The 288,358-nt window shown below is 43.4% G+C and overlaps 1 protein-coding gene and 1 long non-coding RNA gene across 3 annotated transcripts; both read right to left on the bottom strand.

Annotated features, from left to right (window-relative positions):
* Positions 1–45,427: 45,427 nt before the first annotated feature.
* EBF2 (EBF transcription factor 2) lies at positions 45,428–259,039 on the bottom strand. 2 transcript variants are annotated; one of them, XM_006114184.4, is made up of 17 exons: positions 258,443–259,039; positions 255,977–256,133; positions 254,880–254,943; positions 254,487–254,542; positions 254,085–254,158; positions 246,430–246,498; positions 104,621–104,702; positions 90,796–90,913; positions 88,961–89,091; positions 87,822–87,948; positions 73,668–73,756; positions 72,337–72,402; positions 72,054–72,231; positions 69,919–70,104; positions 65,915–66,082; positions 60,418–60,537; positions 45,428–49,734 (listed from the first exon to the last, which is right to left on the bottom strand). In XM_006114184.4, exons 1-17 carry the CDS (start codon positions 258,571–258,573, stop codon positions 49,703–49,705), a joined length of 1,848 nt encoding a protein of 615 aa, XP_006114246.1. In that variant the 5' UTR covers positions 258,574–259,039; the 3' UTR covers positions 45,428–49,702. The 2 variants fall into 2 exon arrangements, with proteins under 2 accessions (XP_006114246.1, XP_014424547.1); XM_014569061.3 differs by lacking the exon at positions 60,418–60,537 and having other exon boundaries at positions 45,431–49,734.
* On the bottom strand, positions 239,141–246,423 carry LOC142820963 (uncharacterized). Its single transcript, XR_012898002.1, has 2 exons — positions 240,502–246,423; positions 239,141–240,116 (listed from the first exon to the last, which is right to left on the bottom strand). It is a non-coding gene; the product is annotated as an uncharacterized LOC142820963 (long non-coding RNA).
* Positions 259,040–288,358: the final 29,319 nt, after the last annotated feature.

The raw sequence follows: 288,358 nt of genomic DNA, 5'->3' as shown, positions 1-288,358 counted from the left end.
CTGGCAGTTCATCATGCTATATGAGCACTTTCTTTTTCCCTCAAGCATTACAGAGAGCGCCAGTGTTTCCTTATGAATGCTGGAGGAGAACGTCCAACCGGGCTAATTTTTTTTTTATACATACTGTATGAGCATTCAGCTGTCTGCTTTGCAAAAGGAAAAGACGTGTTATTACTTCTTAGAAGAAATGTTTTTAATTGCATGCTATTGATTCCTCCTATCGCCCCTTGCTGGATCACATGTTCTGTTATTGATGGATATAGTTAAACACGGGACTGGCGTATGTGTACAGACTGGCACTGAAATAACAAAATGGGTGAATTTGCTTATTTTGGTGCAAAATAGGTGTAGCTCAGCCCATGTGGAAACTAATTTTTTTTGCTGGATTTAGTGAAATACGCACAATTGATCATTTTTTTTATTCAGTAAACTTAGGCTGTGTGTGTTTATTTCAATTTCTTCCTGTCCTCTTTCAATGGATTCAATGAAATATACACAATGTACACAATTATCACACTCACACATGCACACGCTGTCTCTATTACTACATTAACACTAGTACCCAGGCTAGCACAAACATTAGTACCTATAAAATTACATCTGTATAATATTTACCTGTTAAATTCCCCCCTTCTCTTTCGATACTGGAACCGTTTTTAAAGCGATTTGGGAGGGATGAGTTCATAGTCACAAATATTTAACTCTGCTTCTGATGGCAAAATAAAACATGGTGTGGAGTCCTCTGCTCCTCCCGCCTCCACCCCCGCACGGCTTGGGGAAAGAGAGTAATTTTGTAAATGGTTGAGTATAAGGAGGTCAAGGCAGAACCGTAGAGTGCAACACTTCCTTTATCACGACTCTTACGTGTTATGATGATATGCCGTTCAGAGCCGATAAAAAACATATGCATGCACGTTGATACAGGGCTGGGGAGTTCTAAAATTGTTTTCACGTTTCTATGCGAAGCAATTACTGATTTTTCTCTGCCTCATAACTTGAGAAATGGAGCAGGCATACAGGAAGTCTTATTTTTTATTTCTCTCAAGTAGACTTGTAAAGCATGCAGCTCTGGTATACAGTGCAACAAGAGTCAAATGAAAACTGTTTTTTTTTTATTGCATTACTAGTAGTAACTCAGGCAAATACCTTCATAGAAGGGAAGGGGAAGAGGGAGGAGTGGTGACTGATAGAATAGCAGGTTTCAATAAACCTACGCTACATTCATTTGATACAAGTTTGCCTTCCTGGCACGCAACCGATTGTTCCAGTGTATGTTTGTTTCTCCATATGATCATTGTCCCATTCAGTCACGGTGAGAGCCGTGAGAAATGAAACCTGAAAATCAAATTTTCTGTTTTCAATTACCACTTGGGAAACCGTTTAATAAAATGAGACACACAGTGTGTGTGTGGGGAGGGGAGGTAATGTTATTGGATAAACTTCTGTTGGTGAGAGAGACAAGCTTTCAAGTGACAGTGCTCTTCCTCAAGTCTGCACTAAACACAAGCTTGAGCAGATAGTTTAGCACAAGGAATGTCACTAAGCAATTACAGAGAGAGTCTGCAGAACTGAAATTTATCTAGAGATTTGACGGAGTTGCCCTGGGCTTAAACACGGACATGAACTGGCTGGTGCATTACAAAGCCAATCTCTCCTGCCATTAACATCTGTATTTCCACATCGAAAGTTGTGTAGGGGACATATCCAGCCCACTTAATTAGCCTTATTAACACAGGGCCTACTATTGACAGGTACTTGTTCTGCTGATCTATATATCTCTTGGTTTCTGTTATTTCCACTGCAATTCATCTGAGGATGTAGGTTTTGCCCATGAAAGCTCATGATTCTATCTATTTTGGTTAGTCTCAGACCCTGGTCTACACTAGGACTTTATTTCAAAATAACCCCCCACCCTGCGCCAGTCGAATTTATAAGCAGAGCATCCACAATACCAAGCCTGTTGTTTCAAAATAATGGGCCACAGAATTCAAAATCTGTACTCCTGCTTTTCATCAGGAGTAACGCTAATTCCGAAATAGTGCGGATGTGCTGGTGCCGCTATTTCAAAATAACTACTCCCTGGAGTAATTCAAACTAATTGCTCTCCAATGCTTCCTGGGGCTCTCAATCCAAGGCAGTGTGTCCATGTTAACAGAGCCTGCCTTAGACTAATTTCGAGACTTCCCCATCATGTGGAGGCGCTAGTTCAATTTTGTTAAATCGAGATTTATTAAATCAAATTCGCTAATTTTGAAATAGTTTCTTAGTGTAGACATGGCTTAAGGTGCCGCAGGACCACTCGTTAGCATAAGTAGTTAGCACATATTCCACATGACCATTCAAGGCAAATTGATCCATTAACATTCCTAGGCTACGTCTACACCGGTAGCTTCTTGTGCAAGAACAGCTGTTCTTGTGCAAAAACTTGCCGGGTGTCTACGCTGCATGTGCATTCTTGCGCAAGTATATTTACAGTCTAGCGTCAGAAAAGAGGGCTTCTTCCGGAAGAGTTATTCCTCCCCTGACGAAGAATAAGCCCTCTTGCACAAGAGCTCTTGCACAAGAGGGCAGTGTAGAAAGGCAACATGAATTTCTTGTGCAAGAAACCCCTATGGCTAAAATGGCCATCAGAGCTTTCTTGTGCAAGAGAACATCCACACTACTATGGACGCTCTTGCACAAAGCACATCTCTTGCACAAAAGCACATGCCAGTGTAGACGCGCTCTTGTGGAAGACTTTTTGCACAAGAACTCTTCCTCAAAACAGTTCTTGCGCAAGAAGCTGCCAGTGTAGACGTAGCCCTGTAGTCATGGGACAAAAGAGTGGATTAGTATATTACAGGTGGTTGTCACCAGCCATAAATCCAGTGTCTTTATTAAAATTATCATTTTTTTGTGTCTAGCAAAGTTATGAATTTAAACTCCCAGTCTTGTCTTTTGCAGCATCAAATAAAACACTATTTTGAGCCCACTTTACTCTTTTATGGAATGTAACTAATTCAGTTTCGGTGGTTGCCTTTTGCTCAGTGCTGGCGCTAAGCCTTCCACTCAGGGTGGAATAGAATGAGATTTGTTCCTGCATCCTTCAAGTCAGAGTTGATTGACTCCACGTTCATTAAGGCAGGACAGACCGGTGATGGTGCAAGGAGGGGCTGGTCTTGGGCTTACTGCACTGCACTGGGAGATTCGTGTTCTGTTTCTGGCTCTGCCACCGATTGCTGGTGTGAGTTTGGGCGAGTCACTTAATCCCTCTGTGCCTCGGTTCCCCATCAGTAAAATATTACTTTCCTCTCAGCCTTTGTCTGGTGTGTTTACACAATGAGCTCTTGGAAGTCAGGACCATTTCTTGCCGTAGCATGTGCCTAGTACAGTAGGGTGCCAGTTTTAGGATCTGATTGCATAGTTGGATCCCTTCAGTGGAGTTTGACTCAGCCCCAGCTCTTACATGCTTCATTCTTGGCTTTGTGGCCTCTAAGGCAGGGGAGGGGCCCTTTCTATGCTGATAAAGTGTTGAGTCTTCCATGGTGCATTGGGTCAGCCTGGACAGTGCTCACTGCAAGTTCGGAGCTTTGCTTATCCCAGAAGCGAGATGCACTTTACCCCAAAGCAAAGGGTTTCAACCTTTCCAGTGTGCCCCATTCAGGAGTCTGCTTTGTCTTGTGGACCCCCAAGTTCCACCTCACTTAAAAATGGCTTGCTTACAAAATCAGACGTAAAACCACAAAAGCATCACAGCCCACACTAGGGGTATGTCTAAACGACATCCCTCTTTCGAAAGAAGGATGTAAATTAGACAGATCGAAATTGCAAATGAAACCAGGATTTGAATTTCCCAGGCTTCATTTGCATAATGGCAGCCAGGCGGTCTTTCGAAAAAGGGCTTTTCGAAAGCAAAACTGCTGTCTAGACACGGTTCTTTCGGAAACCCCCACCCTTTTCTCAAAAGATCCTGTGCTCCAAAAAATGAGGAGTACGGGATCTTTCAAAAGAGGTTTTTTTCCCTAAAGAGTCACGTCTAGACAACGGTTTTACTTTCAAAAAGCCCTTTTTCGAAGACCGTGCAGCTGCCATTATGCAAATGAAGCGCAGGAAATTCAAATCCCTGCTTCATTTGCAATTTCAATGTGTCTAATTTACATCCCTCTGTCGAAAGAGGGATGTAGTTTAAACATACCCTTTATTGCTTTTAGTTTGTACTGTCTTCACTAGGCTTTTGATGTAGCCTGTTAGAAAACCAGACAAATATCTAGATGAGTTGATGTTCCCTGGAAGACTTCCTGAGTACCCCCAGAGGTACACATGTGGTGTTCTGTCCCATCTAATGGCACTGAGACCAGTTACAGAGAGAATAATAGCCAGCTGGCTTGTAGCACATACCCCAAGCTTCATATATACCCTTGGTTGTGAACAACTACCCTAAAGCATTTCAATAAGTCCCTCTAGCCCTATAGAGTAAAGAGACATTAAAATACTATGGTGAGCAGTGTTCCCTGTATGCTGTGTGTTGTGTGGCGGCTCAGGAGAGATTCAGATGCTTCCCAGCTGATCAGCAGAGCACTCGCAGCTAGGTTTTTGCTTCTACTGGTGGTGCACATTCACACATGCCTTAGTGCACATACACAAATTTAGTCCACTTGTGGTTGGAAAAGATTAACGGGAACATTGATGGTGATGCAAATGTGTTGACAAACTACTATTTCATTTTTCTTGCCTTGTGTATGCCAGTAATACTGGCTTAATTTCCATATGTGTTTAGATATTATCTCTTGTGCATCATTCCATTACTACAAAAGAGCATAATGTAGGAGTGGGTTTTTTGGAGGGGAGGTGAATTAGCTGACATTAGGTTTCTTTGACATGGGGATATATTAGTTCCACACAGAGAGACTATGTTGGCAGGGAGAATTACAGCTGTTTGTAGCATTCCTACTGACCTAGCAATTATCTAGTGGTGGGCCCAAGCAACTGAAAAAGCCAAAGGCTGTAGAAACAAAAGAAGGAGGCGATTGTTGTTCCTAATAATTGATAGTGGAAAAATTATTTACACAGCAAAACAAATGTTACTTGCAAACATAAATAAGATGCATGCTTTCCCCTGGAGAGCTTGCAGTTAAATGAGGCTTAGTTTGTAGATAGCACTTTTCATCCACACATCTCAGAGCACTTCACAAAGAAAGGTACATAACATTATCCCCATTTTACAGACAAAAGGCTCAGAGAGATTAAGTCAATGGTCACTGGTAGAGCCGGAACCTAGATGTCATGACTCTCTCTAGTTGCCCTATGCTGTGGACAATGAAGTCTCTTTTTATTCAGAGGGAAGGCAAGATGGAGGGTGGCAGCTAAAGGGAGAAGGATAGAGAAGGAAGGGAAAAATCCTGAAAGAACTGGGTTTCAAGAAAGGGTTTTAGGGGAATTAAGGGGTGGAGAAAAGAGAGGTCTTTTTGGACTGGAAGAGGATGATGACTTCAAGTAGCAGGAGGACAATGAACTCTGGTCTACACTAGGACTTTATTTCAATATAACCCCCTTTAGGTCAAATTTATAAGTGGAGTGTCCACACTCCCAAGCCTGTTATTTTTGAAATAACGGGTCACTTAATTCAAAACCTGTACTCCTGCTTTAGTTCAGGAGTAACGCTAATTCCAAAATAGTTATTTTGCAATAGTGGTAGTGTAGCCCTTCCGGTATTGCTATTTCTAAATAACAACTCCCCGGAGTAATTCAAACTAATTACTCCCCAGTGCTTCCTGGGGTTCTAAGTCTGAGGTAGTTTGTCCACATTAACGGAGCCAGCCTCGGACTAATTTCGAAGCTCGCTCATAGTGAGGACACGCTATTTCGAATTTGTTAAATCGGGAGTTAAGTCGAATGTAGTAATTTCAAAAATGAGTTTCCTAGAGTAAACACGGCCCAATAAAGGGTGCAAAGCTAAGAATGGCAGGAGGAAGGGAAGAGGACTGGGAGGATTATTGGGCGTGAGTGTAGTTGTAGGAAGAAATGAAAATAGAGCTGTCGCTGAGGATGAGTTCATGCAGGGCCTTGGCTGAGACATTTCTGCGGTCTAATATGGTGGGAGCAAGGGAGGGACTTGGTTGAGTGGCAGGAGATGAAGATAATTTGTGCAGCTCCGCTTTGGCTAGAATGGAACCGTCTGCTTTCTAAAGGAGAGAAATGATTTTAAGGCCAGCTAATGAAAAGTGCTCAGCACCCATAAATAGGAGCCAGCTTTTCAGAAGCTCAGATCCCGGCAAAGACCCTAAAATGAACGTAATGAGTCAAAGGCTCTTTAATGGAAGCTGCTGGGGACCAAGCCCTTCGGGAAATATCAGCCATTCCATCTAAGTGCCTAACCGAGAGCTGGCCTTAAAATTCTACTCCGTTTTGCTCTCTTCGGGTTCTCGGACTAATCTATCACCATGGCATCTGAGCCTTTGGCCTGACCTCAGGCACCTCTCGTAGGAGATTTCCCATAGCTTTTAAACCATTCTTGTTGGCCCTAGACCCTTTGTTTTTGGTTTGCTTACAAGGAAAAGCCTTGTGAACTTGCGCTGGCAAAATATTGAGAGGCTGAGCTGAAGAACTGGAAACTACGCAGATAAGTATGCCAGAGCCCTGAATCTTCTGAGAACAGCTGTGAGTATTAAGTCTTCATTCATCCCTTTCAATCATCCCTAAAACTGTCTCCAAAGTGTAGGCCAGTGGTTAACCTAATATGCGCTTATTGGTATTTCCAGCCTCTCAATTCTGGGTAGAAAGTAGACGCGGCATCGTCCTTAGAAAGATGACATTCAATACACGCGATGGAGGAAAGGTTGATCAAGTTACCTTTGCACATTTTTAGTTGACATTTGTGTTGCGTTAGCCCCTAGGAGTCACATGACCACATTGAGCTAGGCGCTGTACAAACACAGAACAAAAAATGCTCCCTTTCCCCAAAGACTTACCATTTAAGTATAAGACAACAGCTACATCTAGACAGATGGGGAGTACAATTTTATCCAAATAGACAAGAAAGACACAGACTTGTGGAAGAGCTAAAACACAAGCAGAATGAACTATGTGATGGTGGCAAATGTCTAATGCCACGATTATTTTTTTAGTTAGGCTCCGAAGTTAGTTAGGGGCTTTGGAAAATGTTATCCTTTCATTTCTATGTTTGTAAATCACCTGACATGCCCCCATTACAACAAATAATGCTAATAATTCTGTCTCCGGGTATTTGTAGTATGCCCATCCAGATGACAACATGTCTTGATTTTCAAACTAATGTAGCTGAATAAAAATGTCACACTCCATCCAGGAGAATGTTTGATTTCATTCCAGGCAGAAAGTAACAAATTACCTTTATTGGCAGCGTCACCAGAAACAGGCCTCGGTCGCTTTTCCATGTCACTTTCAAGTGCCTTGTTGATATTTTTATGGATTTTTATTATATAGCTTGTTATGCAGCTTAGAGCAACCACGCCATGTTCTGGTGGAGCAGAAGGCAGGGGGGATGAGATATAATAAGAATTGTTACACTCGTGGTTTTAATATCTTTTACTTCAAAGCACGGAGTTGATTTGATCTTTCATCATCTCAGCTGTTGTTTACCAGCTTCCTACAGATGCTGTTTGAACTAACAAACCCCACATTTCCTGGTTTGAGTGAGTAATTCCCTGGGCGCTTGCAATCCACTCACTTGGAGGCTTAGTAGTCCTGATTGAATGATGCCACTAACAAGAAGGGGATAAACCATTTAAACGTGCAGTGTCACCTTTCAATCAAATAATAATGGGCTAAATTAGCTTGGCTTAGCTTCTCAGCCCTACTCTTTGTTTACTGCTCAGTGGGGAAGTCACCAACAAGAACAGGGGCTGGATTTTAGGTCAGTTTGATCCAAATCTCAGATGTGTTTTCAATATGAGGACTTTCGCTCTGGCGTAGATTTGTGGAGAGCATTTTGTTGACTAGCAGGGGCTTTTAAATTGGCTGAACTCTAAAAATCACAGAGGAGGAAAGAGCTCTTAAGTCACCAATATGGAATAGAACAGAACACGTTCTTTGGGGTACGTGGCTGTAGCGTGGACATGCTTTTTAGGTGAGGTTGCTAGCGTCAGTCACGTGGGGTTCGTTCTTTCTGCCTCTCTCCGGACTCCTAATTGAGGAGAAGATAGAATATGTATCCGTTTTCAAAAATACATTTTGCAATAGAACTGAAAGGCCCCCACAGGGATCTGGGTCTCGTTGCTGTAGGTGCTGGACAGGCACATAATGAGAAACAAACCCTGCCCCACGGAGATAACAGTGCAAATCGATAAAGGTGGAAAGGGGAAATAGAGGTGGAAAGTGAGGTAGGTCAGTGGTGGAGCTGGGAGAACAGAACTCACATCTCCATAATCAGGAAAGAGATCTTGGAGTCATCGTGGATAGTTCTCTGAAGACATCCACGCAGTGTGCAGTGGCAGTCAAAAAAGCAAACAGGATATTAGGCATCATTAAAAAAGGGATAGAAAATAAGACGGAGAATATCTTATTGCCCTTATATAAATCCATGGTACACCCACATCTTGACTACTGCGTGCAGATGTGGTCTCATCTCAAAAACGATATGCTGGCATTAGAAGGGGATCAGAGAAGGGCAACTAAAATGATTAGGGGTTTGGAACGGGTCCCATATGAGGAGAGATTAATGAGACTAGGACTTTCAGCTTGGAAAAGAGGATACTAAGGAGGGATATGATACAGGTCTATAACATCATGACTGGTGTGGAAAATGTGAATAAGGAAAAATTATTTACTTGTTCCCATAATAAGAACTAGGGGCCAGCAAATGAAATTAATGGACAGCAGGTTTAAAACAAATAAAAGGAAGTTATTCTTCACACAGCGCATAGTCAACCTGTGGAACTCCTTGCCTGAGGAGATTGTGAAGGCTAGGACTATAAGAGGGTTTAAAAGAGAACTAGATAAATTCATGAAGGTTAAGTCCATTAATGGTTATTAGCCAGGATGGGTAAGGAATGGTGTCTCTAGCCTTAGTTTGTCAGGTGGAGATGGATGGCAGGAGAGAGATCGCTTGATTATTACCTGTTCAGTTCACTCCCTCTGGGGCACCTGGCATTGGCCACTTTCAGCAGACAGGATACTGGGCTGGATGGACATTTGGTCTGACCCCCTATGGCCATTCTTATGTTCTTATGTTGTTATGTTCAAGGCCCCTTCCCTATTCAGTGAACCACATTGGCTCTTTTTTCTTTTCGTAAGCATGTGATTTTGGGGGGCTGTTTATTAGTAAAGGCAGTTTGAAGGAATGCACCTTGAACTTGGTCGGAAAAGCAGTGACGTGTGGGGTTGATCTTGCATCCTGCAGAAATGCAGCCTTGGACTGGGCCTCTGAAAAGCCAAGTCTTCTGCACAAACGCACTTTACCCTCCCGGCAGATAGTCCCACTGCACCAAAGGAGAATGCTGACCGGGGCTCTCATCTTTGAACACTTGGCAGTCATTTCGGTGTCCAGGTTCAGACCACGAAGTGCCTTGAAGATAAGGATCAAGAACTTGAATTTGATATGATCGTCTATGGGGAGGAGTCTGCCATAGTCCCCATTAATGGAAGAGTGGACAGAATATACCATTGGAATCTCAGTTGACAACCCCTTCCCCTCTCTCCCTTGACCATGTATGTGGGAAATTATAGACTCTGAAACCACTTACTCATGTCCAGATGGAGCAGCCCCTCCCCAGGTGCTAGGAGGTTGCAATCAATACCTCGTATGCTCAGATTCTTGTCTCCTCTGCGATTTCACTGAACAAAAGTTTAATTGACCTGAAAAAGAAACTTGCTAGGTTTCAAAGGTATCGGTGTTCCTAGTAAAAATAAACATTCTTTAGGGCGACTTCCATGTTATTTCTGTGCTAAGTTTCGGGTTTTTTTTTCTTCTTCTTCAGTCACTTCTTACAAGTGAAAGGCAAAGCCACCATTATGCAATCTACTAGGTACCCAATATTTTCTAATAAAACACTCTTTTTTAAAAAAAAGGCATTTTGGTAAGACGCATGTATGGGGGGAAATGATGGATGGTCTCGTTTCATAGAGGTCCAAGAATAATTTCTCCACAGTCCAGGATACTTGAGTATTTAGTCTACATCAGAGACATGTGACTTTATCAACGAGAGTCATTTTGTTACTGAGCAGAGCCTGTGAATCACACGGGGATGTAGAATTTGTAAAATAAGGACCTAATTCTCATTTACACTTAAGGCTCCTTTACGTAGCTAGTGGCATGAGGGTCTGAGACTTTATCAGATGTTTCCTGAACTCTACTCACCTGGAGTGCTTTATGGTTACATTAATTCAGTTAATGAGTTAAAGAACATCTGAGGGAGAAATGAAGAGGCACAGGCAAGCGGGGAAGAAAGCAGCTTCCAGCTGAATTTTGGAAAGCGAGGAAGAGAAGAGGCTAGAGGAGGGCACTCACATCTTTTGGCGGTCAGCTTGTATGAAGGGACGGCGAGGTGGTCCATGCTACAGAAGTGTCTAAGAGGTTTATAATAAATAGGAGAGAATGAACAAGTTTAAAATAAGCTACAGTCTGAGATAAAGTTTTTACTTACCTGAACGGATTATTGCAAAATACCTACAGATTGCGCATATCTCTGTCTTTTCTTCTTTTTCTGCTGATGCAGAAAAAAAAGATGGCCCCTGTCTTGATCTTAGAATAATAGAATACTAGAACTGGAAGGGGCCTCAAGAGATCATCAAGTCCAGCCCCATGCCCTCATGGCAGGACCAAGCACGGTCTTGATCATCCCTGATAGATGCCTATCTAACCTGATCTTGAATATCTCCAGTGATGGAGATTCCAGGATCCCACAGTGCTAAACCCAGATTGGCTTGTGGACAGGGACCACAAGGACAGGTTCCTACCACTTGAGATAAATTGTCTCCTTGGATGACACACATAGCACACCCTGCTGGGTCTGTGTACAGGGACTGGCACCAGTTTCTACCCCCTTTTCACATTCCTCTCATCTGTTAATGTTTTCCAGGGAGGCATGGACGGTCGCACCTTTTCCTGGGTCCTCGGGTGGTCTCTTCCTCTTTCTTCCGCCTCAGTCCACAGAAGGTCCTGACGCAGCTCTGCACCGCATCCAAGGCAGAAAGCCACAAGTCTAGGGGAACTGAGGATCTCCATTGCCACAGGATCTGAGAGCTTCACATCTGACTTAAGGGCTGCATCGGAACGAGAGAATCATGGATTTCAGAACCTAAATAATGCCAACACTGATCCAGGGTTTAGCAGGCTGATCTCTTGTCTTTTGACATTTGCTATTACTTGATACTATAGAGGCAATGAGAAACCCCATTTGTGCTGTAACCTGCCTGATGGAGAAGCTTGCTTCTTTCCCCCACAGAATATCCTCAAGAATGAGCTCAGTGGAGATTACCAAAGCATCTACATGCCTAATTCCCATGCAAGTAAATTGGACGTCAGTGCTTAACTTTATCTAAATGTCACCAGATGCCTCTGTGTGCTTTGGTGCCTAAATGCCTTGGTCAACCTTTTTATTTTCTCCTCAAACACTAGAACTAGGGGTCACCAAATGAGGTGCAGCAGGTTTAAAACCAACCAAAGGAAGCATTTTTTTCACACAGCGCACAGTCAACCTGCGGAACTCCTTGCCAGAAGGTCAAAACTAAACCGAGTTCAAAAAAGAAGTAGATAAATTCATGGAGGAAAGATCCATCAATGGTTGTTAGCCAGCATGGGTGTGTATGGAGGTGTCCCTAGTCTCAGTTTGGTAGAAGCTGGGTATAAGCAACGGGGGATGGATCACTCAATGATTAACTGTTCTGTTCATTCTGTCTGGGGCACCTGGCATTGGCCACTGTTGGCAGACAGGATACTGGGCTAGATGGACCTTTGGTCTGACCCACTATGGCCGTTCTTATGTTCTGAATCTGGCCTTCCCTAATAAATAATCATAGGGTAACATTTTTAAAACATTGAAGTGACTTAGGCTGCTAGGGAAATATAAGACCTCCATCACTACGGGATCTGAGCACTTTACAGCTGGCTGAAGTGCTGCATGAGAACTAGAAAGCCATGGACTCAGAACACAGAAAAGGCTCCTAAGTCACTTGAATGCACTGAAAATGTCACCCTTAATCTTTTACATTTCTTCTCCTAAGAGAAGTCTTTCTAAGCATGAAATAGCCTGGCCTTCTCCGTATCTTGACAAGAGAGACTATTTGAACAGATGTGGGCCATTCCTCCCCTGTTTTAATAGAAATATCTAAATTCATGCAAGGCAAGCCTTTATACAACGTGGCGGCCCCTAAAAAAAACATCACTAGATCATTTTTTAAACAGCCCACAGTTCCTAACATGCTTACACTGACAATGTTTCTTTCCACTTTAAGAAACCTTGGAGGCCCGCAAACAGGAGCTCTATGTTTAATAGTTTGGCTATGAACAGCCTTGATTAATTTCCCTGGATTTATATCCTTGCCCTATCATAGTGCAATGAGAGTGAAAGGAGGTGTCGTGGAAGCTTGGAGAATAGTAAATACAGCTCTGGCTTTGCTGGGCAGAACTTGTTCAGTTCTTTACAAGAAACCTGCAGGCAAACTCAATGGACAAAAGTTGGTTTAAAACAAAAAACAAAGTCCAAGTTTTCCAGTGAGGCTTAGTTAAGGCAATTAAATGTAAGCTGTCCTGGACATGCTTTTCACCGTGGTACCGTCAACTTGTGGATGATGTAAGAGGGAATTTGTCCTCACTTAATGTCCAGTCTGTGCACTGCTTTCTGTTAAGTTACTGGCAGCTTCTTAGATCTCAAGGCAGTGTGTCTTGATAGTGAAACACACAACTGGGAGGTGGATTGATCGTATCTGTGCTATACTGCATGGGGCTGGAAAATAGCTCCCTTCACTTGTGGGTGGGTTTGGTGTGAAGTCTGGGAAGGGCTCTCTTGGGGCACACTTTTGTTTGGTTGCTCCAATGTTCTAGTTAGGAGTCTGGATTTCCTGGATATGTGTTTCCCCAATTTGGTTTGAAAGGGGTTCTATAACATGTGTGTGTCTAGGAGTCAGTCCGGGTGGGTTTACTTGCAGGCCTCAAAGTTGGAAAATACATCTGTGCTAATGAGCTTGGTTTCTCTTCAGTCCATATTTGCTGGACTTGGATTTGGGGTTGTTGTGTTTGTGCCCATTTGCACAGGTTCATTCGCCAGGACTGTAACTGGGATTAGCCAGGGTGGGTAATAATTTCTGAAGGGGCCACTTCAGATAGTAATTTTATGTTCAGATAAAACATAAGGATGAAAGAAAGTTGGGAACCTGCAGCCCTGCATCTGAATTTTGAAAATGGGCCCTTTTTCTTCATCTAAACCCAATTCAGGATCCGAATATCCCTAGCCTCTAGGGCATCTGAAATCCAGATTGAATTTTTTTTCAGTAGGCGCACTGCTATTTCCGTGTCAGTGGTTCATAGAATCCTAACTGTCAGAGACCTCAGGAGGTCATCGAGTCCAACCACCTGCTAAAAGCAGGACCAACCTCAGCTAAACCCTCCCAGCCAGGGCTTTGTCAAGCCAGGACTTGAAAACCTCTAGGGATGGAGATTCCACCACCTCCGTAGGTAACCCATTCCAGTGCTTCCCCACCCTCCTAGGGAAACAGATTTTTCCTAATATCCAACCTAGACCTCCCCCACTGCAACTTGAGACCATTGCGCCTCATTCTGTCCTCATTTACATAATATTTAAAGGCAATTTAGGAAAACTATTCAATGTTGATGGCTAGGAGCTTTCTTGAATGTAATGGAACTCTCTCGAGCACTTCACTCGAACATTTTCATTCCTTGTTAAATAATAAATACTTGTGATTTCTTTTTTTAGGAGGAACACCTCACCCCAGTAGTTAAATCTTTGTGTGGGAGTAGTATGCCTTCCATCTGTCTGCATATATGCTTGGGAACCTGATTCACAAATTCCCACCAATGAGGGCCATATTGTAGATAAGATTCAGATTTTTTATCGCTCCATCAATTAAACTTGTCTTTCAATAGCTACTTGTTTTCCCCAGACCAAGATTATGTTGTGTTAGCCTTTGTCTACACTAGGGCTACGTCTGGACTGGCATGATTTTCCGCAAATGCTTTTAACGGAAAAGTTTTTCCGTTAAAAGCATTTGCAGAAAAGAGCATCTAAATTGGCATGGATGCTTTTGCGCAAAAGCACTTTTTGTGGAAAAGTGTCCGTGCCAATCTAGACGCGGTTTCACGCAAGAAAGCCCTAATAGCCATTTTCGCAATCGGGGCTTTTTTGCATAAAACAATGCCGCGTTGTCTACACTGGCCTTCTTGCGCAAAAGCATTTGTGCAAGAGGGCTTTTGCCCGAACGGGAGCAGCATAGCATTTCCGCAAGAACACTGACAATCTTACATGAGATCGTCAGTGTTCTTGCGGAAATTCAAGCGGCCAGTGTAGACAGCTGGCAAGTTTTTCCGCAAAAGCAGGTATTTTTGTGGAAAAACTTGCCAGTCTAGATGCAGCCTAGGTCTTTATTCCTAAATAATGTGCCCCCCCCCCAAGGTTGAATTTATAAGCGGAGCATCTATACTACCGAGCCCGTTATTTTAAAATAACGGGCCATGGAATTCAAAATCTATACTCCTGCTTTTCAATGCTAATTCCAAAATAAAAAAGTGAAAAAGAACTCTCTTGCTATTAATTGGGGAACCATCTTTATTACGTATGCATGTGGTGGTTGCATCTACATGCCCCCACCTTAGACCCCCTTGGGCTTGACAATGTACAAACATGGAACAAAGACCGTTCCTGCCCCAAAGTGCTGCCCATCTCCCTTTACTGGAGTGACTAAGAAATCCAGAATTGTTGATGGTGTTGGAGAGGTTTTTTTCCAAAGGCACATAGAATCAGTGGACTCTTAACTCTTATGGAAAGCCCGTAGGCGTGAGATGTCTTAATTCCCATTCATGCCTTTGAAAAATCTCTCTTCATGACTTGAGCTTACTGCCGCGACTCATAGCATTCTACTGCCACAAGAAGATCAAATGCCGTCAAAGGCAACAGAGGAAAGGGACTGCTTGTTGGGCACGTAGAGGAAGACCGTAATGGATGCCGATGAAATGGAGGAGGAAGTCAAAGAAGGAAAACTTGTTTATTGCCATCTCAGAGAGTCGATGACATGCTTATCATACAGCACAAAGCGCGGCTGTCCAGACAATCGTCTAATTGTCTTTGCTCGGTAAACAGCAGCCGCGGCAACATTCCAGACCTTGACCTCTGCCCTACCCAGCTCCAAAACAAGTGCCGTTAGGCATCACGTAACATTGTATATTAAAGATTGTTGAAGAAGGTCGTGGGGTCAAGCTACTACAGGAGCTCGAGCAAGACTTCTGAACACAGCACACACTCTTCTCTCTCTCTCTGACTTTGTGTCTTTGTAGGAGAGCAGTAGTACAGTCCGAGTCCTTCTAAGTCTGCATTGGTACCATCTGGGTGTGTGCTATGCAAAAGGTAAGGCTGCTTGGACATACCATGTTGAACTTTGTAAAAAGCAGCAATCCCCAAGTAGGTAAAGGACTATCAAAATAGGGAGATAACAATAAATTGGGTGACAAAGAGCTCTCTGGCTGAAGGCCTGGTGCTGGATTAATTTCCATTATCATAGCATCTACAAGCCCTCGTCATGGACCATTGTGCTGGGTACAAACCCAGAGCAAAAAGACAATCCCTGCTCCCAAAGAGCTTCCAATTGAAGTATAAGCCAAGAGCCATAATAATTTTCAATCCTCACTAACATTTTCCAAAGCTTACGAGCGGTACTGGAGTCTAAGGGCATGTCTACACTTTGAGCTGTGGGTGATTTTCAGCTAACAGAGACCTAATCCTTCGAGCACTAATTGAGCTAGCAAGAGAAAACCAGAATGTTGTCATGGTGGTGGAAGGGCTAGCTGCCCTGAATACATGCCTAGTGTCTTTGACAGCGGTGCACTAATGACAGCTAGTCCCCTCTCACCAACCTCCCGTGCCATCACGGCAATGCTCTTTTAAGCATTTAAACAGCATGAGCTCACAAGTCTGTCTCCTGCAGCTGGGAATCACACCTGCAGCTCAGCGTATGGAGTGTCGTGAGACACGAGAAGTCATTCTTCCGCTCTGCTCTGCACTGGTTAGGCCTTAACTGGAGTATTGTGTCCAATTCTTCAGGCCATGTTTCATTAAAGATGTGAAGAAATTGGCGAAGGTCCAGAGAAGAGCAGCAGAAATGATTAAAGGTCTAGAAAACATAAGGGAAGATTGAAAGAAATGAGTTTATTTAGTCTGGAAAAGGGAAGCTTGGCAGGAGACATAAAAGCTTTCAAGTGTGTAAAAGGTTGTAACAAGGAGGGAGAAAAAATATTCCCCTTAACTTCTGAGGATAGGACAAGAAGCAATGGGCTTAAATTGCAGCAAGGAGGTTTAGGTTGGACATTAGGAAAAAAACTTCCTACCTGTCAGGGTGGTTAAGTACAGGCTGAACCTCTCTACTCTGGCACTCTCCGGTCCGGCAATATCCATGGCCCGGAATGATATTAGTTAGCCGGATGTCCACTTGTCATGGGCATGGCCAAGTTTTCCTCAGTCCCATAAAGTTTGTTTACAGCCACCAGTCCTGGCTCTCAGTGTTCTGTGCTGTTATTTAGCTCTAATTTACCCCTAAATGTCTTCTAAGAACCCAGTGAACAGTGGAAGGGCGGGTAATGCTGCTAGACAATATTGACTTCCTGTGGTTCGGCAAATTCTCTGGTTCAGCACCAGTCCCAAGGGTGCCAGACTAAAGAGATTCAACATGTGCTGGAATAAATTGCCTAGAGAGATTGTTGAATCTTCATCACTGGAGATTAAGAGCAGGTTAGGCACAGAGTGGCCAGGGAGGGTCTAGATATTACTTAATCCTACCATGAATGCAAGGCACTGGACTAGATGACCTCTCAAGACCCCTTCCAGTTTCATGGTTCTATACCCTAAGGCCCAGCAGTCAGGCACTCTTGAAATTTTTCCGTATAGATAAGCAATCTGGTGACAAAAAGGGCAGGATAGAGTCTGTAAGGCTGTGTCTAAACTGGCAAGTTTTTCCGGAAAATCAGCCGCTTTTCTGGAAAAACTTGCCAGCTGTCTACACTGGCCGCTTGAATTTCCGGAAAAGCACTGACGATCTCATGTAAGATTGTCAGTGCTTTTCCGGAAATACTTTGCTGCTCCTGTTCGTGCAAAAGTCTTTTTCCGAAAGACTTTTGCACAAAAGGGCCAGTGTAGACAGCACAGTACTGTTTTCTGCAAAAAAAAGCCCTGATCGCGAAAATGGCGATCGGGCCTTTTTTGCGGAAAAACGTGTCTAGATTGGCCACGGACGCTTTTCCGCAAAAAGTGCTTTTGCGGAAAAGCATCCTGCCAATCTAGACACGCTTTTCCGAAAATGCTTTTTTCCGTTAAAAGCATTTTCGGAAAATCATGCCAGTGTAGACGTAGCCTAAATATAAAGTTAAGTTCTCTGCTGGAGTAAGCAGATATTCTTGTCCCTTCATTCGAATGGGCAGATGCAGTTTCTGTCTGAGTGGCAGGAGATCATCTTATCTCGAATCATCTCCCATTTGATTCATTTACCAAGGGCCTCATTTGTAGAGGTGTGGAGCACCCATCAGTGCTACATTCTTCAGGTTGCAGCTGGGATGCTCAGAACCTCTGAACGTACAAATTGAGCTCCCAGTTCAGGAAGGGATGTAAGCCCATTCCTGGGATTGAACTTTGGATCAGTCTCATTGACGTTTTGCTTGCATTTACTGAAGAGGGTAGTAGATGGACAACTGCCAGATTCTGGGCTAAATCCTCAGCTGGTGTGAACTGGCACATTAAAGCCAATTTATATCTGCTGAGGAGGTGACCCTCTTAGCATGTACGCGAAAGATATTTGCATGCACGTGACTATGGAAATTACTGTGTAAAGGTTTAGCGCTCCAAGGCCAGTCAAGTATCTGATCCTGAGAGGGTACATTCAAGGCTGTTAAAGGGAATAAAGGAGAGAAAATTGTGCAGTGTTAATTGATTTTTTTAAAAGAAGTTTTATAATGATGGGTCACATTCTAGAGGACTATAAAGTGGCAAATCTACCACCCATTATTCAAAAAGGGCGAAAGATACAGCAAGCAATTATAGTTTAACACCAGTTGTGGGAAACATATTAGAAATCATTTGATGGGATTTGGGGAGTGAACAGCTTGAAAAATGTAATTTGATTAGAGATGGCCATCTTGGGTTTTGGAGGGAAGTTTTAACTAACTTGGAGTTCTTCAAAGTATTGCTGCTATGGGAGGCAGTGCATCTGGCTCAGATAGCTTTGCACTCGGAGTAAACTTTCCAAGTGGTGATCTGGGAAGCAACCACAGAGCTCCTGTGAGTTTCATTGTGCTGTGCCACGGAGTCCATTTTAAATCTGGTTTTAGCGGAGGTGGAAAATGAGGCTTCTTGACCGCTTACGGGGGATGAAATGCGAACTTGGTCTGAAGGATGCAGCGGGATTGGCTGAATCTGACTTGTATGCCTTACGATGTGCATGCGCTGGTACTCGTGTGCGTGTGTTATTACAGGGAAAGGAAGAATGACAATCACAGTTCAAGTCACAGGACTGGGACTTGGTAGATCTGAGTTGGCTTCTGAGGACTGCCACAGACAACCCATGTGACCATGGAGAATTCACTTTGGGAGCTAGATCCAGCAAATGGGTCTGCCAGGGAGCACCATTTTATCTTCTTGCAGCTCAGTGGATTTCAGTGGGGATCTGCCCAGGTACCTAAAATCATCCACCTGCATGGATTAAATTGCAAAATCAAGCTCTTAATCTCTCTCGACCTTTGGGGGCATCTACTCGGTGATAAAAGTCCCACAGCTGGTCTGGGTCAGCTGAATCTGGCTCATGGGAAGGGAAATTGAGGTACAGAGAGGGTAGAGCCAAAGGACAAGCAGCAGGTCAGTGGCAGAGCTAATCCCACAGCAAAGGATGATCCCTGGGCTGAGGACTTTATTGTCTAAATTCACACGATAACGAGTGTTGGAGTTTTCTCCATTTTACAGATCTGGAACTAAGGGAATGCCTACACTGTAGGTTGTACAATTGTAGGGTAGATATTTAGAACTGGGCTGGAGCTAGGGCTATGAGACCCTATGCACAGCAGGGAGGAGGGATAGCTCAGTGGTTTGAGCATTGGCCTGCTAAACCCAGGCTTGTGAGTTTGATCCTTGTAGAGGCCATTTAGGGAGATGGGGCAAAAATTTGTCAGGGATGGTACATGGTCCCACTGTGAAGGCAGGGGATTGGACTCAATGACCTTTCAAGGTCCCTTCTGTTCCAGGAGATAGGCAATCTCCATTTATTTATTTATTAGATGTCTGCACTACAATTTTAAGGCCCCCAAACCAGCTACAGATCTTTTACTGCCATGTAGGCAGTTCCCTCTCTGTAAAATGGGGAAAATTCTGGCACCCTTTCGCTTAAAATATCTCAGGGTCTGTCTACACTACAAAGTTAATTTGAACTAACAGTCGTTAGTTCGAATTAACTTTAATAGCGGCTGTACATGCAAACCGCTATTTCGAATTTAATTTGAACTAGCGGAGCGCTTAATTCGAACTAGGTAAACCTCATTCGATGAGGACTAACGCCTAGTTCGAATTAAGTAGTTCGAAGTAAGGGCTGTGTAGCCACTTAATTGGAACTAGCTGGAGGCTAGCCCTTCCCAGGTTTCCCTGGTGGCCACTCTGGGCCAAACCAGGAAAACTCTTCTGCCCCCCTCCCGGCCCCAGATCCCTTAAAAGGGCATGGTCTGCCCACGGTGCCAGTTGCAAGCCTGCCAGCATCCAACCAGCAGACCCTGCACCTGGCACAGGATGAGCCAGGAACCCACTAACACCCAGCCCTCTGCCTCTTTCCAGGACCAGGCTGGCGGCTCCCAGGAGCCTGCCTGGGGCCGCAAGAGGCGGGTTCCCACCTGGTCTAGTGCGGAGATCGTGGACCTCGTCGAGGTTTGGGGGGAGGCCTCCAATGCCCACGATCTCCACACGAGGCACAGGAACGCGGCTGTCTACAGCCACATGGCTGCCAGCCTGGCCACCAGAGGCCACATGCACAGCCAGGAGCACCTGCGGCTACTGGAGCAGCAGCTCCGCACCCAGGAGCACTCGGTCCGGGAGGATCTGCGGCTGCGGCAGCGGAGCTTGCAGGTGCTGGAGGATCAGGGCCGTGCCCTCCGAGGTCACCTCAAGACCCTGGTGGACAGGTTCCTGCCTCCTCCTGCTCTAGCCCCTGCAGCCGCCCCTGCTCTCGCTCCTCCTTCCACCCCTGCTCCCCCTCCCGCTTCCTCCGCACCCCCATCCCTCCTGCCTCACCCTCCACAGCCACTCCCCCCGATGCCCCTGCAGATGAGCCAGCAGGACCCCGAACCCTGAGCTTTCCCTTCCCATCGTCCCCTTCCTCCCCCTTCCAGCTCCCTCCTCCCAGGTTTCCCCCTCCCCTCTCCCGCCTCCTTTGCCCTGTGTCCCCAGAGTTTCATTCCCTCTCCCCAGTTGTGTTAAATAAAGAGAGTTGTTATTTTTGAAAATATGTATCTTTTATTTGACATCAGGAAGGGGGGGCTAGGGAAGGGTAAGTGGAAGGACGAGAGGGAGGAATGGGGCACAAGCCCCCGGTGGGGCAGACTGGGGAGACTGTTAGCACTCCTCAGGGTGAAAGCTCTCCCGCAGGGCCTCCTGGATCCTGACATCCCCTCGATGGTCCTCCTGGATGGCAGCCTGCAGACAGTGCAGCCGGGCTGATGGCAACAATGGCACGACACGCACCAGCATGCCCAGGGACAGGTCTGGTTCCATGTTGCAGAGTGCTGTGGTGTCCCAAGTGAGGGCAAGCAGAACACTCCGAGACACGAATGCTTTGCTGTCCCTCACTGAGGTGGACCAGCAAGCAGAGAAACCTGAGAACTGTCTGTCCGAGATGGGGGGCTGAGTCCCTTTAAGCACAGCCCTCAGCTAGCCTGAGGCAGCAGCCCCACACACCCAGTCCAACCCTGATGCCCTGCTGGCACTGGTTCCGGCCAGCCTTACCTTCCATTCAGGATCCACTCAATGTGGACGTGCTATTTCAAATTAGCAAAACGCTAATTCGAATTAGTTTTTGGGTCTAGATGCGTTATTTTGAGTTAGCTTAGTTCGAATTAACTAATTCAAAATAAGTTAGTTCGAATTAGCACTGTAGTGTAGACATACCCTCAGGGGGGTAGCTGGGTTAGTCTGTAACTTTAAAAATAACAAGTAGTCCTGTGGCACTGTCAGGGCTGTTCCCCACTCTGGTACTCCGAGTGCAGAAGATGGGGGCTTGCAAAAGACCTTAAATACCTTGCCTGCATAGGCTCTACTTGCAACAATACTCCCCAGAGTCACAGATGCAAGATAGGCTGCCACCATCAAGTGATTTAAAAACACCCTGAAAACCAGGAAGAAACACTTGAATTTCTTCCCCGGTGCTACCCCAAGTTCTTTTGCCACAAGAGAACTTGAAAAAAGAAACAAACAAAAGAAAAAACCCACATAAAACAAACTGTGTCTCTGCTAGCTGACCTCTCAGGCTAGGCAGGCACACGTACAGACCTTCTGTTACCTTCCAGGAGACATGAATCAAATCATAGCCTGAAAAAGGGTGATTTTATTAACAAAACAAAAAAGTATACTTGATAAAGCATACCTGGCTGCTAGGTGTTACAGAGCAACTAAGAAAAGAGCTGATTAAAACAGAGAAAAAATATCTCTGGGCGCAGCTTAGGTATAGTAAATGGGGGGAGGGAAGCACGTGGATTTCACGCAGATAAGTTTTAGCAAGCAGCAAAATAAAAACAACCTGATCACAACTAAATATACATTTTCCCTCTACTCACAATCTATACTGATCCATACCTCAAGGCCGAGTTCAGTCCCATGCCAATATTTCTTGCTGATATGGTAATTCTGGTTGATTATTTCATTTTGTTCTCCAACTGCTAACTTAGAACTCCCACACAAAGAGAGCCGGCAAGGTATATATTTAGAATTTAAATTTCAGTGCTGTATCCCATTGGTTCTTCTGGCTTCCTGCCAACACTCTTAGCTACCTGAGTTGAATCCTTTAGTCACCGAGTGCTGGCCAGCACTCTCCCTATCCATCACAGGCACCTCGGAGACTAACCAAAATATATAGACTCTTGAGCTTTTCTGGGTGATGAAGTGGGTTTTACCCACGAAAGATCATGATTCTGTATATTTTGGTTAGTCTCTAAGGTGCCACAGGACTACCCTTTATCTTGTGAATGTAGACAGTTATCCTCTCAGCCCAGAGATTGTCCTTTGCTGTGGGATTAGCTCTGCCACTGACTTGCTTGTTGACCTTGGGCTCTACCTCTCTGTACCTCAGTTTCCCTCCCCTCCTTTTGTGTCTCTTGTCTAGTAAACAATTCGGGGGAGGCACAGGCTTTTACCAGGTGCCTATATGACGCCAAACACAATGGGCCTGAGCCAAGCAGAGGCCTTTTGAGGCTACTCAGGTGCCAACAATTAATGCTAATAAAGAAGAATGTTTCAATTTGGGGATGTGAAAGGTTAACCAGTAAGCATCACACTGTAAGGTTAACCAGTAAAGGATGGAGCGGGTCCCTGACTGCCACAGGCAAAGGGCTGCTCCAGCCCCACAGGGCCCACCATGGACAGGGGCTGCTCCAGCTGAGACATTAACTTTGTAGCCTCTCTTTAAACATCTGTCCTTGAAAATGGTGGCCTGACAGTGCACATTAAATGTTACAATCTGCAGTATGTGGATCTTACAAAAGTGGAAGGTGCAGTGGGTAAGGAGAAGGAAATGCCACCCCGTTTAGAAGGATTTTGCTCTCCTCGGGGTGCAGCAAATGGAAAATGTAGTGTTAATGCAGACAAATGGAAAATAATAAGTCTGCGGGCAATGCACCAAAACCGAGAGAACATGAGAAATGGGAGTGCCACAGAGCATACTGATCAGCAAAGGGATTTGGGGGTTATTGTAGAAAAATCCTCCAAGCCATCATCCCAGTGTGCCACTGCAATAGGAAAAAAAAATGCTAACCAGCTTAGTGCAATGCATTAATAGCAGGGCGCGAATACAAATCAGAGGAGCGATTTGATTGTTAAACTGCTTCCTCTAGACATCAAGAGCCCTGGTTGCCACTCACGGGGAGCAAAGCATTTGCTTTGTAGGAAGACTTGTATAGCCCTGGACCAAGGGCTTTTTCTGATTGTTTGTAATGGAGAGCGAGATGAGTCCCCTCAGGAAAGACGCCTTTGTGGTTGAAGGGAAGTATTCAAAATTGATTAAAGGGGCCGAAGGCGAGAACGGTAACAAGGTTCCAAAAAGAACTAGGAAAATTCACTAGAGGTGTCCCTGTTCAATCCATTCCCTCTGGGGCACCTGGCCTTGGCCACTGGCAGAAGACAGACCTTTGGTCTGACTCACTATGGCTGTTCTTTAGGCAGAATTGAGTGATTTAAGGTTAGATCCTCATCTGGGGTAAGATGGCATGGCTTTATTGAAGTCACTGAAGCTATGTCTAAACGACACAATTATTTTGGAATAAGCTATTCCGGAATAGTTATTCTGAAATAACTTATTTCAAAATAGCATGTCTACACTGCAGGGAAGCCTCAAAATGAGACTGAAATGGCTCCCCTAATGTAGATGTGCTATCTCGATTTAAAGCCCCAGGAGGAATAATTTAGAATGGCCCTGGTGGGGGTCTATTTCAAAATAGCAGAAGTGGAGCATCTACACACGCCTTATTTTGAAATAGCTACTTCAGAATAGGCGTTATTCTTCGTAGAATGAGGTTTAAAGAACTCGGAATAAGCCGTCCGTTATTTTGAAATTATTTAAAAATAATGGAATTGCTGTGTAGATGCTCGCGTAGTTATTTCAGAATAACGGCCATTATTCCGAAATAGCTTTGCTTTGTAGACCCATCTTGACAGAGCTGGGACTAGAATTCCTGCACCTGGAGAAGATTTCAGCCCTCCAAACCACAGCTGCATGTCTACAGTAGGAAATTATTTTGAAATAACAACATTCGAAATAACTCCTGAAATAACCAAATCGAAATAGAGTATCCCAATTATGAGGAAGCACTGGGGAGGAATTACTTTGAATGACTCTGGGGAGTAGTTAATCCGAAATAGCAACAGTGAAGCATCCACACTGCCGCTATTTTCAAAGAGCACTTTTGAAATAAGCATTATTCCCCAAGGAAAGCAGGAGTACAGTTTTTGAAATAACCAGCCTGTTTCAATATAATGGGCTTGGTAGTGTGGACACTCCGCTTATTATTTCGAAATAACTCCTTAGTGTAGACCAGGGCTCTGTGTATTAAAAGCTAGTTCTTCAACTGCCGTAAAAGAGAGTCGGGCTTAAAGGCATACTGCTTCTGAGTAACTACCAGCAATTATTTCATCTTCCATGTCCTTTAACATTCATCTGTTATTTCATATTTATTTCCCATTAAAATTAAACAAACACATTTTACACAACAACCCAAGATGTCTGATATATTTGCATGTAGCCAATATTCAGTATTTATTGTTAAACTGTAGGAAGGGGATGTCATCTGAGTGTAATTGCAACCTGTAGGATTTATTGGCGGCTAGTTAGGTTCTTCTAAGACCTGGGTCTTAATTTCAATTGATGGAAGGTGAATCCTAATTCTCATGGACACAAGAGCTAGCCTCAAATGGAGAAATATATTTCAAGACTACGATAGGTGGCAGGGAGCCAAGAGACCTGCTACTGATTCATGCAACGACCTTAGTCAAGTCAATTAGCCTCCTTTCCCTTATATTCCTATGCTTCTTCAAAGCATAAGAAGCAGCCACTTATTGTGGCTTATAAAATGTGTCAAGGTGACTAAGTGATAGATTAAGGGCAGAGCTATTAACAATGTTTGAAACCAATATGAAAACTGAATAAAGCCCAATTTTTGTGTTGATTTGCCTCCATCAAGCCTTTCAGCATGGTCATACTTTTTAAGAAGTTGAAATTTTTCCCTTCTTAAATTCTCCTAATTAAATGAGATTCATTTTTTTATTTTCAAGTGTCAAAATGTAGTATTTGCAATGTATTTATTAGTTTAAAAGGTGTTGCTCACTGAGATTTTCAATAGCGCCTAACAGCCTTGGTTCTTGGTTTAATTTGTTTTCCAGTAGCCCTATCATGATAGGCACTATACAAATGTGATAACAAATGTTCCCTTCTCCAGAGAGCTTACAGTCTAACTAAACAAGACAGACAGTCAAAGTGGAAAGGGAACCAACGACAGAGTAAGTGACTTGCTCTCCAAGTTCTACAGCAGTTCAGTAGCAGAGGCAGGTCTCTTGGCTACCATGGAGACCAAACAACTGTCAAAGACCTATTCTCAAGCAGATGAGGGGAGAGGGAATCCTATCTGAAAGGATGTTTAAAAAAAAAGAAGATAGTTATTACTTTGGAACTAAAATCCAGAGTCCAGAGGACTTTGGCAATTACTTAGAGCAAGGGGCAAAGGCTATTTGTACAGCACATAACACAAAGAGATCATGGACTGATGTTTCTTGGCGGTATGGCAATACAACTAATAAATAATAATAATTGCACTGAATTGCAGCAATCTGCAGGGAAACTGTATCTGAATAATACAAATGTTGGCTCGTTATAATAAAATAGGTTTGGATCATTGTGCTACTAACTGAAACAACATAAAAAGCCTGAAATCCAAAGTGTATAAAAACATAATTGGAGTCTATTTCTTTTTCCGTATGAAGAGGATTAGCGGCCTCTCCTCAGTAGGGAATTGCTGTATTTGGTGGCCCTTTTTTTTAGATGGTTTAAAGGATACATTGAAAGGGAGTTGTATCCACTCACTAATGAATTATTTTTGGAATAAGGAATTTCAGGTTTATGGAGAAGACTACCTCACAAAACTGGAGTTTGAGGACCTTAAAGGCTGACTTATCATAGCCCTGGACTACATTAGGGAGTTAATTCAAAATAACTCCCCTTACATTGAATTTATACCACACTACCAAGCCCAGTATTTCAAAATAACAGGCCGCTTATTTCGAAATTTGTACTTCTGCTTTTCTCGGGGAATAATGCTAATTTTGAAATAGTTATTTCGAAATAGCGGTAGCGTAGTTGCTCAGGTGCTGCTATTTCAAAATAACTACTCCCAAGAGTAATTTGAACTAATTACTCCCCAGTGTTTCCTGGGACTCTAAATTGAGGTAGCATGTCCACATTAATGGAGCCTGCCTTGGACGAACTTCGAAGATTCCCTGTGGCGAGGACACGCTATTTCAGTGCTGTTATTTTAGTTAAGTTAATGCCTATTACGCCTGCTGGCATGTAGGGCAGCAACGAAGGTTCTCCATTTTTATTTGTCTTTGGCCATTTTCTCCAGTGTGTCCCAGCTGTAGTTCATTCTCTTCATATCTGCCTCAACAGTATGCCGCCATGTTGTCTTGGGCCTCCCACGTTTCCGTCGTCCTTCAGGTGTCTAATGAAGTGCTATCTTTACAATGGCATCTGCCTCCCTTCTCATCATGTGCCCTATGCATCTCCATGACATAGTGGTCATGTCCCCCTGGTGGCATCACAGGAGCAGGTCATGATTGGAGATTGTTTTCGGCCAAAAGATGCAAAGTATCTTACAAAGGCTGGTGGTGTGGAAGGATGAGAGCTTGGCACAGTCGCACTCTGTCATCTGCCAGCACTCTGAGCCGTATAGTAGTGTTGATATGACACAGCTCTGGTACAGCTTATTTTGGGAGCTATTAAATCGATTTTAGTTATTTCAAAATAGTTTCCTAGTGTAGACATGCCCATATTGGCCTCTCTTTCTGACCCAGAGTGGGCCCTATAGGATGGTATGGCCCACCTTACGGAGACTTATTGCTAAGTCATAAATCCAGAGAGAGCGAGATGTGGGGCTAGTAAATGCTGAAGTATCAGCAAAAGCTCTTTAACTCAGGTTTCATAACTTGAGAAATATTTTATCACCCTGGTGAGTTGAACCTCTGAAAATCAATAGAGCTTGAGAGTTGCCTGTATTGATCTGAAAGCCTGACTTGTATTGAAATATTCATGGGAGTGTGTATGTGTGTAGTGGGGGATGAGGTGTACGTAGATTTGAGTGTAAGTCAGTCTCGTTTTTCATTTAAAATAGATTAAGACTATTAGGTAACCCACAAAGAATATGCTTAAAAGGGAGTTTGACTTACAAGCAGGCTTCTGACAGACACCAAGAAACGCCTTTGCCTGATTATTGTTTTTCTTAAATGGCAAACTGTTTGGAGGAAAAAGTCAAGGAGATCTGATAAAATTAGCACCACGTTCTCTTGGGGCTTTCTGGGGCTGCTTTGTTTGCAAAGCCAATTTGGACACTGCGTCTTTGATCTTCACTTTCTGTAGTTGAGCAGGCATGTTAGTATCACTCATTTCACATGAGATTTGGGATTCAAGTTTCTTCAGCAATTTAAAAAGCAGTACATTAGAAGGGGAATTGTCTGCCGGTCGTCTTAGAGTCTCAATACCCTTGATACTAATTTGATGTGATGCATTTCACCAGCTGTGTCTACCTGAACGATGTTCTATGCCCAGGAGATTTGTGCTACTGCTGTAGAGTATTAAACTTGGTTCTTTTTCCTCCCCCTTCCCTTTCATCCAGAAGCATCCATAATTTTGATCTGCATATAGATGCAACACATGTTGCAAATATTTGAAGGGGAGGGTGGAGACTCGTGAGGAAAACCATTGACAAATAGTGAACCAAAGCTAAAAATGTTGGTTACTTGTCAATGCCTCCTTACATACTAATGTGTTTAGATCAAAACTGCAAGACACACTTTTTCCCCCCTGAAGGCATTCTCTTAGAAATGGAATCTTATTGATTCCCTATCTGAGGACTTGAGGGACTTGTGTTCAAATTCCTACTCTGCCACATACTTCCTGTGTGACCTTGGGCAAGTGACTTAGTCCCTGTGTCTCAGTTCCCCACTTAGAAAATGGGTTGGTTGTGAGGATAAATGCATTAAAGACTGAGGTATTGTAATGGGGGGCATGTAAGTACCACAAATGGCTAATTATGGATGAGGGAGGAAGAGAGGAGTGGAGAAGAGAGAAAACAACAACAATTAAGAGCGGCAACATGGGCCAACGGATTACAGGAGACACTATTACTATTACATAATTAACAGATTACAGGAGAAAGGGATCTACGGGTCGTAATGGACCATAAGCTAAATATGAGTCAACAGTGTGACACTGTTTCAAAAAAAAAAGCAGACATGATTCTGGGAGGCATTAACAGAAATGCGGTGAGCAAGACACAGGAAGTCATTCTCTCACTTTACTCTGCACTGATTAGGCCTTAGTTGGAGTATTGTGTCCTGTTCTGGGCACCACATTTCAAGGAAGATGTGGAGAAATTGGAGAAGGTCCAGAGAAGAGCCAAAAGAATGATGAAAGGCCTAGAGAACATGAGCCATGAGGGAAGGCTGAAGGAATTGAGCTTGTTTAGTTTGGAAAAGAAAAGACTGAGAGGAAACGTGATAGCGGTTTTCAAGTACCTAAAAGGGTGTCACAAGGAGGAGGAGGGAAAATTGTTCTCCTTGGCCTCTGATGATAGGACAAGAAGGAATGGGCTTAAACTGCAGCAAGGGAGGTTTAGGTTGGACATTAGGAAGAAACTTCCTAACTATGAGGGTGGTTAAACACTGGAATAAATTGCCTAGGGAGGTTGTGGCATCTCCATTATTGGAGATATTTAAGAGCAGGTTAGACAGACACTGATCAGGATGATATAGATTGTGCTTGGTCCTGTCATGAGGGCAGGGGACTGGACTTGATGATCTCTTGCAGTCCCTTCCAGTTCTAGTGCTCTATGGTTCTATGATTCTATTGTGGCTACCATCAGTTCTGAATTTGGGGTTGACCAGGGGTATAGGCGCTTCAGAAATAACAAAGGTGAGGTCTGATTGTGTTACTTTTGGTGGGATCCAAGGCATATGGTTCATGTCTCCACTACCCGAACATGGGAGATGGACAGATTAGTTGACTAATTTCTTACCCCAGTCTCTAACCTGCATGGATTCACTTCTGGGAGATGTTGTCCCCAGCTATTGGAGAGTTGATTGCAGCTCAGAACCCAGGCTAACAAAGAGATCAGTGCAAACGCAGCACCGATGATTTGAGCATCATTCGGAGGTACCCAGAATTCCAGGTGGCCTTGCATGGACCATGCTGACAACTGCGTCTACCCTACCATTTTTAGCCATGTTAGCACCAATTGTAGTGTGTAAACACCCGTTGAAAGAAGATGAGTTGGTCAGAAAACAAAATTACTTCTGTTTGAACTGTTGTGGGGAAAAAGCCAGTTAGCTGTAGTGCCCAAATTACCTCTAACTACATGGAAGTTGAAACAAAAGACAGAACTATGTAGCACTTTAAAGACTAACAAGATGGTTTATTAGGTGATGAGCTTTCGTGGGCCAGACCCACTTCCTGGCCCACGAAAGCTCATCGCCTAATAAATCATCTTGTTAGTCTTTAAAGTGCTACATAGTCCTGTCTTTTGTTTCAGCTCGACCAGACTAACACAACTGCATCTCTATCACTATTCTACATGGAAGTTGGGCTTTCTATATTCAAGGTTTTCACCTTTCTCGGCTGAACAAACCCCATAGAAGTCAATGTGAGTTTCCCACATGCAACTGACAAGCTGAAAAACTCCTGGCTGTGTCTAGACTGGACACTTTTTCCGAAAAAGCAGCCGCTTTTCCGGAAAAACTTGCCAGCTGTCTACACTGTCCGCTTGAATTTCTGCAAAAGCACTGACGATCTCATGTAAGATTGTCGCTGCTTTTGCGGAAATACTATGCTGCTCCCGTTCGGACAAAAGTCTTTTTCCGAAAAACTTTTGCGCAAAAGGGCCAGTGTAGACAGCAGAGATTTATTTTCCACAGAAAAGACCTGATCGCGAAAATGGCTATCGGGGCTTTTTTGTGGAAAAGCGCGTCTAGATTGGCCACGGACGCTTTTCCGCAAAAAGTGCTTTTGCGGAAAAGCGTCCTGCCAATCTAGATGCGCTTTTCCGAAAATGCTTTTAACGGAAAACTTTTCCGTTAAAAGCATTTGCGGAATATCACGCCAGTCTAGCCAGAGCCCCTGGGTTTAGATTATAAGCTGTCTCCTTGGCAATTGCCTGCACTGCCATAAACCAGAGTAATCTCAGAAATGTGAATGTGCACACGCACAAAGAAATCTGAATTGCTCCGTTGAATATCTCAGCTGCATCCATTGCCAAGTTGGCATCAATCAAGCAGCTGGCATATGGTATAAACTGTACAGTGCCTTGTGCGTGCCTTGTACATAAGTAACTGCAGCTAACTAGCAAGCAGGCATGGCAGGATTTTACTCGTTTCTTTTTGATGGGCATCGTTGCATGGTGCGAGTGGGGACCCCATGGCTAGTGTACCGATGTTCTGCTGCTTTCTGGGATATGTAAATTAGAAAGGCAGAATCTTAACTCCTGAGGTTTTCATCTTCCCTTTCTAATTAAGTGCTACACAAAAGCATGAGCCTCGGGTCTCTTCAAAGCTGCACTGGAAAAGTCCACCATGGGAGAATATAGTCTTCTCCTTATCAGGGCTGCAGTAAGTGGTGGCTGAAGGCATAATGGCCGTGGAACCTGAGTGCAATGCACATTCTGTGAGCTGTCCCCCCGGCTTTTTGACAATGTTCGTTATGCACATTAGTTGCTCTCTGCCTCCTTCCTTCCCCGAGTTCCTTAGGTCAGACCTGCTGATCTAATGGCCTCGCCTGTCTTTAATCTGTAATCTCTTGAACATCCTCCAATTGCCGTGCTCTGAAGGGAGAATCTTGTCCTAATATGGATTACCTCAAGTACAAAAATCAATTTTTAACCCACTTATTCACCGATGGCCATTTTATTTGCCCGGTGCTTTGAAACGTCAGGCCAGCACGTTAGGTTAATCTCCGTTTTACCTGAGCACCCTTACGAATGAGCAATTCCTCGGTCTGTCCAAGAATATCTCAAAATGTGTGTTAATAAAAATACAGTTTTTAATAAAAAATAAATAAAGGGGGCTAGGGAATTTTTAATGACTTTTTGTCTCAGATTTTTGACCAGTTGGTTGAAATTTTACAAATGTTGATGTTTTGATATTTCCTTCCCTATTTCGTGTGTGTGTGTGTGTGTGTGTGTGTGTGTGTGTGTGTGTGTGTGTGAAGAAGAAGAATTCTGATAACCCCGAAGCCCACATTCCAGTGTTTGACCATCTTCTGTCTTCTTATTGTAAACCTTCTGCCAGATAGTGTCAGCCGCAGCTAGTGCTGGGTTCAATATCTAGGGGTTCCTCTCCATCCATCCAACACAGAACTGGCTTGAAACCCCATCCCGTAAGCTGGGAAATTCACACAACACCCCTGGGAGCTTCTGAGAGGTAATGCTCCCCCACTCACATGCACAGAGTCTGAGTGTAGAAAAGACACCTTTAATAAAAGGGGAGAGAAATAACATGGCATTGATTTGGGAAAACACCACAAACAGAATTCATAACCAACACCATGGGTAACAGTCCCACCACAAGTGCATTGGGCCATGTCTTTTTCCTCACAGGTTCTTTAGGCCAGCAATGTAAATGTCCCCTTCACATGCCCAGCCCTTCTGTACACCTCACCCACAGCTGCTGCCCTTGGTCAGGGCAGACCCACAGTTCAGAGGTGCATCTGCAGAATTCACCTCCCATCCTGCAGCAGGGGAGGAGGTAGGAGGCATTTTACTCCTCTAGTCACTCGCCATCTACCTGCTCGCTGCTCTCTGGTACCGCTTGCCCCTCTCCTGGCTGCTTATCACATCTTCCGCTGACTCTGGGCCAAACCCAGTGATTTCCGCTCTCAGGGATTTCAGCTCTTAGCACAGTCCAGCCACAAAAGATTCCAGCATCCACTGGAATATATTTAAATACTAAAAGAAGCTCCTTATGGAGCCGTTCTTTAGCTCTATTGTTGAACCAGTCCTACAGCTCACACCTGGGGTACATCTAAACTACATGCCTCCGTGAAACCAGGTTTACCTGTGCCGATCAAGAAAGGCTTCTTTGTCGACGTGGCGCGTCCAGACTGCCCTGATCTGCTGACAAACAGCTGATCGGCAGAGCGGGGCAGCCATTTAAATTTAAATGAAGCCGCGATTATTTTAATCGCGGCTTCATTTCCCTCTGCCGATCTGGCTAATCTACATGCCTCCGTCGACGGAGGCATGTAGTCTAGACACACCCCTGGTGCCCATGCAGCTCGCTGACTCAGAGTCCTCTCTCCCTAGCTCACTTCAGAGATCTTTGTCCATCCAAGGTTCTCTACACTGGCAGGCTACGTCTACACTGGCAGCTTCTTGTGCAAGAACTGTTTTGCACAAGAGTTCTTGTGCAAAAGGTCTTCCACAAGAGCGCATCCACACCGCCATGTGCTTTTGCTCAAGAGATGTGCTTTTGCGCAAGCGTGTCCATGGCAGTGTGGATGCTCTCTTGCACAAGAAAGCTCTGATGGCCATTTTAGCCATAGTGGTTTCTTGTGCAAGAAATTCATGTTGCCTGTCTATACTGCCTGCGGAAGAGCTCTTGCGCAAGAGGGCTTATTCCTCATGGGGAGAGGAATAACTCTTCCAGAAGAAGCCCTGTTTTCCAACGCTGTACTGTAAATTTACTTGCGCAAGAATGCGCGTGCAGTGTAGACAGATGGCAAGTTTTTGCACAAGAACAGCTGTTCTTGCACAAAAAGCCTGCAGTGTAGATGTAGCCACAGTGTCTCACCTTTTGAACTGAGTTCAACACCGCAAGCCTTGGTGATCCTCTTTCACAATTCCTGCATTTCGTGCTAGCACAATTTGTGACCACCACAACAGCCAAAATGGTTACAAGGATCAAAACACCATTGTAAGGCTACATTTACACGCTCCCAAAATAGCTACTCTGTATAAACAAAGCCGCCCGTTATTTTGAAATATTTTTCGAAATAACGGATGCATTATTTCACCATCCCAGTAAACCTTGTTGCACGAGGGAGAAGGGATGGCTTGAAATAGCATGTTATTTTGACATTTGGCGCTTTGTAGATGAGCCACATTTCAAAATAGATTCAAAATAAAAGACACAGTTTGCGTAAAGCAAATTTCGAGTTTAGGGTGCTGTGTAGATGCACCCTAACAGTTGTATATCTAGCAGGCCTAAGCAAATCAGGGGCAAACTGTATTTACATAAACATGCCCAGGATTTCTTTCCCATTCCAGCTGGCTGTAACGGAAGCATTGATTCAGATCAAGCTTGCATCATTGATGCCACAAATATTTTAAAACACCCCTTACAAACTTACCAAACCTTTGGAACAGAGGGAGGTATCTACATTTCCTGTCAAGTAAGCCGAGGAGAAGTTTAGCTGAAGCCCATTCAATTCTTGAAAGGATAATAAACATTTTTGGGTTTGGATCTACCTTAGAACCAAAATCCCACACAGCCAGATAAGCTCTGAGAATTCTCACTCCCCTGAATTTCAAGGGGCTTGGATTGTGGTCCCAGCTATGGCTTATCTCTGTTTAAAACCTCACGTTCAAAAACTTTTCTGTTAATAAACCAAAGGGAAAGATAAACACCAATCCTTTATTTATTTGCATTCCTCAATGGCACAGCAACTGAATGTTTAAATGACTGTCATCAAAGATCTGACGCTAAAGAGCCTATTAATCAAAATTTTAAAGTGTTCTTTAATTATCCTGTAATAAAATGACACCCACACGGGGCGGAGGAAAACTTGTGTACTTTTTGAGGGTTTTTTGTGTGTGTTTGTGTTTCAAATCTCGCCGGAAATCCTCTCCGATCCCCTGGCCTCTACTGTCTAATTCCACTCTCCCTCGGCTATCATTTAACGACATTACCCGTGTGTGATGTGCTTCTTCAAAGAAGTGTTTTGGGAGACTGGGCCAGCTCCGAAGCTGGTTTCTGGCAGGTTCAAACATGGTGGAAAGACTGCACAGCCAGTGCATTGGGAGTGTACAAAATGGCAATCTCGTGCATGGAGATTAAGACCTTGAATTCAGCAGGAGACTGGAGCATGTGCTTAAATTTAAGCCAGAGGGATGACGCTGGGCCTTTTAGGATCAGGGCCTTCATTACCCTTATTTGTTATGGAGGAGGTGGTCTCAAAGCTGTCACCAGAGGGCTCTGCATATATGTAAATAGACAGCTAACAGATTAAGATGCCAGTAGAGGGCAATCAAGAATACCTAGTAGGAGCAATAAAACAGCACTGTAACTTCCTCTGGCAGCCTGGAAGAGCCGCACTGAGGAGAGGAGATGAGAAGAAGCCATGTTTTGGAAACACTTTTACTGGTGGCGTGATGCTAGGGTTAGCAACAAGGGAGGAGCCAAGGTAGTTTTTTCGATTAAAGCCTCATTTAGAGAGTGGAAGTTGCGGAGGCAGGAGACAGAGAGCGACATTTTTAAAAGCAGCTGATTTTTTTATACTGATTTTAAGATAATTTTACTAGGGAGGTAGGTCAAGCTTTGGTTTACGGTGGGAGAGATGATATCGCTGGCCTGTAACTGGCCCTTCCTTTTGGTACTCAGTTACCTTTACTGTCCAAAGCCTTGAATAGACCTTCCCAATCAGTATGGCCATCTCTTGTACCGTTTTAGATTGTCTCGCAATTTTCAGTGTATTGTTTCAAGCCCCAACTCTTGGAATTGAGAACTTGCACGAGACCATTGCATGGTCCTGACCGGAGGGCAGGGGACTGGACTCGATGACCCCTCGAGGTCCCTTCCGGTTCTATATTCTATGACAACATGAGCATCCTTCTCATTTAAGTAAGTTTCTAGCCCGCAAGAGTCCCGGCGAAAAATGGGAAGCAAGTGGGCAGCCAAGTCTCATAAAGCAAAAGGCAAATGGAAAGAACCCAACATGTTTTTAGGCTTATGGTTTTTAAGCCAATTCCATCTTGGGGCCCGACGCATGATTTCTGAATGCTGGCAATTAGCAGGAGCGCCAGCTGTAAACTCCAGGATGCCAGCACAGGCGGCGGCAGAAAGAGAGGACTTGCAGGAGAGGTATGAACCAGTCCTGCGGCTTCCAGGCCATTCCAGACATCGCCAGGGTCAGTTCTCCCAATAAATCCGGGTGTGTCTTTGGTGGCAGGGTGCCTCAACTCTTCCTTGTGGTTGGGCCTCTTCCCCCCACTCCTGCAGTCAGAGCGAGGGTACTTTTCCTCTGAATTTGCTACTCTTACGGGGCAAAGGGACGGGGAGGGAAGAACTCAGCCGAGTTGGTAACGTCGTGGGCTGATCTGTTTTCAGATCCAGACAGTTGTTAATGAAACAGTTGCTGTTTTGTTGACAGAACATTAATTACTTGATCTTAGGACTTGGTAATTGCGTGGGCCCCCTCTGTATACATCACTAATTACATTAGCAATTATATGGCATTTTAAAGACAAAGAAATGACTGCAGCAATTGCAGTGTCATAGGGACCCTGCTGGTAAATTTCAATCAGTGCCTAATATTTCCATAAAGTGCTGAGACCAGATCCTCCTGCAGCTGGATCATACAGAACTGCTGGATTGTGATAGGTTGTCTGGCACTTAACCCCGCGTCGTCCCCCTTCCCTGGAATGCATTGAGAAATACGAGGTACATCTAGAACCTCTAATTAAAGTGAGTTGCATTCTCCCTTATTATCTTGGTGCAATCTTGGCAGAGTACTCACTTTTTGGAAATATTTCTTTACTAGCTGGAGTTACCCGGCATTGCTCAGGATAGTTGATATAACTGAGGTGAGGAGCCTGAGGAGAGGGAGGGGGAAGGGAGCCACGCGCTTGCCGCTGGCTCCCAAGCCCTCCCTCTGCTTCCTTGTCCCTCCGCTAGCCTTAGTGAGTGACTGTCCCCACCGCTTCCCCCGGGAAGGCGCTTCTCCCCGCACTGCCAACCTCCGTGCAGCCCCGGGGAGAGGCGTCCATCTCTCATCTTTTCCCTCCCACCGTCGCTTAAAACCTTCTCCTGGATGACAGGTTATCCCATGCGAAGTTTGGTTGCGCTAGCTCTTATAGGCTGTGTCTAGACTGGCCAGTTTTTCCGGAAAATCAGCCACTTTTCTGGAAAAACTTGCCAGCTGTCTACACTGGCCGCTTGAATTTCCAAAAGCACTGACTTCCTACTGTAAGAAATCAGTGCTTCTTGCGGAAATACTATGCTGCTCCCGTTCAGGCAAAAGTCCCTTTTGCGCAAAGCTTTTGCGCAAAAGGGCCAGTGTAGACAGCTCAGATTTGTTTTCCGCAAAAAAGCCCCGATCGCGAAAATGGCGATTGGGGCTTTTTTGCGGAAAAGCGCATCTAGATTGGCACCTACGCTTTTCCGCAAAAAGTGCTTTTGCGGAAAAGCGTCCATGCCAATCTAGATGCTCTGTTCCGCAAATACTTTTAACGGAAAACTTTTCCGTTAAAAGCATTTCTGGAAAATCATGCCAGTCTAGACGCAGCCATAGTGTCCAAGTTATTAGCGCACAAACATACAAACATTCTTCTTTATATCTTAGATTGTGTGGGCCTGACTGATTAAAAAAAAATTACGAGTGAATCCTCAGAAAATCATTAGATTAGTTTAAAACAGGCGTGGGCAAGAGGCTGCCAGTGGGCCGAATCTGGCCTGCCAAGCCACCAGATCCAACCCACGGCTGGCTTGCTGGAGCCCTTAGGCCAGGCATGTCCAAAGTCCAGCCCGCGGGCCAATTGCGGCCCGTGTTCCGGTTTAATACGGCCCCCCAGGTAATTTGGCAATATCTATCTTTTATGGCCCCCGACGAATCCATATGTATTGAGATGAATACATTGTAAAATCTCAGTTAAAGTCAGTTGGTCTAAATCAGTTAGAAATATATTTGGACACAACATGTATACTTGGTGTTATGTTCCTGTTCATATTTTTTGAACTTAAAAGTTGACAGACAGCCTTTATTACCAATAATATGTAATGTACTTTACAATGTTCCTAACATATATTTCAGCTTCCTGGATTTTTTTTTTCATCTGGCCTTCAGATATGAAAGGCAGAGTGATTTAACACCTGTTTAGATTTGTCATCCATGTGACGAAATGAAAAGTATGTCATTTGCAATAAACTTTGCATAAAATAGTTAATTTGCATTTAATTTTAATGGTTCAAAGAATGTCAGGCAAAATGGTCGGCCCTCACGCATGTTCACTTCATCAAATCTGGCCCTCTTTGAAAAAAGTTTGGACACCCCTGCCTTAGGCAGAGAACAGCTCACCCTTTAAAAAGCCAGCTGTTCTCCATTCTGGACCACTGGGGAGGGGAGAGGGAGACTTCTTATGCTGTTCCCGCCCCCCAGCAAAATCTCTTAGCTCCCATTGGCCAATCTCCCAGTTACCAGCCAATAGGAGCTGAGAATTTTTGCTGGGCTCAGGGGCAGGGTAGGAAGCCTTCTCCCTCCCTTCTCTTCCCCTCCTCCTATCTCTCATGCCTGGAGCGGAGCTGGTGGAGCAGCCTGCAGCAGACAGTCTGTCTCAGGTTTCTGCTGGTAAGCGCCTCCCAGGCAGACCGTGCCTCTGGCACCCCAGCCCCTCCCTTCCTCAACCCTCTGCCCCCCCCCCTCCACATACCTAAACACTCTGCCCCCTCCTGCACTCATACCCCCTCCCAGATCTGGCACTCCAATCTTCTGCCCTAGAGCACAATCCCCTCATATCCTAGGTCACATCCCAAACTCCTGCATCCCCGTCCCCTGCCCTAGGTCATATCTGCCTCCATCACCCAAACTCGCTCCTAGACCCCATACTCCCTCCTGCACCCCAATGCCTTACCTCAAGCTCCCTTCTGTACCCAACCTCCATCCCCGGCCCCGGAATTCCTCCATTAATATCATGGAAGAGTGCGGTCCTCAACCACATTCCAAAATCTGGAAGTAGCTCCCCCCCCATCCCCCATCAAAAATTATTGCCCACCCTGGTTTAAAATTCTGAAGATCTCTTAAGAAATGTGATCTGAGGAAGTGGGTCTGGCCCACGAAAGCTCATCACCTAATAAAACATCTTGTTAGTCTTTAAAGTGCTGCATAGTCCTGTCTTTTGTTTTTTAAGAAATGTATTTTCCTTCTGGGTTTTCGAACTTTAGAGTTCACTTGACTCATTTTTTCAAGCTTTTCTCTGCAGCCAAGTAAGGCAGAAAGCTAATTATGTGTGTAAATGAAAGCTGAGAATCACATGCCTCCAAGAACTGAGGATTTATACAACTTACAAGAACTTGCATTAGAACCATGGAGTTGGCAACGTTACAGGACCTACACAAAGGCCGACATTACTTTGCCCCAGACCATAAAAGGATGTTTCACCTGGCCAGAGTGGTGTAAAAGAGCCTTTGTTTAAACGAGAAACCGGGCTATTATAGTTATAACGTGTCTGCGTGAAAATATGCTTCTGTTATGTTTCGGAACGGCTTCTTGAGGCTGGTAGGCCCTGTTGCATTGTAGGTACTAACGCGAGTGATCTTTGTGCTCCTGGGCAATGCACTAGCTCGGTGTTTCTCAACCGGTGGTACGAGTACCCTTGGGGTACTCGAGAAAAGTCTGGGGGGTACGTCACCACAACTGAAATTTGGAAAAAAATTAATTTTTGTTTTAAGTTTTACAGCACTTTATTATTTTTGTACTTTTTACACTCAAAAATTTCATCACCCGCCCGGCTACAATTAAGTTGTTTAAACAAATGTGTTGCAATGGTAGAAAAAAAATTGTGTGTCTGAAAACTGTAGGTACTGGGGGGTACTTATAATTTTTTTGTTTTGAAAAAGGGTTACTTTATTAAAAAAAAATTGAGTAACCTTGCACTAGCTTGAGCAGGATCTGAAAGCAACAGCTAAAATAATCTCAAAAGTTCTCTGTTTTTTTTCTTGTGTTTTATAGCTGTGTGTTTCGCTTGCAAGCCAATGGGGAACGTAATTGTGTGGTTCACCCCTCAGCTGGTATAAATCAGTGTCGTTCTATTGCCTCAGATTGACACCTACCTAGGATGTGGCCTGTGTCTTTTAGAAGTTTCAGCTGGTAAGCAAAGACAGGGATAGTATTATTCACCAGAGGCAAAGTCTCTCGCACTTTTATTTACTCATCCCCTCACTCTTCCTTTCACTACCTCGGAAATAATGTGGGCAGAGATTTTAAGGTAGATAAAGATATGGTGTCAACGGTGTGCATACAGCTCCAAAGGCTGTCTGTGGGAGCAATACTAGAACCTTTTCCCCTGGAAAACCCAACCCCCTACCAGTTGAGTTAAAGAAAGTAGCACATCTTCAGATGAGAGAGACTCAAGGTCCCGTGTGTTACACGAGATCTAACCAGATTAATTTACAGTAGTCCTTTTTGGCCTTAAAACTTGAGGACGTAGCAGGCGCTGATGGTCACTAGAAAAGCACATGACTAGAGCTGAATAAAAAAAATGACGGTTTTCTATCGAAAAAAGGAATTTAATAGAAATAGACACTTTTCTTGGGAATGTGTTGATTCTGACAGGAAAATTTTTAAACAACTCCTCCATTTTGTTTGTAGAAAGGTTTTTTTTTTTAATTTATCATTTGGATTGATTTAATTTGGACTATATAAACACTATCTACATGTGGGGTGGGCAAATATTGGCCTGCCAGGGTTAGCCCCTGGTGGACTCCCACACCACCATATTTACCTGCACCTCCACAGGTCTGGTGACCATAGCTCCTATTGCCCGCAGATCTCTGTTCCCGTCCAATGGGAGCAGTAATTGCCCGTACCGGTGGAGCTGCAGGTAACAGCAGCCCTGGTGAACAATCACCATTTTATTGCCCACCCCAATCTATGTAAATGTAACATGAAAAGTCAAAATGGACAGAACTGAAATCATACAGCTGACCTGGAATGTATTACCATATCAAAATTACCCAGATCAACATTATCAACTCAAACAGGTGGCAAGAGTTCCAACCTGAGAATGTTTGGAAGTTTCATTTTAAAAGTCCAGCTTTGCATTCCGATTTGAATTAAGCTTTTTAAATGCTGGTCTTTCCAAGAGAACAGAAATTCTATTTCCCAGCTTTCCATGTGACTGCATGCACTAAGCTTTGATTGTGTATTCACTGATGTCAATAGCAAAGCTCCTATGGACTTTAATGTTACAGAACCAAGGCCAATGCCAGTGTATTTCAGATGCACACGTGTTAATTTCATTCGAACCTTCTGCCATTGTGTAGTCCAGTTATTAAGGGAAATAGTTTTTGCTTTTCAAGTTTGAACTTTGAGGACATTGGATGTTTGAGCCTCTCTTCAGCCTGTCATTGACTTCCAGCTCTTGTGGGTTTTGACTTTTGCCAGCAATCCAACTTTTGGAACTCTGCCTACGCTAGTGAACCTTGTTGCTCGACATTTTCTTCCTAGCCACATAATGTACATAGCTGCATGTTTCTGTCCCACAGCCGTGGATCATGCACAATTTACTGGTTAGGTTGGAACAGCATCCAAAAACAATCCAGCTGCTTGTGCCCGAGGGGGGTTGCATTGATCAGAGATAATATTCATAAACATAAGAGTGTGTGACAAATTCACCTACTAACTGTGCTATAAATTGTAACAGATTAGTAAGTACATTAAATAGAAATCAGAAATGAAGCAGCCCTGCCAACCTATATATTGACATCAGAAAAGGAACCAACAATGGATCATGATTGATACTGGGACCAAGGTTGGCTGTTTTTTGTGTTATGCAAGGGGCTGAGATTTATTATGAAGGATTGATTGTTTAGCAGAAACACAGAGCGAACCAAGAAACCTGATAAGACAGACACCATCCTTGGATTGCCTCTGTGGAACAGTATTTTGGTGCAGTCTGTTTCGGAGGAGGAAGTTTAGGATTACCCACTTCCCCTTGTCGATGTTGATGTTTGTTAGACATTGTCTCTGTTTCATGGCTGCTCTGTCTGCACCCTCTTGTATGGCCACCAGCTGTCTGGTTAATCCAGTCCCGCAAGCAGAGTTAATGAGACATTCCTACTTATGTAACCTGGTGTGATTAGAGCCTCAGATCTTGGCACCTCAGCAGCTGCGTGTTGTCATTGAGATAAATATTTTAACTGCTCCATCAATTCCCTAGTTGCCTGGCATAAGTGGCTGAAAGAGAAGCTACTGTTTCACTGTGTATTAAAGTGGAATTCAAGTTCCAACCAAACAAATGCCTAAACACAACCTGTAAGGAGGTGGGTCAGGGTTGGTCAGTGTTTGATAGAATTTAGTTTTCACTGGGCCTTTCTTGTGGGAAGTATTTCAGAGATGTACAAGGTAAAGAGACGGATCCTGGCTTTCCCCTCTTGGACCAAGTACCAGCCAACAGTTCTCAACAGTATCTCTTGCACAGCATAGAGCACTACAATTACAATCATCAGGGAAGTGTCAGTGTGCTTGGTGCTGTACAAAACACAAACATGATACTGATCTTGAGCCCAATTTTGAAATAGGAGCCCATCTTATTTTTCACAGAGAAAACTTCAGCCAGGCGGGAGAGCTGGCCAAGGTTCGGAGCAGAAGACTTTCAGTCAGGACTCCTGGTTGTCTTCCTGCCACTGTCCCTCTTAACCAATGTAGACAAGTCACTTAATCTCTGTGTAGGCCTCGTTTTTTCCTAGAGGTAACAGCAGAGGACAGGACCTTGCTGTGCTAGAAGCTGTACAGGTGCATATGGAGAGACAGACTATGCCCTGAAGTCTACACAGATAAGACAGACAAAGGGTGAAAGAGCAGAGAGAGGCCCAGAGGGAGTAAGTGACTTGCCTAAGGTCACACAGCAGGCCAGTAGCAGAGTGGGGTATAGAACTCAGGGGCTCTGGACTAGAATTTAGGAGGCCTGCCCATTAAATCGTGTTTCCTTGCTGTGTCCTCAGGGTTGATAAATGCATTTGTAAAATGCCGTGAGATCCCTTTAATGATGCAGAGAACCGCAGGGTAGTATATAATTTGGAAAAAGTGGTGAAAAGCCACTTTATGTTCACATTGTGGGGGAAGGCTAAGCTTTTCAAAATAGTCTCCTCAGTTATGTTAGGGGGAAGATTTCAGACATAGCACCCTATGCATGATGTTGCAGTCATATAAGAAACCCAGGCCCCCAGTGCAAACAGCTTACTATAAAACATAGATAGCGGATGCAGGGTTGCGCTGGGAAAGAAACACAACTGGCCAGTTCTTTATAGGCTGCCTGTGTGTTCCAAGACGTTGGTTTAACATTGAACGTGAGCTAAAGGTCAAGGGTTATGAGGCAAAGTGGGATCGAAGGGGGCTGGGTAAGGCTTGAACTTCCAAGAGGTTAAGGGAACGAGGCGTCTCGGTGTTGGACACCTGACTTCCTGAAGCACCTTTGAAAATCCCAGCAATAATGCATGATAGAGGAAATGCATTTAGGGGACATACCTGGACACCGTCGATCAAGGAACCATTTGCACGCCGAGGGAATCGCTGCTAAATATAGCAATGAGTCGAGTGGGAGGGGCATTGAAAGACCAAAGGACTCAGCACAACATAATTTTGACCATGGTGGGAAGGAGCCACATCCTTCCCACAGCCACAAAAGTGAGACAGAATCATTTGACTTGGTGCAACTCGTTGGGTCTGGTGCCCCTTGTGGTTGACTCCATCAGGGCACGTGCTGAGGGAAGATTGTGTTTGCTGCAGTGTGTTGAGTGTGTGGCAGGAAGAGGAATCTGCGTGAGCTGGTCCTGTTTTTGAAGGCAGTTTTGTCTTTTGCAGCCGGGGTCATGAAATGCTTGTCAGTCCTGCTTTTGAGATGAGGCACCTAACTGTGTGTTGTTCTGAACCCACTTAAGAAACGACAAAAGCCAAACCAAGATCAGTGGCAGATTATTTTCTAGGGTTGACTGAGCTTTACAAAACAGAGTGCGCGCTCACATATCCTCTTCTGCATGGCTAAATTCATATGTGTTTAACCAAACATAACATTTGTGTGTGTGTAACACTGAAGTCAAGAGTTGATCATTTTTCTAAAATTGACTAGCCGTAAGTTTTCTAAGCATTTCTCCCCTTGCCCCCAATGTTTTGTCTGGCATTTGCTCTGACTCAGATGAGGAGTTTCTAAGGGTCAGTCGGATAACATATCACAACCACACAGTGTGCTTGTATATTAAAAATTTCTCCAAAGAGGTTACAAATTGGTAGCACAGTGTAATGAATCTCAGCGCTTTTTGTACCATCACAATGAGCTCTTCTCCCTTTGCATATAAAAACGAGGTCACTGGTGTGGAATAGGATTCCCTTTCACACTAAGGGTGTGTCTACACTGCAGGGCCTAACTCGAAATAAGCTACACAAATTGAGCTATGTCAATTGTGTAGTTTATTTTGAAATAGGGAGCATCTAACACAGCACTTATTTAAAAACAGAGCACTCCTCCTCCGACTTTCCTTATTCCTCGTACAATGAGGGTTATAGGAGTCAGAGAAAGAAGTCCTCCATCTTGACAGTATTTTGACACTATTTCTAAATAACAGCTTGCTGTGTAGATGTGGACTAAGTTATTTTGGAATAGAGCTAGTTATTTCGAAATAGTGTTGTAGTGTAGACGTACCCTAAATGTGTAATTATATCTCTAGAAGTCTTTGCTTACTATCAAATCACAGCAGCCTATTAAAAAAAAGTGCCCAGCCTAATCTTAAATAATCTGGATCCAATCCTCAATTGGTGTAAACTGCGGTAGGTCGAATCAGGACAAGTTGATGGATTCTTCACTTTGACTGTTAGCGCTGTGTGGTTTGTTAACAAGGTTGCATGGCTATTCTTTCTGCTCCCTGAATGAATGACTGGAAGAGATGAAGATTGAAAAATGCGTTTTTCCGCTGTCAGTTTGTGGATGACACTTTGAGAGGTTGCAACACTTTCACTGAGATGTCTGAACACTCACTCAGTGCCAGATTCTGTCTTGAAGTGAAGCATTAGAGCTTGTCAACAAACTTGTGCCAAAAGTCTGTCTGGGGGAAATGGCTTTTTCTTCGCCTGCGTGAAAATGTTTGCAAAAGAATTCACTCAAACCAGTCTGAGTCTGGTTTGACAAAAACACTAAACAATGTTCAGTTTTTGCAAGCCTAATTTTTTTTCGAAAGTAAATGTTGTGCCATCCTCAGATTTTTTTTTTTTTTTGTGAGTTCGGAGAGGAGAGAGGACTTGGAACAAGTTTCAAAAGACCTTCCTCCCTTCAAATTTCCTTTTTCAAAATGTCTCACAAGAAACAACCAGCATTTTTTTTTCCAATTCTAGCTACCTATATGGGTTGGCTCCAGAAGCATAAAGGTAAGAAAGTGTCTGCTTACTCCCTCATAGGAGCAGGTGAATGGGAATATTTTGGGCCAAGGGTGTTCTTTGCTTCGACTCACTTGCTGGTCATTACAGCTGAGCTGGTACAGAGAGTCTGGTCATTTATTATTAATATAAGCCAGCAGCAAATTACTATGTGCATAATGAAGCAGGAGAGACTAGCGACTTAAAGTCTGAGTCACAATGCCTTCTGGACTATGGCTGTTGATGTTATAACTCTTGCTCAGATTTCTGTCTAGAGACAGTAGCTAGCCCACATGACTATGGGTCATGTAAAATAATATGACCCATAAGTTACATCAAACCGGACTCAACACTTATATTTTTAATGGAAAAACGTTCATATTTTTCCTTAGCTGATCAGCTGTAGTCTATGTCTTGCTGCTTGCCAGCTCAAAAAGACAAATAAAAACCCTGTATACCTCTAATTGAAATCTGTGCTTTAATAAATAATCATTAAAACACTATCTGGCTACCTGAAAATGAGTTTTCATTTGTAGAGTTCTAGGACTAGTCAAATATTTGAACATTTTGAAGTTTGACCCCCTTCCACCAATAAAATGAAATAAAACCTCCCTTTTTAAGACCATACCAATAAATGTGGAGGCTAGAAGTGGTCATTATTATCATGTATTGTGGTCTACCAAATATTACTGCATCTCTCCTAAAAACTTGAGGTTGAACCTTTCTGTAAGAAAAAACATCTAGTGTTGATCTAAAGATTTCATGTGGTGGCAAATTTCCCACAGTCATTGGTAACCTGATGTAACAGTCAATTGCACCTGCTGTTCAAAATAAGCCTCTTGCTGCCCTAAAGTACCTACCTAGATCCATCAAGAACAGAAGAAATACACAATAAAGCCTATTTCGAGCTTCAGAAATTTCAGGCCATTCTTTTTACAGTACAAAAATTTTATTTTTTTTGTTAGGATAATTTAAAGTTTAAAACTGAAGTAGACATATTCATTTTACAAACAAGATATTCTTCAATAAGTAGGACCATTAAAAACAGTAAACAAAAAAAGCTATCTTTACAAAAAGCTCTGTGCATAGCAACTTCATACCGTATATAATAACTGACAAAGCAAAAAAAAAAAAAAACCCAAAATAAATGAACTATACAATTGGGAGAAATTATTTTACAAAAGGGAGAGAACGGTCTTTAAAAACCATGCATATTGAAAATGTGCAAAGAAATAGGGAGAATAAAGATGCTATAACAAGATAAATAATGAAATAAAACATACTCTTTGAAAGTTATGATAAAATTTGTAACTACCTATCGCAACACATGTCTTTCTAGTGTCAAAAGAAAAGGAAACTTGATAGAGAATTCTTAAACAGCAATGACTAGAAAAAGGACTGATTAGTTTCCTTTTTTTAAAAAAAAATCCTTACACACAAATTTACACATTTTTTTTATTTTTGCCACTGCCAAAGTCCTTGTTTCGTGGTTGTTTTTTATTTACACGTTTTTCCACATGAAGCTACCAACAAGTTGAACAAGACACTTTCCATGCATGAGCAAAATTCATATTCTAAATCATTGTCATGTTAATTTCATTACTTTTAGACAGCTCAAATCAAGCTAAGATGTCCTTTTTGTTCACTTTGTGGGCAGCTACATTTATAGGTCTCTTTCTCAAGGTACTTGAGAGAGTCTTTCAGGGACGTTTTCCTTAGGTCTAAATTGGACACCTGACTTTCCAAGTAGAGAGAATGACTAGCAAATAGAGTTCATGAAAATAATGTCTTTAAATACCACATGAATTTTGAAAATTTCAGAAGCATTTGTTTTAAATGGTCTGATTTTCTTTTTCTCTGAACTTTCTGAGAATTTAATCTTTTTTTTCATTTTTAGAGGAGGCAGTATTTTTTTTCAATATGTCTAAGATGACTGATCAATAAAAGGACATTTTGAATAATTTGCAGGCTAGTATTTTCATGACTTGTTTCCAATGAAAATTTTTGAAAAATATAAACTTTTTAATACTTTTTTTAATTAAAAAATTTCAATAGCACCAACTAGCAAGCAGCTACTGCTCAGCATACTGTCTAGAAATCCATATCCAGGATTTTCATGGTGCACAGAAGTTTTAAGACTGCCACAGTCTCCTTTTGATAGCAGACAATTGGCAATATTTGAGGGTAACCAATGAGAATTATTGGAGAAGTGAAAACAGGGACATGCACATTTATGCACTTGATGGACTTCAGCATTTTTGGGAGAGGCCCTGAATGACGGATGGACAGTGAGGGGTGAAAAATACCCCGGGTGAGTTTCATCCGTCTTTTGGCAAGGCAGGGATTCATTGAAGTCAATAGGACTTTTGACTTCGGTCCTTATAGCCCTCAATGCATATTTTCGGTGTACACAAGGAAGCCTCAAACATCAATCTTCTAGTCTCATTGTGATATTGATATCTCTGAGTATACAATGATTAGATTGTTTGTGCTAGATAACAGTCACCAGGCTAGTCAGACTGAGGGTGAATGAGTGAATTTACGATAGTTCATGCTTTTCCTCCAGACTCCTTACCACATAAGGTCCTTTCACCTTCTGCAGATCATTCAGTTTCATGAAGAGTTCACTCCCAGATGGAGAGAGCGGCACACAAGGATCTGCAGAGGCATTCATCCTTACAATCACATAACTTTATTTTACCTTCTCTGGAATTCAGACACTGTATCTAGTCCAACTGCAAGACTTTGGTTAGCTCCATATTCCTGATGCTGCTCCTTAAACACCAAATAGGCCCGACCTATTCTCTCCTGGAGGGTGCATTTAATTGCCAGTTGTGCTGCTCTTTAAATGGGGGCATTGATTTTAAAAGAAAATAAAAAACCTTTTCAAGGTGGATTTCATGCCAGTGAAAAGGCACCTCACAAATCATCTATCAAACAGCCCCAGCATCTCCCTCTTCTGGTTCCGAGTTCTGTCCCACAGGGATCATTTGAGTTTACCTGGCCTCTCTGCCGAGCTGCGTGCTAAGTAAGAGCCAGATCCTGCAAACTCTTAGGCACGTTCAGTAAATTTTGTCATGCGCGCCTGATACTGCTCTACACTCTATAAGGATAGAACCGCCTGGTGGATCAGCCCTGGTGCAGTACAGTGCAGGATCGGGACATAACTAATCTATCCCATTGACTTCACTGGAATTATTTACATGAATAAAGTTGCCCTGGTGTCTGTTTTTTTAAGCATATGGTCCTACGATGACGGTTCAAGATTAAAACACCTGTCCACTAGAGACTAGACTAAGATCTATGAAGTCAGGACACACAGTAGCTTTCAGTTCCTAATAACCTGAGCTAGATTTGAGGCTTTATAGCCTATTTTTAATCCACTCCCCAAACAGAAATACACATTAGCTCAGCACAACCAAAGTGTCAAGAATGCCTACCACCCCAGCCCAATGTTGCTTTGCTCACCTGAAATGATCACAGAATAAACTAATGATGAGTCTCCTTGGTGAATGGGCAAATCAAATTTTGGCTGTCACGTTATCTTAAGGATGCATTTATAAATAGCAAAATAAATTAGTAATGTTACAGGAATGTCACAACCCTAAGCGGCGTGCATTAAGGATGCTTAGAGCTGCTTGAAACATTTTCTGTGAAAAGCAGCACTTCCACAAAATGGCCATTTTCATGACTGTTTTCATCAGGAAACCAACAAATGTTAACTTATGTGTGTTTCCCTTCCCCATGTGATTTGGAAACAGAACATGGAAAGTGAATCAAGTTGGTTTCTTCATTGAAATTCCAAAAAATTTGAACCAAACAAATTTGTGGTGTTCATTAAAAATGCTAAGGATTGTTTGATTAAAACTAGTTCTAGTTAAAAAAAGAAGGTCAGTGGATTCCACAACAATTGAATGGCCATTTACTCAAAGATCCTAATTAATGAACTACATTAAAGACTTTGAAGCATTTTCTGACTTACTGATGAAAAGTGCTGTATCACAGTTAGGGGGGATTATTAATTATTACTGTTACATACCCCTTTATGAATGCACCCTTAATATAAAATATAATCGTATTTTTGTACGTCTGCCATAGTATCATGGAAAACTATGAGAGAACCGTTTCGATCCCCCTCCTGTTCATAGGAGAATTTCAAAAAATAAACTCATTTTCACCTAAAAAATCTGATTTGTTCAAACACTTAGAAGCCATTCATTTGCCAATAGGGTCTTTGAAACTAGCCACCTTATACCAGTACCTTAAAATTTTAACTGAAGCAAAAGATGGAGAGGAAAAAGCTGCGGATAAAATTCTTACATTAACTACTGATTGATATATATATATATATATAGTAGTGTGTGTAAAAATTTGTGATGCGTTAATTGGAAAGAATCCTATACATCCTTGCACATGGTTCAATAGGGGGCTAAGGAGAGAAGTGAAGGCCTACGGCAGCAATAATCGTACGTCTCTTAAAGTTGTCACTACATTTTTGCATCATTTTTTCTTCATTGTACAACCGGAGGAAAAAGTCCAAAAATGGTCTTAATTGCTACCTCTACATACAATAAGTTACAAGTTTATTTAAATAATTGTAAAACATCTTACATTTTTAAAGAGGTTAAACTATAGATAAACACACACATACATCAAAGTTCCATCATTCATGTCAATTTGTCCTAGAAATTCTTCCATGCTGGTACCCTGTTTTGTTGTTTGTTTGTTTTTCTGCATAAACTAAATTGGTATTTGAAAGACTCCATAGAAAATAGAAACTTCAACTTTTTTTCCCCTACAAAGTAAAACAAATAGTATCCAAAATAGCGAGCTTGAATCATTTGCCAATTTTTTCTTTTTAATATTTTACAAACGTTAGGAAGGTTTCGTGTCCATCAAAAAAGACCTTGCGTTTCTGACCCCATCATGCCAACTGCTGTCCAGCCTGGCTTGGCTAACTCTTTGTTTGCAATGTTTTAGGAGTTGACATGGCTACATAAGAAACATGGAACAAGTAAAAGATCCAGACTCCTATCTTGTCCAATTTGTAACAATTGTTCCTTTTTTTTCTGGGTGTGGCTTTCCCCCAAAAAAGAGCTCGTAGTGCTTCTTTTTTTTTCTTTTTAGTGGTCCATCACAATAAGTAGTTTTGTGCTGTAAAAGAAAAATGAAAAACGAAACAAAAAGAGCAAAATATCCTCTTCTTTTACATCGGGGGAACGACAAGACCAGTCATGGCTGAAAATGAAGATTGACAAGGTTGAAACTTTGGCAGCTGTTTTATCAATGCAGAATTGTGAGCCACCCTTCAATAGAGACATAGACACGTGAGTCACTTCCTCTCCCACATGTGATCGAGTATCCTCATGGCAACTATCGGTGGAAAAGCACGACTAGGCAAGCTAGTCATCGTAGAGTTGAAGGCCAGAAGGGATGACCAGATCATCATGCCTGACCCTCCTGTGAATCACAGGCCATCAACACCCATACACTAAACCAGAGGAACTGAAAGTCTTGTTGTGCTCTTGGGCAATGGGGGAGAGGAGGGAGCAGGTCTGTGCTCCCAGAAGTGGCGGGACCAAGGGCAGCCAACCTTTAGCGCCCCCTGGGCTGCAGCACACCTCCCTCTCCCCCGTCTCCCTCAAAGCCACTCGGAGCACAGTATCTGGCGGTGATTTAAAGGGCCAGCGCTCCAGGCTCTTTTGAATCACTGAGCCCCAGGGCAATTGCTCCCTTTACTGCCCCTGTCAGCGGCCCTGCACTAAACCGAAGAACTGAAATTAGACCAAAGTATTACACCCCACGGGGGACTTGATTATTATGCGTCATAGGCAGAGACGAGGCGGGACTAAGGTGCACCTCCCCTCCAAAACTTTCTGCTTCTTTTAGTGCCAGTTAGCAGCTAGAAAAGAAGATCTAGCATCTGTTTTCCCGCTCAGCTTGCCAAAAGTGACGAATGAGCCACTCCTCTAGAATAAACGCCTCCCAGGGTTCTTCCCCACTTATGTTCTGTTGGCTGAATGAAGGGAGTTGGTGGCCTTCGTGAGATCCTTTCTCAGGGCCCAATTTTCATGGAGGGGGGTGCTCAGAATTCCCTGAAAATTGGCCCCCTTTAGGGTGTCTCAGGTTGGGCCGCCTACATGGTCGAAGCACAACTCAAAACGTAGGCTCTGATGTCAAAACAGACCACGGCCACCGGGTCCCAGGGTGAGCAGACATGGCAGAGTGGCCAGCCCTGCTTGGATCCCTTCCCAACGGGAATCAGACCTCCTAGCAGGCTCTGCTTTCACGTAAGTCCTAGTGAGGCCGACAGTGAATTCTCCAGCTTTGACCTTGTTAATGACTCATTTTGAATTAGTGCTGTGCACATGGTTTACTTTTTCAAAAAGAGCTCCTTTTAAGGGTGCCTAGTCAGATGATGAGGCTTATGCAAGCATATTGGCCAATGGAGTGGAAGGTCATCCATCTTTCTTTCCATGTTACACATATAGAAGTGATTTGGCTGTGACCAAGCAGCGGTAACATGGCAGCAAATGGGCGGTAGACCCTAAACACGTACAGGATCTGGGCCAATTCCCAATTCATCTGAGAGTGAGCAAGGGATTGTATTCACTTAGCTTCAGTAGAAGTCATACACCAGCCTTTCCTTTGTTCGGTTTACCCCCTTTGTTTCAATTGCTGTCGTTACCGGGCATGCTCCCAGAACACTGGACACATGTGAATTATTTACTAGTCACTCTCACCAGCTTTAATTGCAGCTGTATCTTTCCTAACGGACAACTGGAGCAGTTTAAGCTGCCAGGAATTGGTCCTGTTCCCAAAGGCATCACTGGGCAAGGTTTGTTTTGTTTATATATATTTAAAACAAAAGCCAATGGGTTGTATTTTCCAAGGGGCCTTCTTGCAGTGTAAAGCCTTAATCCCACAAAGATTTATGCCCACTGAAATCAGTGAGATTCTGCATGTACTTAAAGTCCCATCTTTCCAGAGCCTTACATTTCACCCTTATGTTTGTGTTAAAATAAACTGCAAACATCGGGGATAAGCCTCTGATTTTTGTGGAGCGATGTTGATTTTAAGCAGCTGGATCTAGGCCCACCATTAGGATCATTTAGCATGATGTGCAAATAAATGTTTTTTTGTATTCAGAAATGATGATGAGGAATAAATCTACCCTGCAATTTTAGGGCACGGAGCCAGAAAGAGAGAGTGAAACTGACCAGTCTAGATTAATTGTCCATGCTGAGTCTCTTTTAAAAAAAGGCCAAAGAATTCCTGATTTGTAGTGCTAATGTAGCCATCTTGGTCCCAGGATATTAGAAAGATTAGGTGGATGAGGTAATACAGGTTGAATCTCTCTAATCCAGCATTCTCTGGTCCAGCAACATCTGTGGTCCAGCATGATTTTAGTTTGCAGGATGTCCACTTACCATGGGTATGACCAAGTTTCCCATGGTCCTATAAAGTTGGTTTACAGCCACCAGTCCAACTCTCAGTATTCTGTCCTGTTATTTAGCTCTAATTGACTCCTAAATGTCTTCTAAGAGCCCAGGAAGCAGTGGCAGTGCTGGTAATGCTGCTAGACAGAACTGACCTCCTCTGGTTTGGCAAATTCTCTGGTTCGGCACGGGTCAGATCCTGAGAGTGCTGGACTAAAGAGGATGGTCCATGCCACAGCTTGAAACAGGCACCAGAAAACCCTGTGCATTAACAAGTCCCTTCTCCTTCCCCATGTAGAAAAGAAAACCAGAGCTGGGAGCGTGTCTGCACACACCAGAGGCACTGGTTAAATGAATGGAAGAATGGCTGTAGGCAAAGTGTCAGTGGTTGAATCTGTTTAACATTGGACCTTTAGTTAAACTGATGCAACTTTGGGTGTAGATCAGGCCCTGGATTCTTTTTAAGGCGGGAGAGCTGTCAGAACAGGGATTTTAACAAAATTCATTATTATTTTTATTTTAAAAATAAAAGTAGAAAAAGTGAATAAGTTATTTACTTATTCCCGCAATAAAAGAACCAGGGGTCACCGAATGAAATTAATATGCAGCAGGTTTAAAACAAACAAAAGGAAGTTTTTCTTCACTCAGCGCACAGTCAACCTGTGGAACTCCTTGCCAGAGGATGTCGTGAAAGTTAGAACTTGAACAGGTTTCAAAAAAGAGCTAGATAGATTCATGGAGGTTAGGTCCATCAATGGCTATTAGCCAGGATGGGTAGGAATGTATCCCTAGCCTCTGTTTCTCTGGAGGTGGGTGACAGGAAAGGGATCATGTGAGGATTATCTGTTCTGATCCCTCCCTCTGGAGCATCTGGGCCACTATTGTCAGACAGGATACTGAGCTAGATGGACCTTTTGTCTGACCCAGTATGGCTGTTCTTACGTTCTTATGTTCTAAAAAAGGCCGTATAATCCAGTGGATTGGGCTAATATTTTTACTGAGCCAAAGGGCAAGCATGCCAATTAAACCCTATTCTCCTAGTGGTGGGCCGAACTCTAATCACCCCTGACCTTTCATCTGAATCTTGCACCTCCAGCTGCCTTTGTGACAATGAGAAAGTAGATTTAAGAATATTTTCTAACTCCCCCCTTCTTTCCATAGCTCATGAAACAGCTTAGATCTGCTACTCACTCCTTTGCTCCACCCTCTTCCCCTCCCCCCACTTCCCTTTGGGGCTGTGCGCCAAAAGCCTATTTCCCAGCCTGTACCACTTTTTATTGAATGTTTGTGAGGTTTGGATTAAGGTCTTACACTGCTAGCAAAGCTGTAATTATTTTTGCCTGTATTACTATATATTGAATCGATGTAACTTTTCAATAAAGGTGGTTCAATGCAGGACACTCCCTGATGAGTTGGGAATATAGAAAGCACAGTCATTATCTCTGAGGGGCTTTTTTTTCTTGGAGGGAAATGGAAAAAGAATTAGAGATGAGCCTTATTGTATTAGCCTTGACAGCTTGCAATTATCAAGTGAAACACTTGATTAAAATTGTCGCGACGGAGAATTTTATATAGATCTATGAATCGAACACTGATCGCACCCAGATCCTATGGTGAGCGGCTCCTTCAGTGTGTGTAATTAATATCAGACACTACACAGCCGTGACCCCTTTAAATTTCTTCCTGCCTTGCAGGGAAAAGAACTCTGTGTTCCTCGTGGAATTCACCTCGCAGGCTAGGAAGGATTTTAAAGAGGCAGGAGGGTTTTATGAATGCACCCACCCGCACAAACCAGATTTTCAGAAACAGTTAGTGATTTTTAGGTGGTCAACTTGAGAGCCCTTTAAAGGGGTGGGCGCTCCGCCCTTTCTGAAAAACTGACCCCTGGTAAAGTATTTCAACTTAGGCACCCATGATTTCTGGCCATCTGAAAGTGTATGTAGAAACCCTTTTGTAAAGGCTTGCGATTTCAGAAGCAGTAAGCTCTTAGTTAATGAGAGTTATCTGTGAGAGTTATCAGTGAGAGTCAATGAGAGTTATCAGTGCTCATACCTATGAAAATCAGAGGCCAGGGAGATAAGAACTGGTACATGTGTGTGTGAGGCTGAGAAGGGGGTGTTTGATAGGTGTAGTGCTCTTCATAGACTCATAGACTTTAAGGTCAGAAGGGACCATTATGATCATGTAGTCTGACCCCCTGCACAGTGCAGGCCACAGAATCTCACCCACCCCCTCCTAGAATAATCCTCTCACCTATATCTCAGATATTGAAGCCTTTTGGTTGGGGCAGGAGGGTAGAGGCCAGAGAGAGGCTGGGGACATGAGCAGGTTGCCCAGGTGACTTTAATTCTGGCACTTCTGAATTGTTGGGTGCTTGATTTTGCAACTTTAACATTATTCCAACATAGTTTTTTGGATGCAATACATACATTTACTCTTATTTTAAATATAAAATGTTCCTTGTTGCACTGCTCACCCCAGCTTCTTTGCAGTTACCATGGTAGCTTTTTGACCACAGCCTAACCTAAGCAGTCCAAGGTCTAACAAGTTCTTAGGCCAGGATTACACTAGACCGGAAGCTCAGTTTAAGATATGTAACTCCAGCTACATAGAATACGTAGCTGAAGTCGACTTACCTTAAGCTGAGCTTGGTGGGGTCTCCACAGCGGCAGACCGACAAGAGCAAATGCTCCTGTCAGCTTTCCTAACTTCTTGCAAAAGCAGGACTACTGGCTGCCAGCAGGGGCCTCTCTGAGTTTGATTTAGTAAGTCTTAACTAGACTCGCTAAATCAAACTCCAGACGATCGATCATGGCAGTGTCAATCTGCCACAGAGTGAAGATGTGGCCTTAGATATTGCCCTTTACCACCACCACTTTAAAGTTTGTTTCCATCTAGCAAAGGCCTGGTCTTTGCTGGCAATTTAAACTTCAGGTTTGGGAATATTTTCTTTTGCCTCCTTGCTATGAGATGACAAATGCAGCAATTACATTATGATTAGGGTTGATATTTTTCAAAGACCTTTCTAATTAGGATTAAAGAAATGTGTTGATGGCATGATAGCCATTTTGGGATTCAAAAGTCAAACCTGTTAGTCAAATTAAAATGCATCCGCCTTAATCGCTGAAAGACAAACGGAACCGATTTTTCCAATTACGCTTGGATTCATCAGGAACAAGCAGCCATGTCTCATCAGTTGCCTTTTGTTTCATGGAGGCAAGAGGAAGATGACTTCCATTTCAACAGCAGATGGCTCTCATAGTAGCCAGCTCCAGCACTTCCTAGCCCAAGGAAGCCTGAGAAGTCAAGTAATTTGTTGGCTTACAGGATAATAAGAGGTTTAATTTGTGAGCAGACAACACTTCCAGCTGATGTCAATGAGAGCTGCAATATTTCTGAAAATCAAGCCCATTGGCTCTTAATAGACCTGGCCAAAATTTTTCATTCAACACTTTTTTTTCCCAAAGACAAAGAACTTTTTTAAGGCAACTCTCAGGGTTTTTGTATGTGTGTAAGATTTTCCAGTGCAAAATATGGCTCCGAAAATTGCCGTACCCATCAACTTAGAGTGTGTCTGTATGTATGTGGTGGAAATAACCTTTCTTTGTATATTGGCAGCGTCCGGTGTTGACTCTGCAGGGTCTCCATGGCTGACTGTAGCACAGAAAGCCTGCACTTGATCAGCTGTGGCCTTGCTAATGGGTTTCAGTATAAAAACAGAGAGCTTGCTATGGCTGCCAGGAATCCAGATGGGATGATGGATGGCAAATGCTAAGTTTAAGTCTCAGTGTTAAAACCATGAAGATGTTTGTATTAAACTGAAATGTGGGTTTATTTGTTTTTTGTTTTGTTTTAATTTCACAAAAACAATTGGGCCATTTAATTCCCTCCCTCCTCTAATTGCTGCAGGCTGACTTATGCACATAATCATGAGATAAGGACAGAAGAATGGGACCATGCTGCACATGTGTGAGTTACATCAGCTGCAGCTCTGTACTGGGCATTAGCATGAAGAGGTTAAGGTAGGAAAGCGTGGATTACAATGCACAGTCTCCCCACCATCTGAGCAATTGTAATCACCACCAGCTGGATTTGAACCTGGGACTTCTGAAGCAGAGTATAGGAGCCTTTACCCTCTGAGCTAAAAGCCAGTTAGCTCCAAGCCCATGCTGCAGAGGTCTCTTGGTCTTAACTGTTGCTGTGGTCTCGGTACCATTTGCATTGCTTCAGTAACCATACTAGGAGCGTGTCTAGACTACAGGGTTTTGTCAACAAAAGTATACCTGCGTCTACACTACCGCCGAGTTCTGTCGACAGTAAGTCGACAGAACCCGGCAGTTTTGTCGACGGCCATAAACCTCATTCTATGAGGAATAATGCCTTTTTTCGACAGAGTTATGTCGAAAAGCGCTATTGCATCCACACTGTGCTTTTTCGAAAGAAAGCGTCTAGACCCTCTTTTTTGACAGAGGCTTTGTCAACAGTATCTGTTGACAAAAGCCAGTAGTCTAGATGTACCCTAGGTGTGTGAGTTACATACTTCCCCTAGGTGAGAGAAGCACGTCCAGAGCTTCAGAGATCCAGTCGAGATCCTGGACGAGCCCCTCCTTGTAACTACCACTAGGCGGATTTGAACCTGGGACCTATGAAACAGAGTATAGAAGCCTTTACCCTCTGAGCTAAAAGTCAGCTGGCTCCCAGCCCATGCTGTAGAGATCTCTTGGCTGTAATTGTTGCTGTGGTCTAGGTACCACTTGAATTGCTCAGTAACCACACTAAGGCTATGTCTATACTCGTGGCTTCTTGCGCAAGTATGGCTGTTCTTGCACAAGAATCCGCAGGGCGTCCCCACTGCCCGTCCGCTCTTGTGCAAGGAAATTTATAGTACGGCGTGGTAAGAGAGGGCTTCTTGAGCAAGAGTTAAGCTCCTTTTTATCAGGTGTAAGCCCTCCTGCGCAGGTGCTCTTGCGCAAGAGGGCAGTGTGGACGCTCGGCAGGGATTTCTTGTGCAAGAAACCCCTATGGCTAAAATGGCCATCAGAGCTTTCTTGCACAAGAGTGTGTCCACACTGCCACGGGAGCTCTTGTGCAAAAGCACAGCGCACATACGGCAGTGTGGATGTTTTCTTGCACAAGAGTTCTTACACAAGAAACCGCTAGTGTAGACATAACCTAAATGTGTGGGTTACACAATGAGAGAGATGTGGTTCAGGTAGGGATTCTGGCCCATAGTGCCTCATGTCCCCTGTCTCAGCTGTGGAAAAATTATGTTTGGGGGTGTTGTTTGGGTATCAAGCTTGAGCTTAATTTCAGGTTTCTTTATCAATGGATCTTTCAGAGTTGGTGCCACAGAAACTACTGCAGGAGCTGGTTTTTGTGGTGGTTTCTGAGTCTTCTGAGCCATTCTCTTCATCTGCCTGGTACAGCGGGAACAATACCACACTTGGGGTGTGTCTAGACTACATGCCTCCGTCGACGGAGGCATGTAGATTAGACAGATCGGCAGAGGGAAATGAAGCCGCGATTAAAATAATCGCGGCTTCATTTAAATTTAAATGGCTGCCCCGCTCTGCCGATCAGCTGTTTGTCGGCAGATCGGGGCAGTCTGGACGTTCCCCTGTCAACAGAAAACCCTTTTGTCGACCGCCCCGGTAAACCTCATCCCACGAGGCATAACGGGGCGGTCGACAAAAGGGTTTTCTGTCGACAGGGGAACGTCCAGACTGCCCCGATCTGCCGACAAACAGCTGATCGGCAGAGCGGGGCAGCCATTTAAATTTAAATGAAGCCACGATTATTTTAATCGCGGCTTCATTTCCCTCTGCCGATCTGTCTAATCTACATGCCTCCGTCGATGGAGGCATGTAGTCTAGACACACCCCAAGGGAGGATCATTGACTTCTTTGTCTGTCACCTGAGGTTTATGACAATCCTGGTGGTTTGTCCTCTTGACACCCCACTAACAGATTTCCAAAGGTAACTGTCATTTGCCGGCAAGCAACACTGGCTAAGCCCATTTCCATGAAAAAATCATGATACGGGAAGAGCGAGTCTCTTACTTGGGGGTGTTTGATGGGTTTTTCGTGGGGTTTTTTCATAATTAAGGTGAAATTTTCCATGAGTGTAACTCTGATGGCTATTTGACCAGCTCTAAGTTAGGTGGACAGGGCCAACCCTGCAGACCTCACTGTGAGCAGCTAACACAGTTGTAATGTAAGCCCACAGTCGGGCTTAAACTGCAGCAAGGGAGGTTTAGGTTGGACATTAGGAAAAAGTTCCTAACTGTCAGGGTGGTCAAACACTGGAATAAATTGCCCAGGGAGGTTGTGGAATCTCCATCTCTGGAGATATTTAAGAGTAGATTAGATAAATGTCTATCAGGGATGGTCTAGACAGTATTTGGTCCTGCCATGAGGGCAGGGGACTGGACTCGATGACCTCTCGAGGTCCCTTCCAGTCCTAGTATTCTATGATTCTATGATAATGTAGTGTAGGCTTTGTCTTCACTAGCTGCTAGGTGTTGTTTTAAATTGCCCCACGTTTTCCCAGACTAAACAAGCCCCTGGAGTCCTAACGGAAGGAGAAATAAGCGCACGTGGCCAAGTCTACGTGGAGATCTGCACCAGATGAACAAACAAAAAAAAATCACACCTTTATTAAACTAGTGCAAAAGGCTAGAGGGAGGCTCTTATTTCAGTTGAAGAAAAGCTAAACTGCAAAAAGCCTAAAACACTTAGGAATGACTTTATACTAAACCAATCTAAACTGCTCTTACAAGCGTCCCCATCAGGATTCGCATCCATGTAACTAATCCGGTGCAAAGGGGTGTGTAGATTAGGCCTCTGTTCCCTATAAGGTTGGCAACAGTCTCGCCAGGCCCCTGGGCAAAATGTGGGGGGAAGTGGCTTTGGGGGCCCCCTGGAAGAGGCATGTTTGGCGGCTAGCCTTCCCCAAACTAGCTCTTTCCTGTGAGCCCCAATTAGCACTAGACTTGCCCCCATTCTTCCTGTAACATTTACCATCCAGCCCTGGGAAATGGACCGGCTTTGTAGGGTTACCCTGCATGGGGGAGGTGTGACTGCAGGACATCTGACCTTGCTTTGATAAACACAGCAGTGATGCCACAGCAGCAGGGTCTAGCCCCCTGGTATGTAGCTAGGATTCAGGTGGGTTTTGTGCTGCTGTCACTGTGGCTTCCTCGCTGGAATCACCCCTCCTGGTTGTTGTGTGGACATACCCTTGCAGAGAAGCAAGGAAAGCAAAAGCTGGACACTTCCTGCCATTCTCCTCTTTGTGGTGTGTGATGAACAGGGCCTGACAGATGTTTTCCAATTAAAAATAGATAAACCTGCTGGTCTTTCACATTAGAAAGGAAGGTCTTGTCTCTCCTGCATGATTGTAGAGCACCTGGAGAGCTAGTGAAACTGACATCTCTGAGAGGGAAATTAAGCAACAGTCAAGGGAGGAGGAATCCTTTTGTTATAACGGCTTAAAACTTTTAAGTTTTAGTTAATGCCTATTGAATTGCTTCAATGGCTCAAAAGCCTGGCAGAGGAAAGATCATTTTTTAAGATCCCCTGTGTTCTGACGTGTGAAGTTTACCAATGCTTCTCTCTACAGCCAATAGGCTAAAGAAAAATCCTTGCAGTCCCCTTGTATTTTGGGATGTGTCTACACAGCACCCCAAACTCGAAATAAGATAAGCAATTTGAGCTCTGCAAATTGTGTCTCTCAGCTCAAATCTATTTCGAAATAGCTTATTTTGAAATTTGGCACGCATACGCAACACCAAATATCAAAATAGCACGCTATTTTGAGCCATCTCTTATCCCTCGTGCAACGAGGTTTACCAGGATGGCGAAATAGAGTGCCCGTTATTTTGAAAAATATTTCAGAATAACAGGTGGCTTGTGTAGACACAGGGTAGCTATTTCAGGATACCAGAGGTACAGTGTAGATGTACCCTCGGATGTAAAGAACATGCAGAAAACCTGCATTTTGGACAAAATCTCTTCCCTCCTGATGTGTAGACAGCCCGAAATGAATATAACCCAATTTTTAAAAATTCCTTTGCGGGTAACCTGCCACATGCCGTAAGACATTCTTCTGTGCTCAGGAATAAATCAGCTGACGTGCATTATTGATGTCTAGAATGTGGCGGTGTCTAGAAGCCTTTGCCATGTTGCCCATTTATTAGATGCTGTGCAAACCAAGAGCTGTGTAGTTGCATCACGGAGGTGCCCCAGGCAAAGCCTTGAAAATGACAGGGCACTGGATTGGGAATCGGGGGATGGGGGTTTCCAGCTCTGCAACTGTGAATAAGTCACTTCATCTCAAAGCTGAGGTTAACCACCCCCTAAAGTCCTCCTGTGTCCTTAAGGGCTCACTGCAGCTATGCTGGTGCCTGAGTTGGGGACATTCCATAGCATGTCCAAGACTTGCATGCCCTTTGGATTGGGAGGGAGTCTGGGGGTTAACTGACCTTCTGAGGGTTGCCAGCCGTTCCTTGCATTTTTTCCTATTGAAATGTCCTGAACTGGCCAATAGTACGGTGGACAAGTCCATATTCCGGCAGCTTCCAATTTGCTTCCTTTCCGATCATCTGTGATGAGATGATCAGGCCTCAGGTACCCTTTCTGCCATTGTATGTCACATCACATTACGCCTCCCCTATGCCACTTTTAAACTGGCATGACATTGACGACATGAACTCAGCATGCAATTGTTCGGAGCGGGATGGCCTGCTATCAATTTGGCGTGTGTATAGACTTGGACGGTGTTCAGTATGGACTGCAGCTTATGTCCCCCCCCCCATCATGTTCGGCTATATCACGGGAATGTATAGCAGATGGAAAGAGGTAAGCAGGAACACATGGTGGGGTTATCTGAGGGTATCCACACAGGGCTTGGGTGTGTTGTACACCACGAAGCCCAGTGGCATGTGGGATTGCTGTCTAGCCTCACTCCAGAAGGTACAGCATGCTTTCGACATCGGCTTCCTAAAACAATGCAGCGTCCTTCCTCTAAGGATGACAAAAGCTTTATCCACTCAAGGGGGGGTTGGTAAGAGTTTCCCACCATTGCTAACACTGGTGTAAACTCCACCAGTGGCAGGAGTAAGGTCCTGAACCTGACAGGCAGGGCAGAACCACGCTAATGGGTGCATTGCAAGCACAGGCTTTGCCTACGTTGAGAAGTTAATTATGATGAGGGTTGGTGCAAGGAGTGTTGACAGCCTCCATTGACCCCTGGGCAAAGTGTGGGGAGGAGCGGGCGCCATGCTCCCAGAAGGGGTTGGGCCTCAGGTGGCAGGGGTGGACCAGGACAGTCGGCTTTCCATGCTGCATGGAGTGCGCCTCAACCCAAACCCTCAGAGTTGCCCAGAAGGGCAATTTAAAAGGGGGGGGGGGAGTCTATAGCTCAGGCTACAGTGGGCTGGGAGCTCCAAGCCCCTTTGAATTGCTGAACCCTGGAGCAACTGCCCCTTTTGCTCCTCCTCCCCCATGTTGGCAGGCCTGACTAGGTGTGAATTTAAAGCACAGCAGCTACTCCTGATGTGGACACACCAATTCTGGAATAAGAACATGCACTCAGGAACAGCTCCTGTGCAGACAAGCACTAAATTCATTCTTACAAAAACCTCGTCTTGGAGGGACAACCATGTTAAACCTTGTGAGAGGGCTACATATTATCCCCATTTTACAGATGAGGCCACTGAGATAGATTCTAATTTGCCCAAATCAGAAATGGGACTAGAACCTACATCTGACTCTTTGGCCTGTGCTTTCATCACTAGGCTATATATATCATTTCCCTGAACCTGATCCAAAATCAGCTGAAATTGCTCATGGAACGAATGTCCTTGATAACAAAAGATTGGATTGGATCAGGCTGTACTAAGTGCATTGCCTGGCTCCAATAATATGTGTATTTTTAGAACATGCTGGGTTCACATCCACTAGCTAACACATCTTAGAGTCCAACTTGCCCTGTGAGATTTTAGCTAATGTGGCTTGAAAAAAGATACCTTTATCCTCATCGAGGCCATCCCTAAAAATGTTGACAAAGGAGCCTGCCTCTGGGGAACTTTTGTTTTGGAAAGACTCCGGATATATGACCTAATTTCTAAATTAATATTCCCCCAGTGTCAACAGTCCCAAAAAGTCATCAGGAGCATTCCACAGAGGCTTCGTAACAGGATTTACTGTGTAGTAACAGCAGGGGATTTGAAATCTCCATTACAATACCCTGGCCTTGCGCAAGGTCCTTTGAGGGCTGGTCTATGCACAGTTTTTAGTACTACTTTCATTGTAGAGATTGAAACCAGTATAGTATAAATTTACATATACTGGTTATACAAGCTCCTTTAGAAAACTTGCTTCCATACTAAAAGCTATATCAGTTAGAACATAAGACTGGCCAGACTGGGTCAGACCAAAGGTCCATCTAGCCCAGTATCCTGTCTACCTACAGTGGCCAATGCTAGGTGCCTCAAGAGGGAATAAATAGAACAGACAATCGTCAAGTGATCCCTCTCCTGTTGCTTGAAACAAAGGCTAGGGACACCATTCCTACCTATCCTGGCTAATTGCCATTGGGGGGGGAGGGAGGGGCTAACCTCCATGAATTTATCTAGTTCTTTTTTGAACCCTGTTAAAGTCCTCGCCTTCACAACATCTTCCGGCAAGGAGTTCCACAGGTTGACTGTTCATTGTGTGAAGAAATACTTTCTTTTGTTTGTTTTAAACCTGCTACCTATTCATTTCATTTGGTGATCCCGCAGTTTTAAACAGGGATGTGATTTTTCTACTCTTTTCTGAAAATTAACATGCTTCTTGATGTTAGTATTTACAGTATTGCTGAGAGGGACGTATTGTACATCCATAGAGCGACGGCATGTCTAAATGTGAAAGATGTACTGCTTTAATTGTAGCAGTACCACTCCCATGGTATAGCTCCAGTTATATTGGTATGAAGATGCTTTTCCCCCTCAGAGTTATTACTGTGTGGAAAGGGAATAAACAAAATAAATAAATTTGGAAGTGCCTTTCATTGCTATAACTGCACCCTCACTACAACTTACATGAAAGTGCACGGAGACTACCTGTTAGAGAGAGAGAGAGAGAGAGAATTCCAACCCAAATTGTGTCTGGTCACATGTTCTAGTAAGGTTCCACTGAGAAAGGGCTAATAGACGGAATAAACATGTTGAATATTGAGCAACATGAGTTATGGAGGGAGATAAATCAATTGTTCATTTAACAGGTTGTTTCACTATTTTAAAATGGGACCTTAATATACAGTGTAGCCAGGCTTAGTGGATATGTCTAGATTAGGAAAAATGTGTGGTAAAAATTGAATTAGCTACTTTGAGGTAGCCTGAGGTCGACCCCTACTGGCTTAACACAGTTGTAATATGCCAGAACCTAATGTAGATTCAAAGCGGGGTTTCCACTTGAGGTTGGTTGAATTGTTTTACACACTTTTTTGTGTAGACAGAGCTACACAGGTTGAGTAGCACAATCACAGGTTTGAGTATGGTACAGCATGTTAGGAACTTCCTAAAATGAGACTTGTCTCTACACCAATTGGAGCAGTTTACTAAAGGGCTTGTGTTGTCCCCTTTCTAACAGGACTACATCAAAGTGAACTAGGTACCTTTTACTTCTACACGGAGTGGGTAAAGTGCAACTTGCTAGCACCATCTATAACTCACCCTCCTGCAGTCTGCACTGCACTAGGGTGTGGACAAACCCTAATACTTTTTAAAACAGATTTTGCTAACACTGGCGTGTTGTTTCAATTAAGCTCTTGTCTATTGGGAACTGGTTCAACATAAGAAAAAATTAAACTGTCTACACAGAGGATGTGTCTAGACTGGCAAGTTTTTCCGCAAAAGCAGCTGCTTTTGTGGAAAAACTTCCCAGCTGTCTACACTGGCCACTTGAATTTCCTCAAGAACACTGATGATCTCATGTAAGAAATCAGTGCTTCTTACGGAAATACTGTGCTGCTCCCATTCGGGCAAAAGTCCTTTTGCGCAAAAGGGCCAGTGTAGACAGCTCAGATTTGTTTTGTGCAAAAAAGCCCCCATCGCGAAAATGGCGATCGGTGCTTTTTTGCGCAAAAGCGCGTCTAGATTGGCACGGACACTTTTCCGCAAAAAGTGCTTTTGCGGAAAAGCATCCGTGCCAATCTAGACGCTCTGTTCTGAAAATGCTTTTAACGGAAAACTTTTCCGTTAAAAGCATTTGCGGAAAATCCTGCCAGTCTCGATGTAGCCAGGGGTTTTTTACCAACTTAACTAGATAGTTTAAATTCACATCCTAAATTAAGCCAGTGCCATTTTCTTGTGCAGAAAAGCCTTATATCTGTTTCAAAGCACATGTAGATATTGCTAAATTAATTTGAATGACTTAAAATTGATATGAGACAAACAGGTTTAAGCGCCTTCACACACTAATTTTAAATGGGTACAGCTTCTATGGAGACAAAGTAAATACTCACAGTTCAGGTAATTACTTGACATTTTTTCACTCCCTTTTAAACAGATTGGAAGAGAAGTACTTATATGTATTCTTTTCTCCCTCTTTGTGAACTGTGTTTATCTGAAGACAGACAACATTCTGGAAATCTCACTGAAACTAACTTGCTTCATCTGAACCTATGTTAAAGGCATGAAGTCTCTCAGGTGATTTTTAACAGCTATAGCACACTTTCTAAGTTAGCTTTTAAAAATATAATTATTTTTGTCTAACACACATATGGGATGTGATTATTTTATAAAATGGGGATTAATAATTCCTAGGTAGGGATTAATAATTCACCCCACAGATGTGTTTTGCATGGCTCGTTTTGGAATTACCACCATCTCTTGGTGTAGCTGAAGTCCCAGTTGTATAATCTAGAATATCGCTAATGAACCCTGAAGGAGCCAGGTCGCTTCACAGGACCTATAATTTTTTTTATGAAGAGCTGGAGTGCATTTGTGTGCCCCATGCATGTTGAATTTAGGACAGCTTTCCATTCTTATCTCAATGTTCACATTTGTTCTGCAGATCACCCTATTTAAAAAAGGCTGTAAATGCATTGTGAGACTCAATTCCCTCTCTGAGCCTAACTCCTGCAGCAAGTTTCATGAAACCGGCTGCTTCCTACAGTGGATTAGCTCAGTGGACAGATTTTCTTTTAAAAGTCCCCGGTGGCCAGGGACAAGCCCTTCTTTTCAAAACAGCTGGCATTTAAATACCATTCAGGGCATATCTATACTTACAATGCTGTACCGGCATGGCAGCAATGCATGTGGAAATGATGCTTGACATAGAGTTGTGCTCATAAGCACTTATACCAGCGTTAGTTACGGCGCTCAGGGAGCATGGAATATTCCCGCCCCGAATTACACAAGTTTTGCGGATAGATGTGCTAGTGTAGACGTTGCCTGAAAGAGCCAGATTCTCACCTGGTGTGAGTCAAACCTAGCTCCATGGAAATCAAGCTCACTTTCTTGAAGTTTCCAGTGCTGATTTATAGCAGCTGGGCATCTGGTCCAGTATTGGGAGCTATCTACACGTTCTGTTTAGAAAAATTGGTAAAAGGACTGGAGGTGTAGGGGGAGGGAGAGAAGAGAAATCCCTCCCGTCCCCCATAGGTGCTAGGTGGCTTTCATGTCATTTAAAAATACGTTCAAACTGCAGCAATTTAAGATGTATCGTGAGGTAATTCCCTTTCCCGCCCTGGTAGGGGGAAAACCCGTGAATTTCTCACCCCTTGGGGCCACATGCTGAATTTAGCTGCAGTGGTTTCATTGTAAGAGGTGCAGAATCTTTTTGTAGATAAACCCCACAAGTCAGATCCTGAGCTGATGTAAATCCACCTCGCTCTCTAGATCTTTGCAGCCTTGAGATTCTATTGCTACCCCTTCCTACAGGCCAGGGTCTGCTGCGTAAGGGCCGGCTGAAAATCAATCATAAATTTCTTACCTCTAAACCCATTTCCATTGCCACTAGAGCAGGCAGGGGAGGGAGACCCTTGGGGTCTGATGACAGGAGCAAAGGCACTCTTCTGTTTGACAGCAGGAAAGACGGAGGAGGAGAATGGAAGGATGGAAGAAGCGCTGGAAGAGCCAACGGTTGGACTTGAAGACATTACTGAAAAATTAAAAAAAAAAAAACCCTCTTCAGCAGTGGAATCAATAAGAAGCTAGGTAAAATTGCTTCAGCTGGTCATACATTGTTTTCCCACCTTGATTCAGTTACGCATGTGTAAAAAGACTATTAATAAACTGATCCTATACCCTCACCTGATAGAGACCTCTAAAACAGCTGCAATGTTATTTAATATGACTGCTTTCATGCAAATCCTATAAACACAGTTTAAACACAGTTTTTCTAAGATAAAATTAAATATAAGCTCGAGCAATACTGTTTTCAAGGGAGAGCTGAAAAATGGCAGAATAATATCCCAGAGCTGTTACTATAAAGAAGCTACGGAGAATAGTGATTTTTTACTCATGGGTTGTATGAAATGTACACGCCTATAGGAAACAACAAATGCTCTGCTGCTAAATAAGTTGATAGAGGGGATTTAATAATAACAACGCCCGCTTCCCAAAATGGAAAGTTTTAAATAAAAAGTGTAAAATCAAATGAAATGAAACCTATTTGGTTTTTAGTTTTCTCCACTGGAAGAGGAGGGCAAATCTAATAAACCATCTTGTTAGTCTTTAAAGTGCTACATAGTCCTGTATTTTGTTTCATACATAAATCTCAACATTTCTCATTTAAAAAAAAATTAATAGGACTAGAAACACCTCTCCCCTTTCAAAAAGCCCCGCAGCATTATGTTAACCCTGCAAATATGAAATGGCTTCATGGTTGCCATCCAGAAATAAACAATCTGCAAAATGAGGCTTTGTTACTTTGCTGAGATGTTAGTAGGTAACAAGGGGTAACAAATCTCTGTTTGAAGGAGCCCAAAGAATTCAGACTTAAACAAGGTACTCGTTTAAAATAACTGCAGCAAAATGGTGAGCGGCCCAATCCTGTTCCCACAGACGTCACTGGCAAAACTTCTCATTCACGAAACAGGGAATTGGCCCTGGATCCACCTGGAGGTGGTGTGTATCATTTTTAGACTCAGTGTCAGTGCTATTAGAGCCGTGATTTCTTTTCAAGCACCCAAAACTGGGATTGATTCAAAGATTTCACGGTCAGAATGCACCTTTATGATCATCTAGGCACAGGACACAGGACAAGGAGTGATATTCTAGATTATTCACAACTGCAGAAATGCTTTGCACAAGAAGAGCTACATTCAGCCACGACGTTTAAAATACCCCACAGGATTCTGCTCAGCCTCCCTCCATCAATGTGAGGGAAAGCAACTCTCTTTGTTTTTTACAGATGAGGAAATGGAAGCACAGAGATGGGAAGTGACAGGGAAAGTCAGCAGCAGAGCCAGAAGTGGGTTCTGACTTCCAGACCCCTCCTCTAACCCTTTGTCACTCATTCATAGTCAACATTAAAATGAAACTCGGCAGGAACGCTGTTTCCGTTACCGCTAATTCGATTCATGTATTGTTTTCATGGGGATTAAGTGACTTTAAATGTATCTTTTACAAGTAATTCAGCATGGATTATGTGATGATACTGGTGGAGCTGCAACTTGGCAGAGACCAAAATGAAGCAAATACCCTCTTGGCTTCACACACGGCCCTGCTCACAGATTCACAGCTGGAATTTACCCCACATCTATTTCTCTCGGAGACGAGAACATTTGCTTTAGTTAAGGGGTCTGTCAGCATTTCATTATAAACCCCTATTGTCAAGGGTTTATAATTCAGCCATAAAATTCTCTCTCTCCCTCTGCTCAAACTTGGCACGGAGAGCGCAGCCAGGGAAGTGAAGGCTGTATGTAAAAATCTGAAAAACATCTGTTTGGCCATTTTGGAATTCTACTGACACAAAAACAATGGAAGATGCAAGTTTTTTTTAATATGGATGAAGAAGGGGTTCACGTGTGTAATTCAAAAGGAGTTTAAATGAAACTGTGAACCTTTCTATTTGAAATAGAGCCTCATTCCATTTGAAATGGCAAAACAAATAGCAGTTGCAGACTCATGATCATTTTTTATACGGGGCTGTACTGTGTGCATGATGTATGTTAAGCATAATTTCATAGCACGTGTGTGTGTATTAGCACAGTCATTTATTAGTTCCCAGTTGTGCAGCCCTTTACACATAGGAACCCACAGAAATGGGATAAAGTCATAGCTAAGTGATGATTGTCTGGAATGATGCAGTTCTAGGCTCAGGCTGGAGCAATCCTGTGTAATTTGATTTTTTTTCCCCCAAAATTTAAATGTAGCACTGGCTTGACAGACCTGGAGACTTAAGTCTGCATTTTATAGTTGGGTGGCTTTAAACAAGCAGGTAGCATATGGCGATAGTAATATAAGCTTCCCCCACCACTATGCCCCGGTCCTGTTTGGACCAACGTTCCCTTTGATTTTTTCCATCTCTGTGCAGAATAAATTTTGTTATGGGAACCACCGATAGAAACACATGCAGCCGGCACACTGCCAATCAGCTGGGTGGCAATTTAATCGAAGTTGTGGGCATGGGCAGCTATCCAGTAGACAGGGAACACTGTTAGGGACAAGAAGAGTAAATTAGCATTCACTGCTCATTCAACTCTTAACAGGGATGGAGGGTTGGATTGCCAAAGGTGCTTCCAACAGAGTCAGGTGCTTAACTCCCATCTACTTTGCAGTATGTCTACACTGCGACTGCAAGGGGTGACTTTAGCTCAAGGAAACCTAGCCAAGCTCAGGTGGGTATTGGAGCAGTGAAGCTGCAGAATTGTGCACGTCAGGGCTATCCACGCCGACCTGGAATGCAGAATGTTCACTGCCTCAGCTTCACTGCCTAGGTACCCGAGCTTGGTGACAGCCCCATCTGCATCTGGGCCTGCATGCAGTGCCTCCACATGGTCGCCAAGCGGGGCCGTGCCCCCAGCTCTCCCGAGCTGGTAAGAGGGCAGCCGGGGCCTGCTCTGCAGGGAGCGGGGTAGGAGCCCAGCAGCTGGAGGGGTGGGGCCCAGGAGCTGAGGGGCAGAAGGTTAGAAGTGGGCTCTGTTGGGTGAGGGGGTAAGGGACACCGGCTCCATCCCTAATCTCTTGGCAGTTACAAGAAGAAGTGGGGTGCTGTCGGATGGAGTTGGGGACCATCAGGGGACTCAGTGAGGTGGAGGTGAGTGGAGGGCCGTGGCCCCTTCGTGGTTACAGGAGAAGGTGGGGCGCTGAGGGGCTGGAGAAGCAGAGGGAGTAGCGGGGGTTGTTGCCCTGGACACCAACTTCCAGAGGGCACCATACTGCCATGTTACTTGGCTTTGGTTTTTTTTACTCTGCTTTTCGGCTACCTGGTCTGATTCATTATTTTTTCTCAGTGGCTGGGGTTGGGGAGGACAGGCACCAAAAATGTTTTCTGTTCTGGATGGCCAAAGAACTAGCTTGATTCCTGTGAACGCTAGCTTGGATATGTCAACATGAACTGCAACCACACCCTGCTGTGAAAACGTACCCTGAATGTGACCGGGGTGAATAATTCCCTTGGGCTCCTTTCAAAGTCCCAGGAGGAACACCTAGAAGGTCTCATAGAAATGACTCCAAAAACCTAACCCACCTCCAAAAATTATAATGGACGTTTTACAGCCATCTTCTTACGGAGCAGGGATAAAAATCTGAATGTCTAGATGTGATTTTTTTCTATGGCATTATTTCGGACAAGAAAGTTTTTGGCCTCTGTTGAGATGACCAGGGGATGAGAAGGATATGGCAAATTATTAAGTCTTGACAGGTGCCTCACATGTAAAGTTAAAGGCTTTGAGATCCTCAGTTGATAGACACTGTAAGTGCAAAGTTTGATCCACAGGCGGCTTAAGCAAAAAACCCCAACTGTCAGTTACAAAAGAGGAGGACACTTACTTCCATAGGGAGATCCTGTTGGAGAGCCATTAATGAATCCGGGTGAGCTGGGAACTCCCAGGTTAGACATCGGGACGTTGCTGTAACCGTTCATGCTATTACTGGAAGCGCTATAATTAGACTGCTGAGGTGTTGAACTGGAAGAGTAACCTCGAGGGGAGATGCTGCTTGTATTACGAATGTAACCTAAAAAAAAATTAAGCATTTCACTGTGAGTCAGTGAATATAGCCTAAAACTTTCCTCTATTTTTCCTGCCTGAAAGAAATCCTTTGAAATTGCTCTTTTAGACCCAGATTCAACAAAACACTTCAACAAATTTCATTGATTTAATGGAGCTGTTTTTAAATGCTTTTCTGCTTTGCTGAAACAGAGCCTAAAACACTAACAGGAATTTGCATTTTTGAGGCTGTGGGTGTATTTTCCTAGTCAGATTTGATTGTTTAAAACATGAAATTGGAGTCTAAGATATGAAAAAAATGAGTGAGTTCATCTTTTAATGGTTTTGTAATTTATCTGGGTTTTGCTACTATATGTGGCTTGTGGTTTTACTTTCCAAATAATTACCAGTTAAAAATAAAGTACCAAAATGGATTAGTAATGGGAAACTACAAACATTTGTGCAGCCACTTATAGACTCAACCTTTAAATATACTCTTTGCTTCTTGCTTCACTTTGTGGGTGTGTCTAGACTACATGCCTCCGTCAACGGAGGCATGTAGTTTAGACGTACCCTGTGTGAGAAAAGATTGGTCATGTAAGTCAGAAAAAATTAGCCCAACTTGACCAGTAGGGACAATGGTTGGAAATACTTTAGGAGCAGGTTTTAGTCTTCCCACTCACCCCCCATCAAACACAATTTCAGTGTTCACAAATGACTGGAAAAAAGAGGAATGAAGTAAATTCAAAACCAGGTTTTTTAATTTTAATTTTAAACTCCAGGTTATTTTTCAGTAAAGAAACTTCATTAGAATTTCATTCAGCTCTAATTTAATGATAGTTTGTTACAATTTAGAAATCAGTGGATTTTACTAGGAGATTTAGTCCAGGTAAATTAATAAAGGAATCACAAATCAGTATGAACAATTATGGGTTTTTTGCATATTACATTATAGAGATTGTTAATGCTTCCGGATAGCCAGGTTAAATCAATGTTAAGACCTTACTGCCAATCTGTGTAAAATTACCTTTCTAATTACATTTGGCAGGATATACCTGGACATAAGTTCATATGACATGACTTTCACCTCCCAGGGGGACATTGTGTCCAACTAATTGTACATTCAAGCTACCCAGATTGTATATTACAGGAATCTGGTGTTAAACTGAGAAATCAAGCACTCCAGTCAGGATATTCCAAAAGTTTAAATTGCTCCCATGATGTTAGCTTTGCTGTGCTGCATGTATTTTATGGCATGCATTACCAACAATGGCACATTAAGGTTCATATTCAACAAGGAAAACAGCAATAGTAAATACATGCAATTTGGCAAAGTTGACATCGTAGAAGAAACAATTAACTTTTAAAAATACTCAGCCCCTTCCCTCAATGGTAGTAGATGTATTTACTGTCTTGATATTTTCTGAGGGCATGGATATGATTCAAAAATGTGGATTAGAATGGAAGTTGGAATTCTGCCTTACGTTTAACAAAAAAAAGACTGTGGATACAAATTGCAAATGCTCCTAAATTCTAATGACTTCAGTGAAAATTAGAAGCTGAAGTCTCATTTTCAAAAGTGACAAACTCTTGAATTTAACTCACTTAGGTCCTTTGAAAATGTTGCCCTATGTTAAAAATGTCTCCCTCTTCAAATCTGCTCCAAAATCCATTGACGTCAACAGACTTCAGATCAAGCATTTACGTATCAGATCTGCTCTTTGCACTTTTTCTGAGAACACTTATTTCAAAATCTGTACTCCTGATTTTCTCAAGGAATAATGCTAATTTCGAAACTCACCTGTCCAGTTTGCTAATGTGTTGCTGGGTGTTAAGAAGGCCATACATCTATTTTTAAGCTGAGCTGACGTTGAAGTTGAGAGACCAACATAGAAAGGGATACCCCCAACTCTATTTTTACAATCACATTTTAGGGTAGAGTTTTGCACTCTGTGCAAACATCACAATGTACATTACCTTGGTTGTTCCCCTGTGTTGACTCTGAGATGCTGACTCCTAACTGGCTCCCATAGGAGTTGATTCCCATCATGCTGCTATGAGCTGGAGAACTAGACAAAGCAGGGATCTGGCCGGGATTTCTTGGGACGCTGTACAGAGCTTCTGCTATGTCTGCAGCTCGCTTCAGAATAATATCCTACATGACAGCAGCAGCCTAAAGTCAATCTCACTTCAGGAAACTTTTACAAAACCTTGAAAAGTTTCCACCTACCCCCCAGACCCCAAAAGAAGTCACTCTAACCTGGTTATTATGTGGCGTTCCATACAGTGCTTCCACGAGGTCAGCTGCTCTTTTCAACAGCATCTCCTAGGAGAGGAAGAGATGGTATCATTCAGATCCCCCTAAAGAAGGATAATTTGCTGCCCTGATTTGTGGTTTGAAATAAAACCCAGGACCAATGTTTTCTAACCAGTCTTTTGGAAGGTCCAACTTAATACCCCTCGAAAGAGCCTTGTTTTCAAAAAGTGTTGACCACCCACCTATGGAAAAAAATCAGGCCCCCTTCAGGAAAAGTTTTAGCTACATGTAAAGGCATCAACCGATCCGTTTTATACATTAACTGATAAGTGCTTCATCCTTCTGTCTTGGAGCTCTCCATAGTCCTGAAATTGCTCTTCAGAACATTGATTATAATCAGATTTCAGGTGGGGTTTTCATAACCACCTAGTTGAAATACGAGCTTGGGTCCCATTGACTTTCTCCGGGACTTATGTTCCTTACTCAGGCACTTTTGAAACGTATCCTTTAAATAACACACATGCTTTTTTCCCTCAGTAATTGTAATAAACAATTAGGATTCCTCCAAGTCCTCTTACTGTGTTCCAGACAGCTGTGATTTATCAACTCTGATGATAATAGTAATTATTTAAAAAATGTCCTATCTTCTTTCATCAGGCAAATTATTCAAAATGCTGATTACTTTTAAATATAATCAGAAATTGGGTGTAGATTCTTCAATGGAAGGGTCATGCCTGGCTATTATTATTTTTTTTATTGGTATTGCCATAGTGCCTAAGTGCCCCAGTCATAGACCACAATCCCATTGTGCTAGGTGCTGTACAAACACATTATAAATGAATCTGGTTCCTCACAGTTTCAGAGCAAGCAACCTTAAACCTTTCCTGCTGTGATTCTGCTGACTGGCCCCCTGAAACTACAGGATCCCTGCATCTGCATAGCTTCTTTAAGAATTCAATGGGGTGCCACGTGAGCAAAAGGTCTTCTGGCATGGAAAAGGGCAGCAGACTATAGCTATGGTCTGGGAGGACGTCTGTAATGCTAGGTTCCCAGCTATGGAACTGATTCTCCTCCAGGCAATAAAAGAGATTCTGCATGCAAGACACGGGCTGTACTGGTTGGATCTTACTTACCACTCTGTGCTTTATTATATATCAGCAGCAAAAAGGAAAGTTGCAGCTTTTCAATGAGGGGTTCTGATTTGGACCCCAAATTAATTGGTACACAAGGGAGAATTATCATTAAGGGTAATGGTATTAATGGCTTTTACTTAATGTTTTAGAAATGAATGAAAACCATTTAAAAGCTTTCTGAAATGCCAGCAAATCTTTTACCTTGGCTAGTCTCTCGGGGTCACCAGGGTGCCTTGGGATGACCTTCTGCAGTCTCTGGAAACCATAATCTATAGTGGGTTCATTTAAAGCTGGAAAAGAAAAGTAACCAGACATGAATGTGAGTCTTCGACAACTGCTGCTTAAAAAAAACACACAATACAAAACACAAAGCCATGAGGTATATTCTGCAGGAGCATGATGCAAATCCCATTGATTGCAAAGGGGAAACTCTGATTAGAACAACCAAACCCCACAGTGTCCTTAACATAATAACAAATTGGCCATATTTAAGGTGTCATTGTGTCTTGGATTACGTGCCATACCGGACAAAACAAGGCCATTAGAGCACCTTACATGTAAGAATCTTTTTCAACCGTAATCCTCATTTTATAGCTGGGAAACCGAGGCATGGAGATGCAATTGATTTGGTCTCCTGCCTCCCAATCCTCCACTCTGTTCATTGAATCAAATAAATGGGGTGTGCCATTATTTGCATTGTAAACTACCTGGTGTTTATGAACAATCCTACAGTATCGCTTTAATCTGTTGCCTAAAAAAGCGTTATAATGATATCTTGCCGACCAAAACTTAGGGTACGTCTAGACTACCGCGTTTTGTCGACGGAAGTTTTGTCGACAGATACTGTCGACAAAACTTCCGTCGACAAAGAGCGTCCAGACACATTGAGTTCTGTCGACAAAGCAAGCTGCTTTGTCAACAGAACTCCGTAGTCTGGACGCAACGTTACAGGCAATAACACCTTCTGTCGACAGAGTTCTGTCGAAAGAAGGTGTTATGCCTCGTAAAATGAGGTATACCAGCATCGACAAAACTGCTGAGTTCTGTCGACGTTATGTCGACAGAACTCAGCGGTAGTGTAGACGCTGGTATAGTTTTGTCGACAAAAGTCCACTTTTGTCGACAAAACTAGGTAGTCTAGACACACCCTTAGTGCTGGGAGAACACAGCCCAAATGTATCATTCCAATATACACAAGAGAAGTGAAGTAACATACTCAAGCCTTTTTTGCATTCACTTCCTGAAAAATTTTCTAGCAAACACATTCAAGCCGGATGGTTGATGCAAACAGCAAGTTTTAAGTGGAAGTTGCACACTATTTGCAAAGTATCTAAGTGAGTGTTCACAACAGTAACATAACTGTGATCAATTAGGACTTGTACAATCAGTGAACAAAAAAATATGACTTGTGTGTTTAAAATTAGAGTTGTGTTAGAACCAATTTTCCCATATTCTGAGAATTTGAGATTTTTGAGGGATTTTCCTGTCCCGAAAATCAACATTTTTTTGAGAGCCAAAAAAATGTCAGTGAAGGTTAGTCTTTTTGATCATTGTCAAGTATTTCATTTGGATTTTAACCTTTTTTTTAAAAATTAACCTTTTTTACATAAATTAAATTTCAAAAAAGTCCTTTTTAAAAGTCAAAACAGGACCTTTTTTGACAATTTCAAAACTATTTTTTAAAAATCTGAAGCATAAAATTAGTCAAAACCGACCTTTTCAAGCAAACAGTTTCTATTCTAGTAAGTGGAGGGCACTTTCTAACAATAACAAAAAAACCCCACATGGCCAGAAAATTCAGAACAGCTCAACTTACAACCACCCCAGCCTCAAACACTGACTGATAAATCTGCTCATAAGAAAAGTATAGACCTGGAATTTGGTGACTAATTTTAAGCTGTAATAAAGGAGATCTGTTGAGAAACTCTTCACTAGGCTCTGAGTCATTAATCTGAGCAAAGATGATCACCATGCTGTTATAAAATGCAGAGCAAGATACATGGGAAAACAAACTATAAAATCAAACTAACAAGGATTCAGGTAACGGTCTTTACAGGTGACTACACTTTCACTGAGCAAAGAGTAGTCTAGGGCAATGTTCCCTCTAATTTTTTTCCATTCAATGTGTGGAATAAATTTTGTTATGTGCGCCAAGGCATGTGCAACTATGCACCACCAGTAGAAACACATGCTGCTGGCTTTGGCACTCTGTTAATCACCTGGGTGGCCTTGGACTCTCTCGTAGGTGGCCACCCAAGCACTCAGCTTACAGGGAGCACTGGTCAAGGATACACCACAAGCCTGGATGAACTGAATCTGCCTTGTACAGCTTAGGCAGAGGAGCTAAAAATAGCAGAGTGTATAGTTGGGCTTAGGTTGGAGCCTGGGCGCTGAAACCCCAGGCTCCAGCTCAAGTGTGAGCATCTATAAGGCTATTTGGAACCCCAAAATCTGAGCCCAATAACCATAGTCAATTGAACCAGGCTTTGAGACTTGGTGCTGTAGGTTTTTCTTTGCAGTGTAGACGTACCCGTGGAGGCATATCCTCAGCCAATGCAGATTGACAAAGCTCTGCTGAAATCAATTGACTTCTACTAATTTGCACCAGCCACAGATCTGGCCCTTTGATTCTACTCCGGTTTTGTCTGTGAGTGAAGTCGCTTTCTCTGACGTTCTGTTCCTGCCCACCTCTCAGGGTTTTTGTGAGTTTTTTTTGCCTATAGAATCCTCTAGTCAGCCTTGGAATTCAAGGTAGCTGAGCTCTTCGTTTCTCTTCTTCATTGTTACCTGCCACTTTTCGTCCTGTTCCCTCCCACGTGGTGAACGCAACACATCCCACCTCCCTAGGCCTCCTGTGGCTGCCAGAAGAGTTGTCCAACCCCACTGAAGCTACAGATTGAACCTGCGTGCAGTTTCACAGCTCCAGACTCTCTAGACCAGCAGTTCTCAAACTTTTTGGGCTCCGGAGCCCTTTACATGTGTAAAAATTTATGCGGAGCCCCAGCGATCCACTGATTGTATGTGTTGTACTTATGTGGAACCCCAGCGATCCACTGATTGTATGTGTTGTACCTATCGATGTTTCCAGTTTGTCATCCTCACAGAGCCCCAGGAGATGTCTTGCGGAGCTCTGGGGCTCGTCGGAGCACAGTTTGAGAAACACTGCTCTAGACACATAACCTTTGGCTAATATATTATTGCTGGCACCAAGTTCCAACTCGTTACTACTAGGAGGAGGAATGGGAGGAGGAAGGTGACAGAGGATATCTGGAAGAGAGGCAGGGCAATTTTAACATTCCTGATCTGGTTTCTCATTCCCCACTTCAACACCTTCCTATGTCTATCCTTCTGCACTAGTCAGTATCCTAACACTTGAGCCGATGCCCATTAAATGCTTTGTGGTTGTCAATTGAAAGACAAAGCATTGCAGCCCAAACTATCAAAAGCTAGAGGTGAGTTTGGATGCCAACTCTAAGGCCTCTACTGGGTGACTTTCAGAGAGTGGGTGCTAAGTATGTTCTGGAAAATCAACTCCTTTTAGGTGTCTCAAGTCAGGAATTCAAAAAAAATGCCCCACAAAATCATGAGCTACTTCTGAAAACTGAAGACTACAAAGTGGTAATTCTTGTTGAGACACTTTGGCTATGTCTACACTACAGGGTTTTGCCGGCAGAGAGTATGCTAATGAAACATTCATTAGCATACTCTCTGCCGGCAAACCCCTGTCGAGTAGACATAGCCTTTGTGTGGGGAAATAGGCCTCCTATGAAACCTTGTTTATCTAAATGCCAGCTGTCCCAACCTTGATGATCCAAAATTTAACACTGTTTCCCCACCTTCAAATTTGATATTAAGAACAATCACTGATCCCCCTAAATCTCTGAGGGTATGTCTAGATTGCATCGCTCTGTTGGCAGTGGGATGCAGATTAGGCAGGTCGACATGGCAAATGAGGCAGGAATTTAAATATCCCACATTTAATTTTCATAAATCTGGCCGCCGCGTTTTGCGGACTCAGCACTTTGTCGGCAAAAAGCAGCAGTCTAGAGGGGGATCTGTCGAGAAAGAAAGCCTTTTTCGACAGATCCTGTAAACCTCCTTGCAGGAGGCATAAGAGATCTGTTGAAAAAGGCTTTCTTTCTCGACAGATCCCCCTCTAGACTTCCACTTTTTGCAGATAAAGTGCTGAGTCGGCAAAACACGGTGGCCATTTTTATGCAAATTAGGCATGAGATATTTACATCCCTGACTCATTTGCAATGTCGACTTGCTTAATCTGCATCCCTCTGCTGACAGAGGGATGCTGTCTAGACATATCCTGAGAATCCAAAGTCTTTGGCTGTCTCGGAAACAGGGTTTGCTAATAAAATTAAGGATCTAGCTTTTGAAAGAAAAAACTACTTGAGGGTGGAGATGGGATTTAAATGAGAAACTTACTCAACCAAGGACTGAGAAGTTTGCTAAAAATGCCTTGTTCCGTTGAATGACCCACGAGATTAATGTGTCCTTAACTCATCTGGCAGATTCACCAACCAGTGGCAGCTGCTTCCACTCTCTTGTGCCACTTGTACCTGTGAAAATGGTGCTACCTGCACAGCGGAAATGGTTTAATACTATCCAGCACTGAATTCCTTTACCAACAGTACTTAGCACCTTTCTGAATCAGAGAGTCAGGCATTAGAACATAGGTTCCCAAATTCTGGGGGGGGGGGGGGCGCGAGGTAACCCAGTCTCCCCATCAAGTCTTGCTGCCCTGCTCAGTTCCTTTTTTTGGTGGGGAGTGTGAGGGTTTTTCAAAAATCAGAAAGGGGGGCATGATACTGAAAAGTTTGGGAACCACTGCATTAGAAGAATGAAACCATCAAAGTGACACAGAATATTACTTGGCTCCAGATTTTCCGCGTATCTGTGTCTGTCTTTGGTATAACACCATGAAGGTAAAAGGTCATATTCCCCACTGAGATACATTTTATATTTACTTTTTATTAAATAATTATGGCATGGCATGAAGTTTAAATATTACAGGAGCTAATCAAGAGGGAATTGAGTAGAGAAAACCCAGACCAGAGAATTTAGTCTTGTCTATACTTAGAATGTCTTTGCTCTCCACTGGGAACCATTCAGGTTTGCTTAAGGAGTTTAATAATACACATTTCAACTGCCACAGAATCTAAATCCCATTTGAGAAAAGGGGGATTTTTTTTTTTTGCCAATCTTGAGAATTTGTGACAATTCTCTGAAGGGCCTATACATCATTATGAGCCATCTCTCTTACTGCTTGAGAGTCTACTAGTTTGGGTTAGGAATGTTAAATATGAGTTAATTGAATAGTCGAGTAACCTCATGAATTCTTATCGGTAACTTGACTATTCTATAGTACCTGGGGGCAGCACTGGCAACCCGTGAGCTCAGCCCCACTCCCGAGGAGATCCTTGCCACTCTGCACTGCTGCCTCTATATCAGAGGCAGCAGCGTGGAGTGCCAGGTGGAAGCTGGTCCATGAGGGGAGCCAGTTTAAAAACCAGCTTCCCTCACGGACCGGCTGCTTCTTCTGATACAGAGGCAGCAGCGTGGGGTGGCAGCAGCTCCTGTCCAGGGAGGCCTGAGGTCCGAACGTGGCGTGAGCTGGAACAGAGTTGGGCTGCCTGCCTGCCCAGCTCTTATTACACTTTAAATGAAGAGCCACAGCGAAAGTAGGGCCTGGGCCTGACATGAGCCAGGACTGAGCTGCATTGCCTTCCCCCTCATCTCCTAATACACTTTTAATGTAGAGCCAGAGCAGGAGTAGATCCCAGACCTGGCACAAGCCGAGACTGAGCCGGGCTGCTGGCCAGCCTGCTAAAAAATTTACTGGCTGGAGGGGGTTGGGGGAAATGCATGTAGTCCAGGGGTGGCCAACCCGTTACAGATGAAGAGCCAAAATCGTGGTGGATACAGCACAAAGAGCCAAAGGAAAAAAGTTGTTGAGAAAAAAAAAAAGCCCTAGCTGCCAGCCTTTTAAGAGCAGAGCCGGTATAGCCCTTTTAAGGTAGCCATTTTGAAGGTGGCCATTTTGAAGTCTGCACAGGATGCCGCGACTCTGTCTGTCTCAGACAGAAACATGCTGCTCCTTTCAGAGCCATGAGCCGTGAGAGTAGGAACCGCAATTTTTTCTTTGAAGAGCCGCATGCAGCTTGTGAGCCACGGGTTGGCCACCCCGATGTAGTCTATAGCATTAACCGATAAACTTTTGCTCATCAGTTCATCGGTTAAATTGACTACACTATTATATCCCTAGTTTAGGTATATCTTGAACTAAGCTAAAGTGATGTGAAACACACAGGCTTTTAAAAAAATATATATGTATATTTAATGAGGAATAGCCAAATCTATTACTCAAGGAAAGGAACAGGCTACTACCCAAAATTATTGGTTTTCCATGGGATCTGTATTGTGTTCCTACACCAGGAATCCTCAGCTGCCACTGCACTGTGCCCTCCTGACAACAAAAATTACTTCGGGGGGGACGACCAAAGCGTGACCCTGCTTCAGCTCCTCTGCTCCAGGTGTGGGGAGCAAAGTCCGAGCCTCACTGCTCTGGGTGGGGAGGCCAAAGCTGAAGCTCAAAGCCTTCAACCCCAGGCCGCGGAGCCTAAACCTGACCCTTGCCATCCAAGGCTGAAGCCCTTTGGCTTTGACTTTTGCCCTTTACAGTGGGGTCTAGGCGTTAGGTCTAAGCTAGCCCTGGCGACCCCATTCAAAGGGGTCCCAACCCACAGTGTGAGAACCGCTGTCCCAGATCATATAAAACTGACATGAGAAGGATGCAGCCATTTTACACACATTATGTATGTCGTGTCTTCAATCACAAAGGCCATGCCCAAAACATCCAAGCTGCTTGCCCTAGTCGCCGATGAAATATCTGAGGGGAACACTTCCGGTAACACTTCCAAAAGAGGCTGCAGGGTGCATGGGCAGATTTTGGATCAATCTCCACACTAAAACACGACATCAAGACTGCCACCTCCACCCTTAAAAATGCCATGGGCTCTTCAGGGTACAGAAGATATTTACAAGTGCCCACTCCAAAGGATTATAGATCAAGATTTTGAAAAGCAACTGGGAGTGCACAGCTGAAGAAGCTTTCAGGGGTCTTGATTTTTGAAGGATCAGTGCTGAGCTCTTCAGGTGTCCCAAATTAGGTAGCTAAATATCATGCCATCCAGAGACTCATGAGTCACTTTTGAGCATTTTGCCTACAAGTCTTAGGAAATCTCCCTCTTTCAGATCACTGTGGTTGCGGTAAAACACTTTGGCAGGTCTCCCTAGCCAAGTCTCACACACTAAACATCTGCTGAATTTTCAAGGACAGAAAAAAATGGTGTATTGACATAAGGCAATGGGGTAAAAAGAGTTAAAAGCTAGTTAGCAAATCAAATTGGCACCTAATCTAGTCACATCACTCTGGTGTAACTGGTTTGATAACAGAACATTTACAGTCAATAATAGAACGAGGTCTAAATGCACAGAAGACTTCTGTAGTTGCTTTTGTGCAAGGGCATGATCTTCTGCTGGTATGTCATACCAGTACTTCTTTTATGCTGCCTCTTATTCTCCAGAATATACTTTCATTGAAAATAAAAGTAAGATCTTGTCTACACTTGGAAATTTATCAGACTTGCTATTCTGCAGTTGCCCAGTTTAGCTTAATCCTTTTTGGATGATTAATTCTGGATTAAGAATGTCCACAGTTGCAGATAACCAGGAAGAACTTTGTGTACAGTCAAGTCCTAAATCTGTAGCTGTACCATTATAAATAAAACATCTTCCACTTATGCAACGGGTGCCATCTGTCTGCATTTGCAGAATCTGAAACAATAGCTCTGCCCAACTCTTCTCAGGCCAGGATTATACCAAGGGAAAAAGTCAACCTAAGATACACAACTCCAGCTACATGAATAGCATAGCTGGTGTCGACATACCTTAGGTTGAATTTCCACTGCGGGAGGTCAATGGGAGAAACTCCTCCACCGATATCCCTTGCTCCTCGCAATCCGGTGAAGTATTGGAATTGATTGAGGTGGTCCTTATTAGACCCACTAAATAGAATCCTGGAAAATTGATCTCTGAAACGTCAATCTCCCAGTAATTGGAGACAAGGCCTCAGAAAAAGCAAACTCAAATACCCAATGGTATCCAAATGGTAGCAGCATTGTTACTTTGCGGCTCAATCAAATCATGTAGACAAGAGAGGGAGGGTGATATGCACAATCTACTGTGAGTGACAGCTCATTCTGACACCACCAGCAAATTGTCTTGGGAGATGCCACCTATTTTCCTTCCCTCCTGTCAAGAAGGGGGCAAATCCAAGGAATTTAGGAGTGCCTAGAAGGGTAGCTGATAAACTTCTGCAAAGAGAAACCAAGCTCATGAAGCCCTCTGGACCAGGTCTGACAAAAGGGAAATCAAGACTAAGGAGCTCAGCAGAGGCCATTGGTGTGTTGTGACCCCCCCAACAATAAAGCCAAGTGACTAGAGCCCATCAAGCATATATTGATCATCAGCATGATCTACCGTTAGATCATGTGGGTGGAGCGTATTTTGTGGTGGAGCTTGAAAGAGTACCACTACCTTTCTTTTTCTCCAATCTGATCCCTGTGTCCCCAACTCTTATATCACCCTTTAATTTATGACAACTCCCTAAGATCCTATTATTATTATTATTTATTAGTGCCCCTTTCTGGAATATGCCCCATAGGCTCATGAAGGACAGCAGCTGTCCCCATGCAAATCACATGCTCTTTCCATGTTTCGTTTCCAGCTCCATCCTGCTTCTCAGAGGAGGATAACGAGGCATTGTCAATTCCAATGGGCAAACCTTAAAAACCAGCACCTGTGTTTCTACAGTGTGCAGCTGGCATATATAACCCGACCCAAGTCCCTTGGGACTGCAGTATATCCCACAGATCAGTGAAATGCTGGGCTGGAAGACACCTCGACAAGTCATCAAAGTCCAGCCCCCTGTGCTGAGGCATGATCAAATAAACCTAGACTACCTCTGGCAGCTGTTTGTCCAGCCTATTCTTACACTGCATCGATCAGACTACATCACTGAGCATTTTTACAGATGAGGAAAAACTTTGCTTAAAATCTTTCTGTCACACTATTTTCTAGGTTAGTTTCCCTGCATCAAACTACATGCAGAGCTGGGGTGAAGTTAAAGATCCAAGAGGAGCCAGATCCTCACCTGACACAAATCAACACTGCTCCATTGAAGTCAAGAATTTGGGCTTACATCTCATTATAGGCACAATGGGAAGCAACGGCTCCATTTGCTGTGAAGAACAAATGGCTCCCTGTAACAAGAATAGCTAAGGAAAGGGTGATCGCTCAGAACTCACTATAGGGTTGATGTGGACGCATTGGAGAGGGTCCAGTGGAGGGCAACCAAAATTAGGAGGGGGCTGGAGCACATGACCGATGAGGAGAGGCTGAGGGATTTGGGTTTATTTAGTCTGCAGAAGAGAAGAGTGAGGGGGCGGGATTTGATAGCAGCCTTCAACTACCTAAAGGGAGGTTCCAAAGAACATGGAGAGAGGCTGTTCTCAGCGGTGATGGATGGCAGAACAAGGAGCAATCGTCTCAAGTTATAGTGTTGGAGGTCTAGGTTGGATATTAGGAAATTCTATTTCCCAAGGAGAGTGGTGAAGCACTGGGATGGGTTCCTTAGGAAGGTGGTGGAATCTCCATCCCTAGAGGTTTTTAAGTCCCGACTTGACAAAGCCCTGGCTGGGATGATTTAGTTCAGGTTGGTCCTGCTTTGGGTAGGGGATTGGATTTGATTACTCCTGAGGTCTCTTCCAGCCCTAGGAGTCTATGAACTCAGAACTGGGTGTGTAACCGTTATTCGCGACTTTCTCCTTTTTGTACTTCACGCTATTAAAGATCAATGGTTTGTCCTAGAGAATGACATTTTACATTGTCATTGATTAAAAGAAGAGACACGCTTTTTATCTCTCTCGCACTTTATCTATAACAGAAAACGTTCTGGAATCATATCCACAAGATCAAATTCAACAAGGCTGTTCAACAAACTCCAGAAAATAGCAATAGCCATTTCAGTAGCTTTGTCAAGACTTTTCCATAGAACTCTCAATCCCATTCAATTCGGTACGAAGTTTCCATAATGGAATCCGTATGGAAGAAACCACACACCAAATGTGGGTGATGAGAGGAATTTGATGGCTGAATTGCAGCCCCCTGAGTGATAGCACCAAAGAGTGGAAATGCTGACAGACCCTCAACTACAGACTTGCTCACATAGAGCACTCTCTTAGTAGCCTATTATGAACATACATTACAGGGAGCAGATGCACTACCGTAACGGCACCACAGTGGCATTGAGATTTACCCTTGAAATTTGTCTCTGATTCGTGTATATAACAGTTTATATCACTTTCTTCTTCAACTTGTCAGTGGGGCTATTTTATACAAAAACTAAAGCATCATCAGGTGGAACATGGCAGTACTGCTTGTATGTTAAATATCGAAAGCTTTACTCTAATCAGGAGGAATCGTGTATTTCAAAATCATTTCTTTTCTGTCTCCACCTTTTTATAATAGAGCTAGATGGTCTTGTGGTTAAAACGCTGGGCTGGGACTCACAACACCTGGGTTGAATTCCCCACTTTGCCACAGACTCTCTGTGTGACTCTGGGCAAATTACTTAATCTCTCTCTGTCTCAATTCCCCAGCTGTAAAATTGGAGTAATAACACTTCCTTTCATCTGTTTCAGGATCCAGCATGTCTACGCACAATGAATCCCTGTGGGTACGTCTATACTGCAACACTATTTCGAAATAACTAGCGCTAGTCCAAAATAACTTAGTCTGTGTCTACACAGCAGGCAGTTATTTCAAAATAGTATCAAAATACTGTCAAGCTGGAGGACTTCTTACTCCGACTCCTGTAACCCTGTAACCTCCAACTCCTGTAATTGTACGAGGAGTAAGGGACATTGGCAGAAGAGTGCTCTATTTCAAAATAAGCGCTGTGTTGATGCTCCCTATTTCAAAATAAATTATTTCAAAATAAGCTACGCAATTGACGTCACTCAATTTTCATAGCTTATTTCGAGTTAAGCCCTGCAGTGTAGACGCACCTTATGTTTAGTTGAGGTCTCTAGCTTTGTATGCAATATGAAAGTATAAATTATCTTTAACAAATGAGCAGTCCTGTGGCATCTTAAACAGATCTGTTTGGGCATAAGCGTTTGTGGGTCAAAACCACTTGGTCAGATGCATGGAGATGTAACAAATGGCAGCAAGCATCCACCTGCTACTCAGTGACTCTAAACAGATGTCTCCATGCCAATAACAAGTGGTTTGGACCCATGAAAGTTTATGCCCTAATAAATCTGCTAGTCTTTTTGGTGCCACAGAACTCCTCTCTGTTTTTGCAGATACAGACTAATGTGAGACATGTAAATGATCATCATTATAGAATCACAGGATTGGAAGGGACCTCGAGAAGTCATTTAGTTTGGTGCCCCAAACTAAGTTACAGTGGAGGAGGTCTAGGTTGGATATTAGGAAAAACTATTTCCCTGGGAAGGTGGGGAAGCACTGAAATTAGTTACCTAGGGAGGTGGTAGAAACTCCATCCCTAGAGGTGTTTAAGTCTCGGCTTGACAAAGCCCTGGCTGGGATGGTTTAGTTGGGTTGGTCCTGCTTTGGGCAGGGGGCTGGACTTGATGATCTCCTGAGGCCTCTTCCAGCCCTGGGATTCTATGATTCTAAGTATTATTTAATTATTATAATTACACTCATGATTTGTCTTTAGCCACCTATTCAGTGCTTCTAACTCTGCATGACACTTAGCACCTTTTACCTGAGGCTCTCACAGGTAAAAGCATTTAGACACCCTGTTCCTATTCAAATCAAGGGGGAGGATACTTACGTATCTTTAAAAAACTGGGCCAAAAGGCCTAGCACTTGGGATTCTGATTCTATGTGGGGCTTTTAAAATCTACCATAAAAATAATAATAAGAAGAGGCGATCTGCATCTTCCTCCCTCTTTAATCTTCTGGGGCTGGTGTTATGGCCTATGGGTTTGTTAGGAGAATTGCCTGATGGAAGATGAGCATAAAGAGTATTTGTTTCAGCTACACCAGACTAACACGGCTGCATCTCTATCACTCTTTACAGAAAGGGTTCTCCACTTCTTCACAGTGTGGACCACATTTTAATTGGTTGCCTCATGGACCAACCACCCATCTGCCTCCACAGAGACTACTTTCTCCAACACAAATTTGAGCGCCTACACAGAATGCTTATAACATCAAGGACATATTAAAGACATTTTTAGCTGTTTTACTTTCCACAAGAGAGGCTTTCCTGTGTTTGGCTATATTACCCTTCCCTCGCTATTATTGTATGTAACCGTCAGCCACCATCCTCCACCCAAGAAGTGGCTGCATTTTATTGGTGCAGTAGGTAACATCTGTAAAGCAGTATGAGCACAAAAAGAGCTATGGAAATTTTTTTTAAACCCTTTGCATTTCTTCAAAACAGACTCATGATATCACAGCCACAGAGAGAGAAAAATAAACATGTTATTTTCATAGCTCGGACGTTGTTTTTGCTGCTATTAGCAGCAGCAATGACCTGGGGGAATTGATTACACCAGGTGAATCTATCCTTAATGGCTGTGTTTATCATTTTGCCTAAGATGATGGGAGAACTACATGTCCTTGGATAGATAGATTGAAAAGTTGTCTAATTTTACACCAGCTTATGTACCTCTGCATCTTCTGCTAACGTGCTAGTGTGTAACATATGGTGGTAAGCACCCACTCGCTCCTCAGTGAATCCAAACAGATATCTCCATGCTGATAACAGGAGCAAAATAGGCAGATTATATTATCGTCTCTCTCTTCTGCTATTTGTCATGTACATCTTCATGTCCTCTTTGGTAAATACACTAATTAACATGTCAGAGAGCTGCATTATAGTTTGACTTCAACCCTCTATAGATGGCACAAATAAGCCCTGCTCATAAAATACAGACTTACAAAAAGGAGAATAATTTTCCCATAATAGACGTACATTGCTCTGTTTTATGCATTTCTCCATTGTCAAGGCCCTGATTCTGCAAACACACAAATGCATGAGCAGCCCAAATCCATTGGATTTTCCAGTATGCATGCATTCATATCTTTGCAGGAATGGGGCCTAAACAAGTAGGAACAGCCACAGAAGAACTTGAATTTTCAGGCTCCGACTCATGATATGCTCAAGAATTAACAGATTCTCCCCTTGTAAATTTTATATCAGACACAACCCTGGTCCTGCAACCCCTTGGCAAGTGAAATCCATGAGAAAGCTCATTTGCATAAGGGTTGCTAGGTCAGGGTCCCTTATGGATTTTTTCAATCTAGTCTCTGTACAATACAATTACATTTTCATGTAGATTGGAGATCTCAGTCACTTGTGGTCCATTTAGTTAGCTGCTAGTTAAAGAAGTTGTGCTCAACCTATTGAGGGCTCCGATTTATCCTTGCACAGAGCTAGGTAAATCAAAGCAGTCTTTTTGACAGGAATTTGCTTACTAAAAATTATGGCCGGAGTCTTATCTCACAAGCACTGGTATAAATCCACGGTTAGTGAGGTTATTCAGGGGCAAGATCAGAATTGGCCCTCTCTCTTTCTCATTAATTATCTAATTTATCTCCAATCTAAATAAATAAATACATTAATATATTCTAAAACAGGCTGCCGCTTGATTGGCATACTGATAACAAAAGAAGATTCTTTTCTTCTTTAGTTGTTTAGCTGCTTTGGTTTCTCTTTCTAAAGTTATAGAGAGAGAGAGAGAGTGTGTGTGTGTGTGTGTGTGTGTGTGTAAATGTTGGCCACAAAATAAACTGGCAATGTCCATTTAAAAATTAAAACCATCAAAATTCATTTTGCACTCAGCTCATTGGCTTCTTTAGACACAAGGCATTCTGCCTATCCTTAGGGGCCTTCCTGAAAACAAGAGGTTACCCCCACTGAGAGAGAAATGTAAAATAAATACCCATTATAAATAAAACATCTTCCAGGATGCAGAGCAATGATCTCAAGTTACTGTACACTGAATATATCTAGAGAGAGAGCCATACTGTATCAGCATGAGCTTTAAGCTGCAAAATATATTAACATGTGGAGTAACAGTCCCTTACAACCTCTACACAATGATGAAGCTCTCTCATTAAACTTCCAAATGCTGCAAATAGCAGAACAGTTTTCAAATGGCATGTGGCAAGTATTTAAAAAAGAGTGAGAGGAAGAGACACTCCTGTTCCAGCCCACCCCAGTAAATCACGTTCACCTACCAGTGTAAATAAACCTGCCCGGGGCTCCTTTGCAGAACTGTTTGGATTTATACGAGAGTGTGACTTCAACTACACCAGGAATGTGACGAGGGGGTGTCTGGACTCGAATGGCATGAGGTGTGATCAGCTGGGAAATAACAAGAGAGAAGCATGTCATACATGGGATGTCTGAGGTTTCCCCCATTGGCCCTTGGTTGTTTTTCATGCAGATACAACTGTTTATGACTTCCTAGGTATTGCCAGAGCTGCTCAGACCAGCGGTCTGTCTACTCCAGCACCTTGCATCCAATCACGTGAAGCGCCAGCTCTTCCGAAGCAAGTACAAGAAATCCTGCAGAAGGCCACTTACAGGATAAATTGATTCCAAGGGAAGTGTCTTCCCAGCCCCCGTTAATGAATTGTTGATTTATGCCCTGAAACATGAAGGTTTGTTTCCTTTCCCAAACTCCTGCATTTTCTTTTAGTCCTCCCTTTAATTCTGGATATTCTTCCACGTAAGCATCGAGACCTTTTTGGAATCTGACTAAAAGTGCATGTACATCATGAGATAACATGGCAAAGAGTTCCACAGGCTAGCCAAGTGTTGGGTGAAAAAGCCTTTCCTTTAATCAGTTTTAAAGTAACTGTCTTTCAATGCCATGGACTGTCCCCTAGTTCTTGTATTATTATGATAAGGGGTGCATAGTAGTTCCCAATTTACCTTCTCTATGCAGGTTGAACCCCTGTGGTCTGGGGCTCTGTGGTTCAGCAACATCTGGCTGCTTGCCATTCTGATGGACCAGGGATGTTGCCGGAACAGAGAATCCCTGGACCAGAGAGCCCCAGCCGGATGGGAGCGGGAGCCAGATGGGCATCCAGTGGCTGGGAACCTGGCAGCCAGGACTGTCAGTGGAGCCCAGCAGTCTGGGCCAGTGAGCACCAGGGCCTGGTGACCATGAAGGGAGGTTAGCTAAAAGGCTGGTGGCCCACCGTGAAGAGCCAAGATACCAGGAGTCGAAGGGCTGAAATTGACCTCCCCTGGTCCAGCAAACTCCCTCGTTCGGGACAGGTCAGGTCCCGAGGGTGCCAAAGCAGGGAGGTCCAACCAGTACCAGCAATATCTGTCTTTGGCTATGCAATAGTAAGTCATTTTTGCCTACCTCACTCCATACAAGCATGGTCCCAAATACAACTTGTAGCCCATCGAAGAAATTGTCTCCTATAATGATCACCATCGCTCCCCCTGTAGTCCAGCCTTCACTTGGGCTAATAGCTTTGATGCATGGTGTGGCTAAACAAGCAAGCAAACAAAAAGATAACAGGTTAGTTTTCTTACAATTGGTTTTGGAGCCTAGGTCAGGACTGGCGTGGATAGGCAACACTTGTTATTTGCCCAAAGAAACTGCACTGGTGCAAATTGTGTCTTATTGCAGCTTTGCCTGTCCAATTTACGGGGCTTGCATTGCTGCAGCTGGATTGCTGGCTTGTCTCACCAGTGTTGCCACAGCTAGGACACAACCCTCAATTCGTTCACCCATGCAGGCCCTTTGCCATTCCAAGGAACTCCGCATAAAATAAAATAATTTTGTTCTCGGCCTTGGTAGTGTTAATTGCTCCCCTGTTTATTGCACTTAACATTGTGTCATTAAAGCCTAATAGGCCAACTGTAGTGGGTGTAAAAGTGAAACACTTAAGTGATTGTGCAAAGGCTGTTTTAAAAACACTCATTAGCATATGATTACAGAAGAGTGAAAAAAGCAGGTTGTAGGTGGGATGTGTTACGATTTACTCTGTTTATCAATGGGATAAAGAGAGATGGAAATATCTTGCATTTCCTCCAGTTCCTATCAAGAGACAATATCTAATAATGTTGTGACTTTATGGAATAGATTTTTTTTCTGCTCTTTTCCATATGTTCAAGGCCTCTGGACTATACATCCCATCAGGAACCCAATATGGTTTCCAGGCCATAACCAAAGTCAATCCATCACTCCATTCCCAATGTTGACAGGGTCAGAGGTGGAGGGGAACTTTGGCAGGGCTCCAAAAACATGAGACTCCTTTGAACAGCCAGTCAATCACATCCAATCAGTCAAGGAAAAACTGGATGGCTTCCTAGGCTTGGAATCCTGGGATTTTCCTTCTACCATTTCACTGCCCGCTGGGGGGGAATTAACACCACTCTGAATTCTTTACTGATTCAATCATTTTCTTCCAGTTCATTAATTCTTCTTTAGGTTGATACAGGGCACATTTTAAAAGGGGGTAACAAAACAGTGTAATGAAATAATAGCCTTGCTTGTCTCTTCTACTAACATCACAACCTCTTCTCTCTTTCACAGGCTGCAGGGAGATTGGAGAAGCAGGGAGAGACAGAGATAGGATTTTAAAATTGTTTTAAGTGGTGCTTGTACTGCAGAAGTGCAGTTTGTGAAAGGGGCAGACGGAGAGCAAGGCGGGGTTTACCCACGTTGAAGCTTAACAGATACAGGTATTGGTAATTGCTTTAATATACCCCAAGAACCAGTCCATAGATGACGGCAGTTCCTGCTTAGCCAAACAAACTAAAATCAATTAGTGTCAGTTTCCTTCTGCGCGTTGTTATGCTTTGCACACAGTTTGTTTTAGGGAACCACTGACACTTTTTCATACACATCTTGCACTGCAATGTGTCTGTTTAAGTAAGATGTCATGTTGCTTAATTTGCCTGAAATCAAGTCTAGGCCAGCTGAGCAATAAGTCTGAAATTCTTGGCTAATTATGCAGCACTGTGAAGAGAAAAAACTCTGCAGAAGCGTTAACAAACTAACTGATCGTCTTGGAGAGTCAATCTCTTAGAGGTAGAAGGACCCTATTCTGCATTTTTATTTTTATTTTTTTGGTTCATCTTCCTTCTAAAAAGGCCCTGGGGTTCTCCACGCCCACCAAAAAATCCAAATGCAAAGTGTGGCTGTTTGTGTTCATTGTGTACCGTATTCTAGACAAAGTTCCAAACCTTCTGAGGGGTCAAGTCTCCTTGCTCTCCGTCCATGTTTAGAGTTGTTATGAACAAACATGTTGTCAGACACTGCCAAGACATGCCCATCAACATTCACTGTTGTTGATAACACAACCTAGGGAAAAAAGCAGGAAAGTTATTTGTTTCAGTATTCAGCTTTTTGATGTATTTATTATTATACTGCATGAAAATCCTTGTTCTAGTTTTAAAATATAATTGTTTATTTCCCACTGGGGCAGAGGAGTATTTTCCGCTTCTATCCTGTGCCTTCAGTCTGTTTAACATGGCATCCGAAGGGCCATATGCTATCCGCAATGTACATGACATAATGAACCAGTGATTAGAGACAATCTCAGGTTTCGTTTTCTGTCATGCATTGTAGCATAGAGGTCTGTAGGTACAGAGAATGAGGGCAGACTGCGGAGCATCCAAATAACATGCCCTCTGCTATGTACGTATAGAAGCACTGCCATCTGCTATACTGCACACACGTGCATCGTAGGAAATCAAACTTACAACCATCTGCTCCTAAAACATTGCTCTCTATCCTCTGAGCTAAGCAGAAACTTCCATTAGCAACCAGGGGTAGTAAGGCCTCATTTTCCGTAAGTGGACACTTTCAATACAAATCAGGCCCCTTTAAGGTGTCTCAGGTTGGGCATGCAAAAATCGTGGCTCTCAAAATCACAGATTTTGAAAATCTTGCCCTTTTGTGCCCAGTCTCGCTGGGTTCTAATAGGACACAAGTAAATTCCTAGAGGAAATAATTGTATTAGTTACTGAATCTCATGGAGATCTCTCTTTAAAACAAAATGTCCTCCGCTATAAATCTATTAAACGCAGAGATACTTGAGTCTTTAAACCACATTTATTGAAAAAAGAAACCCTTCATTTTAACAAGTCCGACGAACGTGCATCTCATTAGAACTTTGAAGTCCATAGCCTTAGCAGGACTACATTGGCTTCGACAGAGCTGCCCTCTTTCGCAGCTTGCTGTTAAGGAACTGACTCCTGAGCGTGTGTATGAATTTTCAAAGATGCAATTGTCATGCTTTAAGTAAGAGAATTTCAGGCTTTAATTGTTGATGAACTGTATTCAGCACACAGCAGGGAAACCTTGCCCCTCCTGCAGGATTTTGCTGGTTTAAAGAATGCTCTCGCTCTCTCTCACCCTCTCTCTCTCTTTTTTTTACGACAAGGTTAATTCATTCCAAAAGGCTCTTGTCATACTGTACATTAATACTTCTCATGCATTCCTGTCACAAAATGTGTTGCTTTGGTGTGTGCCAACTGATTTCATCATTGCACATTTGGGTGGAGTGAGACTCTGTTCCAAAGTGAACATTTCCCGCATGACATAGTTAAACCCCAGTCAGATGCACTTCATTATTTTCCATTAAACAATGGAAATAAATTTTAATCTTTCACTGGCCAGCACAGACCACACTAAGGCAACGGGGGAATAGACCTGAATCATTCCAGTGTCTGAAATATTTATGACAAGATTTTAAATTGTAACCAAATGTAAATCAAAAATATACCCCATATATACACATACATGTATATAGACATACACCCACCCACATATATATATATATATGTATGTATAAAATACACAAATACCCACACACAAAGACAATGTTATATATCCACACAGAATACACACACATTATATAGATTAATATACTAATACACACAAATTTTATCATACACATCACACGTGTGTGGCTAAGGAACTATACATAAAAAGAGAATATTCATGCTCTACATTACATTTATAATATTCTAGTGATGCCCTGAAACACAAGTGCTAACTTCCAGATAGAAATTGCAATCTTGCTAAGCCCCCTCCAATGTATAGGAATATTCCTGTCAGACCCCTCTCGTGTGTGGTTTTCTTTTATCACCTCTTGGGTTCACCACCAGAGGGCCAAGAGATTGCCACCTACAGCCGTGGTGTCCAACGTATGGCTGTGGTGTGGCTAGTTGGCTCATAAAACTATTTACATTTTCAGAACAGTGTGGATAGTTTGTTATCACTATAGTGGTTGGACCTACATGATGCAGCAGGTTGGATAGCATGGACCTACGGGATGGAGCCTGAGGTCTGGATCTGACCTCGCTCAGTGTTTTGGAGGCTTTGGGAGCTTGGTTCTGGTTTGGGCCCATCACTTGGCATTACTGCAATTCAGTAAAAGACAGCTTGTGTTTTCTGTGCTAGGGTTCTCCTGGTTCACTTTTTAATCTATAGTATAGAGTAAGAGTGTTTCAGATGATGGTAGTAAAGTTTACTAGAGCTCCAGATATAGCTTCACTCACCCCCCACCTTTGCCGAGTGAGGACAATCAAATTGTTTTATACAGAAGATTAAAATTCAATGTCTTAAGAATAAAAGGAAGCAGAACATGCATTCCACCATAGTCTCTAGCTCCCAGGCCCTCCCTTTTCACAAGCCAACAACTGCTTTCCCCCAGTGAGTATTTCCTGGGTCACGGAGGGTGACCCTTTCCATCTGGAATCAATCAGTCAACTCCTGACAACTTCCTGAAACACCTCACTCCATTTCCTGTTCTCTCCCCCTTCTCCCTTTCCCCCTGGTTTGCTTCACTCTTCAAACTACAGGCCACAGCAGCTTAATGTTAGAGGGTCAGACACAGTTAGACTCCAAAACACTACACAAGGACACCTTTGACCTTCAAAAATCTTTACATCTTAGCTAAACAAATCAAGGTCAACATTTCTTACCATTACCTTGTTAACCATTTATAGGCATTTTTGCCCGTGCCGCTCTCAATGCCTATCCATCAATACCACTTGTTCTCCCGAGATCGTAAAACATGGCAAGCTTTGTTTTCTTTATGTGCATTGAGTGCTGGTGAAAGGTGCCGGCCTGGCTTCCCTGGAGATTTAAGTTCTCAGATTTATCCACAGTACAGACAAGTTACCTCTGCTACTCCTGGGCCAACCTCTCTGATTCCTGATCTGGTAAAACCACCTCCATGGGTGAGATTTGGCTGCTATGCCCATTCAGGTTGTGATGGCTCCACTAGGATCACCAGTTGGTGCCAAACATTGTTGTGGCTTTGCTACGTTCTGGCCCTTTGGGGTTAGGGCTGGCCTGGGCTTGATTTTAACCAGTTATGTAGAAGCAAAACATTCCGCATCCCGATTCCTGGAGTCATCCGGTTCCCCAAACCATAGTTTGAGAGGAAAACGAAGACCTGAACCGTTCGAATAAATAAGGACAAGGCAACACGTTCACAAGATCCTTCACAGAGTTGCGTCTAAGCTGTCTCAGGAATAATGGAGAGCCATTTGCGGTCTTATAAGTGGGATTTGCAGTCGTTCTTAAGATTTGCTTGCATTGCTAGTCAGGATGGATTCTCTTTACTGGCCTCGGTGATAAATTCATTATTCCCCTGCAACATTCAAACCTGCATTCACTACATCCCTGTGCTAGTCTCATTTCCCATCTGGGTGACTATAATGCTCTCTGCTTGCAGACCAAGCTACGGTTTCCACAACTGCGGAGAACGGACCATGTCTGGCACATGCAACCTGGGCTCTGCAGGCTGCCCTGGCCTCCCTTTTGCTTCCCAACACAATTCAAAATGCTGGTTTTAATTTACAAATCTTCACCTGCCTAGCTGAGTGAGTGACCACCTCTTTGCTACCCCCTTCTGACAGCAAAGAGCTGTCTAGATGGCTTTGATTAACAGTCTTGAGATTTAAACCTGGGACGCTAGCAGCTGGACGTTGGCAAGAGAGGGTCCTCGCTAATTGAGTCCCCTCGTCAGCAGGGTGGAGATTTCAATGTACATGGGGGAGGTGAGGAAGAGGGATTTCTTACCTATCCTGAAGATGTGTTGCTAGGAAAACTAGCTGCTATTGTCAAGTGGTTTAAGATCCTGAGCTGAAAAGCACTGTAGGTACAAAATGATCTCCCCTTCATACGCTCACTAAATCTGCCTCTGCTCACGCACACATACAAATGTGTTCCACCCCAAATTGTATATATTCATATCAACGCGTACAATGTTGCATATGTACAATATACATTGCTTCAATAGCCCTAAACACACCTATTTACACATGCATACACACGCATACGTACATTTATGTACATGCAGCACATCTCAGCACTAGGGATGTAAAATCCTGGTTAATCAATTAACCAGTTAAACTGGATAACCAATTAAGCGGGTTCCTGCTCCTGCCTCCACCCCCATGCATGCATAGCTGCCGGTGCCGACCCTCTTGCACTTGGGACTGTTGGCTGCCCCTCCCAGCCCCCCTATTGGGGGCCAGGAGCAGCAATCTGGCAGCCCCAAGTGCGAAGGAGGGGCAGCTTCCAATCCCCACAAGGCTGTACCCAGGTACTAGTTAACCAGTAACTGGTTATCCTTACTCAGCACTGTGGAAAGGCCCCCTAAAAGAACAATTCTTGTTACCATTCCAAGTGAGGAAAAAATTCTTTATCGCACTTGACATCTGGAAACAATATTAAATTCCTGATTCACTTTTCCCTTTAATTGTACAGTCAGTCATGGTACCATGTTAGTTCTACTTTTTCCAAAAGAATAACTATGTGGATTTTTTAATTATTATTTTCTATCTGGATGGAAGCTATCCCATATGAGCCTCCTATGCCATCTTTACTCAGGTAAGATTCCCTTTGATGCCAGTGGGAGTTTTGATTAATTAAAGACGTCAGGACTAGATGCTTTAATTAAGGATTTCAGGACTGTGTTTGCTGTATAGTTGAACTAGGGGATGGGCTTAACAGTGATTAGAAAAATACCAGTTACCTCCCTCTGCAACAAACTTCCATTGATTTCAGTGGGACTTTCACATTTAGACCCCCACTCCCACAATGAAGGCACAGAGGACTAGCTGCTTGGCCCTTATTTCAAGGGCACAAGAGTGCCCGGAAGTATTCACTGTAAGCTGTGCATTTGGGTGGCCACCCAGAAGAGATTCAGATGTTACCCAGATGATTATTAGCGTGCCCGTAGCCAGCAGCATGTTTCCACTGGTGCACATGTCTTGGCGCATATAGCAAAATTTATTCCACACATAAATAAAAAAACAGGGGGCATATTGGTGCCTGGGGTTCTAGTATGTTGGAATTTGTGGAGTAATTATGAGCCTAGGTGAGCTTTTCTCACATGCTCAGAGATGAACTGAGCCACTCGGGGTTCAGGAAGCAATATCCCTAGGAATATACTTTATGTCTTGCCCCTTTCCTCCTTCCTCTGGAGCACTGAGACGAGGAAAACGCATGTCATGGTTTCTTGCAAATGCCATGGGCAGGCACTCGCCCTTCTCTCTGCTTTTGCTACAGATTGTTCCAGATGAGCCTGTGGGGAGAGCTAATACTTTCCTGCCCATTTCTGAACAACAATGGGGCTATAGGATCTGCTTGATCGGAATGATCCAGGAGCAAGGAGAACTCCCAATCAACAGGAGGCTAATGCTTTAGTGCTGACTCTCAGCTGAAGCATCTTAGCTGAAGTGCCTCAGTGCAAGTCAACAGAATTACCGTCCCCTCCCCCGCCCCCATTATGCAGCGGTCATTACCATTAAGTATTGTTGGACTTCAATCAAGTTCCCTGGGAGAAGGCCTCATTAAGTGGAGTGGAATCATGCATCATGGTTTTCTATGCTGCTCTTGGGGGAATTGCCCTCTGAGAATACGGTGCTGATGGATGCGGGGGTATTAAGCTCACATTTCCAGTACGGGTGAACGCTAATTGCCAATATACAACAACGAGGCCAGATCCTCAGCCCGTGTAAACAGCTCAGCTCCATTGAGGATCTCATCTCAAAGGACAAATATTTTCATTAATCAATGTGCGGATGGGTTGAGTTGGCTAGAACTTGTGGGGCCAATATTTGGACAGTGGTGGGCAGCATGTGGGCCGTAAGCCGCAAGAGTGCCATCGGGATCAATGTGTGGTTCATGAGGCATTTTGTTTACTGTTGCCCATGTGCAGCGTTGCCAGATTTTGCTGGGTTTCGTCCACAAACTTTGTTACCTCCCTCCTACTGGTACTACTAAAGAGACATGCCCATAAAGACAGCGCCCATGAGGTGAGGTGCGTGCTGATTGCATACAACACTGACTGTGAGAGCTGTGCGCTCCATCTGCATCCAATCAAAGCGCTGCTACGGTTCAATCGGCACCCTTCCCCCCTGCAAATTCTATGGACACAAGCGTAGTGAGCACAACTACCCTCCCCCAGGAGACCATCTTGGTAACAATAATCTTGCAGCCCACTGAGATGAAGGAGGGCCAATCATGCGGCCCACTCACTAGCCTAGCTTGCCCATTGCAGCGCTGGGTAAAATATTCCCCAATTCTGAAAGTTGCGCAAGTTTTAGTTTAGAGGAAGTGACTTCAAATACTTGAGGCAAGTCACTGCTATAAATGACCATCACAGAGTGCATGGTTATTATAATGAAAAAATACTTTGGGACGCATTTTATGACCAAGTTTCAACCTACTTTGCCACAGCCCTCTGGTGAGTCTATGTTACTGGTTCCGCCCATCGGGGCCCAATCCACAGAGGATGCAAATCTGTTACAGCCATGATTACAGAACCGTGGCTCTTTTGTACACACCGTAGTGGTTTATCCTTTCAGTTCTCAAAGTCTCCAGTCTAGTGCCTGGTATGTCAGCCAAGAGGTCCTCCCTACCCCTGCACACACCAACGGAGCATCTCCTACCATCGGAACCTCCTGAATTCTGGTTTTGTAAATAGTGTAGGTCACTTCTAATGCCTCATCCAAGTGTTGCCAAGCACTTTACAAACATTAATTAAACCTCACGACATCCCCCATGAAAGATTATTGCACCTAATTTACATATGAATAAAGGAGCATACTAGATGTTCTGACTTGCTCAAGGTCAAAACTCAAGTCAAGGGCAGATTAAGAAACAGAACGCGGGGTCCTGGTTTCTGTCTCTTGCTTTAGCCATGAGGTTGCATGTAAGAAAGGTGTTTGTGTGTGTTGGAAATATTTTAAAATAAAACAATCACAAGCCATTTCATTTTTCAGATAGATGGTTTTTCTCAACAGTAGAAAACTGACTCCATTATTGGTCAAAAAGGCCACAAGTTAAGTGATTTTCATTGTGTCTTTGAAGCTCCGGCTCGGTAGCAAAGCACATTTCAAACAGTTGATGAGATCACAAACCATCTGGTGTTGCTCTCAAAACTGAAGAACTATTCTTAAAAAACAAGAAACAAAAAAGCAGCCCTCCCCCTGAAAAAAAGCCCCCACACTCTGTAGGCATCTGGAGATGCATTACATTTACAATTCAGTGTTAATTTAACCTGTTTGTTTTTCTATTTTTTTAAAAACAGGTGCAAAATAAATGAACTTTTTCTTAAAAAAAAAAAAAAGTCTAATGTAGCAGTGCAATATAATCACTAAGGCTCATACCATTCCTACAAATAAGCCAAAGTTTAACTTTGGTGGTGATCCAGTTAAAGACCAGGCTCTGTGGTTCACACTCATCTCTAATCATAACCATTACCTTGAGATTCTTCCAAGTTATGAGTAATCCAGCCAATTATGCTTGAAAATGTCAGGAAAAGGTAATCATATAGCGCAACATCTACATCATGTTTACTTGTGTTAACAGTAAAACCCGAGTGTGCTTCATGCTTTGCAATGCACCCAAGTTCATACAAAGTCTCCTCAGAGGAAACCAAGGCCAGTGCAAACTAGGTCAAATCTTAACCATGTCAGTGTGGGGCAAGGGTCTGTGTTTCTGTTCTTTGTTTTGACACTGTCTAGTAAATTGGGCCTCCAATCCCTGCATGGGGGTTGGAAGGTGCTATCACAATACAGGTTGACCCAGAACTCCCTGGTCCAGAAACATCCATGGTCAGGCTGGATCTGAATCAGCCGGATGTCCACTTTTCGTAGGCATGGCAAAGTTTCTGGCAGTTCCATAAAGTATGTTTACAGCCACCAGTCCTGGGTATCAGTGCTGTTATTTAGCTCTAATTTACCCCTAAATTTCCTCTAACAGCCCAGAAAGCATTGGAAATGTTGGTAATGCACTTAGACAATATTGACCTTCCGTGGACAGGAAAATTCTCTAGTTCAAAACTGGCCAGGACCTGAGGGTGCCAGACTAGAGAGGTTGAACCTGTAGAAGTAAATGAATAAAACTCGCCATCTAGCAGGTTTTCATGCACAATGTATCACATGAGTGACAAACCTGAAGTCAATTTACTTATGTAAGTAAAGGTAAGTACCTGCGTAAGTTTTCACAGGATTTAATAATACTAAAGAAACCCATTGAAATTCTTTTGGTCTTGTCCACAAATTAAACTTAATGAATTAAATCATGAAAATCAATAGAAGAGCTTTGTTTCTATTTTTGCCTCGGAGTCCGACTCTTCTTTACACAATTATGATGGTCTCGCATTTCTAGGATTGACAGCTGTCCTTTCTAACCTATTTTTTTTTTAAAATGTCACATTCATACCTTTGTTGATGTAAAGCCTACCAAGTGGAATTAAAATGAACATGTGTTTGGAGTGTGAGAGCACAACCAATATTTTGGAACGACTCGCAAGTTTAAACTTTTGACACCGTGGAGGCGTGCCGGCAGCGTCTGTCTGATGCCAAGGCAGATAAAACAGGTGTTTGCACAAATTAAAATGAGAAAAGAATTAGGTGGAGCTAGAAGATGAGAATTCCCATCCAAATGCTCTTTGCACCCTACCCACCGCACTGCTCATAAGGAAATCATTTCCTACATTCATTTTCTATCTTTACCTAACCCTCATGGAACTTATTCACACTGATATTGAGCTGTTCACAACATTTTCCTTGTCCTTGAAGTCACCTAAATTTCAGTCTCGTTGACAAACTGGGAACTAAGCCCTGGCTCGTCTGGAAGCTCATGAACGTTTCTGAGCAAATCTGGACTAAGATCCTGCTCTCACTGAAATAAACAAGATGTTGCCATTATTTTGGACTCAAGTCATGCTAGCATCATGGTGTTGAGACAGAACTAGGGAAACCAGGGGTGTGTGAGTGAGTCTCTTGACAAAGTTTTGGGTTTAACCCTCGAGATTTAAGAGTGACTCTAAGGGTCTAAACCTGTACAGAGAGAGAGAGCAGAGAGAGTTCAAATCAGCTCTATGAAACAAAACTAGAGAATTTCATTTGGCTTCCGTTTTCAGGCTTGGCATGCAGCAAGGTAGAAAACCAGAAGGAGAAGGAGTCCATCCCAGCTCATTTTCTTCTCCAATAAGCTGCTGATTTTGGTACGCAGTTCAAAAGCAACAGAGGCATGTGTGCGAGGCATGCCAGGCGGCATTCCGTTGGTAACCATATGAATGACTAAGGCTGATTTCAGTCTCCTTGTTGCATGTTCAGCTGGAAATTTAAATTCATCCGGGCTCCATAACATCAGCACCTTGGAATCTGAGGCAAGAGAATCACACTGGGAACAAGGCTGATGGCTGAAGATTGGCCTCAGCCAGAAAATCTGGATACAGATCCAAACTCTTCCACAGTTCAGGGCATAGTGCAAACCCAGGAGTTTGGTTTCACCTACCGTAGAGATGTGGCAATGCGGTAAACACTGAAACTAGATTTGAACCTCTCTAAAACGGAGGTGTTCTGGGAGCCAGAGTTTCATTCTGGGGATGCCTCTAACCAATATTATAATTGATTTATGAGCAACAAGGAGTCCTGTGGAACCTTAAGGCACATCTAGACTATGGGTTTTTTCAAAAGGAGATATGCAAATTCGGCACTAATTTGCATATCATCTTCCGATCGCATTTTTGAAAGTGGGTCTTTCAAAAGTGAAAGTAGTCTGGACACGGGGGAGGAGGGAGAGGAGGGTTTCGGGAAAAAAGCCCTTTTTTAAAAAACGAGGTTTATGAGGTTCTTCGAAAAAGGGTTTTTTTCTGAAAAAACTGCATCCAGACTACGTTCACTTTCGAAAGACCCGCTTTTGAAAATGCAATCAGAAGAAGATATTCAAATTAGCACTGAATTTGCAGATCTCCTTTCGAAAAAAATGTAGTCTACACATGCCCTTAAAAACGAACACATTTATTTGAGCAACTGCCTTCACGGGTTGGAACTCACTTCATCAGATGCATCTGAAAAAGTAGGTTCCAGCCCAAGAAAGCCGATGTCCAAATAAATTTGTTAGTCTTTAAGGTTCCACAGGACTCCTCATTCTTATGTATTTCAATTTTTTTATTGCAGTACTGTCTAACAGCCCCAATTTCTGCCCAGGATCACCTATTGTTCTAAGCCCTGTACAAAACACAGGACAAAAAGACAATTCCCTACAGTTTCATTTCACTACAATCCAAAATCATTTTCTCTTGGTCAGTCTTCGTACTTGCTGGCTCCATTTACGAGTCATGAGATGATTTTTCTTCCTGTCTCAGATTTTTCTTTGGAATTTTGGCAGGCAACATCTGGGATCAAAATAACAATCTATGTTCCTTTGCTGATGGGGTTGCCATTAAAAAGCCAAGGTTCATTTGCTGAAAGTTAACAGAGTGTTGTATCCAAGATATCATGAGCATTCCCTAAATTTAGATGGGGCGATAACGATGAATTATCTGAACCCCTTGAATGATAATTAGTCTATTTACAAATAACTATTTTTTCCCACTAAAAAAGTTTTTAAAAAAATGAACAAGTGGGGGTTATATTTTGTTTTGTTTTGGTCTTTACATTTTTCGGTGATTTTTTTGAGGTTTGCAACTTGAAAACTTTTGTTGTGTTTGTTTTTGGCAACTGGAATGTTCATTTTTCAGGTTTTTACTGAAAACCTGAAAGTTTTTGACAACGATCCTTTTTGTGAACATTTTTACTTTATCAGATAAAGCCATTTTCTGTCCAAAAGTATTTTGATGAAAAAATTTCAACCACCAACTCGCAATAATTTTTGGTGCATGAAGCCTTTAATGATGATGGCCATTGTATGCCACCAATGGAAATGTTTAGTGCTTTTGTGGCTCTCTGTGTGCCATATATCTCGTGCTGTATGGAATAGATATTGAGTCTTTTCCAACCCTAACCACCCATGATTCAATATGTTGGAGTGTTCAGAACCCATTAGCTTTCATTCTGGGCACCAACATTAGTGGTCAGATTTTTAAAATGCTCTTTTCCACCTGCCCCTTCATCTTTAAAGCACTTTATGCAGTCCTGCCACCCTTCCTCATATGAGTAACCTTGCCAACATCAATTGGATTATTCATGTAAGAACGGCAGGACTGACCCATGAACCAAACCTTCCAACAGATCTTATAAGCAAGCACATTTCATTCATATTGTATTGACGGGGAAACTGAGGCACAGAATATTTATTGAGACCTGGCTGTGACCACTCAGCAACTCAAATGCACAGGTAGGAGTCTAGCACATGAGTGCCAGTCTCACAGCCCTATCCTTATTCTTATAGGCATTGTTGACTTTCCCACCTAGACAATGCTGTCCCTGCAAAAATTCTGCAGCAGAGCAGCTTGACTGAGAATTTGCGTTGCATATACAGGAGTCAGAATAGAGTCCTAGCCATAGAATCACAGAACCATAGAACCAGAAGAAGTCCAGACCCCTGCACTCATGGCAGGACCATGCACCATGCACTCATAGGCTACGTCTAGACTGCAAGCCTCTTTCGAAAGTATCTTTCGAAAAAGCCTCTTTCGAAAAAGAGCGTCTAGACTGCAATCAGTACTTTCGAAAAAGCAAGCCGCTTTTTCAAAAGAAAGCACCTAGGCAGTCTGGATGCTCTCTTTCAAAAACGCCCTGTTTGCATTCAAGAACGCCTTTTTTCGAAAGAGCACTTTCGAAAAAAGGCGTTCTTCCTCATGAAATTAGGTTTACCGCCATCGAAAGAAAAGCCGCATTTTTTCGATTTAATTTCGAAAGAACGCGGCTGTAGTCTAGACGCAAGTGAAGTTTTTTCGAAAAAAGGCTACTTTTTTCGAAAAAACTCTTGAGTCTGGACACAGCCATATTGGCTTTCTGTGTATTTTAGACATTTATCTTAAGCCTATCACTGCAATATCTAGCTACTAAAGTAAACGAACTAGCCCTTATAAAACGCCCGTGAAATACAGTCTCCATTTTACAAATGGGGAAACTGAGGCATGGGGTGGTGGCATGGTTTGCTCAAAGGGCTACACAGGAAGCCTGTGGCAGAATCAGCAATGAAATACAGCTCTCATAACGTCAAGTCCTGCAGATCAGCCAGCCAAGCAACCTTTCCCCTACCAAACTGATCCTTGCTAGAACAGACGATGAAAGGAGGCAACATACTTGTGATAGTGACAAGAAATATTTGCTTCACTTACTTAGATAGTCCTAGGGAGGTGGTGGAATCTCCATCCCTGGAGGTTTTTAAGACTCGGCTTGACAAAGCCCTGGCTGGGTTGATTTAGTTGGGGTTGGTCCTGCCTTGGGCAGGGGGCTGGACTTGACGACCTCCTGAGGTCTCTTCCAGCTCTATGATTCTATAGTCCTTTGCCTCCATAGAGCTCAAAGGTCATGATTCAGCAAAGCACTTGAGCATGTGTGTAAGTATTTTCCTGACTCAGGGCCAATCAGAGAATTTTTTTAAGAGATCTGTGAGCTGCATTAGCCCCATCTACAGGTGGAAAATCTGAGGCACAGAACTGTGGACTGACTTACTCAGAGTCAAAGAGAGCGGAACGGCCAAGTCATAGGGTGATCATATTTCCCCAGGCCAAATGTAGGATACCAAGGGGGGGCTGCCAATGTGTGGGGCTTTAGCCCTCGAGCAGGGGCGAGGGACAACGCACGGGTCTTCAGCAGCTCCTCACCCCCTGCTGCAGTGGAAATATGGGACAATGTGCCCACTGGAAAAAAAAAGTCGGGAGGCTGGGAACAGACCTTAAATACGGGACTGTCCTGGGAAAAACAGGATGGATAGTCACCCTACCGAGACTGGAATAGAACCTCAGTCTCCTGACTTGCCATTAGGCCAGACTGTCCCTGTACATGGGATACAGAGGAGCCATTTTTTAATGTCGCTTTTTTAACCACAGTAAAATGCCCTGAAACCTTGCCAGGGAGCCTTAGAAATGGTTTTAATTTCTGTGAGGGGGGAATTACAGGTGCAATATTTATTTATTAAATCTAATTGCTTAAAAGAGTAGGGGTGAGAGAGGAGAGACCGTGTCTGCCTTTCTCCTCACCAGTGTTTGCAACCTGACACACTTCGCCTCCCTCTGTGTTTTTATTAGCTGGTATTCTCAATACATCAGCGACAGCTATGATGAAACCAGTGGCAGATTTCTCTGCAAAGCAGCTGGGCCACTGTCCCAGGGGTCTTGTTGCTTTGCTGTGCGAGATCTTAAAGTGACCATGACTCTTTTGGCTGCTGTTTTTAAAGAGGCTGAACGGGAGGGCGTGCAAGAGTTAAAAACAGGGGCGAGTGGGAAATAAAAGGGAAGGTTGCTTGTGTACCATGTACAGAGCCACTTTGAAAAATTCTGAGGCATCTAAGTATCACAAACATGATCCCTGCTGTGGGTGTGAATGCTTTGCCCGAGGGTGTCAAATCAAATATCCACCGCTGGTTGGTACAGTACAATGTCCCCCCTCCCCTCTTGGGGATTCAGGGAGGGAGGAGGGTAAAAAAGGCTTAAATGCAGCAAATGAAGAAAATCTTTAACAATATCTGACGGGGTTTATCATTTACTGTCGCCTTGTTTATTATGAGTCATATCAGTGAAAGAAAGGAAAAGAAAGGAAAGCAGACAACTTACTTAATGCTGAGTCTCCTAACACTTACCTGAAAGCGTCTCATGTCTCTGGGGTTCCCTGCTGTTTTCAAACAATTCTGATTGCACTTGAGGAAAAATTTCAAGAAGAATCTGCAAAGAGAAAAGGCCATGTCATTTCCGTTAACAAGAAACTAGCATCTAGTATTTACCTGCTTTGCATTGATATTATAGTGAGGGACATGAGGGTGTACAACCAGATTGCCTGAAAAATAAAATAAATCAATCCCATTTCTCTTTGACATTTGTTACTTATAAGTAACATCTAATGTGATTATAAATGAAATAGGAAATTAAATATCCTTTTTGGTCTTGGCCCTTAATTGCTGGAAGTCAGCCTAGCTCCGTCAGTTATACTGGGTTATACCTGTTAAAAATCTGGCATTCTGTTTTTTTGTAATGTCCTTACTTTGTGGATTTGAATGTCCTTTGTGTTTAGCCAGTTTCTCTTCTTTCTGCGTAGTGCTTTTGTGCACCGATATTGGTGGATAATGCTAGCGTAAAAACCACAAAAATTGGCAGGGCAACTCTGGGGCAGGTAAAAGGCTTGAAACTAGTTTAAGCTCATTAAAAAAAAAGCTGACCAGATTTCATGTTGACAGTGCCCTTTTAGTTACTATGTTTTTATTAAACATAAATAGAACTGCTGACAGTCCAAATTACACTCTTTCATAATAGTAAGAGAGAGGGTGGCAAAAACAGAAGTTAAGGCAATATAGCAGAGTCAATGCAGACTATAGGTGATGATTTAGAGTAGGTATACATACTGGCGGTGTACAAATTCTCACTTTTTTTTTCTTTCAAATATACCGATCTGTTGTGCTTTACAATTCTGCAAGATCGTAGCTTGTCATTTATGTAAGTTGCGTCTCCAGCACTCTTGGCAGAAATCTCCAAACGTTTATGAACCACGGTGCTTGGATTTTGCACAACCTTGACATCCTATCACTAGAGAGTAGTTTCTCAACAGACCCTTCAGTACAAAAGTCTTCCATGTGAATAAGCAAATCAATCTGTCTAATAATATCTGCACCGCTCAGACTCGTGAATTTCAGGGATACAAGGGGTTCACACAACAGTTTGCAAACATTTGCACTTTTCAGATTCAAAAGCACTCTCCAACCTCGGTATCACCATCCTAGTGTGACAGATAAGAAATATTTGAAAGTGAACAACTTCGATGATTCTGTTCTAGTAGCACATTTACATTTGGAGAACAAAACCAGGTTTAACTGGGACAAGAACATTTGCGTAGGCTTAGAAGAGGGAGGGAGAAAGCATTAGTATAGGAGAGAGATTTTAAATAGTTTAAGAATTGGCATGGCATACAGTGGACAATTTATTTATTTATTTCATTTGCTGAGTGCTTTTCTTAAAAAAAAAAAAAAATTCAGCTTTTGCAGTAAGTTAAAGTCCCAGGTGAGCTAGGCCTATTTCCCTTTCTGTTACTATGACAACGATTTTTTACCGCAGTCCCAAAGTCCCTTCAGAACTCACACATTCATGCCTTGAATTAGAACTTTAAAGGAGAAAGATGTATATTTTCCAGGGTTTACCAACAACAAAATAATAATATTAATAATAATAAACCAGAAATCAACTTTGCTTCCTTCCCTCACTTTATTTACTCCTCTCAAACATTCACTCCTCCCACAAACACACACACACAAAACTTAAGAATCTGATTCTTTTGTATGCGTCTCAAAAATTACAATCCGCCCCCCCCCCCCCAAAAAACCAGCAAAACCAGCCTGCAACATTACAGAGTTCTATTATTTTTAAACCATTTATGACCCTTTTCTGACCGTTTTTCTCATAAGTTTCACAAACGAAAGCTATTATTTTATTCCAATCATTTGCTGCTTGCTTTCCTCTTGCTTACAAATGTAGAACCTCCTTGGTTCTTTGTGTGATGTAGATAAAGGTAAAAGCGCAGTGTCCAAACCACAGCTGCTTTCTGCTTTGGTATTCAAGTTCAGCAGTGAAAGATGGATCAATGCCCTGTTGTCAGAGGGCAACTTCTATGAACAGAGCCTTAGTTGCCTGGGTGTACACAGAACAAAAATCATACAAAACTTCATGTCATACGAGCACAGCTGAGTGAATGAATGCAGTGTAAACATATTCACTAATATTTTTGCAAATAAGCCCTGTTGATTCCCTTTGATGGAATCTCATGACCCCTTTCATCTAAATTTTTTGGTGAGAAAAATTGTATTAGCAAATATATTTCCAAAAAGGAAAAGCATTGTGCATACAAGTGTACATGAATATTTGCCACTTCAAGCCAGAAACGCTCTCACTTGCAAACACTCCTTTTGCGGCATTCAAACAATTATGAACACTCACAGATAATCTGCAAATAGCTAAAGGGACCCCTCCCAGTTAGGAAGCTTAGGTCATCCAAGCAGGGAAAACAAATATTGCCATGTGACCAATGCAAGCAACTGTCCCTAACAAATGTTTGCAAACAAACCAAGAGGTAACGATTCACAGAGTAATTGCAAAGTCTTAAGAAGCATGACCTGTTTGTAGGTAACATGCACACAGAAATAAGGGATAAATTAATCAGGAAAATTATTCCCAGCTTCAATTTTTTTCCCACCTCTCTCCATCTAGGTCCACACACACAGAAATTCAACCTAAGTCGAACCTCCTATCAACCAAACCTAAAATGTCTGGTGCCAAGTCCTCAGCTGGTGTCAATCTGCAAAACTCCATTGACGTCTAAGCCACTAGCGGACTATCTATGCCAGAAATGGACAACCTAGGCTATTGAGTGGGCCACAAGAGTGGGCCTCCTTCCTCTCAGTGGTCCACAAGATGGCCGCCTGCACTTGCGTACCTAGCCTTTGCGGGCTGTGCTGATTGAAACATGGCAGAGTTTTGATTGGCTGCAGAGGGAGCGCACGGATCCCACAGTCAGAGTTGAGTGCAATCCGCATGCCCCTCACTTCATGGGCCCTTGCTTTACGTGTGGGTCACTTTAGGGCAAAAACTACACAGACGGAAACCAGAGGAATCTGGTAACCCTGCACGTGGGCAACAGTAAACAAAATGTCTCATGGGCCACACAGAGAACCCTGATGGGCTGCATGTGGCCTGCAGACCCCAGGTTGCCCATTGCCAATCCGGACTCACTGCTTCTTATAGGCCTGATTACCTCTCATGGACCTCACCTCTCATGGACCTCATTGAGATGAAGACCACTCCAGCATCCTGAGGCTTCAGGGATGTGCCCCAAGATACCCAACAACGATTAGTGATTTGCCGGGCCTAACTAAAGACGTGTTAAAGGTTCGTTTCTGGAAGTGCTGGGCCCTGCCCTCTGGAAATAGGGTTCCTTTGCAGGATCTGAAGCTGGGCCCCCAAAATCATTAGAGTCACTCTTGAAAACCTTGGCCTGAGTATTGTAGCATTCTAGTCTCATTCTGCCATTGCCGACATGTCAGGGGTGGGGAACCTTTTTTGGATCGAGGGCCACTGACCCACAGAAAAATCAGTCAGGGGTTGCGGGGAGATGGCTTTTCAGACCAGTTTAACTGCAACTGGGCACCCATATAAAGTATCCAGACTGTTATTTTATATATACACACATGTATATTTTAAATGGCTGCATCTGGGAAAGACATTAATATTTATTGAGGCATTACCACAAAAAATGGACTTTTTTGGTAGGGGGAAACAAAGAGGTGGTAAGGCTTAACACTGAATGAAGTTGATTTAGGGGTAACAGGAGAATTAGAGAGGGGCTTTATTCATTTTTTTAGAGTAGAACTTTAGCAACTTTTTGGACTTACCTCATGCATGCTTAAAAAAACCCAACTGAACCGATTTCTTAGCAGGCCTTTGTTCCTGCATAAGGAGAATGCTAGCTATGGGTTTTGCAGACTAGCCATTTTCCAGCCATGAAGTTAGAGATACGGCTCTCTCATACTGTAAAACAACATTCGAGGCACTGAAGAACAATCTGGCAGCTCTAGAGAAGACTTGTTTGTTGTAATGCACATATATTACAAAAAATTAATAGATGTTTGGGGCCACCATTTTTTAGAATTCTTTTTTGTTCCTCCTCGTATTATTGTTTTATCCACAACCAGAGATGGCCTTGGACGTGTCTTGTTGGAAGACCCTGTGCATTCTACCAAAAATCTGGTTCCTGCTGTCACCAATTACTGATAAAGCATTGTACCTCTTCCAGGCTCCACATGCAGAAACAAAGACTGGTCTAGTCTGGGGTGGTTTAGAAGGAGTTGGTCCTGCTTTTAGCAGGGGGCTGGACTCGATGACCTCCTAAGGTCTCTTCTAACCCTAGGATTTGATGATTGAGAGGGGACATGATAGCAGTTTTCAGGTATCTAAAAGGGTGTCATAAGGAGGAGGGAGAAAACTTGTTCATCTTGGCCTCTGAGGATAAAACAAGAAGCAATGGGTTTAAACTGCAGCAAGGGAGGTTTAGGTTGGATGTTAGGAAAAAGTTCCTAACTGTCAGGGTAGTCAAATACTGGAATAAATTGCCCAGGGAGGTTGTGGAATCCCCATCTCTGGAGATATTTAAGAGAAGGTTAGATAAATGTCTATCGGGGATGGTCTAGACAGTACTGGGTCCTGCCATGAGGGCAGGGGACTGGACTCGATGACCTCTTGAGGTCCCTTCCAGTCATAGTATTCTATGATTGCAGTGATAGGGGACTGAGCTAGCACTCAGGAGACCTGGATTCCTATCTCAAGCTGGCCCCGGCCTTCTTGTGTGACTTTGGGCAAGTCATTTAATGGCCTGGTTCTATCCAGGAGGAGGCCAGGTCCCTTCTGGCCTTAAAATCTATTAATCTGCCCATACCTCCATGCCATAGCTGTAAATTGGGGGCAGAGACTGCCCCTCAGTGGATGTATGTAGCGCTAAGTTTGGATCTCAGCTGGCTCCTCTAAGCACTAGTATGATATTAACAACAAAGGAACTGTTTTAAAAACCCCAGTGAAATTAGCTCCCCTCTACAAAATGCTTATAAGCTAAAGACCTGATCCTTTGAGGTGCTGATATCCATCAGCTTCCATTAATCTCAGCGCTCAAAGCACACACCACCTCATCGGACTACAGTTTATTTCCTCTGCTGCATGTACTTGTGCCATTAATGAAATGCAACATCTGGACATTACAGCTTGTGGCACTAAGGATCAGGAAGGATCTTAGCAGTCAGCGGAAGGAGAGGGAGGGCACTCTGCAATGATTACTTGGGAGGCCACTCTGACACGCAAGGGAAGGCGTGGAGGAAAGGATGATGTTGGGAGAGAGAGAGAAAGAGGGGCCGGGACAGGAGACACAGCAATCAGGGGGAAATGAAGTCAGAGAACGAGGTGGGGCAGAACTGTGAGGTGAGCTCTGGAGGTGACGAGAAACAGGACCTGAATGCAGACGCACGTGCAAAGGGTAATGCTGGTACCAGGATCTGATCCTACGGTGACTCCAGCGGGATTCTGATCTGCTGGGAAGTGCCACTTTCTAGGTTCCTCTGGCATTTAAAAAGAATATCCCGGCTCACACTCCCTTGTAAACTTGGGGTTGGACCCAATCCAACAGACACATCCTGCAGGGAGAGTTCTCTCCTCTGCTGCTCCTGTTCGGCATTTGCCAGGCTGAGACTTAATCTAACAGGTCTTTTCCATAACTCACTCTCCTAATACTGTTTGCTGCAATTTCAAATAGCATTATTTTAATGCAACTGTATTAATATTAATATTAAACACAGCAAGAACCACATCAGACGTATCCTAACATGAAGGCCTTGACTTCAACTTCACCAAAGCAAGGAAATTCTGAGTGCAGGATCTCAGTCATCACTTAAGTCTCCCGTGTGTGTCTTGGAACAGCAGGCTCTGAGATCAGCGTGGCATGTAACCTTACCCACAGCTATAACACAAAGGACAAAGGGTTTATTCTGAATTTCCTGCTTTGGTGTGGACTCAGGTCTTGCCCCTTTTATGCAGGTGCTCAAAACTGATTAATTGCATTTATCGGATATCATCATTTTGATGAAGCTCGCAATATCTTCTGTATAATCTGCACATTACTCACTAGAACAACAAGGAGTCCTGCGGCACCTTAAAGACTAACAGGTTTATTTGCACATAAGCTTTTGTGGGCAAAGATCCGCTTTTGAGAATGCTTTACTCGCTAGGGTCATTCTGCTCCGTGTCAGCAGGCAGTCAATGTGCCCTGTGCTGGTGTAAGAACTGAAAGACGCTATTATAATATTCCATGTCTGCTATTGAACAAACATCACTTCATTTAGCTTCGCAACATTCCTCTGCATTAGCTGCTACCCCTGCTAAGTAACTTGCCCAAGTTTATAGAAGGAACCGCTGTTGATGTCGGGAATAGCAGCCAAGTGATTCTGGGTCCCAAATCTATGCTCACAGTACCAGTCCATGCCTCTTTTTGGTATAGGAAGCAGAGACTCCAATTGCACATGAGAGATTTTTTAAAGCATGTGCCTCGTGGCTCTGTTCCACAGTGCTCTCACCCTTGCTTTGGAAAACCAGGAGGGCTCTTTGCTCCTGTCAGACAAAATCACCTGCACCAATCCACAGAGGTTTAGCTACCGGGGCACCAACCTGCAGCCCGAGTTCTCTCCAGCCAGTTCCCAGTGCTGGCAAAGTCTACACATAGGGCTCCTGCACATACCAGTGGAGGGAGGTGTGCAGAGGGGATCCCAGAGAGTCTGAACTGGGGTCCCGATCAATTCTAATAGGGTATGTCTACATTTGCACCCTAGTTCGAACTAGGGTGCAAGTGTAGACATACCCATACATACAAGCACCATCCTCCATCCTTGGATCCCAGCTTTGCCTGCCTGGATTTTCCCCTTTTTAGACACAGGGCATGCTTGCATGACAGCAGCTACAGCATTGCTAAAAAGACGGAATGGGGGGAGGGTTGTCACTGTAATAACTCCACCCCTTCGTAAGGTCTATCCCAGGGTTTAGGTCAGCTTAGCTACATTTCTCCCTCTGGGGGTACGTCTAAACTACATGCCTCTGTCGTCAGAGGCATGTAGATTTGTTGTTTTGGCAAAGGCAAATGAAGCCGCGATTTAAATGATCGCGGCTTCATTTACATTTACATGGCTGCCGTGCTGAGCCGACAAACAGCTGATCAGCTGTTTGTCCGCTCAGCGCGCTAGTCTGGACACTCCCCTGCCGACATCAAAGCCCTTTGTCGGCAGCCCCGGTAAACCTCATCCCACGAGGAATAACGGGGCTGCCGACAAAGGGCTTTGATGTTGGCAGGGGAGCGTCCAGACTAGCGCGCTGAGCAGACAAACAGCTGATCAGCTGTTTGTCGGCTCAGCACGGCAGCCATGTAAATGTAAATGAAGCCGCGATCATTTAAATCGCGGCTTTATTTGCCTTTGCCTATGTGTCTAATCTACATGCCTCTGACGACAGAGGCATGTAGTCTAGACACAGCCTGGCTGATCTAGTGGGGTTGGTTTCAGTACAGGCCTCAGACTCCTTCTGCCCAGCTCTGACGTTCTTCCTGCTTTTATTTCCCTCTACTTGCTTTCCCATTCACTCTCCTAACTGCTCTCTTTGTTTCCTTCTATTAGTTTCATGACTCCCTCAATGCCAGTTTGTGACCGACGCAGCCACCACCAAATCCCTCCTTTTCCCTTAACCATTCAGCACTGAGGGTATGTCTACACTTCAGAGTTTTTCTGAAAAAAACTTCGCTTACATCCACACTGCAATCGCGTTCTTTCGGAAAAAAAATCAAAAGAACAGAGGGGTTTTTCCAACATCAATAAACCTCTTTCTCTGAGGAAGAAGAAAAAGCGTATGTGGGTGGGAAGAGGGAGTTCTTTCAAAAGAAGAGGAAAGAGGAAAAGGCACAGGTGCCTTGGTGGCCACTCCATCTATAGGAATCACAGCTTACATGCGAGAGAGCATCCATTCAGTCTGGACGCTCTCTTTCGAAAAAGCAGGTCGCTTTTTCAATGTGCTTTGGCAGTGTAGACACTCTCTTTCGGAAGATGTTTTTTCAGAAGATCTCTTCGGGAAAAGCTTCTTCCGAAAGAAGCCTGCTGTCTAGACATAGCCTGATCTCCGTGGAAATCCCAGTCTTACAGAGGGATGGCGTGGTTTACCCAAGGATTCTGTGGAGCCCTGGGAACTGAGTGCAGTTCTGTTGAGTTCCAGTCCCGTGCCTTTCCCACAAAACTAGCTCTCCTCACACATCCTGGCTCTGTCCAAACCGCAGCATTCCTTGGTGACCAGTGGCTGGGCTTTTTTTTTTTTCAAGAGCTGAGTGCTCTAAGCAGTTGTAAAGCCACCAACATGTCACCCAAACCTATCAGCAAGCAAACACACTTCTTCCTCATTCTTCACTTTCTTCGCTCATTTCTAGTCTGAAATTGATTACGATTCCACAGCCAATGGGGCAACCACGGACCTATAAATGCATGGCTCCAATTCTCACCCACTCGCTAAACATTTCACTTACGGTGTCTTGCAAAATGAGCCCATCTTCAAAAAAAAACCTGGGATTGCATGAGTGTGCATCGCCTATGACTTACACAGCCGCTTCTCAATGCCGCGTGCAGTTATTTGGCATGGCAACGCTCGCTAGGAAAGAGAATCTCCAAGGAAAACCTCCTTGTTTTTTTTGCACACTGATGAAAATCTGACACCATTAATGAAAATAATAATTGAACTCTATGGGCTCGAATTGAAAATGAAACACAACAACACTAACAGCATGTTTGTAATTGCAATTGTTCTCCAAAAAAGCCTTTTGAGGGCTTTTTGCAATATTAGCAGTTTCCCTTTTTCCTTCGGGTTTTCCTTCTGCTCTAAAACTTTCCAGTAACTTACACCACAATGGCCGAGAGCTTATTTATATAGTAAGATTCAGATTAGTCACACCATTTGGCCCATAACCAAATGTGTTAGCATAATCAGAAATCAGTCCACGGGAAGTCAATAGAAACAGTGGATTGGGCTGGCTGCTTGTGGAAAGGGAGATTCAAATATTCTTCTTCTTTTTTGTACAGCAGTACTTATAGGTCCCAGCTCTGCATGGCAGTCACATCCTCAAAGGAGAATGTATTATCCAAAGAGACAGAGCAGACAAATGTTCCCCATTTTACAGAGAACTGAGGCACAGAGAGATTCAAGTGACTTGCCTGAGATCATAGAGCTTCTCTGAGATCAAACTGTGAATTAGATGAATGTCTTTCAACTCCCTAATCTGTGCCTTTATCACGGATCAACCGAAGATCAGTGGTGTCATTTCTGTAACTCTGCACAAGAGTTCAGACCCCAGACCAAATTCTCCTCCATGACAGCCACACTTTGTACTACACAACCTCAGTTACACACATGCCAAATTCTACAGTGCTCTATACTTTCTTTTGTGGTGCTTTACCCTTGCAGTTACACCTGCACAGGTGTCTGTAATGTTATTGTCTCTTAGGTCAGGTCTAAGCTTAAAGAGATCATTGAAGGAAGAGATGCAATTCCAGCTACATTTATTATATACCCTGTTTCACATTTCCGCACCATCCCCACAGTGGGAGGATGATGCAAATGCTCCCATCGGCTTCCCTTACTCTTTGGTACAAGCAGGAATACCGGCAGCCAGCGGAGGCACTTTCTGAATTCGATTGAGCAAGTGTTAACTAGACTCGCTAAATCACACTCCGGAAGATGGATCCCGGCAGTGGCAGTCTTCCATTTAGTGTAAATATGGCCTTCGTTACATTTTGCAAACCCCAGTGGCTACAAAGAGATTTGCATGAGGTATAAACAAGAGCAGAATTTGGTCTCCATTCATTTTTTCCAGTGCACAGACTATTGCTTGGAAAATGCAAAATTATTTGACACACATCCTACCCAGTGACTTTACCTTTGGATTCTTCCGCCACTCCCTCCACACAGATAATCCATGCTAGGCTGAACTGTGAACACCAATTACACCAATAGTCATTCTGCTGCTGAGTGGTCCACTGGTTTTTACTATTGCTGCCAGATGGTAGAGGCCAGAGCATAAAAACACTCTACCCTGCCATTAATTTAGCACTTGGTAATAACTTTCCCATGACTCCAGGAGATCGGAACGTTGGGCAGAAGTGAATGTTCTGAGATAGAATCAAGGTTAGGCACCTCTTTTACACCTGCCAGGGTGGATATCACTCAGACGAACGCTTTCACTCATCTCTGAAGTCAGGAGCTTTGCATGTCCCTAAACTGTTGTTGTATGGAATAAATAGGCATTCATTTGCTGAGGCAGCAGACTGACATCCAAGTGCATTGGATCCACAGACATTTTCCCCTTCCTCCTCCAAGGGTTATTCACTTTGCAGTTTTACACCTATTGTACTTATGGGTCTACTCACTGATGACCTTGAGTCTGATCATGGGTGTAACTTTATATTCCTATAACAGATTTATAGATTGGCAGATAAGGGGGCATTCCTTCCCTAAGACAGGACAGCAGCCAATGTTTGTTAGCATCATTAAACTAAAACTGACTTTTCACCTGCTCCCATACCATATGCAGCTGCAAATTTTTAAATTAAACTATGAAGCCATGCATAAATTTACATATATTACAGACTAGCCTCTCCATTTAACATGCAAATGTACTCCAATGTTTCAGAACACCTTCTGTCGCTAATTAATTTGCTGAATTATAATTAGACTAATCCTGCATAATTAATAAGCACAGATTTTTTTTTTAATTTCTAAGCAGCTTGATGAGATCATTCACTTCCTTCTATAAACTGCTAAGTAACTGTTAAAAAAAATCTGGAAAGAACATATGTGAAAAGGTATGTTTGATGTCGCATACAAATTCAAACTAGCGGACAAGACACCGGGAAGTCAGGATTAATATAGGTATATGGATGAAGCAAACTTTTAGACCATTATTTTCAGGGGCAGAGACTAATGTGCTCTTTGCCTCTGCATTTTCTTCCTTAGGCTTTTACCTTCTGAGATCATAGACTGAGACGGAAAAGGATTACAGAACCGTATGTAGCATTAGGAGATGATATGATATTAACACGCCCTTGTATCTCAAAACACTCGCCTTGTACATGCTGCGTGAGGATAAGCTCCTCTGATGGTATTTGGAATTGTTTTCATTTCAGCTGCCAAAACCAACGGAGATCATTCTAGTGAAACGATTAAGGGTCATTAGTACTGGATCCATTCAGTAATGATTAAAATGAAGGGTTTTGCTTTAATGCTGAAGAGCTTAGTCTCAAACAAACATGTGTGTCAAAGGATTCCAAAAAAACATGCAATCGTATAGCTCAACAACACAACACAGTGTCTATCCCCGACTACCCTTATGCAGAAAGGAAACTGATCTCTGAGATCTCAAGGAATGATTTAATTGATTTAATTGTGCAGAAAAGGGGGAGAGATGAAAAAAAAACCTCTGTAGACGGAGCATACGTAGAGTTTTGTGGTATATTTAGCAAGTGACCATGCAAACTAGAAATAATACAGGGTCAACTTGCAAGGTTCTTATTTAGTTTTCACTTAGTCCTTTACTCAGTCAGCGCCCCTTGCTGAACCAGGAATTCAGGATGTGACCCACAGAGAAGAGATCAGGGGAAAATGCATTCCCTTTCTGGGAAGTTATTGAACCAGATAGAATCAGCAGAGAGAGAACTTGGGAAGAGGGATGAATTTCAGTAGGTTGCCCTCAAAACACACCCCTACAAATAACTGATATCAACCACTCTCATGTCAACCGTTACATTTGTTTGACGAGGGACTAGTGATTTTGGCTAGCCAACAGAGTCCTGATTTTCAGAGAGCAGGTGCTCCGCATCTTCTGTCAATCACGCAACTTTGAGTATGTCCGCACAGCTCACATAAGCGAGCCTCTCAGCCCAGACATCGTGGGAAGGGGGCTCATACAAGGGATCTAAAAATAGCAGTGCAGACCATGCTTTGAAGTGGCAGCGTGGGTTGATGTCTCAAGATGGGCACCCAAAATCACTTGCTTTGGAATCATGGCTAAGTTCATGGAGGAGAAGAAAAGTTATCCGGAAGTTCTGAGCTACACCAAGCACCCACATTGAACCCTAACCATCTGACAGACAGAGCAATGACATCAAAGCAACGTGTGGACGTTGCTCCATGGTACCTTAGAGCTAGACCATCCCACTAACAGAACAGATCCTATAATGATTCTCTGCTATGTTCATTTTAGATGACCTCCACCTGCAGAGTTTACCCACAGACACTTAGCGTGAGTCTACACAGCTGGGCTTAACTCGAAATAAAGTTATGTCTAAATTGGAAGCGTCTACACAGCACTTATTTCGAAATAGAGCACTCTTCCTCCGACTTCCCTTACTCCTGGTACAATGAGGATTACAGGAGTCAGACTAAGAAGTCCTCCAGCTTGACAGTATTTTGACATGTTGTCAAAATAACTGCCAGCTGTGTAGACGCGGACTAAGTTATTTCGAGATAACTCTAGTTATTTCGCAATAATGTTGCTGTGTAGACGAACCATTAATGCATCACTGAAATCAATCAGGAGCTCAAGAAGATGAAAATAAATGGACAGGTGCTTTTATATTTTATATGAAATTGCTCTCTTTAAATATCTGATACAATAGGTACGGAAAACACTGAGTAAGGACTTCAAACCAAAACAAATACATGGAACACGGCCCCTGTCCTACACCAGTGATGTTACATTAGGGCTGAGTTGGGCCAGAGGGTTTAGCCCAAGGTCACACAGGTAGTCCAAAGCAGAGACAGCAGTGGAAATTGGTTCGCCGGTGTACCAGGCCAGTCTATACGATCAAGCCAGCTGATACTCTGTTATTCTTTGGAGTCAATTCTTGCAGCAAAGTAATGAGAATTTCCTGCTACATTCTCCAGCTCTAACATGTGGCCAGCAACAAATGTCAATATCCACATCTCCTGGGTGATTATTGATTTTTCGGGATTTCCTACCATTTCACAATTCCCTGACTGTGGCAATGGTCATTATTGGTGTTGAACTAACACGAAGTCCAAGATGGTGTCCAGCATTTCATTTCAGACCTCTTCTGGGCCCCTCAAAATCTGCAGTTCTTTGGCATCAGAGAAAATGGTCAGCCTTAACTTTTTTGTTTGTTTGTTTAACAAATACTCTGATGCTGTCTTTAGTCGTGTGTTAATATTTTTCCACAGAAATCTTGTCACCAGCAAACCAGCAGATTTTTGAAGAAATCATTGATAAAAGTTTCATATTTGGGGGCAAGAGGAAATCATTTCTAATCTGTACTGACATTTGTTTTTAAAATCACAAATTTAAAGTGATTCCAACTTGCCTTGCAAACATTTCATCCATCTCTTCTTGGTAGTTTGCAAATGCAATTAACCTTTTCAGTACCCTTTGAAACCATGCATGCATGCCAGAGGCTCGGAAATATGCCAGATTTTAGATGGGAAAATAACCACACGTTGCAGTCCTGCATGAAACTCTTCATAATCCCCCTCCCACCCACTATTATGGCAGTGGGTTGTGTGGGATACATCCCAGTCCTGCTGTAGGGCTCTACCACACATCAAATGAGAAAACACAAACATGAACTCTATCAATTGGCAGTGGGTGGGTGTCAAAAATGCAGCAAGTCTCAGAAGAGTAGCCGGGTTAGTCTGTAACCTTAAAACCAAATAGTCCTGCAGCACCACAGCTCTGGTCTACACTAGGGCTTTATTTTGAAATAACCCCCGTTAGGTTGAATTTATAAGTGGAGCACCGAGACTACCAAACCCATTATTTTGAAATAACAAGCTGCTTATTATGAATCTGTACTCCTGCTTTTCTCGAGGAATAACACTAATTTCAAAATAGCAGTAGTATGGATGCTCCGGTGCTGCTATTCTGAAATAACGGCTCCCCAGAGTAATTTGAACTACTTACTCCACAGTGCTTCCTGGGGCTCTAAGTTGAGGTGGTACATCCACATTAATGGAGCCTGCCTTGGACTAATTTTGAGGTTACCCCATCGTGGGGACATACCAGTTCGATTTTGTTAAAATCGAGAGTTATTAAATCAATTTTAGTTATTTCAAAATGGTTTCCTAGTGTAGACATGCCCTGAGAGACTAACCAAAATATATAGAATTATGAGCTTTTCTGGGCAAAACCTACTTCGTCAGATGATGAGCTAGAGTGGAAATAACAGAAGCCAAGTTATTTATAACAGAAAAAAAAGGTACCTGTCAATTGTAGGACTGGTGCTTGATTCAGAGACAGTACCTGATGTTTAAATGCTTTTCCAAAGTTGACTGAAAAAGACTCTTCTATTTCCATTTTGCATCTTTGTTTGGCTCAGTGAACATGTTGATGGCGCTTGAGAACATTTTACTTTGCGGCTGTGTCTACACTGGCCACTTATTCCGGAAAAGCAGCCGCTTTTCCGGAATAACTTGCCAGCTGTCTACACTGGCTGCTTGCTCTTCCGGAAAAGCAATGACGATCTAATGTAAAATCGTCATTGTTTTTCCGGAAAAACTATGCTGCTCCCGTTCGGGCAAAAGTCCTTTTCCGGAAAAACTGTTCCGGAAAAGGTCCAGTGTAGACAGCACAGTAGTCTTTTCCGCAAAAAAGCCCTGATCACGAAAATGACGAGCGGGGCTTTTTTGTGGAAAAGCGCGTCTACATTGGCCACGGACACTTTTCCGGGAAAAGTGCTTTTCTGGAAAAGCATCCTGCCAATGTAGACGCGCTTTTTCCAGAAATACTTATAACAGAAAACTGTTCCGTTTTAAGCATTTCCGGAAAAGGGTGCCAGTGTAGACGTAGCCTGCTTGTTTATGACCCTGTCAGTGATTTCAGAACATACGCCCTGCCCTGAGATGGCAAAAAGATGCATAGGACATAAGCCAAACTTTTTAGAAACAGCTAATGATTCTGGAATGTCCAATTTGAGACACTTTAGGGGGCCTGGATTTTCAGGCAGGACTGAGCCCCATCCTCTGAAAAGCAGCTCCCTTGAAGGTGGATTAAATTGGGCACCCCAAAGTTGAAGCATTCAAAAATCACCAGTCAATGCTGACATACTGGCCTTAAGGTTTGCCAGAAGATCATGGCCCCAGATTTTGCAAATTGCATAGCTTATTTCAAGCTAAGCCTTAGCCTAAGGGTGCAGGGTAGATGCAGCCTAAGGCATGAGATTAATTTCATTTTAATAACACACCGACCCAAGGCCTGATCCTACACCACGTTAGTCAACAGAAGCTCCGCCATTGATGTTTGTGAGTACAGCAATGGGCATGTAGTACATGGGATCACATTTTGTTTTAGTGGCTGCCTGAAGTGAGTTTAGGAGCCTGCTACTTACAGGCAGCTAGTAGAGCTACTCCTTTTCATAAAGCAGTGTTTCTTAAACTGTGTGCTGCAGAGAACAACAGAATTCAGAATTTTTGTTTGTTTGTTTGTTTGTTTGTTTGTTTTTTTGCTCAACAAAAAATCCTTGGTGTTCCTCCATAAAAAAAAATTATTGTTTGGTGTTTCTCGGTCTTAAAAAGTTTAGGCAACACTGTCATAGAGCAAAGGGGCTTGTGGTTTTTGGTGAGGAAGGTCACAGGTTTGACGCCCGTGAGACCATCACAGTGTCCATATGTATCTGACCACGAGTTCATTGCATGTCAACGTTATTGTCAGTCACACAATTATTCAGTGTTTGTGAGTCTATGGCTACTTCCACCAGGGAATTCTGTACTGAGGGAGGAAGCATTTCATTATGCTGGTTCTAAGCTTGCCACTTATTAATTTTGGCAGCTGACTCTCCTCGTATGGGAATCAGACTAGTCTCGTGAAACACACTAAATCCAAAACCGAGCGTCTGGTGCCTGGGTCGCCTTCCCCTAGAGGGCACGGGCCCAATCCTGGCACATTGGGTTTGATGAGAATTCCAGAAGGCTGAAGAATGCAAACAACCTGGGCCCAGATCCTTCTTGGCTAAACTTTCTTTCCACTGGCCACACAAGGCAGCCCTGTGGTTAATGCTCTTTTTATCATGTAAGGAGCATTACACAGTTAATAGCCTCCTATGTCCCAGTCAGAACCCAAAGAGGTCGTTTGGGCTTTTTTTTTTTTTAAATACCTCATTAAGGTAAGGCTTTCGCAATGCTTAGCTTTATGGCTGGCCTAATGAGACTGTGTGCGGGCTCCAGATGTTTCCAAGCGCAGCCACCACCGTCTACATTCCTCTTTCACCTCAAACTCCCCTCGTAGACTTCCCCCATCTGAGATCATAGAGCCAGCTACAACTCCGTGGATAAGCCTGTGTTGCGGACGCCAAGATATTAGCCTCTTCAAGGGTTTGGCAGTGTGGCAGTTGGATCTATTTCTGGAGCAAAACGTACACTTTGCTGGCCTTGAACGGCTTTGCAGCAGCTTGGTCCAATCCATTTTCCGTCTTGGAGATATACAGCCTATTGTATATTATATATATAGTATAAAATTTATACACTTGCATCTGCCTTCCTCCAGCTTACAGATTAAATTTTTTTCCATGTTTCAAAACTTTAAATAATATATGCTTGCTCCATGCACATTATCACAATTTGCTCTCTAAGAAAAAAAATGTCTCTTGGCTCTTCTTGACTTTCGGACTTAAGTCCGGCATGCCTCGAGCATTGAGTAGTCACTGCATTTGGCACTCTTTCCTCTTCAAAGTTCTACCCCACTCATAAATTTAAAGGTAAAGTTTTGGAGCGCCTGCTCCATTTTGCAGGATATGTTCTTCGTTTATTTAAGCCAGATGTTTGCATTTTAAATAATTTAGAAGCTGTTGGAGTAAATAGACATCAAGGAAAGCTAATGGGAGTAGCATTGTCATTAGAAAGACCTTGTGTGATGAGACATTAGACTAAGGAGCCCATGCCTTCAGTGTCACAGTGGGTTAAGGGATTGAATACATGTAGCCTGTTGGAACACATGGCATATCAAGACTGACAGACTGGGGAGCAGGGTTTGAACCAGAACTGGAAAGAACGCCTCATGAAAAGGGGCCGCACCGTGTGCGTTTTTGTTCTAAACATTTAGGCTACGTCCACACTGCAGGCTTCTTGCGCAATACCTGTTTTGCGCAATTGTTCTTGTGCAAAAGTTCTTGCGCAAGAGTGCATCCACACTGCCATGTGCTTTTGTGCAAGAGATGTGCTTTTGCACAAGAGTGTCCATGGCAGTGTGAATGCTCTCTTGCGCAAGAAAGCTCTGATGGCCATTTTAGCCATAGCGGTTTCTTGTGCAAGAAACCCCTGTTCCCGTCCACATTGTCTTCTTGCGCAAGAGGTCTTGCACAAGAGGGCTTATTCCTCATGGGGAGAAGAATAACTCTTGTGCAAGAAGCCCTCTCTTCTGATGCTTTACTGTAAATTTACTTGTGCAAGAACAGCCGTGCAGTGTAGACACTCCACAAGTTTTTGCGCAAGAACAGCCATTCTGGCACAAAAATCCTGTAGTGTAGACATAGCTTTATGGTTCTTTCACCCAAGTATGAAACAATTAAAAAGCAGAGTGACTGAAAAGTTACCATATGCTTATTTTCTAGTTTTTAAACGCATGTTTGTTGTGCTCATGCAGCTGTGACAGAATTTTCTGAAGCTCCCAAAAGAAAGCTCAACGTTTCTGTAATAAGTTTATTTGGCATTGGGTTGTGCTCCAGTTTGCTGCATCAGGACAGCTGGTAGCAGATTCAGGAGACTAGAGTTCTATTTCCAACTCTGCCACTGATCTATCCCAGAACCTTGGACAAGACCCTTAACTTTTTGGGGCTTCCCTTCCCACCTTTTGTCTTGTCTAGTTAGACAGCAAGTTCTTCAGTTAAGGGACAATATTGTACTGTGCTATGTACAGCACCTAGCACAATGATGCCCTGATCTTGCTACATACTATTGGCATGGCAGCAACAACATGGTTCCACATAATCTCTTCCCTGTGCAGTGTAGATGGGCTGAAAGTTGAAGGAAATATGCACAGCTGGAGTCAAATCTGATGTGATAACACTTTATATCCTTGCTCTCTACCTTTGCGCATACACACATCTCACTAGCTAGAATACATCAAAACAGGAATACTAGTTTTTGCCCTTCTTGGTATGTTTCCATAAGGAAATTATTTTCAACAAAAACATTTAACCTGTCATTTGTATCATACAGCCATACAGCATATTTGAGAAGCTCTCAAAAGCAGGAAATAATTCACCACTAAAATGCAACCGAGTCTGAGGTGTACAGCAGCTATCTATCGGCACCCTCCAGACAAGGTAGATGAAGTCAGAGGAGGAAATTTTTAGCTAAGGACATTGGAGCAAACCCATATTGCTTCTTAAATGTGCCATGGAGGGGGAGGAGGACAGATCTTTAGCTGGTGCAAAGGGACAAAATTCTATGAATTTCAGCATTAAAATAACCAAGTTGCATGCTGTGCTTCACTAAAACTCCAGGCTAGATTTCAATGGAGTGCTGCCACTTCACACCCAAGGATTTCACCTAGATATTTAACTTACACAATGAGCAGTTGGATCTCAATATTTAAGATCTTGCTTGACAGCTACTCTGCATAGTACATTGCACTGTATTCAAGTTCTCTATGACAAAAAGATGCTGGGAACCTGCATAAGCAGTGCATGTAGCAAGGAAGTTTAGGTTGGATATTCGGAAAAACTTCCTAACTGTCAGGGTGGTTAAACACTGGAATAAATTGCCGAGGGAGGTTGTGGAATCTCCATCATTGGAGATTTTTAAGAGCAGGTTAGACGAACATCTATCATAGATGGTCTAGATGGTGCTTGATCATCCAGTGAGTGCAGGGGACTGACTTGATGACCTCTTGAGGTCTCTTCCAGTTCTGCTATTCTATGATTCTATGTATTCCAAAGTGTGGTCCCGACCCTGCAGTCTTCTGCTCAGGCAAAATTTCCATTGGTTTTAATGGAAGGACTACAGGATGTAATAATCAGGCCTTCTCTATACAGCCTCTTCCCAACTTATGAACTGGTTATGGACCAAGCAATTGGTCGTAACTCGGTTCATTCGTAAGTTGGACACCATAGAGTTACACGCGACTGCGCTGTTCGTAAGCACGGATCGCGTTCGTAACTGGGGGTCGACCATTTACGACAGCTTCGATCATAACTGCAAATGGTCATAAGTCGACCGTTCACAACTCGGTGACCAGCTGTACACTAATTTGCATTAGTGTCATTAAATCAGTGTAATTAAACAGGTGCAATCCCCAATGTGGACATGCCTATTGTAGTTTAACAGCATCTTATTTCAATTTAATAGATGTTTTCCCAATCGATTTAAGTTTAAGTGAAGTAAGCTTGGTTTAATAGAAATAAAATAGCTTCCATAAAGCCGTTTGCACTGGTTTAACTAAAATTGATTTTAAAATCACACCTTAACATAACCTGGCACAATTCTGCATGTAGAATAAGCCCTTCGCTTCATGAACTCTCCAAGATCTTTAAGCATTTTTTTTTCTTGAAACAGTTTACACAACTACAGCCAAATCCTTGGCCGGCATAAAGTGATGTCAATCAAGCTATGATGATTGAGGCCAGCTGAGGATCGGGTCCCTTGCAAATCAGCTACTGTATATTTTTTCCTCCCTTCCCATAACGTTTTTTTCCCTCCCAATATGCAAAAATGTCTGAAAATTCGAATGGATCCAGACCATGAATTGATGCAACGTCCTGTAATGGTTCCTTTGGAGCTGTTCTGAAGTATTAACTCAAAACACTGTGTAACAGCTGCTTCAGAGCTGTTATGGTCAGTTGGGTCCAAAATCCACTTTTTAGAAGGAAGGGGGGACAGGAGGGGAAAAATGGTGCTAACATGTAGATTTTTATAGCAGACCACAGCACCTCTAGCAAAGCCAATATAGCCTGTCAAGGTAATAACTATTGCATTAAAAAAAAAAGGTCTAAATATGTCCGTGCGACACATGAGAAATGGGAACAGTATCTGATCAATGGTTTGGCTTGGTTTAGTTTTTAACTCTGCATGAGCTTTTAAAGTGGTCTGAATATGAAAACAAACATCACTGTTCCAGGATAGCCATCAAAAGAGCCCTCCTCCTATGTGAAGTCACATCATGAGAGTCTTGTTCTGGCCAGAAAACTAAGCTCAGAGCTGGGATTGAGAGTCAACAGGTTTGGAATGCCTAACTTCTTTCATGAGGGCTTGCTTATACTTAACCAGAGATTGACGCTTTGAAGATTGAACTTGTGAGGTTCGGTTTAGCAGGTTTAGTAAGGACCCGCTAAATCAACCACTGATCACATCCTTGTTGACCCTCGTCCCCCACAGGGTCATGAAGAGTAAGGGAAGACAACAGGAAAGTTTCTCCAAGCACCTCCCACCGTGGAGATGCCACAGAAAGGTAACTCAAAATACTTCAATTTTGCTAATCTCCTAGCTGGAGCTGCGTATCTTAAATCCAATTTCTCGTATAGGGTTGATATGGCTAAAACTCAGCAAAAAATGCTCATACATCCTCTTCCAGGAGCTGCTTCACTTGGAAGAGAAGAGCTTACCAGGCTGATAGACTAGACAAGTTAACTCAAACAGTGGAAGTCTGTACTGTGGATCTAAAGCTTTCAAGTTCAAATTCTGCTGATGACTCATGCTAGAAGTCTCTACAACTTGAAGGCAGAAACTCTGTCCTGTGTACTAGACCATTTTCAGGGTCTCTGGCTGGCAATCAGTCTTATGTATACATAAATCGTGAAAAACCTAGATTCAACAGGCCGAGAGTTTCAATTTTAACTCCATGTTTCTGTGACATTTCAGGGTATTTGAACAGGCTTTTGTGGTTTAATTAAACTACTGGTTTGTGATACAGCTTAGAAAAACACTTTGAAATAGAATTCCAGGGTTAACTATTAGAGACCATTAGGGTCTAAATAATTATTCTGGACACATCATGATCCAATAAGATTTTGGGGGAAAGAAGACAGCTGACAAGCCTAACACATGTTTTCATTCTAATTACATTGACTCATGAATATGGTGTAGGTATGCATGTGCATGCTCTGTGAGTGTGTGTGCATGTGAGTGCACACGGATTGTGTAGCAACCCTTTTGAAGGATTTTATTTAGCCTCCACATAGAAAATTAAAACTGCTGCTTTAATTTGTTACATTATATTTAAAGGCGTTTCTCTCTGCCATTAAGAGGAGAGGATGGGGACATCAGAATCATGAATGTAAATGCTGAAGCTTCAGGCCTACAGAAGGTTTGGAAAAAGCATGCTAGGATTGCTAAGATTCAGGGGCTTATAGAGAGCTTCCCAGTCTATTAGAGTGGTCATTTATACTATAGTATCCCCTAGCATCTTAATCAAAATTAGGGCCTTGTGGTACTAGGGATGGTAAAAACACAGATGAAGACACGGACCATGTCCTAAACTTTTAAAAACATAGACCAGTTGAAAGGGTTCCAATACTTTCACCCATTCCCAGTTCCAACAAGGGTATTTTTAATGTAATAAATATCCTCCTTGGAACATTTGCAACCCGTGCATTTCAGCATCGTGCTTAATCAGAAGTAGAAAGTGAAACTGACTAAAAATGGGTTGTTAAAAACAAAACTCAGCCACTCCCAGACTACCAAGTTCCCTCCCACTTTCCCATTAAAGTGTACCCCTTTTCAAGAATCCTTCCTGCCTTGATATCCACACCCACCCTACTCTGAACTATTAGCATGTCTGATCTAAACTTGGGTCCATGTGCTGCGAATACTGACAGGCACAAGACTTGACATAAAGTGGTTGACGTAAGATGACTCATGGGAGTGAGTGTTGTGCTTTCTAGTAGCAAGTGTTCACAAAAACATAGCCAACTGGGATAGCTCAGTGGTTTGAGCATTAGCCTGCTAAATCTGGGGTTTTGAGCTCAATCCTTGAGGGGGCTATTTAGGGATCTTGGGCATATCTGTCTGGGATTGTACTTGGTCATACCGTGGGGACAGGACTTGATGACCTCTCCAGGTCCCTTCCAGCTCTGTGATATAGGTATAATACTACTGCATATTTAAATGGGACCGCACTTGCTTAATATTGAGTCAACAGAATTTCTTACCTGTTTAAAGCAAGGCTTAATATGGTATTATTGCATAGATGGTGTCGTGTCAATTTTGGCCTCTCCCTATGAGCCAAGTTATCTCAGCAACATAAACCCAGACATCATGGTCTTCTAAACAATGCTGTGTACTCTTGCACTCCCGTATAATCCCCTGAAAATAGCAGACATGGCCCTGAAAGGGTTGCACTAGAGCTCAGAAAGGTGAACCAAGTGGAAATCTGGGATTCCGAATCTTTGTGAAAGGCATTTGGTTGATAATGCTGGGGATCAAGATCTACTGAACAACCACAGTACAAGTTGTGGCAGTGCAAACTTCCCAGACTGCCTCAGCCCTTCCCCAGACTGTTAATTTACTGACATTTCTAAAGCCCAATTAAGCCCGTGAAAGTCTTTTGAGATTGTTCCCTCAATCTTTGACCAACTTGAACTATCCCCTGATGTTACAGTTGATGATAATGATAGATGTGTGTGGTGTTGCTATAGCGCTGTTGACCCCAGGATACGAGAAAGACAAGAAGAGTGAGAGTTGAGTTCATTGGGATTGGTCCTGCTTCGGGCAGGGGACAGGACTCGATGACCTCCTGAGGCCTCTTCTAGCCCTATGATTCTATGATTCTATTAATATCTTTTCATGACCAAATTAGGTGGGTGGAAGTGCTATGGAAGAGACAAGTTTTCACACTCCGCTGAGCTCTTTTACAAGTCAGGCCAAGACCTGAAGATGAACTCTTGCCTCTTCCACCGACAGAAGTTGGCCAATAAAAGATTTTCCCTCACCGTTCTTGTCTCAGACGTGATGGAGGTAGCTTGAGGTAAGAATGCTAAAAGAAGGAGAAAACACCTGAAAATTCACCACATGCTAACAACGCCATCCACTGCTGATCTAGGCATCTAGATGGAAAATGAACTGAGTCTGAGAATATTCCTGGGTTGCTCAGAGTCTGATTGTTTACCCATATGAGAAAGAAGTTCGCATTTATACATGAGGTCCCATCCAAGGGAATGAGACTCCTCTTGCAACTGCTCATCATCTGTGGAAGAGGTTCATTAACTCCGCCTTAATTACAGACTAATTACAGTCTCAAATTCAGCACGTCTGAGTTTGCACTGGGAAAAACTGGCTGAAGCCAAAAGGAAAAAGGCAGATTTCTAAAAGAGCTTAGCACCCAATGCTTCCCATTCACACAACTAATTAAGCGGCCTGATTTTCAAAAGCCTTCAAGTTCCCATTTAGGCACCTAAATCCTGACAACCTGGATTTGAGATGCACTCAGTGCTGATCAACACCTACTGCCCGCAAGGATGGGGGCTGAGTGATTTTGAAAATCCGGCCTCTTTAAGCACAACAGAGCATGTCACCAATTATTCCTCACCCATCGCCTGTGCCAGGCACACGTCAGCCAAGATCTTCCAGAAGCCCACATAGAATCATAGAATCCTAGAGTTGGCAGAGACCTCAGGAGGTCATCAAGTTCAGCCCCCTCTTAAAAGCAGGATCAATACCAACTAAATCATCCCAGCCAGGATTTTGTCAAGCTGGGACTTAAAAACTGCTATGGATGGAGATTCCACCCCCTCCCTAGGTAACCCATCCCAGTGCTTCACCACCCTTCTCGTGAAATAGTTTTTCCTAATATCCAACCTAGACCTCCCCCACTGCAACTTGACACCAATACTCCTTGTTCTGCCATCTGTCACCACTGAGAACAGCCTCTCTCCATCCCCTTTGGACCCCCCCCCCCCATTCAGGTAGTTGAAGATGGCTATCAAATCCCCCCTCACTCTTCTCTTCTTCAATCAACCTAATGATTTTGAAAGCCCAACTTAAGCAGATGCAATTTTCTGAAAGTGCTGACCACCACCTCTGGAAAGCTAGGTCCCTTTCAGGAATCTCAAGCTATTTCCCCAAAATCACTAGCCCCTTTTGAAATGCTTCATTGTTCACTTTTTAAAAAAAAATATCATTTGATCTTAGCCAGTACCCCATGGTTTGTGCAGCTGCTACCAGAAGAGTTTCTTTTATTACTAAAGGACTCTGAATAAACATGCACTTAAAAAAAAGGCTGGGGGGGAGGGGAAGAGGAATAAATCACTCCAAATTGCTACTTTGATAAATGTGGACAAAAGAATAAAATTTGTCACCAACCTAATATTACCATCAAGGTTTTGTCTAGCTACATTCCTTCCAATTTAAAAACAGTTCAATACCCCTCTTGCGTTCAAGTAGCAGCACTTAATAAACAGTGATGGATGTTTTTTATTCCCTCCTGCTCCCTGTGTTTCAGACTTCCCTATGTCTGTTACACGGGGATTGTTTAGCTTGGGGGAAATGTAGATCCTCCATCTTTCTTGCATTGACATGCGTCCCTCAAGGAATGACGACCATATTTAATTCATAACCCCCGTTGGCTACACAAACATACAACTTCCCATCAATTAGGCAACACAGAGATGCTGTTAAAAATCAATGAGCTTATTATTAAATATATTTTCTTTTCGTGTCACAATGATCGTTATTGCTGCTCTATTGTTATGGCGGCAACATCAGCTGTTTAAGCGGCTTTTAAAAAGGGATTGATTACTTTTGATCAGGCTCTATAATATCAAAAGACATCAGAACAACATTGTCTTTTCTGTGCTGCTTGGCACTGTTCGGCACTAGGGAACGAGGTGGTAAAAAGAGGCCAATGAATGTCTCCTAAAGAAAAACATATTGGACAAGTAGGAAACAAGGAAGTGCTGAGCATTTAGCTGATCTTAATAGCCTTCTATCTGCATGTGTGCGCGAGCATACACACACACACACACACATGATCAAACTGAATGTTCATCACACACTATATCATTCAAAGAACAGTATGTACATATTTGTGTTTTCCTTGTGGTGTGTTTATTAGAAATTATTTGGATATTTTGACACATGCCACTAGCGAGGGAGCTCCCTGCCTACAAACAGAGATGTTAAATCTGTGCCAGCTCAAGCAAAGGTTAAAAAAAGAAAGAAAAAAACCACACTGCACAGATTTTGGCAAGTACATCATATGCTGTCTGGCCACAGCTGATCTGAAGCGAGTCCCCTGTAATTATGGGAGAAGGTGGAACAGGTTTCCTGCTAATTGGAAAATTCTGCAAATGGCACCAGTGAAATAAATTGATAGTCGTTAGAATATTAGCAAAATGAGAGAACTGATTAGGAAAAAGCTCAGATGTGGACTTAAAAAACCCCACCACAGAACACTACCTGAATCTACCAGCAAATTGATAATAAAAGTTGCCCTTATTAAAAAAAGCAACTGTTATTTGACTTGTATACTAAGGTAAGTACACACTTGTACATATGTGTGTGACACACATTATACACACAGAAAAATACAGAAATAATTACAGCCACACAAAGTTATAGACAGAATTATGCACACACGTGCTACTTGTATATTAATCTGTGGCTATTCCCAGACCACGAATGCATAAACCGAGTCTCTCTGCCACTCATCTTTTGCAAAATTCTTTTCCAGTCCCAAAAGAAATATAGAGATTCCGTGAAATAAATCAGTGTTTAAGGATGACACTGTCAATAAGCACATTCTGAGAAAACCATATTCATTTGAAACCCTTTAATCCTGGATAGGAGTCTTGCTAGAGATAGGGTTACATATTTAAACATTGAAGTGTTTCTTTCCTAGGAGAAGCTGGATTTCTATGGTAAATTTACTCTTGTTCTGCCGAGGCTGAGAATTCTAGAAGCAGATTCACTTCACATTTTATTTTTAAATGTACAGAAGGCAAAGTGGGATTTGGCCAAGACCTTGGCCATCCATCAACATTTCGGTATTTATAGTTGGTATTTTTCAGCTACTGGTGGCAAGGGGAAAAATCAAATGTGAGAGGAAAAAATAAGACATTTTAATTGGAGTCACTATTGCATCTACCAGCAAATCTACCTTTCTGTGATCACTGTACCTTCATTAGAAGACTCATTTCTTTTGCCTAGGAACTCTGCAAAATAATCTCTAAGGACTTCGTCCTACTCCCATTGACTTTCCTTGGAGCTGGATCAAGCCCTAATCTATATGATGCTAACAACTGGTGAAAACACATGATTTCCCTAGCTGCTGAGCACCTCACAGGATAGGACCTCTGATTTGTTATTCCTTTACCCCTCCCTTCTGGAAAAGTCCTACAGAATTTAATGGGAATTAAGCCAAGAGATTCTAACAAAAACATTCTCATAACCCTATACGGGAATTTACTGAGAATGAGTTCCTTTCTTTATTTTGTTTTTTAAAAGCCTCCTGTAGAAATCTACAACAGGGATTCGACCGCCTGTGAAATTCTATAGAATGTCCAATACAAACTCAAGTGATTTCAATAAGATTTTTCCCTAACAGCTCCCACGGCAATTTGTATTGCATCTAAACAGTGCAGACTCTGAATGTTTAATATGGAGTCAGGATCAGTTTAGTCATCCTAGAGTCAATAAACTTAATATAGCTCTAGCTGGGTGATTAGGTATTGCTTTTAAAATAAAAATTCACACATAGCATTCTCCATATCAGCATATAGAGTAAGTTTTTATGCATAACATTTTAGGATATAGGAGAGGTCATTATATTGTAACTCTTGTTCCTCTTACACGTACTTTTGTAACCTGCTCTGGGCCCCCGAATCATGTGTAAAATCCTAGATCTGGTGTCTCTTTTGTTGTATTTTTTTTTCAAATGGAGAAGTTCTGTAGAACTTAATGAGACTTCATCCTCACTATAAAACTCTATTGGCTGGCTTAAAAAGGAAAAGCCACAGAAAGAATTCAGTAGAGAAGGAAAGCTGATGGGCTAGGACTTCAGCCAATGCAAATCAGCATGTGTGTGCTAGTGATACACTGACCAGGTCAGAGTTCACTGTAAGCTGAGCGTTTGGATGACTGCCCAAGAGAGATTCAAATGCTGCCCAGTTGATTAGCAGAGAGCCCACAGTACCAACAGCCAGCAGCAAGTGTTTCTATGGGTGGTGCACATTCACACATGTTTTGGTGCACATAACAACATTTATTCTGCACATGGATGGAAAAATTAGAAGGAACATTGGACCAGGCCCTCTGGTTTATAGAGTAATTTCTGTAAAAGTAAGTTGGTTTCACTGCTATTCAGTTCTATAGGACTTTTGTGTACAGGGATTTTCCGTTGGAGAAGTTGGAGTTGGAATGTAGTGTTTGCATTTTACTTATTGGTGTTTGTATATTTCCTCTGGTTTTTTAAGTGGCTCAGGGAGGCAAAATAATGCAAGATCTGGTCTTTGCATGGTAACTCCTGAGTGGCAAGAATACAAGCAATGGCCAGTGGTTATGCTATTTCTGCCATTTCATTGCTTAAAGTCCTGGTTCAAACACTGTTTAAAAAAAAAATCAGTGGAAAGCTTCGATGGGTTTTGGATCAGGCCCTAGAGATGCCAGATCCTGCTAACTAGTCCGCCCCGAAAGAGCTGGGCCTGTGTGGCATCCAGCTGGTATTGATCAGGGTGTGACGGAACTTACAGGATCAGGCCCAAGTCAAATGCAGAGAGAGATCATTTCCTGCTTCCCCACGCCAGTCCTTGTACAATCCAATTGCAGTGTCCTGATTTGTTTTAAACTCCCACCAGGGAGTTCCAGCCAGCCTTGAGAGTGGGTGGGCATACGCAGGCCTTACAAGAGGCAACCAGACTCAATGAACTATCATTCTGATTTTTTTTCTTAGCCCCCCCCCCTCCACTTTTCGGAGGCGGTTGGGCCGGGGGGGTGGGGTTATTTTGAAGGGTGTGTGTGTAGTTTATTTCCTGTTCCTGACCATGGTGCTTCACAAAAACAAAATCGGGGAGGAGGGGACAACTGCCAAACCAACACAGACAGTTTGTGCCAAATATAGTTAAGGAGTGTGGGGGTGGGGGAGAAAGGAGGGAGGAATCAAGACACTTTCAATCAAGTGTCACACCTTTAAATAGTGGTTAAATCTTTGCATTATGCAGCTCATCCCTTTTACAACATGGGGTTCCCGTAGAGAATTCCCTGTTTACACTGGGAATTCCTCCAGGAGCGCATCAATAAAGCTGAACAGATGTCAGGGTGAAATGCCAGCGGCAGTGGCTGTTGTCAGGGGTGGTGGGGAGTGAGTCAGGGAACAATAAGAGGCGGCATCTGCTGCATAAAGCCCTTGCGTGTGGGTCAGGTTTTGCTAGTGTGTTGAGATTCCACCCTCTTCTTTGTCTGGGCACATTGCTGCTCTTGTTCCTGGATGACAGGGGTTGACACATGTCACCCAACCCTATCAGAAAGGCTATTTGTTTGGCTCTTGCATATGCACCAGTGTTTTTGACCTCCCCTGCTCAGAATATATTGAACAACACTGGAGGAAAAAAAAACCCTCACAGGTCCTCCCCGATATACAATTTCATTATGCACTTTGTGTCTAAAGTGAGGATGTAGATGTCCTTCTTTTTAATTAAAAGCATGATTGATGAGATTTTACTGACAAGGGGACCTAGGATTTAAAATACTACCTAAAAGAGAGACTGGCCCCTGTTGGGTTGTGAAGTTTAGCTTTGTAATAATAATAATATATAAAAATTCAATTAGCCTGTGAAAAGCATTTGTAAACAAGCAGCCCGTATTTGCACAGTGTCCACTGAAGGAGTTTAGTCCTGTTTTAACTGAAAACCTCAACCCAACATCAGCTGTAATAATGTAAATGTTTAAAGTCTGCCCCAAAAGGAATAGAAATGTGCGAAGATTATGCACCATCTGCATCTTAAGGTGACTTTATTTCTCGTTACCAAAGTCGGCTTCAAATCTATTGTGGTGAAAATACTCCAGGGTATAGGTTTAAATAGCAATGTAAAAGGCAAACAAAATTCTTATCTTGGGGCAGTTCTGATTTGACTTCAGTCAGGCATCAGGGCCCTATTCTGAAAAGTACTGTACATACATTATGAACTGATTCTTTCCCCCATAAATGGTTCAAGGTCACCAATGAAATTTTCAAGACTATAGATGAAATGTATCTTCTCACCCTTTGGAAAAGAAATAATACGGAGGCTAAACAGCTGATAACCTGGAAAAGTATCCTCTTGCATAATCTTTGCTTTTCCCTGTGATTTTAGATCTTAAAATAAGTTGGGTTTGTTTGTTTTTCATTTCAAATATATTTTTTTAAATAATATGCTGCCCAAAAGTAACACATAGTAACTAGGTCTCATTCCGAGTATATAATTTAAGCTGTTATTTCCTTGTTGATAATAAAACATAACCACCAAATAAAAATGTATTATTCTAAAAGGGCAACAAATATCTGCTGAAAAGTGACTCCTAAGCTAGTTTCTAGTTAGTTTTGGTTTTGAACCATTAGGTCAGAACCAGAAAATGAAGCCAGAAAATTGGAAGTTAAAAAAAAAGACAACCATTCCACATACATTGCACTAAATAAGTGAGTCCAATGTCAATATTAAGTATTCCGGGCCAAATTCCCAGTTGGTGTAAATTACAATGTTATCTGCTATGAATATGACTATGAATTTAAGATCTAAAGCTGAGTGTTAGAGCCTATGAAACTAGCTGCAGTAAGTTGAATAACAATAGATAAGTGAAAAATATTCAAGTTTTTTTTCTTATTAAAAAATGAAATATGGTTTGTTCTAAAATTCTCAAACTGATTGTTTTCCCTATTAGTATCCGTACTGTGAAACCGATCATTTTCTATAAAACAGGAATATTCAATTACAAGAAGAGGTGGTAGAAATCTTATCTTTCATCCAAAAGGATATAGAAGTACATACAGGCTTGCACCATATGGTTGTACAGAGTTAAAACCTTTGAACTTTCATCATCTACCCAGATTTCACCATCACTTTTCAAGTCCAGAAAAAGAAATACATGAGTGCATGTTTTAAAATTCCTTTCTGATTAAATGCTTGTAAAACAAAAGCAGGAGAAAAAACTTTGCTTTTCTTACATACATCAGAGGGGTTTTTTTCCCCCTTCCAGTTTGACAATTAGAAATTATTTTTGGCTGCTACGTAGCTAGCAAAGGTTAATTGGTCTTGCTGCTGTTAAATACTGAATTCTGATCATTTGATTAATGAGGTGTCAGAAGCCACAAGTAACCAACCCTTTTGGAGAAAAAAACATAGAAATCAAATGTATTTTTAAAGATTTAATGTTCTTCCCCACACCCTCCACCATCTTAAAGGCAGCTGTTTCAAATACAGTTTAGTTTTCAATATAGTCAGGAAAAACCATAGTAAGAGATAACAAAAATTGTTTTGAGATGTGTAACCCCTTCAACCACAGAGAATATGGGAAGTTAGAAAATTCTCTGGACCATATCCTTAGACTGGCACTGCAGAGTAAAACTACGCAAATTTACACCATGTGTCGAACTGACCTTTTGTATGTAGGTAGATGCATTCTAAATGTTTCTCCCCTTTTCCTCCTCCTTTGTAATTATATTATCTGCAACTATTTATGAACTGTACATTAAAGAGGTTCCCAGTTCATCAAGCTTACTCTGGGAATTTAAATAGATGTTCTGCAATTTTAAAGAACATAAGTGTCATGTACATTTGTCTTACACCTTCAATGAAAAGAAAACATGGTAAATATTATTACACTTTCTTTTGACTCCACTAACGAGAGTCCTGATCTCCTCTATTAGTGGTATAAATGCACTTTGTCACAATAAACCACTGTATATTATGTTTATATATGTCCTTCAGGCATGTCACAACAGTTTGGCATTCTGAGTTGCTCTACCACTGTGTACATTAAATAGTCATGTAGTTACATTAAACAGTGGGGAGTTCACACTTCACAACCACTCAGTGTTTTAAAACAGATGTGGGCTGTCTGTTGTCAGGCTGTAATAGAAAGACTTAGGAGGATCTTGGTGGGAATTTAATCTCCAGTTGATTGAGCACTCCCCAATCTCTCTTTACTACATTCTTTCCCATAGCACCCCAAAATTACAAGGAGTGGAAAAAGGGGGAAACATCCCCACCACCACAACTTTTGTATCACTGAGTGCAGAGATCTGAAAGGAAAAGAAATGAAAGATTCTGAATTCGGAATACTTTGTGGCTCAGAATATTTTTGAGTGGGGTGGGCGGGATGGAGTGCCCTGGGACTTACTGACAGGAGAATTTTTGACAGTTGATGGACAGATGAATTCCGTCATGGAAGCGTTAGTCGAAAGCGGCAAGGCCAGATGGAAACTCACAGCTTGTCTTTAATATTAATTTTCTTTCCTTTTTTTTTTTCAGGAGAGCAGAATTCCCTAATTCCCTAAAATGTTTCAATGCATCTTGAGGTATTATTTTTCCAATGCTTTTCCCCACCTACTCCTAGTAAGAAGTGCTCCTTTGTGTTAATGTTATTTTTTTTCCCTCTCTATCCTTTTGAAATAAAAAGAAATGAGAAAAATAAAATATTTTTTTAAATCAATGGAGCTACACAGCTGTCAAAAATTCCATCCAGCTTAAAACACATAAGGATGAGTAATATCTTAACCTCAAACTAGAATTTAAAGCTACATATGAATCTGCTACAACTAGCAAGTTTTAGCTTACAGGAAGAGCACTTAATAAGCACCTCATTGAAATGAATGGATACGGTAGAAAAAGCAAAAGATGTCTGCTATTTTTTTTACAGGGAGAAACATCCTTATCTTCACAGAAACATACAGATGTCAGAAGGTTTGATTTCAAGGAAGAATCTTAGATATTCACTCACAGTTCCTTTTGATTTTTTTTAAATTGGTATATGAGAGTGGCAATATGAAAGTCATGAACCTCTGCTATTAGTCCTATATTTACTGATTTGCCTGAACTCCAGCACATCTCTCTGATGAGAACATTCCTCCTTTTAGACTTAAATTTACTTCAAACATTCCACACAATGGACTCTCACTTCAAAATCTATTGTCAACCGATGCACATGGCTAATGCAGACATGTGAAACTGATGTAATAGGCAATGATGGTTATAGCTAAAGAAATTAATACTACAATTCTCTTGTGGAAACGTCCTATAGAAATTAATAAGGAAGAAGCCAGTTTGACTCTGTACCAATTTAATATGTGAGTCTATAGAAATTTACTCTAAAAACGTATAGAATTTAACAGGGAATGGAGTTTTCATAGGCTTTTTGGAAATATCTTATTGAATTCTACATCAGGGAAACAGAATTCAATAGTAAATTGTATCTAGGCAGCAGAATATGTCAAAAGTCCTTTAAAAAGGGTCTCATTCTCCTTTAAATTCTATGGGACTTTTCCATCGGGGTCTTATAAGTATCCTGTGCTCTTAACAATTCCTTCAGCCCCTCATTCTGGGTTCTTATTCCGCACAAGCAAGTTCAAAGCTATTCTCCAGTAGCACCACATTCCTCTATTTTTGTTGCATATTAGCTGGTTTGCAAATTATTATTTCATGTCTAAATTGGAAAAATTATGTACATTTTGGTATTTTTCTCCACTTTTGTTACGTGCAAATATTTGTAACTGCAATGACAGTAATTAAAATAGTTGGGCAAACTGCTAAAATCCAAAGGACACAATGGATTTGCAGTTTTGGGCTAAAATAAAATAGCACCTTCCTGTGACAGGAACGCACATCCAGAGAGCTGTTTGAAACATTTCTAGGCAGAAGTAATTATTTGTACAGAACTTCAGTTTAAACAAACGCTCCCTGTAAGCGGAAATGCAATTTGCGCATTGCATCAAAAGTGCAAGGATCACGCACAGATGCTGCAAAGAATGATTATCCAAAGTTTGATGTAAGGACCATGTCTAGTTAAGGCAACTTGTGCATGTTTTATGCATAAGCATTTCATCGTGCATGCCTTATCCTTGCATTTTTTGATAGAAGAAGATTCGTCGTAAGCAGAGTTGTGGGTCTCTGTAGTATCACTTCACTGTGGTTTGTGCACATACCCTCGCTGAGTTTTGCTTTGCATTTCGGGATCACACAAACACAAAAATTACCCTAGACAATTAGGTTTCACCTCATTCTGCTTCCACACTGGAGATGAGCTCAAATGAAATCTTGGCTCTATGAACTGTGGATCTGGAATTCAATCTGCAGTGTGTGACTCATCCCGTCTTTACTCAACACTGTGGCTTTCACGAGAAACATTAGCCTGCCTAGGTCACAAGGTCCACTCAATTCTATTGACGAACCTGGTCCTAGTTTCAAATCCGCAATAAAACCTCCAAAACCAAAAAAGTCATGCTCAATTTGGGCCGAAGTCACTACGTTTTTGCACAATGCTAATTTTCCCAGCATGGGACTCTGATTCAGTTCCATTGTCAGCAAGAGAGATACTCCGTTGTATTATAAAATAAACCAATGAGAACATCATTGTGGGCAACCTCGTGTACATCACTGGCTTAGAACAACTCTGGAAATAAAGCCCTCTCTAACGCAATGATTCGGGGGAAAGGTTGCATGGAGAATATTAGAAATACTCACGTTCGGCAGGGACAAGGGCCATATAAAATACCTCGACAGATTTACTTCTCGCATGCAAATTCGACTCAGTAGGCACACCAATGCAGGAACTGGACCTGCCTTTAAAAGCAGAGCTTGGATGCCCACAATGGAAACATTTCTGACCATGATCCATGCTATAATCTTGCAGTCATTCGTGTAGACAGAGCTCAGCATTAATACATCATTCTAGATCAGGGCGCTTTGCTTCTCCTCACTTGCCAGTGAACTATTTTTTCCCTTTTGTCAGTTGGATGCTTCTGAAAACTAGCAAGGCTGCTCTTGAGAAATTTAGGGGACAAAATCAGCCCCCTCTATGCAGCTCCGGTACCATCCAGAGCCTGTAAAGGAGCTGCAATGGGCCGGGAAGTGTTCCCCTGCTGCAGGAGTAACATAAGGCCACTATAACCAGCCATCTTTTTCTGGCAGCGCCCAGAGCAGTGAACATACAAAAGGGGTTGGAGGTCAGAGGGGGCAAAGAAAAGCGCTGTGGGAGATTCCCACGAGGCACAGCACAGAATCTGTCCCCAAATATATTTGATCATTTGCCGGTTTCAGATTTGGGCCAGTACCGCAAATTTCTGAGCTTGGTTCTGATTTAAGGTTAATTGGGATATAACTGGGCAGCTTCAAGGACTCAGCATCTTAATGAATAATACCGAGACCCTCTGTCTTCAGACCACAGCATCACCTTGCTGTTCCAAAGCAAAGAGGTGGAATGCACCGTATTGTGGGGGCGGCTGATGAGAACTTTAAGACTTCCTGTGCTTTGCATAGACATTCAGTTCCCTTTGGCACTTTTTGCGTTAAGGGACAAGGTTTGCCTGGGCATGTATGTGCCAAAATATCCCATGTTGTGCAGGATGATGTACGTCTCCTGTTTGGTGCATTCCACCCCAGAAGTGACTGCATTTCAGTACTGCTGTCCATATAGGATATGGGCTTCAAGCCACGCTCACTGTATTTATTTTTTCACACTCTATTTTGCTCTGCGCTTTTCATCGACATTACTTTCCAAACTTTGAAGAATTAAGTCTCACAACATCCCCATTGGACACGGTAGTTTTACCATGTGGGAAAAATGAAGCGGAGAGATGCTGCTTGCCCAAGGTGCCAAAAACAATTGACCTGATCTGGCTCCCAGTAAGGCAAAATGACAGAGCCTCCTATTGACCTTAATGGGATCAATATCAGGCCTAGAGTTAGAGGCTAGACACTTCACAGATGGGTACCAATAAAAGAGCCGGGTCGGATGGATGGATGGATGGATGGATGGATGGATAGATGGATGGATGGGTGGGAAGTGGGTAGACAGCCAGTGACAGATGGAATGTAGGCAGATGGGTAGATGAATAACAGGAATTCAGTCTTGTGCTCATGTAATACACTTCTAGCATGTATACATCCCACTATGTGCCCAATTCAGAAACTCTGCTGCATCTTCTTAATCCTTTCCTTCTCTGTGCTTTAACTTTGGGGGTCCCCAGACACAACACCTACGGTGGTTTTCACATTCACACCACTCTCCTTTCTACAGTGCACAAAATTGAGCTTGTCCGATTTATCGGCTCTTTACTGTTCCAGGCAGCAGCCTTAATGCTACCTGATCTCAAAATCAAGCTTGTCAGCGACGCTGGACCTTTTTCATAACCACGTAGTGCTGAAAATCTTCTACAGAGCAACACAGATCAGTGGGTAGATTTTAAATTCCCTTCTCTCTTTTGTTTTTAAATGACTCACGCCTTTCTTTATTCTCCTGCCCATTCCGGTTTCAGTTTGACCCATATTTAGTTTTGTTTGCACAAGGAGAGGTTGGAAAACGTCTCCATCCAGCTAACGCGTTTTGGATATCCCAATGCTCCTAGGCATGCTAAGGGTTGGGGCCTGTTAAACAAAATAGATGGACAAACGATGCTTTGGGTCTGTTGGCTTTGGGGTTTGTTGCTGTTGTTTGTTCGAAACGGTGGCGGGTATGAAAATAGATTTAATGGAAAGGAAGCGTCTGTACATATTCGTATATGATACTCTAAAATTGATAATAAATTCCTGGACCCGCTTTCGCAGAGTTTTCAGGAGGCTATGAAGCACGATCAACAATTGAGAATCACAAAGACGACCCCAAATAATGACCTGAAGACATGAAGACCTGCAACTAAGTAGTTGCCCATATCATTAGGTTTAAAACGCCCCTGTTGCTACGTACATTCCCTAAAACTACCAGGACTCTTACTACATTTAAAACGCAGAGGTGCAGCATCCCAGACCAGTGTGAGCAGGGACTGCTCACTCTCAACACGTGCTGAGTCCAGCAGCCTCTGTTCGCAGTGGACAGAGCTAGCCGTGGACAGAGGCTGCTGCCAGAGCAGCCTCTGCCCACGCAAAGCCCTGTCCGCGGTGAACAGAGGCTGCTTGGTGGCAGCAGCCTCTGTCCATGGGGGAAAGCCTCTATCTCGGCAGCCTCCTCTATCCCCCCTGCTGCCTCTGATAGAGGAGGGGCTGGCTCCCTCCCAGCACGGGTACCTGTTACCACCACTTGCCACTTCTCATAGAATCAGCACCGGCGGTGGGAGGAGGAGGGGAAGCACGTAGTCAAAACTCCAGTCCACTATCCGACAAGCTTTTGCTTATCAGGTAGTCATCTATTTGACTACTCGCTTATATCCCTATACTGGGTGTGGTTATATATTATTAGTAACGGGACTGCACCCAGATACTATGCCTGCCAAAGCCCTTTAGAAACAATCACACCTCCCCTGTGAGGTAGGCAAGTATTCTCCCCATTTCACAGATGGAGAAACTGAGGCACAGAGTGGCAGGTGACTTGCCGTAGGTCCAAGAGTGGGTCAGTAGCAGAGCTGAGAGTGGAAGCCAGATCATCTGATTCCCATTCAATCAAATGCCCACTCTCACACAGGCCATGTCTACACTAGACTAGTCCGAATTTACTACGTTCGACTTCTGGGCACACGATTTTACAAATTCAAAGCTCCTATGGGGAAGCATTGAATGTAGTCCGAGGCAGGCTCTGTGAATGTGGACTCACTACCTCAAACTCAGCACCCCAGCAAGCAATCTGTGGAGCTGCCCAGAAGCCGGTAAATTCGAATTAGCAACACTAGAGCATCCACACTCGCATTATTTTGGAAGTTCCAGTTTGGGAATAGCTTTATTCCTTGTGAAAAGCAGGACTATAGGGTTCGAATTCCATGGCCTCTTATTCTGGACTAATGGGCTTGGTTCTGTGGTCACATCTCTTATAAATTCAACCTTTGGGGGGCTAATTTCGGACTAAGGTCTTAGGGTATGTCTAGACTATATCCCTCTGTCACCAGAGGGATGTAAATTAGACATACCGACATTGCAAATGAAGCAGAGATTTAAATCTCCCGCGCTTCATTTGAATACAAATAGCCGCCACGTTTTGCTGAGTCAGCAGTTAGTCGGCAAAAAACGGCTGTCAAGACAAGGATTGGGCGACGAAGAAAGCTTTTGTCGGCCGATCCTGTAACCCTCGTATTATGAGGCATTAGGCTTTCTTTGTCGCCTGATCCTCGTCTTGACAGCCTCTTTTTGACGACAAACTGCTGACTTGGCAAAACGCGGCGGCCATTTTTATTCAAATGAAGCGCGGGAAATTTAAATCCCCGCTTCATTTGCAATGTCGGTATGTCTAATTTACATACCTCTGGTGACAGAGGAATGTAGTCTAGACATACCCTTAGTGTAGATCAGGCCACACTGACTTTTTGTCCAATAGTGAGTAAGACGTTGATGCTACAAAGTGCCATGCCACCTAAACGCCTACTGAAGTTAAAGGCTGGGCCACTGATGTGGGGCAGGGGGGAGGGGCATCAGCAGAAGCCAGAACCCTGGGCCCTTTAAATCACTGCCAGAGCCCCACATGACAGCAGTGCAAGCAGCTTCCATATGAGGCTCTACATCTTCCAGGGTGGGGGCATATAGGACAGGGTTCGGCGAAGTCTGTCACCAGCCCTGATCAAGGAGATTCTGCACTGTGAAGAATGGACCCTGAATGGTGTCACTCATCAAAGCCGGGGTGGCCAACCCGCGGCTCGCAAGACACATGCGGCTCTTCCCTCCGAAAGTGCAGCTCGCAAAGCCACCCCCGCGCCCCAGAAAATGGCAGGGGAGCCATCCACCGCGGCCATTCAAAATGGAGTCTTCAAGATGGTGGCGGCCGGTGGGAGCCTGATGTGGCTAAAAAGCCTTTAAACACATTTCTTAAAGGGGCAGTCCTTTTTTTTTCAACAACACTGGGGGGCTTCCTTTTTTTCCCTCAACAACTTTGCCCCAGCTCTTCGCGCTGTATGGGTCTTTGTCCGGAATGGGTTGGCCAGCCCTGATCTAAGCCATGGCCCTGCATGGGCGTCCGGTATCATAGGCAAGGGTAGGCATTGCCTTCCCAAACTGCCAGCCCGGCCCTGCCCACACTCTACCTCCAAACCCCGCCAATAGGCGTTCTGGGGGCAGAGTGTTGCTGCCCCCAGCGCCTGCCCTCCTAGCGCTCCTGGCCAGAGAGGCTGGAGTCATGTGCCAGCTACACTCCCTGTGCTTCAGGGCTAGGGAGGCTAGGCTGTGCACACCCACCTGCCCTCCTCCCTTCCCCATGCTGGTGAGGGGCGGGGAGGTGGCTTGGCTCCCATGGGGGGTGGGGCCTCAGCAGAAGGGGCGGTGCTGAGGGTGGGGGTGGGGGCTTGCCTTCACCAATCGCACATGTGGCCCTGCAAAGTTCAGGTAAATGGGATGCAAATTCAGAATGTAGCTCAGGCCTAGAGTCTACAGAACACATGTTGACACAGGCAAACACATGGCGATTTTCCATGACCAGAGTGTAATAAAAACAGATTTTTTTTTTCCAGGAGGAGGGCAAGGAAAGAGGAGAAAGGAAAGCGACTGACCTTGGGTCATAAAAGTCACCTCAATCGTGCAATATTGGACTCAGCTTTTTGGCTTCGGGCTCTTTAACACAAGCTTACCGACTTTTGTAGCCCTCGGGCGACATTTTAAAGCCTCTGCCCCCAAAACCTAAATGAAAATGTGTTATTCCAATGGTGACATTTTTGCCACTGTACGCTAGCTGCTCAAAACCAGACAGCAGAGGCCTAGCTTTGTCCAACAAACCCCGACACGTAGCATAGAAGCAAACAGCCCAGCAGCTACTTTGGTTTATCATTTTTTTCCCCCTAGCTGTCTGGCTTTTTTTAAACAAGTTCTGCAAATTAAAAATACATTTTCATTTCTCTGGGGCTTTTAAAAATGATGGGGCCCATCACCACATCATTTGTAGTTAAATGTGGCTCTTTTTTTATTTAAACTTTTTGAAGTGCTTAGCTCAAAACTGAAATTACTAAAATAGGCACCCGATCCTGCCAAGATTTACACATATGCTTAACAGCGAGTACGTGCCTTGTTCTCACTGAACTAAATAGGAGTCTTCACGTGCTTAAAATCAATCATGTGCATAAGTCTATACAGGATTGAGAGCTTATTTCATTCTATCGAACATCTGTTGAAACACCACTAATAAATATGTGTATATATACACACACAAAAAATACCATTTAATATATTTACATGCACACACATGAATTCTGAGCTGGTAAAAGACACTGAAATAACAGCACTAGAGACTGAAAGCCCCCGTGAAGTAGGCTGTTCTTCATGCACACCCGTGAAGGTGCAAAAGTACCTCTCAATTCAGGCACCTTGCTTGGTGTCTTTAGGCCAATATCTTTAGGCCAGTATTTCTTAAACTTTTTTAAGACCAAGGAACACCAAAATTTTTTGTTGAGTATAAAAAAAAGGAAGAGGAGGTCGGGAGAAGAGGGTCGGGGAAAAAGTTATTGAGGAAAAAAGGGTCGGGGGAAAGTTATTGAAAATAAAAAGTCATCCCTTTAAGGGCAACCATTTTGAATTCTGTTGTTCTCTGCGGCACACCTCTGACTGCCTCCCGGCACACACAGTTTAAGAAACACTGCTTTAGGAGGTCATCTTGCAAACACGTAGGAACGCACCTAACTTTAACAGCCCAAATATGTGAAGTTACACAAGCGTATAAATGTGTGGTAGGGCAGGGCCCATGTTTGTACATAATAATAATACTTTGCACTTGGGCTGATCCAAAAATTCCTATCAAAACTTTGAAAAATTGGGATTTTTGACTCAAAAAATTTGATTTTTTTCATCCCCAAACCTTAAAACTTTGTTTTGCCCCCAGAAACAACTGAAAACCAAAATATTTAGTGTGGAAAAGATTTAAATGTTGATTTCTCACCTTCCCTCTCCAACCTACCTCTGGCAAAAAAAAATTCAACATTTGCTGACACCTCTACTTTGTTCTAGTTGGGTTTGGTCCTGCCTTTGGGCAGGTGTATGGACTTGATGACCTCCTGAGGTCTCTTCCAGCTCTATGATTCTATTCTAAAACCCCCGAAAAGCCATAAATTTCTGAGGGCAGGTCTACACAGCAAAATTATTTCGGAATAATGGCCATTATTCCAAAATAACTATGCGAGTGTCTACACAGCAATTCCATTATTTTGAAATAATTTTGAAATAACGGACAGCTTATTCCGACTTCTGTAAACCTCATTCTACAAAAAATAATGCTTATTCCAAATTAGCTATTTCGGAAAAAAGGCATGTGTATATGCTCCACTTCTGCTCTTTTGAAATAGCCCCTCACCAGGGCCATTATAAATTATTCCTTCTGGGGCTCTAAATCAAGATAGCATGTCTACATTGGGGAAGTCTGCCTCGGACTAATTTTGAGGCTTCTCTACAGCGTAGACGTGCTATTTCAAAATAAGCTATTTTGGAATAACTATTCTGGACTAGCTTATTCCAAAATAACTCTGCAGTGTAGACATAGCCAAAGTGAGTCAGAGATGGAAGAGGATAATTCCCACGTTACAGAAGAGGCATTTGAGGCACAGAAAAGCTCACATCCATGGCAGGACTGGAACTAGAACGCATGCCTCCCAGTTCTTTGTGCTAACCTTGGTTGGGTTCATGCTGCCTTGTACTTAGTACACAGGGATTAACCAGAACCTCTTTGGTCCAAACACCTCCAAATCTGGGAGGAGTTCAGATGAGGAATTCTGTCCCTTGGCCAGATATTTCCTAAATATATTTTCCTAAATCAGGCTAATGAGACTATTGCAAAAACATATACATTGTATGTGTAACCCACGGGTGTGGGGCACTGTCCCATTTCATTGCACCGAGATCACTTGCAGAAAGAACAATGAGTCTGCTGTATAGTAAACTCATAATGTTGACAGGCGGAATCGAACCTGGGCCCTCCATATGAGCTAAAAGCCAGCCATCTCTCAGCTAAGGCTGTAGAGCACACTCGTTTTTCTCTCTGTAAGTGGTCACAGCGCCGCTAGATGGGACGGTATCACACCCAGGTGTGTGGGTTCCATATGCACAAAAGGCCAAAGGTAGGGAACTAAAGTTCACAAAGGTTATGAAGAGGCATATATGTTAGACTAGAGGGATCCTTTCCAGCTGAAGACAACTCCGCTTCATGCATTGATGGAGCAGCCAAATGTTCTAAGACTCTCTGCTACAGGAGTGTTCTATTCTGTATGTGTGTAAATAGTTAACAGATAATATGCCAGCATATGGACTGAATAATATGCAGCACAGTCCTTGGGTTTTGTGGGACTGGTAAAACTTGTGTGCCACAAATGACTTCCTCTAATGGCACTGTAAATCAGCTGTTAACACCTGTCAGTTTCACTTTGCTGCTCTGTTCTGGCAGGGAGCAGAAAAGTGAAAACAGATCTTGTTAGTTTCACGACGGTGCTCTACCCCTAGGAAAGGCTTTTTTGGGAGGGGGAGAAATTGAAGCAAACATGAAGAGCTAGGCTAACGAGGGGGGAGAAACTTGGAAGGAAGGAGGAAGCAACCAGAAAATAAAAAGTGAAGGATGTTGGGGAAAAGCAAGAACAACCAGGAAAGAAAAAAGTAGTGAAGATGAGTGAGGAAGAAAAAAACAAAAAAGGGGGACATGTGTATTTATATATTTTACTTTATAAAAAGGCAGTGAGGAAACTTTTTCTCTGGCATGTCAATGACTGCAAAACAGATTTAGAATCACAGGGCTGGAAGAGACCTCAAGAGGTCATTAAGTCCAGTCCCCTGCCCAAAGCCCCAGTTAAATCATCCCAGCCAGGGCTTTGTCAAGCCAGGACTAAAAAACCTCCTGGGTGTGTCTAGACTACACCTCTCTGTCGACGGAGAGATGTAGATTAGGTGCATCGAAATTGCTAATGAAGCGGGGATTTAAATATCCTGCACTTCATTAGCATAAACATGGCTGCTGCTTTTTTTTTTCGAAATGGAGCTTTTTTGAAAAAAAATGGCAGTCTAGATGCGGATCTGTCAAAAAATAAAGCCTTTTTGGAAAGATTCCTTATCCCTCGGAAAATGTGGTTTACAGGATCTTTAGAAAAAGTCTTTATTTTTTGACAGATCCGCATCTAGACTGCCAGGGTGGTTTTTTTGTTTTTGTTTTGTTTTTCGAAAAAGCTCCATTTTGAAAAAAAGTGGCGGCCATGTTTATGCCAATGAAGTGCGGGATATTTAAATCCCCGCTTCATTAGCAATTTCGATGTGCCTAATCTACATCTCTCTGTCGACAGAGAGGTATAATGTAAACACACCCCTAAGGTTGGAGATTCCACCTCCTTAGGGAACCCATTCCAGTGCTCCATCACCCTCCTAATGAAATAGAATTTACATCCTGTACACATTAGAGAATAATTATAATGTTCATACTCCATAGTTACTACATGACCTCTCATTTAGACACACTATGCCAATATCATCAAACTGCTCAGAATGGGCTTACTACGCATGGATTCGTGGACACACAAAATTACACAAAATCTTCAGCGTCTTAAGAACTGGGATGCAATGCAGGGTTTACATCACTGAAGCTTACTTTGATTATTCAACAGATTTAGGAGCACCACCTGTGCTTTAGATCAGGGCAACTCACATACGCTAGGGGTTTGGGTATCAATTTCTCTCATGTAGACAGAGCCCTATTTTGTATTTGTGGCATGAGAACAAGAGTTGCTGAGCTCTGCTTGCGATGGTCCAGGAAGCAAAGGCTGTGGCAAGGGTGAAGAGCCCATAACAATCACAGCTCAGCCAGGCCTCCAATGTGATGACAGAGCTGTCTATGTGCCTTTCTCACCATCCCGCATCTGTTATACATTTACAGAGGGTTTGCACTGGTCGTTTTACAGCGCTTTAGGCATGTAAGTAGTCTCTCTAGGTAAAAGACCACGTAAAAGGGGGAAAGATAAAGCAGGAATGGAGCGGTGGGAAAAAACCCAACCTGGAGAGGTGCTATTTTAAAAGCAGGGACTGTGATCCTTTTATTGCCCAGTCTCCGTGTCTAGTCAAACTGCATTTGGTTTTGCTGTTTTATTAGCTTATTTATTAACACCATCCAGGAGCTTATCGGGGGAGGGACTGAGAGACCTCAACGAACACATTAAGTCTCTAAACCTGGGATTTTCAAAGGCGCCTGAAGAAGTTAGATTTTGAGCAGCGAGGGGCACAGGCGCTTTGGTTCAGTGGTCGTACAGCCCCTCTGCAGTGGAGTTCTGGTTCATAACTGCAGCTGCTAGGCACAACTGCAATACAAGCCCTAAAATAAATTTTAAAAATACATAAATAGGCACTCAGCTCCAATTGAAATTAAGCTGATGCCTATTTCTCTTAGGCCCCTTTAAAAATCCCACCCCCACCCCCAAATTGAGTGGGCTCAGCATTTTGTAGGATGGAGCCCTCGGAAATTGACACAAATTTAAGGCAATAAGGATTGTAGGGAGCTTAGTACCTCCCAGGATTGGGCTGCTGTAGATCAGAGCTCTGAATATGTTTAGTTGTGCTGCAAATACTGTTTCGATTCTTATGAACATGCTGGCATGAAGAAATTCAATCTAGATTACCAAGAGTCTGATCCATGTTAGAACAGTCACGCTGGGTCAGACCAAAGGTCCATCTAGCCCAGTATCCTGTCTGCCGACAGTGGCCAGCACCAGGTGCCCCAGAAGGAATGAACAGAACAGGGAATCATCAAGTGATCCATCCCCTGCTGCTCATTTCCAGCTTCTGACAGAGGCTAGGGACACCATTCCTGCCCATCCTGGCAAATAGCCATTGATGAAGCTATCCTTGAATTTATCCAGTTCTTTTTTTAACCCTGTTATAATCTTGGCCTTCACAACATCCTCTGGCAAGGAGTTCCACAGGTTGACTGTGTGTTGTGCAAAGAAGTACTTCTTTTTGATTGTTTTAAACCTACCACCTATTAATTTCATTTGGTGAGCCCTAGTTCTTATGTTACGGGAAGGAGTAAATAACTCTTCTTTATTCAGTTTACCACACTAGTACCGCAATCTGAAATCAGGCAGAAGATCCAGAGGATTCACTGACCAAGGACAATTACATTATTGGGCTCATAAGACCAGATCTTGTAAGGTGCTTAGAGCCCTTGAACTCACAGGCTACATCTATATTGGCCAGTCTTGCACAAGAACATATGCAAATGAGGTGCGGCGATTAATATCGCTGCACTTCATTTGCATACTTAATGAGCCACCATTTTGCACAAGGGGCTTTTGCGCAAGAATTCTATACTGCTCCTTCTTGCGCAAAACGCCCCTCTTGTGCAAGACCCGTTCTGCCGCTTAGTTTCACTGCATCAAAATGCAGCAGATACTCAGCATTTCCATATTAAGTTATGTAATATTCATTCATTCAGGAAGTCAGGTGCATCAATTTCTATATTTTTTTTTTCAGAGGGAAGGCAGGTTCCAGGGGCAACAAACAGAGGCAAATGTTAAACTAGACAATGATGCAGGACATCAATATGGATTTAATTTGAAACAAATGAAAACCTCTAAAACATAAAGAAGTGATATGCAACAGTTTGGGGCAAAAACAACAGCTGAGACAAAGCATCATAATAGGATTCAAAGGACAAAATATTTTCTGCATTTGAGGTGTGTATTTTAGATTCGGGATATTTTGATATCTGGGAATCACTGAATATTTTGCTGATATCCTGTTTTAAAAAGACAAAACTTATCCTGTGACTCATACGCAAAAAATGGCCTAGCTAATGACTACTGTTTTGTTTCTGTGCATGCAATATAATAAAGGCGTGCTTCTTTACTGCCTTATCTTTCATGACAAAACCTCCATGGCCAGACTACAAAAATACCTCAGCAATGCTGCTGCATCCCTGACCAAATGCCCAATTCAGGAAAGCACCTAACCATGTGCTTAGGAAAGCACTTCTTTTCAGTGTCGAAACTAAGTACATACTTAAATGCTTCCCTGAAGTTCCTAAACTTTTCAACATCATTCCCCCTTTCTGATTTTTGAGGAACCCTCATGCCCCTCCTTTACCCCCAGAAAAGCAGCAACTTGTTGAGCGAAAAAAAAAAGGAACTGACCGGGGCTGAAAAACAAAAATAGCAGCAAAACTTGGGGGGGAGGAGGGAAACGTTTGGGAACCCATGCTTTAGAGTATCAGAAGAGTGTTGAGTGAAGAATCAGCCCTGAGGAACCAAACTTCTCCAAGGACCCTCCCAAAGTGCTAGATGCGGAGCATTTTATAAACCTAGCTCCTTCATTTCGGTGCCTAAGCAAGATGGGAGCTCGGTTGAAAATCCGGCTGCAGATTCATTGGAACGTCCTGCTGAAAAACTCTGTTAGAAAGTTTAAACGTTCAAGACAGGGCTACGTTGAGAAATAACGGTAACGAAGCATTCCTTGCCATGACTTCAGTGAACCCGCATTTATTGTATTTTTATGGCTCTCAAACTGTCCCATCCCATTGTTCTTTAAACAAGAGATGGCATTTGCAAGGCCCCGCCTCAGCCATTGAAACTGTAATGTAAACTAGAAACTTGGAAGGTTTTCCCCAAGTACTAATAAAATACAGTAAAACAATTTTTCCAAACAAGCGGGTGTTGTCTAGAAGCTAACAGACGACACTGGTAATCAGAAAGACGGGAACTGCCAGCTCAGATCCAGCCAGTATCCTGTCTCCAACAATGGCCAGGTCCAAATGCCTTCAACCATGCGGGTTTGTATCCCTTAAAAAATTACCCTGAAAATAGCCTCATTATGCACATAGAACATGGGTCATTTAAGACAGGAATTTCCAAACTGTATCACACCAGAGATCCTTCTAGTCTAGTAAGAAATCTCTGGCACTACCAGGCACCAGATGCTTTCAGAACAAGGGACTAAAACCCATAGTTATGGTGTAGCTCCCTCCACGACATCTTGTCCTAATCCCCGAAGCAAAATTGGCTTCAGCCTTAAAATATGAGGTTAATAGCCCACCTAAAACTTTTTTCAGTACAGGTTGAACCTCTCTGATCCAAGACAATTTGGTCTGGAAACATCCATTGTCTGGAATGATTTTAATTAGCCGGATGTCCACTTTTTATGAGTATGGCCCAAGTTTTCCGTGGTCTCATAAAGTGTGTTTATAGACATCAGTCCTGGCTCTCAGTATTCTGTGCTGTTATTTAGCTCTATTTTACCCCTAAATGTCTTCTAACAGCTCAGTAAGCAGTAGAAGACTTCGTCTACTCTGCAGTCTTCTTGCTCAAGAAGCCTTTTGCAGAAGAGATCTTCCGCAAAAACTTCTTGCGCAAAAGTGCATCCAGACCTCAAAGACACTGCGTGGCCACTCTTGCGCAAGAAAGCTCTAATTGCCATTCACAGAAAGGCCATCAGAACACCTCTGCTTTTGCCAGTAGAGATTTCTTGCACAAAAACCCCTCTGGAGCGTCCACATCTGCCTTTTTGTGCAAGAGCTGTAGAGCAAAAAGGAGTTATTCCTCATGGGGAGAGGAATAACTCTACTGGCAAAAGCCCTCTTTTCTGCCGATTTACTTGTGCAAAAACATGCTTGAGGTATGGATGCTTCGCCTGTTTTTGTGCAAAAACCTTGTAGTGTAGATGTAGCCAAAGTGTTAGAAATTCTTCTAGACAATATTGACCTCCCGGGGTCCGGAAAATTCTATGGTTCAGCTAGGTCCTGAGGGTGCTGGACTAGCGAGGTTCAACCTGTATTTACTGAAACAACTCTAGATATCTTTGTTACCCATATAAATGTTTCCTCCTCTTTGAATCTTGCTAAATTTTCTATTTTAGACTGCTACTGAGTCACTTTCACCTTGGCCAAGTTACTTCAACTCTCTGTGCCTTGATTTCCCCATCTGTCCAATAGATGTGATGATGATACTTAACTCACAGGGCTGTTGATGAGGCTTATATCCTGCAACTTGCCTGGCAATGCTCATGTGGCAGATCCTCTCTTAATAGCTTAATGGCTCTGTTAAGGGGCTATTTCGAAATAGCAGAAGTGGCGTGTCTACATATGCCTTATTTTAAAATAGTTATTTTGAAATAGGTGTTATTCCTCATAGAATGAGGTTTACAGATTTTGGAATAAGCTATCCATTATTTTGAAATTATTACAAAATGGCCATGTAGATCAGTGTTTCTTAGACAAATAGTGTTTGTATACACATATCTCATTAAAAATGTCCGTGGTCATTGCTCTGTGTAGCTGGAATTAGTTAAGCCCCAATCCTGCAATATGATCCTCATGGGTTAACTCTTGCACCTATGGAGAGTCTTATGAAGTCGATGAGGCATCACACAGACAGAAATGTAGGATCAGGGCTCAATACCAACCTGTTTCATTGTATAGACGTACCCTTCATGTCTCTGTAAAATGGGGATAACATCACTTAACTACCTCACAGGGGACGTTGTAAAGATAAAGGTGTTACAGATTGTGAGGTGCACTGATAAAATGATGAGGGCCATATATGTACCTCAGCTAGATTACTCACAGTAACAACACCCACGTTAGACTGGGTAGAATTAAAGCTATGCTGTTAGGCTGCGTCTAGACTGGCATGATTTTGCGGAAATAGTTTTAACGGAAAAGTTTTTTCATTAAAAGTATTTCCGCAAGAGAGCGTCTAGATTGGCAAGGATGCTTTTGCGCAAAAAGTGCTTTTTCACAAAAGCATCCATGCCAATCTAGATGCGCTTTTTGTAAGAAAGCTCCAATGGCCATTTTAGCCATCGGGCGTTCTTGTGCAAAAAATTAAGGTACCTGTCTACACTGGCCCTCTTGTGCAAGTATTCTTGCACAAGAGGGCTTATCCATGAGCAGGAGCATAAAAGTATTTGCACAAGAAGCACTGATTTTGTACAATACAAAGTCAGTGCTCTTGCGCAAATTCAAATGGCCAGTATAGCCAGCTGGCAAGTTTTTGCGCAAAAGCAATTGCTTTTGCGCAAAATCTTGCCAGTCTAGACGCACCGTTAGTGTTCATGGACATGCCCTTGGCATCCAAGTCCTTTTATAACAACTTCAAAAGCCCACATTCCACAAGATAACATCGCTTCCCCTCCTTAAAGAGATACAGGCACGCAGGTGATAAAATGAGCAAATCCCCAAACCTCACCTCGCACCTGGACGCAGAACACGGCACAACCCACCCTACACAGAGTAGAAATTTGCTAAGGGAAAGGGGCAAAGTAGAGGCAAATACACAATCTTGGTACATTGCAAAAATCTAAAAGAGACACAAATCTGTAATTCTATCCAGCCCCACAAAGAAAATAATGTTTTAAAAATGCTAAACGTAAATGCACCTACATGCAGCATTATTTCTCCTGGATTTTCACTCTTTTTTTTTTCTTCTTCCTTTTTTTTTTTAATCTCCCTCCCCCCACACCCTTTCACTTTCTACATCTGTACTTTATTCAATGAACACATCTGCATTCTTTCTTTCTGTTTTTGGCCAGAAACTCTATCCAACCCTTATCACTGACACCTCTCTGCAGTCTCAAATTCCGACCTTGTGCCAAATCCCCATTTCCTGCTGCTTAATTTCCATTCATTTACTCTTGTTTTTGCTTCTTCTGCCATTCTCAGCATGGACCAGCTCCAACCCAGCTTCTTCTAATTTTTTAAGGAAGGCTCCCTATTGAGTGCTATTGGAACTTGATCCTCTGCTCCAAGCCAATGGCTGGCTATTGTTTATACTACCTAACAACAGTTGCCAATATTACTGCTTTTTTCCTTTTCTTTGTTTCACTCTTTAAGTGTATGTCTTAAGACCCAAGAGAACTCCTCTCCACATATGGTGACCCACTAGGTCTGGTTTTATTATTACTTCTGCAGAATCTGAAGTAGCCTCTTTATAAAAAAATAAAATAAAGAAAATATAGGGACCAACGTCTGAGTGTATTGTTTACATAGCTCTGTTGATCTGGCTCGGTTCCTAATTTTGGAATATGCTGATAGACGGATGGAGGCCTTAAAAACATCTTTTTAGTGGCCCAATAAAAAGATATGCTTCATAAAGGTAAACCCCCCATACCAAGGCACCTTCAAACTTAAATCGTGGCTGTAAATGCCAGGAGCAAGGAACCCTTCTGAGTTTCTAAGTTCTAAAGCACTTTTTTAAAAATCTCTCTCTTTACGTTTATTCTTGTGGTCTGCACATTTCTCTCCAATTTTTTTTACATGGGAAAAATACTCAGAAGACGTCTGTAAAATCGATTAAATTAACGCAGGCCAGGCTCTGATGCCCTTACTTCTGATGAGTCAGTGCCTTGGATCAAGAAGGCAACAGTAGGCCTGCTTAAAGGAGCAAAATACTAACCCAAGGTAAGCCCCATCTGGGCTGAAGGGGACTGTGGCATGAAAAAGGAAGTCACAGATTCCGGGGATTGCATCCCACCCTCATTTGCAATGGCGTTAGCGCGCTCTTCAGTGCTCATTAACTCTTCTTCCAGGACTATCTCTCCCTATGGCGCCATTCCTCCAGTTCTACTTGTTTCCAGTCACCTAGCTCATGCCAGCACCCTCCCTTTGGATCTCCTGGACTGCTGCTTCCAGGTTCTCCTTTGGTACCCCCTTTCCTCTGTTCCAAAGGCTCACAAACCCTCTTCAAGTACTTCTCAGCCCCTATGGTATCTGGGGTCCTCATCATCACTAATAGATGTATCCTCCTTACAGCCCTAAGCAGCAACTCAGTACCAGCTCCATTTTACCAATGGGGAATCAAGGTCCCAAGAGACTGAGTTGCCCAATGGCTGTGACAAAGCTGAGACTTGAATCCAGAGTCTTGGTCCAGTGCCTTAGCCATAAAACCATCTGCCCAGCTTTCTCCTTTTATATCATCCATCACTTTCCTCCCTTCCATAATTCAGGCCCTCCGTTTTACAGCTCCAAGCCTATAGGGGTTACAATATTTGTTGTATCCACCTGGTCAGCATAGAAGATAAGAGTCTACTACTCCTACTGGATGAGTCACTCCTTTAGCTCAAGTAATGGAGGTCTGCTGTTTTGGGTCAAAGATCCAGGATTCCTACCCTGCTGATATCCTCTGTGTGGTTTATTGCACCAGCTTCGCCTTCAGGGGGTTTTCTGAGGGTCTAATACTGAGTTAGACCCTCCCGTTGTACTTCTGTGGGGAGACGAAGGTGCGTAGCCCTACACAAGCTGCCGAATCATCATAACGCTTGGTCTTAATCCATTGCTCAGGCCCTGCTATGGTCTCTCACTGAAGCTGCATTTTTTTAAAAAAAAAGCCCCAGTCCAAGAGAAAATCTCAGTCCCACAGAATCTGAATGGGTTTGTGATGTGCTCCGACCCATTCTCCTCTTCCTTGGGTGGGCTGCAATGATGTCCCACGTCAGAGTGTCAAAGGAACTGTGCCTCCTTGCGAGGTTTTGGAACACAAACGTGTTGCATCCTCCGCAGAGACGCGTCCGCCTTTCATTTGTTGATGCAACTGGAAATCGCAACAGCAGGAACAACAACAAAGCAACATGGTTTGTCACCATTTTTCTCACTGTTTCCACAGTTGCTGGCAGGCTGGCTGCATGCCCTGTTGGCTAACATCCTGTAGTGCGTATCTCTTTCACACACCCTGCCAAAAGACAACAAACGATCTGCTACCAATCCCACGACCAATTCCACCTACAATCATAGACTCGTAGGGCTGACAGACACCTCAGGAGGTCATCAAGTCCAGCCCCCTGCTCAAAGCAGAACCAGCCCCAACTCAGTCACCTGCCACACTCAGACGGTGGGTGTAATGCTGGTGAGGAAAACAAGGAAATTCTAGGTTCTGGGGAAGGAAATGCTATCTAGTGGATAGGCCATTAGACCAGTGAGTGGGTTGCATGAGTGGCCCTCCATCTCAAAGGCCGTAAAATTTCAGTAGGTCGTAAGATTGTCGTAGCCAAGACAGTCTCCCAGGATAGGCTAGTTTTGCTAACTGCACTTGTGTATGTAGAATTGAAGGGGGGTGCTGACTGAACCTTCGCAGAGCTTTGATTGGATGCAGAGGGAGCACACAGCTCTCATAGTCAGTGTGGTGTGTAATCAGCACGCCCCTCACCTCACGGGCCCTGGCTTTATGTGTGTGTCACTTAGTAATACCAGCCGGTGAAAAACTATGCAGATGGAAACCAGCAGCATTTGGCAACCCTGCGCCCGAGCAACAGTAAACAAAATGTCTCACAGGCCACAGACACAACCCCAAAGGGCTGTAGGTTGCCCACCGCTTATCTAGTGGCTAGTGGTTTGGAAAAAACGGGCTCTGTTTGCAGTGCTGCTGCTGCCATTACTGTGCTGTGAGACTGTGGCAAGTTACTTCCCTGGTATGGCTGTGGGTGTTTCCCCCCCTACCATTTGTCCATCTTACCTGTTTAGATTTACTTGCTCACCAGGAGAAGAGCAGTCTTGTTCTATGTCTGCACAATGCCCGATACAATGGCACTTCCTAGGCACTGTAACACAACCGACTCCTTGAGTCAAAGCACAATGAACTTAGGCTTTGTCGACACTACACATTTTTGCGGCAGAAAATATGCTAATGAGGGACTCGTTAGCATGCGTTGCAACATCATTAGCATATTTCCTGCTGTTTCTTTTTGCGCAAGAGGTTTTTGAGCAAAAAGAAGCAGTGTAGCCGCTTTCGTTTTGCGCAACAACCCCATTTTGCACAAGATTCTTATGCCTCTCTGCAATAAAACCTTGCGCAAAAAGAAATGGCAGAAAATACGCTAATGATGTCCTGACTCATGCTAATGAGTCCCTCATTAGCATATATTCCACCACAAAAACGTATAGCGTAGACAAAGATCATCATTGACTTCAGTGGGCATTGGATAGAGGAATTGCCATCCTGGAACAAACCACTGGTCCATTTAATCCAGAAGTAGAGGAAGCCTTCCTGTCTCAAAAGAGTACTTGGAAGCTAGCATGCACCTAGGAGAAGTTCAATTTTAACCTCTATTAGATTGCTGTTGGCTTAACTCCTAAAAATAAAGTGTTTGTGTAAGCTTTTTAAAGAAAATATTTACTATAACAACTCTGCATGCTCTTGTCAGTCAGATAAATATCAAATCCTTTGTGAGCTGAGGTAAACTCCTGATCCGTATGATATCATGTGGCAAGGAGTTCCACAGGCTAATTCTGTATTATGTGAAATAGAAGTGCTCGAAAGAGTATGTTTATATGAAGTGTGTTCCTGGATCTATCCCTAATCGTATTGTTATGGGGAGCCTGTTATGTGCAAAAGCAGTCTTGATAAAACAGGAGCCAACATTTCTTTGCATCCAAAACCTTAATTTAAATTCTGAGATAGAAAGAAGTTAGAATCACTTTTTTGTGTTGCCAGTGATGCTGTTTGTTGGCAGCAGCTGCAGTTCCATATTTTGGCCATGATAATATGAACAGAATGAATAAAACCTGCTGTACATGAACCAGTATTCATCAAAATTCCTTTGTCACGAAAACAAACCTGTGGATCTATGGACAGATATAACCTTCCAGTCCAACCTCCTCTTCTGCAGAATTTGCATATTCTCTTTCAACTGTTCCGCATAGTCTAGATAAGCCCTGGACTAGATTCTTTCTCCTAATGCACTGGAAGATCTAGTCTTTCTTCTACTTCCAAATCCTTGATCTTTAGAGGTGTCTAAAAATATTCAAATGAAAGTGGTTGGCTTTGGTATCTTTTGTGGAAAGTTGGTCTCTTTGCAAAAACAAAAATGTCACAAACTTTTTTCAAAGTTTTCAACTCCCTTCCCTCCACCCCCATGAAAAAAAAAGCAAAAAAATCTTTTTTCTTTTGTTATTCCAATCTGATGCCCTTTATTTTTCTCCTTTTCACTGACAAAGCAGAAAAAAAAGAAGGGGGAGAGGTGGGGAGTGAGAAAAGGTTGAGGGAACAAATGAAAATTTTCAGAATACATGTCCTGAAAGTTAAATCAGCTCTTTGCAAACTTCAGAAGAAAGGCATTTTCAAAGGTTTGCAATTTTTTTTCCATTTTCTGACCGGCTCTTCCTAAGTGGGGCTATGTCTACACTACAGAGCTTTTTTGGAAAAATTACCATTTTTCCGATAAAACTAATAGAACGTCCACACCTCAAGCACGTTTTTGCACACAAAAATCGAAAGAACAGAGGGTTTTTTCCAGCATAGGCATTCCTCATTTTATGAGGAAGAACGCCTATTTTTGAAAGAGCTCTTTCGCAAAAAGGTGTGTGTGGATAGGGAAGAGTGGGGGGTTGCGCAAAAAGAGGAAAGAGGAAAAAGCACAGGTGCCCTGGTGGCCATTCTGTGCATAGCAATCAAAGCTTACTTTCAAGAGAGCGTCCATGCAGTCTGGACGCTCTCTTTCGCAAAAGCGCATTGCTTTTTCAATGTGCTTTTGCAGTGTAGATGCGCTCTTGTGCAAGAAGTTTTTGTGGAAGATCTCTTCCGATAAAAGCTTCTTGCACAAGAAGCCTGAAGTCTAGCTGTAGCCTGGGTGGGAGTCTAGCAACAAGTAACTGTGCATTACTACTCCAGTTTGTGTTCTCTGCCATCTGCTGCTGTCACTGCAGTGCTTCTCCCTCATGACATAAGGTTTCCAAACTTAACAACACAGCCCAGAGATCTGAGTCATACCTTGTAAAAATCACCCAATATCCACTTACTAATCAACACTTCATGTTGGAATTCACAAGGTTCTAAAACTGACTTTCTGGGCGTCCACCTTTTGTCCTTGCAAGATCAATGAATTGAGTCAAGTTTTATTTCTTGGGGATAAGGTGAGTTTTTTTGGCACAAAGGACTCTAAAAAAAAGGGTGTGCTCTTACCTTGCGTTCATCACTATGTAGTACTAACAGAAGGTAAAATAATATAGTTTTAGTACTGATATGTGTTAGCATGTTAAGGTAAAAAGAGTTAGACAAATAACTCTTTAGGGTGTTTAGGGTTCACTGTTAGTTTTAAAAAACAAAAGCTTAATTTTGAGTCAAACCAATTTTTTTTTTCATTTTAGTGAATCACCTCCCCCATTAAAAAAAATAATTTCAGCTTGAAAACAACATTTTGTTTGGCCTGAAATTAAAATAGTTTCTTTTCAATGTCAAGCATTTTTGAAACATTTTAGGATCAATAAAATAAAATAAAATAAAATAAAATGTCTACATAAAAATTGTTTCAAATAAAAAATTGAAACAGGATTTGAGTGAAGAGGGGAACAATTTGGGTAAATCAACATGAATTCACAAAATACTTCGGTGTCTGCATTTTTTGCGGAAAAAACAAAAAGTTTCAGTCAAAAAAAACCTGCCCAGTTCTAGAAGCAAATCTTTGTCTCCCCCTTGTGTTAATCTCGGGCAGTTAACAAATGTGGAAACGACAAGCGATTTTGTTAGCCGGGATTTACCTTGTGTCTGCTGAAAGTCACAGGAAGTGACACAAGGCATGACTCCTGTTTGTGCCTTTGGAAACATCCTTAATCTCTCTGGAGAAATTAAAGAGATTCCATGGAATACCCCCCTCCGAACACAGGTAGGCTACGTCTAGACGGCAGTGCTATTTTGGTATACCGGAGGTCTATCCCAGAATAGCTATTTCAAGTTTTTTGAGAGAGCCTGTTATTTCGAAATATAACAGGCTCCTGTTTCTATGTCCCTGTAAACCTCATTCCATGAGGAGTAAGGGACATTTCGGAATAGCGATTTATTTCTAAATAAGTGCTGTGTAAACAGCGCCAAAATTCGAAATAAGCTATTTCAAAATAAGATACGCAATTTGCGTAACTGAATTACATATCTTATTTCAACCTCCGGGGCAGTGTAGATGCACCCGTACTGTCCCTGTGTCCAAACTCAAAATCTCCCTCCACCACACTGTTCTGCAACTTGCCCTGAATATGACTGCTATCACTCCACCGCTGAAGCAGCTGCATTTCTGAGGCACTGTATGAACATGGTCTTTCAAGCAGTTTGGTGTGGACACACACTTTTTTTTCAGCCTTCACTCTTCATTGCCCGCCAGCCTTCAAGTGGCCCAGGCAGGCCACCGGGGCTAATGACTGATGTCAAACCAGAACAATGGTTTGGTGGTGTGAACAAATATATATCTACATGACCCGAGTTAAAATGAATTACAGACACTGATCAGGATCATATGTAAACTGGTGTCTTTCTGGAGGCTAGCCAGCATCCTTCAACATAAATCCCTTGCAACAAGTTATGTCATTAGCTAGAATCTGTACATTACAGAGACACTTCTCTGCACATGGTCGAATAGGTACCATGATGTAATCAATACATGTTACAGAGCTCTAATAAGAATTATAGTCCAGGGGAGAAGGAAGAAATCAAAATGCAATAACTCATAATTGATTAATAATAAACACAGTACCTTTCATACAAGGAGTTCAACATATTTTACAATTGCTGATTAACTAAAGCTTCATAATGCCCCAAAGAAGAAAGGAAGCTTGTTTTGGGGTGGGTTTTTTTTTTACAAATGGGTAAACTGAGGCACAAAAAGGCAACATAGCTTGTCCAAGGCCACATAAAGATTATACGGCAGAGCCAAGAAGTTACACAGATCTTCTGACTCCTCGTCATGTGACTCTTTATCACAAAACCAATCCCCTTTCCCTAAGCCAGGTACAAGAGGGGATAAAAAGGCTAAAACAACAGGTATAAAGATTCTGACAAATGTAGTGGCAGATTACTAGAAACCAGTTTCCTAAAAATATCACTAATGTCCAAATGGCATTGAAATGATAAACCTTAAAATAATTAACCTAGAGACAGAAAGACATTTGGTTTATCCAGAGGTTAACAATTTTCCTCATAGAGAGACTGAGAGACTGGCTTCCTTGCTTTGCCATTGACTTAAAAGGGAGCCTCGGGAAAGTCATTTGACTGCTTCACTTATGCCTCAGTTTTCCCATCTTGCAAATGGGCATGACAATACTAATCTAATTCTCACAAAGGCAGAGTGGTGTAGTGAATAGGGCACTAGAGAAGGATTCAGGAGAACCAGGCTTTCTTCCCACTACAGATGCCAACTTCTTGTGTGACAGTTTACAAGTCACTTCTCTGAGGCACTTTTTACCCCCATCTACCTTTTGTTTCTTTGGTCTCTTTAGAATGCAAGTTATTTTGGGCATAGGTGGTGTTGTTATGTGCATGTACAGTGCTGAGCATAACAGGACCTTAATCTCTGCTAGGGACCATAGGTTCTGACATTGGGTAAATAATAAATAATAATAGTGTCGTGAGCTTTGGCTGCACGTTTGCAAGTTGCTAGAGATCTTCTGACAAAAGGTAAATACAAATATCATGGCTAAGTCTACCAACGGCCCTACTCTTTCAACTCTGAGGTCATGAATAGCAAAGCACACTGCAGTGCTGCACTGTAACTCCTTTGTGTGAACACAACGGACATGTCTACACTAGGAAATTATTTCAAAATAAGTAAATTTGACTTAACTCCCAATTTTACAAAATCGAAATAGCGTGCCCCCACTATGGGGAAGCTTCGAAGTTAGTCTGAGGCAGGCTCCGTTAATGTGGACGCGCTACCTCAACTTAGAGCCCCAGGAAGCATTGGGGAGAAATTAGTTCAAATTACTCTGGAGAGTCGTTATTTCAAAATAGCAGTACCAGAGCATTGACATTACCACTATTTCGAAATAACTATTTTGAAATTAGCATTATTCCTCCAGAAAGGCAGGAGTACAGATTTTGAAATAAACGGCCTGTTATTTCAAAATAATGGGCTTGGTAGTGTGGACACTCCACTTATTAATTCGATCTAAGGGGAGTTATTTTGAAATAAAGCCCTAGCGTAGACCAGGGCTGCCAGGTGTGAATAAAAGGTTCCTGGTTCGTATCATATAATCCTGTTAGAAAAGGACTATGATAACGTGAACCAGGAACCTTTTAGTTCGTGCCTGCAGCATCCACACGGGGGTGGGGTGGGTTTCAACGTAGCACTTTGGTGCATGCTGTTATTCACACCCCTGGCGTCTGAACTTCAGGGGCAATGTAGACAAGCCCTAAGTGTAGTAAAAACAATCACATCATTGATGTCAAGAATTTTGCCAATGACCTATATTCATCAGTGGGAATTTCATTTTGCAAGGAACAGCTTAACTTGGGACATTGTTCGAAAGTGAGTTTTCTCCCTTCCCCACTCACACAGCAAGTCTGTATCAAGTGTTTCTTGGTAGCTTTGTACCAGTGGTGATTTGAAAGTTTTTGGTCTCCAGTTTTTACCCTGAGAAAGACACATGTTCCCTTAGTGCATTCAAGCTCTTTCTACACCTCAGAGAGGAAACAGCTTTTGGCTCATACAGCACGCAAATGCAACACAGGATATTTTTCCAGCTCACTGATATTTCATAAATATCATTTGTTGTCATGTGGTTAAATTAAAAACTCAGGATATCAAACATCAAACAGTATGTTAATGTCAAGTATGCTTGAATAAATACTAAAGAGTTCAAGTGACTGAAATATGTGGACTACAAGCTAATTAAGAAAGAAGCAGGTGTGGAAAAAACCCCTAATTTAAGCAATTTTTTATAATTAATAATGTTTACTTGTAGTTCCCTTCATAATAAGGCTCCAGTTTAACCTCTTGTGGATTGCTAGCTGTAATCCAGAATTTTAAAAATATTAATTGAACAGGGTAGTTTTAATAGGAGATCAGTTTTCAGACCCAGATAATCTCCTGGCATATATTCAAAGAGTATTTTATGATGGCACTTTATATCAATTGGATCAATTACCAAATAATTCCTGCAAATTAAAAAACAACTGACTTTAGTGGCCACGGTGCTAATACCGATGGGAACTACAGATACAACAACGGGGAAGAAAATATTCAATGCAATTGCTTTAAAAATTATCCACACACAAAAAAATTAAAAAGGCAGGTAATTTGGATGATGAATTTGCTGGTGGGTCTTAAACTTCTCGGAGGAATAGGGTTCCTGTAACATTACAGTCTAATTGTACATAGACAAAAAAATTTAAAAAAAACAATAAGATTATTATTTGAGCTGTTTTGGCTGCACATACATAGCCAATCAACTAATCCAAGGTTGTGTTTAATGCGGACTTTCTTTCCAAGAAGCCAAATGGAAGTAAAGAGAGAGAAAATGGCCACAGATGTAAAAACAGACCTGGAATATTTCATTGATATGACATATCTACTGCATTTAATTAAAAGAAGAATGTATGGGAACAATGCATCCTACTCAATCCGGGGCGAGGGAACAAACTAAGACTGGATTAGATAGGACAACTCGAACCCCCAGAGAGATTCCCATATTTAATGCAAGCTCCACATGTTTGATATGTAGGGAAGCAAGTGGGTGTTCCTGGACTTGATCCACTATTCATCATAATACCGCAGCCTTGTTCATTCCCAGTGAGGAGGCTTAAAACCATGAAACCATATGTAGAATATTAAAAATCATTTAAAGTTAAAATGAACATTATGAAACCATGCACTTGGTTGAGGCTTCCGTCCAAAGTCCTTAGTGTGCTCACTGTGCCTGTTGATAATGGTTGAAGACTCAACGACACACACAGCCATTCATAGATTCTTCGGTATCCATGAGGGTTTCTGACTTATATTAGAGTGGGCACAGTATCAGTAACGGACACAAATGACACCTAGAGCAGCAATAAACTAATTCAGAATCAAAGATCAGAAACTCTACTTTTATTTCTTCCCCCTCTAAATATTTGGCACGCCCCTTTCTTTTTGCCGACATTAAATTGTTTCTCAGATATATAGTCAATAACTTTACTATATTTTCCTTGCCGCTGAATTAATCATAGCTCTGCCCTAACCACATGGAATTTAATTTCCCATAAGAGAAATGTTTACTTTGGTTTACTTTGTTGGAACTCAACATACTTATACAGTCTATAAAGATTTACTGTAACATATTTTGTTAAGCAACATTAAAGCCCTTGCTGACAGATCTTGTCTTACATTACTTCACTTAAATTCATATCCTTTAATGCCTTTGCTATATGCCGTTGCACCAATAAGGCAGCTCTAATATACATGCAACATTACAAGTGCTGCAAGACAGTTAAGGCCGGATTCTGTCCCCAGAATACTCATGTGACGCAGCAGTAGCAAGAGCAGCCCTACCGCAGTCTGTTCTGCGAAGGAAACTTCCCAGAGAAGTGTGAAACTTCCCAGGAATAAGGTGTGAGTAGAGGGGCAGAATTTGGCTCTTTAATCCCTTTTTGTGCATTCATTTTATCTAAGGTGTGAGGAGCTTAAGGAAATTTAAACTAAAGCTGACAAAGGACAACATAATTCAGTGGACAGGGTGCCATTCCGGAACTCAGGACACATGGGTTTTATTCCTATTACTACTGCTGTCCCCTGTGACACTTTGGGGATCGCCTCAGTTTCCCCATCCCCCTTTGTCTGGTCTAGTTAGATCAGGATTGGGCAACCTGATCCAAGGTTGGGTTTAATACGGACTTTCTTTCCAAGAAGCCAACTGGAAGTAAAGGAGGAGAAAATGGCCACAGATGTAAAAACAGACCTAGAATATTTCAATGATATGGAGCAGGCCAGATGAGTGACCCTCCATCTTACTGGGCCACAAGATCGTCATAACCAAGACAGACTCCCGGGATGGGGCAGTTTTGCTAACGGTGCTTGTGTACCTAGAATTTGCAGGATGTGCCGATTGAACGGTAGCAGCGCTGTGATTGGATGCAAAGGGAACACACAGCTCTCATAGCCAGTGCTGTGTGCCATCTGCACACTCCTCACCTCACGTGCCATGGCTTTACCTGCGCGTCACTTTAATAATACTGGTAGGAAAAAACTTAGGCCGAAGGAAACTAGCGGAATCTGGCAACCCTGTGTGTGGGCAACAGTAACAAAATGTCTTGTGGGCCACACATAGAACCCTGATCGGCTGCCGACGACCCATGAGTTGCAGTTGGCCCATCACTGAGTTAGAGTCAATGGATCCATCTCTCACTATGTGTTTTATATAGGGCCTAGCACAGTGAGTTCCCAATTTCAGTAGGCTCTTTTTGATGTTATCACTACAAACAGCAATAACCACAGAGAGAGACACTGAGGCTGCATATTACAGACCCCACTATGTCACACAGACATAGCATAGGACAGAAGAAAACCTAGCACTGTGTAGCCTGTGGAACTCCTTGCTAGAGGATGTTGGTAAGACTAGGACGTTAACAGGGTTCAAAAAAGAGCTAGATAGATTCATGGAGGTTAGGTCCATCAATGGCTATGAGCTAGGATGGGTAGGAATGGTGTCCCTAGCCTCTGTTTCTCTGGAGGTGGATGACAGGAGAGGGATCACTTGAGGATTACCTGTTGTGTTCCCTCCCTCTGGGGCATCTGGTATTGGCCACTGTTGGCAGACAGGATACTGGGCTAGGGGGGCTTTTGGTCTGACCCAGTATGGCCGTTCTTATGCTCTTAGCCCTTTTGTGTAGCCCAGGGGTAGGCAAAAGGGCCTCCGTGGGTCGGATTCGTCCCGCTAAGCAGGTGGATCCGGCCCGCAGAGGCCCTGCCACATCCCGCCGTTCCCAGGCCAACTAGGGCCTGGGGCGGGGGTAGCACGTGACGTTTCCTGCACCCTGCCAGGAGCATGTGGAGCTTGGAAGCGTCAGGCACTCCTGACAGGACTGGAAGAGGCTTTTCGTGCTCCCCTGACCCCAGGCCAATCAGGGAGGAGCGCGCAAAGTTTCCTCCATCCTGGCCCCTCCCTGTGAGGAGCACGCGGCACTTAGAAGGGACCTGGGGGAGGGAGAACGCACGAAGCCTCCTCCCGCCCTGCCAGGAGCACATGGCACTTTTAAGTGCCACGCAGGATGGGGAGAGAGCGGAGGAAAATTCGCACGCTCCTCTGCGCCAAGGCCCGGATTGGCCTGGGGGTGGGGAGTGCGGGAAGTCTCCTCCCAGCCAGGCATGGGCAAGTAGGGGCAAGGGAGGGAAGGCGGGGGGTAGGCAGAGGAGTAAGCGGGGGGGTGGGGACAGGCAGGCAAAGGCACGCTCCCACCCCCAGACCAATTACAGTCTGGGGGTGGGAAACCTGGAAGTATCTCAGCCCCTCCCCTTCCAGTACGGCCCGGTGCCACTTCAGAAATTTTTGAAGTGGCCCCCGGCAAAAAATTATTGCCCACCCCTGGTGTAGACACTAAGCACCCTCATTGGTCAGTGAAGTCAAAGGGAATCACAATAGGTCAGCACCTCTGAGAATCAGTTCCTTTGCTGTTAGCGCTCGGCAGTAGAAAGGCTATCGGCACTCTGGCAGTAGAGGACAATGCCACATTCCCCTCGTACACCAGAGACTGGGGGGTCCAGCCTGTTAGATTTTGTGTGCTCCAAGCTCGGGGGTCAGACCCACACAAGCCGCAGGCCACATTCGGCCCCTGGGCTTGCGGTTCCACACCCCTGCTGTACAGCATCAGGAGGGAATTCAGTACTCTTAGTACGGCTTTGAGCAACACTGATCAGGAAGAATCTTTCGGTGGAGACAGGTCCTTGCTGTTTTATAAAGTATTCTGCATTGCTTACCTGGGGGAAGCAGAACAGCAGCACGCTTAGATGCCAGGACCCTGCAATTCCCCAATATATCCATTGTCCTTACGTCTCTTTCAAGGTCTCATTGTTACCACATGGGCCATGGCTGGCCAAGTCTCAGTGGCATCCAATGGAAATTGGTGAGGAAATAATGATAAGGGAGCTAATGAAAAAATCATGACGTGCCTACGCCCGGGTGAAATCAGACCTGCCATCAGCTCTGTATGCGAATGCGGCACGCACATGCACATCGGGGCAGGAGCCTGCAGCTGGGTGGAGAACAGCAGAGGAAAAAGTGATTTTAAAACATATTTATTAAATCATTGCTGTGAACGGAGAGGAGAAGAGGAGCCTGGGAATCCGCAGCTGAGACTTGGAGGCGGGAGGGTGAAAGGAGAACACAATGTATTCTTTATGAAAAGACGGGGTGGTTGGGTTTTTTTCAGAATCTCGCCCTTCCCAATGAAATAACAATGCTTGCCTTAAAGGGGAAGTGGCGCAATTAGGTCAACAGTATTACTGCAGGCTCTGACCCTGAAAACTCTTTCTAACACACCCAGGTCTCAACATGTGACTAGTTCAATTGATTCTGAGGGGAACGCTTGGTAGAATAAGCCTCCATTTAGGTACCGTTTGATTATCTAAGGTGACTATCTTGCACGCCCTTGCTAGTCATGCTAAGGTGCAGCTTATAGTTCCAATGCCAAAGGAGGGGAGCAAGGACCGAACTGTGACTAAATCTAGTACAGTAGACGCAGCCCATTGGGGTTCTACATGGGTGCGTCCACACTGCACCCTTAGCTCGAAATAAGTGACGCAATTTGAGCTACGCAAACTGCGTCGCTTATTTCAAGTTAATTTTTTAAAAAATAGCGTATTTCGTAATTTGGCACTGTCTATACAGACCCAAATTTCAAAATAAACTGCTATTCCAAAATGTCCCTAAAGCCTCCCGGAGTGAGGTTTACAGGGACGGCGGAATAGCACATCCGTTATTTTGTACGATATTTCGAAATAAAGGGCGCACTGTCAAGACACAGAAGAGCTATTTTGGGATAACGGAAGTATCCCAAAATAGCACCGCAGTATAGTCCTACCCCAAGTGTCCTGTGAGACGTTTCGTTTACTGTTGCCCACAGGGTTGCCAGATTCTGCTGCTTTCTGTTTACATATGTACTTTAAATTAGCATATATAACCCACATCCATGTATAACCCGCACCCTTGTATTACCTGTGGTTTTTCTATCCTGTGTAAAAAAAAGAATAGATTATCCGCGGACGTGTATAACCCGCAGAGACTTCTGCAGCAGCCCCGGGAACTTGAGCAACAGCACATAAAGAGCAGACACAAGGTGACAGCCATCCTGCTGTCAGCGAGCCGGCCGGCTTGCAGGAGGGGAGCCACTCTCATGACCAGGCCCGGCCCGCACAGCCGCAGCCAAGCACCACCCACCCTCCTCCAAGTGGGGGGAACAGAGAGCGCAGGGCAGATGTGCTGGAAGCACGTCAGGCCCTCCCTGCAGCGGAGCTGACCCAGGTCTAATGGGGGGCAGGCAAAGCTGCGACGGGAAACTGATGCTCCTGGAATAAAAATCAATTTATATAAGACACGGACATGTATACCCCACGGGAGGGTGGGGTTTGTAAAAACATGTGTAACCCGTGGGTTATATTCGTTAATTCACGGTATTTTCTTCCCGGTATAATTCATGTGAGATGCATGTCGAGCCAGGGCAGGTGAGGTGAGGTCGGGGCGGCCCGTGACTATTGGCCGACTCAGCCATCGCCTAGGGGGCCGCCTTCAACGGGGCGCCCGGGGCGCCCGATGATGACATCACGGGGTGCACGATGATGACGTCACTGCATTAACGTCCATGCAGGCGGGGGAGCCGATCACGCGTTCCACCTGGGGCGCCAGCTGCTGCAGCCCGCCTCAGGCCTCTCCTGGGCGAGGTGAGTGCTGATTGCACGCCACGCTGACTATGGGAGCCGGGCGCTCCCCCAGCATGCAATCAAAGAGCTACTCAATCGGGTCAATCGGCACCCCCCACAAATTCTAGAGACACAAGCACAGGTAATGAAACAACCCTATCCCGGGCGGTCGTCGTGGTTACGACAATCTTGCGGCCCACTGAGATGAACGGGGCCACTCCCGCGACCCGTTCACTCGCCTCGGTCACCTTTCACTGCTGTTATCCCTGCTCCCTCTTGTTCCACAGGGGACCTACCCTGTGCTAGCTCTTTTCCCAGTGCAGCGTATTTCCCGTTCAGTGCCAGCCAGCTCCCGGGGAAGCTAAATCACAGAGACCCCTGCTCCCTCTCCAGCCCACCTACCCATGCAAGACAGAAGGTGAGGCGCAAACTCCCAGCAGCTCCTCTTCCCTTGACATTGTGACCCATGATACGGCCCAAGTGGGTTACGGCCTCATTCCCCACCCGACAGGTGCAGTAGCCAGCTCACGATGGAGCTCACGATGAAGTAATTAGTGTCTGGGCCCTTACATTATTGAACAAATATTTAAATTAGCATTAGCGTTATCAATTTAAATATTTAAAGTAGCATTATCGTTACTGCCATTATCTTCCTGATCTGTCACATGTTCATCTGGGTGCAGTCCAATAACATACCGGACTCCGAATTAGCACAGAGTGAGCTATACAAGGCTTTTCAGTGATTACTGCAGCACAGGTGTACCATGACCCTGTACCACTAGGTGGCTTCATTGATCTACCTGCTCACCCACCGGACCTGCCTTGCATCTTGCTAAGCTGTTTACATGTGTGTGGAGTAGGTGTACACATGCTAATCACACCAGCTGGGTAGCATTTTACACCAAGCTTGCATACACATGGCAGAAGGTATAAGGTAGAAGTGAAACAAAACCTCTGCCCCTGAAACTGGGCCAACACCAATCTCCCTCTCATTTTTTCCATCCATGTGTGGAATAATTTTTGTCATGTGCACTGAGGCATGTGCAGATGTGCACCACCAGTAGAAACATGCTGCTGGCTGTGGGCACCCTGCTCATCAGCTTGGTGGCATTTAAATCCTGGGTGGCTGCCCAAGCACTCAGCTTCCAGGGAACAGTGGCCACCACTGGATACTGATCAGAAAATTATTGACGGAATTTTTTCCATCTGAAAATCTATTTTGTCTTCATTGAAATGCTTTGCTGGAAAGTGTTAAGTTAAACAACATTTTTTGATGGGAAATCTAAGAAATAATATGTTTTGACATTCTCATTCCATTCTGTTTTGATTTGCATGTATTAATTTTATATTTGTAGTTAATATGAAATATTATAATATTTCAACATAACCAAAATGCTACATATCAATAAGGTCATTTTGAAATATTTAAAATTTCCATCCTGTAAAATGATTTTTTTTAAATAAACCCATTTGCTATTTTTGTCAAAGAAATTGTTTTCCATACCCAAAGTTTTGCATTTTTCTAACAAATCTGAAAATGAAAATGTATCAGATTTTCATTTTTGTTCTCCATTCTCCCCCATTCCTGCCTCCTTTCTCACTAGCAAAATAGAAAAAAGGAGGGGGGGGCAGGTAAAAAGGAAAAATAAGAGTGAAAGAAAAAGAGGGAAAACATCCCCAAAATCAAGAAAAACCTAAATCTCATATATTCTCTATAAAAGTTTCCCAGAATTTTGGAACAGAACAAAAATAATTCCTTTTCCAAACCTGCAGAATGAAAAAATCATTTCGGAGTTTTCAAATTTTCATCCAGCTCTTTTTTGTGAATTAAGCTGTATTGATTTTTTTAAACTACTTTGCAAAGATTCAAATTCAGAGGAACAAGCTCAAAGCGCGTAGACGTGGATGAAACAAAACAAACAGCAGTGTTAGTCTCCTGTCCCCTCCCCTCCCCCACCTTTCCGAGTCTCAGGAGACTGGAGCCTCTCAAAGCACCAGAGAAGCAGGTGTGGACGTATTTTAGGCAATAACAAATCAGTTTAATTAAGCTCTCTACAGACTTGAAAACCTAGGGGTTTGCTTTCCTTTTCCCTAATAAAATATCCCACAACAAGTAAAGCTGCTCTCATGCGAGTTTGTCCAAGTTCTTGCGTATGAGACGGAAGCGACCCAATGCCGCAAACGTCACTGAGTTCTTTCTTAAGGGTATTTATTTTAGGGACAGTCTTAGTCAGCCGTGCATGAGGGACAATTGTGTTTTATTTGTATTGCCGTAGCCCCAGGATCCCCCACTAGAGAATTGGCAACGCATTGTGCTAGGTGCTGGACAAAAAAAAAAGCAAAGGCTGCCACCCCGAAGAGTATCACCTTCACAGGTCGTGGCAACAGGACAGAATTGAGCTCAGTTGGACTGCTGTTGTAAGAACCACTTTACACCTCTCTCTCCCTCAGGTTCCCCTCACAATCCTTTAATGTCTTTCTCTTTACAAGCCCCTTCTGATGTAGGGCATTCTTATTGGGCAGATGGGGAACTGAGGCACAGAAGAAGTAAGGGATACATTTTCCTGCACTATTGAAGCATCGCACCTGAGTAGATGCCTTTGAAAGTCACAGTCAGCACCTTTGAGTCTCAAACAGTTAGGTGTTGAACATCAGAGGACTTAGTGACAGGACAGGGAATTGAACTCAGGTTTTCCAGCTCTCAACCTAACTACCAGACGGCACTCTGCAGTCGCAACGTTTCTACAGCACTGGAAGGAATCTAGGCAAGCTTTTCACCTCAACCCTGTTCTGCAAGGACAATTTCAGGTAGTAGAAGGTCAATTCCACCTCCAGGGCCCATTCAGTTCTTGGAATCTGTGTTGGAACTACCAACTTTGCATTTTTAATAGATTCGGTCACTGGCTTGTGGCATGGAGACCCTCCACTTAAACCAATGAATGGCCACCAGGAGGTAACAAACTCTACCAGATCAGAAGCCGAGACTTTCTAGGCTTGATCCAGTGAGAGTCTTTGTAGAGCTGGAAGAGAACACACACATGAGGACCCGTTTCCAGACAGAAACCATCTTCCGGCAAGACAGAAGCAACACACTCTGGATTCTGATTTATGAGCCCTGAATGATATGATATGAGGGCCCTGGAAGAATAGTTTATGATCGAAATTATTGCAGGCAAATGTTGGTTGGTATTTTAAATCACACGCTAATATTGATCAGTTAATGTATGTCACACTTGCTTAAGGTTCATGAACAACTAAAAAATCTTTACATCTACTTTTTACTAGTTATTTAAGCCCAGCGATAGGTACACCTTTCTATAGCAGCATCTGCTATATTATTTACTGTTTTCTGAGTCATTGACTTTAATCACGCATCTGGATTTTTAAAAGTATATTAGCAAAGTCAAAATCAGGGACAAAGTGCTTTTTTAACCTTTCTTTTTTTTCTGGGGGGAAAACCAGCATTTTTCAACTCCGTTTTTTACAAGAAACTTCAAAACATAACTTTGGGCTTCAAAATTGTTTGAGTCAAATGTCAGTGTGGAGTCTTTTTTCAATTTTTCATAACAGTTCTGCTTCCATAGGGAAAAAAATGATATAGAGAAAAATACTTTCAAATAAGGTTAAGTGTCTGGCTTAAGCTGACAAAAAACAGGAAATTCAAAGTTAAGGCTGATTCTGACAAATTCTGGCTCTTGTGAAAATAAAGGCAAAATGCAGAATGGTATGAATTAAGAAAAACGTCTGCCAAAACTTTGCACCTCAAGGATATAGTCCATTTACAGCAGGGAAATAATAAATAAATAAAACAGCCCCTTTCCACTCTTGTGTTATTTAAATGGGATTGTATTTAATTTTTTACCAAGTTCATAAAAAACATAATTTACTCATGAGACAAACTCTATATCAAGGGTAATGATATAATTAGGTGGTTCTGTAAAATGTTCATTATTTACCTGCCAGCCAGAAAACCACCAAAAGAGTTGTTTGGTAAATATGAAGTAAAGCAGTTTGTTTGTTTTGTTTGTATGTAAATAAGAGAGGTGGGGGGCCCCCAATCACTTACATATGCACTTAAGGTTTTTTGGAGGGCGGAGATATAGGCAGTGTAATCATTCTTCTAACTAAACACAATGGGCTTGATTCTTATTTACATTAAGGCTCTTTTGCACTACTTTACCAATTTAGAGATGGGAATAAGTTCTAATTTATACTAGCAGAGCAGGGGGCTGGACTTGATGACCTTCTGAGGTCTTTTCCAGCTCTATGGTTCTATGATTCTATGAGTGGTGTGAGAATCCAGCCTGATTTCTTCTTCTTTTTTTCCCCATACAAATGCATTGTATGGAAATATTTCTCCTTTGGATCCATTCTGATATTTACATGTCCAAGATGCAGATGTTGCATTATGAAATTTGTGCCTAATTATAAATGAACAAGGCCTTCCCTCTCTCCCATGTCATCTTGGCCATTTTTACAAATATATCTATAGTTATGATATATCAAAAGAAACTAAAAAACTGCACCTAGTTTGTGGCATATCATCTTAGATTTTTTTAAATTAGTTCCTCAGTAATTATTATTTGTGTTACTATAGATTGAGGTAGCATCTAAAGAGCACAGCTGAGATTGATGCTCTATTGTGCTAGGCACTGTACACATACAAAATGCTGCTATTTTACACTCATATTTTATATTCTCTTTACAGTTATTAAATCTGCTCTCCATGTCCCTTTGCCTATGGCTACACTATGAGTTTTGCCACAAGAGCCTATGCAAATGAAGTTCAGATTAGCATTTTCCCATACTTCATTTGCATACTCTCTTTTGTTCCGTTTTTGCGCTAGGGCTTTTTGAGCAAAAAAAGGCAGTGTGGCTGTAAGCCGTTTTGCGCAAAAAAAACCTTTTTCCACAAGATCCTTATGCCTCTCTGGGATAGGCATAAGGATCTTGCGGAAAAAAGGGGGTTTGCGCAAAACGGCCACAGCCACACTGCCTGCTTTTGCGCAAAAAGCCCTTGCGCAAAAACAGAATGAAAGAGAGTATGCAAATGAATCAAGGAAAAATGCTAATCCGAACTTCATTTGCATATGCTCTTGCGGCAAAAGTCATAGTATAGCCATAGCCTTTGAACAACATTATTCCCCTTTTACAGATGGAACGGCTGAGGCATGGGGAAATTAAGCAACTTGCTCAAAGAATTACAGCAAGTCAGCAGAAGAGAATGCTGATTCTTGCCTAATAGTTCACATGCAGTATGATAAGTTATGTGTGTGAGAGACACATCAAATAAATTGAACTCTCACAGACAAAGTAAGCTGGCCCACCCAACAAAGCTTAATCCCTAATTCTAGTTTTATGTTCATTGTATACATCTCTGGATGCTGGTGTGTAAACTGGAAATGCTTATAAATCCTTAATCACATCAGACACAAACAACCAGCCTGTAATGATATTTCTTATTCTGTATCTTCGTACTGAACTCTGCCTAGTACACTCAACAATATTTTGGGAAATCAGACAAGCATGATCCATAGCCTTGTTTGTGTCCACATGGAAAAACGTTGCCAAGGAAACTCCCTAATATAAAAACTGAAATATAGTTTGACCCTTAATTCCAAAAGGAGCTGCAGGGAGTTTACTAAAGTTCAGCAGAGATTCTGGTGAAATGTGAGCAGGATGCTTAGAAAGGAGATCCTAGCACCAGGAAGCAAAGTTAAGGGACAAAATGCAACTTGCAGTATGACTGTGTTTCTTAATATCTTTGATAATAGCTTTTGTACTATTATCTCAGACCAAGTGAGAACACCCTAAATGCAACTGAAATCCATACATTATCCAAAGAGGAAAACAGGAAAACATACATTTGGGGACAAAAAAGAATGAAAACTTGTAATGTTAGCACAATCTTTTTTTAAAGGTACAGTTTTCCAAGAACTGCATTTTTCTGACATCTTGTGCATATTGAGGCCCATAGAGACTTCACATTTTCCACACTCAGCACTTTGAGGGTCAGAGAGGTCAAAGTACCAGTATTCCCAATGGATCGCTGATAGTTCACCCAGAACAATCAAGCTACCGACTGCTCCTCCCCCCTCGTTACTAGCTGACAGGAGTAGAGAACTAGCCAGTGCCTCTTTAAAATAGAAAACCAGAGGCAAAAGATTAATTAGGGATATTACATTGCTCCAATAATTTCAGTGTTTTAGATCTCTTAAACTGGGTCCCCCTCCGCTCATCAAGAGATAAAAGTTTGCATCAATTTCCAATTAAACATAACTGCAGTCTAAACTGTTCATTAGCGCCTGTAAACTAATCCTAGATACAATTTCAAAATTTGCCCCAGTTTGATGTCAGGCAAAATTGGCTACCTCTTTTTCACACCGTGTCTATAGAATATCTAGCAAAATGGGGCCTATATATGCGATCAATACTTCTGATGGCTAGTGCAATACAAACAGCAAATACTATCAATAATAATTAGAATATCTCATGTGTTTGCTCATGTATATCTAGCTAAAAGGAGCTAAGGTTGTCATTAAGCTTGAAAAATATTTGCTACAAAAGCAAGGCCAATTTAGACAAATACACATAAGAACAGTCATATTTTCTGATCATTTTATATCAGTTACAATAGTACTGTAACTAAGAATCCACAGTAGAATTGCTGTGCCAATATGTATACTTATGGATTCACAGCACTTTAAATTCTAGCCTATTGTTTGTAAATACACGATGCAACACATGTCTGTCTGGTTTGGTTTTTTTAAGCTGTGTGAATTGTAAACTTTTAATAAAAATAAAATATGTGGCTGAGAACTGGAGTTGAGAGTATGTGGATGTCCTTATCTTTATGTAAATATTAAGGAAAAACACTTCTCTGGCTCTCTACATCAAAGCTATTTTTAAGAATTAAAAACTGGAATTATAAAAAGGGTGATTAGGGAGAACTTTTTTAAAAAAAATCTGAGTACAGGAGAATTCTGTTTAAGCAACACTAGTTTCTGGTTATATTAGGTCAGAGCTCACACAGCTGCCAACGAAAAGTTAAAAATTACAGCCCCGAAGATGAACAGATGTGGTTCGAATTACACTGCTTTGTTAATCTTTATGAGCTTCTTAGATAGGATTCAAACCAACATCCAGTTTTGCCAATGAAATAAATATTTCTATAATGTGGATGTTTTCCCATGTTCATTCCTTATCTAAAAAATATTTCTCACATAATAAACTGCATTACATCATGTATTTTAGGAAAATAAATTAAAACCTTTTTGGGGAAATAGGATGTGGTTAAAATTGTTAAATCATCATTGACTATAGTTCTAACAATGACATGCATGTTTTTCCATGTTCTTCCCCCACTTTAGAATTAAAATCGTTACAATTTAGCCAGTTTGGCAATCTCCAACATGGAAAGCTATTTAACACTGTTCAAGTGCTAAGTTTTGTAACTTCATAACAGTTTGTAGGCCCCGATAAAAGCTGAATGACTGTTCAACATCTTTAGAAGCACTCATAATATTCTGGGCAAAAGTCTTAGGAAAATGACATAAAGCAGGCGTTAGCTGCCAAAAATACAGTATATTTTAACCAAAGATGGGTAATATTTGGATATGATTTCCTGTATTTCTCTCCTACTTATTTGTCAAACAGATACAGTCCCAATGTGTAGAATTTCCATTCCTTGTATACTGCAGAAAAAGATGCCCAGAAGTTTACATGAAAATTAAATAACCTCAGCTGGAAAGAGTCCTCGTTAAAAATCTGGAGCTCAATTTTTAGCACCCACAACTCCAATCAAAGTCAATGAGCGTTACAATCACTAGTGGGCGAAGGATGGAAAACGGTCTTTTAAATTCTTTGTCGCCGTTGTGAGTAAATATTTTGATGATTGGACATCTCAGGGTAAAGTAAAGAGACTTAAATTCTCTAAAATTGCCTGATGGTATCAAATAAAGGTTTTGGGTTTTGCCACAACTGGGGTTAATGAGATGGACTTGTCAACATCAGACTGTTGAGACATTAAGAGGATTTCATTGTGTGCCACCTTTTAAACTCCAGTGTTAACTCAGATTGCAGCTTCTAGTGAATTTTCCCTGTGCTAAGTGATTCCAGATGAACCCTAGTGACAGGCTTCAGTCTCAGGGTAGTTATTCATTTCACATTAAAATCTCGTGTTCCCAGGTCTGGGCCGTTATCTGGCCAAGATCTGATGAGGGAATACAGAAAGAGAAGCGCTTTCAAAGTTAGGGTCGAACCAAACAACCCAGAGCCTGTAACTGACTAATAACCACCTACAGTATTTGTTGAGATTTTAGTTTACTGGGAGTTGAGGCAGGCTAGAAACGGATTAAGATTAAAACACACACACACACACACACACACACACACACACACACACACACACACACACACACACACACACACACACAAAACCACTTGAGCCCTCATAAAATATCAGCCCAGCAGGGAAAGACAAATCGGAACCTTTTGGCCGCATTATCAGCTTTAAAACAAAATATTCAAAGAATTTTCTGAACTGCAGGTCCACCTTTCAATCCATTTAGAATTCATTAAACGCATATATGAACGATTTTCTCTTTTTTTTTTCCTGGTTCATTCAAAAAGAAAAAAAAACAGTAAAAATTGCAATACAGGCTTTTTACCTACTTACTCATAAACCTTCCCCATTTCCAATAGCTCTATGGAATCTGAGCACCTACAATGCTGACATTAGTTATTTTAGCTTCATGACAATCCCCACTTTACAAATGGGGAAACAGAGAGGCAAAGTGACAACCCTAAGGTCACATTGGAAGTCTGTGGCAGAGCTGAGAATTGAAAACCGGTCCCTTGAGTCTTAATCCTTTGTTTTAAATACACAACCATCATCTATGTCTCTCCCAAATTGGATCGTATAGTTAGTCCTGTAAAAATAATAGCTAGCCTGCCTCTGTGGCCAAAACACAATGCTTCAGAGAAGGGAAGAAATTCAGAATCAACAGGGCCAGCTGTGCAATGCTGTACTGCTGATCTCTGTTCCAATCTTATGCCCTGAAGGATGAGATTTGATTACCCTGAACTTAGCTGCCATGTCTACCATTGTTATTTACTGAGGAGTAGTAAATACAATAATATTCCCTCTAAGCTGAGAATTTGGGCAGCCACCCAGCAGAGATTCAAATGCAGCCCAGCTGATTAGCAGAGCAACCAGAGTGGGCAACATGTGTTTATACTAGTGGTGCACATCCGCACATGCCTTAGTGCACATAAAATTTATTTCGCACAAGGATGGAAAAAAGTAGAACTGAAGCAAAATCTCATGGACTAACATTTCCGTTAGATATACAAGTGAAATTCACCCCCATGCAGAAAGCTCTGCATGCCGCTAGGTTCCATGCAAATGGTTTTAGTGGTGCATGGATTCTTGTGTGGCTTCCTGTGCTGGAAGAATAGTTCCCATGCCTGTGCTTTCTCCCGCTGAAGCCAATGGAAATTGTATATGGGCCCAGAGCCCTGGTCCAAACCTGTTCATGTTGAAATTGACGGGAGGTTGGCCCCCGTCTTCAGTTTGTAATGGACCCTTGAGATGAGGTTTTTTACAGTTTTCCAAACAGGATTTGAAAGCTCAGTTCCCATCAATTTCTAATGGCAAATGGGCTTCTAAATCCCCTAAGCAGCTTTCAAGCTCGAAACTTCTGCAAGCATCTCTGTCTCTGCGGCATCTGTTCCACGCTCTACATTTTGGGGGCCAAGGGAGAAGATGAGACACTTTCAGCATCACTTGAACAACGAAGAGTTAATCTCAGCCCCCCACTCCTCACGCACATTTATCAGTCCCTTTTCCTGTCACATCACAAAAATAAAAGTGACCCCTTGTCACTTTGAAGTGGTAGGTAAAGCACCATGAACCCTGTCCAGAAGAAAGTCAGTCGTCACAGGCCGGTGGGCAGGTTGGCCTCAGCCCCAGAGCCCATCAGAGGTGTCTGTCACTGAACTCTTGACACATGGTGAAAAGTAGAGTGAACGTTACGCATGCACGGATCTTTCCCCCTCTCTCTGAGAGAGAGCAGTTAGATAAAGAGACAGACGAGCTAGAGAAAACCCCCAGTGCCCGAAACTAGAGTCAGGACTCCAGGCCTATTGCAAGAGTGTTAAAATAAAATTTAGAAAACATCCAAGGAAAAGCAGTCATTGTTTCAAGCAGCAGCACGCAGCATTTTTTTGATGACTGCTGGAGTGTTGGCTCTCTCCCTAAGCAATTTACAGTGCAGCCGCATGTCAAGATGGCTGGTGGGAACAGAGATGCTCCAAGTTACTCAAAATAGATCAGGGACTCTGCTGGCAGATGCCTGTGGTATTTGCCTGGCTAATTTGCTTTTATGATGGGTTTCTGTAGAATGTTCAGCTTCTATTATGGTGGTGCAGTTTATGGAAGACTGTAGAGTCTCTGCTACTTTTATTATGGCGGGGTGGTCCAACAATGTTTTGTAATATCCTACCTTTTAATACAATGGGGAGATTTATACAAACATTCAATAGCCAACTCCTTTTATTGGGGGAATGGGGAGACAGATGTCAGCATTTCTATAGCGTGCTTTTACTTTTATTATTGCAAGGGTGTTTATAAAAGTGTTCAACGTTTGCCTGCTTTTATTACAATGGAGAGAGTTTTCATTATTATTGTCATTCATGTGAACAGAAACTTTGCACTTTGAAAGCTCCTTCCAGCTAAGGATCTTAAAGCCCTTTTCCCAACCGTTAGCAAAGCCTTGTTTATGTAGGGTTGCAGAAGCATGCAAAACAATGTGTCGCACCAGTCCAGTTGCTTGAAGAGTTAACTATCCAAAAGCATGAGCTAGAATATTGGCAAAACAAAATTGACCAATACAATACATACATGAGAGGAAAGGTCTTCATGGAACAGGTAAACTTTAAGGAAATTTTGTAGGAAACAATGACAGAGCTTTCCTTTCATTAGCAAAGGGGTTGGAAGGGGGCGCAGAACCTCAAGAAGGCTGAAATAAGAAAGGAGACAGATAGGGAGAGGTCAGAAATGGCTTGGAATAGAGCAAACAAGGATCATGAGATGGAGGAAGAAATATGGGAGAAGCCAAACCATGCAACCTGAAAAAGAGTAGTTTAAACTCGGTGAGGAGGAGGAGGAGAAGCAACACATCTGGGAGGAAAGAAAAATTATTTTGGAGAAATATGTTTGGATTAATTGGAACAGGGAGAGAAGGGAGAGATCTGAGGAAAAGAGGCTGGTGTAATCCAAGTGCGAGAATATTAAGCATGGATTAGTGTAATAATATTTATAATAATATTTCATCCAGAAATATAATTTATGCCATCATCTGCCAACAGTGTCCTTCTGCTATGTATATTGGACAGACTTCTCAGACACTTTGCCAAAGAATTAATGTCCACAAATCAGACATCAGACATCTTCACAAGGAAAAAGCATTTGCTTTTCATTTCAACCTACCTGGACATAGTCTTAACGATCTTACTACATGCATCTTACTTAAGAGAGACTTTAACACCAGATTACAGAGGGAAACTTCAGAACTTTCATTCATGCTTAAATTTGACACTTTACGAATGGGCCTTAACAAAGATGCTAATTATCTTACCCATTACAAAGATAGCTTTCCCCACTTATCACCCCTGATTAGCCATTCATTGACTCATAAATAGCTATTCCCTCCCTCTCACCCCACCTTCTGTACTAAATCTGATTTGTCAGTTTAATAACATGTTCACTTTTTTCACTGTATTCCTTTGGTCTATATGGTCATGCCACAATTCTCTCCCAGAATATGATCAGAGGAAGTGCGTCTGGTCCACAAAAGCTCGTCACCTATTAAACCATCTTGTTAGTCTTTAAAGTGCTACATAGTTTTTCCTTTTGTTTTAGCAAGATCAGACTAACATGGCTACTTCCTTGTTCTTATCTCTCACTGTAAGCGGTCTAAGTGCCACTACAGGGAACAGTGAACTACACTAGGGCTACGTCTATACTGCGGCAGGGGGTTTTGCACAAAAACAAGCAGTGTTGACATTTTCTTTTTGCGCAAACCCCCCTTTTTCCACAAGATCAGTATACCTCCTTTTTGGGGGCATAAGGATCTAGCGCAAAAACGGATCGGCAGAAAATATGCAAATGAGATTGCAACTCATGCAAATGAGTCCCTCATTAGCATATTTTGTGCCACGAAAACTCAGTGTAGATGTAGCCTGAAGAACTTCTATTGGCCTACCTCTGTTTTCACCAAGGCTGGGCTATCTTACGTGTTACTCAGTGCCATGGATTTTTTATACCTCCGAGTGACATAGCTGGGTTGACATAACTTTTCAGTGTAGACCAGGCTTAGTTACAAATCACGCAGGTGCTTTTGAATATCCCACCCTAAGATAATGAGACCCCAAACTTCCATGGATTTTCCAGGATCATTTGTTATCGCGCTCCCTTGTGCACTTTTGAGAATGCCACTCTTAGTCTCAGTAATAACTATTACATGCTGGATAAAATAAAAGTTTCCTAAAATCTTTGGATTCTAATTGTTCAACATATTCATAAGAAATATATAAGGAAACACTGGTGAAGAGCTTTGAACAGTGAAATTTCTGCCAATATTCCCAATGTTTTTTAAATTCCATGTAAACATCCTCTAATAACATAACAGGTTTTCAGGGGGGAGACAGCCATTTGCTCAGTGTCCTGGTTTCTGAATAGGTGAAATACTGCCTGCCAACATTAGACGGTGGTGGATGTAAAATGGTTTGTGCTGTGACAGAAGTAATCCTGGTAGTCAGGAAATGGACTATTCCAACCTCCGTGGATGTTACAACTTGTTTGCTGCCAACTCAGGCCTGGTCTCCAATTACTGGGAGATCAGTGCTGCAAATATCGACCTCCCAGAGTTTGATTTAGCAGGTCTAGTAAAGACCTGCTAAATCAACCACAGATTTCAGCCCCCGTCGACTCAGGTAAACTAGCAGGTTGTGAGGAATCAGGGATGTCAATGGGAGACTATCTCCTGTTGACCTCCCACCAGTGGGATGCTGTGGAAATTCAAGCTAAGGTACTTCGACTCCAGCTACACTATTCCTGTAGCTGGAGTTGCATATCTTAGTTCGACTTTGTCCCCTAGTGTAGGCCTGGCCTCAGTAATGTGCATATCTCCCAGTACTGAAAGAGCAGCCCAGCTCATCATGCTGCCTGGGGCTTTGTCTTGTTAAGGGAGACCATGACATTTCAGATGCAGCATGGTTCCAACTGAAAACGCCTCTCTTGCCTCTGGTGGTAGAAGGTGATCAGATTTTTTATGGCTGGCTGGACCCGAATGTAAAGGGACTGTTGTCCAAGTTTATGGCTCACACTTTAAACTGGCCTCCTGCTGGAACTGGATTTAATTAATATTAAATTAAAGTTTAAGTAAGTTTAAAATAGGCTCTTTAAAATAACAACTTTAAAACACACACAGGAATTGCTATCCTGAATCAGACCAGCTGACCATGTAGACTAGTATCCCTATGTCAGGGACACTGAGACAGCAATGCTAGAAGTTTCATAGGAAGATGCAAGAAAATGTGTATTGGACAATTATAGAACAACCTTCCCATAGGGGAAGTTTCTTCCTAACTCTAGCCAGTCAATGGTCAATTTGTGCCGTGAAGCATAATAGTTTATACCCCTTACAATATTTTTATCCAGCGTAATGGAATGTTGGATTTTCTTAATATCTTGTGTATGTGCGCGCGCTCATCCCATTAAGGTCTTACCCTCAACACAATCATGTGGAAATGTGTCCCACAGGTTAATTATGCAGTTTAGAGGGAAGGATTAATTATCCGTTTTAAATGTGTTGCCTTTATATTTAATGGCTGTCACTTCTCTATACCAATCATTTATATTTCTCTATCATTATCATTATTAGCAGTTGTACTGTATTGTGGAAAATACCATAATCCAGTCTTGAGGATGGGATCTAAAACCTAGTGAAATCAACAGGGATCTTTCCTCTGACACCAAAGAGCTCTGAATCAGGTATTTGGTATCATTATTACCATTTGTATTGCACTGGCACCTGAAAGATACATCCAAGGTTGAGAAACATATTGTGTTAGGCACATAGGGTATGTCTAGACTGCATCCCTCTGTTGGCAGAGGGATGCAGATTAGGCAGGTCAACATTGCAAATTAGGCAGGGATTTAAATATCCCGTGCCTAATTTGCATAAAAATGGCCACCGCGTTTTGCCGACTCAGCACTTTGTCGGCAAAAAGTGGCAGTCTAGAGGGGGATCTGTCAAGAAAGAAAGCCTTTTTCGACAGATCCCTTATGCCTCCTGCCGATGCAGTCTAGACATACCCATAGTGAAACTCACTCCTTTTACTGAAAATCTAAATAGATAAGGCAGATAAATAATGGAAGGGGAAACAGAGGCACAAAAAGGATAGGTAACTTGGCCAAAGTCTCAAAGCAGGTCAGCGGCAGAGCTAGGAACAAAATCCATGTCTCCCAATTGCCAGTCCATAGACACCAGTGCCTCTTCATAGTCTCTCTAACATCTCTGTCTATCATGGCCCCTCTTCTTAAAGTGAAAATATTCTTTTCTCGGGCTATATGGACACTTCCCACCACATCACTACCCTTTTTTTCTTACTGTTGAAAGCTCAGGTATTTCCATCCTTTTTGATTGCTGGCTAATGTTCTTGGCTGCGCAGACTTAACCTGAATGACCCATGAGTAGTCCTGTGGCACCTTATGGCATGTCTACACTAGGAAATTATTTCTGAATAACTTATTTTGAAATAATAACTCCCAAAATAACTATTTCAGAATAGGAGCTTCAGGGGTAGGCAAGTTAGTCTGTTACAGAAAAAAAACAATGGTCTGGTGGCACTTTATAGACTAACAAAACAAGTAGATGGTATCATGAGCTTTCGTGGGCATATCCCACTTCTTCAGAATAGCACGTCCACACTGCAGAGAAGCCCCAAAATTAGTCCTAGGCTGGCTCCCTTACACTACGGCAATACTAAAAGGTTTTTCCAGAAGAGGAAATGCAAATGAAGAGTTCATTAGCATATGTCGTGCTCTCATTTGCATTTTCTCTTCTGATCCTTTGTTCGGAAGAGATTAGCGCTGTGTAGACAGCTCCTTTTTGCGCAAACCCCCCCTTTTGCGCAAGAATCCTTCCTCATGTTTAACAGGCTTGGTAGTGTGGATGCTCTGCTTATTATTTCAAAAATAGGGGAGTTATTTCGAATAAAGCCCTCGTGTAGACCAGGACCACTCCTTGTTTTAAAGTTACAGATTAATATGACTCCCCGCTGAGATTTTTTAACCTGAATGGCTCGTCTCACTTTATGACAGGACAGCCCGGATGTCACCCAAAAAGACAAACAAAAGAAAAACAAAAACAAAACAAAAAAGGCCAGATTCAAATGGTATAGCACAGAAAGGGCAAAAAAAAAAAAAGGAGTTTGCCTCCCACAAGACTCTGCTCAAACCTCACTGAAAATAAAAAGATGCTGCAGGAAGGAAGCTGTGGTTAGACCCTCTCGTTGTTTGGTGAAAATGTTACCTCCTAAAGGAACAGACGGGTGTGGGGGGAGAGAAACCCACAGCGCCACAGAGGACTCACACATACTAACTGAAAGCAGAATCCTGGTTTCCTCCTCTGCTTTGAGATACAGCCAGACTCTCCCAGTCCCAGGAGAGCCACCCCCACAGAAAACCAAAACAAGGCAGCACAAAGAGGTTTGGTTTATTCCTTGCTCACAGAGAGCATCTTGTGTTAGGAGCATTGCAAGTTTTGCAGCAGCATAAAGCTTCCAGAGGGTTTGGAGAGGGGGTGGGCTTGCACAGGAGAACGGGGCCGGGGAGGAGAGGAAAGGCTCCGACAACTTTATCCCAGGAAACGCAATCAGAGGCGCTGCTCACAACGCTGCTAAAAAGGGGAAAAAAAGTGAACGTTTCACAAAGTTCCCCGTGCGGCCTCCAATGCTCCTCCTCGCCCATCAAAAATTCATAAAGGGAATCAGCATTCTTTACCGAATGGGTCCCTGAGGTGCCATAGACCTTGTTGGAGAGAAAGGCTATAAATATCGAATTATACACCTCATGGGAAGAAGGGGCTGAAGATTCAGCTTCAAACCCTCTGCACAGTCCCTCGGGAGACCTCACATCAGACTCAAGGTCCAATGCGGCAAGGAAATGGGTCAAGTGTGTCAATTTCTAGACCGCCGACCTTTGACACCGGTAATGATGCCCAGAGTCCGCTTCGGACATGTTCGTGCATCACAAACTTTCCGAAGTCCCTTGAAGTCAAAATAAACCAATAAAGTATTTGTTTTAAAATATAAACCAAGCACCAGTCTCAGAATGCTGTTCAGAAAATGTCTCTGAGCCAAGAATGAGAGGTCCCTGAATCATGCCCACGCTCTCAAAACCTATATGTGATCATTACTCGGCAGTATTTTAAGACAAGCATTTTCACTATAAGCAGCTATGTCCAAGATTTAGCTGCTCCCAGCTATAATACAAAGCCCTCTATAATCCCATTAGATAAACAAGATCTCAGACCAGAAACAAGTACTTGCTGTCTTTTTTTTTTAATTGTTGCCACTTTAAGTTGCAATAGAAGACGTTAAAAAGCTAGTTGAGCTTATTTTTAGTAATCAAGCCCATCCCATGGCAAAATCCAGCAAACACAATCAAGCACCGTGATTTTGTACTTGCACAACTCAGCACCTCCAGGATCAGGTCTTTGCTTTGACCAGAATCACTGTAGTTTTGTAACTGGTATCGTGCATCTCATAGCACTGGACAGTAGAATGTCAAATAGCCTGATTTGCCCGCAAACCACAAGCCAAAAATCAGTGCACATGGTACTGAAGGTCTTTTCAATGAAGTAGGGACATGGAGACTTACAGTAATAATTCTCCATTGCTATTGCAAATTTCATGCTCAAGGACTCCAGGGAAAGAGAGAGCATGTGGACAAATCAGGACAAAGGCCTAGCTCTTTGCCTACCTCTGAAATGCAACCACCTCTGTGGAAGGACACATTTTATCAGCAAGTCTGAACAACTGCTTAGTACAGGGCACGAGGGACAGCTGTAACCCATCAGGAATTTTAGAAATGGAATGACCCAGTTCCTAAATTGGGATCTGGCTAGGACCCCAGGGCTAACAACCCTCATACAAAAAAGCACCCTGGGAATCTTAACGACATTAAATATATTTTGCAGCATATACAAAAAAGGGAAAGGACTTAGCCATCTTAGTCCCCTTGTGACATACCAAAAAAAATCCTGTTGGGACTTCTCTCCTCTTCACTGATTTCGTACCCCTGAGTTGACATTTTTCACACAGTAAAAAAATCAGCAAGTGACTGGTGCATACAAGCCCACCCTGGAAGTGTCCCAGGCCTAGCTGTTTCTGATCCTGGATCTTGGAAAGTATTGAGGGAGGAAGGCAGAATTCCGCCTCTCTAGGTTTGTGTTCACACTCATAAAAACATGTTGTGTCCAGCACAGTTCTATCACAAGCGGTAAGGAGGGAAGCTGTTGCAGACACAGGCCTTCAAAGGCATAGACGACATGGTTGTAACAAGTACCTATGCCTTGTCCAAACTACAGCTTCTCCTATTGCTACCACTGGTGTTGAATTATGAGACAGAGAATGGTATGGTGTGGCTGGTCGAGACTCTGTACTAGACTTCACGAGATCTGCGATCAGTTCCCAGCTCCGCAACAGACTTCCAGTCATAGCCTTGAGCAAGTCTCTTCATCTCTCTGTGCCTCACATGCCCATTTCTAAAGTGGGGATAATAATCCTTCCTTTCAGTGTCCTTGATGTTACCACTGTATAATTAATAGAACAGTCAATGCCATTTTTGCAAGGGTAGTAATTTCTAGGGCTGCCTCTTAATGATGCCTGCTCCTCCTTCTATGAATCTGTCTGACCCTCAGGACAAAATTGTTCTTCATCTCAGGCCCCGATGGATGCCTTTCTCTGCCTTTCTCTGGGGAACTCACCTTTCTTCTGCTGGCTCACAGGACAGACGTGGCTTTTGGTGAGCAAGCTGCATGTCACCAACTCCGAGGTCAAAATCCATTTTGAAATCCAAGAAGCACATTCAACGACAGACATTCTCCTCCCCTGGCCCAGGCTCTCATGGCATTTCACTGAAAACCATCTGCCACTCAGACTATCACGATAAGTATAAACCTGCCGTCTCAGGGAAGCCAGGCTCTTTGGGAAAAGCAGGATATGGATAATGGGAGATGCCATCCCAGAATGGAAGGGTACGTCTGAACGACATAGATCTGTCGACGGAGCCATGTAAAATAGTTTACTTGGCATAGTCAATGAAGCGGGAATTTAATGAAGCGGGGATTTAAATAAACCCCGCTTCATTAAAATAAAAATGGCCACTGCGCTGTGCCAATTATCAGCTGATCCGGCACAGCGCGGCAGTCTAGAGGTAGCGCGGCAGTCTAGAGGTAGCGCAGTCAACAAGGGAAGCCTTTGTCAACCGCTTCGGTAAACTCCGCTACATTGACTATGTCAAGGAAACTATTATACATGGCTTCGTCAACGGAGCCCGGTAGTCTAGACGTACCTGAAGGTATCACAGTCCACAGGTCTTCTCCTCTGAGCTGCAATGAAAGTGACCAAAAGACTTTGCTGACTAGTCAGATCTAGTGGGCATGCATGTGTGTACCTACTAGTGATGTAACAGTGTAACCATTTAATTGGTTAACCAATAGACAAGACTGATCCTGCCTTGGGCAGGGGGCTGGACTTGATGACCTCCTGAGGTCTCTTCCAGCCCTAGGATTTTATGATTGCTGGCGGCCACCTGTATCAGAGCCCCCAGCACAGGGTGGCAGCTGGCTTCCCAGGAGTGGGACTGGGAGTTGCTGGCTTACACCAGCTCCCAGGCAGCCAGCTGCTGCCCCATGCACTGCAGAGACAGAGGTAGCAGTATGGGGCAGCAGCTGGCTCCCCAGGAGCAAGGCCGCAGGCGGGAGCCCATGCACACCAGGAGGTGGCTTAAAAGCCGGCTTCTGGTGCGCACTGGCTCCCAGGAAGCCCGCTGCCACCCCGCAATGTGGGTTCTGCAGTATAAAGCTTATGCTGCAGAGCCAGGAGCACAGCTGGCTCCCTAGGAGTGGGGCCGGCAGCCAGAAGCCGGGAGCTGGCTCTCAGCAAGCACTAGCTGCAGGCCCCACTCCTAAGCTTTATGCTGCAGAACCCACAGTGTGTAACTGGGTAACCGCTAAGATTTTTAACACTGAACATGAGTTAAGTGTTAAAAATGTAACAGTTACGTGGTTACCTAATTCGCCACTTTTTAACATCCCTAGTAGATACATGTACACACGCACCCCAGTATATTAAACCCCCAAAACTATATTACACTCTGCACATGCACATGCACCTCTATAATGATGATTACTATACCTCATTATCTTAAATACACAGTTGTGCGTAGGACCCTGCTAACGTACTTCTGGTGCAACATGAAAGTAAAACGCCAACAAAACAATCCGAATTTTGGCTGACCTGACTGCAAGCTTGTAGACATGCACATATACGCACACAATACAGCCCCAGAGATCTAACCAAATGTACATTAACCTTTAACCCCCAGGCCTAAATCTCCCCCTTACTGCTGTGCTGGGTACAACTGAGGCAGAGTAAACTTCCTTCAACTTTCCTCCCATCTCTAGTGTTCAGAGAAGATAGCTGAGCCTTCCTCATCTCAACATTTCCCCCACGATGCTGCTGCAGTTTTAATACATCTGCACCCACTCTCTATTGGCATTTCTACTTCATACCCAGTGTCTCGGGTCTTGTTCGCCAGAGGGGGAAAAAATGGTTTTACAGTGTGTGTAATTGCATGTGCCAAGTTAGTAGCACTGTTGGTGAAATTATTCTCACACGAGGGGACACCGCCTCACTCCCCTAGCCAAATGCGCTATCATCTAGTCTGAATGCCAAATGCACTGGGATTTCTAATCTAGAGCCAACATTTACAACATGGGCCCATGTAATTGGGGCCAGATCAGCCCATCACTGAGTCAGAGACAAACAGACAGTTTTGGGGCCCTACCTTGGTGGAGAAAGCAGGGATTTCTTTACTCAGTGCCCAGGCCCAGCCAAAGAGTTTGCAGAGCCCAAGGCAGCGTGGCTGAGTGGGACGGGAGCTGGGCAGCGCGGGGCCCTGACGAGTGAGCAGCCGGGCGGGCGGGGCTGAGAGCTGAGCAGCCCGATGCACTGATGAGTGAGCAGCCGGGTGGGCGGGGCTGAGAGCTGGGCAGCTCGATGCACTGATGAGTGAGCAGTTGGGGTGGGGGAGGAGGAGCTGGGCAGTCCAGGGCCCTGAATGCGCGGGGCCCAAGGCAACCACCTCGCTCGCCTTGCCCAAAGTCCGGACCTGCTACTGCCCCTCTCTTTCCTTGGCTGTCTGGGGAAGGGCAAAGTGAGTCTGAGGGGTGGGTACGACTCTCTCTATCTGCCCATGTGCTAGTGCATATTTGCATGTGAAGTACACACCACTTGAAGTAGGTGGTGTTGGTGCCCACTCGAATTTGGCCTGGCCATCCCTAAGCATGATAGAGAGCAGGCTGGGCCAAATTTGCACGGCGTTGTGACACCACAATGCCACTTTCTCAAGTGAGTAAAGTTTGTTCAGTTCTCAGGCAAATCCATTTTAATTTTGTTAGTTCCACATCCATATTGGGCCCCCACCACATGCCTAATTTGCATATGTGTTCATCTAGCCTGGTGTATAATGCTTTCTTCTTAATAGCCCCTTGTATCCCCAAACCTCACAAACCATAGCGAAATGAGTCTTCCAGTCCTCCTGTGGGATATAATCCCTATTTCACAGATAGGAAAAGTGACACCTGGAGAGGAGGCAAAGGTCCTTGCCAAAGGTCACAAAGTGAATCAGAGTCAGGGGGAGAAAACAGGTCTCTAACATCTCATGCCTGGCTTTAATCTCCAAATATTCTAAATGTTGTAATGTATATTAAATATACACTGTATAACATATGCACAAACAAGTTCATTCATTTAGGAAGTGCACATCCAGCAGTGATACAAGAAGTTTCGTGATACCATCAGTAACATGAGTAAAGAAGGCTGAAGTGACATCTGCCAGATACATGCATCCATACTTCCCTCTCCAAAGCCACGTCTTCACTACACACCACTTCAGTGCTGCTGTGTTTGATCTTCCAGGGTTTGAATTAGAGGGTCTAGTGAAGACCCGCTAAATCAAACTCAGAGAACGCCCCTGTCAACGCCGGTACTCCTGCTCCTCACAAGGAGTACGGGAAGCCAAAAGAAGCGTTAGTTCCTGTCGACCTCCCACAGTGTGGACTGCGCGGAAACACGATTTAAGATAAGTTGACTTATCTTAATTTGACCTTCCGCTGTAGTGTAGACCAGGCTCAAGTGTTTATTTACACACCCATTGTGAATTTTACTTAGCTCATGGAGAAACTCTATTTGAATGTGTACTACCATACTAGATTACCTAAAAGGCACAGATATGCATCAGACCCTGCTAAAGTACTTACGTTCAACATGAAAGTAAAAACAAAAGCAAAAAAAATAAATCAGAGTTGTGGCTAATTTTATGATTGCAAGCCTGTTCTCTGTTACTCTCTCAGTTCTACAGAAAACAAAAAAACAATCTGTAGGCTTTGGAAATAAACAATCATACATTCTCCCAAATAAAGGAAAATGCAGTTGACAGGACACAAGTAGTAGAGAACTGTACACCAAACATACAAGAGATACTAAATCTAGACAGCTGTATTTGATTTAAAAATTAGCAAATCTTGGTTTACAAAATTGAACTAACCAACATCCGACTCACAGCACAAAACTTTCCCTGAGTTGTTCCCAGAGCTTCTATGTGCAATAAGGTCAGGTTAGAGCCAAATCTGCACCTTGTAAGCATACTCCTCTCAGCTTCTCTGGGATCTCCACCCAGGCACAATGAAACTTAGAGTTAGCACTTCACATACAGAATGCCTGCCAAAGCGCAACAGCAGAAACAGGGTAAATAAAGCTTCACTGAAATTAAATAAATAGGACATAAGCCTGACCCAGAATCCTGGCTTCAAAAGCTCTAATTCAGAGATGTTCTAATCAGATCAAAACTGCGTGGCTTGAGCCCACATTGGCAATTAAAGCCCTAGATTGTTCAAGCTTGGATAAAAAATGGATGCAAAGTGAGAACACTTTCCCAGCCATCTGACTAGCAGTCGGTACTTACTCTTCCACCTTCAAAGGACTTTACAGGCAGTTCATTAAGATTCACAATAACCCCCTGTATCCTAGGTATGATTTCCACCACATACAGCCCCCATCTGATAGAGAGGGAAACTGAGGCATGGAAATCTAGACATTACATTAATCAGTGGCAGATCTGGAGTTCAAGAACATTCTTATTTGAACTCCTAGTCTAATCTGAATCAACAGATCACAGTCTAGGCCCAACGATAGAACTCTGAAGTCCCGATTCTTAGTCCCCTGTTCTGATTTCTAGACTATCCTCCCTCTTGGCCAGTAGAAGAATCCAGGAGCCCAGATGCCTAGCCCCTTGCACTACTTCCTCTGTCAATTTTAAGTCTTTCATCTCCGTAAATTTGGTGGGGATAGAGTCTAGAGAAGAGGAACAGAAGTTGGCAGGAGAGCAGTGAGTAATGCCACAAAGGGTATAAACTGATGCATGAAATAATGGACATATTTCAAAAACTTCAGGTTCTAATGTGACCTTGATTCAGATTATGTAGTAGCTCTACCAAACTTCTGGGTTTGTTTTTTGTTTTGCTTTCACATGCACTCCCTGTCCCAGAGAGTAGGAAAGCACAAGATATTTGAAACTAAGCCAACTTTTCCAACCCGGAGGCCCAGATTGTATTGGAAAACACCACCCAAAAACTGAGGTCGCTTTTTATTTTGTATACACATAAGAGCTAGAGGTGTAACTTTTACCATGCCAAGACCTAAATCTTCAGCACACAGAAGTCTTTTGATAACCCCTCTATCAGGATTCTTAATTTTTGATGCAAATAATTTTCAATAATAAAGGCACGGGGATAGCAAATTTGTGTGCAAAGCAGGTAACTTTTAGAACCAAAATCTCTTGACAGGAGGTCCACTAGAGAAAGTCTTGGACACCGGGGGCAGAAGTGAGTGAAATATTCCCAACAGGCAACACTGCTAAGCATTGAAGTTCACTTATATCATGTTAATACATGTGAAAATGCAGCAGCATTTGACTGAAAAATCAGCCACTTTCCATTATTTTTCCTGCTCGACATTTCCCTTTGCAAGTGGAAATGAATGCATTACCGGGCACTAATTAAACCTTTCTGTGTTTTGAGGGAGGCGGGAAGGAGGACATTATGTGAATGAAAAATATTTTTCTCTAAATACGTTGCCCGTTTTTGCCAAGATCTAGCCACAAGTACAGGCAGTCCCCGGGTTACATGGATCCGACTTACATCGGATCCCTACTTACAAATGGGGTGAGGCAACTCCGCACCAGCTGCTTCCCCCCAGCAGACTAGGGAGACACGAAGCTAGCGCCACCCCCCAGCAGACCAGGGAGACGCGGAGCGGCTTTTCTCAGCAGACACCTCAGCTTGAGAATAAAGGACTGAGGGAAGTGAGGTGTGGGAGAATAAAACTGAGCTCTGGAGAAATGTTTGGCTAGAGTTTCCCCTACAATATGTACCAGTTCCGACTTACATACAAATTCAACTTAAGAACAAACCTACAGTCCCTATCTTGTACGTAACCCGGGGACTGCCTGTAGTCCATTTGGAGAGAAAGAGGGCTTCAGAATCGCAAGAGCACACCCTGAGCTAAGGTCAGTGAGCAAGACTCCAGTGAAATCAAGGAAGCCCCAACAATTACACCAACTCAGGACCTGGCCTGCTAATTCATGCATGGAAAAATAACCATGTGTTTGGATTAAATAGGAAAGCAAAATTTCTCCGGGAGAGGGAGCACCTGTAACAAAATGGAGATGATATTCATGAATTTTTTTCCCCACTAGTGCTACTTTATCATCTACAATTTGCCTTACAGGCTCTTGACAGAGACCACCACCTCACTGTGTCAGGCGCTGTACACAGAACCAAAAGCCATGTTACCTGCCTTGAACCCAAAAACTACAGCTTTCAGGTTTGTTCTCCTTGCTCTTTTACCAAGTTATGAATGATTATTGTTTTCAAATGAATCTATAAACTCCTCTTTGCAATGGATAATTCATAACTGCCCTGTTTTCTGCTCCTGTGCTTACAGCACTTCCTGCGTTGTGTTTCAGAGCATCATTAAATGTCATTTTATTGCTCCCACACTGAAAGTGCCCGAGTATTACCGGGGCCTGGAGATTTACAGCCTATTTTAAACTCAGATAATGATGTTTAATTTGTTATTGGCTGTGTAAAGGTTAACAAAGAAATAACTCAAACTATTAGCGCTGGGATAACACATTACAATAGGGCAATTAAGAGCCATACCTGGCACTACACAAAAGATTGATCTCCTGTTAGAAAAAGAGCATGGATGGCTTTGTACTGCAGAACACATTAAGTGCAACCGTAAGCACTTGAATTCCTGTCTTCCTTTGGACGAACAAAATGCCTTTGGGCTTGTTCTCGTTAGGCAAGTTGCACAAGAATGAATGAATTAATTTAGAATTGATCTAGTTATGCCGGTGCAAGCCAAGCGCAGCGGTGCTTCAGTTGGTTTAAGCTCTGCGTATGTAGATTTCCAGATTTTTTTAATTGATTTTGTTACACAGATGCAGTGGTAGGCAACTTGTAGCCCATCAGGATTCTGGGTGTGACCCATGAGACATTTGGTTTACTGTTGCCCACACATAGAGTTGCCAGATTCTGCTGGTTTTTGTCTGCATAGTTCTCCACTCCCCATCCCCGCTTACCGATATTACTAAAGCAACATGAACTTAAAGAGAGATGGTAATAGAGATGTAGCTGTGTTAGTCTGGTCTTGCTGAAACAAAAGACGGGACTATGAATCCCTTTGATATATGGTCATGACAATTTTCTTCCACAATTTGATCTGAGGAAGTGGGTCTGGCCCACGAAAGCTCATCACCTAATAAGCCAACTTGTTAGTTTTTAAAGTGCTGCATAGTCCTGTCTTAAAGAGAGATGGGCGCTCATTGCACACAGCACTGTGAGGGCCGGGTGCTGCTTCTGCATCCAATCAAAGCGCTGTCATGGTTCAGTTGGCACACCCCTTAAATTCTAGGTACAGTGAGAAAAACTCCCCTATCTCAGGAGACCATCTTGGTTAGGACAATCTTGTGGCCCAGTAGGACAGAGGACCTGTCCTGTGGCCCTCTCACTAGCCCAGGTTTCCCTGCACTGCACTGGTGTGATGTGTTTCATGTAGACCAGCCCCTTTCTTATCCTTGTCCGGCCTGTGAGGGGACTGAAGGAAACCTATTTGTATGCTGGTGGAAAGCCGGCGAAGATATGCAGAATTCATGGAGGAAAGAGAGGCTTCCTGAAAAGACAGTTGTGTTCTCCTGTCAAGAAATGAGTTCCTGGGGAGGGAAAGAAATCCACCCAGAAGTAACATGGGCAAACATGTCCTTCAGACGTTCAGGAGAAGTGCATATGCTTTCTCTATAGGACTTGTCACGACGCTGTCCCATTAGGGCACTATGAGTGCGTCTACACTGCACCGTTATTTCGAGATAACTAGCGTTATTTCGAAATCACAATGTGAGCGTCTACCCAGCCATTCCGTTATTTCGAAATAATTTTGAAATAACGGACGGCTTATTCCAACTTCTGTAAACCTCATGCCATGAGGAATAACGCCTATTCTGAAGTAGCTATTTCAAAATAAGACATGTGCAGACACTCCACTGCTGCTATTTTGAAGTAGCTGCTCACCAGGGCCATTCTAAGTTATTCCTCCCCAATGCCTCCTGGGGCTCTAAATCGAGACAGCACGTCTACATTAGGGACGCCTGCCTCCGACTAATGTGGAGGCTTCCCTGAAGTGTAGACGTGCTATTTTGAAATAAGCTATTTCAGAAGAACTATTCTGGAATGGCTTATTTCAAAATAGCGGAGCAGTGTAGACATACCCTATGTAAGCAGAGCCAGAATAGCACACTGACTTTGGACTGGGGCTGCCAGATCAGCTGGGAGAGGGGCAATTTCCCCAAATGCCTGTTCCATGGTCTCCTGCTCTATCCTATCACCCCAGGGGCAACACAGCTGCCTCCATAAACAACAGCCCTGCCAAGAGGCAGAAAACTGAAGACCCACACGAAACTCCCAAAAGGAAGATGAATACTGTGGCATTCACTATTTTATTGCCCAGTACATTTCTGGGGGGTTAACATCTCCTAAATGACAATCAGCCGACGGAGCGTGGTACATGCCTCAGCATGCTCTCAGATCAATGCTGCAAATGGAGACAGAGGATGGAATAACCCTTGTGAACTGTGTCACACTTCAATATTGAAACAAGGTGGGATCGGTGCGGTTCACAGCTGCAAGTTGGTTTTCTATTTATTCTTGCTGCTCACTCAGATTGCATTTGGTCACCTATTCTATTGCCAGTGGGCATTGATTCAACGCCTCTGAAAACTTACAGAGGCCTTGGCCATGGGCATGGCTGTGTAGGATCAGTATTGTGGTACCTCTCATCCAGAAACTTGCCTGACAATGGGAAGATCTAGATGTTTCAGGTATTGGCAGCATAGGAAATATTGTCTGGACTACTCTGGGACAACATGCTATGAGGGGAAATGATAGAAGACAGAATGAGAAGCAACAGTCTCAAGTTGCAGGGGAGAAGTCTAGGTTGAATATTAGGAAAAACTTTTTCCCTAGAAGGGTGGGGAAGCACTGGGATGGGTTATCTAGGGAGGGGGTGGAATCTCCATCCCTAGAGGTATTTAAGTCCTGATTTGACAAAGCCCTGGCTGGGATGATTGAAAAGCTTCAGGGGGGTAGCCGAGTTAGTCTGTACAGGATAAACTTTAAAAACAACCAATAGTCCGGTAGCGCTTTAAAGAGCTTTCGGGGGCACCGCCCACTTCTTCCGATGACCGGCAGTGCCCACAAAAGCTCATGATACCATCTACATGTTTTGTTCGTCTTTAAAGTGCTACCCGAGTATGGGATGATTTCGTTGGCATTAGTCCTCCTTTTAGCTGTGGGTTGATGACCTCCTGAGGTCTCTGCCAGCCCTAGGATTTCATGATTCGATGAAATTTCTACTGTCCTCCGCCCGATTAGCATTTGGACCTGAAGCATGATGATTTCTATCCCTTCAAAAAACAATGAAAACATCTCATGTACCCGTGGATCTTCTTGTTATCCACATACATTTTTAATCGTGTTTTTTCAATCCCGCTAGGCTCCTGCCTTCCATAATATTATGTGGCAATGAGTTCCACAGGTTAATTATGCATCATTTAGAAAAACATTTCCTTTTATCAGTTTTTGACATTTCCTTTTATCAGTTCCAATGTCTTTGAATGTCCCTTTTTTCTCGTACTGTGGGAAATTATTTCTAATTTTTATACCACCGTATATATACCTCTACCCTAACCCCTCCTCTCTCAGTCTAACACACTCAGGCTACGTCTACACTGGCCCCATAAAACGGAATAAAGTGTCTAGACTGGCGCAATCCTCCGGAATAAAGTAGGAATAAGAGATCCTCTGGAAAAGGGCTTGAAAGTAGGAATAAGAGATCCTCCGAAAAAGGGCTTTATTCCGGAGGATCGCGCCAGTCTAGACGCTTTTTTCCGGCTTTTCCCCAAGCCGGAAAAAAAGCGGCGGACATGTTTATTTAAATCTGCAGGGGATATTTAAATCCCCCACGGATTTCCCTATTCTGACTTACCTGCTTTGCATGACTATTCCATTTTATGGTGCCTGTGTAGACGTAGCCTCAAGGTAAAGTCTGGGCCCATGGAAATCAAATAGGAGTTTTGCCACTGACATCAATGGGCCCTTTTCAGTTTCTCCTCATGGGAGAATTTCTTTCTGCCTCTAAGAATTTTGTCCTCTCATTTCTGAACCTATTCTATTCTTGCTTTCTGCAAGTAGCCAGTTTCTAGCCCACTCCCACTGACATGAATGGGAATTACACCGCTGCATGGAAAACTGCGGACAAGAGTGATTTTAGAACAGTCACTGGGTCTGACTCAGGCAGCACCCCAACACCACAGCGATGAGCTTGGGATAAGACCACAAACAGGACAAAACCACCCAGTGGGAGCCCAAATGCAATATGAAAGTTTGGAGTGGGATTTTCAACAGGGCCTGAGTGAAAAGCACAAGCTTCCATAGAAGCCAAAGGGGCTTATGCTCCTAAATCCTAGAATCATAGAACGATAGAACTAGAAAAGACCCGAGAGGTCACGAAGTCCAGTCTCCTGCCCTCACGGCAGGACTAAGCACCAGCTAGGTCATCCCTGATAGATGTCTGTCTAACTGGCTCTTCAATATCTCCAGTGATGGAGATTCCGCAAGCTCCCTAGGCAATTTGTTCCAGTGCTTAAGCATCCTGACAGTTAGGAAGTTTTTCCTAATATCCAACCTAAACCTCCCTTGCTGCAGTTTAAGCCCATTGCTTCTCTTCCTATCCTCAGAGGTCAAGGAAAACAATTTCTCTCCTCTTTGTAACACCCTTTTAGGTACTTGAAAACTGCTCTAGAGGCAAAGAACCTGCCCACACAAGATTGTTGCTGCTTCTCAGATATTGGTGTTTAAAAAAAAATATCGATGAACGCCTTTGTCATTGTTAACGGTATTGCTGACAAACTCACAGCGGGCCCACTGAGAGGAAGACAGCAGTGTGTCTCCTGAAAGCCTGTGGTAGCTGAGACATGTGCTCTGAATTAGGCAAGGTGTGTAAATTATGACAGCCACCGCTCTTTAGAGAATGCCCAGGGCTGAAGGATTCTGGTTCCAGTTTTGTTGTTGCTGCGGCTGCTGCATTTCCCCATAGTGCGCCTCTCAGAAGAAACTCGGCTCCTTGGAGAGAAAGAGCGTTACCAGGCGTCAGCGCTTGAAATGTCATTTGACAGAAAAGGAATTGAAATGCTAAAAGAAGCTGCAGTTTCCCTTCCTGGTCCTATTTTATTCTCACTACACTGTAACCAGCCTCAGAGGAGGCCCAACCAAATTACCCTGGAAAAACATGGGCCCCTTACAGCAGAAAATCATGCATGAAACTTACAGCCTGGTGCATGTGTGGGGAAAGCTCACATCCAACATCGTGGCTGCACAGAAATGCAGGTTTGAAGCAAGGCCCGAGTTTCATGGATGCCTCCTTTCCATTGGCAAAGCAATACCGATTAATCAGGGCATTATTCTTATTATTATGGCTAAATCTTTGTATTGCACTAGATCCTCAGGACCTCCCACACGGGGGATCAGGGCTGCTCTGTGCAAGGTGCATCATGCCCAAGCTCACAGGTAGACATTGGAGCAGCAGTAACAAGGGCAGACAGGTCAGCTGCATAAGGCATCTGTGCATGGCAGAGCCTAGCAGAGGTAACTACAATGGCCCTTTGGCCATTATACAGCACAGGAGAGATGTGCCACCCTGCACGAGTCAAGGAAAGTGGAGAGAGAAGCAGGGGCTTAGCAGAAAACGCAGATTTGCAGCCTGCTTTGTGAAAGGAAGGGGATCCCCTTCTTCATTCTCTCGGCAACTTCCTCTACAGAGTTCGGACCAGGGCTCGGCACATTTGGAATAAAGGGTCAAAAACGAGATGTGGTGGAAGCACGGAACTACAAACCTGGTGGTTTTCTCTGACTGTCAAGCTCTCTGAAAGCTATGCTGCCTCGTTTACTCAAACAGGGTGTCCTCTAAATCCTAGCTTGGACTCAGCAATCATGAAATCATGCTGGGCTATGCTACAGTGGCTCCATCCTCTTTTAACGCACAGTTTAAGGGCCACTGTTATTTGTCGTTATGGAAATCCAGCTGCATACTCAATCTATAAGCTCCTGCGAGAATTCCACTGGCTTGCTACATGCCTCATTCCTTAAACGTTTAGCCAGAAACTATGTTTTTAGAGGTCAGGTTATTTATATTTTCTCACACACCTAGAACATGAAGTACACATGAACTTAACATGAAGTACACATGCCCTTAAGATGTTCATAAAAGCCTCCGTTTTCAAAAGAATACTTTACACCTTCAATGTATACTTCCCCTCCCACTGTGCATTAACTTCAAGGGACCTCGTCAACCTCCTGGTTCTGCTACCGGAGAGCATAAAGGGAATCTACTCCTCCTTCTCCCCTTTCCAAGACTAACTAAATCTTGTGAGTTCACCATAGAGGATGAATGCTCAGCCCTCAAGCCATGACCACTGCCCTTGTAAACTTCAGTTACAGCTTTCAGATACAGTGCCCAAATCCGTAAATGCTGCTTGCATAAAAGAGAAACCACCACAGTATTGCTAACCAGTCACTGAATGAGGGTCCCGTTTTTAAAAATAACGGGGGGGGGGGGGTATTTGCCTTCCAATTTGTGAGCTTTGATGGTTCCCATTTTCATAGTTTTCTGAGCAAACATGAAGGAGATTTTTTTATTAAAAAACCCCAACAACATGAACTCTGGAGAACTCAGCTAAGCACGTGACCCAAGGAATTGGGACTTGAAGAAAGATATCAATTGTCTATAAACAGGCAATAAAATCACACCACTGCACAAAGCCATCTCAACTAACTAGAAATGGGCTTGAAACCACACCCAAACTGACCAGAACTGAGATCTTGATTTGCAAGGGCTGGAGTCCTTTAAAAAAAAAAGGAAGCAGTTGTAATTCTAGGTGAAATACACGGATGATCTTGCAAATGGGTAAATGTATATTTGGATATGATGTCTTTTTTAACACATTGTTTTCTTCAGAATTTTCCCAGTCTGTCAATCCAATACACATTAATGCCATTTTTTAGAATTCTATATTTACCCAAGAGATCCAGAAGGTGTCTTTATGTAAACACATATTTGGGCAGCTTGTTGTGACAATTATCTATTCACTAGGCCAAAACAACTCCATAAGGACCTTATTTCTCTAGCAGTTAACTATGCATATATAACGTTTTTAAAGGTCAGATTATCAACCCTACCTCAATAACTTAGAACATTCATTACTCATAGTAAAGATGTATATTCAGACTCAAGAACAGCTAAACACCTTACTGAATTCCCACAGATAGAAACATATTAAGCAACAAAAATACTTAGAGGTCTAGAAAACATGACCTATGAGGGAAGATTGAAAGAACTGGGCTTGTTTAATTTAGAAAGGAGAAGACTGAGAGGGGACATGATAGCAGTTTTCAGGTATCTAAAAGGGTGTTACGAGGAGGAGGGAGAAAAATTGTTCCCCGTTGCCTCTGATGATAGGACAAGAAGCAATGGGTTTAACTTGCAGCAGGGAGGTTTCGGCTGGACATTAGGAAAAACTTCCTATCAGGATGGTTAAACACGAGAATAAATTGCCTAGGGAGGCTGTAGAATCTCCATCACTGGAGATATTTAAGAGCAGGTAAGATAGATATCTATCCTAGATAGTGCTTGGTCCTGCTGTGAGGGCAGGGGACTGGACTCGATGATCTCTCAAGGTCCCTTCCAGTTTTAGTGTTCTGTGATTCTACGATTCTATATGCCTAATTTTAAGATCATGTTTAAGTGCTGGGTTTTACTGAAGAATTTATGCGTTTATTAAAATCTGGCATTGTGAAGTCAGAATCAATTTGTAAGTTGTTAGTGCAAAAGTCATCATCTAACCTTCCCTTCCAGATTTCTAAACATGAGATTTTTTTTTTAAATTAATGTTCTTAATTTAGAGCTCCATGTGATTGTGGTCATTTCAATTCCACACTGCTGCAATGCTTCTAAATGTTCTCATGTTGGTGTCATTAGGGTTTTATTGCAGGGAAAATGAACCAAATGAAAGTTTATCAGCTGTTTAATTAATACACAGTTGCCAATGCTTCTGGCCAGACATCTCCAAGTGGGAATCTCTTGTTTGCCTGTTACAAAAGGGAATGGGATCTAAGTACCAAATAACGACTGGTACCCACAATTAAGGCATCTATTTTCCCACACTCTGCCAATCCATGATGATTCCCCTGCAGAAAGAGGACATACAAGATGAAATATAATATTTGGGAAAAGGTTACTTACAGCTCCCAACTGTTGTTAGTCACATTATTGCCATTGTGCTAGGTGCTGCCCTGGCAAACTTACAATACAACTCAGCAAGACAGACACAGGAGGGGAGAGGAAACCGAGATACAAAATGGTGACATGACTAGTCCAAGGCTGCACAGTAATTCAGTGGCAGAGTAGAGATTAGAACCAAGATCATCTGACACTCAGTCACGTGCCTGTCTACAAGATCACATTATCTCTACTAGCTTTTCTGATTGCTAAGAAGCTAAAAGAAGATGGTGGTGGGGAGGAAGCATAGTAATAGCATAGCCTTAACACACCTCACTCTTCTACTGTGCTTTTCATCCATAGATCTCAAGCCACTTCACAAAGGAAGTCTATCATTATCTCCATTTTGCAAGTGGGGAAACTAAGGCACACATTGTGTCCCTAGCCTGTGTTTTCCAGAAGCTGGGAATGAGCAACAGGATAAATCACTTGATGATTCCCTTCTGAAACATTTGGCAATGTCAGAAGACTGGATACAGAGCTAGATGGGACCTTTGATCTGACCCCATATGGCTGCTCGTAGGCTCTAAAGCAAGTAAGCAGTGGCAGATATAGGGCAGGGCGAGCGGGGCCCCACGTCACCACCGTGTCAGAGGGGAGGCCCCGTGAAATTGTGCTGCCCTGGGCCCCGCAAAACCCTCATCTGCCCCTGCAAGTAAGCAACTTTCACCCAGCAATCCAATGGCAGAGTCTGGAATAGAACCCTAGTCTCCTACCTGAATGGTATAGCCGCTCAGCCGCCGCCCACTGAGCTCAGGGTAGCTGGAAGTAATGACTCCTGTTCACTTGAGTAGGTATTGGCTCAGGCCTCATACCAGTGGTGGGAACCTGCAGCGCATCAGGGTTCTCTGTGTGGCCCTCAAGACATTTTGTTTACCCTTGCCCAAGTGCAGGGTTGCCAGATTCTGTCTGCGTGGGTTTTTCCTCATCAGTATTACTCAGGAGACATGCACTTAAAACCAGGGAATGGAAATGGAGGCATGTGCTGATTGCTCACAACACTGACTGTGAGAGCTGTGCGTTCCCTCTGCATGCAGTCGAAGCGCTGCTGCAGTTCAATTGACACTCCCCCCCCCCCCACACACACACACACACAGAGTCTAGGCACGCAAGCACAGTTGGCCAAACCACCTCATCCCGAGAGAACATCTTGGTTAGGACAATTTTGCGGCCCACTGAGATGAAGGAGGGCCATTCATGAAGCCCACTCACTAGCCTAGGTTGTCCGTTGCTGCCTCCTGGCTTCTGGAGGTGTGGGCAGGTCTCAAGTAGCCACCTTCCCCCAGTCCTTCCAACGATTCTGACATTGTACTGGAAACTTTTACACTCATTTCCAGTTATTTTGCTCTTATCTGGAGACCAGAAACTCAAGCAACCTGCCCAAGCTGTCAGGAATGTTATCCCTTTCCATCCAAGATACATCAGATACATCCCTTTCCATCTAAGACTCATTACATACCTGCAGACACACAGAAAGAGAGTCTGTCTATCTACAGGCCTTTTACCCTAAATGGGGTGTAAACTGTCTGGTGTAGCCCTCCCCTGAACAAAACAGAACAGACTCGTGTACCATCTTCAGAGGGAGAATGACGTACGTTGTAGCCACACATGGAGTTTGACTCTAATTGCTACCACAAGTAACGAATGCAGAATGAGAAAGCAGGGCACCTGGAAAGTAAGGATGTAACGTTTTGATTCATTGGCTAATCGAATACTCAATGCATCAACTATTTGATTAATCGATAAGGGCGCCTCCGACTTTGAAGAGTGCTGTTGCTACACTTGAAAGGCGAAAGCGCTGTGGAGAGCATGGGCCAGTGGGGAACTCAAGCAGTCCCCTGCTGGCTCCATGCAGTGCTGCCACTTTGAAATGCCACAGAGAACTTGGCTCCAGGCTCCACATGGCGCTGCTGCTTTGAAGCACCCTCTCCTTTCTGGTAGAGGCAGTGGAAGGGGGGGAAGCGACTAGTCGACTAGTCGTTCATATCCCTACCGGAAAGACGAATGAACAGAGGTATTACACACAGAATCAAAAGGGAGGGGGTTAAAAAGAAACATCCTGTTTTACGATAACCACCACACAATCACATTGCAGGCCAAATCACATTCCACATCTAAGTCAACATCAAGACTCCCATTCCCCTGATTTGCATCATGGCATGGCCATTAGTGGCTTTCCTGCTTTCTGTCACCATGTGCGATCCACCCCATGTCTAAGATACTGAGAAGCATCATTTAATTCACACCAGACGATTGGCCTTGTCAGAATTGTATCTGAGTCCCTCATGACCTTTACTCTATATTCATCCTCACAACACCTCTAATGAGGTAGGAACAGTCTCACATACAGATGGAGAAATGAGATCTAAAGAGATTAAGTGACTTGCCTGAGGTCACACAGGAAGTCAGTGGTGGAGCAGGGACTTGACCCTAAGTCCCTCAACTCCTAGATTTTTTTTTAAATAGAATAAATGTCACAGTCTAAGAACAATGTTTAATTATTTCTCCTTTCAACAGCATAACCCGGTTGAAATCTAAGAGTTCAGAACAGGTACAGAAGATGTATATGCACCAAGTCATCACTGGTTCACCTTCAAGCTTCCAGGTTACAAAATGGTACTGGGTGATGACAGCACTTCCAAATGGGAGGCCACAATTCATTCCCATCCTCCCCTATCAGAACCGCTGGCCTATAAAGCTCTGCCCAATCATAAAGAGTGGCTTATAGTATTGCACCACAGTGAGACCAGGAAGCAAGTTTCCATGGAATGTTCTTAGCTCTTCATTCAGACGTTCAAGACGTTTAGACGTCGGAGTGGAGGGGGTGCTCTTCTCTTGCTGGCCCCAGCTTAGAAGGCTGATGTACCACGGCATAACAAAGCTGTCGCTCCCTAGGAATTCATGGCTACTAGAGCAGGTCAAAATGTTTAAAATCTCAACTTTTCATCAATAATTCAAATTGTGACTTTTAACCCCCAAAACCTTCCAAAAGTTTTTGTGGAGCATGTGAATTGACATTTTTTGGGGGGGTGGTGGGAGGACAGCTACAAAAGCTAGCTTTTTTTCAAATTAAAAAAAATAGTTGAATCATAGAAGCAAAAAACTGGAAGGTCATTCAGTCCAGTCCCCTGCACTCATGTCAGGATTAGGACTGACCTAGAGTCATGAATTCTAGATCTAGAATCATAGAATCATAGAATTGGAAGAGACTTCAAGAGGTCATCAAGTCCAGTCCCCTGCCCTCACGGCAGGACCAAGCATCATCAAGATCATCCCTAGGCAATTTATTCCAGTGTTTAACCACCCTGACTGGTAAGAAGTTTTTCCTAATGTCCAACCTAAACCTCCCTTGCTGCAATTTAAGACCATTGCTTCTTGTCCTATCCTCAGAAGTTAAGAAGAACATTTGTCCTTCTATTTCCTATTTACTTCAGACCATTTCTCCAGTTTGTCCACATCATTTTGAATTTTAATCCTATTTTCCAAAGCACTTCTAAATGTTCAAAAAACAATTAAAAAAAGTCAAAAGATCTTCATATAAGCTCAAAAGCTTTTCTCTTCCACCAACAGAAGTTGATCCAATAAGAGATAATACCTCCTGCCCCTTGTTTTCCCTACTATCCTGGGACCAACATGGTATAACAATACTGCAAACTAAGAATCCTCATGATGTTTTTTTCCCTGGTGTTTTAACCAATTCTGGCTGCTACTGCTGCACATCACCAGCCATGTGGCATTTTATAACACCAGCAGGACAAGAATTCAGGCCCTCCTTCTCCAGTAAAGGCTTGTCTCCACTTAACGGGAGATCGAAGCTACAGAGATCATTCTCCCTGGGTTCAATTTAGTGAGTCTAGTAAAGACACTCTAAATCAACCGCTAATTGCACCTCCATTGACTCTGGTACTCCACTGTGTCACGAGGAGTAAGGAAAGTCAACAGGAGAGTTTCTCCCATCAACCTCCCACAGTGGGAACACTGTGGCAATTCAACCTAAGGTGTGCTCCCTGAGAGTTATTTTAGCAGGACCCAGGAGGCCTGGTCTCAATTGCCCAATTCAGACCCGGTGGGCAAGTTACTACCCTGTGCCTCAGTTCCTCATCTGTAAAATGGGATGAATACGTCTCGCATTCACAGGGGTGTTATGAAGATAAAAACTATTATGTACAGATTAGTACAGTGGCAGGGCCCATAAAAGTACATAGGCAGAGGTGGTATGCTGGTAAAACCAGGATGTTTTCCCACAAGGAGTAGGGAAGATGGCTTTATTCTGACCGGAAAAAAAGCATATCGCTAGAGTGGTACAAGTAGCATTATTATTGCTTTTCTGGTAAAATTCTCCTCCCAGAACCTCACAAGTCAGTAAGATTCATTTTCTGTTTCCCATCCACTGACTCATCTCTCCTTCATCAGCTTCGAGGGGGAAATCCACATGCAGAGCAACGGCAGAACTTCAGGAGTCCGATTCTGCCTGCGAGCGTCAAGGGGAATTTTAGCCATATGCTTTCGATGGTCTCCACATTTCCTCCCTATTTGTGCCAGTTTGAGATATGCTGCTCCTAACCTGTAAGTTCCTGCTAGGAATGTTAAATATCGGTTCATTCCGATTAACCTCATGCATTCCTATCGGTTACTCGACTATTCTATAGTCCCCGGGGAAGGGGTCAGCAGCCAGTGCACTCTGGCCTCACTCCCAAGGAGCCCCTGCCACTCTGAGCTGCTGCCTCTGTATCAGAGGCAGCAGCGTGGGGTGCCAGGCGGGAGCTGATCCACGGGAGGAGCCAGTTTAAAAAACAGCTCCCCTCGCGGACTGGCTGCCAGTCACCCTGCGCTGCTGCCTCTGATCCAGAGGCAGCAGAGCAGGATGGCGGCAGCCCCTATCTGGGGGAAAGGGCTCTAAGCTCCCAGACCTGGTGTGAGCCAGAACTGAGCCGGGCTGCCTGCCTGCCTGCCTGCTAATACACTGCTAATGCAGAGCCTCAGTGGAGGTAGGTCCCAGGCCCAGCATGAGCCAGGACTGACTTGGGCTGCTAAAAAAATTACTGTCAAGGGTGGGCGGGAGAGGGGAATGTGTGTAGCTTTTGCTTATCAGCTACTTGGTTAATTGATTACACTATGACATCCCTAGTTCCTGCCCTTGCCTTTTGAAACAGGCTCTATCAAAGCAGAGAACTAGGAACACAAGAGTTCGAACCCCAGTCCTACCACCAGTGTGTTCTGCACCATGGACAAATCATTAACCTTTCTCTGAGCCTCACCCACCTGGAAGCTGGTGATGATATCTACCCATGCCCTGGCACTGAAGTATATTGAAGATGGAAAAAATCAGGGTGCTCTACATCTCTCCAAAACCTCTCTTGATTCTACATATAAAGAGAGTTGTAGACAAAGTAAGTTCTCTTCTGGTACAAACATGATTCAGTGAGGGCAGGTGTTTTCTCCCACTTTACAAATGGGGAAACTGAGGCAGAGACATTAAGTGACTTGGTATCACGGTCAGTGCTAGGATTAGAACTTAAATTCCTGGTGCTCAATCCTCTCTTCGCGACATATTTTCTCCACCCCAACAGCGGCCACAATTGCCTTATTGACCCCGACAAACGGGCCAGTGTCCCATCCCACAAAATGCATTTTTATCGTGATTAGATCTGAATGATGATGTAACATTTCCCCAGCCTGGTTTCCATAAAAGATATTCATATCCTTGCCACCGCCCCAGGGCCAATAGCAGAGGGCAAGAGCTGACAGTAGAAACATTTTTAAATAGAAAAACTGGTCAAGTGAACTTGGGCTAGAGAGGCTGAAGAGCAGCTTGACGGAGGAAAATAAAAAAGCTCAACTCAGCAGTTCTTACTGGCACGGTTTCATGACTGTCCAGAAGGCTGCTGAGAACTAACCCAGTATATTATTGGCGTGATGCAGCTGGGAAATGAAGGGTGGGGAGGAGCGTGGGTGAAGTGGTCAGAGAGAATGGGAAGGGGAAATGAGCGAGACTTAGAACATTCAGTATATTCAGCCTCAAACGCAAAATCCACTCGGGCTCCCGTTCGCGAGGGATCATGAGGGAAAGGACCAAACCCCTGCTTTGCAAAGAGACACAGAACTTTGAGATTCCAAACAAATTTACTGTAAAGAAAAGAAAAGAAAAGAAAAGAAAAGAAAAGAAAAGAAAAGAAAAGAAAAGAAAAGAAAAGAAAAGAAAAGAAAATGAGATAGTTTGCCTCAGTGAAAGAACAACTCACTAGGCCATTACAGGAGGCAAGAGGAAATATTATTGTCTGGCCCTAACTTTATATATACATAATCTGACTTTTCAAATACTTTTTCCCTCCCCCTCCTCTCTTTTTCTTTTAAAAGAAATAAGAAGGTGTCTGCTGTTATTGGTCTAATGAGCTAACTCTGAAATATGAGCTAAAGACAGCTCCCTAGTGGCTGCTGACTGTTCCACAGAGTGAGAGGAAACCTCTTTCAGAGTCCATCAGCGCAAACCGTTGCTGACAGCTTGGGACTACACAACACGCAGATTTATTTCACAGACAGCCACAGACAGGAATTTAGCACCCTGAGCTGGCCTCATGCTTAGCAGAGAAGGTGTTAAAATGCAACCACACAGAGCTCTCTCTCTCTTTTTCTCTCTCCCCCCCACACCTCTTTGAACAAAACACAGGAGCACAAAAATCAAACGGTCACCTGTTCCAAGCAGCAAAACATCCAGCCCCCAAATAGTCCCCCCAAAACTAAAGGCCTATATTGCAACAGAGAATCCATAAGAGAAATCAGACAAGCCTGACAGCTAATCCTGTTGCTGACTGAGTTCAGCTCCCGCATCTCCAAAATTTCCAAATATTTTGTGCGACCTTTCATCTTACATATTAATTTATTTCCAAACAACAGCAAATGCCAATTGTATCTTGGAATCGCTTCGTTCATTGGTGATGATTTAAAGGGCGGGGGGGGGGGACTCAAAGCGTATTACACAGTTGGCTGATACTACATAGCCTGAGGGATATTTTTTTAATTCTGGTTTTAACTTAAAAGTAGAAGGGAGTTTTAAAAAACCATTTCTCCGAAAATTTGCTTTTAAAGATTAAAGAGGAATTTGCAGAGATTTACACCAGTTGGGTTTAATAACGTGTTGAGAAGCCAACGTTTTAAGAAATGGTCAGGCTGGTTACTTTGGATGGATACCAAAAACAAAAGAGGCACTTTTATTCCTATTAATGCAACTGACAAAGCTCCATCCGGGCTTGGAAACCAGAAACGAAAGGAAATTTAATACAGTTGGGAACACGGTTATTAGTGATTAGATTTACAAATCTCACTTGCATACACTCTGTGCTCCTATTTTTAGGCTTTCAGGAAATAAAAAACCCTTATTAATGGCAATGCACGCGTGTGTGTAGGAGGAATATTCAATTTATGTTTCTCATTCAGCATGCTGGTTTTCATGCAAAGTGCTGGAGCAATTACACCGGCCAGCATGCTGTACCTGAAATTTCGCAAGCATCATTAGTATTATTATTCATCTCCTTGATTACTTTCATTTGCGTTACATTCCCATAGATACTACCACTGAGATACTAATTCTTCCCTCTGCTTGTCAACATAACTCATGTTGGCCACCTGCCTTAAGGGAAACAATATACTATGTTACAGCAGGAAAAAATATTAATAAGTTCAATAGGAGATTCCTTAGCTGGGTCTGGAAACACACTAGATGATGTAATAGAGATGGAAAAGATCTAAGCTGTTATAAATCTGATTCCATTGACAGACTAGCCTAAGAAATAAGGATGCAAGGAGACATATGAAAGTACAGTATTAGCTATAGAAGCCAATTCTCTGTTCAGTGACTGGTACAAAAGGCTTCATACTAATTTAATTCTCTTTCCTACAAAAAGAAGTAGCTACCAATGTATATCATTAGACTAGAAATGTCTTAGGCACTTGGGACCAGGACCAATATTCCTAAGTCACTTAGGGTATGTCTACACAGCAGTGTTATTTCAAACTGACGTTATTCCGAAGTAACATAGTCCGCAGCTTCACTACAAGCAGTTATTTCAACATAATGTCAAAATAAAGTTGAGCTGGAGGACTTCTTACTCTGACTCCTGTAACCCTCATTTTACAACGAGTAAGGGATGTCGGAGAAAGAGTGCTCTACCTGGAACTTCCTGCTGTGTAGACAGCGCCAAAAGCCGAAATAAGCTATTTCGATTTAAGCTACGCAGTTGACGTAGCTCAAGTTATGTAGCTTATTTTGGCTTTAGCCCTTCTGTGCAGATATGCCCTCAGAGTCTAATGATCAGGGCTCGACAAATAATGTAATCTACTCGCCTGTGGCGAATAAATTACAACCCGGAAGAGCCAACGCAAAGCGATCTCTTGGCCGCTTGGCGAGCCCTGCTAATGATATGCTATGGGACCTATGTTTGAAAATGGGGCTTAGATTCAAAATCACTTAGGCGCTTTTGAAAATGTTACCCTGTGATTTTTTCATACATTCATAGAGTCCAAGGCCAGGAAAGATCATTGGGTATGTCTACACTACCCTCCTAGTTCAAACTAGGAGGGTAATGTAGGCATACCGCACTTGCAAATGAAGCCCGGGATTTGAATTTCCCAGGCTTCATTTGCATAAACTGGGCGCCGCCATTTTTAAATCCCTGCTCGTTCGAACCCCGTGCCGCGCGGCTACACGCGGCACGGACTAGATAGTTCGGACTAGGTTTCCTAGTCCGAACTACCGTTACTCCTCGTGGAATGAGGAGTAACGGTAGTTCGGACTAGGAAACCTAGTCCGAACTACCTAGTCCGTGCCGCGTGTAGCCGCGCGGCACGGGGTTCGAACGAGCAGGGATTTAAAAATGGCGGCGCCCAGTTTATGCAAATGAAGCCCGGGAAATTCAAATCCCGGGCTTCATTTGCAAGTGCGGTATGCCTACATTACCCTCCTAGTTCAAACTAGCGGGGTAGTGTAGACATACCCATTGTAATAATCTAGGCTGAACTTCCACATAAAGAAAGAATCTCAGTTATTGTAGACTTTTAAGAGCAGATTAGACAAACAGTGGTCAGGGATGGTCCAAATAATACTTAGTCCTGCCCAGAGTGCAAGACATTGGACTAGATGATCTCTCAAGGGCCCTTCCAGTCCTACCCTTCTATGATTCAGTAACATAGGCCATAAGACTTTCCCAACATCATTTCTTTCGAACATCCTTTTAAAAACACATCCCATCATGATTTTAAAATTGCTATTGATGGAGAATCAACCCTCAACCTCGGTCCATTGTTCCAACGGCTGACTACTTAAAAACCTTGGACAAAATTTTCAACCACAGGCACCATCCTCAGAAGGCATAAATTTGCCCAAGCCATTGACTTCAATGGAGCTGTGGCAATTCACACCAGTAGGTCTGCTTCATAGAGAGGCTCCTAAAGTCCACATTTAGGCTGTAAATGTCCCGGTATTCAGGAATGCTGAGCATCCTGCTGCTCCTGTAGACCTCAGGTCACTTATCTTGGAAGGGGGAGGATCTTTGGAAAGCCGCCCAGTGGATTTGGAATCTTAATTCCCAGACTTTTTCATCTCGTGGGCAGTCAAAATAGGGTTTAAAGAGACTAACTGTAGGCTCTTATTTTTTAGACTCTTGACCCTTAAGCCTGGCCATTTTCAGAGAAAAGCTTGGATTTGCAGCAAGTGCGGGGATTTGAGAACAGCCTGCAAAGAGCAACCATGAGATCTAATCCTTTCAGGAGGTTACATTTCCCTTCTCTCTCTCTGTCTCCCGCCTCCCCCACTCACCCAGAGTTCCCTAAATCAATATCAACAGCTTGAGATGATCCTGTGGATGTTCAATTAGAAGCTGCTCGCCTTTTAACACCCTAAGTCATTCCTGATGTAGGTTAAGGAACTCTCGCTCTCTCTGCCCCAGTGTAACCGGGCAGTGTATTAACTAGATTGCTCAATAGCAGAAATGTGTTTGCATTCCAAGGTGAAATCTATTAAGGGGGAAAGATGAAGTGTGAGATTTCAGGGCAGACAAGATGATCGGATAATGACACGATCCTACACAACAGTGGGTACGGTTACCATTTTAATCTGAGCTATTTGTTTACTCTCCCCTCTTCCCACCTACATAGTATACGAGGCTTTAGATTTTAATACTAGATACAGAGGTGAAAGTCAGAATCACCCTCAGGTTGCTCAGTGTTCGATGCTTATCTGAGCAGGTCAAGTCTGAAAAACTGGACTTCAAATCTCATTGGTGTCTGTCTCTCCCTTTAAATACATTTATAACAAACTTCCTAGCACCTTTGAATATTCAAATGAAGCACTTTGGTTTTAAAAAGTCAATGTCAGTAAAAGAGCACAGCCCCAAACCCAAGTTTGTAGCAGAAATTTTAAAAAAGCATCCTGAGAACATGCAGTCTACTAAGGAACCCAATACTCTCCGTCTCTGGCAAACAGATGGGCTATGCAGGTCGTCTACTCTGGGAGACACTGTGATCTAATGGGCTGGGGTCAGGAGACAATGTGTGTTATCGCCCCAGCACTACCACTATCCTACTGTGGGAGCAGGGGCAAGTCATTTCCCTTTTTTGTGCTTCTATTTCCCTCCTCACCCTGACCATTTTATCTGTGTAGAATGTAAATTCTACGGGGAGTTGTCTTTTCTTATTACGGCTCTGATTCACAGCTCACTGAGGTCCATGGAATGGCTCCCACTTATTACAATGGGCTTTGGATTGGGTTCTGTGCCTGTACCGCAATTAGCACAATCTGAGTTGTAGGCACTATTGTACTAAATAGTAAGATGGGCAACAAACTGTAGCACTGTTGCAATAGGAGAGGCTGAATTCCAGCTGAGAACACACTCCTGTCCTTCTCAACAGCCTCTCCTGGTATTCCAGCACATCCATTCCAAACACTGGAGGCCTGGAAAAACGAAGGGCAAAATTGGCTCCAGAAAAAGATTTGTTACTCTTCATCCTTACCCATGTCTCAGATCCCTGGGGCCATGTCTACACTAGAAACTATTTTGAAATTAGTAAATTTCACTTAACTTCCAATTTAACAAATTCGAGCTAGCTTGTCCACACTACGGGGAAGCCTCAAAATTAGTCCGAGGCAGGCTCCGTTAATGTGGACGTGCTATCTTGGACTTAGAGCCCCAGGAAGCACTGAGGAATAATTTGTTCGAATTACTCTGGGGAGTAGTTATTTTGAAATAGAGGCACCGGAGCGTCCACACTACCATTATTTCGAATTAACTATTTTGGAATTAGTGTTTTTCCTCACGAAAAGCAGGAATACCAAGGCCTTGATCTATTTGCAACTCAGACCTAGATTTCTAGCCTTTCCTACTACTCTATGTTCTATAAGAAAGGCAATTCTCTAGTATAGACCATAAATACTTTTAAATCTGTATAACTCTGGATTCTTGTGGTCCTACTTTACCTTCCTTTCCTCCTTTTTTAAGTTTAGAAAAACCTACAGGCAGCTTGCATGAAAAAAGGCCAAAAAGGGAAAAACTAGAACTGGCTGGAAACCTCCCTCTCTCTCTGACCATTCTACATTTATAATCTTTCTACTGAAAAAACACAACATTTTCAGCTGAAAAAAAAAACATTTTACATGTTTTCAATTAATTTTTTATTGTGTGGTTTTACTTTCTCCCTCACCCCCTCAAAAAAAAAAAAGAGTTCCATGAAATCATGTTCATGTTTTAAAAAAACAATTTTCTATTGAAAAAAGTTCTATGGAAAATTTTGGACCAACCCTACAAAAACCCTCGGCTGACAAACTAAAGGCTGGAATTGACGCATGAGGGAGATCTACACGAAAAGAATACTGGAATCATGAAGGATTAGGACTTATGTTGATTTACACCATTAGGCTACATCTGCACTACTGTGCTATTTCGGGATACCGGAGATACCTCAAAATAGCTATTCTGTGTCTATTGAGCACTCCCATTATTTCAAAATATAACAGGCTCGCTATTCTGGCGTCCCTGTAAACCTCATTCCACGAGGAATAAGGGACATTTTGGAATAGTGATTTATTTCGAAATAAGTGCGGTGCAGATGTTGCCAAATTTCAAATTAAGCTATTTCAAAATTGACTCGAAGTAAGCTGTGCAATTTGTGTAATTTGCTTGGCTTTTTTTGAGCTACGGGAGCAATGTAGATGCACCCTTTCAACATATATCCTTAAGAGCAAACACTGGTAGGACAATTGGGTTCAGGTCCATCCTAGAAAGGAGAGACTGGATGCTTCCCCGAAGCTTATCAAGTTTGGATGCTAATGTGTTTATCTTCCCTGATCACCCTTTCTCCAACCAGATAATCCCTTTCCCTTACTCTGGATCTTATAACTTCCATTATCCACTTAGCCCCCATATTTCTTTTTCATTACATGCTCCCTTCCCTGTCCCTACTTCTCAGCATCTCCACCCCAACCACGCCCCTTAACTTTCTTTGCATTCCATCATAGGGGGGGTTCCATCAGCAGATCAGACTTGGTTGGGTCCATGACAGCTGTTGTCTTTGTACACACAGCATGCAGCTGACCCTGAAGAAGCACAAGTGACTGATTGAGTTTGAAGACAGCATCATGGGGCTTCAACAGACTTAGCTGAAAATCTACTGCATTTTTTTTCAGGCTAATAGGTGCCCCAAATGAACCTCTGATGGAACACTGGGGCTGTGTCTACACTGGCAAGATTTTGCACAAAAGCAACCACTTTTGCACAAAATCTTGCCACCTGTCTACACTGGCCACGAGTACTTGCGCAAGAACACTGACGTTCTAATGTATAAAATCAGTGCTTCTTGTGCAAATACTCTAACACTCCCACTCAGGGATAAGCCCTCTTGCGCAACTGTTCTTGCACAAGAGGCCAGTGTAGACAGGCAACGTTAATTTCTTGCGCAAGAAAGCCCAATGGCTAAAATGGCCATCGGAGCTTTCTTGCGCAAGAGAGCGTCTACACTGGCACGGATGCTTTTGCGCAAAAGCACATCTCTTGCACAAAGGCACATGCCAGTGTAGATGCTCTCTTGCGCAAATACTTTAACGCAAAAACTCTTGCGTTAAAAGTATTTGTGCAAAATCATACCACTGTAGACATAGTCTGGGAGTGTTGGGGAATACGTGTTAGTCTCAAGGTGCTGCAAGACTATTGGTTGGGTTTTTTTAAGTTTTTCCAGTTACAGACTAACTCAGCTACCCCTCTGACAGGATTACTTAGCGAGAGATTCAGCTAGGTTCCCCTTAATTTTACCTAGATCATAGAATTAGAAGGGACATTATTGAGTCCAGTCCCCTGCTCTCATAGCAGGATCAAGTACCACCCCTGACAGATTTACCCCAGATCCCTAAATGGCGGCTTGAACTCACACCCCTGGATTTAGCAGGCCAGTGCTCAAACCACTGAGCTCTCTCACCCACCCTACCTATAGGAGATAAAAAGACACAGTGGAGAGAGATGACGTCCATTCATCACCACTAAGCTAGAGAGCAGGAGCAGACAAGTATTATACTCCAAAGCAGAGGGACGTAAGAGGAGGGTTTGCTTGGACAAAGAATCAAGTTAGTCTTACTGACTGCTTTCAACTCAGCCCACACCAGCTATCCATGATGGATATTTATCTCAGTGCTTTTCTCCAGCACTGTGGATTATGCTACAGGAAACATCAGGGAATGTTTGTAAGAAGCAGATTCAGATTGGAACACACCCAGCTGACTGGGGGTTTATACAGCTCTCCTTCCCACATAGCGAGATGTATGTCACACTGGGTCTACACCACAATCTTGTCATAAGCAATATCCCCACCCCATGGCATACTCCTGTGCATGCACCTAGAGTATTAAGATAAATGGTAGAAGTGGCGGTGGGGTGTAATTTCAAACTAAGCATAAGAGTTAATCACCTGCTTGCGCACAGTCACATTTCATACCGAAGAAAGAAACAGGCACCATGCAGAGCAGGAGGGTGTAAGATCAGAGCGAATGTCCCATCTGTGATCCATACGACTGATGTCCGGAGGAGAGCGGTGCAGAGACAGAAAGCTCAATGCTACCAGCGAGATACATTATCCTTTATTATTTGTATTACAGTATCATCAAGAGGCCACGGTTAGGCTTGGGACTCCTCTGTGCTAGGCGCTGAGCGTACTACACAGTCCCTGACTCACAAAGCTAATAACCTACATCCTCCCAGACGTTCACATAGTGCAATTTAAATGTAAAGGCATTCGCAGCCATGTCATTTCCATTGATATAAACAAGTATTGTCCCTCTAGACCCCTGTCCTAACTGTCCCATTTGGAAAAGAATGAGTCATCGTGTGGCACCTTAGAAACTAACAAAAATAGATAGCATCATGAGCTTTCACGGGCGAAAGCCACTTCATCAGATGAGGAGCTGGAGTGCAAATAACAGACACCAAGTTGTTTATGACAGAAAAAAAAGGTATCTCTCAATTGCAATATGATATATTTTTGTTAGTCTCTAAGGGTGCGTCTACACTGCACCGTTATTCCGAGATAACTAGCGTTATTTCGAAATAACAATGCGAGCGTCTACACAGCCGTTCCGTTATTTCAAAATAATTTTGAAATAATGGGCAGCTTATTCCAAAATCTGTGAACCTCATTCTACGAGGAATAACACCTATTCCAAAATAGCTATTTCGAAATAAGGCGAGTGTAGACGCTCCACTGCTGCTATTTCGAAATAGCCCCTGACCATGGCCATTGTAAGTTATTCCTCCCCACTGCCTCCTGGGGCTCTAAATCAAGATAGCACGTCTCCATTAGGGAAACCTGCCTCAGACTCATTTTGAGGCTTCCCTGAAATATAGACATGCTATTTCGAAATAAGCTATTTCAGAATGACTATTCCGGAATAGTTTATTTCAAAATGTGTAGAAATACCTTAAGGGCATGTCTGAACCGGGGAGTTATTTTGAAATAACAAAGGTGAGCGTCCACACTACAGGATCATCTAGACTACGCTGAAGTTTCGAAAGAGGATATGCAAATTCCATGGCAATTTGCATATTTTCTTCTGATCACACTTTCTAAAGTGGAGCTTTTGAAAGTGAAAGTAGTTGGGACGCAGGTTTTTTGACCCCCCCTCCTTTTACAAAAAGCCACGTAAACCTCATTTTTTGAGGAAGAGTAGTTTTTCGAAAAAGGAGGGGGGTAGTTGCCAAAAAAAACCGCATCCCGACTACTTTCGAAAGCTCTACTTTCGAAAGTGAGATTGGAAGAAGATATGCACATTCCTGTGGAATTTGCACATCCTCTTTCTAAACTTCAGCGTAGTCTAGATGAGCCCTACCAAGCCTGTTATTTCAAAATAATGGGCTTGTTATTTCAAAATAATAACTCCTATCCGTAAAGAGGAATAAGCTTATTTTGAAATACGTTATTTTAGTGCTGTTGTACATACGTTACCTCCAAGATTTATCTTGAAAACTGAAGGCACAATTAAAAAATGTGCTAATCTTCACACAAAGCTCACCCACATTGTTCCCGATTAAAGACAAAAGGAGTGGGGCATAGCACACCCCTTATTTATAATCCTCTGTACATTCACAAAAAAGTCATGAACTACATAATATCAGTTCTTATAGACTGACATATTTCCCTGATCTTTCATGAGCCACATGGGGAAACAGTTTTCGCCTGATCTGAATGAAGAAGAAAAACAGTGATCCTAATCAACCATTTACCCTTAGTGGCTTCCCTAAACAAATCTGGGAAAGAGCTTAAAGGCTTGGGAATATCCTCGACCCTGCTTGATGCACTGTAATAACCTTACCTAATTATACTGATATAAAAACTAATTGGAAAGATAGCAAATGTCAGGGTAAGATGCAAATTGTAGGGTGTTAATTGCTGAACAGGTGCTGGAATAGAATTAAATGAGCATCCTGATTAGGAGAGTGGAAAAAACAAATGTGGACCCCCGAAATCAAGTTGGCCACGTGAATTATTTAGCAGCCTCCTTGTACCAGTGAAAGGTCATGTTGATGCGACCTCTGCTTTGTGATGGGTGGGCTAAGAAAACAATAGCGAACTCCAGGAGAAAACACAGCTTTAATGAGAGAGGGAGAGGGAGAGGGAAAAAAAGATAGAAAGAGAAAGAATCATAGAACAGTAGAACATGAAGGAACCTCCAGAGTCATCAAGTCCTGATCCCTGCACTTACGGCAGGACCAAGCACCATCTAGATCATCCCTGACAGGTGTTTGTCTAGCTTGCTCTTAAAAATCTCCAGCGATGGAGATTCTACCACCTCCCTGGGCAATTTATTCCCGTGTTTAACCACCTTGACAGGAAGCTTTTCCTAATGTCCAGCCTAAACCTCCCTTGCTGCAATTTAAGCTCATTGCTTCCTGTCCTATCAGCAGAGGTTAAGGAGACTAACGCTTCTCCATCCTCCTTGTAAAAACCTTTTAGATACTTGAAAGCTGTTATGTCCCCTCTCAATCTTCTCTTTGCCAGACTAAACAAACCCAATTTGTTTCAGTCTTCCCTCATAGCTCCTGTTTTCCAGACCTTTTATCATTTTTGTTGCTCTTCTCTGGACCTTCTCCAATTTGAGCACCTCTTTGAACTTTGAAACCTTCTACATTTGGAACACTGGGATAAGGGGCGATTCCTGTAGCACTGGTGGAAGGTTGCACACGGATCATCCTGGTGACTGAAATGATTTGTTTATCTGTAAAATGGTTACAGTAAAGACAGTGACCACCTCATCTGAACCTAATCTACAGAAATCCTGACAAACTTGGGAAAAAGTCTCCATGGCTACCCAGATTTTGTCAGCTGGTGAGCACATGTGTCCAATTACTGCCATTTGTGGTGGCCATTTTGTGATGTGGACATTGGCCCAAAACGATAATGGGCTAAAATCTGGGGTAGGCGGCCTCTTTCTGTTCTGTATTTGCACAGCACCTAGCACAATGGGCCTGGTTCATGATCGAGTCTCGCAGGCACTTATTTAAGACAAAGCATAATTTTTTTAAAAATCAGATCTTTCACATAGACCACTATGGGTATGTCTACACAGCAGCATGGAGCAATTTTGGGGATGGGGCGTGACAATAAAGCACCAGCACGTGCAATATAAAAACAACCTCTAACTATTTTTGACACTCTAGGGCTAGCCCCACTAGCACAAGTCTTGGGCTGGGCATCTCTCCCCCAGATGCCATGTACACGTACCCCAAAAAGTCATTGTATATTTCAGTTCCCACTGATAGCCACTGGATTAGAACAACTGACTAAAAGGCACAAGGCTACTTTTTCTCATTTGCAGCAAATACTATTTGTGTTAATGGTACAATATCCATATGCGATTAGATTAATCTTTAGGAGCCAACTGAAATTTTCCTAATATGGAGTTTAAGATTACTTTTTTAAATTAAAAAAATCATCTATTTTTGCTAACACCTCCTCTCCAAAAAAAGTTTCAATTAACATTTTTGTTGGAATTTTTACAGGATTTGCAAGAAGTGATAGACCTGGACTTATTTATTTATTTATTTTTGGACAACTGAAAAATTTCATCAATCATGTAAAAAATGTGTAAAAACAATAAAAATTCAGCCAGTTCTAGAATTAGATTTATAAACCACAGCTCAGGTTTGCTGCAAACACAAAGAAAAGAACAAAGACCAAGTTTTTCAATCCAGTTCAGCTAATGAACATGTAATTCTCTACAAGTGGTGGCAATTAATAGTTGCTATTTAAAAATATTATTTGCATCACAGTCACACATAGAGAATGAAACGTAGACCATGGCACTAATAGACACTAATAAGGGTGTGCCTACACAGCACCCTAAAGTTGAAATAAGATATGTAATTTGTGCTACGCAAATTATGTAACTTATTTTGATTGTATTTTGAAATAGCTTATTTTGAAATTTGGCGCATCTACACAGCACCATATAATGTGCTATTTCGACACCTCCGGGTTACAGGGATGCCAAAATAGCACACCTGTTATTTTGAAAAATATTTCGAAATAACGGGTGCGTTTAAAACATGCGGGGTTGCTATTTCGGGATACCTGTCTAGACATACCCTAAGAGACAGTCCATGCCTCAAACAGCTGACAATCTAAAGAGACAAGGTAGACAAAGAAGAAGAAAGAATCTCCCTCTCTGGAGATATTTAAGAACAGGTTAGATAGACATCTGTCAGGGATGGTGTAGACGGAGCTTGGTCCTGTCTTGAGGGCGGGGGGCTGGACTCGATGACCTCTTGAGGTCCCTTCCAGTCCTATTATTCTATGATTCTATGTAAGTAAGTATTAAGGGGCTGATTCTCATTTACACTAAAAGCATTTACTCTACTGACATATAAAAGGGTCTTAAAATGGCAAATATACTGCTACTTTAAGGCCCCTTTATCAGAGCAAGGCAGCCTGGGTTTAAATGGGAACTGGATTCTAATTATTTGTGACACATTAACATCGCAAAGGTATATTTTACCGCTTTGATTGCACTTTGCGGAAGAAACTCTCATAGTATTTGTCAATCCACCAATGAAGTTGTTGAGGATTGTGCTCATATATTGCAAATGATCAAACTAAGGCATAGAGCCCATGACTTTCAGTGGACTTGGGCTCCTATGTCATGTCAATGCTCTTGAAAATCCCACCCAAGGAGGCTAAACAATTTGCCTAGAGGACTCAGAATACCAGGGCCAGAACCTGAATGTGAGAAACTCAGCCCCCTCTCCCCTGCTCTAACCATTAGACAATATTTCCACAGGAAAAGATACCTTAAGCACATGGTTCCAGGTGGTCTAAATGCCACATAAGGAATTACATGGTTAACCCGCACCAAATAACTCATGGGGGAACAGTTTCTACTTCAGGGAGAAATGAAGAATTTGAGATAGTTCTTGGCCAAAAAATAAAAACTCTGAAAACTTAGATTTATGACACTGAAAACTGAGGCTCCTTTTGTATCCAGGGGGTCTGAGGCAGTGTGGGCGACAGCAGAGTAGAGTGGGAATTTATGCTACTATCCCTCTCCCGGGATAAAGACAAACAATTCATTATCTGTACGCCTTCCACCTTGGGGCCTCCTCTCCTGGAGGAGGTGACTGCCAGTCATACTCCATTCTGCAAGCTTATATTTAATGTTTGCAATATGGGTTCGACGCAGCAGGCGCACAGGCAGGCAAAGTTAATTTCTCAAGTTCAGAGCTGTGTCTTTCAGAGGGGAAAGGTCAGCACTTAACCAGCTAGTCTCTCCAATGACTTTCGGTTTAATCCCTCTGCTCAACCTAGTACTAACAGGCAAGGTGCAGCTGAAATGTCCTGAAAAAAGAGCTGGAGCATTAAACTAGGTAAAATCTAAATATTATTTTAAAATGCTACATACATAGAAGATGAATGGAGTATATATACATGCACACACAGAGAGAGAGGCTTGTACATATACTATACATACACACACAGAGGCTTGTACATATACTATACATACACACACAGAATATACACACCCTCACTTATCTATACAGATAGCTATACACACACTTAGCCTGTGCAATGTGAATTCAGCCCCCTTGTGGATTTGCATTATAATACAGTCTTTTACGACGTGTTTCACGTTTTGTTTTCTTCTCAGAACCCCTGCCTCAATCAGTGCAGTAGCTCCCAGTCTCCGTGCTCAGCCAATCCCAGTTCTTTTCCTCCTGGTTCCTCATCTGACCTGCCTCACTCCCATACCCTACCAAATTAGGACAGATTTTCATCCTGGATTTAATGCCACTCCCCTCCAAATTGGAAGTCACTGTTCCAAAGCCTAGGATCTTTACAAAGAAAAGGTCTCCATGGGTTTTTTTTTAACCATGGGCAAAACAACACATGTTTTCCTGGTCTTGTTCTCAGAAATGGTAGACATGGTTTTATCTGATATTTTCCAAACAGAATTCAGCCTGAGGCAGGTATCCAGCACAGAAATGCTCAGGCCAAAAGGTTAAAGTCTAGCATAGTAACAAGAAACTAAAAACAAATATTTATAAGTATTGGGTGCTAAACTGAGGTGGTGGTAAGATTCTGGGGAGCCATTTTTAAAGAGCAGGTAGATTTTGAAAAGTAAATAGCAACAAAATTCTGTTAACAAATCAATACCTCACCATTTTGTACACACCCACACTGAACATCCCAGGCGGCCATTTTGTGTTCAAGTCCAAGGGACGAGTCATCAGCTGATATAAATGGTAATAACTCCGATACATAGCACTATGAGATATCATACTTAACCCTGCCATGAGTGCAGGGGCCGGACTAGATGGCCTCCCTTCCAGTTATATTATTCTATTACACCATTCTATATGCCCCTCTACATCACCCAGTACCACCTCAAAAGCCCCTCTTTGGCACCAACCAGAGCTATCCTCAAGGCAGTTTGTTAGGCATTGGCTTTGTTTTTGTCAAATGGTGATACCCCATGGAACTGAAATACCACCCAACACGGGTGCATGGAAATGCTGGTGGTGTTCAGGTCAACACATCAGCCTAATTTATCTGAAGAAGGTTTCAGTTTTTGCTTACAAACCCACAGCGGGTGGATGGCAACAGGCACTACAGAGAAACAATGTCAAAACCGATACCACTGAAACGGTTAAGGTCACTGCTTCTGAAAGACAACCATGTTTTAGACGAGTTATCATGCACGACCCCCAGTCGGCTTGTGTTGCTTGGCTAAATAGTCAAAAACTGACAGTGATATTTCTGAAGGCACAGAACTCAAGATAGAAAATGAGAGAACCAGATGTCTTGAAGGAATGCTGGGAAATGCTTAAGATAAAGGGCTTTTTCCCCCCTCCCTTTACCAAGAATGTCCCAAAGGATCTTGAGGCTCCCTGTCAACAAGTGACACTGACACAACATTATATATTTTTCCATCCCTCTTTTTAATTGAAGGGTTTTGACTGACCAGGCATATAACATTTTTTCAGCAGCTGTCTCAGGCATTCCCCGGTCAGGTATTTGGTCAACATCAAACAGAATGTTGTTCTACACTGGTGCAGATGCTGCCCTGCAGTTTGAGAATGCAATCCAAAAGGTGCTAAACCCGTACAGCCGGTTCTATTAAAAGGCCTTTATTCAGGAAACCAGCCCTATTCAAGGCAGCTTGAGCTTAAGTACCATTGAGTTCAGTGCTTTCCTAACTCGGGATGGATTTAAAGGACGTGTGCGGAACTTTCTTCAGTCAAGATCTAAGCCAGCTGCAGAAGGCACTAAGACCAGGTCTACACTAGACCAGAAAGGTCGGCTTAAGGCAGGGGTCCCCAACCTCTTTAAACACAAGATCACTTTTTGAATTTAAGTGCAATCCAGGATCTACCTCACACCCGAATCCCCTTGCCCCACCTCCTTTGTGCCCCTACTCTGAGGCCCTGTCTGCTCATTCCATCCTCCCTCACTCCCTCCCTCCCCCATTCTCCCTCCCTTTCACTAGGCAGGGGCAGAGGGTTGGGGCATAGGCTCTGGTCTTGGGCTAAGGGATTTGTAGTGTAAGGGGGGCTTTGAGCTGGATCTGTGGCAGGGTCTTGGGGTGCAGAAGAGGGTTCATGACTGGGGCAGAGGATCCGAGCTGGCTCCAGCTGGACTCTGCTTACTTCAGGTGGCTCCTGGGTGGTGGTGCAATGGAGCTAAGGCAGGCTCACCCCTGGCCTGGCCCTGCACCACTCTCAAAAGCAGCCAGCAAACTCCCTCCATCCTAAGCTGTGTTGTGCTCCCCCCCTCCCGTTCTGTGGGGATAGAATACAGGGTGGGAAGGGGGCACCCTGGCATCAGCACCCTCCTCTTCCTCCCCTGCTCTGCACCACAAGCAGGAGGCTCCAAGGCAAAGGGCGGAGATGCGCAGAAGTGGGAGGAGGGGCAGCTGAGGTGCTGCGCATGGTAGCCTCTTGGCCAAACCAGTGAGGATCACCTGTTAGAGGCTCCAAAATTTACCAGTAGATCCCGATCTACCGGTGGGTGACCACTGGCTTAAGGTATGCAACTCAGCTGTGTAGAATGCGTAGCTGGAGTCGGCTTCTCTTAAACCAAACGTGGCGGTATCCACACAGCAGGAGGCTGACAGGAGCAAATGCTTCCACCATCTTCTCTTACTCCTCATGACTGCCGGGAGTACAGGTGCCAGCTGGAGCTGCCCTCAGCATTCGATTTACGGGTCTATACGATTCCCGCTAAGTTAAAACGCCAGAACATTGATCTTCAGGACAGCGAGTGAAGACGTGCCTTAAGTCACGTTGGAGGAGGCACTCAGTAAGTCTGCAAAATCAGGCCCTTTAACTGTAACCCAGCTATCCCTGTTGGCCCTCACAGAACGCAGTGGAAGCAAAGGTGTCTGCTTTTATGGAGTAGTTTGCAGGCTGGGGCCTGTTGCTAAAGGTTTTGAAGAGAAACATTTGTAAGAAAAAATATGAGGAGTATCCACCTGATGGCATCGTTTAGAAACAAAGCAGAGGGGTTTTTACACTTGGTAAATAGCAAATAAGGGGCCAATGTTGTATAGCTTGCTTTAAGATGCCATGTAGTATTTCTATATTTATATTTATGTGCACTTCTATAAGAGCCAAGTATTATTATTATTATTTCACACTTTACAAATAAAGACACATATTCGGCAGAGCCAACTCCCATGATGGCTGGTGCTTTTCTCAAAGTCCCACCTCCTGGTGTCATGCGAACACATGAGAATTTTAGCTTTCGTGTTTTTAAAAACAAAAGTTTCTGGGCCACTACACAGCACCAGAAACTCAAAATAAGATATGTAATTTGTGTTACGCAAATTGTGTTGCTTATTTCTTAGTCTGTTTCAAATTAGGTTATTTCGTCATTTGGCGCTGTCTACACAGCACCAAATTTTGAGATAAAGCACTACTTATTGCCATCCCTTACTCCTCGTAGAATGAGGTTTACAGGGATTGTGAAATAGCGCGTCTGCTATATTTTGAAATAGCGGACGTGTTCAAAAGATGCGGGGTAGCTATTTCGGGATACCTCTGGTATCCTGAAATAACTTTGCTGTGTAGACATACCCTCAGTTATGGAGACAAGCTTGAAAAATGTGACCCCTAAACAAAAAGACAACAGAAAAGATCCGCCGATTTATTATATCTCATGATTTTGAAGCCACATTTTTGGGGAGAAAGGTCCTGACTCATAATAACTGAGCATTTGAGTTTGGCAATACTGCAGATTCTATATCTTGGTGTATCTAGGCAGGTTCCTACAACAAGGCACCTTTACCAAACTGAATTCAATTTCTGTCTGCAATGTGCTGTCTATTTGCTTCTTGCACTTGTGTGTGACTAGTGAAAATAAACTTGCCTGCCTATTCATCCGCATCTCTGGTCTTTCATTTTTTTTATTATGCTGCATAGTCTCTGCAAGGGAATATCTGCTAAACCCAAACAAAATACCCTGTAGCAACTCAATAATTTTTTTCCTTCATCTTAAAGTTTATTAGTTTTTAAAAGTGCCACTTTTTTTTTAAGTCTAAACCATCTATCTGGGATTTTTTTTATCTTACTAGGGTCCGGAGGCTCCTAGCTGTAGTTGGGATCCCAGGAAATTAGGTGTTGTACGAGTTCTTTTCAAGAAACAGTTCCTGCCCTGAAGAATTTACATTCTAAATAGACAAGACAGACCCAAATAGTGGGAGAAAGGAAGTGTGCTTATCCCTATGTTAGAGATGCTGAAGCTAAGGAAGCGTGTGATGAAATAACCTGTCTGAAGTCACGCTGAAAGTTTATGAAAAAGCGGCGAGGAGTCCTGTGGGTCTTTGCCCATGACGAAGTGGGTCTTTTGCCCACGAAAGCTTATGCTCCAACACTTCTGTTGGTCTATAAGGTGCCACAGGACTCCTCACCACTTTTGCAGATGCAGACTAACACGGCTACCCCTCTGACACTGAAAATATATGTTAAAGGCAGGAGTTGAGCCCCGGTCTCATGCATCCCAGGCAAAAGGCCTTAATCACGAGACCATCCCTCCGCTGTAGGAGACCCCTTCTGCAAAGCATTTAAGCACATGCTTATGTTCCATTGAAGTAGGCAGAAATGAAGCAGGTACGTACGTGCTTTGCTGAATCAGGGCCTAGATAAATGGCATTTATGAATGTAATATGTGAGTGCACAATTGTGGCCTTTGAAAGATAATTAAATACAGCTGGAATCTGCCACCAACACACACTGCAGCAAGTCCAGTTTCTTTATACAAGATTAGCTGGAGGTTTATTCACTTTGTATTGGTTTCCAATTTCTTCAGACTCCATTGTCATCACCCTCATTATGGCATCTCTTTAAAAACAATTCCGTAATGTTCCTCCATGGTGGGCATTTTGAAAAAGCGTGCGTGTGTGTATGTGTGGTTGGTTAATGCACATACACCCGGCACACTTGTGTTTTTGCAATGCAGCGCTTGCGGTAAGCACCCATAAGAGCAAGACAATTATTTCTTTCCTTTCTTCTACAAGCCTCTTCTACAAAGCACCAAAGATCAAGGATCCACAGGGGAAAACACACTGATGGAAAACTTTCCCCTGGAGGGAAAGCGAACAGACTAATATGGAGCAAACAAACGCCTACAGCCGGTCTGAAAATACAGCTCCCCGGTTGCAGTCAGCAGCAACAGCAGAAAGTGCAAGAGGCGGGCACCACTGTGGGCACATCCTGTGGATTAAATGGGCTAGCTCTTCGAGAGGTTCATCGATAACAAAAGGGAAAAAAGTGGTCAAAGGAGAAACCTCCCACCAGGGTTGGTATCTGAAAGGATTTATGGTAATTGACAGCAGTGTTTTAGTTTGTTGGGGTCCAAATTTCCAATGAGATTTTTTTATTTATCACACCATCAAATTCACTGCCTTCATGCCAAAAACTGAGCTGGGGGAGATATACTCAATATTCCATAGGCTGCTGAGTCACTTCCATCTCTACGCTCTCTCGGCCATATGTATATGAAGTTCTGATGAACTGTATGGCAGGAACTGCAGGACTTCCATGGGTCACCCACTCCGGCTCAACCCAGGAGGAAATTTGTTGGCCCTCAGGCTTGTGAATGAAAAGGTCACGTTAGCCAACAAGATACTGTTTGACCCATGCTACAAGCATAAGTCACGTTCAACAGCCAATCCGCTAGTTGTAATTAAACACTAAGGTTGCCCGTTTGCTAGCTGACAGGATGTTAAACACAGCTTGCTCTTGTCTACTCTGGCCTGTTATGGTCAGCACAATGTCAAATTATCATCATCATTTGTATTACCGCAATGCCTAGTGGCACCAAGAGGTATCAGGGCCCCATTGCGCTTGGCAGGCAGCCTCTTCTTCAAAGAGCTTCTAGTTTCAATAGACAAGGCAGACAACGGGCTTGTCTCCACTATGCGGTGGATCAATGCTACAGCAATCAATCCACCTGCCGTCGATTTATCGTGTCTGCTTACATGTGATAAATCAATCTCCAAGTGATCTCCCATCGACTCCGGTACTCCACCAGGAGAAGATTAGCTGAAGTCAATGGGAGAGCGGTCCCCACCAACCTTACTGCGTGGAAGTCACTATGGTAAGTACACTGACTTCAGTTACGCTATTTGCATAGCTGAAGTGATGTAGATTAGATCAACACTAGGGGTTAGTGTAGACAAAGCAAAAGGGTGGGATGTGGAAACACCGATGGGGGAGGAGGAGTGACTTGCTCAGCAGAGCGAGACAGAGCCAAGAACAAAGCTGATGTCTCCTAACTCCAGTGACGTATCCACTAGAACACATTGTCCTCCTCCTAATGGTTAAAAATTAAGCATAATTATATTCCCTTTTGAAGACAAGGCTAACAGAAGACCAAAACCTATTTGTGGTCACAACCTCTCAAAACTGTGGCCCAGACTTCATATACTCCCTTGCCCCAAACTCCCTGTCTTTTCTATTTACAACTGCCTCCTTGCTCACAAAGGAAAAGAGGTTTGTTAGGATGCTGCTGTATATGTTTACTGATTCCTGCTCAAGATTAGGAGTTTGATCCAAAAGCCAATTAAAGTCTTTTTCATTGTGTCTTTCCACCCACTTCAAGAGGCTTTGAATCAGCCCCTAGTGTATGCATGGTGTAAGAATATTGGCATTGTGCCTCTTCAGTTAGCTACAGATACCTGAATGGAAAGAAGAATGAGAAACTTAGGGACACCGTTACAAAGCAGCAATAAAGAGTGAGTGCCCTGGATGGTGGATGAAAATCTCTTGCCATTCACTCTACCATTGTGAACCCCATTCACCACGGAGAAGGATCTTTCTTAAAACAAAAAACTCTGCACACCTTGGAGTTCTGCCAACTGACTGCCAGGAAGTGGCGCCTTATGTAACCTCTCTCTAGGCTGGATTTGCTTTCCTGTGAATAACCGTTTGCATTGTCACGCCTACCCTCTGTTGCCTCAATTTTGTATCCCTGCTGCAGTACAAGTGTGGAGGGAGTGTTTATGTATGACTTACGTTTCCACTACCTGGGGTCAAAAGAAAACTTTCTACCAGAAAGCAGAAGAAACTAGAGTGAAAATTGTCCTCTTCATGCTGGTTGTGTCAGGCTGCTACTGGGAAGAAAATTGAGAGAGAGAGAGAACGTTTCACCCCACACATGCCGTCTGAACCTCACATTTAATTTAAAAAAAAAACCTTCCAAAGCTCAGAAGATTTTTTTAAATTAATAAATTGGTTCTTTCTGTAGCTACCACCAGCATTCAGGAACCAAGAGAGGGCAAATGGAAAATAACTGACAGTCAAGATCAAGTGATTTTGGATTCCCAGTTTGAGACCCCTTAAAATGGGGGCTTCGTTTTCAGAAAATGCCGGCTGAGAAATAATAATTATCGTGGGAAATGCTGAAAAAAATGCTTCCCCCAAATTCCCATGAAAATGGGTTTCGACCAAAAATGAACAAAAACCCTGAATGTATTACAGTTCTTGGCTTCTGGTTTTTCAGGCAAAACCAGAACATTTTGCGCCAAATGAAAGCTTTTTGGCCAAACAAAAAAAGCCAAAAAACCCCTCCCACATCTCAACCAGTTCCAGTGCTAAGTATCAGCTCTTTTAAAATGTCTCGAGGGGTGTCCCTAATTTCTGTCCCCCAAAATCAGTAATTGCTCTGGCCCAAATTATTTCTACCAATTTCTGTGTGGAAAAAAATACTTAAACATAAGCTTCATCCTACTACCACTGAAGTCAGTTTCATCCAGGGCCAGGATGGGCTTCTAAGGGTGAGGTTAACAATGTACAGATAGGATTGCTCTGAAAGCATAAATATCCAATCACTCTAGGCAGAGCAGTTTCATTGTCTGGTGACACCAGTTTTCTCCCACCTCCCGTCGGGTGCTATAGATCTAAGGAGTTCACGAGAGGGCCAAAGCCGTGATTAAAAGCCACGACGTGGCAATAAGTTGCCACGTTTTTATTTAATAGCCTTTATAGGAGAAATACAAATCCGTACTGAGAACAGCAGCTCTTTTTTGCCTAATTGGTTCACAGTCACTCTGACTCAAATAAGCCAACTACTTAAAAACTACTCAGGAGCCACAGTAAAGAAAGAAAATTATGGCTTCCTGTCATGACCAAATATTAAACACAGCACACACCTAATGACTCTATCACTCCCTGGGGAAGAAGCTTTATGAACAATAAAATCCCAGCAGAATTGCACTGTTTGGACTTGGGAGCCTCATTATAGGCTCACTGATCCAATACAATTTACAAGCTCAATGGTAAAAACCACCAAACATGGGGTTATAAATGGAACGCCCACAGAGAAATAAGCACCAGGTTCTTTAACGGGGAAGGAAATTAACTGAGAGGAGGAGGGGGAGGGATTGAAAAAGAGAAGCGCATTTGAGATGCAAGGGAAATAAGAGAAAGACATCACGGACATGAGAGAGACAAGGTAGGGGAGGTATTATCTTTTTTTGGACCAGTTTCTGTTGATGAAAGAAACAAACTTCTGAGCTTCCACTGCTACTAGAGATTTGTGTAAGCGTGAACCTTTGCTCTCTCATCTCTGGAGTCCGGTCCAGTAAGACACATTGTGTGTCTAGCACTGTGAACCCAAAATGGTTGCAACCACACTGTGAACATCAATGGAAATCCTAAACTCAACACTCCGAAGAAGTGGGCTATGCCCACGAAAGCTCATGATACCATCTATATGTTTTGTTAGTCTACAAAGTGCTTCCAGACTATTTGTTGTTTTTTAAGTTTATCAATAGAAATATTAGTTACATAAGCAGGCCCACAGACACGGAAAAGCCAAGGAGGCAGGTGCCACGGGGCCTGATGTTTCAAAGGAGTCCAGAGGTCCCAGCCGCCACCTCTGCTACTGCAGCTGTGGAGACAGCCAGAGCCCTGGGCCTCTTGGAACTGCTGCCAGCTCTGTGGGCTGGAAAGGGAGGCCCAGCAGTGTGATCCCGGTGTGCTAAGGGCAGGCTTACTACTCTTGACCCCATCCGTTCCACCTCACACCCCACCCAGAGTACTTACCCTCAGCCCCCATGGTGGCTGTCAGCCCTGTGTACATAAGAAAGAGGAAGGATGAGCAAGTAGTCAGAGCAGTAGCCTTGAACTCATGAGACCATAGTTTAATTCTGTGCTCTGCCACCGATGATCTAAATGACCTTGGGCAAGTCACTTAGGCCCAGATCCTGCAACTAATGGAAGTCAGCAACTTGAATACTTTGGAAATCAGGGCCTTAACCTCTTACTTTTTCAGTTTCCCATTTGTAGATTTGGTTTGCTAGCACTTCCCTGCCTCACTGGGATGTTGAGGGTAGATACATTACAGTTTCTGGTGCACTCATATCCTGCAGTACTTAGTGCTGATACAAGTATATAAACTTCAAAGTCTATCAATATGTCTTCTGGAAATTAGTGGACATTGGACCAGGCACTGAACAAGAGAAAAAGAGAGGAAACAGACACCACGTGCCAAATGGGAGGCCTTCAGGAATGAGCTACAAAGGGAATGAAGCAACTTAGCCTACAAAGGCAGGAATTGGGGATGTATAGAGGATGGGGATCCATCTCTCCCTCTTCCTCCTGCTTCCTGCCTTTGCACTAGGAACAGCTGGAGTTGTCAGCATGCTAGGACCACAGAAGGGATTAAAGAGAAATGAAATGGGAATCAGGAGACCATCACGAAGAGCAAGTTTGTGGAAGAAGAGATGACAAGTCCATAAATCAAGGTCTAGACCAGTGTTTCTTAAACGTTTTAAGACCGAGGAACACCAAACAATTTTTTTTATGAGGAACACCAAGGATTTTTTGTTGAGAAAAAAAAAAGCGGGGAGTGGAGCGGGAAAAAGTTATTCACCCCCTGCCCCCCCAAAAAAAAGTCGGGGGGGAAGTTAGAGCCAAAAAAATGTTGCCTGTCCCTTTAAAGGCAACCATTTTGAACTCTGTTGTTCTCTGCGGCACACCTCTGACTGCCTCGCAGCACACCGATGTACCACGGAACACAGTTTAAGAAACACTGGTCTAGACAGAGGATAAGATAGGAGGGTAGAAAAGTGCCAAGGAATAGGGAAGCATTTCGGAACAAGTACATGCAAAGGAAGCGTACGCTAGAGTAGCCATGTCAGACCATGGACGTGTGTCTAACATGGCTCTCCGCACTCCCCTGCTGTTGAACTCCCACCCCTCCAGCGTGGGTGGGACCAATGAATTGGATACTCATTTTGGCAAAGCACTGGTGGAGCTGATGACTGACCCAGCTATTCTCCACACAATCAGAACCGTTTGTCCGAATTATAAAGCCCACTATGCAAAAATATAATCCATAGGGTCCTCTGCCGTCCACATGGAATTTTAATTAATGGGAAACTCCATTCCAGTTTCAGTTTGTGTAGGGGGAGTCAACCCCTCTGGGTTTCAATCTGAGTTGGGGTGAAAGGAACTTAAATTTCCTCCAGGTTCCCGGGTCCCTGCCAGCTCTTTCAATAGCTCCCTGCTGGCTTTTGCCATAGCTTAGCCAATTCTTGCCAGAGCTGCACAGGGGGGCGCACCCCTTTACTTTCACCTCTGGTCTGAGTCATGGAACAAACACCCCCCCCCACACACACACACACACAAAACAGAGTTTTGCACGGTTTCTCTGCGAGAACAACATCCAGGCCAAATGTGTACATGAAACAATGTGCCCACAGGCTCAGCTAGCAGAATTTGAACCCTAGGACCCATCAGTACCAAAAGCACAAATCTTCCCGGTTTTCAGGAACATGCAACTAAATCGGTAGCCTGGGAGTCATAGAATCATAAAATCATAGAGCTGGAAGAGACCTCAGAAGGTCATCAAGTCCCGCCCCCTGCCCAAAGCAGGACCAATCCCAACTAAGTGGTGTCAGCGCACACCACTGCCGGGGAAGGATCAACCAGAAAGGAGAATGTACCCCATACGTCCCAAGTGTTTTCCACACTCACATGTGTGCATCCTGAAGGAAAACCAGTTGTACCATAAATACGACTCCCCCCAAATAACTGCCTTTAATGGCTACTCATACTCATCTCCTTCAGCCCTTCTTTTTTTGTCCCCTTAAGATCCTTATTATTAGCTGCTGCCAGGACACTTGATACCTTTACTCGATAGTTACACTGGTGTTGGTGCTTATGTAACCACCACCAGGCAGATTTGAACCTGGGACCTCTACAGCTTGAACTATAAAGCCAGCTGGCTCTCACCTTAGGCTGTAGAGCTCCCTTGGTCTTATCACTCATTGTCAGTGGTGTAAGTGCTACTACGTGGGATAGTGAACCACAGTAAGGCTGTGTCTACATTGGCACGATCGTGCGCAAAAGCAGCCACTTTTGCGCAAAAACTTGCTGCCTGTCTACACTGGCCACGAGTTCTTGCGCAAGTAAACTGAAGTTCTAATGTATGAAATCAGGGCTTCTTGTGCAAGAACTCTGATGCTCCCGCTCAGGAATAAGCCCTCTTGTGAAACTGTTCTTGCACAAGAGGCCAGTGTAGACAGGCAACATGAATTTCTTGCGCAAGAAAGCCCTATGGTTAAAATGGCCATCAGAGCTTTCTTGCGCAAGAGAGCATCTACACTGCCATGGATGCTCTTGAGCAAAAGCACATCTCTTGCACAAAGGAACATGCCAGTGTAGACGCTCTCTTTTGGAAGAGTTTTTGCACAAGAACTCTTCCACAAAAGAGTTCTTGTGCAACATCATGCCAGTGTAGATGTAGACGCAGTGTGTGGGTTACACTTAGACCAGGCAAATCCTCTCCTGCCCATTTAAGTCAAGGTTAAAACTCCCAGTGATTAATCAGCATGGCCAGCATTTCACTCATTGTGCCTTGCACGGTCAGACTTAGAGCTGGTTGATCAGGAATCTAACATGGGTTAACCAGGTAGCGATGCCTGTTATCTGGGACAGAGCACGAAGTGGCAAATATGGTTGGATTCTGTCCAAGCTGGCTGTCCAACTTCTGCTCTAGCCTCATTGGGTTTTATCAAATTGCACAGCTACTAAGCTCCTCGGGGACTTGTTTTTCTTACTCTGGTTTTCTTAAGCTTTCCCACCAGGGGTAGCAGTTGTCAGCATGGAGGGGGGAACGCTTTTAGGAAGAACTAAAGCTGAGCACCAACACGCAGCGTTGGACAGCTCACAGTTCTGGGATCAGAACTAGCTGAACTCAATGGAGCTATCTGAATTTACACCAACTGCTGCATGCTGCTAAAACCACCTCCAGGAACAATCTGGGACCCATCTCCCGCGCCGCTGCCTCCTGCTGCTTCCTACCTCTTATCCCGTCCCATCCGAAAAATACTGCTGCAAAACGGCATCATGTTCAGAATGCTTCAGTCTTCCTTTTCTTCTCCTAGCTAGGTACTTCTATGACTCAGTTCTGGGGCACTGTCATTTTTAATAGTGGGAGGGCAGGGGCTTAGTGGGGGACGGGTGGCAGAGGTGGGTCCTCAAAAGAGGGGGCATGCTTTGGGCACCCGTGGCTTCCCCCCACCTCTGCTTCTAGTGAATTTCTAGAAGTCCTGGATCCTACCACTGTGGTATCCAAGGTCCTCAGAATCCTTCATGTATTTATCACGAGCACATTTACCGGGCATTGCTCAGGTCTTAAAGGAGGGCTCAGGGTAGGGCCTGTGGGCATTGGGGGTGCAGGAGTCAGGGTGGGGGGGGTGAGGAGAGGCTGTAGGCAGGAGACTCTGTATGTGTGTGTGTGTGTGTGTGTGTGTAGGTGCATGTGTGTGTATGGCTGTGTGTGTGTTTGTGTGTGTAGGGGAATGGGGGTGCCGGGCCCCCCTACCCTGAGATTCTTACCAGGGCTGTTTGCTCTTCCCCTTCCTGTCCCTGTCAGGGAGTGAGCGCAAAGTGCACACCTTGACTGTCCCCTGCATTCCCCAGCCAGAGTGAGGAATACAGCAAACTGAGCACTTTCCCCTTGCTCCTTGAGGAAGGGGGACAGCCAGCAATGTCCCTGACAAACTCCCCCCGCCCTCCCTAACGGGCGACCAGGGGTGGGAGGCAAAGGGCTGGAGCAGTCCCAGAGGGAGAGCGTACCCCCAGCTAACCTATTTTCTCCTGTCTGGTGATTCTGTCTCTTTTCTGCATGGTTTTATAAGAAGCAATCCCGTTCCTATTTCCCTGGCCTGGCCAAACCCCGAGTTTGTTTAAAATTGGGATAAGAGGAAGCTGCGGACCATATTTGGTGAGGCACACACTAACCGTTTAGGAGGAGCTCTTGAACAAACAGACAAACTCTCCCAAATATGCGGTAGATCATCACAATGCCCTTGTGAGGTAGGGCAGTGCTATTAGCCCCATGGTAGAGATGGGGAAGCGAGGCACAGAAGGGTTCACAGGAAATCTGTGATGGAGCAGGAAACTGAATTTGGGTTTCCAGCGTCTCCAGCTTGCACCCTATTCACTGGCCCGTCCTTTCCCCTTTTTTCTGGCACATCCATTCAAGGAGATTCTTACGCTCCTTTTGACTCCGCTCCCTGGCAAATCCGTTGTCTAACCACATCATACACGCTGATTAAGTGAGACCCTGCAACCAGCAGCCAGTTTGCTTTGGTCCCCAGCTCAGCGACTGTTCTGCCGGTATTCGCTTTGAAAAGCAGCCTTTTCGAATCCAGAGTGTGCCAAAAAACTTGGGCTTGGTTTTGTTCTTTTTGTTCTTTTTTTTAAAGGACTAAGAAACCGCTTGTCAAATGACAGGGCTAGCGCGTTCTAACTTACTGACTTCTTGCAAACATCCAGTCTACTAAAAAATTCATAGAGAGACAGATGGCACAACAGCAGCTCCTTGCAGGAGTGCTGGGTTTAGCAGCAAACAAAGAACTTGGCCTGCCTCGGACAAGGGGCGAGATCACGGCAGGCTTTGGAGGGGTGAGGGGATAGCTGGAGGCAGGCTGCGGGGAGCAGCAGAGAGTTGTGTCTGCTTTACCCTCATAACTTCTCTCTGCAGCAGCAGTGCAGCTTCAGAGAGTCATTTACATCACCCTGGCAGCTTCACAGGTGGAAATTGGGGGGAGGGGGTGTTAATGAATAGAATTAAAAGAGGCCCAAATAGAGCAACTCCAGAGCTACCAAGTATTGAGAATTGCTGCTAGAAGTGGTGTATGAAAGAATAATAAAATGTCTACCCCAGGATCTTAAAGCCCTTCACAAAGATGAGTAATTACCATCATTTTGCCCTCAGGTGAAACTGAGGCACGCATAGTTAAGTGACTTGACTAAGGTTACAGAGTAAGTGTGTAGCATAACTAGGAATTCGACTCAGGTCTTTCATGCCCCACTGCTGTGCTTGAACCACTAGAAACTACCGCGTCCTTCTCAGCCATTCCTGCTTCCAAGGGTAGGAACAACAACCGAAATCATCAAAAGCAGAAAACAAATTCAAAGAGAAGGCCTGGCTATTTTCGAGCCACTAAGTGTTCTTCCACCACAGGAGTGGGCAATTGAAATCATGCATGTTTAAATCACAGTTGTCACTTGCAGCAAGACATGGAACAACACAACCCCACTCCGACGTTGGCATATCAAACCTAGCACGACAACATGCTACACCAACACCACAGTGGCATATTCATAGTATTTAGCAGCGACTGTCTTGCCCAAAGTGACTTTCAGTGGTTGTGAAATGTGCCAGACAGCCCTGGAGACTTCAGCCCTCTGCTTAGCCTTACAGCGGCTATGCAAACTCCTTCCCTGCTGCCCCATCTCTGCGGAGAAACGAGGACCATCCTCGAGCGAAAGAATGCAGTTCGGTCTCTTTGGCTCTCCTGCACAAACGCTAAGTGCTGCTGGATCGGGGTTTGTTACTAGCCCGACAAATGATTAAATATCGTCAGTGTGTCTCAGTGGACCAAATCTGTGGTGCACCCCCACCTACTGAAATTATAACACCAGGTACCCAGCTGTCATAACTTCACAGGCCTCAGCTAAGGATCTGGTTGTTTCTTTCTGCGGTAGTTCAGTGCATCACTAAACCAAGATAATACTCCCCCCAACCACTCTCTCAAATTCTGTGTCTCTCTTTTATCCCTGGGATTATCCTGGCTTCAATACTGAGCCAATCTGTGCAGTAGACCCTTTCCAGAACAATTCCCACTTCAGAAATGGAACTGGAACCCAGGGCCTCACTGAGCCAGATAAAAGACGTAGAGCTAGTAGCTTAAAGCTCAAGCGGCACTACAGTCATCAGAGAGAGAGAATCTCTGGTGTACGCACAAGGCAACGTGTATTCCAGCACACCTGGAGCACACACGAGTGAGATCAGGGCGTTATTGTGCTAGGCGCTGCACAAAACAGCACCTAGAGAAAGGGATAGTCCCTACATCTGAATAGACACGGCAGAGAAAAGATGGGAGACAAAAGGATTATCAGCTTCAGTCTGCAGATGGAGATCTGAGCCAATTGCGCCACAGGGAGTCTATGGCAGAACAACGGAGAGAGCCCACATGTGTCTTGGGACATGTCTACACTACGCAGACGGTTGCCGCTACCGATCCGGGGTTTGATTTAGTAGGTCTAGTACAGTGATCGCCAACCAGTCGATCGGGATCGACTGGTAGATCTTGGAGCCTCTGACAGGTGATCCTGACAGGTTTGGTCAAGAAGCTGTCAAGTGCCAGCATTTCAGCTGCCCTCCACCCACTGCTGCCCTTCTCCTGCCCTTTGTCTTGGAGCTGTCCCCTCAGAAGCCTCCTGCTTAAAGGGCAGGGGAGAGAGAAGAGGATGCTTATGTCAGGGTGCCCCCTCTCCCACTCTGTGTCCTACCTCCAAGAGCAGAGAGGGGGCACAACAGGTCTTGGGATGGAGTTTGCTGGCCGAGCCGGGTCAGGGCAGGGGTGAGCTTGCCTTATACCCACTGCACCACCACCCAGGAGCCACCTGAGGTAAGCAGGGCCCAGCTGGAGCCCACATCCCGAAACCCTGCCCCAGTCATGAACCCCCTCCTACACCTCAAGCCCCTCCCCTAGCCCCGAGCACTGCATCCAAATGCCCTGCCGAAGCCTGCACCTAGAATCCTTTCCAGCATCCCAACTGCCTGCCCCAAGCTCAGCTCAGAGCCCCTCTCACACTTCAAATCCCTTAATTCAAGTCCAGAGCCTGCACCCCAACCCTCTGCCCTAGACTGGTGAAAGTGAGGGTGAAAGTGAGTGGGGGGCGGGGCCTCAGAGAACGGGCACAAAGGAGGCGGGGCAAGGGTATGTGGGTGTGATGTAGATCTTGGATTGCACTTAAATTAAAAAAGTGATCTCGTGCTTAAAAAGGTTGGAGACCCCGGGTCTAGTATAAAACCACTAATTCGAATTGAGAGGGTGCCCCTGTTGGTGCTCCTCACAAGGACTAAGGAGCATTTGCTTCTGTTGACCTTCCGCTGTGTGGACGATGATTTAAGATATGCCGACTTAAGTCGGCCTTCCCCTTTATAGATGTGCCCTCGCAGCCCAGTGCTTTACCTAAAAGACCAATTTTCCTTTTCAGTTGCACTCCAGGCCCTGAAAAAATAACCAGATGCACTGATATCCAGAAGACAGACACAACACCAACCACTGTTTCCGATGATACAGACACAACACAAACCACCATTTCCACTCGGGAAGTTTCATTTTCAAGACGAAGGCTTTAGAATTTTCCAAAAATCGGCCTCAAGAATTTCAGCACTGTTTTACTGTCATCCCACATTTCCTTCAGCATATGAGAAAATCTTAGTCTCTTGTACAACACCCTAAATTCCTGAGGGTGCCATAATACTTTGCAACAGCACTAAGTGTCTTTTCAGCCATGGGAAAGACTCCAGCTTGGCTTTGGCTGAACATGATAATTTCACAGAGCTCAGAATGTTACCAAGATCCTAGATGATAGCTTAAAAAATAAAGCAAGGGGAAGGATACAAAAGAGGCTACAACCTTTCAGGAACTATTCTGGACAGGGCTGAGGTTAACATTAAAGCATGAACACACTGAGAGTACATCTACACAGCAGCGTTATTTCAGAATAACTGACGTCATATTTCAGAATAACTACACTACAAGGCTGTGTCTAGACTGCATCCCTTTTCCGTAAAAAGGATGCAGATTAGACACATCACAATTGCAAATGAAGCGGGGATTTAAATCCCCCTGCTTCATTTGCATAAAAATGGCTGCCGCTTTTTTCTGGCTCGGAGCTTTGCTGGAAAAAAGCGCCAGTCTAGATCCTTAAAATAAGGAATAAGGGATCTTTCAGAAAAGGCTTTATTTTCTGAAAGATCCACATCTAGACTGGCGCGTTTTTCCGGCAAAGCTCCGACCTGGAAAAAAGCGGCAGCCATTTTTATGCAAATGAAGCGGGGGGATTTAAATCCCGGCTTCATTTGCAATTGCGATGTGTCTAATCTGCATCCCTTTTACGGAAAAGGGATACAGTCTAGACACAGCCCAAGCCTTTATTTTGAAATCATGTTGAGCTGGAAGACTTCTTACTCCAACTCCTGGTAACCCTTGTTTCACGAGGAGTAAGGGAAATGGAAGGAAGAGTGTACTTCCTTCAACTTCCTGCTGTGTAGACAATGCCAAAAGCCGAATTAAGCTATTTCGACTTAAGCTACACAATCGATGTCACTGAAGTTGCATCTCTTAATTCGACTTCAGCCCTGCTGTGTAGACGTACCCTGAGATATGAACATAGTGAAACCAGTGGAGTTTCATCTGTTTGCCCTAGTTGGAGATCTGACCCTTTCTGTACTCATAAGGCTGTGATAGCAGCACTGTGGGATTTAGGGTAGCAAGATTCCTCATTAAAAGGGCAGTGTATATTTTGCATTCATAGAATCATAGAATAATAGGACTGGAAGGGACCTCGAGAGGTCATCGAGTCCAGCCCCCCGCCCTCAAGGCAGGACCAAGCTCCACCTACACCATCCCTGACAGATGTCTATCTAACCTGTTCTTAAATATCTCCAGAGAGGGAGATTCCACCACCTCCCTTGGCAATTTATTCCAATATTTGACCACCCTGACAGTTAGGAATTTTTTCCTAATGTCCAATCTAAACCTCCCCTGCTGCACTTTAAGCCCATTACTCCTTGTCCTGTCCTCAGAAACCAAGAGGAACAAATTTTCGCCTTCCTCCTTGTGACACCCTTTTAGATATTTGAAAACCGCTATCATGTCCCCCCTTAATCTTCTTTTTTCCAAACTAAACAAGCCCAGTTCATGAAGCCTGGCTTCATAGGTCATGTTCTCTAGACCTTTAATCATTCTTGTCGCTCTTCTCTGTACCCTTTCCAATTTCTCCACATCTTTCTTGAAATGTGGCGCCCAGAACTGGACACAGTACTCCAGCTGAGGCCTAACTAGTGCAGAGTAGAGCGGCAGAATGACTTCACGAGTTTTGCTTACAACACACCTGTTGATACAACCTAGAATCATATTTGCTTTTTTTGCAACAGCATCACACTGTTGACTCATAGCTACCATTAATGGTAGCTATGAGTCAGATTGTGATCTCAGTTACACTGGTGTAAATCTGTTGTGTTTCCATTCGAGTCAAGGCAGCATCTTCAGATTGGGACCAGGGTAAATGAGATCGGAATCTGGCCTACAGAGAAGGGAAAAAAAACACAGAGGGGAAATTTACTGATTTCATTCCAAAAAACACCCCTTTCGCACCATGTTCCAGATACCAAGAAATAGACGCTCAACAATCGGAACAAATCCTGCCCGGCCCAACAACAACTGAAAGAACTTTTCACCGCTGGGAGAGCACAGCCAAAGTGACACTCCAACCAACATCCTGCTGACAACATTATCCGCGCGCTAACGAGTAGACACAAAGCTATGAGTTAGGAAGCACGGGGGGAGGGAAGAGTCTTCCTGCCAATAACAGCTCTGCACACCTGCCTGCCCCCAAAACCGCAACAACCCTTCAGTTTTTTGCTGAGCAAGTGATTTCCTCTGGTGAAGCTAGAATGAGCCTTTAGGGGGATTTTGCATCAGCATTCGCATGGAGGGGACGGGACCTATTAGGTAACCGACAGATAGTTGCCCAGGGAGATGGCTGGATGGTGAATGTAAGCAAGGCAACATTCATGCTCCAATTCATATTTTTAAAAAAAGAAACATTGGTTGCCAAGATTGAGAGGAAGCTACCTACTAGGTCCTTAGGAACTAAATAGCATCCCAAAGCAAAGGTTACAGAAGAATTGTGTTGTTGGTTGGTTTGTTGTTTTTTTTTTTTCAGCATGAGGATTTTTGGATTCTGTTCAGGGCCGCCTGGTGTTATTTTTTCCACTGAACTATTTCCCCCTGTTTAAAAATATAAGCGCAAGATGCCAGTGACTCAGCAGCAGAAGTCACGGTGTTGTCATGCACTACATGGGTGGAATTTACAACATGCCGGGTTAGGAGTGCAGGCAAAACACAATTGAAGGGGATGGGTTGTAACATTCTAAAATACTCTGATCAAACACAGGGGAGGGCCAGGTCCTCAGATGTCATACTCTGGCACAACTCCAATGGAGTTGCACTGATTTCTGCCAGCTGATGATCTGGGCCAAGAATTCAGCATCTTGGCTGAATCTGAGGGCACGGTCAGATTAGCATGTTGTCAGATGGAAGATCACAACCTGCATCCACATGGGAATAGACTTTGGACTAGCTGGTCCAAGCACTCTTAAGTGAGCATCCTACAAGTTTTGTTTGGGGTCTTAATCTTCACTTCACTAATGGCCACAATGTCTGGGGAATCTGCAGGAACCAAAAGGGCACTCAACATATCTTGCATGGTAGGTGCGCTGTGAAGACGAGCAATCAATGGGTAGGACTAAAAAGTGTTTGGTTTCTTCCCCAACCACACTGCTGCCTTTTGTGATGCAGCATTGTTTGATTCATTCTATGCTGCAAGATGGAATCTGGTTTTAGCCATCTTAAAATCCAGTCCCTTACACCCTGCTAGGAATTACAATGCAGATGGGCCTTCCCATTTACCAATCACCATTTTCTCACTAACGCTGACAGCAACAACAGTGCATATGAACTGAATGAGTTAGAAAGGGAATGCTAGTGCTTCATATTCAATCCAGCCAGTCTCTTGGGCTATGTCTAGACTGCAGGCTTCTTTCGAAAGAGGCTCTTTCGAAAGCATCTTTCGAAAGAGCCTCTTTCGAAAGATCGCGTCTAGACTGCAGGCGGATCTTTCGAAAGAGCAATCCGCTTTTTCGAAAGAGAGCACCCAGCGAGTCTGCATGCTCTCTTTTGAAGAAGCCCTATTTACATTGAAGAACGCCTTCTTTCGAAAGAGGAACTTTCAAAAGAAGGCGTTCTTCCTCGTGAAACGAGGTTTACCGCCATCGAAAGAAAAGCCGCGTTCTTTCGAAATAATTTCGAAAGAACGCGGCTTGAGTCTGGACGCAGGGGAAGTTTTTTCGGGAAAAGGCTACTTTTCCCGAAAAAAAACCCTGAGTCTGGACACAGCCTTGGTGGCCTCTCTTTTCCTTCCCTTCTGAGGGGAGATTCTAGTCGTGTCTCATGTCTCTCACCAATTCATTCCAGACATGGGTTAGCTGAACACCACAATTTCTTCACTCTCCTTTCTTCCTCCATTTTTGGTCCTTTCTTTAGGCCGGATCCTGCAGTCCTCGCTCAAGACAAGACTAATATTAACTACGATGATTAAAGGTCTAGAAAACATGACCTATGAGGGAAGACTGAAAGAACTGGGCTTGTTTAGTTTAGAAAGGAGAAGACTGAGAGGAGACTTGGCAGCAGTTTTCAAGTACCTAAAGAGTGTTACAAAGAGGAGGGAGAAAAACTGTTCTCTTTGGCCTCTGAGGGAAGGACAAGAAGCAATGGGCTTAAATTGCAGCAAGGGAGGTTTAGGTTGGACATTAGGAAAAACTTCCTAACTGTCAGCGTGGTTAAACACTGGAATAAATTGCCGAGGGAGGTTGTGGAATCTCCATCACTGGAGATATTTAAGAGTGGGTTGGACAGACACCTGTCAGGAATGATCTACCTGGTGCTTGGTCCTGCGGTGAGGGCAGGGGACTGGACTTGATGACTTCTCGAGGTTCCTTCCACTTCTAGGCTATGTCTACACTCGCGGCTTCTTGCGCAAGAACATCTTGCGCAAGAGTTCTTGTGCAAGAAGTCTTGTGCAGGAAAATGTCCACACTGCCATGTGCCTTTGTGCAAGAGCTCCCATGGCAGTGTGGACGCTGTCTTGCACAAGAAAGCTCCGACGGCCATTTTAGCCATAGGGCTTTCTTGCGCAAGAAATCCCTGCGGAGCGTCCACACTGCCCTCTTGCGCAAGAGCTCCTGCACAAGAGGGCTCACACCTGTCAAGAAAGAGCGTAACTCTTGCACAAGAAGCCCTCTCTTACCACGCCGTACTGTAAATTTACTTGCGCAAGAGCGGGCGGGCAGTGCAGACGCTCTGCGGATTCTTGTGCAAGAAAGGCCATACTTGCGCAAGAAGCCGCGAGTGTAGACATAGCCCTAGTGTGCTATGATTGTACTATGAAAAGAAAGGAATCCCTCCCCCCACAAGTTCAAATCTGCAGAATCAAGGACTCTCCATGTGGCATCAGTCACCTGTGTCAGAGGACCCCAGGTAATGGGATGAGCCCCAGGCTGGGCTAGGTGTCGCACTGCAGGTTGGACGACACTGCGCTTCACTGGTGACCTGGGACTGTGCTAAAATAAGAGACTTCAGCACATTTCTGGGCCATATTAAAGCACTGATCAGCCCCATCCACCCTGCAGAACAGAACCATGCCACATGGTAAGTGAATCCCACCCTCCTAATCAGAGGGAACTCTGCTGATAGACAAGATCTCTGTCATCATGCCTGATGTGTGTGTGTCTGTGTGTGTGTGATCGTGCCTGATGTGTGTGTCTCTGTGTGTATGTGTCTGTGTGGGTGATTGTGCCTGATGTGTGTGTGTGTCTGTGTATGTGATCATGCCTGATGTGTGTGTGTGTGTGTGTGTGTGTGTGTGTGTGTGTGTGTGTGTGTGTGTGTGTGTGTGTAGATGGAACTTTTGCTCCTTGCCTTTCAGTCCAGAGCCAAAGTGGCCTTCAAGGAAGCGATGTTCACTAATCAAAGAAATTCTAAGTTCCAACACAGTTGCTACATTGTAAAAAGGTCAACCTCCATATTTACAGATTGCTTCAACCCAACTCTGAGAATAGTTTTAAAGTTAAAATAGTGCACACAGGAAGCCAACATTAAACTAACAAATCATTATTTAGCATAATCATTTAAAAAAACCCCTCTCTTCAAATACACATGCATACGATGGTCCACTACCCATCGGCATGTGTGACTGGAGGAATGTATTCTGCCTTGCAGGAGCCATGTTCCACCTGGTACAGAATGACTAGCCGCAGCAGTCTGCTTTCTGCCAAAGAGCAAGGTAAAATCTCTGAAAATAATTAGAATCTAGCTTTCTAACATACATGCATTTGGGGTGGGTCATTCACTGACTCTAGTTTTATTGTTCAGTTTGAAAATCCTAAAGGGGCTTTTACTTCTTGAGAAAGGATCTGATTTGCCAGATTCTGGGAAATTAAATGTAGGCTAGGCATAGCATTGGTAGGATTTATTCTATTTACATTATAGTATCACTTTGGTTAAGGCTATCCTTGCCCTGGAGAGCTCATAATCCACATGGACACAATAGACAAAGGGTGAGAAGGAAAACAGAGAGGTGAGCAATTTGCCCATGATGCAGCTCAGTGGCAGAGTGGGAAAAGAAGTCCCTAGACCACACTGCTCTCCAGTGGAAGGGCATATTCCACCAGCATTACTCCAGCTCTGATCTGGAGGCCAGCCATTAAAGAGAAGTGTAATGCATTAACTGTTTCAGCTAAGGGCTTGTCTCCACTTACCGGGAGATCGATGCTGCAGAGAGCATTCTCCCAGAGTTTGATTTAGTGGGTCTAGTAAGGACCCATTAAATCAACCACTGATCGTGCTCCCATCGACTCCAGTATTCCACCAGGTCATGAGGAATAAGGGAAGTCAATGGAAGAGTTTCTCCCATTGACCTTCTGCAGTGGGGATGCTGTGGTAAGTTGAGCTAAGGTCCATCAGCTCCATTACACTATTCACATAGCTGGAGTTGTGTCTGTTTGGCGGAAAGTCCCCCTCATGGCTGCCAAAGAGAGAAGAATGCTTCATATGAAACAGTCAACAGAGTATTCTGGTGGGAACAGTCTTTGGCCCCCTAAGGTCCTGTGCAGAGTTTAACATGTGGCAGAATTCTCACCAATGAAGACTGGGGTGAAAGGACTTCATGACACTTATGCATTCAGAGGTCCCTTGGAAATGAACTATTACAAAGGCTGAGTAAGGAAGAAAAGCCCTGGGCTCTCTGTATAATAGTAGGTATGTTAAAATGGTTAACCGGTGAAATGATAATAAGTCTGTAAGGGTACGTCTAGATTACAGGGTTTTGTCGACAGAAGTTTTGTTGACAGATACTGTCAACAAAGCTTCTGTCGACAAAGAGCGTCTAGACGACATCCAGTTCTGTCGACAAAGCAAGCCGCTTTGTCAACATAACAGTGTGGACGCAAAGGGCAGTGTGGATGCAGAACTCTGTCGACAAAAGGCGTTATTCCTCGTAGAATGAGGTTTACATACGTCGACAAAACTCCTGAGTTCTGTCGACGTTATGTCGACATAACTCAAAGGCGGTGTGAACGCAGGTATAGTTTTGTCGACAAAAGTCCACTTTTGTCGACAAAACCCTGTAGTCTAGACACACCCTTAGGGTAGCCATGTTAGTCTGTAACTACTCATTTTTATGGTTAAATGATAGCACTTCACTGGTTAAGCCTTTTAACCTAGGTCCCACCACCTGATCCATCAGCATAGCTCCATCCCAGTGCAGCTGGCCACCCCCAGAGCTAACTAGCAAGGGCCAGTTACCCAGTAAGCATACTGGTAAGCCTCACGCATACTCGTTAGCATCCCTATGTAATAATAAAATACAGGACTATGTAGCACTTTAAAGACTAACAAGATGGTTTAAAGTGCTGCATAGTCCTGTATTTTGTTTCAGCTACACCAGACTAACACGGCTACATTTCTATCACTATGTAATAATAGTTTGCCTTGCATAGTATTGTACATTCACAGATCTCAAAATCACATAAAGCAGCACAAACCCTATTTTACAGATGGGGAAACTGAGGTGCAGAGAGGGAAAGTAACTTGCCCCAAGATCACTCAGCAAGTCTGGGGCAGAACCAGGAATAGGACCTAGAGCTTCTGACTCGTCATCCAATGTCTCCCTCGTTGCAATGGACAAACCTCAAGAAGTTCAGAACTGAGACTGGAAAATTCTCAGCTACAGACTCAAACCAGACTTCAGATCAGCCAAAATTAGGCTAGAAATTGTGCGGACAAGCTCAGTCTGACCTTTCCCGCTCTTCTTTTTCTAGCCAGAATACTGGGGTTCCATCTTTGGTCTCAGCCACAAGGTGAAAGTGCAGAAATAAAGGCAAAGGAAAAAAGAGCTAAAAAAATTCAGAATCTTCATAAAGGATTGGGATCAAATTGATTACAGTAGAGTCCCGATTATCCGACCTTCCGCTTTATCCGACATAGCCGTACCACTGCTGCTTTGTCTGGCAGTGCGCCTGGTCCCAGCCCACTGTGGCCAGGCCACTCCATTGCCTGTCGTGGTGATGCATGCTATGGGGAGTTGGGGGCCTTTCTCTTGACACAAGACCTCTTGGGGTGCAACGGGGGTGACACAGGGGAAGCCACGTAGACTGCTCTGTGCTCAGACCGAGCCACTCTCCAGAGGCTCCTGCAGCCAGGCCACGCCGGCCCAGCTGCGCTAGCGACGCTTGCTTGGGGGTGACACGCAGCCTCGGCCCTGCCTGCGGATTGGCACAGCCTTGTTCCAGGGCCACATGGCCACCACTTCCTGCTCCTGCTCCTCCCTTTGCACGGCGGGAACTAGGCCGGGAAGCTGCGGCCCTTTCAAACCCAGCCCTGACTCCAGGGGACCAGTGTGTGAGATCCAGCCACGGGGCGCGTGCGGGGCTGACGGGCGCTGCCACCGGGAGGCAGGGAAGGGGCCGAGCCACGGCCGTTGTTGGCTGCTTTGTCTCTGAGCTGTTCGGGGTGCAGCACAGTGGCAGCCCACAGCAGGGTGGGAGCCCCCTGAGCCGCTTGCAGGGCACAGCTGCTGCGGGGGGTGATTAAGGGGAGGGCTGGCTAAAGCGGTCTGGACCCCCCTCACAATACAGCAAAGAATTTTATCACACCCCAGGCCATTTCTGTATTATCCAACACTTTTGTTACTCCGACCACCTATTGGTCCTGTTTAGATGGGATAATTGGGACTCTAATGTAGTAAAAATAAGAGGAAAGGGAATTATAGATACTTCTTCAAACTAGCTTGACCATTCTCGATTCCAATATCAATGCAGATGAAATAGAGATGTCCTAATAACGTTACGTTACATGCACTGAATGCAGGAATAACAGAGGAATAAAATATTTGGACTTGTGGTCCATCTCCTCCAGTTTCCTACCTCCAGCTATGGCCACTATCACAGCAGAACAAGAAACACTTCAATAGGTAGCTATAGAATAACCTGTCCCCAGGAATCGTTTCCTCCTAGCCCCGATATCCAGACAAAGCATTTGCCGTGAAGAACGAGGGCGTAAGATCTCTCTACATAGGACACTCAATTGTGTATTTTTTATTATTTACCAAAAGAGTGCTGCATATTCTTGTTTTTAAATCCTGCTAAGCTTTTGGCCTCAATATCTTGTCAATGAATTCCACAGGCTAATTGCATGCAGTGCAAAAAAAAAACCTTCCTTTTCTATCAGTTTCGAATTTGCCTCCTTACATTTTCACTGAATATATACTCACACACATTTCCCACTCAGAAACCGAAGGCCAAGAAATATGTGAAATTGATGTTCTGCATAAGATTTATGGTAATTCCAAAACCATGCATTTAAAACCTGGATAATGTGTTTCCCAAAAAAGCCGCAACTGCAACATCATTATTTTGTTAAGGAATTTTAATGAAGCTGCCAGGTTACTTGAAACTTTATCTATTCCAGTGATCCAGCTGGACCCCATCCCAGGTGAATAGACGGTATTCGGAAACTTACCATGCACAGAATACTTGGTCAGATTTAAATTGGTCTATGTAGGGCAGCATTAAAATAAGAAACTCTACCAAGGAAAGCCCAGCCTTTCTGAAAATAACCAGTCCTGCAGCTAGCACGTTAGGACTCAAAGCATCAAAGCAGAGCAGACTGACAGAGAGCCGTCGAGGGAGAGCCCTGGATGTCTCCACACGAAGCCAGCAGTGTGGCTAGGTTTGCTGGGTGGCGTGGAAGAGAGAGCTTTATGTCCTACCTGTCAATGATCACAGGATCCGAGGGAGTCTCGTTTCTGTTGCCACAACTTTTCTTTTCGCAGCATCGGCTGGAGAGGAGAGGAAACCAAAATGAGAGTATGTCCGTGAGTATTCATGGCAAAGCAATGAACTCTAAGCCTTGCTCAGCTGAACTGAAGGGCGCAATGGAGGGTTTAAGTAGCATCCAGAAAATTCAGAGATTTTCAAAAGGGGACTGGGGATCTCTGAACGGTCCCCAACTCCCATTCAATGTCAGAGGGATTTAAACACTTGGCTCCCTTTTGTCTCCTTTGAAAATCTCCTCCAAAAGAGAAAGCAATATTGTCACACTTGATAGTAAGGCGCCATTTATTAATGTTTAACAGATGTTGTAAGCATGTAATAGACATGAGCAGCATGTGTGATAGATGGTTATAAGCCCACCAGTAGAAGGCATCACAGTTGATGACAAATCATGGTTAAAAGCAACCTAACAACATGTTGGACTCTGTAAGAAATGACTGACCATTTATTCTACATGATTAACCTTCTTTATAACTAGGAATGTAATATAAAGGCTATACAATGTGTCCAGCAATGTGATAGCTTAGAAATTGCATGTCTCGGCCTATTTCTGATGCACGTACAATATAATCTGGACTCAGTGTACCAACATACAAGTTCTCTTTTATAGGTACAATACAATGGGTGTATCTGGGGCTTTGCAAAATAACCAGGTCCCTGCCCCAAAGGGATACAATAAGTAAAGTACTGCAGAGGGACTTGATTTAAAATATACACACAGGCATACTGAGTGTGTGCATCTACGCTTGCAGACAGATATACCAGCACACATATCTTCTACAAAGAAGCAATGAGTAGTCCGGTAGCACCTTAGAAACTAACAAAAATATATATTTAGTATCATGAGCTTTCGTAGGCAAAACCCACTCATCTGAGGAAGTGGGTTTTGCCCCTCAAAGCTCATGATACTAAATATATATTTTTGTAAGTGTCCACAGTGCTACAGGACTACTCGTTTCTTTAAAATTACAGACTAACATGGCTATCCTCTGAGACTTTTATATATGCTACAAGAGAGCTGCAGTGCTACTCTGGGAGGTAACAGAGCACTATTAACTCTAAATGCCATCAGCATTGATAGGGTGCTTGGCACCAGATCATGGTACATGCCCATTCTGTCTGAAAAACCAAGCGTAGGATCCTTCTCTGACATATATCGCTTCACTGATTTCAATGGGGCTAGACCAATTTATGCCAACTAAGGATCTGGCAACTTGACGCATATTTGGGAGGGAGTGGAGAAATTTCTATCTCTATATAGCGGCAGCATGCAAGCCCGTTAGACCTGTGAAGAGAACCCTGATGCTGTGGTAAATCAAAGTTCCAATTGACAAAACCAGGAAGCTGGCTGCGGGAAACAACATTTATCACCACAATTGCTGAACATTTAAGCACACGGTATCAAAATTCCCATCTGCCCCAACAGTCGGCTTCTGCATAAAAGCAAGCCACGAGTCCCGTTGCCTTTTCATGAAGTGACTTGGATTTACGCTAAAGTAAGAGTGAGCTGGATTGGGCCCAAACGGTTGAGTTTTATGTGCAGTGGTTTTGAGGGGGCTGAATGCATTTTCAAAATTCCTAGTTAGCCTGAATTCAGCTCCTTTCCACAGGGAATTGCCCTGACCAGAGGAAAAACAGATAAAAATGCAGGAGTGAGTCCAAGGCAACGCAATATGAAGGATTAATGCTCTTGAAGTCGATAATATTCAGATATAAAATGCTTAAAATATAAACATGGACATAAAACTTCCCGCCTCCCAGTTATTCAGCATTTCAAGTCCGTGCATTCCATCTGCAAGTTGTAGCGTGGCAGGAACTCCATGGCTTTGTGAGTTTACACGGCCCAGCAAGGTGGGGATGCAACAAGAAGATCTCTTTCGTTAGCAGTTCGAATGTGAACTATTTTGACACTTTTTACATTCCTTTGCCTCAGTCCTGCAGTTTTTCATTAAGTCCATTCCTTTTCAGATAAAGGATTCACTAGATTTTTTTTTTAGAAAAAAAGTCCCTGGGGCACGTATAAATTGTCAGAGTTCCATTACTTTCAGTAAAGCTCCCCCAAATGCTGCCATTTCTGTCTTTTGTTTCTGAGTCTCACAAGGGTAGCTGTGTTAGTCTGTAACTTAAAAAAACTTAAAAAAATCAACGAGTGATCCCATAGCACCTTAGAGACTAACAAATATATATTTATATATACAGTATCATGAGCTTTTATGGGTACAACCCTCTTCAAATGAGTGGAGCAAAAGGGACAGAAACACCCCAAAATTTAGGGTTTGTCCCTTTTGCTGCACTCATCTGAAGAAGTGGGTTGTACCCATAAAAGCTCAAGATTAGATATAGATATAGATATAGATATAGATATAGATATAGATATAGATATAGATATAGATATAGATATAGATATATGTGTGTGTGTGTGTGTGTGTGTGCGTGTTAGTCTCCAAGGGTATGTCTACAATGTCTACATTTTTTGAGGAGTAACATTAGTTCAGACTAAGAGCTTTAGTCCGAACTAACGCGTCCCGGCGCGCACTTCCTGGTTCGAATCAGCTGTGATTCAAACTAGCGCGCCGGCGAGATCATGTTAATGGAGCGCGGGATATTTAAATCCCCGCTTCATTAACTAGTTCGATTGTCTCCATTTGCATCCCTAGTTCGAACTAGGGATGCAGTGTAGACATACCCTAAGGGTTCACTTACACAGCAGGGTTTAACTCAAAATAAGCTTCACACATTGAGCTATGTCAATTGCATTGCTTATTTCGAAATTGGGAACATCTACACTCAGCACTTATTTCGAAATAAAGCACTCTTCCTCAGACTTCCCTTACTCCGTGTACAATGAGGGTTGCAGGAGTCAGAGTACGAAATCCTCCAGCTTGACCGTATTTCAACATTATTTCAAAATAACTGCCTGCTGTGTATATGCGGACTAAGTTATTTCAAAATAATGCTAGTTATTTTTAAATAATGTTGTTGTATAAATATACCCTAAGGAGCTATAGGACTACTCATTGTTATTTTCAGTTTGTTTTTGGGGAGTTTTTTTATTGCACCTTTCATAAGATTCACTGCCCAATGGCCATTTCTACCAAGTTTCTTACTTTTGTAAGAAAGTTGAAGATTTCAGATTTTCCAAAGAAAAAACCTAACACAACACTCTCATTCAGAAGAGTAGAGGGTTGATTTCTATTTTAAGCCACACATTTTATGACCAATTGGAGATTAAATGAGGAGCAAATCTCTGATTGTTTTTAATGTAGCATGCAGTTTGCCACTATCAAACAAAAAAAGTCTTAGCTTAGTTTTTAAAAAAGTTTTATACTGGTGCAGGGTTTTTTTATTGCTAACTGAAACAAAAAAATCATTGTCTTTCTTTGCAGTAATACCAGCAAGACACCCTATGGACATATAACTCATACAGATTATCTATCCACAGGCACTTTGGATTAGAACGTCACAACAACACTCAAACATAAAGCATAGTACCTACACCAAATCTCATTGTCCACACATGCTTCCAGGAAAAGTTGTCATCACACTGTAGATTTGTTTAGATTATATTACATGGATTTGGGAGGCAACGTAACTGCTTCCTGGTATGAACCTATCTCATTGTTAGAATTAGTTTGCATACTTTGTTACCACATTTATGAGCTTGGAAGTATTATATATTACTAAAATATGTGTTTGACCTGAGGAGGTGCAAGCACTTTGTAAATATTCATTTTCTCATTGTTTGCCTCCACTGTAGCACATTTTGTTAGATGACTAAACTATTTCCTCTCACCTCTGTACTTTCTGAGCCCCAGAACATATGAAATGTTTTATCCTGAAAGCACCACCTCTTTCCATAAGAAAACAAGTCCAAGTTGTGGATTGAATTATTTCCAAAATGTGAGATTATGCCCGTCAAAAGTTTCTGATAAAGTCCATCTTGAATCTTCAGTCCTCCTCACCCCCATCCAACATATTTCAAATGACCTATCACTGTGGCATTTAAAAAAACTGACAAGCTTCCGACTGGCTTGTTATATAATACTTGTTCTTTACTGGGCTGACCCTTCTCCCAGATAAATCAATGGTAAAAATCTAACTGACTTCAGTATGGGGCCCGTTACGTTGATTTAAGTGAATATTAGGACCCTGATCCTGCTAATACTTAAGCACCTGAGTAACTTTATATACGCATGTCATTCCTTTGGTCCCAGTAGAATTACTCACTTGCATAAATTTGTAGGATCAGGGCTGAAGACTTCTTATGGGCACAGAAATAAATTCTTACTGCACTTTGAGCTCTCTAACAGATCCACACAGGATACAGTAAATCTTGCAATATGAACTACACTGACGAAAAAGCCACAACCAATAAGACCAACAAAGCCACCCCTAGAAACTGGATAGGGCCCCATATCAAAGAAAGGCTTATGCATTCCCTCTCCCCCCCCCCCCCCCCGCCCCATGCTCCCTGCCAGCCCAACTAAAATGGACTTAAAATTCAGCCCTCAACTTTTTAAAAAAAAAGGCAAAAAACAAAAATCTGTCTCTAATTTCAAACTCAAATAAGCTCACAGCATGGTGGCCTTTGTTTTGTTTTCTTCTCCCCAACTCCTCCCTGCAATTGCATAACAAAAGTGTCTAAATTCACACCATCTGGACGATAAAGACACAGGCCCCAGTGGCCGCCTGGCCCAGCTGATTAGAGCTCCTGTCTAGTCTGAGCCTTGTGGCGAAAGTCACAGCTGTGGGGCTTACTTGCACTCAATACAACTCTGTTATTAGCCAGCTGTAGGCCCTGAGACTACTGTTCAAATTATAATACCTTTTAACCCTCTGAGCACTGAGGGCATTGCCGTCTGCTGGCGGCAGCATAACAACTAGTTTTCTCTTAGTTGATAATTGCTAGAACAAGATGACGACAAAGAGTTATTCCATTTCCTATCATTCAAAGAAAAAGCTACCGTATATTTCAGATAACCCTCGCCCATATGGACAGTTGCCCTTACGCTGCCATGCCTCAAATGCATAAAAACCCTATTGCTAAAACTTTTCAAACATAAATAGTTCAATAAATAAAGCTCTAACAAAATACACTAATTTATTGGGGGGGAGGAGGGGAGCTGAGATTTTAAACTTTCAATTGATATGACAGATTGTTGCATCCACATCAATATTTAGACAACTTTCCTGCTAAGGATACATCTGTCACTGTCTGACTAGAAGATGCAGGGGGTTTCGGATGCACTTGTCTGTATACGGCATGAATATCTGAGTGATTTTATATGACAAATTCAAATCAAAAGATCAAAAGCGTATTTACCTGTAGCTAACAAGGAAAAAGAAAACAGACCCTATAATTAAAAAAAAAACCCACAACACACAATGGGCATCAATTTGGACCTCAGAATGGGCACAGAACATTAATTTTTTACACACTGTTACTAATGTAAACTAAAGTAGGGTCTTTAAAAATTGATGCTGCCACTTAAGCAGCATAGAGTGAGGAGGACTTGATTATTGTGTTTAAAAAAATGTCAAGTTTAACTCGAGCGGGAGTCATTCCCCTGCTATTATTCAAAATGATGGTACAATGTCTTTTCAAAATAGGCAGCATCCTGTTTTAAAAGTATCTCTGTGAACAAGACATTTAAAATCAAATGTCTTGATTAGGTTACACAGAGCTTTTGATTTGGTTCACTAATCTGTGCATTACATGGAAAGGACAGCCCTGAATTGTAATTCTTCCTTGGCTAATCTATCAAGCAGGAGTTTAGTACAAACTGAATAATGGTTTACATTTGTAGAACATTACCTTAAATCAAGCATGGAATATATTTACAGGCATCAACCCAAGCCCAGTAGACAAAGGCTTATCAGAGAGTTTACTTAGTACTTTTAAAATGTTGATTATTGTCAAAGGAAAGATCGGCCCATTTTCTTTGTAAGAAAGGAGAGTGGAAAAAATGCTCTTAATATAGATCCACTGTCCATTCAGCAGGAGTGAAAAAGAACTGGATTACACTAGCTGTCATTTTATTATTTCAAATAGAGACCCTAGTGTATAGAAATCCAGCGATTTTGCTTCTCCAATGATTATCTAAGTATGGATAAGTCAAGCCTTTCAGAAACAGGGAATAGCATATATATTAAAATAAATATGTAAATTTTGGAGAAACCAAAAAATATGCCCCACTTCACTCTTCTTTAATATACACATAGGCAGAGTAAATTGCTTGTTACGTAAGGACACAAAAGACACATTGAGTATCACACATACAAACACACATGTCTATGCAAGTACTATTTCCAATGTTCAGAAGTAACAAACAGTACACAGTACACAGTTACTCAGTTCATGAGGGTGACATACAAAAGCTAAGTTTTGCATGCATGAACTCAAACGCACACACACACACCGTTTTGCATACTTCACCCTTATTGCACTTTTTCCAGGTACACCAATTATTCCGTTACCTTTTGAAAAATGTGAATACTACTTCCACCTCAACAAAAAAGTCTATTCTATTCAATTGCTTTTACTATGTCATGAACTTAGAAGGCAATATTTAAACTTATTAGTGCAATGTGCTTTCTAAAACATGCCGCCTAGGTGCTGGAACTACGGATGGAAGGGGGGGCATGAAGTAGTTCCCATTAATATACATAATTTACAGTTTGATTCAAAGGATCACAGCACCCCCACTATAAAAATTGTTCCAGTGATCCTGACAAGTAACATTCGATCCAAGAGCTTTTTAAAAAAAAAATACTAATACAATAAATATCAAATGTGTTTAATAAAGGACAAAGTTTGGTTTGCCTTTCATTTGATGAAAGAGCATTCTGTGCACAATTTAACACATTTTAATATAAGGCCTTTGATTGTTTGCATTATGAGATGTATCAAAAATAGTAATCACTTGAGCAGGACAAAATAATCAGTTGCACTGGAAGCAAGATGTACATACATAAGACACATGTACCTAAAGACATCCACAAATGCTATTAAAAATATCCTTTAAAATGTAATTTTAACATCTGTAATTTCTGTCTATTTTACTAAAATAGAAGTTCCATAAGCGTTGCTTGTGACAAAAAAATATGTCAAAGATAGATTTTTTGGGACAGAACTAAAGGGCATTAATTATATTCAATTAATTGATAATATGAAAGCATGTAACCTGGAAAAATATAAATCAAGAACTCTTTCTAATTTTCAGGCAGACTCTGGAAATTGATAGGAACCTTTTAGAAAGGCACCTTGGGAAAAGCTTACAGAAATACAAAATTGGGAATTATGGGCCCTTTCATTTTGTTGTCCATACTCAGTGCAAAATAGAGCAAACTACTGCAGTTCACTCAGGAAGGATTTCCAGATCTGTAGTACTAAATAAGTTGGCATGGAACCCAAACCAAACATTGTACGCATGCAAAGAGAAATTCTTCTCTTAGAAGAGGGTCCCCACCACAAAAACAAAACTGATCATATCTACAACTTATATGGAAAACCACTTTTAGCACCTTGGGAAGCAAGTTTACTATTATGAACGGAATACATCCTATTGCACCAATAATAAAATGCTCTTACCTGCACATGACTTCGTGAGTAAGCAGAACTCTGCACATTTCTGGATTCTTGTTCTGTCCTTCATAAGTGATGGGCTATGAAAAACAGGGACATTAGTAGGTGAAGGGGTTTGGGGGTTTGTCTGTTTCTTGTAATATTCAGGTTTTTAAAAGTGCAAAACAGTCTTGCACAGTCTTTTTTGCACAAGATAGGAGACATGCATGTAACCCAGTGTCACTTCAAGATTGTTAACATCCCAGGATCACTGGGGGAAGGAAGAGTATTGTTTTCCAGATGCACTGGAAATTAAGGCGCAAAATCAGACACTCGGAAGGGGGAAATAATTCGGGGTTGGACAATGCGCGGAGTGAAAAGGGAATGAAGAAGCGGAGATTGTGCAACACAAAGCCGGGCTCAGCTCACCTGTTTAGTAACTGAATCGATGAGCCTGACAAACAGATCTTGTTCAGTTCTGACACCTAAGGAGACAATGGGAAGACACAGGAAATCCAGGCGTTACAGAGATTGAAGCTCCTACTTATCTACGCCACTCTGTAACTTCTCCATTTTCTTTTTACTCCTATCAAGCATCGCTTCACGTTTAAGGCTGCTGGTCTTCAAATCCCGGGCTTACTAAAGGCTGGCCAGCCCGGAAAAGCGGCTACCCGTGTGGGGATTTCGGCTTCTGAACGAGACAGGCGGGGGGAGGGAGGAACTTTCCCTGTATTTTATCTCTGCGCTCTCTAAAACTTTATCGCGGCTTCTTCGCTCCCATCCCCTGCGCCCCTGGCCCGCTGCCTTTCGTAGGTGACTTACCATTGCTGTACAGGAGCTGAAGTTTGTAGTGTGTGCCGTTGTTGGTCTTTTCATTGCCCTGCTCCTGGAAAAAAAAGAGTCAACAAAATGTGCTCGGTGCGGTGCCCGCACAAAAGCAGCCCGCTTGCAAACCATGAATGGTTGTGACCAGAAAGTTTATTAAGATCTTGGGGGAAGAGGGGGGCCGTCCACTGACGGGGAGAAATTAACCTTCCGCGTGACCCGGGACAGACTTCCCTTTCTGTGGCAGTTACAGAAACTTTTCCACTTGCTCGAAAGCTCCCAACCTGATTCCCTACAACGCTCTGCCCTTTGCGGGGGAACTCGCAAATGCGAAGCAAGCTTCTGGGCAGACCGACGAGGGCACGTGCTTGTTTGTTTTTAACCCAATTGTACGCGCAAAAGAATGAAGTCGTTTTACAAAAAGTCGCTGTATTTATTTCCTGAAGGTGGTGTTTCCAGGACATTTCTGGGACTGTAATTTATCAGAAGACCATAATTCATGTCGTCCTTCATAATTAAAAACCCTTCTCCGTCACTAAACTAACACCAGGCATAGTTTGGAGGAAAGGAAGGTTTCTAACAGCTTAATACCTGGATCTTTAAAACTCAAGAGCAAATGTTTCCGAAGCCCAGTCAGTGACTTTGGAGCCTCAAAAGATCAGGCTTAGCGGATAATATGACAAATCACAGCTCGCCCTTCCAGGTCGCTGAGAGCACTCGTAAAACCTGGACGATCTGGCGTATGCAAAAATTGAATGTATTGGACCCCCTGCGTTATTTTATTCTATTTTGTTTTAAGTGGCTGTATGAAATGCCACTTGTATTTCTCGGGGCGGCAGAAATTGACAAGCCTTGTTAATAACAGGGAAGGAAGAGAGAATGTTGAGAACAGGGGCCTGGGTTGCCTTGCTGATACGTCCATGAACACACGACTAAGTGTTATTATTTAGGTACGGAAAGAATGGCGGAGAATGACAGGACTTTACAAGGCCAGGTTCTAAAAGGGGTGAGCCGAGTGGCGGAGTTAGGGGGCGCCGACGGTGAATTTGGGAAAGGAAGACAGAAAAAAAACACCCCAGATAGGCGAGTCTTACTTTATCATTTTCTACGAAGTCCACAAAAGCTGTCCTCTCTATTTCCACCGGCTGCCCCTGCCTGTCGTAGAGAGCCAGGACAAAATGAAAGAAATTGGATTTCCTCAAGTTGGAAGGTGGTTGCTTTTCAAAGTGGGCTCTGGACAAAGCTACTCCGCTGTGGAAGAAACAGATGGAATTGGGGAAGGAGGGGAGAGAAACAGACGAATTAAAAGGTTGCATAGTAATAAAAAAATAAGCGCAGAAAATTATTAGAGAGAGGGGAAAGGATTCTCCCGTCTTTGTGGCGCACGGGGTTATTAACAGCCAATTGTTACTAATGACTTTGATTTTGTTACTTTCCTCGCCACAATTTGTGCGCTCGCATCACTTTCGATTAAAAAAATTAAATACAATTAAAATGGAGCATGCTTGAATTTGCTAGCAGCTACATGAAGAACTTTATTCTCCCAAATGTGAGAGTTTGAAAACTTTATTATGGATTATTAACATTTTCCCTCCTAATGCCTTGATTCCTAACTCATTCTTTGGGTACAACACAAGGCGTGTGTGTGTGCATGTGTAATATAATAAGCTAAAGGTTCTGAAAACGATACATTTCCAGCTGAGTTCACTTTTCCTTTAGCCCAGGTCAAATGATCTTAAAATCTTTCCCCAAGTAGGTGTCTGTACTGAGGGGGAAGGAAAGGCAACTGGTTTCAAGAAGTGTGTCTACTTCCCTTAGCAGCGAAGTTTCTAACACATTTGTATTTGTATAGTCACTGATCCACTTGAATCAACTTGTGCGTCTTCTCAGCGCGGTTTGGCGGATTACATACATGTCATTTAAACACAGAAGGCATGCTTTCTGTAACACGTTCTGCGTAGGGTGATTTCTTACACGGATTTACAAAGTTTGATTTATTCAGAACCACTTCATGCAAAAGAAATTCTAAATCTCAGGGTTCGGGTTTTTTAGCAGAATTGGTTCCACCTCTTTTCTTTTGTTGGATTTGTATGGAGCGCAGAGAAGACACATAGGTGTATAGGGTTCCCATAGATAGCATCTTTGTGAACTCTTACTTTCCTGAAATCAGCTCATCCAATATTATTGCTTCACATATTTGAGAAAAGTATTTATTTGTCTCTCTGGAAAGCTACCAATATCCTCCAGCAACCCCCTTATTTCCATTTCCAATTGGACAGGTACAATGTCCAATTGGACAGGTCCCCGGCCAGTTTAATAATTTGATTTTTTTTCATCATCTTGAATTTAAGAAGCGCTGGCTTTTTACAAGACATCTAGGATGGTTAGCGATGTCCCAATGCGAACACCGATCTATGAGCTCCGGTGAATTGGCGATTTCTTACAACGCTTATAACATTTGTTTTACTTTCGGTTTCCCTCCCAAGAATGTTGAAAAGTATTTTTATTCCCCTCCATCTAAATTAAACCATCTACCAACATTCATTGTTTATAAAATAATCCCCCCCCCCTTTAATATCTTCTCTGGTGCTGCTTGGAAGATCTTCCATAGAGACCAGATTGATCTGACTGGGGGCATAGAGGTCTGTCTCCGATTTGTATATTAGCTCCTAAACCAGAGGAGCTGTGTGCAAAGCTGATTGCCTGACCCTCAAGTTGTCCTCAACTTTCTTTTCGGGTCGATCCAGCCCTGTCCCATACGTGTGTGCCCGAAGGCGTTCTAAAGAGATACCTGCAGAATGGGGCACACATTTTATTTAGGGAAGGGGGTCTGATTCGCTCTCCCCTCCGTAAAAAAAAAGAGCCACTGGAGAGAAGATAGCAAGGAGAGGAGGTCGACAGCGAAGAGAACGTGGCACCCGGGTTTGTCTATTGGCAATCAAGATTAGGGACCCCAAATTGAAGCAAAAATGCGTCTTCTTTTGCAGCCGGCCCGGTTTTAAGTTCCCTGCGGTCTAAACGGCGCTGTTACTAAACAGTTAGTAAAGTAGGATCAAGGACTCTGCATAGATCATTCCCAGCTGCTAGATCCCGGTCTCTGCCCTTCTCCCCCCTGGCTCAAACCCGAGCTGGGCTCGCTTTCTGCCTCCTCCCGTGGATCTAGCCTGAGTGGGTCGAGGGGCTAGGAGGGAAGGACGGTGGCGTTAGCGGTACAAAGCACGCCCTGGGACCAAGGAAAGTCAGCTGATTTTGAACCGTGCAATGAAGGTGGCGCTGAACAGCATCCCCCTTCGGGCATACAAGCCTCCGAACGGTCACTATTCGCTCGCAGGGCTCTGCGTGCCTCCCTTCCCCTCCCCGAAGCAGGCAGGGGGAAAAAATTCTCCTCGCTCCGACTTCCTCTGCTGTGTGTGCTTGTCCCTAGCTAGCGCTTTGCCCTCTTGGATTTCCACTGGCTGTGGGGGAGGAGGGGAGGGAAATCAATTCAGTCGCGAGTCTGCACAACAGCGGGAGGAAAGGGAGGTTTCAAAAGGGGGAAAACACAAGTCGCTGGGATTTACCTTTGCGCCGCTACGTTTGCATCCACAACCCCAACGTTTCTGACCCAGGACCTGACGGAATCCATTTCAGAGGCTAGAGATTTATCTTTCAGAATCGGTCCTCTTCCTAAAGTGTCTTGAATCCCAAACATTTAAGAAGTCTATTCCAACTGACGACAGTTTCTTGGGGAGGGGGGAAAACAGCAGCAGCAGCAGCAGCCTTCGAAATTAGCACACACACCAATCCCCAGACAGTGGCAAAGTTCCGCTTTAAAACCCACTTCTTCTGCTCTGAAATGCTACGCGAGTTGTTAAACGTCTTCCACACACGCAAAGTTTTTTTCCCCCCTTTTTGCAAAGGAAAGTCATGCAGGCTCGCCCGGGACTATCATCCTTCAAAGCCGGAGAGGAGAGGGCATCCAAAAACTACCCGCTGGTAACCAGCGTCACCTGTTTCTCAAAGACACAGGGAAGAGGGCTGGTTGCTGCTTAATCCAAAAAAAAAAAAAAGAATCGGGATAAAACGTGAAAGAAAGGAAGAAAAGGAGCTAAAGAGTCTGATTACACACTGGACTGAGGAAGTCCGGATACTTCTCCAAGCTAGTCACCATCAATGGGTTACAGCAATAGGAGAAAACATACTAGGAAGGGGGCGGGGCATAGTTCCATATTAGGGGGGTGGTATTTGCATAGACGCACCCGATTGGAGGATTGCCGACAATTCTAGAGCAGAGATACACTAACCTCCGCTCCTGGCTACCCAACAATTGCCAATAGGAGAGGGGGAGAGGGTAGAAATGCAACAGTAATCAGACTTTTCTGATTGTTAAATAAGTTGCTTACCAACATCCTTCCCTTGCAGTTTGTTAACCTCAGATGGTAGCCACTTAAGGTACTTTTCAAGAAATTGTTCCAGGGGCTGTTTAGTAAGTGCTGCTGCCGTCAGATTTCAATGAGTTTTGTCAAACAAAGCAAATAAACAAATATCTTTTTTTTAACACCTGAAATGTATCGTGCTCTGACTTTAGGAGCGCTGTTAGACAAATTCTCAGCGAAAACTAAACAGGATCCATTCCAACCCACCTAGGCTCTGGGGGCAAGATAGGGGGCTCTTTATAGGCGTCAAATAACAGATTGTGCGCACATCCGCGAGGGAGAAGGAGCTCCATACATTTCCAACCCATAAAACGCACCCACAACTTCACACTACACAAGGGCTCTGAAAGCTGCCCTTAAAACTTTTTATTTCGTTCCCTCTAAGCAAAAAAAAAAATGGTCACCGCTGAAAGGAGACCGCTATTTTCAGGAGGGGTTTTCCTACTTAAAAAAAAAATCATTCTGGCTTGGTGTTATTTTCTTCGTGGCCCTTTTGTGTTCTGATCTGTGCATAGATCTGTCCCTGAAATCTATATAACACCAACGCGAAAACAGATTTCAAGACAATGAATGCAAATCTGTGCTCAAAGACCATCTGCCAGATGAAGGAATCAGATGTTCCGTAGTTAAAGGGACAGCGCCTGGATTTTCTTTCCTCATTATTTAGAGACCCCTCTTTAACCTGCTTTAGGGTTGGGGGAGAAACAAAATTTCTTTTCAATCCAAAGCCTAGCTTAAGTGCCTGGCTTTCGACTACGTTTTGAATAATTAGTATAAAAGAGTTTATCTTAAAAAATACATTTAAATCTTTTCATCCGAAAAAAAGCATATTTAATTCAAACACGATTGGGGGCGAAGAGGGTACTCTAAATTATTCTGCCTACATGCGTGACATACATGGTATTAGATGAACTATAAATCTCCACGCGATCTCTGTTCAAAACTATTTACCACGCTAACCTCTCTTTCCCCCTGAATTGATAAATATGCATTGAGCGATTTGTCAGTTGAGCAAAAGGAAAAGCAGCAATCAGTTATGTCATTCCCTTTGAAGCACCTGGCATTGGCCACTGTCGAAGACAGAATACGAGGCTTGCTGGACCAGTTGTCTGATCCAATGTGGCCAGGTTTCTGTTCCGGGGTTCACAACAATATATTTTGTAAACAAACATTCCTGGGGTGTGTGATGCGAGGCTCTTTTGATACAATTTCTCAGCTGCGAAGGCAATTGTTTGTTTTTGAAATGAGGTGAGCTCATTTAAACCAACGAGAGAAAACAAGAATATTCAAACTAGATTTACAGGCGGCAGCGTGTGATTAATCCATACCAGGCAAATTATGTCCGCCCATTGAATCCAATGTGTCTTTCCTGCTCTAAGAACTATTTCTTTGTACGACTGGAAATGCTTTTTTATTTGTATCGTTAGCTCTGTGAATCGAATGTAACTTGCCCCCGAATTTATTCCTACAGCTGAGCTGGAAGAACCCCACGTGTTCTCATCCTGGTTGATATCAATAGGGACGGGAACGGAGCTTTTCCATACTTGGTGCGCCAACCTGCTCCAAGCGCCTCGCTGCCTCTGTCATGTGGTAAAAGTGAATCCGACCAGGCCCCCTTAAAATGCTTATTCAATGAATCTTAATGGGTTACAAAGTCTTGGTGGTGGAAAGTTCGCTGGCTCGCTCAGCGTGTGAGGCAGAGCGAGCCCGGAGCTGGAGGTAACGTGCCAGTTTTCAGGACAATGGGGGATCGTGTGCCACAGTCCCCGAGGGGAGTCTGGCTTTTAAGGATTCACAGCAGGGTCAGAGGGCGCCGACTCAGGTCATCCTCTTTGCCCCCAACAGCTGCCACCAAAATTTGGCACTCCGGGAACAAATGCAAGGGCCCCTCCCCAACTCACTGCCTTCCCACCCACCTAGGTCCCTTTCCTTCCAATGCCAAGTTAACAGTCTGCCTACGGGTCCCACTTGGGGAGGGAAGGGACTTTCAGATGTAGCCGCACTTAAATCTTCGTGCTTTTTTCGAGGAGGCATGTCAGGTTTGCGGTGGCGCTGTGAGGTAATCCAAGCCCTCCCTCCCATAAGAAGAGGAACCAGTGATTTTAGGGTGCCCCTACCCCTAGAGTTTAGATCTTTTGTATACTCTGAGGTTTGTTTGTTTTAATTCTTTTAAAAAACCACCCGGGCACCGTGTTTTTAAACACAGTTTCAGCCACAATCAGCTCACCCCCCTGGTGTAACCCTAGGACACCGCCGTTCATTTAATCGGGAGTGACTCCGGATTCATAGCCGTGTAAACAGGGTTTAATTTGCAGTTTGAACGCAGCCGTTTGCGAGGCGCGTTCATTTCACACACATAGGGCAAGGACATCAAATAAGGCAAAAGAGAACGCACCATTTTAAAACGTGCCTTGTGGAAGGCAACCTCCAGCAAGGGTTCATTGTCTTCTTGCAAGAAGATAAAAACGCGTTTAAAACCAAACGGTTTGCTAAGGGACCTTTCTGGCTGGCCACCGGAGCGGGAGTTTTAGCAGCAGGTAACTGATAGTTTGCAACCGCAGCCCAAGCGATCCGGGGACAGACAAGGCGCGGGGCGGTTGCCAATTTAGCAAGAGGGAGGATGGGGAGTGACTCAGAGCAGACAGCAGGAGAACCCCTGATTTTGTGCGCACCCCTGTCTGTGCTGCTCCATTTCTCGGTGGTCGGAACCGCATGTGCCAACGATGCCATGCAGAGCCCCTGTTTAAAGCTTTTCTTACTGATCAAGGCAACTCTTTGTGGCTATTTCCTTCGGCCCCCTCGCCTCCACCCACCCGGTGGGATCAAAACAACAGGTGAGGAGATCTCACGTAGGTTTCTTTATTATAAGCGGCCCCAGTACGTTGCTTCTACTATCTGACTACTACTAGCTACCTGCTGCCTTAACGATTTCCGCTCCAATAGATTACATATGAGCCCAGGTGTTTTAAGTCGCTTTAAAAATACTCCCCTTTCCCCACCTCGCCCTCTCTCTCTACATACCCCTCGACAATGGTTGGAAAATGAATCCAGACGGACTTTTATGCTGCACCTAAAGCAAATGCCCCCTGCCAGGAAAGAGAGATTCCCCCTCCTACAAACCATGTGTTTGGGGGTCCTTAAAAAGCGGGGAAGATTATTCCAGGATCACAAACGACCGATTTTTTAAAAATCATCCGTGTCAGAGCGAAGAAAAGTCGCCGATTCCTCCCCCCGTTTTATATCGCACCGTGATTTTTGTCCAAGGTGGAAGTGCCACCTTGCGTCTGTATAAAAACAAAATAGACCCGGGGTTAGGATCTGCCTCGAGGCCAAGTTTTCAAGCACCTGGATAGCTACCTGAAAGACATGTATGCGCGTTCCAGCCCATCAGATCTGAACTCTGCATGGGCTCACTCATTAGCGGCTCAAAGGTAGGCTGGAAGAAAGTCTTGCCAGAGCCACATAAGACGAGGAGATAACCAATGGTTTGCTTTCACGGTGTAGTTTGTGGCGAGGACAAACCTCGGGCAGGTTGAGCGCTGTTGGAGAACGCTATGGAAAGCGATCTGAGAATCTTCCGCACTGATTTGGATAAGAAATTTACTCCGTCAGATGCATCCACTTCATTGCTGATTTAGAAAGACCCTCCATTTAACTGAAGTAAAATCGCAAGGGTAACACACCATATTTCAAAGCAGAGATGAATGCAGTTCACTTGTAGGCAGCTGTCAGGTCTGGGAGGGGACATAGCATTCCGCTGTGATTCAAAAGTTTAAAGCAAGACAGCCACGTTAAGCCCTTTCGATTAGACTTGTTGTAAACTAATACTTTTATAGATTTGCCATAAAAGTTGTTTTAAAGGGATGTGACTGGAAGACAACCACTAAGTATAAAATAATTTATTTATCCCTCATACTTCTAAGAAATAACCAGAAATATGGCTCCATAGCATCAAAACCTTGAACTATCCCTAGTCTTTTTCTCTCCCTCTTCCCTCTTGTCTCATAATGGCATTATTTACTGTAAGCAGAGCCATGGTGCTAATTGCTTATGACCTGTGTATGTTTCAAAGAACCCATTGATCATTGCCACTTTACACATTTATAAGCAACCATCAATGGAATGTTTGGAAACTTACAAATTATCAAGCCAACAGGTAAAATCTTCTGCTCTCCCTCATTCTTCCCCAAAGCGAGAAAACATTGTCTCTTTCGAGTTTCCCATACATTCCAATAAGTAGGTGCTTTTCCACTGAAACAGAAAAAAAAAACCCACATCTGCTAGGTTTTATATTCAACCTTTTTTTAAAAAAAAAGATACTTTTACTGCCTTTTGCCTAGCGTGGCTTTTGGAACACATTAGCAAATACTATTTTACCATGGGGAGTGTGTGTTCTATTTTATTTTATAAAAGCAGATTTGGAGAGTCTTATTGCTGGGGTTTGTTTTTCTAACCACATGGAATGTTGAAGCAACAAGCACATTCAGGAAAAAATGTTTTAGGTGGGCGTACGTGTGTGCTGGGATCTTCTTATTTTCCAGTTTCCAGAAGTCTGTGGAGGTCATTTTTCAATGGATCTTTGTATAAAAATATTTTAAAACTTTCCAAATCAGGAAATGCAAATGGGTCCACCCTTTTAATTCACCCCCGCTGAACACACACATGATCCAGTTTTTGCTGTCAGATATGAATTTGCAGCAAATGGATCTGTGCATACATACTTGAGAGCAGAATTGGGCTCATTCTACAATAGAATGCACATGGCATCAGTAATAACCCAAAATGCTTCTTATGACTTTGATAATGCAAACACACATGGTTAAGGTAAGTAGACCCACTGAAGCTAATAGACCTACTCACAGGTGTAAGCATGAAACAAAATACAGGACTATGTAGCATTTTAAAGACTAACAAGATGGTTTATTAGATGATGAGCTTTCGTGGGCCAGACCCACTTCCTCAGATCAAATAGTGGAAGAAAATATAGTCTTTAAAGTGCTACATAGTCCTGTATTTTGTTTCAGCTACACCAGACAAACACGGCTACATTTCTATCACTATTCTACGTGCAAGGTGTAAGCATGTGATTAAAGATTTGTAGGATCAGGCCTACATTGACTTTCCTGTTTGAATTATTTCTATTTCCTGATTCAACAATGTACTTAAACACATTGCCACACCATTGAAGAGATGAGACAACTCACCTACTTAAAGTTAAGCACGTGCTTAAGCACCCTGCTAAACTGGAACCTTAGTTTTTGTTTTTTGATATAGATTCTTTTAAGAAAAAGTAATATTCCTTTCTCTCTCCGTTTCTAGGTTTACTGTGGAACTGTACATAGCATAGTCTAAAAACTGAAATCTGGGAATTCCACAGACAACCAAAGCACAGAAAACCCCACCTGTGTAAAACTAATTAATACTGGTGATATACATTTGTTATTTCACAGTTCTGTAGATCTAAATTTGTTGGTAGTTGTGTACGGGTAGTTGCATACTGTGCCTGGGTAAATATGCCAATTGTATTGCATTTACTACAGCTATTTTATTTGTAATTGACCTGGGAAGATCAGCTTTCACAGAGGACCAGATACTTGTAAAAATCTGGAGCTCAAAAGGTTCACTTCCATTTCAGGTATGTATGCATTAGAGTCTTTTCAAGGCAGATCGTGCATATCTATTCATTTTCACTCTGGTCTCACTTGGATGAGTTGACCTGGCTCAGACTTTCCAATAACTTTCATCCTTAGGCAGAATCCAAAAGTTCAGTATAAAACAGAGATTTACAGATAGTTATGTTGCTTGATTCCGAGCCTATGAAATCACTGGAAAAGCTCCCATTGACTTTGGTGAGACTTGGATCACAGCCATGTTGAGTTATGCAGGGCTCAATATAAACGTAATGATAACATTCACTTGTTTTTAAATATATTGGCTTCTCTGTAGTATTTTGAGTAGATGAGTACTTCACAAATATTAACAAACTTGTTCTCACCAGACACCTATCAGGCCAGGAAGTGTTAACATCTCAATTTGACAGCTGGGGAAACTGAGGCACGGAACAGTTATATAGCAAGTCTGTGGCAGAGCCACGGACAGGATTCAGCCCAAACACATGCTTTAACTACAAAAACAGCTTTCCTCTACTAGACCATTCTTTCTGCCTTACCCATGAGCCATAGATCAACCTAAAAACCTCCTGAGCCACACAAACACATTCACAAGCAAAATCTTCAGCAGGTGTGCATTGTGTGAAATCAGTGGAGCGACACCATTTCCACTAGCTGAGGAGCTGGTCCATTGTGTATGAAACTGATTTTTCCTATACAACATCCTAGACATTCATGTGGATCACAAGAATACTCAGTTATAATTATTCATGCCAACACATTTTGGAAGATGAAACCTCATGTTTTAGGGTTTAAGTCAATTTCTAACTAGTGGGGATTTAGATAACAAGCTTTTGGGGGGCATGGACCATTATTTTATGCTCAGCTTTTATACAGCATTGACTCAGGCAGACCAGGGTCAATGCCGAGGCTTCTGGGTGCTACCACGATACAGATAATAAATAATAGGCCTTAGGAGGATACCTGATACGTGTGTGGGGGCTGGAGGAGATTATCATATATCTTCCTAGTGTGAGCATTCCAATACTTTCCTTCAGTGCTGGCCACTGTCAGAAACAGAATATAGGACTAGACAAACCACGGGTCTGATCCAATCTGGCAGTTCCTATGTTACAACTCCCACGCAATCAATAGGAGGCTGAAAGTGCTGATGTAGTAACAAAAGCTTTTCCAGAATGGAAAAGTCACTTCCCACCTCCTTACCATCATGTGAAAATAATATGAATCGGGAAAGACGTATAAACAATTTTTAGTTTTTTATTTATAAAGGGCTGTTCAAATGTTTAATTTGAGGGAAGCTAAGTGGAGTTCTGCTTTATGTAGGCTAGGGTTTTCAAAGGCACCAAAGGGAACTAGATACATATGAATGACCATATGGGGTCAGACCAAAGGTCTTTCTAGCCCAGTATCTGATAGTGCCCAATACCGGCTAATAGCCACTGATGGACCTAACCTCCATGAATTCATCTAGCTCTTTTTTGAACCCTGTTATAATCATGGACTTCTCAACATTCTTGCAAGGAGTTCCACAGGTTGACTGTGCTTAACAAACAAAATAATAGAACACCACTAGTCATCACTGACAGCCCCCAATTTAAACCCCTCCAGAGCATCAATAACAATCTACAACCCTCACTCTCACAGGCCTTGGTGGACAGGCCAATCCTCGCCTACAGACAACCTCTTAACCTGAAACAAATTATTTCCCGCAACTATCATAGAATCATAGAATAATAGGACTGGAAGGGACCTCAAGAGGTCATCGAGTCCAGCCCCCCGCCCTCAAGGCAGGACCAAGCTCCGTCTACACCATCCCTGACAGATGTCTATCTAACCTGTTCTTAAATATCTCCAGAGAGGGAGATTCCACCACCTCCCTTGGCAATTTATTCCAATATTTGACCACCCTGACAGTTAGGAATTTTTTCCTAATGTCCAATCTAAACCTCCCCTGCTGCACTTTAAGCCCATTACTCCTTGTCCTGTCCTCAGAAACCAAGAGGAACAAATTTTCTCCTTCCTCCTTGTGACACCCTTTTAGATATTTGAAAACCGCTATCATGTCCTCCCTTAATCTTCTTTTTTCCAAACTAAACAAGCCCAGTTCATGAAGCCTGGCTTCATAGGTCATGTTCTCTAGACCTTTAATCATTCTTGTCGCTCTTCTCTGTACCCTTTCCAATTTCTCCACATCTTTCTTGAAATGTGGCGCCCAGAATTGGACACAGTACTCCAGCTGAGGCCTAACTAGTGCAGAGTAGAGCGGCAGAATGACTTCACGAGTTTTGCTTACAACACACCTGTTGATACAACCTAGAATCATATTTGCTTTTTTTGCAACAGCATCACACTGTTGACTCATATTCAACTTGTGGTCCACTATGACCCCTAGATCCCTTTCCGCCATGCTCCTTCCTAGACAGTCGCTTCCCATCTTGTATGTATGGAACTGATTGTTCCTTCCTAAGTGGAGCACTTTGCATTTCTCTTTATTAAACCTCATCCTGTTTACCTCTGACCATTTCTCTAACTTGCTAAGGTCATTTTGAATTATGTCCCTATCCTCCAAAGAAGTCGCAACCCCACCCAGTTTGGTATCATCTGCAAACTTAATAAGCGTACTCTCTATCCCAATATCTACATCATTGATGAAGATATTGAACAGTACGGGTCCCAAAACAGACCCTTGAGGAACTCCACTTGTTATCCCTTTCCAGCAGGATTTAGAACCGTTAACAACAACTCTCTGACTACGGTTATCCAGCCAATTATGCACCCACCTTATCGTGGCCCTATCTAAGTTATATTTGCCTAGTTTATCAATAAGAATATCATGCGAGACCGTATCAAATGCCTTACTAAAGTCTAGGTATATGACATCCACCGCTTCTCCCTTATCCACAAGGCTCGTTATCTTATCAAAGAAAGCTATCAGATTAGTTTGGCATGACTTGTTCTTCACAAACCCATGCTGGCTTTTCCCTATCACTTTATTAGTTATTATTATTAGTTATTTATTAGTTATTTCCCTATCACTTTATGCAGCACACCTCCATCATACTCACCCAGGAACCGGCCCCTGCAATCAATCCTGGTGCCAACTCTGTCCATACATTTATACAACCAACGTCATTGCAGGACCTAACCACATAAGTCATCACATCAGAGGCTCATACAACTGCACATCCATTAATGTGATCTATGCCATCAAGTGCCAGAAATGCCCCTCTGCCATGTATATTGGCCATACTGGACAGTCTCTATGACAAAGGATTAATGGACCCAATCAGATATTCGAAATGGTAGCACACAGAAGTCTGTTGGGGAACATTTTAACTTGCTCAGACACTCAGGATATGTCTACACAGTAAAGTTACTTCAGGATACCAGAGGTATCCCAAAATGGCTACCCCACGTCTTTTGAATACATTTGCTATTTCAAAATATAGCAGACGCGCTATTTCGCCATCCCTGTAAATTTCATTGTACGAGGAGTAAGGGATGGCTTGAAATAGCGCTGTATTTCAAAATTTAGCGCTGCATAAACACTGCCAAATGATTAAATAAGCTATTTCAAAATAGACTCAAAATAAGCTAGGCAATTTGTGTAGCACAGCTTACATATCTTATTTCAAGTTTCGAGTGCTGTGTACATGCACCCTCACTAATGGATCTAAAAGTACCTATACTCTAAGGCTGTGTCTACATTGGCACCCTTTTCCGGAAAAGGGATGCTAATGAGACACTTCGGAATTGCAAATGCCCCAGGGATTTAAATTTTCCCCGCGGCATTTGCATGAACATGGCTGCTGCTTTTTTCCGGCTCGGGGCTTTGCCGGAGAAAAGCGCCAGTCTAGACAGGTATCTTTCGGAAAATAAAGCCTTTTCCAGAAGATCCCTTATTCCTACTTAAAATCAGGAATAAGGGATCTTCCGGAAAAGGCTTTATTTTCCAAAAGATACCTGTCTAGACTGGCGCTTTTCTCCGGCAAAGCCCCGAGCCGGAAAAAAGCGGCAGCCATGTTCATGCAAATGCCGCGGGGAAAATTTAAATCCCCGGGGCATTTGCAATTCCGACTGGTCTCATTAGCATCCCTTTTCCGGAAAAGGGTGCCAATGTAGACACAGCCTAAGGGTGCATTTACACAACAGGGCTTAACTTGAAATAGGCTACTCAAATTGAGCTATGTCAATTGCATTGCTTATTTCAAAATAACTTATTTCGAAATTGGGAGTGTCTACATGGCACTTACTTCAAAATAGAGCACTCTTCCTCCGACTTCCCTTACTCCTTGTACAATGAGGGTTACAGGAGTCGGAGTAAGAAGTCCTCCAGCTTGACAGTATTTTGACATTATTTCAAAATAACTGCCTGCTGTGTAGATGAGGACTAAATTATTTTGAAACAACGTTGCTGTGTGTACGTACCCTTACAAAGCAATTTCAAAAACTAGCTGGAGAAAGAAACTGCAGAACTTGCCTTCATATGCAAATCTGACACATTCTAACAGATCTCACCAAACTAAGGGTATGTCTACACTACCCCGCTAGTTCATTCCACGAGGAGTAACGGTAGTTCGAACTAGGAAGCCTAGTTCGAACTACCTAGTTCGTGCCGCGTGTAGCCGTGTGGCGCGGGGTTCGAACGAGCGGGGATTTAAAAATGGCGGCGCCCCGCTTATGCAAATGAAGCCCAGGAAATTCAAATCCCGGGCTTCATTTGCAATTGCGGTATGCCTACATTACCCCGCTAGTTCGAACTAGCGGGGTAGTGTAGACATACCCTAAGTGATTGGGCAACAAAATGGCAAATGAAATTTAAGGTTGATAAATGTAAAGCAATACACATTAGAAAAAATAATCCCAACTATCCATACAATATGATGGGCACAAATTTAGCTACAGCTACTCAAGAGAAAGATCTTGGAGTCATTGTGGATAGTTCTCTCAAAACATCCACTCAGTTTGTAGCAGCAGTCAAAAAAGCAAATAGAATGTTAGGAAGCATTTAGAAAGGGATAGAGAGAGTATCTTATTGACTCTATATAAAACCATAGTTCGCCCACATCTTGAATACTGCGTACAGATGTGGTCGCCTCATCTCAAAAAAGATATATTGGCATTGGAAAAGGTTCAGAAAAAGGCAATAAAAATGATTAGGGGTTTGGAACGGGTCCCATATGAAGAGAGATTAAAAAGGCTTAGACTTTTCAACTTAGAAAAAAGGAGACTAAGAGGGGATATGACAGAGGTCTATAAAATCATGACTCATGTGGAAAAAGTGAAGGAAAAGTTATTTACTTATTCTCACAATATAAGAACTAGGCGTCACCAAAAGAATAGTCAGCAGCTTTAAAACGAACAAACGAAAGTTTTTCTTCACTCAGCGCACAGTCAACCTGTGGAACTCCTTGCCAGAGGATGTTGTGAAGACTAGGACCTTAACAGGCTTAAAAAAAGAGCTAGATAGATTCATAGAGGTTAGGTCCCTCAATGGCTATTAGCCAGGATGGGTAGGAATGGTGTCCCTAGCCTCTGTTTGTCTGGAAATGGATGACAGGATCATGATTACCTGTTGTGTTCCCTCCCTCCGGGGCATCTGGTATTGGCCACTGTTGGCAGACAGGATACTGGGCTAGATGGACCTTTGGTCTGACCCAGTATGTCCGTTCTTATGTTCATAATAACCAAAGTCTGAACAAAGACTTGAACTGGATGGCCCGCTATATTCAACACCAAAATGACATCAAAAGCTAAGTATAGGGCACTTACAACCCACTCAATTAGCCTAATTTAGCACGGGACACTCTAATTGACAAGGGTTTTTTCCCCTTTTCCTCCCCACTTCCCCTCTTTTTCTGCTATTTATTTGTACCTCTGGACTCCTTGCTCCATTCATCTGAAGAAGTGGGTTGTGCCCATGAAAGTTCATGATACCACATACATTTTTTGTTAGTCTCGAAGGTGCTGCAAGGCCATTTGTTGCTGTTTTTTTAAAATTCAGTTACAGATTGACACGGCTCCCCCACTGAGGCTTTTGCACACTCGTGTTATTATTTGCACTGTCCTTGCACTTAGGAGATCTAACCAAGGACAAGGACCCTGTTGTGCTAGGTGCTGTTCACACAAAACCAAAGGACTCTCCTTGCCTCAAGCTACCCTGAATTAATGGGACTGCTCAAGTGCATACCATTATGCATGTAAGTCTTCACAAGCACAGGACTCTCAGGCTACGTCTACACTGGCATGATTTTCCGGAAATGCTTTTACCGGAAAAGTTTTCCGTTAAAAGCATTTTCGGAAAAGCGCGTCTAGATTGGCAGGACGCTTTTCCACAAAAGCACTTTTTGCGGAAAAGTGTCTGTGGCCAATCTAGACGCCCTTTTGCGCAAAAAAAGCCCCAATCGCCATTTTAGCCATCGGGGCTTTTTTGTGCAAAACAGTACTGTGCTGTCTACACTAGCCCTCTTGAGCAAATGATTTGCACAAGAGGGCTGTTGCCCGAATGGGAGCAGCATAGTATTTCCGCAAGAACACTGACAATCTTACATGAGATCGTCAGCGTTCTTGCGGAAATTCAAGCAGCCAGTGTAGACAGCTGGCAAGTTTTTCCGCAAAAGCAGATGATTTTGTGGAAAAACTTGCCAGTCTAGACACAGCCGCAGTGAATGACAATGACGCTCAACTACCCAGTTCCTCAATTCTTTTGCAAGTCCCTAGCACAGTCAATATTTTGTTTGTAAGAGGGCATTTTAAATTATTTATTGACTCTTTACAGTCAGTAAATTTGGACTCTTTACAGTCAGTCTAATTCTGACTTCAAATTATTTGGGAGGGGGAGAGAAATCCTCACAGGCTTTTTACATTTCTTTTGATATTCGGTTGAGACTTACTCCTTGCCCAGTTTTCGTCTTGCTCCGGCTAAGTGTTAATCTTCCATGCAAAAACTCAGACACTTTCCATTTTACACAAAAATGGTTCCGTTATGTTCAAGGAGACGGAAAATGTTCCACTCGCGATTGTGAAATGCAGTGGAAAAATGAAGGAAAAAGCATTTTCAGCTTGTCAGCTTTGTGCATGTGGCAACATTCTGCCCTCTGACGGATACACTGGTTTGCTGGTCAATTGCACTTTTGTTGGTGCTTAGTGTTGGGGGGGTATGCCACCCATATGTGCCTGCTTCCCCTGCCCAACCCCAGCAGCAGCAAAGCTGAAATGGAGGCAGCAGAAGCACCAAGAAAGGTGAGTGTCTGGCAGAGGAGTGGAGGGTGCAGAAGAAGGTGAATCTGAGAATGTTTGGTGGTGGCGTTCTTAGGCTTACTCCAGAGACATCAACAGAGGAGCAAAAAATCCCTGCCTCTTCTTAACAAATAAATATAAGTAATAATATTTTTTAAAATCGGGTCTGGAGAAAAGGGGGCTCTTGAAAAACTGACGTTTGTAGGTCAATTTAAACCCTAAATAAAACCAACTTAATTGCATCACTTTAAAGCTAAGCAAGCACAAAAATAGGGCTAGAACACTGTCTGTGCAGGTCTGCAGAGCAAAACACAGCAAAGGAGGGGTGCAAAGCTGGCTTTCAGCTATCACTGTGTTCACCCAATTATACCTTGCCATGACAAGTAGGCTGGTTTCCCCAGTGTAAGTCAGGTAGTACCTGGGGATTACAGTGGATGAGAAGCTGGATATGAGTCAACCGGGTACCCTTGTAGCCAAGAAGGCGATGGAATATAAGGTTGCACTAGGAGGAGCATTGCCAGCAGATCTAGAGAAGTGATTATTCCCTTTATTCAGCTCTGGTGAGGCCACATCTGGAGTACTCAGGAGTGGCCCATGAGCCTAGGCAGACTCGGCGGTCGCCTAGGGTGCCGCCGGCCCGGGGTGCCTGATGATGATGTCACAGGGTGCCTGGGTGCCCGATATTACGTCACGGCCATTGATGGCTGTGCAGGCGGTGGCACCGATTGCAACTTCCACGTAGAGCGCCAGCTACCACAGCCGGCATCGGGCCACTCCTGGGAGCACTGCATCTAATTCTGGGCCCCCCACTATAGAAAAGATATGGACACATTGTAGAGCGTCCAGTGGAGGGGGCTGCAGTACACGACTATGAGGAGAGGCTGAGGGATTTCGGCTTATTTAGTCTGCATAAGAGAAGAGTGAGGGGGGATTTGATAGCAGCCTTCAACTTCCTGAAGAGAGGTTCCAAAGAGGATGGAGAGAGGCTGTTCTCAGTAGTGATTGATGGCAGAACAAGGAGCAATGGTCTCAAGTTACAGTGGGGGAGGTCTAGATTGGATATTAGGAAGAACTATTTTACTCAGAGGGTGGTGAAGTACTGGAATGGGTTACCTAGGGAAGTGGTGGAAACTCCATCTCTAGAGGTTTTTAAGTCCTGGCTTGACATAGCCCTGACTGGGTATCCCGAAATAGCTATTCTGCATCTTAAGAGCAAGTCCGTTATATCAAAATATAACAGGCTTGCTATTCCGATGTCCCTGTAAACCACATTGCACAAGGGAGAAGGGACGTTTTGGAATAGCGCTTTATTTGTAAATTGGGTGCTGTGTAGACAGTGTCCAATTTCAAATAAGCTCTTTTGAAATAAAATTGAAATAAGCTACACAATTTGTGTCGCGCAAATTGCAAAGCTTATTTCGAGGTGAGGGAGATGTGCTAATTTGGCATTATTACAAAAATGTTATTGCTAATATTAATAAGACTAAAATTGCTATTCAAATAATATCCAGACACCTAGAATCATCGAGCTGGAAGAGACCTCAGGAGGTCATCAGGTCCAGCCCCCTGTCCAAGGCAGGACCAATTCTAACTAAATCAACCCGGCCAGGGCTTTGTCAAGCTGAGACTTAAACACCTCTAGGGATGGAGATTCCACCACTTCCAGTGTTTCACCACCCACTAACCTCCCTTCAGGAAGTTGCAGGCTGCTATCAAATCCCCCCTCACTCTTCGCTTCTGCAGACCAAACAAACCCAGATCCCTTAGTCTTTCCTCATAAGTCATGCACGTCTGCCCCCTAATCATTTTAGTTGCCCTCCACTGGACTCTCTCCAATGCATCCACATCCTTTCTGTAGTGGGAGGCCCAGAACTGGACGCAATACTCCAGATGTGGCCTCACCAGAGCCAAATAAAGGGGAATAATCATTTCTCTGGGTCTGCTGGCAATGTTCCTCCTAATGCACTCTGATATGCCATTAGCCTTCTTGGCTACAAAGACACACTGTTGACTCATATCCAGCTTCTCATCCATTGTAATCCCCAGGTCCTTTTCTGCAGAACTGCTACTTAGACAGTCAGTCCCCAGCCTGTAACAATGCTTGGGATTCTTCCATCCCAAGTGCAGGACTCTACTCTTGTCCTTGTTGAACCTCATCAGATTTCTTTTGACCCAATCCTCTAATCTGTCCAGGTCACTCTGGGCCCTATCCCTGCTCTCTAGCACATCTACCACTCCCCCAGCTTAGTGTCATCTGCAAACTTGCTGAGGGCACAATCCAGCCCCTCATCCAGGTCATTAATAAAGATGTTGAACAAAACCAGCCACAGAACAGATCCTTGGGACACTCCGCTAGGAACCAACTGCCAACCTGACATCGAGCTGTTGATCACTACCCATTGGGCCCAACAGTCTAGCCAGTTTTCTATCCATCTTACAGTCCATTTATCCAATCCATACTCCCTTAACTTGCTGGCAAGAATATTGTGGGAGACAGTATCAAAAGCTTTGCTAAAGTCAAGGTATAACACACCACTGACTTCCCCATGTCCACAGAGCCAGTTAACTCATCATACAAGCTAAACAGATTGGTCAAGTATGACCTGCCCTTCATGAATCCATGTTGACTATTCCTGCTCACTTTCCCTTCTTCCAAGTGCTTCAGAATGGATTCCTTGAGGATCCCCTCCATGATTTTTCCGGGGACTGAGGTAAGGCTGACGGGGCAGATCAGGGCTTGACTGCATGAGGTGCTGTACACACGCACAGTTAATGACAGCACCTGCCCTACACACTTCTGCTCAGAAAGCAAAGCCTAGTTGGATGAAATGAGCAAGCAGATGGGTGGAGAGAGACATAAAAGGAATATCAAGTGTTAGCTCCAAACCGCTGGGAGCCCAGCCCTTAGCTCACCACTGACAATAACCCAGCTATGCTTTATAGTATTCATTTGTATGACGCTAGCGCCTCGGGTTCCCCCTGAGCTCAGAGCCCCATTGTGTGGGACGCTGGGCTTGCCTGGCAGGAGAGTAGCCCTGACTTGCTTACAGCTGAACCAGACACAGGGTGGGAGGAGAAACAGGTCCACAGAGAAGTGAGGTGACTTGCTTCAGGTCAAGCAGCAGGTCAGACGGTAAGTCTCCTGACTCCAGCTCTCAACTCGTAGCTGCCCAGTGGTTCAAAGCCCTTTTTAAACCCAGGAACCACCCCAACCTTAAATAGATCAACCTCCAACCAGGTCACACACAGAGTCATGGGTCCCTCTGCCCATTTCTGCTTTCCTTTTGGCTCTGCTCTCTGAAGTACTGATGGAGCAGGGCAGGATGATGGACTGTCCCCATAGCTAGCTGCTGCCTGCTTGTGACATCAGTGGCTGTGAGGCAACCCCTTTAGATGGCGAGGAGAGAGCTCTCTTCTCCAGTGACACTGCAATTTTTGGCTGCACCTCCCCTCCAACCCAGAAAGGCCGGGTAGCCCACTGAGTTGAGTCAGGAGATGGAAGTGGTAGGGCTTGGTTGACCCCTGAAACTTGGGAACCAGCACGCTAGCCCACACTGCTAACTTTTACAGGCCGGATCATGACGTTGATTATTCTCTTTTTAAAATTTGTCATCCCTTGATTGTCATCCCCACTTGGAGCACAGCCCTCTCTAAATACCCAAGATCCAGGGTGAGTATCCTCAGACATGCACAGTGAACTAGGAACTGCTGCCCCAGCAAGAGTGACCATAGCTGATGGCATCGCTCCAGGTATAGGGTGGAAAAGTTCCCAGGTCTGGATCGGTTCTGCAAGTCCACAAATCTCTGGGGCAGCCCCGTGGTTGGGACAGCGCACGCATCCCTTCATGAGGCAGTGGGAGGGGAGACAGGAAACACTGGTGATGCTGTAACAGCTGTAGGCCTAGGTTCTCGCTTTGCCATTGATGCCCAGGGAGAGGGATCACACCTTCAGGGTTCTGCTGCCAGGCAACGTTTGCTCCTAGTGGTGTCCAGGCAGATACATGTTTGGCATCACAGCTAGCAGGGCAAGCCTTGCCTTGATCCAAGAGCTTTTTTGAGTGGCACACAGACAGTCTGCTGTGCAGAGTGGCCTTGGCCCAGCCACGTAAAAAGGAGCTGTACCCATTAATTTTTTCCCTGTGGGTGTTCCAGCCCTGAAGCATGCATGGAGTCAACGCCTCTGAGCACAATTCTCAGGAAATTGTTCCTGTGATTAATTACTCTCATCGCTGAACATTTACATACTATCTCCAGTCTGAATTTGTCTAGCTTTCACTCCCAGCCATAGGAATGTGTTAGATCGACCTCTGCTAGACTGAAGACACCATTATTAAATATTGGTTCCCCACAGTAGCTACTTACAGATTGTAATCGAGTCACCTCTTAACCTTCTCTTCATTAAGCGAAATAGAGTGAGCTCCTTGAGTCTAACATAAGGCCTGTTTTTTTAATCCTTCATGGATTCACGTGGCTCTTCTCTGACCCTTCTCCTATTTATCAGCATCTTTCTTGATTGTTGGCACCAAAACTGGACAAAGGATTCCAGCAGCAGTTGCACTGGTGCCAAATTCAGAGGGAAAATAATCTCTCTTTTCCTACTCAGCCTTCCCCTGTTTATGCACCTCATGATCACACTGGCTCTCTTGGCCACATCATCACAATAAGAACTCGAAGGCTGATGGTTTCCATCTTAACACAGCTATAACTTTGCAAGGTGTGTGATATAGCAGGCATCCCACTGGCACGTATGTGAGGACTGGGGATTTAGTTTTGTAGAGAAGCAGTATTGCCTGCTGATCAAAACATGGGAGCGGAATGGAGCCAGGACTCCTGAGTTCTAGTGTTGTACCCGATCTTTGAATCTTTAAACATATGGGCTACGTCTAGACTGGCATGATTTCCCGCAAATGCTTTTAACGGAAAAGTTTTCCATTAAAAGCATTTGCGGAAAAGAGCATCTAGATTGGCACGGATGCTTTTCCGCAAAAGCACTTTTTGTGGAAAAGCGTCTGTGCCAATCTAGACGCGCTTTTGCGCAAAAAAGCCCCAATCGCCATTTTCGCTTTTATTACGTATACGGTATACATGAACATAGATACCTTTCTAATATATACCATTATATATGTTTGACTTGCCACAAGAGAAAACTTTTAAATGTTGAGGAGAGTCATTTTATATAATTTTACAGTGTTATTTCAAAGTAAAAAATTTCCTTTTCTGCACTTTATTATTTGTGTACTGAGGAAAATAATTTGCAAGTCTTAAAATTTAAGAAAACTGCTGAGTTACACCTTGTTTTGTTAAATAGAAGACAGAAAGTGAAGTATTTGATAGGCTCATGTGTTTTTTGCGTCTGCATAGACTTATTTTCCCTTCATTTTCTTAGGCCAAATTATCATTTAAAAGCTTTGCTGATACGTTAGTGATGTGATGATTTTGTGTGTGTAGCTGCCATTATACCAGCACAAAAAAAGCATTTTGTCTTGTATAGTTTATTTTACTTTGGGAACTAATATAAGCTACATTGGCAAATGGAGTTTTGGCAGGAAGATCTACTGGTGTAGCTAGACTGTATAGCAAAATGGTCTGGTTGGTCATCTATATAATAAATACTACAGTAGGGCCTCAGTGCAGGATTAGGGCCCTGTTGTGCTAGATGCTGTGCAAATAAATAAAGAAACTGTCCTTGATCCCAAATGTTCACAAACTGCTGCTCAGACCGGACGCGGCGAGCAGATAAAACAGATGAATGGAGTGGGGGTACAAGTTGGAAGAGCCATTTTTATAAAGGTAATAATAAAAACAATAGAGCTTAGTACAGGCCTGGGTAAAGTACAGCCCACAGGTCAGATCCGGCCCACCAAGCCACCGGATCCAGCCCATGGACGTTGTAGGTAGCCCCAGGATTGCCTCGCCCCACCTGCATGCTGCTCAGAAACGCGGCTCCGGGACGGTTTCACTTTAAAAACTGAGCCCCGAGGGGAGAGGGAAGCTTTAGAGCTGCTCCTACCCCCAACACAACCCCATTGGATGGTTTCTGGCCAGAAACTGGCCAATGGGAGCTGCCTGTTTCAATAATTCACAGAGCACATGGCTACAGCCTGTACCAGGGTGGGGCAAGCAGGGAGGCTGATTTAGGAATGGGTTACTGGCTGGTAAGTCTCCTGGTCAGACCCTGCCTCTGGCACCCCAGCCCCTTCCGTCCCCAACCCTCTTCCCCCCACTCCTGTCCCCCTACTCCACATACCTAAATCCTCTGTGTCCCCTCTTGCACCTGTACCCCCTCCCAGATCCAGCACCCCAATCTCCTGCCCTAGATAGCAGTCCCCTCCTGCCCTACCTCACAGCCCAAACCCCTGCACACACACCCCGTACCCTAATTCCCTGACCTAAGTCACAATCCAACCCCCTGCACCAGTCCAGTGCCCCAGTTCATAACTACCTCCTTTACTTAAACTCTCTCCCTTACCCCAAACTCCCTACTGCATCCAACCTCCATCCCAGACCCCCCACACCTCCTCCATTAGAATCCTGGAGGAGTGTGGCCCTCGACCACTTTCCAAATTCTTGGAGTGCCCCCCCATCAAAAATTATTGCCCACCCCTGGTTTAGTAGAAAAGCAGAAGTCACTACTCATCATTTGACTGACCAATGATAAATGGGAGGGATTTGGAAGCATAATTTGCATATTCATACATTGTAAGGCCAAAATGAACCATTATGGCCATCTAGTCTGGCCTCCAAACTGTATAATGCAGGCCACAAAATCTCGCTCAGTGGTTCCTTCAGGAAGCATCTCATTGCTGGTTGAACGCTAGAGCATCTCTCTTGGGCCTTGTTTATACTTACCCAGAGATCAAAGTTCCAGAGATGGATCTTTGCAGGGTTTGATTTAGGAGGTCTAGTAAGGACCTGCTAAATCAACCGCTAATGGTGCCCCCGGCAAATTGGGTACTCCACAGGGTCACGAGGAGTAAGGGAAGTCGATGAGGGAGTTTCTCCTGTCGACCTCCTGCAATGGGGATGCCACTGACATTAGACTTAAAATATGTCAACACTATTTTCATAGCTGGAGTTGCATATCTTAAGTTGACTTTCTCTCTAAGGGGGCTTGTACACAGCAGGGTTTAACTCAAAATAAACGATGCAAATTGAGCTACGTCAATTGCGTAGCTATTTCAAAATAGCTTATTTCAAAATTGGGAGCATCTACACAGCACTTATTTTGAAATAGAGCACTCTTCCTCCAACTGACACATTAATGTTTTAACCGTTTTGAGTTATACACAGTGTTTCTGGTCAGTGCTATAAACATTGCATTTCAAGTTACAACTGTCTTCCCTCCAAAGGAACTGAGTTTTGGGAAGCTCTGAAACTCTTTTTTCCTCAACACCTAGAGAAGTCTGCTTCTGCATTGTAACCCTTTTACACTGGGCCATCAACTTGGGTAAACATTTAGAACTTTGCTTTTCGTGATTTTGCTTTCCCAAATGGGGCAATATATTTGAGACAGAGTTGTGAAGTGATTTCATGCTTTATCGGGGTGGTGGACAAGTCCAACAAGTCTCTTTCAGTGGAAGACCAAAGGTTTGTCTTTATCTATTTCAACTTTGAAAAGCTACGCTCCTCACTAGCAACCGAAACCTGGGCACGTCGAGAGAATTCGAAGAGCAATGAAGATGTTGGGAGAGCCATCTGTGTTCAGAAATACTCATCTGTACATCTTGAGGTGTAAGATGTCTTGGAAGTCATCATGCAATGACCTTCAGTTTACCGCCCATATTATTGCGTCAATATCTTTGGAATTTCCATGTTGTAATGCTGACTCTAGTTTCAAGCAAGGTTCTAATATCGGTTTTGAGCAACTCTGACTCAACTGTAGAACTGGCCAACACTGGGCTACTGAGAATGACTTAACGGCCAGACCCCACCCACAGGCTGCTCGTAGGAAGCTATGTCGTGACACATTTTAACTCTATTTACATACACAGCTGACTTCACAATGTGAAGTAAATAATACAACTCAACTTCTGACATAGACTCATAGAATACTAGAACTGGAAGGGACCTCAAGAGTCCAGTACCCTGCCTTCATGGCAGGACCAAGCACAGTCTACATCATCCCTGATAGAAGTCTATCTAACCTGCTCTTAAATATTTCCAATAGTGATAGAAATGTAGCCGTGTTAGTCTGGTGTAGCTGAAACAAAATACAGGACTATGTAGCACTTTAAAGTCTTTAAAGTGCTACATAGTCCTGTATTTTGTTTTAAATATTTCCAGTGATGGAGATTCCACAACTTCCCTTGGCAATTTATTCCAATATTTGACCACCCTGACAGTTAGGAATTTTTTCCTAATGTCCAATCTAAACCTCCCGTGCTGCACTTTAAGCCCATTACTCCTTGTCCTGTCCTCAGAAACCAAGAGGAACAAATTTTCTCCTTCCTCCTTGTGACACCCTTTTAGATATTTGAAAACTGCTATCATGTCCCCCCTTAATTTTCTTTTTTCCAAACTAAACAAGCCCAGTTCATGAAGCCTGGCTTCATAGGTCATGTTCTCTAGACCTTTAATCATTCTTGTCGCTCTTCTCTGGACCCTTTCCAATTTCTCCACATCTTTCTTGAAATGTGGCGCCCAGAACTGGACACAGTACTCCAGCTGAGGCCTAACTAGTGCAGAGTAGAGCGGCCGAATGACTTCACGAGTTTTGCTTACAACACACCTCTTGATACAACCTAGAATCATATTTGCTTTTTTTGCAACAGCGTCACACTGTTGACTCATATTCAACTTGTGGTCCACTATGACCCCTAGATCCCTTTCCGCCATGCTCCTTCCTAGACAGTCGCTTCCCATCTTGTATGTATGGAACTGATTGTTCCTTCCTAAGTGGAGCACTTTGCATTTCTCTTTATTAAACCTCATCCTGTTTACCTCTGACCATTTCTCTATGTAGCACTTTAAAGTCTTTAAAGTGCTACATAGTCCTGTATTTTGTTTTAAATATTTCCAGTGATGGAGATTCTACAACCTCCCTTGGCAATTTATTCCAGTGTTTAACCACCCTGACAGGAAATTAGGAACCTCCTTTGCTGCAGTTTAATCCCATTGCTTCTTGTCCTATTCTCAGATGCCAAGGAGAACAATTTTTCTCCCTCTTCCTTGTAACACCCTTTTAGATACTTGAAAACCGCTATCGTGTCCCCTCTTAGTCTTCTCTTTTACAAACTAAACAAGCTCAATTCCTTCAGCCTTGCCCCATAGCTCGTGTTTTCTAGCTCAGTGTTTCTCAACCAGTGGTACGAGTACCCTTAGGGGTACTCAAGAGAAGTCTGGGGGCACATCAACACAACTGAAATTTGAAGAAAACTGAATTTTTGTTTTAAGTTTTATAGCTTTTTATTATTTTTGTACTTTTTACACCCAAAAATTTCATCACCTGCCCTGCTCCTATTAAGTTGTTTAAACAAATGTGTTGCAATGGTAGAAAATATATTTGTGTGTCTGAAAACTGTAGGTACTGGGGGTACTTCTAATTTTTTTAAAGGAGTACTTTATAAAAAATAGGTTGAGAAACACTGATCTAGATCTTTAATCATTTTTGTTGCTCTTCTCTGGATCTTCTCCAGTTTCTCCACATCTGTCTTGAAATGCGCTGCCCAGAACTGGACACAATGCTCCAACTGAGGCCCAATCAGTGCAGAGTAGACATGCAACAATGCACTGTTTTACAAGTACAATATTTGATTCAATCATTTATTAGAGGCAACATATGAATATATTTTAATAAGAGAAAAAATTCTCTTCCATCTAATTTGCTGCTCCTTAACATCTGGTGCCCCAGGCGATGGCTTAGTTTGCCTATATAGTTGGGCCAGCTCTGACAAAGAGCTTGTGTTTGATGTGATGGATATGGGGTGTGGGGGAGAGCTATAGAGATGTGGGGGGGGGAGGAAAAAGTAGCGGACACGAGGAACCAGGGAGATGCTGTGGGTGGAATTGAGGGAGGTCAACAAAGCCACAGAAGGAGAATGCAGATGTTGAGATATGAGGAGTCAGGTCCTCAACTAGGGTTGCCAGATGGTTTAACAAAAAATACTGAATGCCCCTCTTCCCCCACAAAAAAAACAAACGAAAAAAAACAAACCACCGGGAAAAAATGTTGTTGAGCAAAAAAAAGGGGGGGAGGCGCTGCACCTTTAAATGGTCCCACGCTCCTCACTCCACCACACCCGCACGGGAAAAATTGTCCCCACTGGGCTTCCATGAGAGGGAAACAGGAAATACTGGAGATTTCACATGTCCGGTATTTTCTGGTTTTTTTACCCGACAGGGGACAGTCCGGGCAAAAACCCGACACCTGGCAACCCTACCCTCTACAGTCTGGACAGACAGAATATGATTGAAAAGTTATGTGAATAGAGACATGAAGAGCTGGAACCAGCCTGGTTCAGGGAGAAGGCCAAGTCAAATAGGACCCTGATCGTGTTACGGGGTCCATGCCAGTGAATGCCTGGGCTTGCACAGAACCCTGGTGACTTCCCCAATTGTCTCATTGTGTGTAGGCCTTGCTCTAGTTAACAACGGCCCATCAAGTTTTGGAACATCGGCGCATCTTCCCTCCGGGGCTTTCAAAGTGATGACAGCAATGCACAAACACCACAACTGAGACAGGCGCCCCATTGCGCCACGGGTCATATGCACAAGCATACGAGACCGCAAAACACTCATGTTTTAAACAGACAAGGAGCTGGAGAAGGAAGCAAATTAAAATCCCATTTTACATGCCGGGATTAAGGTCTATAGACATTAAGTGACTTGCCCAAAGTCACACCGGGAGTCTGTGGCGGAGGCAGCAACTGAATCCCCATCTCCCAAATCCCAGTCCTGTGCCTTACCCACACGTCACCTCTGATAAACTACATGAGTCTTGTGAGGCTGTTTATGTTTAGTAAGGGGGATACACTTGTACTTAAATAAAGACAATGGAAACGCAACAATTTATGTACAAGAAGTGGCACAATATGATTTAACACTCTTGGCTGGTTGTGCTATAAACTATTCAACTTTTGATGTGCCACTCCCCGACTCCTAACTGAGCTGGCTAACATGTTTTGTTAGTCTTTAAAGTGCTACTAGACTATTTGTTGTTTTTTACGTTTTTACTTCAATCTGAAATTTACATCCCGTGAAGTAACAACCATTTGCCTGTGCAATGGTGCCACCTTGTGGCCACTGTGGTCACAGTCCCACGTGAAACCTGATCCATGACTTCTTTCATAATAATCTAGGCTGCACTGCTGTCTGACGGTTTCATACCAGGGAGACAGCTTGGCAGGGATCTAATCCGGGAGTAAACTGAATCACATCTTACTCACCTGGTCTGTATGGGAAAGGACACGGATGGCGTTTAAATACTTGCTACTGTTAACATGCTGTCATGTGACCTGTGCTCAGGTTCAGTGGATGTGCTCCAAGGACAGCAATAGATAAAAGCCAGGACTGAATTTCGATCTCTCCCACACACCCTCTCCTTAAAACGTGGGCTCCATGCACCTGGCTAAGAAGGATGCGTGTCTGGCCCGTGAGCTCTCTCATGTTTCCACAGGCCTGTTAGGTGCCGGACGGATATAGCTCAGGGAAATGTGAACTGATGCCAGAATTATAAAGTCACCCAAAACTAGGGATGTAAAATCATGCTTAAAATGTTACACTGGTAAATTATATGTTAACAGGGTGCATCGTGGCACGGGTGGGGAGCTGCTTCAGCCACACCAGGTACCATTTACCCAGTAAGAATCACTCTATCCCAAGGGTGGGCAATAAAAAAAATGGCAGCCCAGTAGGGTTAATCCCTGGCAGGCCCCCACCTCTGCAGTATTGGACGATCACAGCTCTTGTTGGCTGCCGATCACCTTTCTTGGCCACTGGGATGCATCATGAACAGGGACATCACTTCCCGTGGCATTCGGCAGCCAACAAAAGCTGCGATCGTCCGATACCTGCAGAGATGCAGGTAAACATAGAGGTAGGGGCCCACCAAGGATTTAACCCAGCAGACCAGATGCGGCCCACAGGTTGGAATTTGCCCATCACTGCTCTAACTCGTTTATATCCTGCCCTAAACTTTTTATGCTCAAATATTGGGGACCCCTTGTGGGAAGAAGGCTTGTTTGCTTAGCCTTTGGGTTCCCAATGCGGGACTAACCGAGCACAGGATTGTTTTGCCTTAAATGTGGCTTTGTCTGGAATGGGTGATGGATACAGTACTTGATCTGCCCTTGGCCATCAAGAGTGGCTAGGCTCCTGCCTGGACTCTTTGTTCTCTGTTAAGATGCGTAGGAGAAGCAACATATAAGGAAATAGAGAAGAAGTGGTTAAGTCACTTGACTGGGACTCAGTGGATCCGGATTCCATTCCCAGCTCCGCTACAGAGTCCCTGAAAGACCTTAGGCAAATCACTTGATCTTTCTGTGCCTCTGTTCCTCATCTGTAAAATGAGGATAATAACCCTTCCCTTGCTTCTTCCTTCCATTTAGATTTTAAGCTCTCACGGTAAAGACCGGCTCTAACTATGACACAGCAGAAAGCACAATGGGGACCAGTTTTAGCTGAGCATTCCTAAGCCCTAGTGTGACAAATAATTGTTAGCAATTCTTAATGTTAAATGAATGAGAATAACTGTGTTCTGTTTCACAGAACTGGCAGTCACAGAGAGCTATTTCATACAACTGGCAGTAACAGAGAGATATTTCCTCTGATCTCCCACCGCTTATTACCTGCTCTGTAACAACAATACGGCAGCAAATTAAAAACACTACAACTCCCAGCAGGCTTTGCAATCCATGCTGCATACTAGTGCCACTAAAAACAACAAATGGTCTGGTAGCACTTTATAGACTAACAAAACATGTAGATGATATCGTGAGCACAGCCCACGAAAGCTGTGGATACCAGACCATTTGTTTGTTTGTTTTCTGTAACAGACTAACTCAGCTACACCCTGAAACTAGTGCCACTTTTAGCCAGCCAGCAGTCTGGAAGTATCTGGAGCTGCATCCTGACTTTAAAATGAATCGCAAGTCACAGTCACAGCCAAATGCTGACATTCTCAAGCAAAAACGATGTTTTTAATGGCAGCCAAGCTTTGTTGGTTTTAGCAAACATTCTTTGGCACTCGTTTAGTGGCACACACGTGGGGAAAGCCTTAAAGCTAAGATTATTTGCATCAGATATTTTCTACAAGGTATAGGACTCAGGACGGGAAGTAAAGTGCATCACATACTGCAAGGTAGTTTCCAAAGGGAAAATGAATAGGTTACGATAGGAATAGGATGGATGGAATGCTCCTATATGGGCACTATGAAATTCTGTTGGTGGTTAGAGTGGGAGACAGACAATCCGGGTTCTATCGCTGGCTTTGCCACTGAATTGTGTGGTTACCTGAGCCATATCACAATCATTCTGTGCCTCAGTGTTCCCCATCTGTGAAATGGGGGCTAATTACTGTACTGTTAAACCCAGTATTGTGATTTAACATTCCCAGGTGAAAGGTGGGATGTGGTCATCAAACAGAAACCATACTACAGCAAGACAATTTGTTGCATTTGGTGAGGTTGGAGGACACTGAGTGGCAATTGCTATGCTCAGCAGTACCCCAAGTAGAAAAGGTTGCAGAGAACAGATGCGAGGGGGGGAGGACTATATTTGCTACAAGACATCCTGCATGATATAAACCTGGGCTGCCTTCCAGGATATTAGCAAAGGCGAGCTCTGTGCAGTAATTTATCCTGCAACTACTGATGCAGAACTGTGTTCGAGTAACATTATGGCTAATAATAAACTTTCCAAGAAGTGGACATGGGGTCAAAATATAATACAATTGCTCTCTGTTTGGGCAGCCACTCACTGTGAAATTGAGGCCAGGTAAGTTACTTTGCCACTTTTACACCTATTTTCTCAATTGTCTTGCATCAACACTGAATTCAGACCATAATCTGCTAGGAACTGCCATGATCTAGTAACATGGAGAGATTAATTTCTCAGTGCTTTTCTTCTCACTGCCAGCACAATCTTACCCCCAAATTCTGTAAAATCCGCTATCTTATCCTTCTTCTGGTCCCTCCGTAAGTCTCACCTGTGATGACTACAGTACTGTGATACACAAAGATAAGCACTAAGCAGATGGTGAGTAAAGGTGTCTCTTCTGTTAGCATGAAGGGCATGTCTACATAGAGAAATTGACTAGAACAGCTACTCCAGAATAAACTCTAACCCTTCCTCCCTCCCCCGTGGAAACTCTAATTCTGGAATAAGAATGCCTTTGGGGGCACATTTACACTAGGAAATTATTTCAAAATAACTAAATTGGAAAGAATAACTCCTAAAATAACAAAACAAAATAGTGTGTCCCCATGATGGGGGAACCTTGAAATTAGTCCAAGCTGACTCTGTTATTGGTGACGCACTACCTTGACTTAGAGCCCCAGGAAGCAATGGGGAGTAATTAGTTCAAATTACTCTGGGGAGTCATTATTTCAAAATAGCAGCAGCAGAGCATGCACACTATTGCTATTTCGAAATAACTCTTTTGAAATAAGCATTACTCCCCGAGAAAAACAGGAGTACAGATTTCAAAATAACCAGACCATTATTTCAAAACCACAGGCTTAGTAGTGTTGAAATAAGGGGTGTTATTTCAAAATAACTCCCTAGTATAGACCAGGGCTTTCTGATTAAGCTAAATAAGGAAAAAAAACTCTTCTTCCCAGAGAAAGAGCATCCACATCAGGAGTTATTCCAGAATATTTTATTCTGCACTAGCTATTCTTGTCAATTTCCCTGTGTAGACAAACCCCAGGTGAATCATTATAGGATTTAAGCACTCAGTTCCCTTTGGCGCCCTTGAAAATCTCAGCCTATTGTACTGCCCTACTCCAACATGCACCAGGGTGTTTGATTTATTTGCCTGTTACATCTGGTCAAGTAATCTAGATTGCGAACCCTTAATTTCTTCCAGTGTTTGTGCAGCACCTACCACAAAAGGGTCCTGACCTCTGGTAGGCTCTATTGTAATAAAAATGGTAATATGTTCCCCCTTGGAAAAAATCACTATTAAAAGATATTGATTAAATAGCATTTATGAATTCTGTAAATGACTGTCAGAAATAGAAACTTGACCTGATATGATTATAGTACTACTTGTGTCTTGTGTTCTCTTGCTAGTTGCATACATTTCTAAAGATTGATATTTCTAAAGATCAACTAAAAATCCAGAAGACTAGATCCACTATTAGACTTACATGCCCATAAAGAGGCATGGAGGTGTTAAGAATGATACAAAAATTAAAACACCCAGATATAATAGCTTAGGCTTCAAAAGTGAAGGTATTGTCCTCACACAAAACGAGGAACAGATATACCAGCTTCAGGCCTCGTTGGGTACCAGAGCAGGGGACCATGATACAAAGCTGTTTTGTTCCATCACTCACTGTAGCCAAGTGAACATCAGAGAATCCTGAGCTCAATAACAGGACAGTGACTCACTATTGTACATTTTAGGTACTGATAAAGCACTAATCTTGATAGAATCTAGGCACTGAAGATCAATGAGTTAAAATTGTAAACATCCGATCATTACCCTCATTAAGGAATCTAATGACAGGTTGAGAATGAAGCCCTGCATTCCCGAATGGCTACACAAGTGTGTACTGATTTTCAGTAGAGGATCTCAGAGCATTCAAGCCTCCGCACTTTAGTGAGACACATACCACTCTCCCTATTTTGTAGATAGAGAAGACAGAATTAAGCGATTTGCCCATTGTCACAGAGTAAGTCAGTGGCAGAGCTATGATCACAACCCAAAAGTTCCCACTTCGAGTTCCATTCTATACTCAGTCCACTAGATCATGGCATGTTGCCTCTGTAGGGAAAGGCCCACGATAAATTGGATAGGTACAATGTTCCTATGCAGGAAGAAAGTGTTCAGCTCTTTTGTACCAGCTTCTGTCCATCTCCTCTGCAGCCCCAAACACCATATGCACTGTACCAGTCTACGTGAAAGCATCCAGAATGCATGGCTAGGTGACTGTTTTGGTCACCTCTCAAAGGGCGCCCTCAGCAAAGAACAGCTTTGAGAGATCTCATGAAAGAAGCCCGTGAGTAAAAGGTGCACGTGTGTCATTCA

Source organism: Pelodiscus sinensis, chromosome 28, assembly GCF_049634645.1.
Source record: "Pelodiscus sinensis isolate JC-2024 chromosome 28, ASM4963464v1, whole genome shotgun sequence".
NCBI classification, from domain to species: domain Eukaryota; kingdom Metazoa; phylum Chordata; order Testudines; family Trionychidae; genus Pelodiscus; species Pelodiscus sinensis.
This window is presented reverse-complemented; position numbering and strand designations above follow the sequence as displayed.

What these genes read in the sequence shown, in the direction of transcription:
- EBF2 (XM_006114184.4), bottom strand. Translation starts at nt 258,573, where the DNA reads ATGTTTGGGATTCAAGACACTTTAGGAAGAGGACCGATTCTGAAAGAT. An exon ending in GGGCAGGTTTATTTACACTG is followed by an intron (nt 73,757 to 87,821) that starts GTAGGTGAACGT and finishes TTTCTTTTCCAG; the next exon opens with CTTTAAATGAACCCACTATA. An exon ending in AACAGGATCTCCCTATGGAA is followed by an intron (nt 66,083 to 69,918) that starts GTAAGTGTCCTC and finishes TTAATTTTTCAG; the next exon opens with TAATGTCTTCAAGTCCAACC.